Here is a 288,358-nt window from a genome sequence, read left to right as displayed (position 1 = left end):
CGCATCTATCGACGTCCTTTCTTCTCGCCTCGGGATCGACCAGCCGGGCAAGATGAAGCGTTCACTTTACTCCAAAGTGATGCTGAGCATGAAGAGTTTCTACGCTTAAAGCACATGTTTGCTCACCAGTTCCACTTTCAAGTCTCTCCCACCTATCTTCACACTCTGAGGAGTCTCTTTCACAACGTTTCCTGTCATGGCTACTCTTTGCCCGGGTCTTGCAAACCCTAGTAAGTACATCAGTTTTATTTCTACAGGACTCTACAAGGGTGATCGACAATGTCAGATCAAATTCTTCTACAATCTCCTTCATCAACTCCAAGCGTCACTTAACGATCATCTCTGACACGACTACTCCCGGTCAGTGTAGATCTCACCCAGCACAAAACCGTCGCCGAATCTGTAATGATCTCCAGAGTTTGAAGATTTCACTTGAGAGTCAGATTTAATCCCTTAAGGAAGGAAAAGTACCAGCATTTACAAGACTTAAAACAGACATTAGAAAAGGATTACCACTCCTTTAACGATAACCTTCCGCATCATTAAAATCATTAAAATTCATCTAAATAGACTGCCTCGACATACACATACATTGTTGTGTTTTATTTTGTAAATGTAAAATTCCTATCTCCCAAATTTTCCGCTAGGTTGTTCATAAAACTGTTCGCAGAAAAGTATCTATCTTTTGTAAAATGCGTATCTCCATTCTCAGTTTTTACGTAAACTTCCTAACTCCGATTTGAAATAGAAAGCCTTAACTTACAAAAGTTTAATGATTGAAAATAAATTTCCAAATATATTATATGTTCGAAACATAAATAAAAAGAATAAGCCGTCTTTCATTTTTTTTCACTACGAGGTTTTTTGTGCCTCCTGTAAAATTTTACATTTGGGAGTTACGCATTCTACGAATTAATGCGACGATATGAAAGCAAGATTTATCTCGAAGTAAATGCAATCTAGATGGTGTCTTGGATATATATATATATATTCTATTTTTATTTTAATGTGCTAATATTGTCTTCAATAATCAGAGATGTGCAAAATGGGTACCCAAAACCATTTGAAATGCAAAATGGAAATGGGTCAAAAAATTTCCATTTGAAAATGCAAAATAATGTTTAGAAAAGCATTTCAAATGCAAAATGCGAAATACCTATTTTCAAAATGCATTGAAAATGCAAAATGGTTTCTCAGGTCAAACAATCAAAATAATTATAGAATTTTTAAACAACTTTGTCATTTAATAATGGACATCAATGTAGAACAAACATATTACATGATGGTAAATCCAAAAACACCACGACTACGGATTATGAAACCACAAAACATTTGCGCGGGACTAATGTTGCCAACATAAAAACATAGAAACTGCTATCTAACATTTAATATTACAGCGTCATGGCCCCATGTCCAGTATTTGAATCAGTATTTTTTGTAATGGTATCACTCAATTGCCAGGGCTCCTACCAGGGAGCAACTTGACAAATGTAAATTATCTCTCATAGCGAGGTTGAGGACCGACTGATATTTGGGGCTTATGAAAAAAAGATGAGTGGAGATAGTAGGAAGAATGTTGCAAAAAAGCATTTAAAATGGAAAATGCATTGAGAAAAGCATTTAAAATGCAAAATGGTTTTTAGAAAAGCATTTAAAATGCAAAATGGAAAATACCCATTTTGCATTTTGCATTTCCATTTGAAATGGATTTATTTCAAATAAAGCACATCTCTGTCAATAATTAAATATTACAATTTGAGGTTTTACTACGGAGGAAAGAAGACCGGCATCGGTTTTACTCAAAGTTATTCCAAACATAAATATATTATTTTTTTGTTAACCAATATGGTTTATCATGATTAATTACTTTTGGATATCAACTTATACATTATAATGCAGAGCCCTTATAAATGAGGGGGGAGGTGGGGAATTTAGTTCCTAGAAATTCAAAGTGTGGGGTGTCAATTTATAAGTTTTTTAGCATACGGAATCGAAGAAAACCAAAATCAAGTCGATAAAACAAACTATTGAAGAGAGAAATACTTTTAAGCTAAAAATTACAAAAATAATAGTAATTCCACTTTATGAAATGCTTGGAGTAAGTATATAAGACCGGCTCAAGTATTGGGGATCCATAAAGCCTGAGTAAATCTGGCTTCCAAGTAACTGGGAGTCTTGTATAGGGATAGCAGATACAAACTGACCTAAAGCTGGGAGCCACCTCTGGGCTGGAGCCCTACAATACTTGATAAACATACTTGATTCTGAGCAAAGGAGGGCGGTCCATCTGATTGACAATCCATTTTTTATAAAAAAATATATATTAAAGAAATAAAGTAATTACATATAAATCGTATTTACATTTAGAGAGATTTGAATAATACTCTTCCATAGAAGCGTTAGCTTGTATTTGGAAGAGGAGTGCACAGTACATTATTTTGTAGTTATTTATAAGTAATTAATAATATGATAGGTATTACGTGTTGTAGTAAGTACATTACAGTGAGAAAGTAAAAAAATAGTAACATTATATGTTTGGTAGATGTGATATAAGTGTAAGTAGTCAAAGTAGATAAGTAATATACTTTATACGGAAAATAGGTGATATGTGTTATTTTTAAGAGTTAATTCATGTGGAAAGAGTTTTTTTTTGTTGTTAAGTTTGTTTTTTAAATATTTTTTCACAGTGTTCAACGTTTGGATTTTGTCATTAATACGTATAGTTTCTTCCAGAAAGCTCTTCCTTGGTAAGTATAATAATTTTGGACATGGGAAAAATATATATTTTAAGTCTAGTTCGATTTTCAGTTAAAAATTGGTACTTGTCTTTTTCTTTTATGAATTGAATGTACAGATCTTTAAGTGAAGGTACATGAAATTCTTCGAATAAGCGCCTTGTTGGGTAATCGCTGGGTTTATTTTATTGATTTTAATTATTATTCTCTTTACGATTCCTATTGGGAGAAGGTTGGTTTTATATGCGGAACCCCAACTAATGATTTATTTATTTATTAAACGCCATAAAAGGCTTTTACAATAATGTGATACATGAGATTATAAGTACACAGTGGTACATAGGCGAATATTAGTATTACATTTAAGAACACAACAATATGTATACAAAACGACATTAAATGTGATACAGCTGAAATTTTCTTAAGGCATAGAATGCTACAATAATAGAAAACACTTCATTTAAACAGGATAAAATATACAAAAAAGGTGACTTGCCAACATTGGAGGGGACCCACCCTTTCCCGACGGCTGTGTGAGGAAACTGATTGTTTAACCTCCTTAGCCGCACACGTCAGGACTCTAATTTTTTTTTGTAAAAAGAAGCTCATTTATTTTAAAACGATTCTAGACCCTCCAATGTCCCTGCATGCATGATTGTTAGTACGAAATAATGTATGCATACTTACATTAATAGTAACACAAAATAAGAACACATATGAAATGTGTTCGCCTGGTGGTTTGGCATCTAAAATTAAATAATAAATAAGGAGCACAAATTTTATAAGTGGAAGTATGATTGAGACATAAAAATATACAAGCCGCGTATCGAGGGCAGTTTACCCCACTATCACGGGGCGGTCCCGGCAAGAATGAGCGTGGCAAGCGGCCTGGCCACAACGATCCCAAGCACCCGCGTCCCTTAGCCAGTTACCCTCGAAGAAATGTAAATGGGGGGAGGGGGGGGGGGAGATACTCCCAAAGACCCTAGGGAATGAAGTGAGCCTCAGGTCACCGGAGGCAGGACGGAAGGGGACCGGGCTCGCGCAAACATTCCCCAGGCCCGCTCATGATGCCGGGGGAGGCACCCGTGGTTCGTGGGACAGCCGCCCCGGATTGATGTCACCTTACTGGATGCAGGAACAGGGTCTATCCGCCCCCATGGTGGGGAAATGAACAATACAGTACGATAGAGTTCAGTTCGACAACCTATTCATAAACCAATTTGTTAGTAACAAATAAGGCAAATAACAAACGTAGAAAATAAGTTGTGATCAACAACAAATTGACCGTTCATAATAGAAAAAAAAGAAGCGAAAAAAAGATTAACATAGTATTAAAGAGCTAAAACACAAAAAGAAACAGTATTATAATTATCAACGCGTTCCTAATAAATAAGGCCCAAATTCAAAAGTAAAAGGAAGAATGTGCATAAAAAAAAACAGTGTAAAGAACTGGCAAAAACGGTGTAAAAAGCCAATATACACAATAAATGAATAAGAAATAATAAAACAAACAAATAAAATAATAAATGCATTGCGATCATGCCATAAGACAAAGAAAGTAAAACCAATGAGTATATAAAAATAAAAATAAAACACAAAGCAATCGCGCATAAACAATATTAAAGTTGGTATAGAGGAGTAACCGTGGAGTGACAGGAACAATACGCTTGGCACCTGAAACAAAGATGATTTTAATCTAAATCAGCAACTCTAAGCACAGGCCATCTCTCTACCCAGGACTTTACAAACTTTTTGAAGCATTCAAAATTCTCTCTGTTCAACACGAGATCGGCATTCCATGCCGGTCTTGTAATCCCTCTCAAGCCATCCAACATTTCCTCTCGGGCATCCTTCATCAACTCGCAGTGCCACAGAATGTGCTCGGCTGTCTGGTTAGTGTCACCACATGAACAGTTCGGATGAGGAGACAAGGCGAGACTATGTAGCCGCCCCCTGAGCTCCCCATGACCGGACACCAATTGCGTCATATAGTGATCCAGTTTTATGTGCGCCCCTTCCATTCTGTTTTTAACTGAAGGGAAGAAAGAGAAAGTCAATCTACCCTTCGTCGACCTATCCCATCGCTCTTGCCATACACTCAGCGTTCTATCTCGCATGGCTTTCAATAAGCCAGGAAGGGACACCGCTCCACCGGGTGTCAGTTCGACTCCCAGGTGGACAGTGGCCTTACCTCTTTTCAATGCCTTTTTTGTCAAAACTTCCCTAATTTCCAAGTCAATCGGCAGTGTACCAGCCAGAACCGGTAATGCATCATTAGCCACAGTCCTATATGCGCGCGAAAGAGCCAACAGGGGAGTCCGTTGGCCCCGCTTGAGGGCCAAGTGGATCAATGCATTATCCAGCCGGTGCTCCCACACAGAAGCGGCATACGAGACATGCGTCACGTAAACACCCCTATATATGAGGCGAAGTGCCGGAGTCCGCAATCCCCACTCAGCCGTTGAGAGCCTTCTCAATTTCAAGAATAGGGCCTGGGCCCTGCTAGAAACGCTCTTGACGTGCGCTAGGAACGAAGAAGATCTATCTAAAGTGACGCCTAAATACCTGGTGCTTTCAACGAAACGAATAGTGGAGCCTCCCATTCTGATGGTAGGGTTTCTGGCACGACTGAGCATACCCTTCATCAAGAGTCCCACGGTCTTATGGGGAGCGAAGTTCAGCCTGTTTCTCTTACCCCATTCAAGAATTTCACGCAGACCCTCTTCTGCTTTACTCTCCACTTCCTTTCTGCTGTCCCCTGAGACCAAAAGAAACTTATCATCTGCGTAGTCGACCGATATGCATCCTTCAGGCAAGGGTAACCTAGAGGAGTCGTCAAAAAGGATGTTCCACAGGTCAGGCCCGAGGACTGACCCTTGTGGACAGCCCATGTTAACGTCACGTATGATGAAAAAATCACCATACATCAAACCTTTCTGTTACGTAAATAATCACTAATAATATTGAACAGTAAATGCGGGCAATTACGACTTTTCAACTTAGTTAAAATCATCGGCCACCACGCATGATCGAAGGCACCCGAGATGTCCAAAAATATTCCAATTACATACTTCTTGGTACAAACCCTCACCCATTTAAGCGCATACTTAATGGCGTGCTCAGTGGACTTACCGGGGACGAACCCAAATTGGCGGTCGCAGGGTGGAGACAGGGTGAGACGGAGCCTATGTTTGATGATTTTTTCCAGTATTTTACCTAAGATTGGAAGTAAAGTGATGGGTCTGTAGGCTCCGATATCTGTTCTCGGCTTGTTGTTCCCCTTTGGTATAATCCGGAGCACGCCTTTCTTCCATTCTGTAGGGAATACTCCTCTACGCAAGCACGTTTCCAACACTTGATAAAGCTCCTCTTTAGCGTGGATCCAAACATTCTTCGCTATTATGCCGTTCAATCTGTCAAATCCCGGTGCCTTCTTCGGACCCAAACCCTTAATTATGATTTCAACCTCTGCTCGACTTAATGGTGGTACGCCGTCCCCCTGGGCGAGGTCTCTAGGTGGAAGCCGTGACAGGTTTCTTACCTGTTGATGGTGAACACTTTCCCCATTAACTGAGTCTAGAGGAACTAACTTGCCCAGAAGTGTCTCAAGAGTGGAGACTATGTCAACACTCTCTGCGTTCCCTTCGCTATTACCGAGCACAACGCTCGATAAGTATCGTTCTGATCCTTTTCCCGAGTTTTCAAGAGCGCTGTGGATTTCCCACGGGTTGGCGTTACCCACTTCATCTACCCAACCATGCCATGCAGCTCGTTTTGCTGAGAGGACGGCCGAACGATAGGCGCCACGGGAAGCCCTAAAACGGGCCTGACTTGCCAACAGATATAATCTAGCAAAATATTATAATAGCGCAAATAGTAGTAAGTTTATTGTTACAATCAAATTTATCTCCACTTGGCCACTATGGGCGGCAAAGTAGCTTCAACAATTCAGGGCTGTCAGAGACTTTTTTTTTTTTCCATTATTTCTGGCTTTCACCCTTCAAGGGTGTTCTTGGCCATCATTTAAAATTATTGAGAAAGGTGTATTGAAAGTTGAATTTAAATATTAATTTTATTTAAATAGGCAAATTTCAAAATTATAATGAAAATTGGAGTCGAGTTCAGACTTAAAAGAGATGAAATGTTGAATGGAGGGGAGGCAATTTTAGTTAAGGCTTGATAGAAGAGAGGATATTTGTTTAGAGAGGGACAACCAAAAAATATGTGATCTAAAGTTCCCACTTCTAGACCACAGAATGTACAATCTGGGGAGTCAAGGACGTGAATTTTAAAAAGATGGGAAGGAACGGAACAATGACCGATCCTCATTCGAATGAGTGAAGAAATTTCTTTTTTGGAAAAATGAGGGAATTGCTGAAACCACGGTTTTGATGGAATAGTCCTTTGTATTGAGGCATAGCAGGCTCCCTTGGATTGACTAGCAATGTGCCAATACTCTGACCAAACATTGCGGGATCTTTCTTTGATGATGGAAAAAATGTCAGATAAGGGAATGTGGTTTACGAGGGTAACAACAGGGTTGGACGCTCCTTGTTTTGCCAAGGCATCCGCAATATCATTACCCATGATACCAACATGTCCAGGAATCCAAATCAGAGTTACAGATTTACCAGAGCTTTGAATGGATGCTATCATCTCTCGAATAAGGCATACAAAATGATCATCAGGATGAAGAAGAGGACTGGATTTAAGTTTTTGGAGGGAACTGAGAGAGTCAGAGAGAACGAGGGAATGTTCAAAATTATTTTTGATTATATATTTGAGAGATTCTATTATTGCAATGCACTCAGCTGAAAATATTGAAAATTGATTTGAAATTGAATGAAATATTCTATCATTAGAATTATTGTGGTAAACGTTAATACCTATACCACAGTTAGGAGAGTCGGGAGATTTGGATCCATCAGTAAATAAAAGAGAAAAGTTGGGCCATTTAGATAAAATAATGTCATTGAACATATTATTGACAGTTCGGGCCGGGAGATTGGAATGACTTTTAAAGATTCCGATCCCTTCTAATATTGTTGGGGATAGGGTGACGTGACTATATTTTAGTTTGTATAAGGGAAGTAGATCATTTTGGATGATGTGGAGCTCTGAGAGAGACTTAAAATTTTTACAGATGTCAGGAATAGGTTTAGTTGAAGCTCTGATTGTAGATGAATGGTTTGAGTCAATGAACAACGAGACGCTGGGGATAACCTGATGACATTTAGAATTTAAACATTTAAGAACAAATTTGTCAGCAAATAGTTGACGCCTTAAATAAAGAGGAGGATCAGAACATTCTACTTGAAGGGAATTGATGGGTGACGATTGCATCGCTCCAGTTATTATTCGCAAAGATTTAGATTGAATTTTGTCTAATTTATTAAGTACATTTTTTGAGGCGGTACTAAAAAGTGGGCAGGCATAGTCGAGATGGCTTCGAATAAGTGCATTGTAAAGCAACTTAATGCAAGTAGGGTGAGCTCCCCACCAAACGCCAGATAATGATCTGATGATATTTAAATTTTTTTCGCATTTAGTAACTAAATTATTAATATGGGAAGACCATTTAAGTTTCCTATCAAATGTTACTCCCAAAAATTTTACTTCAGAAGCGTTGGAGATTGGAGAATTTTTAAATAAAATTTGAACGGGGGGGTTTTTATGGCGGTTTGAGAAGGTGACACACTGAGTCTTTTGGATTGAAAGTTCAAGACCATGTAACGTGAGCCATGTGCAAAGGGCATTCATGGCTTCGTTAAGATATTTGACGGCGAGAGGGATGATTTTGGATGATAAGAAGAAAGCTATGTCATCTGCGAACTCGATAATTTTTATTTGTGGGGGAATAGTGACATGCATATCATATGTGTATATATTATACAGTAAGGGGGACAATACATCGCCTTGTGGTAAACCCTTCCAAATAGACCTACTTTGAGGAGAAATATCTGGAAGTTCAATGAAAATTTTTCTATCTAGAAATAGATTAATAATTGATTGGACAAACATGGGGGGAAGGCCAAGGCCTAGAAGTTTTTTTTTCAGGATTGGGATGGAAACATTGTCAAAGGCGCCTTCTATATCTATAAAGACGGCAAGACAAACTTCCTGTTTAGAAATTGATAAATTAATATCAGTGCTGATGATGGCAAGGTTATCCTGAGTGGATTTTTTTTTCCTAAATCCAAATTGAGATGGAGAGAGAAGCTGTTTACTCTCGACAAAAAATTCTAATCGGTTTTTAATTAATTTTTCATAAAGTTTACTGAGGGTGGATGAAAGAGCGATTGGCCTGTAGTTGGATCCAAAATTTGGAGATTTGTTTGTTTTTAAAATAGGGATGATTATTTGAGAACTCCAGTCATCAGGCATTATACCAGTCTGGAAGATTTTATTTAAGATGCTTAAGAAGTGGTTTAGAACATTATCATTACTATTTTTGATTATGCTGTAAGGTATACCATCTCTGCCTGGAGATGAGTCCATGACTGTTGATAAACAATTTTTTAGCTCAATTAAGGTGAATGGAGAGTCTAGCCAATGATTAGACATGGGAGTATTATAGATGGGCGTTATTTCATCTAAGTTAGGAACAGAAGGGGGGGCAATTTTGTCCAAGAATTCATCTATCCATTTAGAATGGGACGCTCGAGGAGATGGTGAACTGAAGGAGGATCGAAATCTTCGGATCATAGACCAAACTTCCGAAATTGGAGTGTTTGGAGATACTGAACTGCAAAAGTTGTACCACCCGGATCTTTTTTTTGACCTCAATACCCTTTTGGCATTGGATTCAGCGTTTTTGTATATAAGATAGTTCTCCATAGTCATATTGTAACGATAGGAAAGAGATTTAGCTTTCCGAATTCTTACTACTTTGGAACATTCCTCATCCCACCAGGGAGTTGGAGGGAGTTTTTTGAGAGATTTAGTTTTAGGGGGAGGATTTGATTTATTTATTGCAGTTATGAGCATTGATTTGAAGTTATTATAATCATCTTTGACGGAAAATATATCGGTGGCGGGTGAATTTAGTAGGAACTTGTCCATATGAGAGTTAAATTCATCCCATTTGGTGTGTTTCGTTTTAATCTTTGTCGAAATATGAGACTTGTCCGATTGGAAAGAAGTTTGATAAGTAATGATGATCGGGAAATGATCACTGGAGCAAGGGTCGGGGGACACCACCCACGAGGAGAGAGAAGCCAGACTAGTAGAACATATCGAGAGATCCACTGCACTGGGGTTTGTGCTGGGGCGTGAGATCCTAGTAGGAGATCCGTCATTCAAAAGGAAAAGGTTGGATTGATCTAGGAAATCCATCACACTTCGACCATCTCGGTCGGAGAAAGCAGAACCCCAGACGGGGGAATGGGCATTAAAATCGCCTAATATAAAGAAAGGAGGGCTTAGTTGACTTACAATTTGCAACCAAGTTTGTTTATTGAAGTGGGCTGTTGGGGGAAGATAGACTGAAATAAAGGATGTGTCCTTTATTTTAGCTGCAACCATTTGGAAGTCAGCATTGGGGGGTTTGATATTATTTATTGGGGAAAATGATATGGATTTTTTAATAAAAAGGGCAGCACCGCCGCCCGAACCTTCCGGGCGATCGTCGCGGAGACAGGAATACCCTCCCACATTAAAGTGGGTGGATGGAGTAAACCAAGTCTCCGAGATAGCAGCCAAAGAAATAAAGTTGGAATTTAATAGGTTAAGGAGATCAGATTTGTTAGAAATAGCACTTCGGCTATTCCACTGAAGTATTCTGACATCCTGAAGAGCCATTTTGAATAAATGATTTTAATGTGGAAATAATAGTAGCAGCGTTGGACGGTAGATTAGTTTGAGAAGAAATAAGGTCAATTAGAAGCATAATAAGAGTTTGGATAAATGAAGAATTGTCTTGGGAGAGTTTTTCAGAAAGTTTAAGAGAGTTCATTGAGGACGGATTATAATTATTTGCACACCCATTTGTGGCATTTGAAAGAGGTGAACCATTGGGATTTAAGAGCAGTGAGTTGTGTTGTTGCTGATCGTATCCAGGAGCCGGTTTAGAGATAGCGTTTTTGTATGTGAATTTAGTTGAACGAGAAGAAGTTGTTGTAGTGGAGGGAAGAGAGTTGGATGAGGAGTTGCTGGATAAAGCCTCAGCAAATGATTTTTTGACAGGCGGGAATAATTTAGAAGCCTGCAGAAAAGACAAGTTCTGAGAGGCCATTGAAATTTTAATATTTTTTTGGCGAGATTGTTCTGGGCAAGATGTGTTGATAGCTGTATGTGAGCCTGAGCAGTTAAAACATTTAGGTGAGGAGGAAGAAGGACATTGGTCAGCTGCGTGGTTTTCTCCACATTTAAAACATCTGGGTTGAGATCTGCATGCAGCTTTGGTATGACCAAAACGGCAGCAATTGAAACATTGAGTGGTGGGATATGTATACATTTCAACTGGTAATGAGTTGAAGAATAAATATATATGGGAGGGAAGAGATTGACCTTCAAAGGTGATAACAACAGATTGGGAGGGCTTCCAGGTAATTATACCCTCAGAGGAGTCCTTGTAATTTAGCCTCCTGGCTTTTATGGGATTGCCAATATGTTGGGGGGTTGAAAGTGAAGACAGAATTTCTTGGATGGACAGATCGGTCGAGATACCTCTGACCAGGCCCATGCGAGTGACATTGAAAGTAGGGATATATGCCTTGAACTTTGAATTAGATGAAATGAAGATATTTTTGATGAAACTGTTGGCAGCTGGCCCTGAGAGGAATTCGACGGAGATTCGGAAGCGACCCTCGGCTTTTACACCTCCAGGTTTGATTGAAAGATTCTTGCTATTTGATAGGAATTTGCCAAATTCAAGAGGGTGGATGGTTTTTCCTTGCTCAGTTTTTTGGGCGTATGCTATGAATGGGCCACGGGAATGAGGAGAATAAAAGTTTGTTGGAGGAAGTTGAGAAAGTGCTGGTGGGGACAGTGAAGTCGAAGGCGAGTCAAGTTTTATTGGGGAAGAAGGAGTAAATTTCCTTTTTTTGGTAGAAGTCAAGATGACAGAATCACTGTCAGAAATTTCTACATTTTCCCCGTCTGGGGGGTCTGGAGAGGGATCTGGGGGCTTTGTAGGGGCTCCAGGGGGGAAATCTTCCTCCATTATTCACAACAGTAAACAACTACAATAATAGTATGAAAAATGACAGAAGTAAAAAAGTTTATAAATATCTGGAAATCAGCAGCGAAAAGTGACTCCTGGAAGATCAGGAGGGAGAAGAAACCTCAAGGCACAACACACTACACTTTTTTTTTGCCAGAAAACAAAAAAGAATGGTAAAAAATTAATTTTAGATAGAGCAAAACAAAACAACTGATGACAGCCAAATGTTATTGTTGCAATCCTGTCAGAGACTTGACAATTAAAAATAATATTTTTCATTAAAATAATACATCCGTTAGCCAACACTATAAGACATCTGAAGCAAGCAGTTTATATAGATGCTATACATTTACATTTCACATATATGTATATATGTGGAATGTATATGTATAAGAATACCATACATATGTTACACATGTCAGTATGATGCAGTACAAACAGACATTTAAAATTTCACAAACATATCAGTTACATTCACAACCAAGTATTTTTGCCTTCATATAATTGGGGCCTATTCAAGACCCGCATTAACAAAACAGCCCCTACCTTAACCCACCTTGGAACGCTGCCCAGCCGGGTAGCGACAAAGCTCCCCTGCCTTTACGCTGTACAGAAAGTCTCCATCAAAGTCAAGTAGAATAGAAGTTCTGTACCATTGTTCTAACCAGGCAACATTCATTAGGGAGTCTCCGGATTCAAATTAATGATGCGAACTTATGATGACCAACAGATAAACAAAAATGTTCTGTACTCACATTTATTCATTGTTATTGGCAGTTAAATAAAAAATTCCTACCATGCATCTGATTTATACAATGCGATTGATAATTATTGTGATTGATAATGTTTATACAATATGTTTTCATGTACCTTGATTATATTTTTCTTGATTATGTATATTATATTATATGTACCTTGATCATGTAAATTAATACACAGCACAGTAACAGCGATCAAATGAAGAAACCCACCTAATATTTTTCTTATATTGTAACTATAAATTGAATTAATCCAATATGTTATCATGTACCCTGATACAGTGTTCCTTAATTGCATATTATTACATGTACCTTGATAAAATTTATTAGGTGTTTTCATAAAAAAAACTAATATTCGGGTGTACAAATATGTATGAAAAAGTTTTTATTTTGATTACTTTGATAAATATATAATATATATGTATATAGACTATATTACTAGCGTAACTATTAATTTAAAGTATGGAAATATAATTCATAACAGCAGCGTGTACAAATGTTAACTAAACCAGGCAATTTGGCTGTCCTAAAACGGGAAAATTTCCTAGTTGGACAGCCAAAGCTTCCTTAATATGTGTGTAATTATTTGTATCTAATAAATAAATAAAAAAAAATAAAAATAAATTGAATTGTAAATAATTGGAGTTATATCCAATTTTTTGTGAATGTACCAATTATTATGTTAATTGGGCTATTTTTGGGACAATATTTACTATTTTTGGATAATTTTTGGTACACTTACCTACCTTTGCTTTTCTTTCACTAAACTTGGGTTTGTTGGAAGAAATTGCCTCGGAGTCACTTCCATAATTCGAGCGTGTACCTAGTTTGATGGTCGTTAGATCTGATGAAATATGTACCGTACCTACTAGAATAAAAAGATTATGAATAAAGAAAAAAAAATCATCAAATTTTTAGTGAAAAAAATCTAGGCATATCGTAGCAATCAGCCGCTAATAAGCTGAATATTATAATAAATATGGTTGGGAAAAGCCTTCAGATTCTGCGGCTCATCTAACGGTCAGCATTTCAGCAAATGCTGCTAGCCCCCCCTGGGCCCCCTTGCAGTTACGTCTTTACCGTATGGGCATGCGGGCCCCGAGAATTAATGCCCATAGACAGGGCCGCCGAGAGGAGAAAGGCCGCAAAGAAAAAAAAGAAGTGCATAAGAAATGCAACTTGGCCAACTCCTCCTAACGAAGGAGGTAGCGCAACACGGCACAATGCCCCTAAAAATAAATCATTATAATACTTTTGGCCTTGAAAATCTCAAATTATACCCCTACTTCTTTTGATTTAAAAACATCTGTTGTGTTCAAAGGTTTTGTTAGGTATTTTGTCGAAAATAAAGTTTTGTACGAAAAAGGCAACGCATGATGATTCTTAAATGAGTTTTATAAATTAAAATCCAATTCAGCAATTCATTTCTTGAACATCATTCAACACCAATTGAAAGCATGACAAGAGGTATGACCTTGCTAAATGCCCTACCAGCGGATATAGATGCGTTTAATATCACTATACCATGTTTAAAAAAAAATATGTACATGACCGGTCAGTGGTTGAGTGGGCATAGCGCTTGGGTCTCACCCGAGCGTCGCGTGTTCGATTCCTCGGCTGGCTAAGTCCTCCATCATAAACACAAGCAACATTTTCGGCTTTCTGTGGTGGTAGTAGGAGATTTTCAAATATTGTTGGGTTATTCGTAACCCGGGAATGTTTGTCTTTCTTTTAAAAAAAAAAAGAAAGTCGTTTTCTCAGGATCTACTGCGCCGAATGCATACGTGCAAAAAAATTATATTATGGTATGATGTTAAATCAAAGGTTCCCAAAGTGGTCTATATGGACCCCCAGGGGTCGATATCGGCTTGCTGGGGGTCTATGTCAGCGAGAATAAAACTTGGGGGTCCACGAGATTCAAATGGGGGTACATACGAGCGGACCCCCATTTACCTCAAGTCAACATTTAGTAGTTCCGTAAATGACACAATAAACCTAACACAAATATAATAGACTGAGAAATTACTTATTTGATATTTGTATTTTTATATTTCGTAAAGTTGTTAATTGAGGTATATAAACAGAGTCTACGTTCCTTTTCTCGTCAGAATTAATATATTCAAGCAAAACGTTGCACATTGGAAGCCACGAATTTCTCTAGTTCCCCAACTTGTTTTTGAAAAACGTCCAGGGTAATAATGACGTTCAACATTTAAATGCACTTCACACAGACTTCAAAACTAAGTTTGAGGACATTTTGACTAAATGACTGGAAATGAAATGTTAAAGAATCGGATATCAAGTGACAAGAAGAACTGACCGGAATAAGCACCGACAAAGAACTTAAGGCGACACAATACCCTGATAACGGGGATTTGCCCCGACGCTCACATTTTAATTATTTCTGATGAGCTTATTACTAAAATCTTAAATGTTTCTAGAGGGATTCGAAGGGATGCAAGTTATTTATATTTAAGATTAATAAAAACAGGACCTTACAATTAAATATATTATGTAAAACGATAAGTACATTTTATTAAATGTAAAATGTTGTAAGATAAGCGGCAAGTACCAGATTTTATTTTTCTAGACGATGAATTAGTAACTTCCCGACGACTCCCTCACAAAAGATTAGAGATTTTATTAATGTATTCATAAGAATTAATTAAAATAAAAACACTCGCGAAAATCCAATTTCTGGCCAGATACACGAAAAACGACCGCCAGTACTTCAAAACTCTCTATTGTGCGTAGTATATTTGTGTGCGGGTTGACAAGGAGTTACTACGTATTGATTCAGACGCCGCGAAAGTTCCGGCCTGTAAGGTTGTGTGTCACCCGGCCCGTCGCTCCGGTAATTTCTTTTACGTATTTTTTTATTTAATCAAACGATTACTTTGAAATCTATTAGTGAAATTTTCTGTTTTTTATAATTTAACTTCTTTCTCAAGTGAGTAAAGGTTTTTTATATAAATAATAAATATAAATATAAATAATAACCAATACAAAAGAATACATTGTTAAATGCGTAAATGTGTAGGCACTTGAGAAAAAAGATGACACTAAAGTATTGTCGTTATGTTATTATGTATCATTTCTAGCCCAAGTAGACTTTTTTACTATTAATCTTTTTTTTCACGCGACGCGGCTGTCTGTCCGGTTGTCACAACCAGCGGCACAGAATGTTATAGAGTGCCCCTTCACTAGAATCGTTTTCCTAGTTTTATTTATTTACGCCCTACTGGGCTTTTACATTAATTTCTAATTATACAGTCATGTTAGTTGTAACAATGGAATATCTAATAAATTATGGTAAAATAAAAGGAGTTTTTTTTACTAAGGAGTGGTATTCTCTTATATTTCAATAAAGTGTTTGTGAAGAGTTCGTTTCATTACTAATACTCCAGGGCAATTACCGATCGCGATCGTAATTATTCCGGTAGTCCCAATTTTTTTATATGTTTTATAAACTGGTCCCCTGATGTAAAATCTGAGTTTCCGACCTTGGCACACCTGTGCTCGCGCCGCCATTTTGAAAAAAACCGGCCGAAATCGCTCCAAAATCTAGTTTTTCCAAAATATCTCATTCCCAATGCAAATTTCGGCTAAATTAGCTAAACAATTAAAGTAGAACATAAAATTACTTACTACTTTTGTGTAAACAATTTTCTTCAATCTCTAATAGGTACCGAGGTAGAAAGTCGTAAAGGTGCGTATATTTTTGAAAAAAACAAGTTTTTTGCGCGACTAGCTTTTGTTTTTTGTAAATATCTCGTTTCCAGTACAATTTTGTGAAAAAATTATTGATACTAATTTTGTAGAAAATAAAATTTCATAAAATAAATAGGTATTTAATTTATGTGTTTTAACTCTAATATGTATCCAAGCTCTTATCCACAAAAACCAGTTAAATTACCCAACAACAAATTTTTGAAATTCGAAAGTTTTTTTTCCATAAAACAAAAACTCTACATCGAAAGTTTTTCTCCATACAGACAATTAGACATATGTCACCTATAAAGTACCTAAAGTCATTCGAATATTAAAAAGAGTCATTAATCTTTTAAGTTTAGATTGTTAGATCATTTGTTGTAGATAGAATTGTGCAATTATCTCCCCAAGTTACTGCACTTACTTACGTTGAAATGATTTTCAAATTTAAGGTAAAATTGAACCAATTTATAATAAATCTCTTGGCTAATATATACTTACGTTTCAGTTAAATATGGGAAAACAGAAGACAAAAGGAGTTTTATCCCGAACAAAATTACGGCACCAAGGAAAATGTTTAACGGAATGGAGAAGGTACTACTTAAATACACACATAAAAATAGATCTTTGGGATTCGTTTTTTACAGAACATAATTGTACAATGTCAGCTTAAATAATTTTATATATGTTGATATATACATATATACGCAGTCGATAAACTTCTGAGCATATTGAATTTGGAATATAAGAAGTAAATTAATTTTGATTTCCGGTGACATATTTTTATTTTTACCGAAATGCATTTTTTACACCAAATAAGCTCAGGAATTGTTGGTGAAAGTTTGTCGGGCATGTCTTAATACATCTCTAAATAATTAGGGAATAGAGACAGTATAAATAATTAACAATATTTCTCATTTTAGGAAAAATTCCGCAAGACTTCATCCAGATAATATTGCAAATAATAAAGAAAATACGAGTATTGTGTTAAACACTATACCGACACTCAACATGGTAATTTTTTCACAATTTCTGTAAATATAAAGTAAATAATATTAATTTTATATGATTAAATAAGCGCTCTAAAAAAATTAACAAAAACTGACATTATTTTTCAGCACGGACCAGAGATGAATGAACCTGAAAAGTTTTCACTATTTGCTGGCTCTAGTTCTTATGACACTAACGTGCATGCCGTTTCCAGCCCCTTATAGCTAGGTCTGACGCAGGCATGACGATTGTTGTCAACTGATATGTTCTCACAACAATAATTGTTGAAGAAAAATAAAATTAAGGAATGAAATTTAAAACACTTTACCTCTGTTTCAATTTTTGGCCTGGTTTTGGTGGATTAGAGCTTGGATACGTATTAGAATTAAAACACATAAATTATATACCTATTTATTTTTATGAAATTTTTTTTCTACAAAATTAGTATCAATAATTTTTACACAAAATTGTACTGGAAACGAGATATTTACAAAAAATCAAAGCTAGTCGCGCAAAAAACTTGTTTTTTTCAAAAATATACGCACCTTTACGACTTTCTACCTCGGTACCTATTAGAGATTGAAGAAAATTGTTTTCACAAAAGTTGTAGGTAATTTTATGTTTTACTTTAATTATCTAGCTAATTTAGCCAAAATTTGCATTGAGAATGAGATATTTTGGAAAAACTAGATTTTGGCGCGATTACAGCCGGTTTTTTTTTAAATGGTGGCGCGAGCACAGGTGCGCCATGGTCGGAAATTCAGATTATACATCATGGGATCAGTTTATAAAACATATAAAAAAATTGGGACTACCGGAATAATTACGATCGCAACCCCCTTTTTGGCGCTATGTGTACTGGTCTATAATACGGAATCCCCAAATATATCGACAACATTCTCACATTTATAACCCAGATAACATGTAGGTACGTTTATCATCAACAAATCAATACAAAAACCGACCAATATCATATAACAACAAAGGCAAAGGCATATGGCAACAAAGAAAAAAAGAACAGGTATCCGCTAGTAAGCAGGGTGAAAAAAATCAAAGGCAGAATAAAGAACACAGAAAAAATGTGCAATTAATGCTTGCTTCTAGACTCAGCAATATACCACCTCTATCTATATTACAGCAGGTAATTTATACACTTGTATATACCCGTCTATACGTACTTATACGCTCGTGTGTATAATTCCAAAATTTGATTGAAAAGTGAATTAACATAATGTTTCTAATATTGTTTTTATTTAATCACGAAAATACTTAATATATCAATAATCCGATGCCGAAAGGACCGATTTCACCGGAGAAAAATTCTGAGCAAGTAATAACTGATTTAAACATATAATTTTATTATGAACGTATTGAAATCGTAAAAAATTTTCAAATACATATTTCCCATACATATTGTTTTCAATTATATATCCGTAATAGAAATTTTAAACCGTTAAATATTTATGTTATAAACAGAAAGCCTACCTCAAACATTAACGAATTCTTAATGTATCATGAATCTATTTTAAATAACTGTACAGATGATACCCTTATCTTTGGTGATTTCAACATTGACATTCTTCAAAAAAATAATACATCTCTTAAATACATCAACACGCTAGACTCATACAACTGTTTCATATGTAACACATCCTATCCTACACGAGTAACAGATACCTCTACTTCTCTAATAGACCATAATATCATCTCAAACAGACAAAATATTTCCTCAACTACTGCAAATATAGATGCCTACCTAAGTGATCATAACATTTTGATATTAGATTACCAAAACAGCTTAAAACATCACACTAATAATAGAATACATTCTTTTTCAAACAACACCAAAACCGATAAAAACATGTTAAAAACATATGTAGAATCCCACAACTTTCCACACGAAACCACCAGTAATGCCAATGAAATCTATAATAATTTTAATGAATACATCAAAACAGCAATAAAATCATCCCAACATAAATCTGAGTTACGCATAGGAGACCAACGGAGGGGTAATACTCCATGGTTTGATGCAAAATTAAATGCACTTATCAAACAGCGCAACAATGCGTTTAAAATCTGGAAAAAAAATCAGCAAAGTGATATATTCACAGCACTGAGAAATAAAACAAGAAATCAAGTTACCAACTATATAAGATATGCTAAAACCAAATACTACACGACTATATTTAAAGAAAACCTGCGTAATCCGCGACAGACATGGAAAATAATAAATGCAATTCTAACAAATAGCTCGACACCCCAGAAAGATGAAATTGAATGTCTTCTCATTAAGAATGAAGAAATAACATGCCCAACACAGATAGCTTCAACTTTTAACAACTTCTTTATATCAGTTGGGGAAAACTTAGCAGCTACAATTGCATCATATCCAGATGATTCTATCACTATAAACACGGATCAAAAAGCAATCCAGTCCTTATACATGGCCAAAACAAATAAAACAGAAGTTCTCAGTATCATCTCTCAACTAAAGTCTAATGCATCTCCAAGTTTAGATGGAATTACACCAGTGTACCTGAACTTTTGCAAAGATATATTAGCTGACCACCTTGTTTTTCTTATTAATCAATCCCTGAATAGTGGAATCTTCCCAGATCAACTAAAGATAGCAAAAATAATTCCGATTTACAAAGATGATTGCAAAAAAATCCTTCTAATTACCGTCCTATATCCATCCTCTTTGTCGTCTCTAAAGTTTTTGAAAAGGTTATTAAGCTTAGGCTCACTAAATATCTCCTATCAAACAATTTACTCGCATCCCAACAGTATGGATTCAGAAACCAATCTAACACAAAATGTGCTGCCTTCGATTTTGTATACGCCCTCCAAAAGCATATAGACCAGGGTAAGCATGCTGCAGGCTTATTTATAGATTTAAAAAAGGCTTTCGATACGGTTGACCATGGGATACTACTAAAGAAGCTAGAACACCTAGGCATAGTAGGCACTCTCCTGAAGTTACTGTGTAGCTACCTCTCTAACCGACACTGTCAGACCTTTGTTGGAAAGGGGACAAGCAGCATGGGAACGATAAAATGTGGCGTGCCTCAGGGCTCCGTACTTGGACCATTACTATTTTTAATATATATAAATGATATTGCTAAATGGGGACTTAAGGGTACAATACAACTCTATGCAGATGATACAGTGATTCTTTATCACAATAATGATTTAAACGAACTTGAAAAGGAAATGGAAAGTGATGTAGCTTGCCTGGCAAACTGGCTGCGATTAAACAAACTTAGCCTAAACATAAAAAAAACACATTACATACTGTTTGCAAATAAAAAAATGTATGTCTTAATATAAGTCTTGATAATAACCGCCTTGAAAGGGCTGATGTTACAAAATATCTTGGCCTTTTCATTGATTCACAACTCACATGGAATCACCAATTTAAACATGTTCTATCCAAAATTACTCATATAACTGGTGTTTTATATAGACTTCGCGGGTTACTTCCTCCCTCTCTATTAAAATCGATTTACCATGCTATGATTCACTCACATCTAATATATCTCGCCGGAATCTGGGGATTTGCTACAAAAAAAATGATTTCAGAAGTCCAAGTCGTCCAAAATAGAGCCCTGCGAAATATTTTCAATTTACCTTGGGACACACATGTCAAAGACATCTACAGAAACACCCAAATACTTCATTTTAATACCATTCCCACTTTTGAAATAACGAAAACTATATTAAAAGTAATTCAACACTCGGCACATTCCAACAAATTCAACAAATTTGTGTAATTCAACACTACACTCTATTACAATTACGACGTACACCGACACAACACAAGAAATCACAACAAACTACATATACCAAAAATCAAATCAACAAAATATGGACTAAGATCCCTGGAATACATAGCTCACACAAAATATAATCAACTACCCAACGAGATCAAATGTGCAAGTCAATGTAAAAAGACCCAAACTAACATGCTCAAACTTCATCTTATTAATGACTATCTGAAATAATAATGTTGTGTATGTCCCATCATATGTCCATTTAATACATACAGCTATATGTTTCATGTAATGCGTATCATTCCCGCAATGAGTTTATTAACTCCTGGGAGTACAATGCTTTATATAATATACTATATTCTGTATTGTATACTTTTAATAAAAAAAAAAATAAAAAAAAATTGACGTAAATAAAGTAAAAGTTTTGTTTACACAGGAAGAGAAGAAACCCGTTATTCTGGAAGGAAGGAGAATAGAAGACATATTTTTCTTTAACTGTATTAAATAGAATTTCGCAGCACGACTCTTTTTATGATTGTAATTATCTAACTTAGAGATAGTTGAGCGTATACTTCGAGATGACAAGTTCTGGGAAGAAAAAATGCTTATTAAATTAACTAATTTTTAAATGGATTGCATTCTTGTCGAGCTTATCGATCCTGGAGTCACAAGGTCTATGAATGTTCGTGATCCTCCACATATTTTAGATATTGTATGTAAAGAACGTCAATTTGGAAATCGTCGTTTAGATTTCGACGAAATGCTATTTATTGAATAATTATTTTCGTTTTTTATATAAAATTATTTTTACTATTTCTAACTTATATTATAATAAATGATGGCCTTTATACAAAAAAAGTTGCATCTTATGCTTTTTACATTACATAATTATTTGTTTTATGTAACTTTTTGTAAACGATAATAATAAATATTGAAAATGACTGATATTTTATTTATCTTGTCAATATATTCAGATATAATTATGATCAGATATTATGAAAATGATTCGTGATTGAATACCGTATTGCTTTGACATCTGTCAATGAAGAACACGTCGGTTACGAGTCATAAGTTACTGCCTACCGTCTAGCAGTATGGTTACAGAAATCTGATAAGAATCATAAAATCATGAGCTCCTTCTGCAATAGGTAACGTTTCTATCGAAATTTGCCTAAAACATGCACATTCAACTTAATATTACTATTCACATAGTTTGAAAGACGCCCATTATTAAGCATTTCATGTTCAAACCTTACTCATGGGTACCATCTAGTGGATTTCATCGCTGCTCTGACTTCGAACTGTTCGTGGTGTCGGGTGTTCCCCATTGCAACGTACTTCATTTCTCTGCACCCCGAAATATTATAATATTTAATTCGAGCGGAGCGCGTGTGAAACTAATTTGCTTCGCCCACTTAAATCGCGTTCACGCCCATAACTGATATTTTTTTAGGATCTTATTTCGTCTTAAGGAGCAGTTCTGTATGGCCAGCTACAGAAAGAAATTCCCGTTTCTTATCCTGCTTCATTTTCATTTGGTGTAATACCTCACAAGGGCACCCCTGTCTGCACAGTGTAAACATAGAGGAACTATACCGCCACCCGGTTGTTGGACAGGCAAGGGAAGGAATCTTCTTACGAAAAATAGAAATGATTATCACATGGGATGTTAATAGTTTTTGGAAAATTCAATATTCGGCAGACAGGGGGGGGGGGTCTACGGAAAAAAATATATTTGGCAAGTGGTCTACGGGGCAAAAAAGTTTGGGAACCTCTGTGTTAAATAAATGACAAAATCTGCATAAAGTAGCAATTGTGGAAAAATCATCATTCTTGGGCATAAATGCATGTAAGGCTTGGGTTAGAACTTTGAAAGCTGTCATTTTAGAATCTACTTCGCTTCGATCAAAAGTTGAATCATTTAGCATTCGTTGAAATGTTAGTTGGTTTCTGATTTTCATAATAGTAGACTATAAAAGTAAATAGGTATGTTGTTGTGAACTTTTTCGGTCTTTTTGGAGATTATACCCAACCCAATAGATAGGTATAACTTTTTTTCTTACATCGCCTCGCCGGAGTTGTATCTGAGAAAATATAATTCAGTTGATAAAACATCGATAATACGCATCACGTCCCTGCATATAAAACAATAATTAGTACAATGTGCGATCAATTGTGTTAAAAAAAGTCTTGGTCGGATTGATGGTACAGGGTTTATAAGGCTTAGGGTATCTTGTTGGTCTTGAAACAAAGTTTCGGAAGCTTTGAGGTGTTGAGCCGTGATGCGCTGGTTATCTTGTTGATCTTGAAACAAAGTTTCGGAAGCTTTGAGGTGTTGAGCCGTGATGCGCTGGGTATCTTGTTCGTCTTGAAACCAAGTTACGGAAGCTTTGAGGTGTTGAGCCGTGATGCGCTGGGTATCTTGTTCGTCTTGAAGCAAAGTTGCGGAAGCTTTGAGGTGTTGAGCCGTGATGCGCTGGGTATCTTGTTGGTCTTGAAACAAAGTTTCGGAAGCTTTGAGGTGTTGAGCCGTGATGCGCTGGGTATCTTGTTCGTCTTGAAACCACGTTACGGAAGCTTTGAGGTGTTGAGCCGTGATGCGCTGAGTATCTTGTTCGTCTTGAAGCAAAGTTGCGGAAGCTTTGAGGTGTTGAGCCGTGATGCGCTGGGTATCTTGTTGGTCTTGAAACAAAGTTTCGGAAGCTTTGAGGTGTTGAGCCGTGATGCGCTGGGTATCTTGTTGGTCTTGAAACAAAGTTTCGGAAGCTTTGAGGTGTTGAGCCGTGATGCGCTGGGTATCTTGTTCGTCTTGAAACAAAGTTTCGGAAGCTTTGAGGTGTTGAGCCGTGATGCGCTGGGTATCTTGTTCGTCTTGAAGCAAAGTTACGGAAGCTTTGAGGTGTTGAGCCGTGATGAGCTGGGTATCTTGTTTGTCTTGAAACCAAGTAAGGGAAGCTTTGAGGTATTGAGCCGTGATGCGCTGGGTATCTTGTTCGTCTTGAAGCAAAGTTACGGAAGCTTTGAGGTGTTGAGCCGTGATGCGCTGGGTATCTTGTTCGTCTTGAAACCAAGTTACGGAAGCTTTGAGGTGTTGAGCCGTGATGCGCTGGGTATCTTGTTTGTCTTGAAACCAAGTTACGGAAGCTTTGAGGTGTTGAGCCGTGATGCGCTGGGTATCTTGTTTGTCTTGAAACCAAGTTACGGAAGCTTTGAGGTGTTGAGCCGTGATGCGCTGGGTATCTTGTTCGTCTTGAAGCAAAGTTTCGAAAGCTTTGAGGTGTTGAGCCGTGATGCGCTGGGTATCTTGTTGGTCTTGAAACAAAGTTTCGGAAGCTTTGAGGTGTTGAGCCGTGACGCGCTGGGTATCTTGTTGGTCTTGAAGCAAAGTTACGGAAGCTTTGAGGTGTTGAGCCGTGATGAGCTGGGTATCTTGTTCGTCTTGAAACCAAGTTACGGAAGCTTTGAGGTGTTGAGCCGTGATGCGCTGGGTATCTTGTTGGTCTTGAAACAAAGTTTTGGAAGCTTTAAGGTGTTGAGCCGTGATGCGCTGGGTATCTTGTTGGTCTTGAAACAAAGTTTCGGAAGCTTTGAGGTGTTGAGCCGTGATGCGCTGGGTATCTTGTTCGTCTTGAAACAAAGTTTCGGAAGCTTTAAGGTGTTGAGCCGTGATGCGCTGGGTATCTTGTTCGTCTTGATACAAAGTTACGGAAGCTTTGAGGTGTTGAGCCGTGATGCGCTGGGTATCTTGTTCGTCTTGAAGCAAAGTTGCGGAAGCTTTGAGGTGTTGAGCCGCGATGAGCTGGGTATTTTGTTCGTCTTGAAGCAAAGTTACGGAAGCTTTGAGGTGTTGAGCCGTGATGCGCTGGGTATCTTGTTCGTCTTGAAACAAAGTTTCGAAAGCTTTGAGGTGTTGAGCCGTGATGCGCTGGGTATCTTGTTGGTCTTGAAACAAAGTTTCGGAAGCTTTGGGGTGATGAGCCGTGATGCGCTGGGTATCTTGTTGGTCTTGAAACAAAGTTTCGGAAGCTTTGAGGTGTTGAGCCGTGATGCGCTGGGTATCTTGTTCGTCTTGAAACAAAGTTTCGGAAGCTTTGAGGTGTTGAGCCGTGATGCGCTGGGTATCTTGTTCGTCTTGAAACAAAGTTTCGAAAGCTTTGAGGTGTTGAGCCGTGATGCGCTGGGTATCTTGTTCGTCTTGAAGCAAAGTTACGGAAGCTTTGAGGTGTTGAGCCGCGATGAGCTGGGTATTTTGTTCGTCTTGAAGCAAAGTTACGGAAGCTTTGAGGTGTTGAGCCGTGATGCGCTGGGTATCTTGTTGGTCTTGAAGCAAAGTTACGGAAGCTTTGAGGTGTTGAGCCGTGATGAGCTGGGTATCTTGTTCGTCTTGAAACCAAGTTACGGAAGCTTTGAGGTGTGGAGCCGTGATGCGCTGGGTATCTTGTTGGTCTTGAAACAAAGTTTCGGAAGCTTTGAGGTGTTGAGCCGTGATGCGCTGGGTATCTTGTTCGTCTTGAAGCAAAGTTACGGAAGCTTTGAGGTGTTGAGCCGTGATGAGCTGGGTATCTTGTTCGTCTTGAAACCAAGTTACGGAAGCTTTGAGGTGTTGAGCCGTGATGCGCTGGGTATCTTGTTCATCTTGAAACAAAGTTTCGAAAGCTTTGAGGTGTTGAGCCGTGATGCGCTGGGTATCTTGTTCGTCTTGAAGCAAAGTTACGGAAGCTTTGAGGTGTTGAGCCGTGATGAGCTGGGTATCTTGTTCGTCTTGAAACCAAGTTACGGAAGCTTTGAGGTGTTGAGCCGTGATGCGCTGGGTATCTTGTTCATCTTGAAACAAAGTTTCGAAAGCTTTGAGGTGTTGAGCCGTGATGCGCTAGGTATCTTGTTCGTCTTGAAGCAAAGTTACGGAAGCTTTGAGGTGTTGAGCCGTGATGCGATGGTTATCTTGTTCTTGTACAAAATATTCTCGATCTAACGAAATTTTATGCACTGATATTCGTTGACCTCTCTTGCCTACAATACATGAAAATCACATTTTGCATTAATATTCGTCGACCTCCTCGTAGCTGCAGGTACGAATAAAATATACTGCAGTGTACGAATATTATATTTTGCAATGATATTCGTTGACCTCCTCGTACAATACACGAACATCACATTTTGCATTTATATTCGTTGAACTCCTCGTACCTAAAATACACGAATATCACATAAAGCATTGATATTCATTGACCTCAACGTAGGTAAGTACACGAATATCACATTTTTGATGTTGCATATGAATTGACACCGGGAAACCCCGCCAAATCAAATCCCATGGGAATCGAAAGCTCATTTTGTGAGAATGATGCTACACATATTATGACCTCCGACGTTTTTTCGTTGAAGTATCTTTCGTTTTCCGTTTTGAGTCAACAATGAAGTGAATCAACGGAAGGATTTTTACTCCGCTATATAAGTTATGGTAAGAATAACTTATTCAGTCAATATAAAACGAGATGCAAATATTCTCTTCAGAAAACTTGTTTAGCAAATGTATCGGCTCAAAGCAGCCTTATACGGCCTTAACCCAACCGGAAACTGCTCTAAATATGTGGCCAGGTAAGAAGCGCCCACGCGCCCCCGCCCTCGGACCAACCAACTCGCTCCAGCCAGCCTCCGGTCTCCGGCACCAGCACTCACCAACACTGCAACACTCGCAGTCTCAAGTCACCTCTACAGTCTACAGTGTACAGTCTGTCGCCTCGTGCGTTCCTAACACAATTGAACAGTAGTCAAGTTAACCGTGCCATTGCTTCAGATTTACCTGTCTAATTGGCGGCGAGTACAATGGAGGAGAGGCGCCGCGTGCAGCGCACATTGCATCGAGTAGAATCTCTCTCAAGCGCTCGCGGATAATCCCGTCTACTTTGCCTTCCACTCGCGGAGAAAGTTCCTCCGTTAGGAGAGTCGCGCCGGCATTCTTACTGCGTGCGAGTACTCAGCCTGTACATGTAGCGAATGCCAGAACACTATCACAAGGTGTAAGGCGAATCGATCGGACGCGATAACTCTACGCCGCTAATCTAAGAATATTAACTTCGGTGTGTTTGTTTAATGCAGTTTAGAGTATCGATTGCAAAATTGGAATTCCACAAATGCAGTGAATTACGACGGTCACTATGGTTTGTCAACAAGTTGTAGATCTGATATCGGCGTTAAAACGCACGGGATATCGGATCGGATCCGGCGTCCTCGTCATTCAATACCTCTGGAAGTTGGAGGTAATATAAATTTCATGTGAACTATTGGATATGATACAGTTCCAAGTGTCAGATTGCAAATTTATCTGAGTAAAACCGAACGAAATCGGGTAATTGGTGTTAGTTGTTGTCCGGTGTTCTCGCTCTCTGTGTCAGTTTCTGTATTTCTATTCAATTACCTACCCATTGTGTAAAAGCGCAGTTATACCGGCATAGTTTATTGGCAGCCAGTCAAGCCTTTGCATTAGGTGATATTTCCGTGCTATAGAATTCTTTGCAGTCTACATAGTTAGTGTTCGCAGTTCATCAAGATTAAGCACTATCATACGAAAAGTCATCAGAGTACAATGCGGAAGAGAATGCTAGACACTCCGAAAGTTAACCCGAAGCCTTGGGGGCGAGGGAAGCCCCGGATAGGCCAGGAGACCCTGAGGAGTTTCTCCGCCCCTCACGCCGTGCAGAGCAGCCCTGCTCCGGCCAGGGCGCGTACTCCAGCCAGGAGTCTGTCAGCCACGGAGCAGCCGGTCTACCGGCACGAGCCAGAAGCTAGACAACTCGAAGATAAATACGACTTCGCTTACTGCGATGTCACTTCTCCCAGCGAGGAAGAATCCGAGAAGGAAGACAATAAGATGTATGAAGAAGGTAGTGAGATATTAGAGCCAGGCTCGGTGTCAGTTGGCCCCCCCAGGAGGGTGGTGGCGGCCCTGTTGCCGGGCAGTGGTCTGCAGAGGGCGCAGCTCCGTCCCGCCGTGAAGAGTTTCAACACGCGTGTGCGGGATCTGGCCTCCGTGCTGCCAGCCCCGCGCCAGTACGTGCCCCGGGGTGCTACGCCCTGCCCTGTCCCCGCCGTGGGGCACTCCGCCCGGCCCAGGGCGCCCACCTCGAGCTGGATGGATGATGACTTTAAAAGTAAATATTATAAGATTATCATTATTCATTTAAATTAAAACCAATAAAGAAAGTCCCTGTAAGAAATAGCACTGATGAAATCTTCAACTATCTTAACATCACGACAAATAAAAAACTCTATTCTAAAACAATACTTCTTTACATCAAATACAAAACAAAAGAAATAACAACTAACACTTATTTTGAATATTTAAGCTTTGAACCACATTAAAAGAATACTACGTAATGAGAAGGTTTGAAATTAAATTGAAAAGCTCTCAGAAATCAGAACCCGGAATTAGGTACCTACGTATTTCAATACATACAAATAATGTGATACTTTGATAAGCAAAACTATTGAAAATGATTTCTAGTTAATAGTTAGGCAATGCCTTATTCATACTGTAGTAAAAAACTCCAGACGTGTATTGTGGTCAAAAAGCGACGCGTAGAAATGGCATCTTCGGAAAATGTGTTCATCGCATTCATTACAAATTACCGTCTACAAAACCAAAATGTTTATGTAACCACAGACGTTAGGACTAACTAACTAACTAACCATCACGCCGTTTCCCCGCAGGGGTAGACAGAGAGGACGGACCACCAAACAACTCGGTCTTGGCACACACTTCTTGCCTCATTCACATTCATACATCGTCTCATACATTCTCTTCTATTATTCGACTCTTGACATGGCCCGACTCCAGTATCTGATTCACTTGATCGTGCCATGTCTTCCTCGGGCGTCCCCGACTTCTGCTACTATTCGCATTTGCATCATATATCCTCCTTACACTCCTATAGACGTTAGGAAATGCCCAGATATTGGGTAAGTACGGATTTGGTAAACCAGTTTTTAAAAAATCTTAAAATTCGTGCATTCAGAGACATTTTTAATGAAAGGCTTAAATTTATTATATATACTTATTCCCGGGTTACGAATAACCTGACAATATTCGAAAATCTCCTACTACCACCACAGAAAGCGGAAAATATTTCTTTTGTCGTGATGGAGTACTTTAACTCACTACGCCTGGGTGGGGGACCCAGACGCGATGCCAACTCAGCCACTGACCGGTCACTAATTATATTTTAAAAGGTATTCTGCCAAGTTTCCAAGATTTCGATAGCGACGTGTTTAGCTGGACCTACGAGTATTTCCCAGTCAACCGACATTTTCTATACTTGCGGTGAGTTACTTTAAACATTTGATCTGGAAAGTGGAGATGAACCTTAAAAGGAGCTATGATTATTTATTCCGTGCTAGTAAACCAGCTAACTTATACTTGAGTGCTACGTTATTTCTCTTATACATCGAGACCATCGAGAACATGCAGACGGTAATATCGGAAAACCACATTTTATTAATTTGTCCTTATTTGCCTAGCGGGATTTTTTCTATTAAGGTTAAACGCTACGTTCGTTATAATCTACGTGTTTATAGTTGGCGTAAATTTTAATATTTTATTAAAATACGCTTTTTTGCAAGTTATGCTTTGTAGTGTTAGGACGATTTTTTTGTTTGTTTGCGGCGTACATACGCAATATGAATAAATGTGTGTCCGTATAAAGACTCAATTCTTTCAAGAGAGGCATACAAATACAACATTGGATTAAATCACCGATATAATATTGTATTTGTATGCCTTTCTTGAAGGAATTGATTTTTTATACGGAAAAAAACTATTTATTCAAATTCGTATTGCCTATGTACAGTCGCAAAAAAAATCGTATTTATATTGTAAAGCGTACGTAACGTATGTTATGATCTATACGCTCGAACACGTGTTCATAAAAATTCTAATATTTTCGCATTTCATCAAAGTATATTATCAGGATAAACGTAGGTGTTCATTCCTAATAAATCTAAACACGTGTTCAAGTTTATTAGGAATGTAGTAAGAGTTTAATAGGAAACGGCCTGCAATCCCGCTTTTACCGGATTTAAAATATCAGCAATACTAATTTTATCCATTTGCGTAAGTACGGGTGCAAACAAATAATTTGTCTCAATATTTTATAACATAACTTGCGAAAGCGTTTTTTCAAAAACAATTAAATTAACGCCATCTATGAACGCTAACTACCTAAAACATTTTTAATTACAAAGGTAAATAAAACAAAATCCACTCTCCTGAGATATCCATAGGTAATTGAATAGTATCCCGTTAAAGTTCAATTGATTGATATAAAATATATATTTTATACTCAACTTCCGTACTTTTCATTGAAATGAATTGGTAAATATTATTCTTCCTTCATGTTCTCGTAGGAATCAGAGTAGTAATATCTTATTTACTCACTATATGATGCTCTTATTTTCTTCAATAATCTTTTTATTTTGGCTAACTTTTATTATATTCACTTGTATTTACAGAATTTACATTAACTACAAATGCTCGAGCTCTGTCAAAATAATGTTTTTGTATTTCTCAAAAACCTTTACTACTATTTTATTTACATATTTTATTCGCACATTTTTAATCATACTTTTGCATTTTTCACATGTTACTAAATTTAATTATTGTCCTTTATCACACCTAACAATTACAATCAGAAGCATTATACACTATAGTATGCACTTTACAGTTAAAATATATTTTAAGTGGGAATACTATGTATCAACATTATCATTCATGTTATATAATGTTCTCTCATTATCTCATAATAATGCACTCTCTCTATTCCCTCTCTCTGTGCTTCAATCAAACTCATATGTACGTATCACAAGCAGCGAGAGTCTTTGTAAGATTATGTTCCCAACAAATCTATGTAAATCTGGAAAAAATCTTAATTTACATAAATATGTCCTAGTATTGGTTCTTCTTTGCATTTTTCGCATGTTATGGTATTTAATTATTGTTTTTTGGCATTTTTTTTCGCATCAACTCCTCTACAGAATCAGCACATACTTTGCATTTGGCCATTTTATTGATTTTATTGTTTTCATATTTTTTGTATTTGCAGCCTTCATGACAGATATCTACATAATCATCAACTGCTTAGATTGCTCTATACGAAACATACCAACACCATCATCTTTTATAACATCTTTTACATCTAATATAATTAGTGGATTCAACTTTCATCTCGAAGTAAAATACGCATCATACTCGAATAATCAGAACTCACATTCTACTATACAATATATTAATAAAACACCGATTAACAACACAGTAATTTACACTTTCGTTTTTAACTTTTTGTTTGCAGACTTTTCGCAAAAGAACTACGGGTTCACCACCACACATCATAGTAAATTTAATCATAATTATGTTTCAGTTACCTTCGGATAATTACAATGATTCTGTAATTAGCATTAATATGAATATAATTCGAGATCTGGAGAATTTAAACAACTATAACTGGGACTCATATAGTCTAAAAATCATACACCAGAATATTAGAAGCATATCAAATCTAGATGACTTTACAATTTTTCTTGATCAATTTAATTCATCTTTCGATGTTATAATATTAACCGAATGCTGGTTAAATAAATACTACACCGTAAAATCAATCCACAATTACTCTGAATATCACACCACAACCAACCTCAACAAATCCAGTGGAATTGTTATCTACATCAAGGACGGAATTAAAGCTCATGTAGAGGAAATTACTTTAGCACAATCAAACTGTATGAAAATAGTATTGAATAATAACATATGCATATTTGCCATTTACAGATCTCCTTCCTTCATCAATATTGACCCCTTCCTTTCTTCATTGCAAGAAATTTTAAACAATGCGAAAAAATTTGAACAGCAAATTATAATGGGAGATTTAAACATTAACACTATCCCTGACTACCACCGTCAATCAATCGATTATCTATGTCTACTCGCGGAAAATGGTTTCACACAGACTATTAACAGCTTTACTCGTGAACAGGGCTCGAGTAAATCCTGTCTTGATCACATCAATGTAAAAAATATTAACTTTATTGACACTTTTGTTATACACTCAACTATTTCAGACCACTATACAACATCTCTTTGTCTTAAAAACAAGCCTCCCACTTCTTCGAAAATTAAATACGTTGCTAAAACTAATTTCAACAAGTTAATTGAGGACTTGAGCGCAGAAAACTGGCTAAATGTTCTAGATAAATCAGATACTGACTTAGCAATGAAAGAATTTATTATCAAACTACACGAGTATATATCAAAACACACAAGTAATATAACCGTATCTAATAAACAAATTAAATTCACACCATGGATCACCCCGGGGCTAGTTAAATCGATTCACAGAAGAAATCATCTTCATGAAAAGGCAAAAATATATCCTGAGAATTTGGTATTACAATGTTATTATAAAAAATATAGGAATTTGTGTAAGAAATTAATTACATCGGCGAAAGAAAATTATTATAAAAAACTCATTTACGAAAACAACTGCAATCCAAAACGTTTTTGGGATACCTTTCGCAACATAACCAAATCCAAAATCAATAAATCTTCTGAAATAAAATCGCTATACATTAACACATCAAACTCTGAAGTCCCCAAAGATATGGCAAACTTTGCAAATAGTTACTTTTCATCTGTGGGTGACACACTTGCGAAAAAAATTCTCGATAAGTGTAAGAAATCAGAAACCGCTCTCGCCAATTTAACTATCCCTAGGATCGGTCACAAAATAGACTCAATCACAACTTCAACTTACGAAGTCATGAAGATAATTGACGACCTTAAATCATCAAAAGCATGTGGTCCCGATAAGATTTCATCAAATCTTCTAAAAATCATTAAAGTATACATAGCCATACCGATTGCGTTCATTGCGAATCTAAGCTTTAATTCAGGGAAATTCCCTAACCATTTAAAACAGTCAATCGTCATTTTACTGCATAAAAGTGGGGACAAATCACTGATACATAATTACCGGCCTGTTTCCTTGCTCAACTCTGTCTCTAAAATTATGGAGAAAATTGTAAAGAACCGTCTCATCCTTTATCTCGAAAATAACAACATCCTTTCTAGTAGACAATTCGGCTTTCGCAAAGGTTTAAGCACTGAAAACGCCATCGCTAATTTGACAAAAATCATCTCTAACAATCTAGATAAAGGTAGTAAATGCATTGCACTTTTTTTAGATCTAGCTAAAGCGTTCGACACTATCTCGCACAAAATTCTGCTGAATAAACTACAGCGAATTGGGATACAGGGTCAAATTTTCAAGTGGTTTGTTAGTTACCTAGAAAACAGGAGCCAAAGAGTGGATATTAACGGTACTCTAAGTGATCCAGCCAATATTAAATATGGCGTACCGCAAGGAAGTACACTAGGTCCCATATTGTTTAATGTTTATATAAATGACTTATGTAATACTTCATTTTCAGACCACATTATTACATTTGCTGACGATACAGTACTTTTATTCGAAGGCAAAACCTGGAATGAGTCTTGCATTAAAGCTGAATTTGGCATAAACAAAGTTAAACAGTGGCTAGATAGTAATCTCCTCACTCTAAACTCGGATAAAACGAAATTCATCTGCTTCAGTTCAACTCAAGCGGGTCAACCACAAGAAATTATTAACATTAGAATACACCATTGTTACGACACTATTACATGTAAATGCAATACCTTAGAATGTGTGGACAATATAAGATACCTAGGAATTATCATTGATAAATTTCTGAGATGGGACAAACACATAGCCTTTACTTCCACAAAGGTCAGGAAACTTACACATCTGTTTATAGCAATAAGAAATATTCTATGTCTAAATGATTTGAAACGTATTTACTTTGCAATGTGCAATTCCATACTAGACTATGCTTCCTTAGGTTGGGGAGGTTGTGCCAAAACCATACTCGATCCCTTAGCTAAATCCCAGAAATATCTTATAAGAGTCATACTGAAAAAACCTTTCAGGTACCCCAGCGATTCATTGTTCGCAGAGTTTCGTGTTCTTGATGTAAGACAATTATACATGAGGAAAATCATTTTACATACTCAAAAACAGAGGCACTACTTAGCTTCCGTAAACCACTGTCATAATACAAGACATGCAAAAAAAAACCCAACAGTTCCGCCCACCACTTCCTCATCTTTAGCACAGAGACAATTCTCATACTTAGGCCCTAAACTGCTCAATCTCATACCTGATGCATGGAAGGCAAAGAGTACTAATATTCTGCGTATGCAGGTAAACAATTGGCTTCTGGTCTTGGGGAGAGTTGAATGCGAGAATATGCTAAAAAACAGTAATTAAATTGTAAATTTTGTTTTTCTTTACATTCTTCTTTACATTTTAACTTATATTGGTATTATATTAGCATTACAGGAACTGTATTTTTACATAAAGAAAGTTCGAAAATTGTTCAATTCTTCGTGATATTTTTCCTTAAAGGAAAAGTTCCTTCTTTACTTTCATTTTTTATTTTTTGTTATTTTTCATTTCCTTGTTTTATATATTAATATTTCTTTAGTTTAATATATCAGCTAAACAATAGTAAAAAAAAAAAAATGAATATACATTTGTATTACCTTACCAACAGAATTTCTTCAATTCAGTTTCATTTTCAAATTCATTTTCTTGTTTTTATCTATTAATTCAGCTTATGTTATGTTAATTCAGTTATTATGTCAGCTAAATAATAGTAAAATATGTCGTGATATAACTGGAAGTATTCTAGAATATGAATATACATATGTATATTTTTTTTTAACAACAGAATAGTCAACACTATAATGTACCATATATTACATGTAAAAACTTTATCATACTGGAATGTCCTAAAACGGGCAATCGCCTAGTTGGACATTTTAAGTTCATTAATTGTATTATGTAATATTTACAAACAAACAATAAATAAATAAAAAGAATTTGAATATTGAAAAAAAAAACAAAGTCAAAATCGTAATAACACTAACATCTTGCAAAACTAGGTCAAAGCAAAACACATCAGGTGGTGTATTCGATTTATTTAACACAGCACCCCAAAACATGAAAATTTCAATAACATTCACACGATACATATTATTACTTTCTTTACTGTTATTTTATTTGTTATGTTTAACTAAATTCAATTCTTTAATTTTTCATCAATAATTTCTATTGGATATCCAAATGAAATAAAGTAAAAATTAATCTCAAAACTCTAACGCAAATTTAATGAAACTGAAATTATGCAAAATGTTTTCTTCAGCAAGACCTAATTACAAAATAATGTTAGCTGCATTATTTTGTAAGTATTAGAGCTAAATAAATAAACATGCATAAACTGTGAATTACGTCATGATTATTCCTTTATTATTTTATTTTGACTAAGTTATTTTATTACTTTTGTTTCGGAGAATTTGAACAATCGTTCAAATTTCAATGTTAATTTTCAAGTTCTCTGAAAGTTCTTTTCAAGTTCTGTTATTATTTCAGTCCTGTCAAGTTATAATGATATATTATCAGAAATTGAATAGGACATTCACAGAACTCGCAAATTACGTTGAAATTTGATGAATTGGTCAAATTCTATAAAACAACCCGTCCCAAAAATGGGTTGTTTCACGGAATTTGAACAATTCATTAAATTTAAAAGTTGATTTGCAAGTTCTATGAAGGTTTTATTCAAGTTATTGTTATATCATTATTGGCCAGTTGCTTCATAAAACTGAAATCAATAATATGAAATAATGCTATTACGAACATGAATAAAATTGTTGGTACCATACAAACTAAGGACGGGTTGTTTCAGATAATCTGAACAATTCATAAAATTTTAAAGTTGATTTCCAAGTTCTGTGAAAGTACTATTGAAGTTCTGTTATTATATCGACATGGGCCAGTTGCTTCACAGAACTGAAAATTAACTGTGAAATTTGATGAATTGTTCAAATTTTCTGAAACAACCCGTCCTAAAGCGCACTTGGTGTGAACTATCAAAAAATTGAGCCGAGTAATTTCACGCATTAATTATTATTATTAAGGCGACACAACACGTCGTGTAACATTTGAAATCGGACCACTAACAACAATATTTTTTTTTATGCAGACGGCGATAAGGCTTAAATTCCCACTCAACACCTGCCGCCCGTTGTGATTTATGCAAGAAAATTCATTGCCGAAAAGGGTTTTTTTTTTGCGAAGTTCAAGGAACAAATTCACCAACTTGATTTGCCATAATATACAATAAAACCATAACCTAAAAGGGGTTCATAGTTATGTAGGAGATTTTGAACTTAAAAGCAGTTTTTTAGGTGTGATACTTTATTTTTTCGGAGCTTTTAAAAAGACTAATAAAAAATAGTCCATTATTTCAAAACCCAAGATTTTTTCTAAGCACAGTATTTAATCAAAACATCTAAAATATTTTTAAGCGATCAAATTTTAAAACCAAAAACACATTATTTTGCATTACTTCGTGGTGCTTCGCCTTAAATTATAACATTGAGGACGGGTTGTTTCAGAAAATTTGAACAATTCTTTAAATTTCAAAGTTAATTTTCAAGTTCTGTGAAAGAATTAATCAAGTTCTGTTATTATTTCAGTTCTATCAAGCAACTAGCCTATAATGATATATTAACAGAACTTGAATAGGACTTTCACAGAACCCGAAAATGAACGTTGAAATTTGATGAATCGTTCAAATTCTGTGAAATAACCCGTCCTAAAACTACAAAAGACTTGTGTCTACAGTAGCTTAAGTTAGTAGGGAATATCTTTTTTTTCTATATATATATTCTTAAAAATGTTCTATAATAATAAATAATAAATGGCGTAAGCGACAATTTAGTCAAAACTGAGTTAAATATACAGTTTTGTCCAGAAACAAAATTCTAATCAAAACTGTATTATTAACTGATTTTTGCTAACATGTCGCTTAGGCCCTTTTGCCTTTCCGGCGTCGATATAGCATTATGGTTTGTTACTGTCATGGAGTGATCATTATTCTTCTCGATCTCGAAGTTAATATTTCCGCCTGTATGCCACGACACTAAGTACTGAGTCACTCACAGATGAGTATTTTATCGATGAGCATCCTATGAAACGCCGAAGATAATCGACATAACCTATATCGGATGACTCTGTGGGTGGTGATGGTAAAACACTAGATCTACACGTTTCTAATTTACATACATGGAGTACTGCAGTAAAGTGTATGGAGTATGATGAATTACTTTGTATATCATTCCACACAGTACGTAGTACTTACTGGTGCCTACAGCATGGGTGTCCAACATTTCGACTTTTTAGGGCCACATTGATTGATTGTAATGTAATAACATTACATAATAAAAATTAATACAGTAAATTGAACATTAAGGGTGTACGTAACGTACTTTACAATCTACGCGTGCGTAGATGGCGTTAATTTGATTATTTTAAGAAAAACACTTTTTGCAATGTTTTAAAATATTAAAACGAATTATTTGTTGCTCCCGTATACACAATATAAATAAATAGTTTTGTCCCTATAAAAATACACTTCTTTCAAGAAAGGCATACTAATACAATATTGGATTGAATCACTGATACAACCCATACTTGAAACCCCCTTTGATAAGATCGGTGATGATTTAATCCTTTTTTAAATGTTTATTGTTATCAAGTTTTATTTGTAGAAATCGATTATAATTTTTTTTTAAATTTCGTGATTTTTTAGTGTAATAACTTATTGAGTAAAACCTCAAATTGTAATATTTAATCACATTTTTCGTTTCAGAATTCTTAATATTATCTTATTATTTAATTTATAATAAAAACACAGATTATTTAAAAAGAAGTTTTGCTGTTGAACATTTTGCAATGCTTGGGGAAGCTTAATGCTAAATCACTATTTTGATTAATCTTTATAACGAATTGGTGTAAATTATGAATACCAAAAAATATGCATTAGATAAATTGAAAGTTTTCCTATCGTTTCGCTTGAGTAGAATACAAATAAAAAAAATAAATTACTCAATAAAACATATTAATCTAAACTACAATTTTTTTATCAATAGAAATGTATGAACGTGTAAAGGAAAATAACTTTAAAAATACAGTATTATAGCTAAGATTATCTATGACAGTTTCACTTGATTACATTTTTTGCTTTCTTATAAAATTATTTACAAAATAAATAAAAACCAGTTTTGTGCTTGAAGTCGAACGTTTCTAGACTCCGTTTGTCAAGCGATTTTAATGCCTATTACCCACAATATAAGATATACCAAGAATATACACATTTTTGGCTTGTAGCTTTATACTTATGCGTAATTACGTAGTTTCGCCTTCCGAAGGTATCAACAAACTTTGGTGAGGCCACTTTCATACAATCTATTTATTTTCAGTTCCAACGAGGCGTACCAGGCACACTACACTATTTCGTATTGAAGCCAACAATACCAATGCAGCAAACAATTCAGTTATTACTCGCGCAATCACAACATACACCCATTACGAAAAATTACTACATTTAGACATCTTTCGTGATTCCTTTCTAACATACAAAACTAACTTATTAAATTTCTTAGCATGACATATTTCAAAAATATTTTCACATCATTTTTCAAAACTCCTATTTATTAACAGTCAATTACAATTCGCGAGCTTATTATAATTCTTGTTTTCAATTCATTTATTATTTATTATTTTTATTATTATCCACACACTTCCTTCCTTTTATAACAATCTCAGGCGAAATTACGTAATGATATTTTATGGACATACGTAATAGGTACTACAACTATGTAATAACTAAAAATATCTAATTGTACTGTGTATGTCTTAACAAATAAATAAATAAATAAAATTTCACTTCTATGTATTTATCTATAATCAAAATCAAAATGCTTTTGATTTTATTACCAATGCTTTTACTGATTTCCCAGTTTTTATTTTTTTTCCACATTTTCCCTTTTATTGTGAGAAATTATTGATGTGATTAACCCCAGTGAGTCATCCAAATGATAAATTCGGACCTCCTCACTTTAACAACCTTTAGTCAAAATTTAAACAATTCGTTAGATTTACTGCGGTAAATTTAAACGGTAATAATAACACGGTAACGTCAATAATTTTCGATTCGATCCTTTGAATCTTATGAAATTTACCGCATCGATTATGATTTGCATGACGTTATCCATTTTAAAAGCTATCACGGATACGATGTATGGATCTGATGTATAGTGCATATATACACCAGATCCAGAAAACTGTTAAAGAAAATATCCTTATTAATGTCGATTTTACTACGCCAAGCAAATCAGTAGATTTAAGTTGTCTTTCAACGACACCATATTAATTATTCAGTGACATTATATTCAATATAAAAATTCGTAAAAATACTTTGTGCTAGCAAAACTCGAAAAGTGGGCAACCGATATCGATGAAACTTTCAAAGTTTGTTGTTATTAGTGCCAGGAGTGTTTAAAGAGTGGTTTGAATGGTATAAGAAGTCGGGGACGCCCGAAGAATACTTAACGCAATATCTTTGTACCTGATTGAGGTACGGAGTCAAATTAAAGTAGATGTAATGTAGTTTTATAACAGTAACATTGTGGTATACAGTAGTAAGCGGTGGAATAAGTCGGAGTTGCCTGAGAAAGATATTAGCAATAGCGAAGCATAACTGTGTCCACTGGTCTCTTATAAAAATGGCAAATTGAGCGTTATCTATAGCATCGGTACTTGGGTACTTTCATGTACTTCTGATAATACAAACTGACTTAGAGAAACCATTTGGCCACACTACTTGATGTTTTGGACCGCGCGTTGAACACGCCTGACCTACAAACTACGAAGTCTTGAGCAATCCTCCCACGTCGGTTAAACTGCTTAGGTCAACATAACCTTGATTACAAATAATGATAGATAACTCATTTTATAATGGCCCGCTTAGAAATATGAAGAGAGTAGAATGCTTTATAGACATAAAGCTCTGACACAAAAAACGTGTTGCAATTTTCCCTTTTCCTAAAAAGTCACCAAATAAAATCTTCATAATATATACACATTATTACATATTCAAACGATTCGTTATTGATTTTTTGCTCATCTGTTGTTATCTAAGCAGAAAAGCATTCAATTCAAATCAGTTTGATTTCTATTCGATTTCATGATCGGTCCTAGTTTAGATTTTACTAAGCGGGGATTCTGATGATATGGTTCTTCTAGCACCGTCACTTAGCGCACTAATGAAACTACTCTAAATATGTGAAGATTTTGCAAAAAATCATAACCTTGTATATAATACATCCAAGTCGATAGTTATGGTTTTCAAATGCGAAAACGAAGACATGCTAACACCTTCAGTATGTCTAGATGGAAGGAGATGTTAGTCGTAGCGTCAAATACCTGGGACATATTATCACAGACGACCTGAAAGACATTGAGGATATGGAAAGGCAAAGAAGAGCGATATCCGTTAGAGCAGGTATGCTGTCAAGGCGTTTTCACTTTTGCAGTACAAACGTGAAAAATATACTTTTCAACGCATTTTGCACTTCGCTGTACACGTCAGAACTGTGGGTGAATTTCACTGCATCCCAATGGCATAAACTAAAAGTCGCTTACAATAATGCTTATCGTCAACTATTCCGCCTACCGAGATACTGCAGCGCCACGGAAATGTTCCTGGAGGGACGAGTACACTCTTTCAGAGCGCTTCTCCGCCATCACATGGGAAGCTTATGGAGCAGACTACGCCAATCAAGTAACAAATTCATCACTGCCATGGTTGCCTGGATGGAGTCCCCTCTGGAGACGGGAGATGTGCAAATATCCTCCATAAACGGCTGCTCACACTCATTTTTGTGTTTATATTTTATGTTTTTTCTATATATTATTATTGTTCTAACTCTAATTATGTATATTATTTCAAATATGGAATGTTTTGCATTGTACTACCCCTGCATACATTCTGGAATAAATTCTTTTTTTATGCTTCCGATTTTGTTGTCCGGGTTAAATCTTCCCCATAGGAAAAACTAAACCCTTCCACTCACTTTTCCACAAATGATCAGATAGTCAATCAACACTATGCAAGTGCATTATATAAGTAAAATAAATACAAAACAATACAAGAACAACAACACGTCAACTCACCAGAGATCAAATGGGAAAAAAATTCACCGACTCCAGATATTTTCATATCAGAGGGTTCGGCTCGGTAGAACTTCTAACAGGGCCTATAAATCCTACTGATCGCTCAACATAAATATTTAAAAAATCTTTCTTTATCCTACATGTATTCAAAATGATCGACTTTTGCATCTTTATTTATAAATTTTTTGATAGATCTAATACGCCTAAATTTTTAATGAGAGAGCTAGGTATAATGACAGTAGCCGAAATAACGAATGGTAATATTTTTATAGTCTGAGAATGCCAAATAATTTTTATTTCGTTTCGTAAATCTAAATTATTATTATTTTATATGATGAATGTATTTTGTTGGAATAATTCTTAAATTGGCTGTGTGATTTTATAACGCAGTGAAATATTCACACGTACTTCACTTAACTGAGAAAATTAAGTGGCTGATTCTATAAAACAGCTGGCTAGCGCCTAGCCTTGTTTAAAAAGATACCCATGCGATTATCTCTATAGTTTGTAACTAAACCATTAATTTTTAAAACTATTAAACATTATAATCGCTTGAGGTAGCAACAGTGTTAAATGGCACCTCCTAGTCGTGATGGCCTGGAAGACATCTAAATGTTCTAGTTTTTTCAAGAATATATATTTACTAAACCAACCTCGTAAGTAGGTACCTAATACTTAAGGACATACATTTAAAAATTAACAACCCTATATTTTATACGGTAGCCGAACAACTCAAGACAGTGAAAAATAAACAAACTTTAAAAAGTGATGTGAAGTCATGGAAAGTTATGACAAAAACTAGCTTAAACAGGTTACGTTAGGTTTTTTCGCCAGTTGAGTTGCCATGAAACAAATTTACGCAAATCGCGTATTTCTAGATTTAAAAAAAATTGGGAATATATTTTTACAACCGAAAATGACGAGTCTATATTAGAATTTATTGACTGAATTTTTCCTATATTTTAGTATTTTAAAATTAAAATAGTTACTCCTACATAGGTACTGTAAAGTTGAATTGTGTCCTTTGTGACAATGACCCTAAACTATTAATTAAGGCGATGCACTACATCGTGTAAAATTTTAAATTGAGCCGCTATCAATAACAACCCTTACGTAGAAGGCGATAAGGTTTAAATTCCCGCTTAACACCACCCGCCTGTTTTGATTTATGCATGAAAAAAACATGGCCAAAAAGTGCCTTTTATTTTATTTTGTGGATGTTCAGGCATAAATATTAAAAAAAAATTTCGATAATTTTATAAATAACTTAATTTTCCACATTATATAATAAAATAAAAACTGAAAATGGGTTCGTAAGTAGGAGATTTTGAACTTTAAAGCAGTTTTCATAGGCCTTATACATTATTTTTTCTGGGCTTATAAAAAGACTTATCTAAAAAATACTCGATTATTTTAAAGGCCAAGATTAATTCTACTCGCAGTATTTAATTAAAGCATCTGAAACATTTCTAGGCGACCAAATTTTCAAACCAAAACACATGATTTTGCATTACTACGTATGGCATCGCCTTAACATCATACGTTTGGATTTTTCTGTAGGAACAAGTCTATAGGTATTAATGTTAGGTTCTCTGCGTGAGATTTCGTGTCAGCAATATTTGGACAAATTTTGGTGTTACCGCAATTTTAACATTAAACATACCCGCTAAGTTTGAACCGCGAAAACGGTGCTGAAATGTCAAATTTTAAACAAAGACATTTTTATTTGATTTATTTACATTTTCTACGCCAAGTTTGTCGTTCTATCCAAAAGCCGGAGCTTAGCCGAAATAATTATTACTAGCGAAAACTTTAATGAATTCCGTGCTAATATTTAAACTAAGCCCAGTACCTACATTATTGGCATTACGTTCAGTAATTTTGTTCCTATATTACTTATACCAGTTTAAAGCCGTTATAAATCATAAGATTTTATTAATATAATTTTGAAAATGGCAATTAAAATAATATTCTGTTTAAAACAGTTCTTGTGATACAAAGATAAATAATATGTGCTTAGGAAGTTAAACACACGGAGAAAACTTACTAATTTATATTGATAATTTATGAATATCATCAAATTATTCGTAATCCAGTTAAAAACGGGATTACAGGCCTTTAACGAATGAATTGATAGGTTTCCTAATAAACTTTCAGTAAAAACACGAATGTGTTATCGCGATGTCGGAACACGTGTTCATAAAAAATCGAATATTTTCGCATTTCGTCATTGTATATTAACAGGATAAATGCAGGTATATGAACACTTGTTCCAATATATTATGAATGTAGTAAACTTTGGCTTGCTATCTCTTTTTTAACCGGAATTTAATAAATCAGCAATACTCATTTTTATCCATTGAAAAATAAGGCAAAATGTTTCCTATGTTAATGTTGGCTATAGTTAGTTTTATTTAGCAAATTTTAACCGGCTCTCGACTAGCAAACCGAAGGTTGCGGGTTCAAAACAACACATTGTGGTTCACAATTTATTCACTTAAAATAAGATATAATATACTTGCGGAATGTTCCACAGTGGAAGAAACCCTCAGTATCACCCTGGTACATATACAGGTATAAATATTCCCCTATCTTCCTCTACCCCAACTCTTTCACCTTACCAATACCTTCAGCATCACAAAATACCCCATTTGGCCATGCCATAGTCTCACTGGCTTCAGATGGTTGGGAGCAGTTGGCGCTCTTGTGCAGTATTTTGGGCTTCGCTAATGAAGGTTTTATGGCCCCAAAAATATCAACGTATTTAAAAATACAGTTCCCTCGTTCGTTAGTTCCTCTGGACCGCTTGCAAAAATAACGTTGTAAAGCATCATCAGTTTTCAAATTTAAATACAAAAAACATTATACAAAACAGGGGTTTGTTGGGGAAAAACAATAGTTTAAAATGCGTGCACGCATGTTAGTGTAAAAACAGATAGGCACCTATTTTCATTTATCCATGCAAAATTTATTCAATTCTCACGACATCAATCAAACTGACTGGAGCATTTACATTTTGCATTTCGTGTTTGTGCGCTCATTTTCCCTTTCAAGATGGCAGACTTTTTAATGGTTCAGTTTAAAAAAAATCAGAAATCAAAGTGTTTATTTGGACCTAGTACCTACCTGAAGAAAGTTTGAAAAAAGAATTATAATCGATAGTGATTTCTTTGGACAAATTGTAAAATTCTTAATTTGAAATTTAAAAAAAAAATGCTGCGTCTATATTGTTTCTAATTAATTAGGTAGGTTTTTAAGTACCTACTTTTGAATCTTATGATTTAAGATGAAATTAAGTTTATTATGGAACGTCGAAAGCATGAACTGTTTATTTTGGGATTTGGAAAGCATAAAATGTTAATTTGGCATGTGGAAAGCATATTGAAAGAAGAGTAAATGCAGGTAACTCCATTAATGGAGGACTGAACGCAGTTGGCGCTAACAAAAAAATGTCCAAAGAAGCGAAGTTAGCAGTCCACAATGGAGTGCTGGTGCCTACCCTGATGTATGGAAGTGAGGCATGGAACTGGCAAAGAAAGGATGAAAGTAGATTGAATGCTGTTGAAATGAGATCTCTGAGGCGTATGTGTGATAAAACCATGTATGATCGTGTGAGGAATGTGGAGATCCGCAAAGAGTGCAAGGCTGATGTAAGCGTAATGAGTAAGATCAAGAAAGGGACGCTTAGATGGTTTGGGCGTGTAGAGCGAATGAGCGAAGAAAGGAGTCTAAGGAGAATATACGATGCAAATGTGAATGGTAGGAGAAGTCGGGGACGCCCGAGGAAGACATGGCATGACCAAGTGAATCAGATACTTGAGTCGGGCCATGTCAAGAGTCAGAACAATAGAAGAGTATGTATGAGAGGATGTATGAATGTGAATGAGGCAAGGAATGTGTGCCAAGACCGAGTTGTTTGGCGGTCCGTCCTCTCTGCCTACCCCTGCGAGTAAACGGCGTGATGGTTAGTTAGTTAGGAAAGCATAAAATGTTTATTTTGACATCTGGAATACATAAAATGTTAATTTTGGCACGTGGAAAGCAAAAAATGATAATTTAGCATGTGGAAAGCATAAAATGCTTATTTAGGCATCCGGAATACATAAAATGTTAATTTTGGCACGAGGAAAGCAAAAAATGATAATTTGGCACGTGGAAAGCATAAAATGTTTATTTTGACATGTGGAAAGCATAACATGTTTATTTTGACACGTGGAAAGAATAAAATGTTTATTTTGGCATGTGGAGAGCGTAAAATATTTATTTTGGCATGTGGAGAGCATACAATATTTATTTTGACATGTGAAAAGCATAAACCTTATCTGTGCATAAAAGAACGTGCACAAATATGTCCAAGGAAATTGTATCGTTTATTACCAGTAAAGTATACAAGTACGTTAGAACAAAGAATAAATATAATTAAAAAGAACAAACATTAAAAAATATATATTTAGTTTATGTATCTAAGAAGATTGACATCACATTTCAACGTATTGTATAAATAATCATTTGTAATTGTAGAGTTGAATTCTAAGGAACAAATCTGTGCTTTTTTATATTAATCAATAATTATTAGGTCGTGGGAAAGCAACGCCTACCCAAAATATAACCCGAATTTGATTACGAAATGTCTAAATATTATAGTAAAATAAAAGATTACTCAGCAAATATGACCCAAGCGTGTGGAAGCGACTGTTGGCCTTAGACACAGGTGGAAAACGTAACTAAAATTTCACCACTAAACGTTGCAATTTTGTTGTTTGTGCAAAATAATGCTTTAAATGGGACGACAAAATGATATATTATTATTCTACGATCGGTCGCGCCGCGGATTTAAATTATTATTGGTTAAAATACAATTAATTGAATCCATTCGACAAGTATTTGGCGATGGGTTTAGGGAAAAGGGAAAAAGTTATGATGTTGATTAAAAAAATGAAGTTGTCGCGCAATTGCTTTTGTTTTTGTATGTTTTCCCATCACTGTCGGCCTAGAGATGATTACATGGATGAAGTGCTAATCGTTAGGAATGAAGTGTTCTATCAAAGTTCTAATTGTGTGTTTGATATTATGTTGCAACCAAGTAAGTAATTGTGTTAAATTTCATTGAAATCGGATCATTCACAAAAGTCCTATTTACTTTTTAAATTTTTTATTTATTCAAAACCTGCTAAACTACTCATATAGTTGTCAGCAGGTACAATACTTTTTGTAATTACGTGGTTCAATAGTGGAGTTCGTATTCGTGGAGTCAATAAATATATCAATAGTACTGCCAAACTTGTTGCCCAGATCATGTATCCTATTGGTTAGTGACTATGTCTGATAGTTGGTTGTGTATGTATTGCAGAAGAATGTTACATTTTGTCTTGTGTTCCTGGTCGGCACATGGAATTTAATAGTGGCAACGATGGCAGAACTGTCAATTAGGTTGTTAATGACACAAATGCAATAGATTCATCACACTGACACAATTGGAATTTTTGAAATTTGAATTTTAAAACTTACGTACCTAAGAAATTTGTGCTGAACTTTTTCGATATTGTTAGAATATAAAAGTTTCCTAAATAAATAAATATTTTGTAGTTACTCACTTCATATAAATTTCTAGTATTATATTACATTTAAAAAATATGTAAAAGCGGGAAACTTTGTAGTATAACTTATTGTAATGAACATGTATATCTAAAGTATGAAAGAGACATTCATGTATGAATAATTATGCCGATCGTATAAAAGAGTGTGTTTGCTTGGTATCTCGCATTTTTACCATTTACTTTCATTATAATTAGTAACTTGTATTACATTGCTACAATAAACAGTACAAATATTATATTACCGACACACTAATCATTATATGCTGCCCATCATTAATAATTTACTTGAACATTCAGTAATAATCTAAAAGAATAAATTACCACACTTAAAGCTTAGGTTTTCGAGTTAATGGAGTCCAAAGTTTGAATTTTTGGGTTAACCGAATTAAATCGGTCGCTGAAGGGTTAATATAAACCGTTTATTTTACAATAACCCGGTTCTAAAAGTTTTAAAATTGCCGAAAAAAGGGAAAAATATGAAAATGTTCAGATCAATAATTATTTTTTTTAATTCTCTATGTCAGTGTTTTTCAATCTTTTTGAATATGCGACCCCTTTACGGGTTGAAAAATTCTGGCGACCCCATTTGGCCATAGATACAGACAAAAAGTTAATTATTTTATCTATTTTGGTACCTATATTCATTATTACGGCATACACTCCGCAAGGAGGCCGCGAGAGCTTTGAAATTAAGTACGAGGTAAGTTGGTAAAGCTTTGTGCGACTTTGACTTGGATGCCTCAAAGTGTTGACGTGTTTTGGATGAAAACAAAAGAAGAGTATCCGAAGCTGGCGAGGAAAGCTCTAAAATTATTAGTCCCATTTGCCACAATTATGTGAACTCCATTTTCTTTAATGGTGGACATTAAAACTAAAAAGAGAAACAGACTTAACTCAGAAAATGATTTGATTTTTAACATATTGAAATGAAATACGATTTGAAAAATAAACAAAACTCATCCTTATGACTGAAATAGTGTTTTTATTGTATTTAAAACCTCGCCTTTTTCCTTTTGCCGGCGACCCCCCGAAGAAGGCTTCGCGACCCCCCTAGGGTCGCGACCCACAGATTGAAAAACACTGCTCTATGTGATGCAGATGCGCCAATTTGCCACTTGTGTTACAAGTTTATGGAGACCGTGTATATTTAGTAATATGCTTATATGCGTAACATTATATCTAATTATAATTAACTTTATTGATCCAAAATATCCAAAATAAATATTTTGATGTAAGTGTTAGATAGAACGAATAAAATTGACATTTTGCACAAAAAAGATTTACAATAATATTTTTATTTGCAGATGGGATTATTAACGAAGATTCTCCCGATCTGGCTGACATGGATGAAGTGGGATCGCATCTTCAGCGCGAAGAAGAAAATCTCAAACTGGACCATATGGATAATATGGAACGGATGGAGCAATTTATGGATGACTCCATGAACGCTACCAGAAACATGGAGAAAACAAAGATTGGTGATAAATTTGATCCCATGAAGATAGAGGAACATCTCAAGAGTTTGAAGATGGGAGAGCAGATGAATAAGCTGAAAATTGGTAACAGGTTGAAGAACATGAACATGGAGAAGCAGCTGAAGCTGGTTTTGGGAGCAGGCAGGAATATGGCTCCAGGAGCGGGGATGCTGGCTGTGGAGGAGGACTATGATGATGAGGTAAGCGATTTTTTTCAAATTTAGTTGACACGTAAAACAAAACATAAGCAGCGGTGATTGGTACGAACGGACCCCTCCTAAAAATCGAATTTTGTTTCTCATGCAATTTTATCTACAAATATCTTTAATTTGAAATATGATCTTGTGCAATTCCTATTATATGGTTCACGCACCATATTATATACTTACTTGAGGCCATTGCCGGCAATTGGAGCAGTCCGCTCCGAGCGCTAATTGCCGAGGCGCAAATAATACCTAACAGTCCTAACACATCGCCCTTGAGATTATTTTTCATGAAAACGGCGCTAAACAAAAATTCCAATTAATCCAAGTATTATTGATTACAGTGATAGATAATCACTGTAATCAATAATACCTAGGCGTCTATTAGTTTTGACAAGAGGTGCCATAATTTCACATGCTCCAGGGGCGGCCCTGCTTGAGGCAACAAATAGATTTAGCCTGGAAAACAGCAATTTTTTTTAAAATTTTTTAAATTTATTATTTTAATATAGATCATATTGGTTACATTAATACATACATATTTTGCAAAATATAATATTTAATATAATTAAGTTTTAATATAATTCATAACTCTATTGATGGTTCATTTCTCTTGGAATACTATGTCTTATACGTGCCTGAAAAGTTCAGCCGTAGTTGTCTCTATGACTTATTAAAGATACCACACGGCAGAACAGATATTCTAGCATAACATAAGCATGACACGAGGAATTTTGCTGTTGACTAAGATTTCTGAAACAGTGGATGTATTTAATGCCTCTTTTAATAATAGCGTTAATACTTTTTTGAATAATTATCTTTCCAAAATAATTACGTTTTCTTTAAGGAATTGAAAAATAAATTAGAGCGAGGAGACACTGTTTCGACGGTTGTCCAAATTAAACTGGCGATGGAGAGGGTTTTTATACACAATTATACCAATAACAACTTACCTTGTCCGATTATATTCGTTTTTACGTGAAATTGTGGGGAAATATTTGATAAAAAAATTAGCCTGAAATTAACGTCATATATTATATATGGCGTTAAAATTATTGGGTCATTCCAGACATACCTCCGGAGACGATGTTTCAAAGGTATTGAGGTTGTCTCCTATAGCGTCATTTATAATGTTTCAAAATGGTTAGAGTATGCTGAGGACATAGTTTTTAAATTTTAGATAAATACCCAATAGTACCGAAGATGTGAACCGTCAAATTGTTGATATTTTGCGGCCGGTTGAAAAGCTCATGACATCACGGTACATGTAGTAGTAGTAGTAATAATATGAATAATAAAATAATTGACTTGAAATTATGGGTGAAATTAGATATCAAAATATTAGAAACGTTTGATTTATCTACTTTCTGGAACATGTACTTTCTGGAATACATGTACCTTCAGAAATATATGTACTTTCTGAAATATATGTACTTTCTGGATTATGTACATTCTGGAATATGAGCTTTATCAAATAAATGTACCTTCAGAAATATGTGTACTTTCTGGAATATATGTACATTCTGGAATATGAGCTTTATCAAATAAATGTACCTTCAGAAATATGTGTACTTTCTGGAATATATGTACTTTCTGGAATATATGTACTTTCTGGATTATGTAGATTCTGGAATACGTACTTTCTGGAATACGTACTTTCAGAAATATGTACTTTCTGGGATATATAAATTCTGGAATATGTACTTTCTAGAATATAAACTTTCTGGAAAATATGAACTTAATGGAATATATGTATTTTCTTGAGTATATAGATTCTGGAATATATACTCTCTGGATTGTGAAGATTCAGGAATATGTAGATTCTGGAATAAATACTTTTTATTTATTTTACTTTCTGGATTATCTAGATTCTGGAATATTTACTTTTAGAAATATGTGCTTTCTGGAATACGTACCTTGCGGAATGTGTACTTCCTGGTATATGGAATTTCTAAAATACATACTATCTGGAATATGTAGATTCTGGAAAATATACTTTCTGGAATATGTTATTTTTGGATTATGTAGATTCTGGAATATGTGCTATTTGGAATACATGTTCTTTCTGAAACATATGTACATACATTCTGGAATATGTAGATTCTGGAGTATGTAAGGCCAAATGATCCGCAGTATTAGTTAGATAGAAAAATGAAAGGATATTGTTATTAGCCCTAGCTAGTTAGAGGATTACGAAAGAATCCATAAAATAAAATAAATAAAAAAAAACCTGATGCGGCTTGAACCAAACCGAACTGTCTTGTGATTAAATTCAAATTAATGTTAAATGGTTAAATACAAATTATTGATGGTTAAATACAAAATTAATGTAAAATGGTTAAACACAATGGGTTGGTTGAATTTAATTTCTATAGTATTTAAAAAAAAATATTTTTATGGTTTGCTTAATATCAAAATTACTGACTAAGTTAGTGCGGAAGTTCGAAACATCGTTATTTGTTTGCACGAACGTAAATCACTAGCATAATATTATGTTAATCACTTTAGTACACTTTTCTTTTTATGTCCCTGATAATTTCATCAGAGCTAGACAGCACAGATTATTTATTTTTCCAAGGGGCAGGACCAACCTACCAATGATCATGCCTTTGGGGAGAATAACTACTTTGTTAAATCACATTTCTTCTGTGATTGACATTTTCAATTTGAACCAAAGAGAATTTAAGACGGCAATAAGCATACTATTTAACAAATCTGGTTAATCAGATAGTATTGATGTACTTACCCATGCAAATAAATGTATGTACTTACTTATTATTTATTATAAACTGTAATTTATAAACTGTTATTTGTGAAATGTAAATGGATTATACTGTTTTTCACAATAAATCAATAAAATAAATAAATAAATTTGTATGCAGGTTTCCATGGAAAATAGAGATAATGGTGTAAGTTATTTATTAAGGCGAAGCTTAATGCCAAATCACTATTTTGATTAATCTCTATAACGAATTGGTGTACATTAAGGATACCAAAAAATATGCTAAAGATAAATTGAAGGTTTTCCTATCGTTTCGCTTGAATAGAATACAAATAAAAAAAAAACAAATTACTCAATAAAATATATAAATGTAAACTTCTAAAAACAATATTTTTTCAATAGTATGAACGCGTAAAGAAAACAACTTTTAAAAAATACAGTATTATAGCTAAGATTATCTGTGACAGTTTCACTTGATTGAATTTTTTGCTTTCTTATAAATTTATTTACAAAATAAATACAAACCAGTTTTGTGCTTGAAATCGAACGTTTCTAGACTCCGTTTGTCAAGCGATTTTAATGCCTATTACCTACAATATATGGTATACCAAGAATATACACATTTTTGGCTTGTAGTTTCCTCTTAACTGTGGAGAGAACCGAGAACTCATATTTGCCGTTTAACCTTCTCTCAAGAGATAAATTTATTGTTAATCTCCAGATGACTGACGATTTTTCGGTTGTCAAAATGTTAGTCACGTCAGTATACAAACAGGTTTGTACGACAATATTTTCTCTGCCACGCCTTTGAATTTTAGTGACCTGATCGGATGTAATTTATTCATTAAAAAAAATTCACTCTACGCTATAACAACTCACGTGCAACCTTATGTCGGATTTTGTAAGCACGCAGCGGACGCTTTCACCAAATCAAATTAGCAGCACTGAGGTAAAATTTGAAGAAATCAACGTTGCTGAGCGTAAATTTTGCTTAGCGGTATCTATCTATCTGCAATCAAGAATTGAACTGTCAAAAGGAGTACATATAGAATTTAGTTAGTACACAGCCGACAATATACTCCTGTTTACATGGAGAAAAATGAGTATTTCTAATTTATTCAAAATCTCTTCAAATAATTGGTAATCCGGATAAAAACGGGATTGCACGCCGTCTCCTGAGTATAAGTAAATTCCTAATATATCGAAACCCGTGTTCATACACCTGCATTTTTCTTATGAACACCGTGATAATTCGTATTTTATTAAAAGTTTAATAGGAAACCTACCAATTAATTCGTTACGGGCCTGAAACCTCGTTTGAAGAGATTCTTAATAAACTAGCAATATTCAATATTAGTCATTATTGTCAGGGGGAAGAATTGACGCAGGCTTACACGGTGTTCGTAAACTCGTCGTACAAGCTGGAACCTGGAAACGACTCGTTTTTGTGTAAGACAGGTCGCGCGTGTTTATTTATTTTTCCTCCTTCATATAATCCGGAACTCTTCAAGACCGGGATGAATAAACCCTTCCTACAGCCCCTACCTACATCCCCCTCACAAAGCTGCCCAACCGGATGGCGACATAGCTCCCCTGTACAGACAGGGGCGCTCTTGTGAGGTGTCACAAAAATGCTTGTTTTTCCAAGAATTGATTTATTTATTTATTTCACGCCTATTAAGGCTTTTACATACATATATAAAAAATATTTACGAAATTATACATGAAATAGTGCAGGAAACGACTATTTAAAACAATTGCAGAAAAATAAATATAAAGTCAAAATATCACTGAACTTGATCTACACAGCATGTAGGCACAAAACATAAAAAATCCAAAATATTTTTTTCTGTTTCAGTTCACAAAATTATTATGTGTTAGTCAAATGAAATTAAATACCTTTATTAAAATATTCCACTACTTGATGAAAAAAACTTCAATAGGGTATGCTTATATATTGAAATTGATGTACTAAATATATCAACAACATCGTAGTATTTGTTTCCTAGCTGTTGAATCCGTCGCATAGGAGTGTGATATTGGGACGTTGATATAGAATTGCTACAATAATATGGTAGGTACTGTCTTGTAACCGACCTGCTTGGAGTATGAAAAGAGATTACATATAATAAATCAGGGATATCAAACATTGAATTAATAATTTTATACAAACAGGTTAAATCGGAAATAATTCTGCGATCAGATAATTTTATTAAATTTAATGAACAAAGTACGTAATCCTAATTTAGGTTTTCTCTAGGAATGCCCATTTTAAAATTTACATATCTTAAAAATTTATTTTGGATTCTTTCAATCGCATGTGAATGAACATCATACTTTGGGGACCAAACCGTGGAATTTTATTCTACATGACTCCTTACTAGTTACATATATAATGTTTTTACAGTATTTACATTATTGAAATCACTAGATACCCTTAAAATAAATCCCAACATTTTCAAAGCTTTATTGGTTATTATTTCAATATGCTTGATAAAGTTAAGTTTCGTGTCAAACCAAATGCCTAAGTCATTAATTTCCGAGACAGATACTAACGACATATTGTTAATGGAATAATAAAAAAATATTGGATTCTTTATTCGATGAAACCTCATAATTTGGCATTTGCTTATGTTAAGTTGCAAGCGGTTATCACGACACCATATAATTAATCTTGACCAGAGATGTGCTTTATTTCAAATAAATCCATTTCAAATGGAAATGCAAAATGCAAAATGGGTATTTTCCATTTTGCATTTTAAATACTTTTCTAAAAACCATTTTGCATTTTGCATTTTAAATACTTTTCTCAATGCATTTTCCATTTTAAATGCTTTTTTGCAACATTTTTCCTGCTATCTCCACTCATTTTTTTTCATAAGCCCCAAATATCAGTCGGTCCTCAACCTCGCTATGAGAGATAATTTACATTTGTCACGTTGCTCTCTGGTAGGAGCCCTGGCAATTGAGAGAAACCATTACAAAAAATACTGTTTCAAATACTGAACATGAGGCCATGACGCTGTAATATTAAATGTTGGATAGGACTTACTAGCATATTTAAAACATCGTCGTAGAAGTTTCTGGAAACCCTTACCCAAAACATGGAGTCATACCATAGAAGTCGCTGAATAACTTATCCAAAACCTAGTCCCCCTCAGCACAGGATCTCCTAGTGAGGAGGACTATGAATATAATCAACATATATTTTTTATATATATATATTCTTATAAAAATGAAAAAAAAAATGTATAATATAGCTACTAAATAAAAAAAATAAATAAAAAAAGTTTCTATGTTTTTACGTTGGCAACATTAGTCCCGCGCAAATTTTTTGTGGTTTCATAATCTGTAGTCGTGGTGTTTTTGGATTTACCATCATGTAATATGTTTGTTATACATTGATGTCCATTATTAAATGACAAAAGTGTTTAAAAATTGAAATTTTAAAAATTATTGATCTAGGCATTATGTTCGACAGCAAACTCACCTTTGTATGTCATATTAATAATATTATCAACAAGGCCCTAAAGACTCTTGGCTTTGTTTTGAGAGCTGCAAAAGATTTCAATAATTTAGGAACATTTATTATGTTATATAAAACCCTTGTCAGATGCCAACTTGAGTATAACTCTACGTTATGGTCTCCATTTTTTAATATTCATTCAGATAACATTGAAAAGATTCAACGGAAGTTTCTAAGGTTTATAAATTATAAATTGCATATTCCTTTACAAAACATAAATTACAATTACCTCTTGGATAAAATGTCTCTATTGAAACTTTCAAAAAGAAGAATAAGCACAGATTTAATACTGTTACAAAGAATACTACATTTTAAAATTGACTGTCCCGAATTACTTCAATGTTTCAATATCCATGTTCCCAAAAAATCATGCCGACATTTCTTACCTTTTTACCTTAATAACACCAGGACACTAGCTTACCAAAATTCTCCGATTCCAAGACTTCACAATCTCGGAAACAAATATTCTGATCTGGGTGATATATTTCATTTGAAAACTAATCAGTATAAATGTTGTATATTCTATCACTTTTATTCTTCTAGACACAAATAGACCTATGTACCCATATAACTTCTCCGCTTCTACTATTTTGTTTTGTTGAACCTTTTAAATTCAATTATATGCGTGAGGATTCATTTTTGCCATAATGTTTTATTCTACTTTATTGTATTAATTTTTAAGTATTTACTCTTATACAAAATGCTTGTATTTTTTTAAAGAAAAGCCCACTAGGGCGTGTGGTAAATAAATAAATAATTATTTTAATTGTTTGACCTGAGAAACCATTTTGCATTTTGAAAATAGGTATTTTGCATTTTGCATTTGAAATGCTTTTCTAAAAACCATTTTGCATTTTGCATTTTCAAATGGAAAATTTTTGACCCATTTCCATTTTGCATTTCAAATGGTTTTGGGTACCCATTTTGCACATCTCTGATCTTGACAAGTTATTTGATAATATTTGGCAATCGTTAATTGTTCACAGGTCAAAATTCCTGGATTTGATTAATTGTGACGTTGACGGACACCACTGTTTCTTACGTCAGATTGATAATCTAATGAAATAGTCGATTTGATATGAAATGAAGTCATCAATTCATTTAGCTTGTTGATTCTGTTGATTTATACATGATCCCTGGGCGATGGCTATCTTTGTCTTCGTTGATGTATTATGCAGTAGCGACAGTAGTGAATCATGTTATTTAATAAAGATGATAAGCCACTTGAATGTGTGAAAGTAGGTACAAATGTAAATTAAAGGATGTCAGTCTGATAAAATTACCACCCGGGCAATAAAAAACAAAAAATAATTATTTAAAAAATTTAAATAGTGCGGACGGACGCAGAACGGAGTGTTAGCAGAAAATGTGAAACGCAAGTGGATAAAAAAGGTTGTCGGGTATGCCCCAGGAACATCAGCCCAAATTAAATTAATCAAATGCTTATGTCAAATACAAGAGTCGGAAAAACGGAAGGGATCGCATTCGAGGATTAGCACATAAAAATCTCCTTATTTTCTTTTATATTGTAAACATTCTATAGTTCATGCTTGATATATTCTTTTGATGCACTTTATATACTCGTATATAAAGTGCATATAACCACCACAAAACGGGCATGTGCCTAGCTTGGTGGTCAAAAAAAGCACTGAATAAAGAAAATTAAAAAAAAAGGTGTATATAAAAATGTAATTATAATTTATAAATAGACTGGCTAAATACGCAGAGTTTTTAGAAATCAGATGTAGATAGAAATTTTTCTCTTATTTTGAACGTCAGAGCGCAAAATTTCATTAATATCGAGATAAACTATATATAAACAACTTACCTAACCTGGTATAAAAGGCAAAATATAAATATTATTGCGAAATAAATAGATAAGATTTATAAAACCATTCTAAAATTACTGTGCAGTTCTAAAGAGCAAAATTCGTAGATTTAATCTGGAGAGATTTATGCCTCGGTTAATTATCACTCATAGAAAAATATTTAAATCACCGACTTTTCACTTTCACCGCAGGCGCCGCGACGCAGTTTATAAATACCTCCGCAAACAGTCAGCATTTCTAAGAAGTTCACAAAAAATTACATATATTATTTTTAATTCGGTATTGTCAAATTGGAAGGATTCCAACATAGCTTATAGGTCAAAGACTCTCGAAGATCGCGCGAGAAATTATATGGCTCGTAGAGCAGAAGCTGTCAGCTATTTAACTCGACACCATTATCTGAAGAATCGTCTTAATTAGTACTGCAACAAGTCCAAATTTCACGAATATTCAATCAATATTCGCACGGTTTCGAAAATTGGGTAAAAAACATTGGTAAGGACAAACTCATTTGGTGATTTCAAGAATTTTCATTATCGCGTATGCTCGTAATTATGGAAGCAATACTGTAATTGCTGTAATGCCATATGTAATTATTTTTAAAAATTCTTGCTAATTAATTATTTTGGGATTTGTAGATTTCCTTCCCTACCAATGTGTGAGTGGCCTTACTGTTAACTGACAAAACCGAGGTACTTATGACGTCACGCGTACCTCGACAAATTTCGATCATTTTGCAGGACATTGAAAAATCAAAACTTTCTTATTATTTTTTAATTTGAAAACGACGTTTATAAAAAAAATACTTGCATTTAAGTCAGAAGTTGAAGTTATTTTTTTTCGAAAGTTGATTGGAGTTCATTATTATGAAAATCCTGCAGATTTTATAACTTACTGTTACGATGCATCGTAATCGTTGCATCACCAGTCGTAATGAAAATAATTTGCCTTGGCCTTCAAAATAGAATTTTATTACTGCCGTTAAATTTATCGTCTGGTTTATTTCATTGTTTTTTTTTAATCCGAACTGAAATGTCTGAGATGTCTCAATAAACAGTTCAATGAAAACGTTATACAGAAAAAGAATGAGGCGTTGCGACGTGTAATTTGATACTTTAAGAAATAAGGTATTAGGGACCCCGTGCACTTGGCAGCCTGGCTGCGGCAGCCGAAATATTGAGCAGTCAGTTTTAACAGCCAGTCGACGGCCAGTAGAGACTAGTGGTCATACTAGCTCGTCTTGATACTTGGAACAAATAGTACAAGTGAGAATAAATACTTATTCCAATTACCTGTTCCCTAGTATTTTGCTCTCGTACCTACTTACCAGTAATGCTATACTAAAAAATTGTATTTCCCCAAATTTCCCTGGATTTCCGAATGGATCTGTGTGGGGTATTGCTCACTCAGTACTGGATTCCCCACAATATTTTTTCGAATCGTTGGGAGGGGAGTTTCTAAAGAGTTGTACTTAGTATTTGTTCATCTTTGACATATTTGTTCTAGTATATACGCTTCACTTCTAGTAGAGACCCTTCCGTCAAGCCATATGGAAGTGGAAGATATTATAATTCAATACTATTATGCGTGGAAGATATTATAATTCAATTTATACTCATGTGTTCAATTTAGTTGTAGGTATACATTTATTATATTGTTATTATTGCTATTGTGTAGTGCTTTTATTGATTGCTGCTGTGTTGAAATTTTACAATAAATTATGTTTTGAATTTTAGCTGGTTATTAGTATATCAGTTAACTTTAAATTTTTGAAATTATTAGTTATTAGTATATCAGTTAAATTAAAAATTTTATTTACTTGTGTTCTTACATCTTCTATTATTTTTTTATTTATTATTAACAATATTGTATTCTTTGTAAATCTCTCAGGCCACGGGTACAGAACCCTTAGTATTTTTTTAAAATATTTTTTATTATTATTATAATTTTAAGTGAAAATCTGTTATTGGATTTTATCTTTAGTATTAAGTTTATTCTTATATATGTAAATAATCTGTTGATTTTCCCAAATAAATAAAATAAAATAAAAATAAATACCTTTCGTCTCGTAAGAAACGCAAAACAAAGAGAAGATATTGGATTCATACTCTTCTTCTGGAACGACACTCCAAAGGCTTATTTAATAATATAACTTTACAAGAATGTCAGTGGAATCGTTTGATGACCTCTTGAAAATTATAAGAAATTCAATAATTAACGGTACTTATACTTGTGTGCCAGCTTGTGTAATTCCAGAAGAAAAAATGATAATTACTTTGAGGTGAGTATATAAATCAAAATTACTGTGTATATTTTTAATAAAATTTTAGAATAACAAAATTTCATCTAGTTTCGAAACTCAAAATACGTCTGGCTGCTACGTCAAGTGTGCGGAGACTTAAGGCAGCTACATAATTTAGCCTTGTCCCGTGGCAATGGCAATAATGTTAGCCGCAGTCAGGAATTCTTGGCCGCCTAGTGCGCGGGCTCCAGTGAGCTATCATATGTTGGGTTGGCTGCCGCAGCCAGGTTTTAGTCAGGCCCTTGGGCTGGTAACGCACTAGGCAGCCAAGAATGGAGGAGTCAATGCTTGTAACCGGTGTAACAGCCAATACACATTAGCTAGTCATATTCGCAGCTTGCGAAATTGCCGTGTGTATAGACTGGCTCCCATTGGTTTGGCTGCCTAGTGCCTTAGCTTGAACACATTTTCATACAAACTTAAAAATCGCGTTGGCTGTCCAGTCTGGTTTGCCTAGTGCGTTCCTAGACTTAGATGTGGAACAAAACTGATTGAAATTTACTAAGAAATAGATACCTTATCAGAATTCATTACACCATTTAAAAAAATTCCGGTGTGTGCATATTTTTGAGTTTTCCTAGAATATTATAGCTATTGATGATTCAACGAACCCAATCAATCGCCATTAGTTTGCTGGTATTGGGCATCGAAAAATAGGTCCGGATTGCCTCATAAAGCCTCAACGACGTGATAAACTATTACCAAATATGAGCACTTTTTGCCGAGCAACGCAACTACTCGTACATACATAATATTAACCAGTAACGGCACTATTCTAGCACTTAAATATTACATAGACAATGGCCGTATTCTTCGAACATGATTTCATCACATGACACGACAACTTTGTGTTTTGAATGAGTGCCTACTTTGATAATTAATAATCCAATCAGGGAAAAGGTTTACACCCAGTGGCGTAGCGACGAACTATCAGACCCACTGACACGTTTCTAAAATAAATACATAATTAAAATAGACGCTAAATCAAATGACGGAAAGGGGCAAAGACGTTCCAGTGAGACACGGAACAAGCGATCCAATGTATAATGCTATTTTTGAAAAAATCACCGCTTTATAAAATGCTGCAACTTAAAACAAACAAATGAAACAATCAACGATTAAATAATAAGTAACCGTGTCAACCACAGATACTAATGAGCAGGGCCGGCCCTGGCGCTAGTGAAAACCTCAAGGGACCTGTGTTAGGTGTTATGTATTATCAGCGCCTTGGTTCCTTAGCGCCTTAACACGTTTTTAATTTATACTATTTTCATATAATGTGAATTTGTACCCTCGGAGCTACTGTAAGTAGCTTGTCAGCAGTTAAAATAATTTATTGAAAACCATGTACACAATGAATTAGACACAAGTTGTGTATCGATTCCAGATTATAACGATATATTATATTTGAAAGTAGAGGATAAGAACCTTCATCTGAAATTTTGGATACCTTCAATAATATTAAAAAAAAACTTAGCCCATTTAAATCCCCTCCAACATTACTGTCAATGCACTCCAACGCTGGGGTCCATATGTGGATTCTTAGGCTGTCCAGGCACTCCAACGTTAGGATCCATATGCGGATTCTTAGGCTGCCAAGGCACTACAACGTTAGGATCCATATGCGGATTCTTAGGCTGCCCAGGCAATCCAACGTTAGGATCCATATGCGGATACTTAGGTTGCCCAGGCACTCCAACGTTGGGCGCCACATTTTTTTCAATTCAATTCATTTTAAAAACATTACAAAATTGTTAATTTTAATGTGTTTTTAAAATACATTTGGTAATAAGAATTCTTAAATTAATATAAACAGAGTGTATATGAAATATACCAGTAATAATAGAGCTTGCCTTTTAAAGGAAGCTTCATTGATGCTAATTGCTGGGATTCTTAGGCCGACCAGTCACTATAACGTTAGGGTACCTAAGCAACTTCTTAGGCTGCCCAGGCACTTCAACGTTAGGGTCCCTGGGTGGCCTCTTAGGCCGACCAGGCACAAAACATTAGCGTCGGGCCCTTTGTGGATTCTTAGGCTGCCCAGGCCGTCGTTACGCCACTGCTTACAATATATACATAATAACGAAAACTAAATACCTTACCAACTACTTAAGATTAACCTTTTAGATTTATTAGGGAAGAAAAAATAAAAGCAGGTACATTAAATATATCATAAACTGAAAACACAAAGAACTACAAGGTAAACTTACATGTTGTTATTTTAGTATTTATAACTGTCGTAAGGAATGTTGTTGAATTTTTAAACTTACGCAATACTATGAAAATATTATTATGGTCGTGAATAAATTAGTATTTACGTGATAACAAAACAATATTAGTCATGATAATAAATTAATTCATTTGGCCTCACCCGCCGTCATTTTTTACGGTAGTTGATTGCCTCCATTATATCCCCATATACCCATTTGTCTATGCTCAATGGCTATGTGTATTGTCTATGCGCTGTGCGTCCCATGTGATCCTAGGCGTAAAATAGTCCTCCATTAATGTTAAAAATGTCTCTATGTTGATTTCCCCAGTTACGTAACCGGCGAGTCTAGTGTGGATTGTGCGATTCGCGGCTGGTTTATCAATCGGAGTTTTGAAATAATATTTTTTTTCATGTTATGAATTTAAGAAGTGTCAAAAAACGCTTCGCTAAATATTTTCCGGATCGAGCTTCTATTTTTGTAAAATAATCTTTATATTAATTAACGCAAGGCTTCGTTATAAGAGTTCAAATACGAGAAGAAGATTACTTAAGATGGTTCGAAATGGAGATGTGAAGATACGAATGAAAGAGGGAGCGCGCTAATACTAAATAAAAAATTATAATTAATAGGTATAAGTGACTGTTGTGATTTTTTATAATAATTCACTATTTAAAATAGAGCAAACATCTCTTGATATCTGAGTTAAGTAGCGTTTAAAGAAACGCGGTCAATTTTTCACACCTATAGAATATTAAATAACAGAATCGTGTGTGTTTTATAATTTTCGTTGCATACTTTGTAATTTTTTCTACCCAGGGAATTTCATATAATTACATTTTTACTTTGGCATCTGAATGGAATTTATCTTCAAAAAGAGAATCTATTTTTTAAGAGCTTAAGAAGTGTGTTGGAATATGTTGGTGGATATTTGAAATACGTCATCGCATTGATTCATTCTTAACCAAATTATACAATTTTAGAGTAAATTAGGAAGATGTGAGAAATCAAAATAGATAATATTTGAAAAAACATAAGCTGTATCATAATTCAAATAAAGCAATATGTTTTTTATTGGTATTTTTTTAATCAAATATTTCATCACGTTGTGGGTTGTGGGTACACACCCATATTTTTAATTTAGTAAAATAATTCTTATTTTCTGTCACCATTTTTAACCAATTGTTGTAATTTAGATAGTTATCGTATGATTATTGATAATCGTAATCGTTAAGGAAAAAAAGTATTACAAGTCGACATAAATAATGCTTTATCCCTGTAGCATATTAAGATGGTCAGATTATTTAAGGTTTGCAATAAAATCCAAATAAATTAATTATTTCTGAATGGATCCGAAAACTAAAAACTGTTATTGAAAGATTGTAAAAACGCATTCATAATTTATTATTAGAATATTTATATATAATTCAAAAATATAACAGTTAGCCTTACGTTTTTTCTAACAAAAATTACTGATAACGGAAAAAACAAAAACACATACATTTTATTAGACAAATGTATTATTTGTGATGTACTGTTAAATGTACGATAAATGTACTGTTCCCAAAAGCGAACAAATTAGAATGATGGGTTAAATATCGTGTTTTGCAGTTATAATAGTGAAACAATAGTATAATAGTGAAACAATAGTATAATAGTTAAACAAGAGTATAATAGTGAAACAATAATATAATAGTGAAACAATAGTACAATAGTGAAACAATAGTATAATAGGGAAACAAGAGTATAATAGTGAAACAATAGTATAATAGTGAAAAATAGTGAATAACATAATATTAGGCCAGTTTTATCAGTTAGAAATTAATAATTTCTTATATGCAATATATAAAAGTAATAACGATTTCTTATACTTGACGCAGGTTTTTAATACAGCTTATCTAAATACATTATTATTAGTACGGTTTACTGTAACGACTAACCCGATAAGTATTAGAACTAACTCCCGATAACAGACCGTTTATCAAGTCAATGCGTCGGGTTGAGATTAGTTTTCTTATAAACATGTTGCCATAATTTATCGAGAACTTATTGAGATTGATAAAATGGCGTTACTAAAAGTATTTTAGTGTGATTTATTTTTATCTGCCTAACTTAATCCATTGGCTAATGATGGCCTGTTTATGTGTCTTCATTAATTCCTTTATAATAATATAAATTCAATACATAAAAAATACAATATATGAAGAAACCAATACACTGATTACGAAATCTGATTACACTAGGACTTCAATATCCTTTCTCCTGTGTCAAGTCTTTTCGTCGAAATACAAAAATGCTACGCGTTTTTTAAAATTTTAGAATATAGAGTGAATAATATTTTAAAAAAAACTTATAGTATATCAATCAAAAATGTGTTGAGCTATTTAACGAGTTCAAGCTAGCTAAATCGTAGACAGAGAGCATGTGACGTCATACATCTCAATGAAGACCGATTACAGTACAAGCAATGACGTACGAGGGATTTAGAAGTGTGACGTGATAAAGACAGTGCCATCAAGCAACGATAGTATACAAATGATTTCGATTGTTATTGAAACTCGTTATTTTACCGCAAGCATAGGAATTAAACAGAGTGATTAGACTATTTCAAACAATAATGTTTACTTTGAGACTTCATAATTTTGAGGTTGTGCGCCTAGGCCTGTACTCTTGCCTCACTCTGTTCTGATTTAAATCTTAGGCTATCAAATGAATTGATTGTGACATTCCTTTCACACCCCTTTCCTCATTCTTTTTTGGTCCATCGGTTCATCGTCCAAATCGGTTCCACGACAAGACAAAACAGAACCTTGAAAAGTGGTGAAACAACGGATCTAACCGAACCTATTATTTTATGCTCTGATTTTTCGACGGGGCTATTCGAGAACAACTTGAAGCTGTTCTCTTCCCCTGTGGTCAGGGGGAAATAAGTATGAAAATGACATATCCCATTCCTTGTCTCATCAAATACCCAAATAAATCATAAGACTTTATAACTGCATTAAAAAAAACACAAATAAAATTATAATATTTCATTATGCACCACTTTGCATACAAATCACTCAAAAAATTGTCACACAAGATGGTTGCCAGGCGATTTCCCTTCACCCTAGATTTGGCTTCAACACTATTCATACAAAATCGCATTAATGCTCTGTCCAGGGCTTTTTAGGTCCCTGTTTTTTTATCACTGTTTGGCTTAATTCGTTTACCATTCAAATCAACGTTTTAAAAATTCTGGGTAAAAATTTTTTGTTTTATTTTGGAAATCATTCTTTCTCAGATCACAATATGAAATCTATTTTTTTTGTCTTGTTTTTATAATATTCAATACCTATTGAAAATCCAACCTTACGTTTTATTTGTATGACGCACGCTAGGGACATCTCTGTGACTTTGGTACAGCGTGCAACAGATGAACATCGTAAACAACAAATTTCATATTTTTACTGCAAATAATTTAATCATCATATCTTTTGATACTGCAATTTCAACTATTTCATTTGAAAACATTTCCTAAAGTTTTTTTATTACTTAAGGTGCCATTTTTACATAACAATATTCATTTAGTTTTTAATATTTGTTGTGTTTTTAATTAACGTGAATAGTATAATATGTTTGCGAATAAATATATTCAAAACAAATCGGTATAAAACGAGCAGTATTTCTAATACGCATTCATCGATAGGTTTAAGTCAATAAACATAATAAAAACACACGTTCATATGACTTAATCATTAAAATAAGTAATCTTCATGTAGCACGGGTATGTTTATTGTATGTATGGGATATCATCGCATTGCAAAATGAACAAGTCTCCAGTGAAAATAGAAAAGTAATAAAATGATAGATACGTACGTATCTACATTATATGATACCAGAAAATAAGAACTTCTAAAGTTATCAAATGCCAGTACATCTCTAATATTATTATTGTGTGTTATATAGGTACTTAATGGCTGTAAGCTGTAAGAAGATTATTCTTATCTTGGGTGAAAGGAATTTTAATTATCTACAATATACAAATAACTAATACGCTTTTTAACGTACATTTTTTAAATAATGTAATACCTCGAAAGCGGAAGATAGATCGTCTCAGTAAGATAGAGAAAAATCACCAATTGATTAGAGAAAAATTTGCTTGAAATGGCTTTAGCTTTGTTTAGTTACTGATCTGATTAGTAAAATATTTTATTTGATAAAATTAAAACATATTTTTAGGGTTGCGCTATGCTCTTCTATGATAATATGTAATAATAATAAGATTTTTGTTTGTTTGAGAACGTAATATACCCGACCCTGTCATATGTGTAAAATAATTCACAAGATGTGCAACAGATTACAAATGTGAACACTTATTAATAAATATAAAAGATAATGTGTACCTTCAATGATAATAAAATAGTAGGTTCATATTAAAATTGATTAAAAAATGTTACATTGGAATCGCGCAAAAAGTAAAATAAAATAATTCCACTTAAAAAGCAATGAGTAAAAAAACTTGTTTTTAAAAGTGGAACGCACATAAAGCATAGTTTGCATTCGAGTAAAGTTTCGTGCCCCCGCCCCTGTGGCGGAGCCGGGCACCGAGCGTGGCGCGTGCGCGATGACGTCACGCACGGCGGCCGCGAGCAGAAGGCGCGCACCGCTCCGTGCCCAGACCGCCCAGTCCTCCGCGCGATCTCCGCCAATCCCACGCGCGCCTCTCGAGCCGGGCCCGCGCGCCGGACACGAACGAACCCGAACACACACGAACCCGCACGAACGCGATAAGGGCGCGAAAAGGTTTGAAGTTAACCCTTACAACTGTCAACAAGTTTACGCGCCAAACAAATCCAAGTTCTCAACTATTTATTCAGCTGTGATAAAAATTTTCTTTAAAAGTTTAAAAATCGAATCATAACATTAATTTAAGTACTTACCTAGTGTCGAGTGCTCCAACATAGATGTTACTTTGTTTTCGACGAGTTTTGAATAATTCCTAGTGAAATGAATTATTATTGGTGTTTCAAATTAAAGTGCACGTCATAAATTAATGCATAGTGTGAAGTTTGTCTGTTTTTTAGCAGTTGTACCCAAAGAAAATTAGGCTGTTTCAGTGTACTTAGCAGAGAAGAGTCGGTACGTCGTCTTTTCGCTAGCGAGTCGTGATGTTTCAGTTTAGAGTAGGTACTGTTTGAATTTTTTTAAACTCTCTTTATGGCTGATGAACATTTTAAAATTTCGCGGTAAAAGAATAAACTAGTATTCTAATATTTGTGGAGTGCAATTATTGAGCAGCTTAGTTATATATATTGAACAGTGTTCTGTGAAATAAATAAATAAGCATTTTATTTGCAGTGCGTATGTGTGTAGAAGGTTAGAGTGAATCGTTGCAGGGAGGTGGTTATAAAAATAAGTATTTTAAATGATAAATGAGTAGGCACTCGTGGTTAGCACAAGTTAAAATACATTTATGAAAATCTGTTAAAACAGCTGAAAACAACATCTTACGTAAAACCCTTTGAAAATGGAGGAAAGCATAAAAAACACATACATATTTATATGGTGCACACAATATTCGACAATACTCGTAAATAAAAAAGAAAATCAATTAAATTAGCACGTAAAACAAATTTTATTAATTTTTTTACGTAATAATACAGGCAGTCCCGTGAAAAATCACGGGATATTATTATTATAAGATTTGTGATTCACATTGAAAATAATTAAATAATGAAAAAAAATGTAGGTAGCTACTTTATCGCTTTTCTGAATTCTTCCTACAATCATTTCCATATTTGAAAATGATACTCAAATTCAAAGCAAACCCATGTTGTAGATAGAGTTCATTGAACCGTAGTTACATACAGAATAACAACCGAAATCAGTATTTTTTATTTATAATAGTCCACGATAGTAATATAATTTGTTGTGACAGCACTTTCGGCAACGATAGATTTTTATCGTTTATATTATGCTGTGTTTCAGTCTGTCTGTGCAGATAGAGAAACAATAGCGCATTTGGCTTTTACGTCCAACAGATGGCGCTTTTTAAAAAAACATGTTTCCTGTCACAGGTGAAATCTGTATAAAATATGTGTATAAAAACATACGCGTATTCGAATGCAACTTTGTGGCAAATTTTCAAAACAATTGGTGTAGAACTTTCGGAGATTTAAGTTTATGAACAAACGAATATTTATATTATTATTTATATCGCAGATTATTTATTTACGCTTTCTTCATTTTATATAATAATGCTCTACATAAGACGAATTTGTTATCTATAGTTTTTTAATTCAGTAAGTTTATGATTTAAAAAATTACAGCTGTGTTCTATTACAAATTTACTGTTATTGTACCTACCTAAATTTACTGTTATTCTGCTTACCTTACTTTTGAAATTTTGCATATTTTTTTTGCTCTAAGGTAGATACTTAATTAACATTCACAACTTTACCTGCCACGATTATAAATAATATCGTATTTTATGGAGGCTTATTGGTGGGATATTCTTAATCTAGTAGAATCATTTAAACTTTAAATCTATTATAATTATTATTATTTAGGATTCACCTAGTAAATAAATGGTTTTTTCAAATATTTTATGAAATAGAGTTTTTAGTATGTATCATTTAGTAACTTTGTTTCTACCATTTTATTTTCGTTCTAAAGCCTACAAGTTTCTTTCTGAGAAGTTTTACAACTCCTCTTATCTTGTGTTTATGTTTGCAGCTCTTTATTTGGGCTCGTTCTGAACTCAATAGTCAATTTCATATAAAAAGTCTGTGTAAGTAGTTGAATGACATTTGACCTGTGTACAAAATGCGACATCGCGTAGAATTTTTAGTCGCGTATTATTTTTATTAATATTTTCATAGAAATAAATACCAAAACAAAATAGTAAATTTACGATTCTCACGCTCGTCACAATGTTTTGACACGTGGACAAAACGGCGTAGTGACAATGACCGTCGTTACCTCGTCAGCTAATTTTACCGATCACGATCATCAGAAAATTAAAAATATCATTAGTTGATTTCATGGCGTCATCAGAGGTCAATGTAGATTTCAAATATATTTTGTAGATTCAATGCCTTCACGTCTATACAATTTATTCAGGCTAAACACTGAAGCGAAGTTAACAGTCCACAATTGAATCCTGATCCAAATCCTGATATATGGCAGTGAGAATACTGATTGTTGTAGAAGTGAGATCCCTGAGACTTAAGTGTGGTAAATATTGAGGTGATATGATGTAAGCTTGATAAGTAACAATGAGACTGAGAGTTTGGGCACGTAGAGCGAATTAACGAAGAAAGGAGTAAGAAGAATATGAATATGATATGTGGATGGTAGACGTCAAAAGTCAGGATAACAGAATGGTATGTATGAGACGATGTATGAATGTGAATGAAGCAAGGAGTGTGTTCCAGACTCAGTTGTTTGGCGGTCCGTTCTCTCTGCCTACCCTTGCGGATAGTTGGTTAGTTAGCTAGCTTAGTTTTTTTAAATGTGGTTTAGAGGTTGATATAAATATTTCAAGGATAAATTAAATTAAACCAACCATTCGGCTTAATGGTTAGTTAGTTGTTTCCTTGTATATTTTATGAAATATTAAAAATGAGTGAAACGGTATATATATTTAAAGCGTTACAACTGTTGATTTGCATTTGTGTCGAATGCAATGCAAACTCAATAATTATTGTGAACAGTTTTCAAATGTTTTTGCTTGGCTAAAAGGTTGTTGAAAAAGCCTAGTAAAATTGAAAAAAAAACAATGGGTCCGTTGACTGTTCGCCAGGAGAGTAAAATAAACACTAAAGATAAGACAAATTATGGAAACATGTTTTGAGAAAATTAAAATCGAGATAAGAATTGTCCTTCAGCGGTGCCGACGCGACGAGCACTATGCAAATCGGGATTATTGCACATTGTGATGACATTTCATTTTAAAATGCATACAAATCAAACCATTTCATTTTACTTAATGGCGAGTCGAGATTGTGAAAACGCACGGCGTTCATGTGTCGATGCTATTTTGAGATAAACAGAAAAAGTAAATCATTGACTCGATGCCGAAACATAAACTTTATTAACCTGACATTTACGAGCCACAGATGAAAGGAAAGTAATTGATGTAAATGAGAACTAGTGGAAAGGATGAAAAAAATAAACATTCTGTAGAAATTATAAAGGTGTTAGAAATAACTTAAAACAATAAAACTAATCATAAACATTGGAAATGAAAATATTTTAGAAATAAGTGTAAACAGATTTGTTATAAATAGACCGGAATAGACACTCAAATTAAGAGACTCGCCCTAACATGAAGTCTGGGTATCATGTTGAGCTGCAGGCAAATCATGTGACTATATTTTTGTCACCAGGAGGTTTCCAGAATACTTTGAATAAACTAGAAATCAGTCTTACATTGATCGCGAAGAGCGCGTTTTGCAATAATAAGACCCTGCGCAGAAAAGTAAAGATCGCTCAAGTAAGGCAAAGTTTTGTAGCGCGGTAGATTGTTTATCTGAATGTTTGTTTTTAAACGAACCGCCTGGCGTAGAAGCGCTATAAATGAGTGAGTTGGGTAATTTATAACACATTTGTAAAAAGTGTATAACTAAATAGTGTAACAAAATATATAATTTCGGAAACAAACCCGAAATTTTGATTACCCTTTACTTTATTATTGATTACTTTTGATTGATTTTTAAGATTTGTTGTTAAGTTTTTTACGCAGCCAGTTATTGTAAAAAATAGTAGTAATTCGTAGGCAGATTTTATTATCGAGGACTGAATAGTAATATTACAATGCGGGTTGCCTGTATACTGTCAGATTAATTTACTGACAAAATACAGAAAGGGAGACGGTCACGCCCCCTCCCGCGCTCCGTACACTTGGTTTGTTGCTCTTTCCCATTTGAATGTCTATGACTGGGATGGATAAAATGAGACCCCAAAATTTTGTTTTCCATTTAAAGCAGGTACTAAATAACCTATTTTAACGAAGTTAATTCAGTTTAAATGGAGCTCTACATTATAAACACAACACTAATTCAAATGGGGCTTTACAAAATAAATTATATTATGTTGGAGTTCTGTAAAAGAAACACAATTTTTTTTAAAAAAACAAGGTAAATTATAAGCACTCTTCTCTGAGCGTATGTATGTTCCTTTGTGTGCCAGTTCAGTAGTTTTTCTAGTTGTAGTTTGTAAAATGATGAACTCCATTAAGCGCAATGTGACGGTACAGTGACACTGTTCCGCGTGACTGCCCAGGAATTAGACTAGTCCAAAAATCCGGCACAATGGGCGCGTGATTAGCTCAGATTTGTCTTGTTCAGCGCCTCTGCTCTGCTCTGCGTCTGTTAGTTCTCTACCTCTGGCTAGTATAGTCTAGTCTCTAGTTCTGTCAGATCCCCGTCTGGCCCCCCGGTCTTACCCAGGTCTGGACCGGGAGTTAGTATAGTTGAGACTTGGGCCATTTACCTCTCTCAATCTGCTTAGGCAAAATTCCTGTAGGTATTCCGCTTTCTTCTACACGGAGAAAAATTAGTATATCTGATTTTTTGAAATCCTATTGAAAGGGTGATTGGAATCCATCAAAATGTTCGTTAGTTCAAAATCTTAAATCTTTTAAAGCGCCATCTGTTTGACGTAAAAGCAACACTCGCTGTTTTTTTTCTATCTGCACAGAGATACTTAGCTACAGCAACGCGTGGCAGGATATAGCTAGTTTCCAAATAAAATATTAATCTTTTCAGAATATATCGGAACACGTGTTCATGCTGGTGTCCTTTTTCTAATGAACACAAAGACGAAATGTTACAATATTAAAATTTTTTACGAAGACGAGTTCCGACATCCTAATAACATATTCGTGTTTTACCGACAGTATTTTTAGAAAACCTGTCAAATCATGCGTTGAAGGCCTACAGACCCGTTTTTAACAGGAATGCAAATTTTATATCAGTAATCGTTCTCCGTGTAAATACGCCCAAACTTAAACATTTCGTTTCAAATTAATTTGTACAAGAAACGATCATCTACGTCGGGTAAATAGGTTATTAGGTTCTTAGATAGGGTTATTCAATAATTTAGATTGAATCGTAACCTTTCGACAAACATCACATTATACAAACAAGATCAAAAATGGCGTAAAAACACGGGAGATTTTGAACGTTGATAAAAAAATGGAACTTTGATGCATATTTTACCATATCCCTGCCGTAAATAGTTTTTTCTTGATGTAATTAAGTTGAAAAGAAGTGTTATTAAAATAATTTTGGCGAATTAAGAAATGGGCGTACGGAAATTTTATTTTGTTTTTAATCTGTGATTTCCCCCGCCGTTTCTCATTAGCTTTATTGTGTTTGGTTTGTTATTATTTTTTCTTTACCAACAAACCACATAAAATGCACAAAAAATACTTGCTAAAGTATAATTGCACAATTAGCTAGCTGTAGACACAAATCCTTATTAATGTCACCTTGATTCGACCACAAGATTCAATAAAATAACTGAGTATAAAAAGTGGTTTACACTTCTTTAAACTAAAGTTAATTATAATTTTAATTGTATAAACATATTTAAATAATTATAAAAGGTCATCATCATTCACAAAAGCAGCTTTCAGAATTTATTTATTGCCGATAGAAGAGCCGAAATTCACTGGTCAGTGTTTTAAAACTAAGTCCATAAACAGTTAGTTGCAGTTGCAGCGGCTTAAGATATCTTGGTCTATATTGGATCGATTGGAGATAGCAGAAATCAACCCTTAAGCTGTTGCGCGCCAAGAGGAGGAAAGCGCGAAGGGCGGAAAGGGAGATGGGGAATCAGTGGTGTAGCGGCCGACCGCCCAAGGGCGCACAAGCTTCGCGCAAGGAAGACCCCTACACCCCTGGCAGCCAAGAAACACCTCTCAACAATAATAAAGAAGAATCGCACCCCTTTAAAGAAGTAAACCACGAATTAGAAGCAATCAACGAATCTTCGGAATCAAAAATTGATGAAGACTCAAAAGATATATCAAACAATAATCTGAATAAATCCGCGAAGAACCCTGAAGAAACAGGTACAAGGGATGAAGTAGACACAATAAAAACATCCCCGATCGGTATAAGTAAAGAAACTTCATTCAAAGTAGAAAGGAACACATCAACTGAAGACTTTCCACGGGTGGTGACTGTTGTGAAGTCCATCCTCGACGAGCCGAAACATATAGCAGAAGAGCAAGGGCGTGGGAGGTCAAAGAATGATGCAACAACACCTATCCTTGGCTACGGAATACCTGCTAATGGAAGGCCCTTACGTCATCTGATGACCAACCAGTACAAGTACTCCAAGGTATGATTTTATAATAATATCTTATTGACTTTTACTCTGTGTTAATGCAATTATTAGTTAAGACGTGTATGCGAGCCATTAACAGCTAGGCAGACGAGTGTGGTGTTACGGTGTTGTGCTTATATAGGCCAGTGCAATTAGCGATTCGCGATCGAAGTAATTCCGGTAGTCCCAATTTTTTTATATGTTATATAAACTGATCTCCTGATGTAAAATCTGAGTTTCCGACCTTGGCGCACCTGTGCTCGCGCCGCCATTTTGAAAAAACTGGCCGAAATCGGGCCAAAATCTAGTTTTTCCCAAATATCTCATTTCCAATGCAAATTTTGGGTAAAATATATTAAGAAGTATAATAGAACATAAAATAACCTACAACTTTTGTAAAAGCAAAATTTCTTCTATCTCTAATAGGTACCGAGGTAGAAAGTCGTAAAGGTGCGTATATTTTTGAAAAAACATGTTTTTTGCGCGACTAGGTTTGGTTTTTTATAAATACCTCGTTTCCAGTACAATTTTGTGAAAAATTTATTGATAATAATTTTGTAGAAAATAAAATTTCGTTAAAGAAATAGGTATATAATTTATATTTTTTATCTCTATTACGTATCCAAACTCTAATCCACCAAAACCAGGCTAAAAATTGAAACAGAGGTTAGGTGTTTTAAACTTGGCATTCCTTGATTTTATTTTTCTTTAACAATTATTGTTCTAAGAACATATACGTTAACAACAATCGTCATGCCTGTGTCAGACCTAGCAATAAATATAGTAGATAGACTATTTCAGCATATCGGTCGCTATACATTCCCAATGGGAAGACCACTAAAGTTGGCCAAGCCACTAAATTTGTAGTCGCAGCTTGGTCTGACATGCCTATCAACGTAATCACAACATACATTTAAGATTATTAATAGAATTAAGATGATAGGGTACATAAAAAAGATAAAAAATTGGTATTTTCGTAAAATTAACATTTATTGACATTCTTTTCTTTATTAGTTAAGTTGTAAGCATAACAAAAAATAAAATTAATGGTAGATCACTTCAGACAGAAGTACGAGCCCTTGACTACAGTTTCTTACTTCTGGCCCTGAATAGCTTCTTCATCTGTCTCATCACCCAAATTTGTGGCGACTGGGTCATCATATTCATCGTCATCGTCATCAACAAAGGCTTGTACAGCATTCTCGCAGGAGTTGCCATTGCAATGAATGCAGAGTAGGGAACATTTCAAACCCGACTTTCTGCAGGTGCACTTTCCAGCGCAACCTTTTTTGCACTGACATGATATGAAGTTCAGCAAGGCCTGAGGTGCAGCTTCCTTCAACATTGTTACTGGAGTAAGTAACCCAACAGCATCCTTTTTCCACCCTCATGCAGTCGGATCTTTATCGTGACCAAGTCTGCACTTGCAAGTATGTTCTTGAAGCGTCTTGCTGGATTGTATCTTTGGTGGGTGGTAGCCTGGATAAATTGAATTTGTTCTTATTTACTCCTTTGACAAATATGATGTACCTTAAATTTTCCAAATTTGATTTCTCGTTGCCGCCATACAAAAGTGCAAATAGTTGTTCGGCGGCCAAAGTGATTGTTTCTGTCTTTGCTTTTGGGTCTTGAAATACACGAATAAGTTCATTCACTGAGTGGTTCTTGAGAAGAATATTACAAAATTTGTGTTTGCCTTGACCGAACGGAGCTCCAGTTGTATCGCAACCTTATGGCATGAAGGAATAAAATGTTTTCAACTATTTCAATGTGTTTAAAACATTTGTTCGAGTACAACGCGTTAGGTGATTTACCTTTTCCAAATTTTTGGTAATATACGTTGGGAGGTGAGAGAGCTGTGAGGAGTACCAGCAGATCAATATCCTGACCAACGATTATGACTACATCATGTTGAGATGACAATGAATTTGCTGTGTTCACTATGAGAACGTCAGCATCCTCTTCAGCTTGTACTGTCGTTATGTGGGATCGTGCAAATGAGGTTCTGAGTAGGGAAATAAAACGAGACTTGTTCTTCTCATTTCCCAGAAACTTTTCCTGTGGCACTTGTGGGTGCATGCTTTCAAAAAACAAAACTTCAGCAGAAGTTGTAACTCTGGCACGCCGTGCTCTTTCCACCCCTTTAGTACTTTTCTTTTCCATAGAATCTGGGTATCCATCGAATACCACTACTGCATTGGAACCATAATGATTTTGTACATACCTGACATATTGCTGGAAAATTACTGAAAAAGGTTGAGCACGACCCCATACCACTTTGTGCAGTAAATATCCTCCATCAATTACGTGTATTTTACTGCTTCCCAGTTCTGTATTATTTGGTAGAGGGTTGAATGATGAATAAAAAATAGACTTCGTTCCTTTGCGCATGCCTTCCTCTGAGAAAAGAGACAATGGTACAGGAGAGAGTTCATATTGAATAGCATTAATGGATCTATTGCCATAGTCACACCCCGATTTTTGACACTGCTGGTCACCGCCGCAAGAGAAACTATCGCATCATTACGTTTTAAGTGTAGGTTTCCAAATTTCTGGTTGATAACTTTAGACATAGCTAATTTCCCCATCTTTTTAGCCACGTGACAAGTGACTTTGCGATCCCCGATTGTGCCACTGCTAATAGACATAATCACGTTTGTTTTAGGAAATGGTTCATGGCAAGCAAACCAATCAATGAGAGTTTGAACGTCCCTCTTAATTCTTGTAGGCCTCATCTCTACATGTTGCTCTGACGTTTCTGATTCAATCCCACAGAATGACTCGATACCCTCACAAATGTTATGCAGATAAACGAATCCAGCAGTCCAACGAAGGATGGAACTGTCTGTGAAGGGAACCGGAAGGGAGGAGTAGAAGGGGGGGGGGGGGGGGAGGGAGTAGCCCCTCCCATACCGAAGTGCCCTCTAGTAAATTTATAGATGTATGTATTTAAAAATGCAAATAAAAATCTAATAACGTGATAATAAACCGTGATAGATTTTCTGTACGTACCTACCTAAATTTGTTTATTCTTTATATCGGTAAAAAAAACTATTTTAACATAAAAATTGCACAGCTTTTTTTGAAATTTTATGTTCTACAAAATTGGTATCAATAAAATTTTCATGAAATTCCACTGGAAACGAGGTATTTATAAAAAACCAAACCTAGTCGCGCAAAAAACTTGTTTTTTTCAAAAATATACGCACCTTTACGACTTTCTACCTCGGTAACTATTAGAGATAGAAGAAATTTGCTTTTACAAAAGTTGTAGGTTATTTTATGTTCTATTATACTTGTTAAGATATTTTAGCCGAAATTTGCATCGGAAATGAGATATTTGGGAAAAACTAGATTTTGGCCCGATTTCGGCCAGTTTTTTCAAAATGGCGGCGCGAGCACAGGTGCGCCAAGGTCGGAAACTCAGATTTTACATCAGGAAATCAGTTTATATAACATATAAAAAAATTGGGACTACCGGAATTACTTCGATCGCGACCCCCTTTTTGGCGCTAATTGCACTGGCCTAATACAGCTTTATACGAGTATAAACTACATAAATCTAAAAATGTTTTTAGCTACCCCAAATCAAATAACAAAAATTTATAATGTAAATGATGATAATGAGGATAGCGAAATATGATTGAATTATCAGTTCTGTGAACAGCAGAAATGCATGTTTCTAATTTTCTCTAAATTAATAAGTCAAAATCAAAATTTCCTCTGTTATCATAAGATTTGTAAGTAGATTATAAAATATCTACATATTTTAAGTGATGCATTATACAATTTGTCCAAAGAAACATCACTATCTCAACGTCAATTATTTTTTCAAACTTTTTTCAGGCAGAAAATGCAAATTTAAGAAAATTTACAACTGTGAAAAACGTAATCTTTTCTAACTCATTGTTGTCCTTAAAAAGGTACGCTGTCCTTGTTCTACTCCCTCATTGATCTCTTCGGCGCCGGCGCGTACTCAGTAAACACGGTGACATTTGTCAGAAAAGAAAGGGTCGCTTCTACGACTCGTTCGTGAACTGCTCGGCTGTGGAACGATTTGGCGGCCTCTGAGTTTCCTCCCTCTTACCACATGGGTCTCTTCAAGACCCGTATTCACTCATTCCTCTCATAAAAAATACCCTCCACACAGCATCACCAGATATGACATAGGCCCTGAGGGAAAAATATTTTCTTCGGGGCCTCCTGTGTAAGGAAAAAAATAATTACAACGGCCACCACCCTGAAAAAAACTAAGTCAAAATGGTAATAATATAATAGTTATAAATTAAATTGGTGGTGAAATTGTAATTACGAATATGTTAAAAGAGGTTTCTACACTTTAAATTCATCAATGCATTGCAGAAATCATATTCTTATAGTTGTTGTGCAATAAATATCTAAACATATCCACAAATTGGCTATAAATTTTTCCACGCATCAATAATCTTGAAATGGCATTGGCAGAGTGCATTCGATGCTTACTTTTAGAAACACACATTGAAAAAAAATCACGATATCTTGTATAGCGCAATGGGACTGGTGAAAATGTTGGAATAATTTATTAACTAACAATTATTATCCAAAATTCTGCAGAAGCAACAACAATGTTGGTAAACGCACATACGAGTAACTTAGTATGAATCATTAAAGTTTTTAGTAACAAGGAATCTTTATGAATTACCAATGTATTTATATTTTGCATACCCATGAAAAATCACGAGATATTATAATTGTAGGATTTGTGAAGCTGACATTTTTTACATTAACCCTACACAAAAGGCCCTAAAGAAAATAATTCCCCACAGGAACTATGTCATCTTTGGGAATGCTGGATGTAGGGTCTTTTTAAGGAAAGGAAGTTCAGGGAAGGAAAAAGGTATAAGGGGTGGGTAGGCATCTAGGAATCAGTGTGTCCAGGCGCAAGACGATGGGTCGAGAGAGCAGTTGGAGAGGTCAAAGGGTCTATCCGAAGCGAAACACTTGGGGTGACCTAAGGCTGAGGTGTTGGTTATATCGCTTCCCAAATTGTAAAAATAATTTTTTTCTTCAGGACCATTCCCTTTCAAAAGAAGAAATCATTGACCAATCGAATGTCGTAAACTAAAAAAATACAAACAATATATATATAATCAATATAACATCAAAATACCAAACTAATTCAAAACAATTATATCAATTTAGGAATGCAATATTTCAACAACCTTCCGAATGAAATAAAGAAATCAACAAACTGAAGTTATACTTGTCAGGAATAATTAACTTAATAATTGCTTGTTTTTCCCTTTCTTTATATTTATTTTCAGTCTATATTCATCTCTACTTTATTTAGATGTTTCTAATTACTCTCTTAATTGCTCAATATTTAATATGTAACAGAATCAAATGTATGTACACCTACACATATAATGATCTAGAAGTTTCAATTGTTCCTATTATATATACTTACATATATATACTCACCTATTGAATAATATTATTCTATTTTACTTATAATTAGTGTAACTCGCTCACCAAGCACAAGAACCAGTTTCATCTTTGGTGAGATTGCGATTATAAATATATTTTGTACCGATATATAATTTATAGTGACCAGATAGATCATCAAAATGATAATTCATCACATCTTTAAAAAGTTATATAAAGTCATGGAAAGTGATGAAACAAAAACTTTATTAACTGGGTTAAGTAGGTTAGGTTGGGTTAGGTTTATTTTTTTTTTGTTTTCATTGTTTCTAATGACTTTATATCACTTTTTAAAGGTGTGTTGAATTGTCACTGTGTTGAGTTATCATGGAACCGTAATTTATAATAACACCACTGTACCCATTTATATAATTTCTCTTGATCTAGTTAGAAGTTATCGTCTCATTCATACAGCGTCTAGCGAATTCTTCTCCTATGAAAAGTTTTTATTTTATCACCTACGTTACGAGGGATTCACTTCACGATTGTTTTTTTAAGGTAGTCAATTTGTGTCTGAAATGGGATTGATCGAAAACCATAATTATCAATTTAGAGGCGGGAATAGGTACCTGCCATAGGTTGCTCCAAGTGGAGCCTCTGAATCAACAAAAATCATATGAACATTAATAGCGTCTTCATTTTGCGACAGTTCACCGCGATGTTATATTGAATAACATATAATTAATTATAAGTATTCCGTCTGGCTCATGCTAGATAAAAATTGAAATTTAAACGATAAAATTATTTTTTATCTAATTTTACACATGACCCGACATAAAAAGATAGGTGGGTTATGTTTTAAAATTTTGTAATATTAGCAATCCTATTTGTGTACCTACAATTTTTGTAAATATGATGCTAGGAAATAACTTTAAATTGTCGTTAAAAATACATTGAAATAGGGTTTACAATATGAACGATAATATTGTTATTTACGTTATTTATGATGTAAATGAGGTTAAGAAAAAAGTTTCTTAATTGTGGGGTAAACAATCAAAATGCACAATAGATCAACGTTTGCACACTCGTTTAACGTTAATTGGGACTCTTGTGAATACCGCACAAGAGTCCCAACTGCTCCCAACCTTATGGAGCCAGTTAGACTATGGCATCCTCAATTGGGGTATGTTGTGAGGCTGAAGGTAGCGGGGAGGGGAAAGAGACGGAGAAGATAAAGATGGGGGAGTACGTGGCTATTCAGATATGGTCACCAAACACGGCTAAAGCCATTTAAGCAACGTTTCAATTCTGAATAGTGGTCTTGCACCAGGGCGATACTGAGAATATCTTCCACTGTGGAATGTACCGCAAATGTGCTATATATTTGTTTAATTAATAAGTTGTGAAATAACACAAATTAATTTAATCAAATTTACTTGTGCACGCCGGGATTTGAACCCTTCGGATCGCTTGTCGAGAGCCTTACCTCGTTGTGTCTGTCCTGCGTTTTTCTGGGTTAATGAACTCTAATACTCAAATTTGCTTTGAATTTAAATTTCTGATTTAAATTTAAACTGTTTTTTTTAAGAATTCATGCAAGCGATAAAATACCTACGTGAAACAAAATATTTTTAACAGAAAATTATTTTAATTGCCATTTTAAAAATTGGAACTGATTTGTGGAGAATTCAGACTAATTCATGATTTTTCACGGAAATATGATTTCATCAAAAATACTAATTAAGGTTGTACAACTCTCGTTCAATGAACTCAAATTGGAATGAGAATTACGCGGGACAGATATGTCAGCAAGACAAATTATGTTACCATTTTCCCTACACGAGTGGGAAAAGCCTTCGCATTCCGAATTTCTATTAATTTATAACATATTTCTCTTTAAAACTTTATGTTATTTATAATATATTTCTCTTTAACACTCTAAGTTAATTAGAACATATTTCTCTTTAACGCTTTATGTTATGTATAACATATTTCTCTTTAACACTTTATGTTATTTATAATATACTTCTCTTCTAAGTTAATAAGAACATATTTTTATTTAACACTTTATGTCATTTTCTTATTTTAAAATATATGTTATTTTCGAAAATAAAATTTATACATTTGTAAAGCCGAAACGGTTATTATATGAAATTCCCTCAATGGAAAATTGCAAAGTAAGCTTCGAAAATTATTATAAACGTGTTAAATATGTTATGGGCATGAAAAAATTCACAGTGTATCTTTAATTGCAACGTAAGAATTTTTCGAGAGATTTTTGCTCTATTTCAAACGAGTCACGTTTTATTGAATATTTTCACAATTATCGCTTAATTATTATCGTTTTTTTAATATTAGCGCGCTCCCTCTATCATTCGTATTTACTTATCTCCCTTCTAACCATCTTTGAAGGCTTACTACGGGGCCTTAATCCACCTATTTAAAGCTGATGATTATTTGTTGCGGGATTACATTGAAACATAATGATTACTATATCATTTTAATGTCCCACCAGGTTCCCACGTTTCTGTGTCCATTTCATCATTCAGTGTTATGGTGAAACCGGTTGGCTCGCAAATCAATAAGTGGAACAAAGTTGTAAAGTTTTTATTCACAACATTAATTGCGAACTTTTACTAGCTATAACGCGATAAGACATCCTACCTCGCACCGAGGTTTTTCTTCAATTTTTTTGATAATCTACACGAAGGTATCGAGGTGCAGAATCGGCAAAATTTTATCACTAAGCGCATATTCTTATCGCAAATATATTTACAAGTGCATTACACAACACATACGAGAAAAAATATTAAAAGTCATATGTATAAAACCTCCGAGGCAACTCTTTAAAGTTATTTAAAGTTCAGCAGTCAACAACCTCTTATTATTTTAAATTATTGTTCTGTGTCTTTAAATTGTTGTTCTGTGTCTTTGAACAATGCCAGCTGCCTTTGCATTCAAATACTTGAATTATTTGTTTTTATGAACTCGTACGAAGTGTGAAAGTGTAACTGTGATTATTTTGAAAATGTGTTGTGATTTACAACGAATATACTAGACACAAATCTTTTGGTTACGGAAGACGGGTTTTTATTAAATTATTATAGAACTTTTATTTAATTATTTCGGAATGTATACAATGCTTCTGTTTAAAGCACAGAAAAGGAGTGTGTATGTTTGGTACATCACTAGGTAGTGCGGTGATGAGGTATTCATGAAAACAAATTTAGAAACATCGGTTTTCAGTAATACATCGTTGCTAAATATATATTTTAATAAAATTTATAAAAAATACAGTAATTATATGATAAATAATAATAATATTAGTGTGATTTATAGCGCCGTTTATGTACAAAATAACACAACATTGAATACAGTAATTATGTCAGTTTGATGAATCAATTGCATATAATAACACTGTCTGATAGGAGAATTATGACAGATCTGGTTGTGTTGCACGGAGTCATTAACAACTTAATTGACTTTCCTGCCATCGTTGCCACTATTAAATTTCATGTGCCGACTAGGAACACAAGACAAAATGTAACATTCTTCTTCAATACAAAAACATCAAACTATCAGCACACTCACTTACCAATATATTTATTGACTCCATTTATAGAATTAAGCGTAATCTATACCAGCACTTTGTTGAATCCTACAAAGTATAGTAGCTTTGGTAATGTAGTTTTAGTGATTTGTTTTATATGTAGTATTGTTCTAGTTTCTATATTATTTTATGTTACTGTTACATATTTTACTAATATTATTTAAAATTCAATTTATCAGTTAACTGTTATTTCATGATTGAATTTTTTTTTATAATTTTCGATATCTCACTAGGTCAGCGGTCGGGAAACCGCAACCGGGGTAAATTACCCCAAATGGGGTAATTTTTTTTTTGGGGTAATAAGGAAATTTTTCTAGTTTGCTATTTTGGAAGACTGTGAATATATTACTTTTAATGACATCAAGGATACAGTTATAAAACATGTTACCAAACTCAGAGAGCGGTATCTGACTACTTTCCAGATCTTGATATAAATACTTTCAATTGGGTTGTAGATCCTTTTAAATGTGAAATTGCTAACATACCAGAAGAACCTCCGGGTTTGGCAGAAATAATACTTGAACTTTGATCTAATACTGAAGCACGTATTCAATTTGAGAGCAAAGCCAATCTGTCGTCTTTTTGAATGTCAAAAGCTACACAGGCTTTCAAAATTGCACATGAGGAGGCGGTAAAAAAGTTGCTGCCATTTGCAACAACCTATCTTTGTGAACAAGGCTTTTCCACTCTGATGAACATAAAAATGAAGAACAGAAATCGATTAAACGCCGAAGACTGTATTCAAATTGCTCTTACATCAGAAAGTCCCAATTTTGAAGTAATTGTATCAAACATGAAGCAACATCATTTCTCCAAAAACTGAAAGGGAAATCTGAAAATATCATTTTTTGTTTGATTCAATTTGAAAATTTTATTTTTTTGTTTGTCTATTACATACTTACTATTTTCATGTAACTTTTTTATTTTATTTTCCGTGTAAATTAATTCAATAAATAATGTTTACTTAAATATACATTGATTGTCTTCTTTTCAAAATGGGGGGAAGGGGTAATATCGACTTACGAAAAAATATTTTGGGGTAATGGTTAAAAAAGTTCCCCGACCGCTGCATTAGGTATATTATATTCTTAAAATCCATGTGAAATCCGGGTGGGTGTAAAACCAAATAAAATTAAATAACTCTTTCTAGTAATGATTAGAAAAAAACACAGCTTTAAAAAAAAACCTATGTGAGACCGCACAAAAGTCCCAACTGCTCCCACCGTCTAGAGTCAGTGAAGCTATGGCATCCCCAATTGGGTATGTTGTGAGGCTGAAGGTAGTGGGGAGGGGAAGGATACATGGAAGAGGAAGGTGGGGAAGCACCTGGCTATTCAGTTCTGATCATCAAACACGGCCAACGCCATTTCAAGCAAAGTTTCAATTATGAAAGGTGATCTTACAGAGATTTCCTAGAGTATTTTCCAATCTGGAAAATGCCGCAAGTATACCATATACTATTTTTAATTTATAAATTGTGAAATAACACAAATTCATCAAATAAAACTTACTTGCGCACGCTGGGATTTGAACCCACGATAGTGTATAGTTGGTCTAGTGTATTTCCTCTGCAAATGAGTATTTGAGTACCTACTTTCCATCGGCTTGGAGGTTAATTGAAATTAATTTTTACCACCGTAATAATTTATTATGAGCTCATCGTCGAGTCTTTACCTTCATTCAAATATATCTATTATTTTGCAGCTTGTAGCAGCTATTACTCGATAATTTTTAATGTTTTAATAATGGGACTTTCAATTAGGTACTAGATTGTACATGTACCATTTCACGAGCGAAAATTAAATTTTGCTATAGTTCTAATTACAGACTAACAGTCCTACTATAAACGCGGTGCAAATTTTATTCATGTAAAAACCTTACTCATAAACTAAAATTGACTAAACTGACATTCAACAACCATATAAAGTTGTACATACTGTTTATATAGCCGAAGAAGGTAGTTTATTTGTTGAATAAACTTTATTTAACATTTCTTCTTTTTGAATATACCGTGAAAACAAATACCATTTTAGAAATAAGATAAAAATACGTTCTAGATATTTGTTTTGAAATATACATAAAATTGTGCAACTTGGAATATTTTAAGCATAAAAAAATGCATGTATTTTTAATCGAAAGATTTAACAGAATCCAAAACTTATTCCTTCTAGTTAGAGAATCTGTAATAAAACTATCACTTCGCTTTTTATATCGTTTATACAATAAACAAATACTAAATCTACTTAGAATTTTCCAGAGAATAACCAAAAAAATGGCATTAGGAAACTTTAATGAATGCATTTACCTACACAGACATAAGGCTTTTTTTTTAAAAAACATCACTTTCATACAACAGTCAATTAAAAAATAGCTTGTCAGAAATTACCTCGCTTTTTTAAGACGGGAGTCTCATTCGTCAGTCTGCCAAAGTGCGATGTTGCTAAGTTCTTTCGCTGCGTAGTTAACGATAATTTTTATTAGTAAAAATTCAAAACTGAGGTTGTACAGTATTTATTCAATGTGTAACTAAAACACCGTTTAACGGTTGGGAAGTGTTTTTTATACGTAAGGTACCTATAAACTCTGAAGGTTATAGCAATTCGTAGTGTTTTGAATAAGAAAAGATCGAGGTTTTAAAAGATCGTAACTATTATTTTTTGGTAAACTAATGTTTAAGACAAGATTTTTTATGCATAGCACAAAGGGTAACAATTAGTAAGAGTTACTTAGAAAAGATCGTGTTTATTTATCACAAGGAATATTAGGAGTGGGGAAAAGGAGTTCTGGTGGTTTCTGGAAGGTTCCGTGGGCACTATTAATAGTTCATAGAGGTACATCTAATTAGCACCGTTGGTTCCATAACGCGAACTGTTTTGAAATCACCACACGACACCATAATGATTTAACTTGGGGATGATAATTTACACTCTTTACAGACTACGAGATTAATTTTTACGATGAGCGAAATAATATGCAACTTTCAACGACGAAGAATATTCGAACATAAATCGAAATAGCACTTGGTCTTTTTTCATTTTTTTTCTTCTAAGACAAGACTTAAAGGAAAGGAATGGGCAACTTGGGTAGGAACAGGAATGTGGAATAATTATAAAACTTAAATATTGAAGACAATATTAGTGATTTCTAAACGAAAATCTGAAACAGAAAAATCAGAAAAGGAAACGGTCACATCTGGGACAAGGGTCCTGGGTTCGAGTCCCAGATGTGACCGTTTCCTTTTCTGATTTTTCTGTTTCAGATTTTCGTTTAGAAATCACTAATATTGTCTTCAATATTTAAATATTACAATTTGAGGTTTTACTCAATACAGTTATTCCGAAAAATAAATTATAAAACTGTTTAAATATTAAACACGGAGCACGAAAAGTGTATATATGAACAATTATTGCTACCCTCCTACGCATTATTAGTATTACAATTGGATACTCATTGTTTTCTACGTTTGACTTATTATGTATGACGATTATACAATGTATACTGCATTCCCGCATTCATTTCAGTTTAAAAATAATGACTTTAAATCATTATGTTGGTTGCCTTTTTATTTCCATCTAAATTTATTATGTAATAACGATAAAACAAAAGTAAGTCCTCTGTCTTTTCTTGTACCTTGAAACACCAACCTTGAAATTACGTTCTGGAAAATTGCGAAAAACGGAAGAAATCACGCACGGCAGAATAAACGGAAAACTATCTACGCATACAAAGTAAATAATAATTGCATTGTTTAAGCAAAAGCACGAGCTAACAATTGAACTGTTTATGATGCAAGTGTTCATAATCACACAGTATAACATATAATATAATTAAACATAGGTAGGTTTTAGATTAACTGACCCGGGTCTTGATTAACAACAAAATAATATGCATTATTGTCTGCCTTATACAAAACAAGTTATTAGTCATAACTGTTATGAGTAAGAGCGATTAAATTAATAAATATATGTACCTACCAAACTAACTAACTAACTAACCATCAGGCCGTTTCTCTGCAGGGGAGGCAAAGAGGTGGGACCGCCAAACTACTCGGTCTTGGCACACACTCCTTGTCTCTTTCATATTCGTGCATCGTCTCATAAATACTCTTCTGTTATTCCGACTCTTGAGATGGCCTAACTCTAGTATCTGGTTCACTTGATCGTGACATGTCCTTCTCGGGTGTCCCCGGCTTCAATTACCATCCGAATTTGCGTCATATATTCTCCTTACACAAAGCGTCTCTTTCTTAATCTTACTCATTACGCTTGTGTCAGCCTCGCATTCTTTGGGTATCTCCACATTTCTCACACGATCATACATTGTTCTACCACACATTTGCCTCAGGGATCTCATTTATACACCATTCAGTCTACTAAGATTAACTTCCTCTGCCAGTTCTATGCATCGCTGCCATACATCATGTTAGGTACCATCACTCCATTGTGGACTGCTAGCTTCGCTCCTTTGGACATTTTTTGGTTAGCGCCAACTGCGTTCAATCCTCCATTAATGGAGTTACCTGCATTTACCCTTCTTTAAATATCTGTCAGTCTTCCAATTTCTCGTAAACATACTTCCTAAATACACAAACTCATCACAAACCTGCTCCAAGTATTCCTTATTCACAACTATATTGCACACTGTTTTTTGTACTCTCTCTTTCAAACACCATTACTTTAGACTTACTTACATTCATCATTTGTATGCAAAATCATTAACTCATTCTTCATATATGATTTAAGATTTTCACGGCCAAAAGTATTTTTGTTATTTGTTTTTGGGGTATTATGCCGTGTTGCGCTAACTCCTTCTTTAGCCAACGCAATGCTGTCCGAAACGTTGGCTAAAGAAGGAGTTAGCGCAACACGGCATAATACCCCAAAAACAAATAACAAAAATCATTCTTCATACTTCGTTCATCCTAGACACGAGAGACTGTAGATTTTTCATACTATTAGCAATCAGCACCGCATCATCAGCATACAACAGGCAACAGGAGTTATCTGTATTTATCCTTCATTAAATATCTTTACCAGCCTTCCCATATCTCGGAAACATATTTCCCAAATACACAAACTCATCCACCTGTTCCGAGTATTCCTCATTCACAACTATATTTGCACACTGTTTTCGTACTCTCTCTTTTAAACACCGTGACTTTAGACTTATTTACATTCTTCATGATTTTAATTGGCTTATATGCCACGCTTACTGGTAATTATTTAATTTACCCAAAAATTATCTCTGGTTGATTAGGACAGCGGGATGAATATTTTAATCATAAGCCAAACTGACACCAACTATAATTATGAAGATCAATGAAAATTTGGATTTTTATTCAGATTATATTAATTTGCGTAGGTTTTTTGTTGGTTTGTTTGTAACCGCAAACGGGGAGCTTGCCACTCATACCATTGTTTGGGACATTCTTTTTGCTTATTCCTTAATTCGTCGGTTTTCGTTGAATTTAAGAACCTATCCCGCTAATCTTTGCAAAAAAGGTTTGCACAGAAACTCGTAAATCTTGGCGGGTCGCGGCGCGAATGGACTTGAGAATTTCAAGGGCACGAGTTCGAGAGGATCTTTTGTTTATTTTTTTATTACTGAATCTTATTTATAAATAAAATACAAATACCACGCCATTGAAACTGAAAGAACGGTTTTAAAATTTTTGAGACTTTTTTCTTAATATTTTGATAATTTGGTTTTTAGATAAGTATTTCTTCTCTGGTTCTTTGTTCGCCTTCGGACTTGCCGATCAAACGGCGTGTTTGTTGTACACTGTACACTCAGCACTCACGTCAAATATAATCTTCCCCTCGGCAAGAATTAATATATCAACTGTCAGGTTCGTCTCTCAGGAGAGATATTTCTGAACGTTGGTGATCTTTTGCCTCGTGTAAACAGTTTCGCGGCAGTGGCGGTGCACGGACACTTTATAACTTTGCGGTCTGCCAAAAAAAAGGATTTCACAGTTTGGCACAGTTTTTACGGTGGTGTCAAAGAAGATAACAATATAGTTTAATTGAAATATTGCTTTGAGAAGAAGTAGGGTTCAATGATTCTATTTACCCACGGGCAACTAAATTAAAATTTCCATTTAAACATTCGTAAGGGTAAGTTTCCATAGTAGCATAGTGGCACATGTCTTGGATTTTCTTTAAAGTTTGTTTCTGGCTTTTACTCTTCAAGGGTGTTCTATGTCATCATTTCAAATTATGCAGAGAGGACAATAGAATTAATTTATTAATTTTGATTGGCAAATTACAAAATTATATCGAAGAATGGAGTCGAATTCACGCTTAGAAGAGATGAGATTTTGAATGGATGGGAGTAAATTTTAGATAAGGCTTGAAAGAAGGCACAATGTTTGTTTAGAGAGGGACAACTTCTAGACCAAAGAATGTACAATCTGAGGTTTGGAGCACGACAATTTTAAAAAGGTGAGAATGAATGGAACAATGTCAAATCCTCATTTGAATAAGTGATGAAATTTCTTTTTTTGGAGAAAGGAGGGAATTGTTGAAACCACGGTTTAGATGGGATAGTCCAAGGTTTTAAAAATTCAGATTTTTTTTATTTTCAAGATCTCTGGCTGGACTGCAATAGAAATTGTTGAAAAAAACACGAAACACACGGATTTGTTTGGTGAATTTTTCTCGTAATGATTAAATATTCCTAAGATTCTCCCTGATGATAATGGACCGAAAATGTCGGTTAAAGAAGAACGATATGATGTTATTAACGTTATGTTCTAAATTTCGTTAAAATTATTTTATTTAGAACACCTTTACCCCACCACACATTGCTGTTGCTCAGTCTGCCTGGGCAGATAGAGACACAATCGCGCGTGTTGCTTTTAAGTTAAAAAGATGGCGCTGTTTTTTGACACATAATATAGGTATACTAGTGGATATTGCTAATGTCTTTATCATCATTTAAACATGTCTAAACACTCCTGGCACTAATAACAACAAAAAATCGCATGCGTTCGTTTATAGAATACATCTAACTGTAATAACTTCTAATGCGTTGCATCCATTGATGTATCTATACTAGTCAATTGTTTCATCACAACATTTTACCATATTGGCGTTGTTGTGATCTTCTTATAAGATATCTAGAATTATGATATCTATATATTTATTTATTTATTGCATCTCACTATACATAACACTTTTCTTTAAAATAAAAATCAACCTCACTAGGACTAAGCCTGTATCGAGGTTAAATATCATATATCTATGTATATATCATAATTCTAGATATCTTACAAGAAGATCACAATATTTATATGTATATAGATATCATAATTCTCGATTTTTTATATGTACCTAATTGTATTATGTTTATGTAATTTGTTTAGGTAATGTATTTGTTTGTGTAACGATCATTGACAGATTTTCATCTTAGGTAACTTACATGATTGTTTGTTTCATTACTACGCATTGTACTGGAATGAGTTGCGAAGTCGAATTAAACTCCATATAATGTAGTTTTTAACAGTAAACAAATGATATGCACCCTGCTAACAATTAAGGTCTATGATAAAAAAATTTCATGATAAAAGAAGTCATGAATCAATTAATTATTTGTGGTAAAAATGAGGCGTACCTACGTGAATTTTAACAGAAGTCAAAGACACCCGAAGAAGACATGGCACGATCAAGTGGAACAAATACCTTTTCAATTCTTAACAATAATATTATTTCCACAATCAAATTATCTACTCGTACACTCAGTTTTAAGGTACATTACAATTCACTGCCTCAAAAATTAATTTTTTTAAGATACTGTGTGTGTGTGTGAACCACGGAGCTATAAGGGTGCGTATATACAGGACAAAATTTCCGCGAGCCGAGCCACAAATTGCGGGAAAGGCATAAAGCAACCGCAAGCGGCGTGTCGAGCCCTCGCTTAATTCGCGGCTCAGCTCGCTGAAATTTTGTCCTGTTTATACGTGGCATTAGGTGTGAACCAACACACTGAGAATGTGGATTCTGTCGCGTATGGTAGGTAAACTACATGAAAATAGAATGCTGTATTGTTCGGCGAATCAACACATCCGTGTAATAATTATACAATATGTTTGTAATACTCGTATAACGTGTGATATGGATTCATATTACACGTTAAATGTTCTTCTGGAAGTACGGGAGCTCGAATGATATTTGCATATTATCGTGACAAGTTCCTAATAATAGACATTACATGACTTAGTAGCCGCCGTGAAATTCACCGTTGCAAGCCGTGTTTACTTTAATCGCCTGTCTGGTTGCGTTGTTTGATTCGGCAGTAATAACTCTCCTAGAATGAATTCACGTATTGAAAAATCTTAAATATAACATCACACAAACAACTTTCTTGCCACATTTTAATTGTAAATCGGTTCGCATTTGTATGATTCTACTTTCCATGTCGTTCTTTGTTAACCTCTAGAGCAATTTTGGGAGATATTTCTCCCAGTCTGACACGAACAAATCATGTTTTCTCATTTTGTATTATGGTGAGATATATGATTAAAACAGTATGAGAAAGAGAGAACACCACGCTTTGTATTTTCATTTAAAAGTTTACCATATACGCTCCCGACAATTTTGAAATAATTCTATGAAACGACGTTTAGTATTTGTAAAATATTTATCAAAGGTTGCAAAGTTTTAAATAAATATTTTTATTTTGAACAAAGCGAAATGTTAAATAATATTTTGTTTTGTTTCGTGTAAAGCGGTAATTAAAGTTTACACGATAAAAACCATCGATAAGTGACATAAAATTTATCTATATTTGCGTTCAGAATTGTGTCAATACTTTTAATTGCATACGAGGGGTACCCAAAAGAAACCGAACTGATGGTGTCTTAGATTTTGTAGTACCGGGTTCTGCTGGTAGAACCATGTATAGCGATGATTAGTGATGGTTGTTTTGTGTGTTCGTCGTTTTTGCGATGGCTGATTTTCGTGAATAGCGCGCGGCCGTGAAGTTTTAAAACTGGCACAGAAACTCTTGAAATGTTAAAACGTCCTACAAGGATGAAGCTACGAGGAAAACTCAAATATGAGAATCACAAATGTTTGTGGTTCTCAAATGAACAAACTTTGAAATGGTGACTTCTCTCCCATCGAAAAAACAAATCAGCATTTTCTTAATCTTACTTGACAGGTTCTTATCCATAGCGCCATGATTGGTCACCTGTAGGGAATGCAATCCCGCAAGAAAATGTCAATCCAGGTATTTGCGGGACTGAACAATCTTAGTCCCTCTGGATCCAGGTATTTGCGGGATCCAGCAGAGTGGACTTAGATATCTAATCAATAGTATAATAAAGACCTGATACCTCGATCTACCAACCTTGTTTTTAGACTTTAAAATTTATACCTATAATAAAACAAGTTCTTTGGGACATTTTAAATGATTTATTAATAGGTATACCTTTATTTAGACAAAGGTAAAGTTTAAATCATAAATTGGCAAAGAATAAGATAAGACATAAATTTACATAACATACCCGCCTCGGAACAGACTTTTTCTAGTGAGGTGGGTAAAAGAAATCTATGTACACAAATGGAAATAAAATAAACGCCCGGATTACCGGCACTGAAACTGAAACTGAACTGAAACTTAAATTTAAATAATAACGTTCACACGATAAACAATATTCTTGTACAATGAGCATCATAAGTTTAATTAAACATTATTTTGGAAATAGCTTCGTAAAAAAGTTAAAGTATTAATTCTGTCATCTGATAAACGGCTTCTGATATTGGACACAATGTAGCCAGCGGCTGAAAAGCTCGTTCAGCTTCCACGCTGGTTGGCACAATAGTCGCATTGTAAGTGAATTGAAGGTAATTCTCTGTAATCCCGCCAGTCCAGCGGGATCCCGCAAAATTTTCGATCGAGATTAGTCCCGCTAAATGTCTGCGGGATCTCGGTATTTCGGGATCCCGGTATACCGGGATTGCATTCCCTAGTCACCTGTGATGACCTTGGATAAAAATTTTTAGTAATTAACTCTGTTCACGAAAAACAGCCATCTCAGAAACGACGAGCACACAAAACAACAGTTATCAAATAATTCACATCAGCCGAAAGGACGACTTCTTAGTGCAGTGCTTGGCACTCTGACAACTGAAAGGCAGCTATACAAGGTTCTACCAGCAGAACCTAATACTACAAAAACTCAGTCCCGAGAAAAACTAGTTCGATTTCTTTTCAGTACTCCCTAGTATGTAAATTTATAACAAATCAGAAACAGTATTTTATTTTGAAGTACATAAAAAACAGCGAATTTATCTGTTTTTAAATATTTCTACAGTTCGCTTACGAGAAATACGTTGCAAAATAGTCTCTAGGAGTTTTGATCCATCAATCATGATTGTTTATGAATATGTTTAAGTATCTAACATTAATTTATGAATAAATTGATTTAACTGTTGCATTGTGCAGTCGTAATTCAATGAGCATTTACGGCTTGGAGTTCATGTAAGATTTATTATAATAATCCATAGAATTATGAATGCGAGAGCTCCATTCACCACGTAAATGGAAATGGTCCATATTTTTTTTTACTAAAACGGGGAATAGAGGAAATTAATGTAATTTATCACCTACGATTTATGGATTATGTACTCATTTTTATTTCATTTTATATTCAATTCAGTTATAATTTTTTTTATTAACATTACAAAATTGTTCATTTTAAGACGTTTTTAAAAAAATGGCATTATAATAAAGAATAATATAGATATAATTATTTGCGGTGTCTTGAAATCAGTAGTTAAAGCGGGAATCATAAGTATTGTTGATTCATTAAAAACAGGATTGCAGGCCGTTTCCTGTTAAACTTTTAGTACATTCCTAATATATCGGAACATGTGTTCACATTTGAAACCTGCATTTGCTCTTATAATATATAATGACGAAATGCGAAAACGTAATGATTTTTATGAACACGTGTTCTGATATCGCAATAATACATTTCTTTTTTACTAAAATTTTAACAGAAAACCTATCAATTCATTTGTTAAGGGCCTGCAGTCCCGTTTTTAACCGGGCTGCGAATAATTTGAAGAATTTTTCTCCGTGTACATAACGTAGAGAACACAAAAACTTTTTTCAATCTGAAATTTTACATTATTTTTTATTTTGTTTATTTTTTAAATTTTTTCGGCAGTAAAGGGGTTTAAAAAATATTTGGAACCGGGTTTACGCTTTGACGCATTTAAGAGCACCCCCTAGAGACCGATTTTTTCTTCGCAATCGATTTACTCGAAAGCAAAAGCTCAAATAAAAAAGTTTTATTTCAAAATTGACTCTAAATGCAATGTAGATAAATGCAATCTCTCGCAATTCCCTGCTACTACTCATGATAACGTCAAAGTGCTATATATTAACCTACCAAATGTATAGTGTCAGTGGGAGCCTAAAACCTCAATGTATAGTGTCAGTGGGAGCCTAACACCTCAATGGACAATGTCAGTGGGAGCCTAACACCTCAATGGACAATTTCAGTGGGAGCCTAACACTTCAATGGACAATATCAGTGGGAGCCTAACACCTCAATGGAAAATGTCAGTAGGAGCCTAACACCTCAATGGATAATGTCAGTGGGAGCCTAACACTTCAATGGACAATATAAGTGGGAGCCTAACACCTCAATGGAAAATATCAGAGGGAGCCTAACACCTCAATCGACAATGTCAGTGGGAGCCTAACACCTCAATGGACAATGTTAGAGGGAGCCTAACACCTCAATGAACAATGTCAGTGGGAGCCTAACACCTCAATGAACAATGTCAGAGGGAGGCTAACACCTCAATGGACAATGTCAGTGGGAGCCTAACAACTCAATGGACAATGTCAGTGGGAGCCTAACACCTCAATGGAAAATGTCAGTAGGAGCGTAACACCTCAATGGACAATGTCAGTGGGAGCCTAACACTTCAATGGACAATATAAGTGGGAGCCTAACACCTCAATGGAAAATATCAGAGGGAGCCTAACACCTCAATCGACAATGTCAGTGGGAGCCTAACACCTCAATGGACAATGTTAGAGGGAGCCTAACACCTCAATGAACAATGTCAGTGGGAGCCTAACACCTCAATGAACAATGTCAGAGGGAGGCTAACACCTCAATGGACAATGTCAGTGGGAGCCTAACAACTCAATCGACAATGTCAGTGGGAGCCTAACACCTCAATGGACAATGTTAGAGGGAGCCTAACACCTCAATGAACAATGTCAGTGGGAGCCTAACACCTCAATGAACAATGTCAGAGGGAGGCTAACACCTCAATGGACAATGTCAGTGGGAGCCTAACAACTCAATGGACAATGTCAGTGGGAGCCTAACACCTCAATGGAAAATGTCAGTAGGAGCGTAACACCTCAATGGACAATGTCAGTGGGAGCCTAACACTTCAATGGACAGTATCAGTGGGAGCCTAACACCTCAATGGACAATTTCAGTGGGAGCCTAACACTTCAATGAACAATATCAGTGGGAGCCTAACACCTCAATGGAAAATATCATAGGGAGCCTAACACCTCAATCGACAATGTCAGTGGGAGCCTAACACCTAAATGGACAATGTCAGAGAGAGCCTAACACCTCAATGGATAATGTCAGTGGGAGCCTAACACCTCAATAAACAATGACAGTAAGAGCCTAACGCCTCATTTAGTTTCGGGCGGGTTGTTTCGGAGAATTTGAATAATTATACAAATTTTAAAGTTCTGTTAAAGATTTTTTCAAGTTTTTTTATTTCAGTTTTATCAAGCAACTAGCCAATAATGATGTAATAACAGAATTGAACTTTCACAGGACCCAAAAATTAACGTTGAAATTTTATGAATTATTCAAATTTCAATGTTGATTTCCAAGTTCTTTGTTCTTTTCAAATTCGATTATTATTTCAGTTTTGTGAAACAACTGGCCAATAATGACATAACTTGAATAAAACGTACACAGAACTTGAAAATCAAGATTGAAATTTGATAAATTGTTCAAATTCTATGAAACAACCCGTACTTATATAGACTATATTCTATGCTTCTCTAAACATCCAGATAACCTAAAACATATAAACGATATGTAATTGTGTTAGTTTTAAGTCTCCAACTTTCAGTCAAAATTATGACTGTAAAAACAGTTGTAAATATGTATGTCATTTTAAGTCCCTAGTTTTAAGCCGGTTATAAGTCTTAGTTGTAAGTCACCACCCATAAATCTTAGATTTGAGTCACTAGTTATAATTAGAAATCTTGGTTGAAAGCCGATTAAATTAATAAAAAATACCCGTGTGTACTGTCCGTACGAAAATATACGTACTTCCCGTACCTATATTTTCTCTGTCTGCCACCCCTGCATTAATATTTTTTAGGGATCATTTAAATCAGTCATTCCCAAAGTGGTCTATATCGACCCCCAGGGGTCGATTTCAACCTGCAGGGGGCCATATAAATCAAACAAAAATTGGGGGTGTATGATATGTAAATGGGGGCCACTAGAGTGGATCCCATTTAGGCCAACTTTTTGGGAATGTTACTTTTTATGGTTTCCTCAAATATTCTAGTGAAAATCTCGAAACTTTCCGACTGTCCGGAGAAAATACTGGAGGGAATTAATTATTTCGAAAATCCCATAGATTTTAAAATATTCTGTGAGGAATCGGTGAATTCGAAAATAATGTGGGGAATCTAGTACCGAGTAATCGAGAATACCTCTTACATATAAACCAATTCTGAAATCAAGGAAAATTTCTGTTTGAAAAATCAATATTAGGAAAGTCTACCCAAAACAGAAAAAAATCGGAACGTGGTCTACGGGACAAAAAAGCTCTCTGATTTAAATGGTTAGCATAATATTGAGGTTTTGGTCAGCCGCTTGTGGTCAGCAAGTAGAACAATATAGATCAGCAAATAATGTCAACCCCCAACCTAACCTAACCTAACTTCACTTAACCATGTATTGATCCTTATATTTTTTCATCACCGACAAATAGATAATATGATGTTAAAATAATTTAATAGAAGTTTTACTTTCCAACCCAATATTTAAATGTCCAAACAATTAATTATTTCTCTTATTTTTTCACATATTTTCTGCCAGAATTCGTTAGTATAATGTTTTTCATTATTTGAACCGAGTGTCACAAGTGTCAGCCTTCAAATAATATCTCATGTCGTGAAATAACTTTGACACAAGTCACAGCCAGCTTTTGATTTAAGTTGACTGAACCAAAGCTCGAAGCTCCTGTCTCTTGCAACCGTTCAGCGTGGGGACGGGACGCATCTGTTTCTTTCATTAATCACAGTTGAAGCTGTTATTATGGAAGCTGATTGGATGCTAAAAACAACACGAGATAACTCGCCACCAAATTACTCAAATCATTAAAATCACTCTTCCTTTTTAATTATTATCAATCTGATTGTATAATAAATTACGAAGGTGAGAGTACCTAGTACCTAGCGGTTCAATGAACTAATCGTTTAATTATTGAAGACAGTAATAGCGTCTCTCAAAATTAAAAAAAATAATCTAGGAAATGAACCCAGGACACCAGTTTTGCCCCGGGCTTTGGCATCGACAGATTATATGTTAAAGAATGTTAGAATTAATAGTAAAGTTTATTTATATCTTACGAGAAACTGTAACGATTTTAGGCTTCCTAAAACAAATTTATCAGGAACATAAAATCAAAATTTATTATAAAGGTTTTAAAATGTTCAATGAACTCCCGGTAATTGTTAAGGAAGCTAAAAGTAGTCCTAGAAAAGAATATATTTAGATATAAGATGTAAAATTTTACAACTAAATAAAACATACTTAAAAAACATCTCCTTCGGCCATAGTTAACTGTATCATACTTACGATGGACAACTACAAATACTATCTTATTATTATCTAACGCATATTTGTATTGGGTGCAATCTTATTTAAGGCGATGCCATACGTAGTAATACAAAATCATGTGTTTTTGGTATGAAAATTTGGTCGCCAAGAAATGTTTCAGATGCTTTAATTAAATACTGCGAGTAGAATACATCTTGGCCTTCAAAATAATCGAGTATTTTTTAGATAAGTCTTTTTATAAGCCCAGAAAAAATAATGTATAAGGCCTATGAAAACTGCTTTATCTCCTACTTACGAACCCATTTTCGGTTGTGATTTTATTGTATAATGGGGCAAATTAAGTTATTTATAAAATGATCGAAAAAAAATTAAATATTTATGCCTGAACATCCACAAAGTAAAATAAAAGGCACTTTTTCATGCATAAATCAAAACAGGCGGATGGTGTTAAGCGGGAATTTAAACCTTATCGCCATTTACGTAAGGGTTGTTATTGATAGCGGCTCAATTTAAAATATTACACGACGTAGTGCATCGCCTTAATGTGAAATTACACAAGAGTCCCAGTATACAACTGCTCCCATCCGTTTGGAGCAAGTGCGACTATGGCACTTGCTAACTTCTACAACCTCCTGTAATCGAGTGTTGCATTCACATGCTATCAATATCGATGACCAATGATGTATTCATTAGCCGCTAGATTCAGTGTGAATAATTCATAAAATGCCATCTTGCCAAGAGATATGGCTCACTTAAAAAAACCGGGCCAAGCACTCTTTCTAACAACCGCAAAATCCAGTTTTCGGATGAATCATGTTTTTGGCTTATTAAAATGCGCAGTGGCTCTAGTCACTCTGTTCAGTACATGGATGATAATTCACGTTTTTTGAGTATGGAGCTTATCTTTTGTATGGATCGTCGGGAGCCGTGACTTGGTTAGCGATGGCCATATTCCTCGCGGAGGTGTGTCGACCTGCTGCTTTTCTTTGAACAAACGAGGGATCTATGACCTCTGAATCTCAGAATTTTCTATATGAATCACTTAGACACATCGCATCCTATATTCTAAATTCACTAACGGTTTATTTAGATTTTACTTACATAACATCACATATTTAATGTTTACAATTTGGTAGAAGAAACAGATAAAAGTTTTGTTTTATTCGTGAAACATGAAAACACATTGCGGTATTACAATAAAAATCATGTAAACAAATAATCATTATTCACGATAATACTTTTGGCAGTGAAAAATATTCAAACAATCGTTGGTTTTACTTCCATTAATTCTAGAAAAAAATGGAAAGTTTGAAGTGTGGAAATCTGTAGGTATGTAGAAAATGTCCAGTCTTCAATCAACTCATGTTTGAAACATGGAAGGAATTGGACCTCCAATGCAGTGACATATGTTGATTGAACATTTTTGTACGGAATAAAGTAAAATTAGCTATTCCACAGAACTTACCGTGCAAGAGTTCCAAAACCTCCCAACCGCCTGGAGCCAGTGAGATTTTGGCATCCCCAAATGGGGTATGTTGTGAGGCTGAAGGTAGTGGAGAGGGAATGGAGATGGGAAAGATAAGGGTGGTTAAGTACCTGGCTTTTCAGATCTGGTCATCAAACAAGGCTAAAGCTATTTCAAGCAAAGTTTCAATTCGGAATGGTGGTCTTACACCAGGGCCAGAGACTATCTTCCACCCTGGAACGTGCCGCAAATAAACTATAAATGTGAAATAACACAAATCAATCTAATAAAATTTATTTACGCAGGTAGTGTTTTGAACTCGCGACCTACGGCTTGTTAGTAAAAAGCCTTACCTCTCGACCACGGAGCCCGTCAGATTTTATTATAAATGTCCCATTATAGAAAGAAGAATGTTGCTTTATCAAAAAACTATAATATCATCCCGTAGGTCGATATCTGACTGAATAATGAATTTATTTGTTTATTGATTATCAATGTCCTGATGTCTTTTAACGTGATTTGTACATTTTTCATGATTTATTGCATGATATAGAAAGCAAAAAAATGTTTTGAAGGTTAGATAACAAAACAAATTAACATAATACAAGTGTATATAATATATAAGAAAGGGGAGAGAGGAAAATAAATAAATCAGAAACCATTTATAGGGTTTTCCAATAAGAGTTGTTATTGTGCTATCGAGAGATGATTAATGATTTTTTATGGCCGGAATTGGATGGTATTGATCTGGACAACGTTACTTTCATCAAGACGGCGCTACGTGCCAAACAAGCAACGAAACTATTGATCTTTTACGGGAAAAGTTTCCGGACAGTATTATCTCTCGAAAAGGTGATCACAATTGGCCACCGTGATCTTGTGATTTAACACCTTGCGACTTCTTCCTTGGCCACGTGAAAGAGAAGATCTACGCCAACAGCCCAGCGTCGATTCAAGACCTCAAAGATGGAATTCGTCAGGCTATCGAGGACATAAGGCAGCCACTTTGCGATTTGGTTATGGAAAATTTCATGAAAAGGATATGGTCCTGTAGGCGTGGTCGTGGTGGTCATTTGACTGATGTTATTTTTTTAATATTAACGGCATACCTTCCTCTTTATAATGAAATAAACATTCAATCATTTATATTAAAAAATGGAATTTTTCTTTGAATATCAAAATAACACCTCTTATTGGAAAACTTTATAATTTAGATTCAGAGTACATAATATAGGTACAAGTGCATAACAAATTACATGATTTAGAAAAATAAAAACAAAGGAACAAGTTTTAAATTGTATATAAATAGAAAGAAGTTAAAAACTAAATACAATAGCTCATATACGATGCTTCTTTTTTTTATGCTTCCGATTTTTTTGTCCGGGTTAAATTTTCCCCATAGGAAAAACTAAACCCTTCCACACACTTTTCCACAAATGATCATCTAGTCAATCAACACTATGTAAGTGCATTATATAAGCAAAATAAATACAAAACAATACAAGAACAACACGTCAACTCACCAGAGATCAAATGGGAAAATAATTCACCGACTCCAGATATTTTCATATCAGAGGGTTCGGCTCGGTAGAACTTCTAACAGGGCCTATAAATCCTACTGATCCCTCAACATAAATATTTAAAAAATCTTTCGTTATCCTAAATGTATTCGAAATGACCGACTTTTGCATCTTTATATATAATTTTTTTGATAGATCTAATACGCCTAAATTTTTTTATAATATTATTATTCAACGTAAAAATATCACTTAAGTATCTTTTAAATACGGGTACAGTTACGTTAATATTCTTAACATACATACCTACGCGTTTGGCAGATGTAAAATATAATAGATCCATATTATTTGTTGCCCATTATTACATATTTCATTGTAAATCTAAGATACTAAAACCTCAACCGCAGTTATTTAGCGGTGCGGATGATACCTATTGATGGTAGGTACTAGGTACATGCACCACAGACTGAGATATTGATACCTATTGATGGTAGGTACTAGGTACATGCACCACAGACTGAGATATTGATACCTATTGATGGTAGGTACTAGGTACATGCACCACAGACTGAGATATTGATACCTATTGATGGTAGGTACTAGGTACATGCACCACAGACTGAGATATTGATACCTATTGATGGTAGGTACTAGGTACATGCACCACAGACTGAGATATTTTAAAACATCGACTGGTGGCGCATGATCAATCTGGAACATTATTTTGAGCAAGGCCGATTCTAAGTTAGTTGACTTCCCCCAATGTCGTGTATCAGACTGCAGACGTCCATTAATGATATATTTTATTCCTTGAAAAGTGAAGAATTTCAATAAGCACATACGTTTCGTACTCCTGTTAAAAAATAAATTAAAAAATCTCGGATAACTGTTAATACAATTTAATAATTTTTTTAAATGTGTTGGGTAAGGGTATGAATTACTGAAATAATAATTAATTAAAAAGAGAAAAATTTATCCGCAATTTTTGGGCAGAGTGTTGGCACATTGCTAGTCAATCCAAGGGAGCCTGCTGTGCGTCAATACAAAGGACTATCCCATCAAAACCATGGATTCAACAATTTACCTATTTTTTTTTACACAGCAAAACTTGTTTAAAAATAAACTGTTTTATAAACCCAATAACAATATTATTGAATACATAAAAAATAAAATGGAGTTCTACAAATTAAACTTAATTACAATAAATAATTTTCCCATTATTACAAAAATAAATTTCCTCATTTATTCGAAAGGGAATCAGACACTGTTCCGTTCCTTTTCACCTATATAAAACTCACGTGCTTGACTCCCCAGATTTTACATTCTGTGGTCTAGAAGTGGGAACTTTAGATCACATATTTTTGATTATCTCTTCTTCTATCAAGCCTTATCTAAAATTGCCTCCATTCAACATCTCATCTCTTCTAAGTCTGAACTCGACTCTAATCTTCCTTATTTTGTTATTTGGCCCGTAAACAAAATTAATATTTAAGTTCACCTTCCATTTCTCCATAATTTGAAATGATTGCCTAGACACCCTTGAAGAAAAAACATTTGAAAAAAAAACACTAACTTCTAATAAAGTATCCTCTTATAAAATGCGCAACATTTAATTTTACGTATTTGGTTCAAGATAGTTCAAGCCTATCTATCTAATTTGTCATTGTGAGAATGTACTTGTATTGACATGGTTGAACCCAGAACATCCATTTAATTCACTGTGATATTGTACTTGTATTGGCAGGTTTAAACCCAGGATATTCATTTAATTCATTATGATATTGTACTTGTATTGGCAGAGTTGAACCCAGATCATCCATTTAATTCATTGTGATATTGTACTTATATTGGCAGGGTTGAACCCAGAACTTCAATTTAATTAGTTGTGGTATTGTACTTGTATTGGCAGTGTTGAACCCAGAACATCTATTTAATTCAAATATTGTTGCCCAGTATTAAATTCTCAATTTAATCTCACTAGGACGATGTATTGTGAATGATTCTTGAAACAAATAAAGCCTTCTTCATAACAAAACACTGCGTCTTTTATATAGACTAAAAGCTTCTATAATCAGGAACGAGTACGTAGTGCTCTTTTATGCTCTCAAAATCTCTCTGATTCTCGAAATCTCACGGTTCCACGTTGGCATCCACCTTGGAGGGAGACTCTGTAAATTACCGACATCTATCGGATAACTCTATAACCTCCGTGATCTATCTACGCTAGCGCCATCTATGCGTCGTAGCTTGAACTACGACACATAGATGGCGACATAGATTAATTATCTGAATTAGTCCATACAAACTCCAAGAGCTAATAATAATAACCAAATAAAATATTATTTGCCTGCAGCGGATATAGAACGAGCGACTTTTGCGTCCAAAATCAATGAGCTTATCGGTCTGTCGCGAAGGTCGATAATATAATTATTTGATCGCGTCTATTGTTTTACGTTCGTTTTACTCAGATGAGCGATGAAATTTCCTTTCATCTTGAAAACTGATAATCACACCATTAGCATATTATGTGTTGGTTTTGCGTCGTAACAAGTCACATGACACAGCAAATATTATTAGAAACAAGCACAGGTCAATTATTCAAGTACATTGACGTATTCCACCATTCTTGATTATTTACTTTGCGGCCAGCGAGAATAATTCAAGTAGCTCCTCTGCAGAAACCCACTCAGAGGAGGATAAATCAAAATCTTTGTGTAAAGTATTAGTGCTACTTCTTTGAACTGTCGTACGATGTCTAAATATGTATTCAATTCGTAGAAGTTTTATTAATGCATGTTAAACAAATTTACAATTTTGATTTAATTTTCATATAAGAAATTAGAAATAAAAACAACTTCGTTTGATGTTTAACACGTAGAAAAATGAGCATTGCTAATTTATTAAGAATCTCTTTAAACTGTTGGTAATCCGGTAAGTTTTTAGATTCTCACGGCCAAAAGCATTTTTGTTGTTTGTTTTTGGGGTGTTATGCCGTGTTGCGCTAACTCCTTCTTTAGCCAAAAGAAGGAGTTAGCGCAACACGGCATAACACCCCAAAAACAAACAACAAAAATGTTGGTAATCCGGTTAAAACGGGATTGCAGGTCTTAACGAATGAATTAACAGGATTCCTGATAAACTTTTAGCAAATGCGCAATATATTATCGCGATGTCAAGACACGTGAAAATCTGAATGCTTTAGCATTTCGTCATTATATATTATCAAGGCAAATGCAAGTTTACTTGCCTTGATGATATATCATGACGAAATGCGAATAAAATAGGATTTTCATGATTACGTGTTCCGACATCGTGATAGTATATTCGTAATTTACCAAGTTTATCGGGAAATCTTTTAATTCATTCATTAAGACCTGCTGTCTCGTTTTTAACCGGAATAATGATAATTTGAAAAGATTCTTAATAAATTAGCAATACTTATCTTTCTTCGTGTATTCGCAAAAGCTTTTTTTTCCTATTTTCAGTTCTTACAAATATATGTGGCCTCTTTCATGATAAAATCTTTACTTTTTACCCCCCACGATAACACTGAAGCTCTACTTGCCGCCTGTGGTGTGTATTACTTCGTGTGAACGCAATAATTGCCATATATGTTGTCGATTTCTGCACTTGTAAAATTATTTAGAACAAATTGTTCTTGGGTCGAAGCGCATTAACTCAAAACCTCCTAGATCACAAGGCCAGGACACTCATTCAAAGCAGCCTCCTAACATGTATGGGATTCTACAATCAATTTCGTTTTAATTTTTTTTTCAATTTATTCTTATTTGACCCTGTACAAATCGCAAGTGCGCCCTACTGTCGAATTTGGCAGCCATCTCTGGTGCGGAGCCCCTAAATACCTGAAAAAAACCCTTGACTCTGTGCAGAAATGGGCGGTCCGTTTGATAGATTCCGCAATCTTAACAAACGGACTGCAAGTTTTAGAGCACAGGCGTCAGGTAGGTATGCTGTCCTTGTTCTATCGGTATTACAATGGAAGATGCTCTGAGGAACTAGCGTCAATGATCCCTTCGGCACCGGTGCGTAGTCGGGATACACGCCAAACGTGCGCCCGTACACGGTTGACATTTGTCACATGAGAACGGGTCGCTTCTACGATTCGTTCTTAAGTTCAACAGCTCGGCTATGGAACGAACTGCCGGCCTCTGTGTTTCCTCCCTCCTACAAAATGGGACTCTTCAAGACCCATGTTCACTCCTTCCTCTCCACAAAAAGACCCTCCACACAGCATCCCCAAAGATGACAAAGGCCCTGAGGGAAATTATTTTCTTCAGGGCCTCCTGTGTGGAGTTAATATAAAAAAAAATTTCAAAACATCTTAAAATGTTTTAGTTTATTTAAAAAAAATACATTTTCGAAGGTTCCCATACAAGTTAGGAGGCTGAAATGATTCAGTGTCCCGGCCTTGTGATGTAGGAGGTTTTGATTAACTACGGGGGCAAAATTATATGTGATTACGTAGATATATGATGATAAAACTAATTACGTTTTATCTCCCCGATAACTTTACTAGCGCTAAAAGCTTAGCTGAGCGTAAAACCAAATATTTACATATATTTCTTAAATTACAACCCATCTGCCTGTATAATCAACAAATTCGTCGTGATCTGTCCCCTGTCCACAATAACATAATTCGTAAAGGACGGAACACATTAGGATGATTTTATTGCTTTAGATGTAACAGACATGACGTGCCGCGTTGCTTCCGATTTGCAGATGATGGTGTCGCCGCTCTGTTATTTGTTTATTTAAATTATCACTTGCCCAAAATGTCTTCCTCATTAGCGACAGGAAGGACATTCTAGCGCCCATTTGACGTGGTGTTTGAACAATATCATTATTATTATTGTATATATTATATTATTGATAAGGAGACGGTCTGCGTAGCTCATATAAGCACTCGAGCCATAATATGCCAACTGTACTAACTCACGTTGTGTCAGGGTGTTTGTAAGAAAATAGCTTTTTATCGTCGGTCAGTTTATTTATCTTACATAGGGTTTACAGCTTAGGGTAAAAAACAATGATCACTTAAAGATCTCAAATATCTTTTTTTTTTTTTTTTTTTTTTTTTTTTTTTTTTTTTTTTTTTTTTTTTTTTTTTATAAATTTAATTTAGATTAAATTTGATAATATTATTATTAAGTTCTGCAAGTGTTTTAGTTTTTTATTATTGTGACAGCTGTTTCGGCTTACAAGGCCATTTTCAAACTGTGGTTAGTCCACATTGAGACGACGTTTTTATACTATTTCAAATGTAAATTTTGAAGGTGCATACATTGATTTATTACTGGTTACACCGATGACATGATCTATTGTTGGTTAAACCAATCTATGTTTTCCCCTCAGTAAATGGTAATGGGTTCTTAATTATTTACTAATGACTTTATTGCTATGAATTATTTGGGTGCATTATACTGCTTGGGTTTTGTGAAAATACTAAGAAGTGGTGAGTAAATTATTTTCCGTACTTTATTAATTAGTGTTAAATTTGGGTCATTCGTTCGTTTATTGATTTCTAATTGTTCAAGTAAATTTAATCTAATGCCCTTTTTTTCTATATGCAATGGTTTAGGACCCTTGTTGTTAAGTGGGGTATGATTATTCACCAAGAGATGTTCTGCGAATTTTGAGGATGTGTTTTTATTATTATAACATCGTGTTTTTATTATTATAACATCTTATTATAACATCGTACAATCGGCGTGGTCACATTTTAATTCATATATGCCACTGTTATTGAGTATAGGGATTTTACTTTTAGAGTTTTTAAGGCTTGTTCCTAAATTATTGTTTGTTCGAAAAGCTATATTTAAACCACATTTTTTAATTTCTTTTGCAATTTTTTCAGATATTGGGCCGAGGAATTCGAGACATGCAAATTTTTCTATATTTTTGTTATTTACCGGATATATTAAATTGATTTTATTTTTATATTTCTTATTTTTTATTATTTTTTCAATGTTATTTGCCTCATAGCCGTTATTAATCGCGATCGTTTTTATCGTTTCCTTTTCTTTTACATAAGCTTTATTGTCTAAGGGAATGTTAATGAGTCTATGTACCATTGAATGGTACGCTGATAATTTATGAGACCAAGGATGATTTGAATTTGAATTTATTGTTGTATCTGTAAAAGTTGGTTTTCTAAATATTTCAAAGGTATGTTTATTATTACTTTTACCAATTGTCAGATCTAAAAAGTTTATTTTACCTTCAATCTCATGTTCAACTGTGAAGCAGATTTTATTATTAACGGTGTTGGCCCAATTAGTAAAGATATCTAACTGTCGGTTGGTACGATTCCAACATATAAGGATGTCGTCTACGTATCGGACATAATATACTATATGTTTAGCTAAGGGAGATTTAAGAATTATATTTTCAATATAATCCATAAATATCTCCGCTAGAAGTGGACTTAATGGTGACCCCATGGGGAGACCATCATGTTGTTGGTAATATATATCATTGAAAAGGAAATAATTTGTATCTACGCAGATTTTTATGAGCTGGAATAACTCTTTTCTTATTACCGGATTGATGTTGCATTTTTCCAAGATATTTTCAATTATTATTAGGCATTCTTTAATGGGGATGTTGGTAAATAGGGATTTTACGTCTAGAGAAATGAATTTACAGTTATGCGGGAGATTAAAATTTTTTATTTTATTAACTTTATTTATTTATTAAATTTATAAGAAATATTAAAAAATAAGAAATATAAAAATAAAATCAATTTAATATATCCGGTAAATAACAAAAATATAGAAAAATTTGCATGTCTCGAATTCCTCGGCCCAATATCTGAAAAAATTGCAAAAGAAATTAAAAAATGTGGTTTAAATATAGCTTTTCGAACAAACAATAATTTAGGAACAAGCCTTAAAAACTCTAAAAGTAAAATCCCTATACTCAATAACAGTGGCATATATGAATTAAAATGTGACCACGCCGATTGTAACGCCACTTACATCGGACAAACGGGGAGGGCATTCTCAACTAGATTCCAAGAACATATACGATGTTATAATAATAAAAACACATCCTCAAAATTCGCAGAACATCTCTTGGTGAATAATCATACCCCACTTAACAACAAGGGTCCTAAACCATTGCATATAGAAAAAAAGGGCATTAGATTAAATTTACTTGAACAATTAGAAATCAATAAACGAACGAATGACCCAAATTTAACACTAATTAATAAAGTACGGAAAATAATTTACTCACCACTTCTTAGTATTTTCACAAAACCCAAGCAGTATAATGCACCCAAATAATTCATAGCAATAAAGTCATTAGTAAATAATTAAGAACCCATTACCATTTACTGAGGGGAAAACATAGATTGGTTTAACCAACAATAGATCATGTCATCGGTGTAACCAGTAATAAATCAATGTATGCACCTTCAAAATTTACATTTGAAATAGTATAAAAACGTCGTCTCAATGTGGACTAACCACAGTTTGAAAATGGCCTTGTAAGCCGAAACAGCTGTCACAATAATAAAAAACTAAAACACTTGCAGAACTTAATAATAATATTATCAAATTTAATCTAAATTAAATTTATAAAAAAAATTAAATGGAGTTCTACGAATTAAACACAAAAACAATAAATAAAAAAAAAATAAAAAAAAATATCTCAAATATCACTTAAGCACAGCGTAATAGCCACAACAGAGGACCCGGGGGTCTCTTAGTTGGGTGGAGATTCTCGCGACAAGTAATGTCCCCGAGGGAGCTGTTACTTGAATTCCCAAGGAGGACCCGGAGGGTTCTCTCGACTTGGTACTGGGGAGTGTTTAACTTCACCCAACAAGTAATGTCCCCGAGGGAGCTGTTACTTGAATTCCCAAGGAGGACCCGGAGGGTTCTCTCGACTTGGTACTGGGGAGTGTTTTAACTGGGCAATGACCACTAGGATTCTGTTGCTTAGTTAACCAGGAGACTGGATACTAGTGGTGAGTCCAAAAACGACAAACACGTTTGCACAACATGTTTGGAGTTAAAAAATGCCCAAACTGTTATTTATAATTCGCACAAACAGTTTGTCCGTTTTGTCGACTCTTCTAACTTATATCAAGAAAGCACGAGTATGAATGAAAAAGAACTATTCCAAACGAATAACATTATCTTACTCTCTCGCACTAACCTCGTAATAATATGTAGGAGTGAGATAGGTCTGTTGCAGGCGAAAAACAGTACCTGTTATTCCGGGAAAAAACACTATCTTAACGTTTCACACTTAAGGCCAATTACGGGTAAAGAGCGAGAAGGCAATCCATAACAGGTAATGGCTGTTTTCTGTAAGGCACCCTGTTTAGCTGTTTTTTCCGGGAAAAAACACTATCTTAACGTCTCACACTTAAGGCCCATTACGGGTAAAGAGCGAGAAGGCAATCCTTAACAGGTAAGGGCTGTTTTCTGTAAGGCACCCTGTTTAGCTGTTTTTTCCAGGAAAAAACACTATCTTAACGTTTCACACTTAACACCCATTACGGGCAAAAAGTGAGAAGGCAATCCTGTTATTTTTAAAACGGGCTGAAATTGAAATCACATAAATAAGGGGCTGTTTTCCATTCAGTTGTTTATTATTACAAAACGAGAACGAGAGTAACGAGAAAAACGAACAGACCTCACCAAACGGCTCGTATACTGATAGTGTAAAGTTGTTTATTTTCTGAACCACGAATTCTTGGTTTTGTGAATATAACTTAATTTTAATGATACCTAGCTATATCGCCCCTATAGATAGCAGGGTTTTATTACTTTTATTGTTATGGACTGTAACTTACGGTTACGCTACTAACCCATTACTAATTCATACAAATTACCTCAAAAACGGCTCGTTTTTTTTCAACAGTTTGGGCAAACAGTTGACGTTTTACAAATAACAGTTCGTTTTCGTTTTTTAAAAAGAACAAAAACGCCCACCACTACTGGATACACTGCCGTCAAAATGAGCTGCACGGCGTTATATACCCTTTGACCGGTCAGTACCGGCCGCTGACGGAGGGGTGGGGGTAGCTCGGCCAATGGGGTGTCTTCCTGTACGGGGAATGGGCTGCGATTGGCCGAGCGAGACGGCGCTATGCGTGTGAGGGAGAAAGTATTCGGATTCGTGCGTCGGTCGAAATGCCGCGCGCCACAACGTTTATTTCATTCCCTTGACTAACTCCTGTGTTTACGTTTTTCTATTGATTAACTCCTGTGTTTATCTTATTCCCTTGATTAACTCCATGTTTACCTTTTGTCGTGTGTTTACCTTATTCCCTTGATTAACTCCAATATTTATTTTATTTCCTGTGTCTATTTCATTAGCTTGATTAACTCCTGTGTTTACCCCTTTCCCTTGATTAATTCCTGTGTTCACCTTTTTCCCTTGATTAACTCTTGTGTTTATCTTATTCCCGTGATTAAATCTCATGTTTACCTTATTCCCTTGATTTTTTTTTATTTTTAAAAAGAAAGACAAACATTCCCGGGTTACGAATAACCTGACAATATTTGAAAATCTCCTACTACCACCACAGTAAGCTGAAAATGTTGCTTGTGTTGTGATGGAGAACTTAGCCAGCCGAGGAATTGAACACACTACGCCCGAGTGGGACCCAAGCGCGATGTCAACTCGGCCACCGACCGGTCAATTATTAACTCCTGTGTTTATCTTATTACCTTGATTAACTCTCATGTTTACCATATTATGTCCTGTGTTTACCTTATTCCCTTGATTAACTCCAATATTTATCTTATTTCCTGTGTCTATCTTATTCCGTTGATTAACTTCCATATTTACCCTATTCCCTTGATCAAACCATTTAAAAAATATATTTTTTATTAGTTTCTATGGCAAAGTTATATAACTATAAAGCATAATATAAGTTTAGTATCCATTAAAAGTTTTCACAGTACTCCCCCAGTCCTTCCAAGGCGGCCTATAGTTTTTGTTTAGTTTCTAGTTGTCTTTCCATCGTCCTCATAATATTTGCAGGTTGATTATCATTTAAAACCCAACCTCTTTAGTAAAGTTTACCACGATTAATTCACACAATTAATTTTATCATTCGTATTAATATAGGAATACATGTCGATCGATATCCACCTGCGTCGATCTTAATAATATGTAGCGTCAAGAAGAATCCAGATTAACTCAATAATAATAAGCAGCTCGATCTACTAAGTACGTACTTGCGAGTTACTACGGACAATTAAATTGTAAACAAAGCAACCTACCTGCTTCAAGTATCTACTTGCCTACTGGCGACAATACGATCGAAAGTCGGTCTGGCACATTATGATAACTCGCCAGAAGGTTCGAGCCTATTGCCTATGCAGAATTGCCGCGCTGCCGAAAGTTCGCGAAAGACCGGGAAGGGAGTGTTGTAGCTTCTCTGACCACCATGACCACTACGAGGACACGCAGCATCCTCACTGATCTACGCAGCTCCCGCTCAACCGCCTACAAGGTCCACCGCGCCTTCGGCCTTCCCGTCAGCACTGGAGTACTGATTCCCAAGATCGCCACTGCCTGACAGTCATCGAGTCCCGGTCACCAGCGCCCGGCGTCGACTCACTGACCCGCGCTTGACCAGCCATCACAGCCAGCAACCGGAGAATACAACATCAGTCCTACATCAACTCACATCACGGCAAACAGACTTATTAAACACTGTGACCTTCACGACACGCCTTTTATTTCGTGCCTCTCTCCTGATCCCCAAAAATATATCAAGACGAAATGAAAAAAATGTTAGGACTTGTATGAACACGTGTTTGGATATCGTGACAAAACATTGGTATTTTACTTAAAGTTTGTTAGGATACCTAACAATTCATTGGTTTATGGCATACAATCCCGTTTTTAACAGGAATACGAATAATCTGAGGAGATTTTTAATAAATTAGTAATTAATTTTCTCCGTGTACGGCCCTTTTATTCGTGTATTGATTATCGATAAGTAGATGATGGTGTGTATAGCTCCCATTAGCACTAACAATACCTTATCTCATATGCTTCTCCTTATTCCTTTGACATATCCCAGTCCCTTTAACAAAGTTGACCGAGGCTGTCATTGTGAATCCGGATATGTCTCATAACGTGTCCTAGATTTCTGAACCTTCTTCCCATCGATACGAGAGTCTCTTCATCCTCTTCCCATTTCCTACAGCTATTAACGTTTTCCACTCCCAATGGATGGAAACTTTAGCCTTAGCGTCACAATCACCACGGAATGTTCAAGATACCACACGGCAGAACATATGCTCTAACACAACATAGCAAGACAAGAGGAATGGTGCTATTGAATGAAATTTACAAATCAGTACATATATTTTATTCCTGATGTCTTTATTTCAATGTCAACCTTACGTCAAAGTGATTAGAATATAGTAAACTTAAAAACCACTAAAAGTTGAAATTACCTACTAAATATTATAGCCCACATTGTATTATTTGCATCACATATTTTAAAAATAAATTTTCGACAAACAACAAATAAAATCCATATTTTACTGCGCATGTGTGCGTCAGCGAAGTTAATTAACGATTAAAACCTCGTGGTTATAAATAATATTGAAGCATATTATTTAAATCAAATTTACACATGAGAAAAATAGACAAGTAAAAAGTGAAAATACTTTGTAGAAAAAAAACTTATATATTCATATATATCAATAAAAGCTTATTCTGAATATATAGTTTTATTACATATTATTATACGTAGAATTTATATACCATCATTTAAATACAAATAAAACACGCCGCTTGGTTGGTACGACTGCATCTGTGTTGATTCTGTCACGTTCTGACATCATAACCAATATACGTGAATATTATATCTATGTTCTACAAGGTCCATAGTCACACCACTTTTTTCGTAGTAATACAGGTTTTTAAACATCAGTAAATTGTTTATAAGGTGTGGTCATGGACGTATTTTTGCACTTTGGTACAATACAATAACATTAGTGACGAGATGCTAACAATTACGTAGTGTTCATCGCCGTCGTGTAATATTTTAAATTGAGCCGCTATCAATAACAACCCTTACGCAGATGACGATACGCTTTAAATTCCCACTTAACACCATTCACCTGTTTTGATTTATGCAAGAAAAAAAACATGGCCAAAAAGTGCCTTTTATTTTATTTTGAGGATGTTCAGGCATAAATATTTAATTTTTTTACGATCATTTTATAAATAACTTAATTTGACACATTATACAGTAAAATTATAACCGAAAATAGGTTCGTAAGTAGGAGATTTTGAACTTAAAAGCAGTTTTCATAGGCCTTATGGGACTGGGACACGGTCAAGCGGCTTGATCGCAAGCACGTAGTTTTTTTGTCTATTGTTGTCTATTGTTGTCTATTATTGTCTATGCTTAGCGGCTTGACAGCCCGCATCAAGCCTCTCCGTCAAGCATGGCCACGCGTTCCTGTGATTTCGTGGTGGTCTATGTATATGTACTTCTATGCCTTCCTGTCATTTCGTGACTCGCGGCAAAATGGAATCTGTCAAAGACAAAGCGTTCTTGGCTCTTACGTTAGCTTTATGTTTGAATAAAATTATAAAAAGAAACGAATTTGGTGTCAAGAATGGTACAAGTTAAGGTACCGCTTTACCCATGAGCATTTGCAAAGTGTATTACAGGCTACAGCTATTTTTTGTATGAATATCTTGTGCGGTATTCATACAAAAAATATGTTTTCTCCATTGAAAATTCAGAAAATTATTTATTCTACAGTTTGATTATTAATGACCTTGAAAACCGCTGTCATAATTATTAAAAAATACTAAAATACTTCCAGAATTTTTAAATTAGATGGATTTCTACAAATTGAACACAAAAACAATAACTAAGTACCTATTTTATAACAATTTTATTCAATTTATATCATTGTTTATGATACGTGATATTTATTTGTCTATTGTCGTTTGTCTATTCCCACAAAAATATAAATTCGCATCAAGCCCCGCCGCAAGCACGTAGAATTGCGCAATGCTTGCAAGCCAGCTTCGGTACACGGTCAAAATGCTTGACACAAAGTGCCATAGACAATAAACTACGTGCTTGCGATCAAGCCGCTTGACCGTGTCCCAGTCCCATAATACATTATTTTTTCTGGGTTTATAAAAAGACTTATCTAAAAAATATTCGATTATTTTAAAGGCCAAGATGTATTCTACTCGCAGTATTTAATTAAAGCATCTGAAAAATTTCTAGGCGACCAAATTTTCAAACCAAAAACACATGATTTTGCATTACTACGTATGGCATCGCCTTAAGTGTTAAACTTTCAGAACAAAAAAGGTTTTTTGAGACTTGTGACTGGTGACGTCACACGTCACGTCCATAGATTTATGGACGTCAAATCAAATTAAAAAATACTGGTACTTAAATAAGAGGGTCATTATCAATAAAAAAAGGTAAATAAAGAAGGGGCTGGAGTTCACTATTACGTATTTAATATTTGCCAAGCCCGCACTGTTTATACGAAAATAGTCAGTATTTACTTTCAGATATGATCGTGGGTCAAGGGCCGTTCAAACCCACCTTGCGCAGTAGTAATGTCATCTCAAATATCTGTTTATCTCCGCGGTGATTTATGCCAAGGTGTTGCACAAACTGGCTGATAAACATCAATCTGGGAGTGATTCTGACACACACATAAATCACGAATTAAATCCCTGCATTCAAGTGATGAGCCGCATTCTTGAAGTACCTCATTGTACCTGCAAGGTTTTTCTGCGGCCCTCTGATCATAATGGCTACCCGTCTGAACTTTAATTCAAATTATATTTTGATAGGAAATTAAACAAATTTGTAAATTATGTAAATAACAGCATGTTAAAGTATGTAGTTGATACTATTCAAGGATGGTTTTATTCACACAATTTGAAAGATTCATCAAAGCCAATTTTCAAGTTTTGTGAAAGTTCTGTTATTATTTAAGATATGTGAAACAACTTTCCAATAATGATATGATAAGAACTTTCACAGAACATGAAAATTAACTTCGATATTTGATGAATTGTTCAAATTTTCACCTAACATAATAGTTATGACTTATGACATGACCAATCAATGCTCGTGAAGTATCTGATTTTTTAAACATTAACTCCACACTGTAGGCCTGAGGAAAATGATTTCCCTTAGTGCCTAAGTCATCTATGGATATGCTGTATGGTGGGTCTTTTTAAGGAGAGGAAGAAGTGAACACGGGTCTTGAAGAGACCCATAGAAGTAGTAGAGTCGTAGAAGCGACCCGTTCTCATGTGACAAACTACTAATTGACTACTTCGAACAACCCAATATCAACATTCAGCACCATTTTTTTCCTTTTTTTCGGCATCTTATACTAATATATAAATCTTATAAAATCCAAATGTTATGTAGATTCATAAGTTTTCCGCTTATACTACGAGTTTTTGGACACCGCGTATATGAACATCTCTAACTTAATTTTTGATGAAACCTTTTGCATAGTCTGTTGGCTTTTTAGGTACTCATTGCAGCGGTTTGGAAATTTGTATAGTAAAGAGAGAATTCAGAAAAACCAATCCATAAAATTGTCAGCAAAATAATACATATGACTGGTAGAGGAACGGACTTCATATATATGACAAGATCAAGTTTAAAGAAGTAAAAGAGAAGTAAATATAATACTAGAGTCTAATAATTTTTTTGACTTTAACCATACTATTATTGGTCATCCGGTTAAAAATGGGATTGCAGACCGTTTCCTGTTAAACTTTTAGTAAATGACTAACATATCAGAATACTAATGTAGATACTATACAATATTGACTATATGCTACAATATTAGGATATTTATGAACACGTGTTCCGACATCTTTATTAGAAAACCTATCAATTTATGAGTTAAGAGCCTGCAATCCCGTTTTTAATCGGATTACAAATAATCTGTAGAGATTCTTAATTAATTAGCAATATCCAATTTTAATAATTTTTTTCCCGGCAAAATTACCTAAAAGATTCTATTTACCAAAAATGTTCGCGCGTCTCTACTAAAATTGTCTGCGTAGAATAAAAATAATTTTGACATGTTATTAAGATAAACTCAATGACCCAACATGACCCAATTTTGTCGTCCTTCGTGGTCGAGGGGTAAGGTTCTCGACTAGCAAGCTATAGATCGCGGGTTCAAATCCCGACATGTGTAAGTAAAATTTATTTGATAAAGTTCTGTTATTTCACAAATTACTCATTTAAAATAATATTTAGTATATTTGCGGCACGTTCCAGAGTGGAAGATACTATCAGTATCGCCCTGGTGTAAGAGCACCATTCAGAATTGAAACATGGCTTGAAATGGCTTTGGCCGTATTTGTTAACCAGATCTGAATAGCCAGGTACTTCCTCACCTTCCTCTCCCCACTGCCTCAAAACATACCCCAATTGGGGATGCCATAGTCTCACTCCCTCCAAACGGTTGGGAGCAGTTGGTACTCTTACGTGGTTTCATATTTAATTTCGTTTTTTGGAATCAATAATAAATTACACCACTTTTGTTTGAAGACAAATTATTTGCAGGAATGTATCTACTTAATTGCTTAAAGCTCTAGTTTCGCACAAATATGTAGCCATAAATATATAAAACATAAATTACTCAATCATTCCATCACTGTCGCGGTCGTTACGCGATATATATCTCATAATGACGGCGGGATAAGTGAAAAATAATGATGCTAAAGTGAGTGGCGCGCGCCGGTCACCGCGGGTCACTGGAACTGGGAACTGGGAACTGTCACTGAAAGCGTCGCTTCGTGATCAATCTTGTAATTATTGCAAAGACGATCCACATCCACAAGCCTACGCTTTCCTTTGCCAATTGGGATATCCAAAGTACATAATAATGTCCCCGTCTGTTGATATCGATCACAAAGTCCTGGCAATGCTTTAATTTAAAATATAATCCTCCTCATCGAATCCGCAGTGTCATTAAAATCCAAAAGGCCATAAAGTAAATTATTCTGAAAGTTCCTTCAAATTTCGAAATCTTCGACAATCTTAACATCATGTCAATTAAAGAACCCTATTCTAAAACAATACTCATTTACATTCAGAAATACAAAACACAAGAAATAACAAAACACGTATATTTGAAACACTAGATCTCACGGTCAAAAACATATCCAATAAGCCATTACAAATACAATATTTGGATAAAAAAGCTTCCTATACTATGATACTAAACTCTACAAAAAATCCCACTCTCTTTCAAAACTCACAACAATATCGTAACATTTCAAATAAAAACATGTATACGAAACAGATCAGAAATAGAAAATATACTGACACCAAATCCAGACTGAAACCAAAGTCAGAAAAAAACACTACTCGTAATTACTTCTTTTTTATCGACACTAGTAAATTTCAATAATATTTAAATGAAATCTTCAGCACGGGAGATCCCAGTGAGGATATCATTATCTCTCTTTGTTACAAAAAAGGAAGGTTATAAAAAACAATTCCATCTGAAGGCCTCTGTGTACGGAAACCCAAAACATGTTTGTTCTTTGGTTATATGTTTAACCTATTTTCTCTATTTGCAGAGTATATTAGAATGTTCTGAAATTAGGTCTCTACTCCACTGAAAATATGCATCAGCAATATTAGTCAATCTGCTAACTGATGAAAGCAATAAAACTATCAACGACCCTGACGAGAAAACGTGAAAGCTTTTTCCGCAAGGAAAGGCGAACCCTCCGCCTGATTACATGCAATATGCACTACACCCGAGTACTGCCGTGCGCTATTCAAATGACCTAATATTCCTGGCGTTTACCTGAAAGGAGGAAAAATAATAGAATTTTAATAAAACACACTATTCCGCGAAAAAAAATTTGACGTAATAATTTTATTTATCTTTGTTTGACTTAATTTCATCAGAGAAAATTCAGGTTTTTTACCTTTAATGCAAACTTTAAAAACCTTTATTGATTTCTACCTTTCTAGCGATCGGTTGTATATAAATACAATTACCATAATGATCAATACAACTCCTCAAAATATTAATAAGGAAACTTGTGAGCTGCTTACTGCGGTTTAAAGCCAATAAATTCACCCAGGTTTAATCGTTTATCCCATGATTTTAGGTTCTACAAATTTTGACATATTATGACAAGCGATCGCTCAAAACGTTTTTGCAAACTTCACATAGCATGTCAAAAATTACTAGAGTGGTTTTCGAGTTTTGAAGCAGCAACAGCCAGCAGATTTAAAAAAAAAAATTAAAATCAAATTTAATAATATAATGATTAAGTTCTGCAAGTATTTTTTGGTTTTTGTTATTGTTCAGCTGTTTCGGCTTTCAAGGCCATTTTCAAACTGTGGTTTTACCACGTTTAGACAACTTATTTATGTGATTCTATTTTACCCCCTCCCAAATTAACATTATTTATTACCGATTAAACCGATTTACTAATAAAATAATTGCGACAATAGATTTCAAATATTGATATATATTCTGATATTGAGATAGATTTCATATTCTGTGGGGGTATTTTAAATTCTGTTTTCCCCACATTAATGTTATCTTAATGGTTTAATAATGATAGGGCTGCTATTAATTTATTTAAATGTGTTATATTGTTTAGGTTTTGTGAACATACTTAGAAGCGGGGAATAAATAACTTTCCTTACTTTATTAATTAATGTAATATTAGGGTCATTGGTTATTTTATTGATTTCTAATTGTTCAAGTAAATAATCTATCTCAACAATAACAAAAAAATACTCACAGAACGTAATAATTATATTATTATATTTGATTTTAATTAAATTTAACAAAATTAAATGTAGTTCTACGAATTAAAGACAAAAACAATAAAAAAGCCAACAGATTAATAATTAGTAATAATAATAGCATAGCATTTATATTGCTCACTTTTCTGTCATTTCACTTCAAGTGCGCAAGTATTCCCCAAAAAGCGATTTTTATAATTAATTTTCGTTGTTATTTTAAATGGAAGCGTTTGAAATAATGATCGGCCATTCTTTAAATCTTTATCACCCTCTGCTTGAAGTGGATGAAGTCTTCCCCAAGCTGTTTCTACGCGGTTGAGTTCTTTGCTAACCATTTTAATCTGATTCACTGAATGCTCTGAATTCAATGTTTCCACCTACCTTTAATAATTATGTCGACGATGTAGCTGGTTTTAGTATGGCGCCACTGTAATAAAAGTTTAGTCCATCGGTTCTGCGATCCGGTTGCCATTTGCCTCCAGTCCTCTCTGTCCCGCTCCAATCTTGTCCTATCCACCTATTCCTCGGTCTGGGTTTCTTCCGTCATCTGCAGCACCTATTTGGTCATAAATTTGGAGCTCGACATTAACTCGGAGCGTTAACATAAGTTAGTCAACATAAGAGTACCAACTCGACAAACTAGACTTAGGGGCATTTTCAATGTCACCGTTCGCAAATAAATTATGCAACAAACTCGTCAATTCCTCGCCTACATATTTAAGCCATCGAATTTGCAAATCACGTCGTATATAATATAGTAACATAACTAATTCACGGTTTAAAACAAACCTTACTATTTTTTAAGTCAAAATATTTAGATTATTTCTTAAATCTAATTGTTAAACATTGTAATCTAAATAAGTACGGTATGCAAACGTTGTTTATTACTAACCCTTGTATAAAAAAATGTAATCATTTCGCGTACCGAATGTAAAAGCCCCATGGGTGTATAAAATAGTAAATATGTAATAATTTTTTGACTAAATCTTCAATAATTGTTAATCGTTTCTGATTATTGATTCATATACATGGTGTCCGGGGATCAAGTGCACTAACTTCGGGAGGTGATTCTACGTGATGGCTTAAGTAAAAAAATCTTTTTTAGAAATTCTAGTGATTATTTTCCCATACAGAAATATTTTCCATAGAAGAATATTAATTTTCCCATACAAAAAATTCAACTTTTTAACCTAATAAGTATCTTAAAACTTTGGAATTTCGATACATTTTCCGTATTTCATTTTTATTATATTACCAATTTACATTATATTATAATCTAATACTTACTACACCAGTTAAGATGTGTGCTACAATTTTGTTGTGAATGTTTTTTTATGAATGTTTTGCTTGCAATATTCTACCAATTTCATGTCTCTCTGTGTCCCAGATCCATTGTTTATGAATGTTTTGCTTGCAATATTCTATCAATTTCATGTCTCTCTACGTCCCAGATCCATTGTTTATGAATGTTTTGCTTGCAATATTCTATCAATTTCATGTCTCTCTATGTCCCAGATCCATTGTTTATGAATGTTTTGCTTGCAATATTCTATCAATTTCATGTCTCTCTATGTCCCAGATCCATTGTTTATGAATGTTTTGCTTGCAATATTCTATCAATTTCATGTCTCTCTGTGTCCCAGATCCATTGTTTTGCATGAAAATATTTATATTTTCACCCCTTCTACGTAAAATACCGTATCTTCAAAATCCCGATTGTTGAGGAGAACAGTTTAAATTTAATAAATATTTTATTGTAAATTGATATTGTGTCAATAATCCTAATGGTTTTTGTGATGATGCACATACGACTTTGAACGTAGGACAATAGATTATTACAAATATAGTATTTATCAAATACGACAACTTACTCTGGGGTTTTGTAGGTTTTTTGTAGGAGAGTGGTAATCTGTTGTAAAGATGTATGTCGTAGTAAACGAAATTTCTCTGTGCAAATGTTGTATTCGTTTTTGCTTTTTCGATGTTCCTTTGATTGAAGGATCTAGAGATTTTGTTAGTTATTTTGGTTAGTTAAGGTTCATGTTTTCGATCCATAAAAGATAGGTAGGTTAAAGAAACAATGACGACCACTTTACAATTGTTTTGCGAGGCCTAATAATTACCAGTAACTTAAATAAGATTATTTTTATTCGATCCTTGACATTAATAATAATCACACCTTATAAAAATACACAATATGACACCGCCTTACTTTCATTAAACATAACAACCCGGCATTTTATTACGATGAAATAATAAAAACCAGTAGCTACTCAATAGCCAGTCAACATATTTTTTACACAGACAGCCATTAAAGTTGTAATTATATTTAATTAAGCTAGTAGCGCTTCTTTATACGCCTACAGAGCCATACGATTGGCGGTGAATCAAAAATATGTTTAATGTTCTCCTGTGCGGGACACCCACAGACCCACGGCACTGGGAGTAAAAACCAACGTCTCTTATGACTTATGACCATTTTAACAATTGCTTGTTACTTATTGGTCTCGTTTGAATGTCAACAGAATTGTCGTAAAAATTAAAGGTTATTTTTTGCAATTAAACTTAATAATTCACCTGTAGTGGTTACCCAATTAAATTTAATTTTCTGACAAATACGGTAGAGACTAGGGAGACGAATGCTAAATACACTTTTCAGTTTTTGAATAAATATTGATTTCTTTCCATCAATTTCAAGTTTAGGTGGGTACCAATAACTTATCCTTAGTAATATTTGACAGTGCCTTCAGAAGGCGAAACATCTATCTAAGGCGAAATGCATAGTAATGATAATTACACAGCGGAAATTGTTTATAAATAAACTGTTTAAAATTATTATTTTTATTTATCTTTGTCTTTCTATGAACTTTCTTACACCTAAAATATAATTATAAAAAAATAGCAAATAAAAATTTACAACACAATACAGTACAATACACGTACATACAAAAATGCATAAGTAATACCTGGGCAAAATATAAATGGGGCCCTACTCAGATAAATTTAAATAAGATAATGATTGATCTTTTAAATTAAATACCTACGTAGTTATTTAAGTTTTATATAGATTTAGGTACGTAGATATTTCACTTTGTGAAAAAATATCATTTTCTAGTACACATGTTAGATACACTAGTACACAATATAAATAAATTTCTGATTTAGCTATTTCTAGTTTATTATTACCTACATGGTACATAGAGAATAGAATAATTAAAAAACCGTTTGGAATTGATATTACTCATTGTGAAAGCGCTCCTCAATTTTAAGGTTACATAATATTTACACAAAAAAAATTATCAGCTCTTTGTCAAAGAATGATAAATAATTAATAGTATTTCGTCGCCAGTTAGTCAAGTTCCGAAATGTATATTTTAACTCCTCAGGCTAATTTGTTCGAGTTTGGAAACAAACAGCTGTTACCCGTAGAGTCAAATTTGTTCGCTGTTCGGAACAACTCATATGGAATTATAGAAATCGCTTCGTCTCCTTTACCGCCATATGAACTAAACGGCGTTAGAAAGAGAAAACACTAAGCAATATATTTAAATATAGAAGTTAATACGTTTGTATATTAAAATATGTATTTTTTATCAGTAATTTTACTTAAGTGTTTGGACGAAAAAAGTAAGATGAGCCATTTTAAAAACTTGTTTGATTTGAATGTTTTTATTGCTTAATAAATTATGTATTTATTTTTAACAATAAAAATTGTAAGCGCATTTCATCACCTTTCAAAAACAGTTTTTAGTTTTCGGATAAGTTCAGAAATAATCCATTTATTTGTATTTTATTGAGAAGCGGAAAAACCTACAATTCTCCGACTTTCTGACAGCCTCTTTAAGAAATATAACGGCCTGTAAGGTTAAGGACGGTTGTTTCAAAGAATTTGAACCATTCATCAAATTTCAAAGTTCTATTCAAGTTCTCTTATTATTTTACTATTGCCGAATTGCATAGCACTGAAATAAAAACAGGACTTGAGGAGAAGTTTCACAAAACTTGAAAATTAGAAATGAAATTTGATGAATTGTTCAAATTAAAGAAAAGAAAATTTGAACAATTAATCAAATTAAGAAGTTTATTTTCAAGTTCTGTGAAGCTTCTATTCAAGTTCTGTGAAGCTTCTATTCAAGTTTTGTTATTATATCATTATTGGCCAGTTGTTTCACAGAACTGAAATAATAACAAAACTTAAATAGAACCTTCACAGAACTTGAAAATCAACTTTGATGAATTGTTCAAATTTTGTGAAACAACTCATCATAAGAGTTTCCTTGACAATGGTATTTTGAAAAATCTTCTTCACTTTTTAACGAAGAAATTCCACCAATCTTTTGTCGTTATTGCGCAATAAAGATAAAACCATTAAACGATAATTTCCATAATAATTTTTTACGACTTCTTTAAATGGAATGGCTCCTATCTGCTGTAAACTCATGCGACACGGTGAATAATGCATCAGTATTACACATCATCTCACCAGGAATATGTTTTTTTGTTCTTTTAGTTGGTTTGACGTAATTTCACGTTCGTGGGAGTACAATTCCTAAACGGGCCACTGACCAAAATGTAATTCATTTTGGTGTATTCATCCGACTTCAATTTGCAAAAAACTAATCAATTGATGGCATTGGTGTGACAAACCACAATATTTATATTGTTTCTTTGTGATGACTCAAAATAATAAGTTTCGTATAAGCTTGCAGAACGTCATTCATTATAAATTTATTTTGTATATATTTATAATTCTTAAAATTTAAAAAATACTGCTATAGCAACATTTATTATGTGTGACAAATAGATTTATTCTAAAGCGTTCAAAACTTACACATGTTGTTAGTATTTTTTTTTATAATTTTGAAACAGTTAAATCATGGTGGAATTCTAATTTAAAATGTCTTTTTTTATTAAAAACCTTTGCATGTTTTTGCAGTTGTTTAAATAAACATTACGTCATTTGTAAATGCATCAACGATACTCCAAGCTACCAAGCATATTGAATATATGTTTCTTATCGCATGCGAAATGGTGAAAAATATTAAAGATAATTCTCAATTTTATTGATAGTCCGTATCTATTACAATATATTAATTTCAGAAGTCCGTTCCGACACATTTCCGAGACTTAGGATCACAAGGGTCTAACTACAAAAACTGGTGTTTTCAGTTAGGTTTGGTTTCGGTAATACCATAATCGCATTAATTAGTAATACGGATTCTCGTACAAACAGCCGTTTAAAAAATACACTTGGGCATATCAGTTGGGCTTACAGATGGGCAAATGAGCATTCCTATCTTTATTTGCGTTTATGTTTATAACTATGTTTTTATAGATATGCCCCTGTGATCCTAAACCCTTGATTTTATATTCATAAGAGTAATACTAAATATCTTATAAATGTATTTATGAAAAGAAGTTATAGTACGATTAGTAGATTATGTACAGACTTCGATTGGTTCAACACGAAACTTACTAAATTCATTACATTCTTTAAAAAATAACATTCGCTCGAATATGTCAGAAACCTTTTTTATTTTATCGATATTCTTTTTCCTCGTATTTTCTTTTTTTTCCTGTTCTGCTTTCAGTTTGAATAATAGAACAACAGCATAATTGAATAACATCAGCTTGATTAGAATAATCACTTTCTCTAATTTTTACTATTGATATTAAAATGTAAACCTATAAAACATTTCAAAAACCTTTGTACCTTTGAATAGTTGTACTTTATCTCCTTATCAGAACTGCTTAATTTATATTATATTGTCGTATGGTTTTCTTTTATAATTTGATTTCAACGATACAAAAATTCTATGCAAAATACGAATGTATAAAGACGGTTTATAACGCAAATATATAAAATTAAAATAAGTGCGGTCTCTGTGTAGTTTCAGTAGGTACGCATTGACAAAAAGATACCTAATGATTGTATTCATTTTTTACTTGTGAAGTGCATAAAAGCGTTACTTCGCGGCGCCACTCCGTTAAGCTCCGCTTCCCTACGTCTGAAGTCTGCGGTCTGTGGCGTGTGACGTGTGGTCTGCAAACTATGGCCCGTGGCGTGTTGTCTGTTCTGTTGAGTGCGGATTGCGTCCTGTTGTCACGTGGCGTCGAGACGCTTACTTAACGGCGGCGTCGCGCCAGTTTACTTTATTGTTTGTTTGAAGCTCTTCCGTTTGTTTGGCTTTAATTAGTTATCCCGCAAAGTCCTTAATGCTTCTGCATTTACAACTATAAACTATGAATGACATTAATGAATTTGTAACAATCTAGAAATTCATGAATGTGCTAAATCTACCCACTGCTGTTTTATTGTCAATTGACACCATTAAAAAAATGCAGTGCTAGCCGCGAGTTAGCGGCATAGCTTGTACATATTAAGCATTAACTATTTTATGGTAAGTAGAAAAATATATACTATATTGTAGATACACCTGAAAAAATGATTTTTTAAAACAGTTAAATTATAGTAAAATAGCTCAGCTTTACAGAGTTTTTGATGCATCAGATAAACAGATTTCTGTTTTTTGTATTTATGACACCTCACAAGAAAATATGTCGCCACCGGTTGGGCAGCGTTGTTAGAGGGGTAAGGTAGGGGCTGAAGAAGTGGATTTTTTAATGTTATGGGAAATTGACAAAGAACTACACAGATCGACTAAATTTATTTTTTCTCGCATGCAACATTCATTTCCTGGCAACATCGCTTTACATGTCACAACGGACTCAAATCACTTGCCCGCACAGAAACTCGATTCATTCTAGCTGAGCGATTCATTAGGTTGACATGGTGTTACTAGTTCTCGATTCCTCATAAAAATCCTTCTGAATAACTCCTGTGTCGAACATTTGTAATCGCGTAATAAACTCAAACGTTTCCAAATAGTTGTTTCTTTTCTCCTTACCTCCGACCAAGAATTTAGTGGCGATGCATTGATAAGTGACATCACTCCCACTACAATGTGTTTATTGAAGATGTCCGGATAATATGAAGGAAGAAAAACAGATGCCGGCAGATAGCTCCTTTATATACGAGCCGTCTTATGCTAAAACGAGTCGAAGAAACAGCCCGTTCTCTTGAAGCCAACATTAACTGTGAACGTTTGTCTCGCTCGTGTACGTCGAGTTTCACGCACGTGCACCTGTGCACTGGGGATCAATGCTGCTAGCTCCTTAGATCACACTCCATTAAAATACCCGTAAAACAGACTCAGTATTCCCACATTGCGTCTGGGCATCGGAGATGGCAGTCGGTCTGTTAACAATGGATTGACACGATTGACAGACCGCTTTCCTTTGCACACAGAATTAAGTAGGCGTGTCAAGTATTGTGGGGCTCCAGCCCAGATGTGGCGCCCGATTCCTATTAAACTTAAATATTAATAATTTATTATATTATTAAAAACCTTCCAGAATTTGACAATGGATTCAAATAAGGATTGTACCTAATGAAAAATTTTTACAAATAAATTAAATGTCATAATTGCGTAAAACTTCGGCACATTCATCGATGTGTTATATGGAAAGGAAAATTTACAATTTACCAATGCACTAATTTGTATGCGCCCAAGAAAAACAAACTTAACCCAAACCTCAATTGAGGTGACGATGTGTCGTTAATCTGAAAAGAACGAATAAATAGCTCGTCAGTCTGAAGCAATACCCGTTCAAACCACAGCGCCGGGTCTGCGTTTATTTACGGGCTTTTTTAAAGAGCTTTATTTATGGCCCAATGAGTGATTCATTGTCCAAATGTAAATTGGGCGCGTCTTGTGGTTATTTTTCCATGTGACATTGTCGCAGTTGGTGATAATGTCTTGGTACTTAGTGAAATACAAAGAATCTGAACTTTTGCCCTCTCGTAAAAATTTTGTATGTGGAAGTACTTATGTATTCTGTACCACTGGATATTTTTGACCTTTAATTGCATTTTATGAAAATATTTTAATTGATGAGTTGTTTGCAACAATGCTGTTTTAGCTCCCATCGCCTTTTTGGTATCTCCAATACTTTCTTGCATATAGAAACAATACTATTATTGAATATTGATAATTTATTAAGGATCTCTCGAAATTATTCACAATCCGGGAAAAAAGGTTTGCAGGCCCTTAGCGAATGAATTAATAGGTTACCTAATAAATTTTTAGTAAAATACGAATGTATTAACACAATGTCGGAACGCGGGTTCAAACAATTCCTAATATTTCCACATTTTTTCATTCTATATTGTCAAGACAAATGCAGGTGTATGAACACGTATTCTTATATGCATATTTTTTTCAAAAGAAAGATAAACATTCCCGGATTACGAATAAGCTGACAATATTTGAAAATCTCCCACTATTGTTGTGATGGAGGACTTAGTCAGCCGAGGAATTGAACACACTACGCCTGAATGGGACCCAAACGCAATGTCAACCCAGCCACCGACCGGTCGTATATGTTAGGAATTAACTTAAAGCGTATCAAGAAACAGTCTGCAATCCCATTTTAACCAGATTCCCAATAATTTAAAGAGATTTTTAATAAATCAGCAATACTCATTTGTATCCGTGTGCTGTGTAAATATTACTTCTGTAGATTTTACACACATGGAGAGCTATACGAAAAAGTAAGAACACTAGTTAAAAGTCACTTGCGAATTTCAAAAAATTTTTAACGCGTTTTGCTCAAAACTACAATTTTCATCGTAAGTTGTTATTGCATGCAACTCCCCATTATTATTGTAAGACCAGCAAAATGCAAATAAAATTAATTGAAATGAGTTTTTTCACGTACAATTTAAATATTATGTAAATTCGCACTAAATTCCAGAATGGAAGATTCTCTTGAAAAAGCTTTGTTCAGTAACCTCTTCAATGTGCCGTAATTTCATTCACAAAGAACATTAATAAATTCTCAAACACATATCACATTAACAATATCCCTTTACCAAACACAACTTCAATGAAAGACTTAGGCGTGACATTTGACTCGTCACTTAGCTTCAATAAACATGTGGATACAATTTCAAAAAGTGCATCAAAAGTATTAGGATTAACGCTAAGAATCACAAATTGTTTTAAAAGTACAGAATCAACTTTAACATTATATAAATCGATTGTCCGAAGTATTCACGAATACGCATCAACAATTTGGTCTCCCAATTATGAGATTCATAATTATAGGGTTGAATCCATACAAAGGAAACTAACCCGTGTAATTGCTTATCGTGAAGGTTTATCTGGTCAATTTGGAACATATAATGAGCGAATTTTGCACTATAAACTACACTCACTGACGGTCAGACGTAAACTTTCTGACGTACTGCTTCTACACAAAATTATACATGCATCAGTTGATACCCCAAACATTTTATCCCAAATTAACATCATTATACCATCAAGAAAAACTACAAGGAGGATGAAAGACATTTTCTATATTAAAGCCTACCACTCAAATACAGGATATTTCTCCCCTGTACCGCGAAAATTATGAAATTATAACAAGGCTCTAATAATGAAATAGACATTTTTAATGACCAACTTAAAACTTAATAAAAAACGTATTACCTTTAATCATATTAAGCTGATATTGTGATGAAGCCATTTATTTAAGGAGAAGCAAAATTGTATCTACCTAATCAGTGTCTCACCAGTACAGGTGTGACAATAACAAATCGTTTATGAACATATTTGTATTTACCTTTTACCCATTCTTATTTGTCATTTCCTTCTTTCTACATATTTAGCTTATTCATTTTGTTACTATTATGTATTTAAACATCCATCTATGTAAAGTTTTGGGCACCATGCCTGTTTTATGTACTTAAATAAAAAAAAATCTGTTCATTCATTCGTTAAAGGCCTGCAATCCCATTATTACCAATAATTTGAAGAGATTTTTCATATGTTAGCAATATTCACTTTTCTTCATGTGCGCGTGAATAGTAGATTTTATTATTATTAAGTATCTATGTGATGTCATTTAAAAAAATGGTCTTCGCTGAAACCGTTGCCCGATGCAACCCTATAATTACAACTGTAATTCGTTACCTCATTTAAGAATAGTATTTTTTTCATTGCTTTCATCAGGCGATTTAAAAAATCAAATCGATATCTAATTCAAATTACCAAGTATTACTTTAGATATGTATTACTACCTTAGCGAGCTTGCCTATAATCAAATAATGGTTTTCTCCTTCTACTATAATCACTACAATTACGGACTATAGTTGTTTATGATTTATGCCAGTAAAACCGCAATAAAGATGTATCTCAGAGAACTACCTCGCAAGATCAACAATTTTAAAGATGCAAGTATAATCCATTATCCATTATCCACTCGCCATAAAGCCAGTTAATAATTAGTGTTATTTAGGCATATAAAGAGCCATGGCCACCCGTCACCGGTCCACAGCCCACACTGCTTTTATGGAACAAGTTACAAGATGGATGATTTACTAATATCTTTTGTAAGTTCTTTCGCAACATCCCGTTTAAACCAACAAAAATACCAAAGATTATGCCGGATGGACCAAATTGATTTCGCCATTAACGTTCTAGAAGAAACTGTGCTTTGAACGGATATAGATATTAACAGCCAATAGTTATGTTAATATTTGTTAGGTTGGTTGATTTTTGAGAAGTCGATACGTGTTATGCTTCCTCTTTCTGGTATAAGGAGATGACGATAACAATGACGGAGCTGGTATACATTGAGGAATAAAAAATCTATATGAATTAATCTCCACCAACATTATGACATACTTGGGGTTTAATTTGCAATTTGAGAGGCAAGAATGGGTACCGCCGCACCGGGAACCATTTATCTGATAACCAAAACCCCTCTGCATGACCTTTGCACTAGATAACCTCAAGAAGTTCGCAAAGTTTGATGACTTAGCAGGGGTGCCTGGGTTCATGGGGTGTGGTTTGTCTAGGTTTTGGCGGCGGATTCATCTGTCCGCGAGATGCGTGGCAGGCCTGATCAAGAGAGACTGGTTGAGGGAAGCCTTTTGATCTCTCCAGCCGGACTCTCTCGACCCATATCCTTGTACCGCAGATGGAGGGATGGATTCATACGTTCGTCACTTCTGGATAAAATGACCCCCAGATCCTACCCATCGTTTCGGCCTTTTTTATTTCTCAGAACTTATTCTCCTTCCTTTCCTTAAAAATACCCTCCACACAGCACCTTCAAAAATGACGTAGGCCCTGGTGAAAACTAATTTTAAAAGACAATTGATGAACTTATATTTAAAAAAAAAATTCATTATGTTTACCCGCTAGTTCACAATTTTAATTATAACACTAAAGCACATATATAACGAGAAGCCATAATATAGAAAATAGATACAGAAGAATAATATAATCAATTGATATTATGTGCCTACGAGTATTTCCAAGTAAATTGTGATAACAATGTGTGACCAAGCTTTTCATTAGATATTATTATTGAATATGATCAAGTTGTTTATTTGCAAAAGCTCAAAGTACATATTGTTAATAAATTACGATTTAGCCTATGTATATTTGCACCCGAAAGCAAAAAAACACACATGAAGTATGTAAGTTAAGTACTAGACTTTGGCAATATTTTAACTATTCTTTCAAGATCTATCCGCTGTAAAATTGCTGAGGATGTGTCTAAAATTAAGACACAGTATAAATATTACTTGACAGCGCAAGTGTGGATTTGGAAAAATATTAAAAATTGCAAAGTTAAGTTTGTCAAATAGCTTTTTAAAATTGTTTTTGTGTGAATACCGCACAAGAGTTCCAACTGCTCCCAACCGTCTAAAGCCAGTGCACGGAAAAAAATTATTTCTATTTTACTAAGAATTCTCTTAAAATTATTGATAATTCTTGTAAAAAGCTGGATTGCAGGCCATACGAATGAATTAACATGAACAAACTTTAGGACGCGAATTTTCAGAATTTCCTGATAAGCTTTTAGTAAATTACGCACGAAGAAAAAAAAAATCCTGTTAAAGAGTGATAGTATAACAATTTCCAGATAAAATATTAGTAATTCTGAATATATCCAGAACACGTGTCCTCTTCCTAATAAATATGATATTGAATGCGACGAAATGCAATGGTCCGATGCTCTGTAGGGAACCGGCTTGCACAACGCTTGTGTAAACTGTGCACCCTACATCTTATCTTCGTTTGTTTGAAAGCAATATGAAGCAAGACATATCATTATATCAATGTAAATTATTTGTATGAACTCGTGTTCCGCCGTCCTCATTCAAATCATTCGCTTTTGACTGATAGTCAAAAGAAAATGTACTGAATCATCGTGTAAATTTTTATTGAATAAATTTTTTATTTTTAATTCATTCATTAAAGGCCTGCAGTCCCATTTTTAGCAGGAAAATGAATAATTTCAAGTTGATAAGGCAAATTGATTCCCAACTGCTCCTAACCGTCTGGAGCAAGTGAGACTATGATAATGTATCATGACGATACAAAGAAAAATACATTATAAGAAATATTTAGATTTTCTCGAACAGAAGTTTCAGCATCATGATAATACGAGTATATCCGCACGGGCAAAACTTACTGATATGAAATACTGACAATTTATTTAAAATCTGATCAAATATTTACTTAGGACGGGTTGTTTCGGAGAATTTGAACAATTCATCAAATTTCAACGTTCATTTTCAAGTTCTGTGAAAGATTTTTTCAAGTTCTATTTTTATTTCAGTTTTGTCAAGCAACTAGCCTACAATGATATAATAACGGAACTTGAATAGGACTTTCACAGAACCCGAAAATGAACGTTGAAATTTGATGAATTGTTCAAATTTTCCGAAACAACCCGTCCTTAGAAATACTCGTAGGCACGTAATATTAATTTAAATGTTATTCTTCTGTATCTATTTTCTATTTTATGGCTTCTTGTTCTATGTGTGCTTTAGTGTTATAATTAAAATTGCGAACTTGACCTGCTGACAAACTGCTTTGGCAGTGTAGCGGGAAAACGTAATGAAGAATATTTAAAAATATATATAAGTTCATCAATTGTCTTTTAAAATTAGTTTTCACCGGGGCTTACGTCATTTTTGGGGGAGCTGTGTGGAGGGTTTTTTTTGAAAAGGAAGGAGAATAAGTTTTGAGAAGTAAAAAGGCAGAAAGGATGTGTAGGAATCTGGGGAGGTCAGTGTATCCAGAAGAAACGAACGTACGAATCCATCCCTCAATCTGCGGTACAAGGAAATGTGTTGAGAGAGTCCGGCTGGAGAGGTCAAAAGGCCTCCCTCAACCAGTCTCTCTTGATCAGGCCTACCACGCATCTCGCGGACAGGTGAATCCGCCGCCAAGCAAACCACACCCCATGAACCCTGGCACCCCTGCTAAGTCACCAAACGTAGCGAACCACTTGGGGTAATAAATGGTCCCTGGCGCGGCGGTACCCATTCCCGCATCACAAATTGCAAACTAAAATCTAAAGTATGACAATGTTGGTGGACATTAATGCATAAATAAGTTTTTTATTCCTCAATGTATACCAGCTCTGTCACTGTTGGGGTGTTGTGCCTTATACTCCTTGTACCAGAAAGAGGAAACATAACACGTATCAACATCCCAAAAATCAACCAACTTAATAAATATCAACACAACTATTAGCTGTTAAAATTTTTTTAAATATCAGTTTAGAATATAATATTAAAATAATATTTTTTTAAATAAGGAAATTAATCCAATAAATAAATAAAATAAATCATTTAAAATTTACATGCGCTCGTCGGGATTTGAACCCGGTATCTCCGGATTGCTTGTCGAGAGCCTTACCACTCGACCACGGAGGCCGTCTAAAATGAACGTACCTACTTGATGTTGATTCAGAAAAAGGGAGCGTTCCTACCTACTAATTCCAGAACCTTGAATATTTTTTTAATTCTAAATTTAAAACTTCTTTTGCAGAACATGTTATTGTTTATGGTAAATATGCCAACACATAATTTGCATAAATTAGGTACTTACTTACTCGTGAAAAAAATATTGTTGTTAGTGAAGTCATCATTTACCTATCATTCTATACGATCCCAATAAGGTCAAATGCAATAAATATAATATATTTTTGTTAATTTCAGTTCTTAGGTATTACCTAAGATTACTTGAACATATTAACAGGCTGATGGTATTTAAGAAGGTGTACGGCATAGCAGTACAATTTAAGTATTAAATAAAAATATTGATAATTTAACGGATTATGTTGCCAAAAGATAAAAATTTTTAGATAAGTCTTTTTATAAGCCCAGAAAAAATAATGTATAAGGCCTATGAAAACTGCTTTAAAGTTCAAAATCTCCTACTTACGAACCTATTTTCGGTTATGATTTTATTGTATAATGTGGCAAATTAAGTTATTTATAAAATGATCGGAAAAAAATTAAATTTTTTTGCCCGAACATCCACAAAATAAAATAAAAGGAACTTTTTGGCTATGTTTTTTTCTTGCATAAATCAAAACAGGCGGGTGGTGTTAAGCGGGAATTTAAACCTTATCGCTATCTAAGTAAGGGGTGTTATTGATAGCGGCTCGATTTAAAATACTACACGACGTAGTGCATCGCCTTAAGGGATGTACTTGTCTTACCATTGATTCCTGACATTATTAAAAGTAAAAAATCAAATGAAATTATGGTATCCGGTGACATTTAATGTTTTTATACTTAAAACATAAAAAATATCAAAAAAGTCATCAGATTACAATAGTTAATTTTTTTGTAAATCCGAATAATGTCAGTTCTAGAATAAATTTAGAAGTAAGTCAAGTGCTTCCCTTGAAATAATAAATTTCCATTTGAATGCGAAAAATAAACTCAAAGAAAATTAGGATAATAATTAATCGCTGTAAATTTTAACAAATTGATAGTGATGAAAACACCAAAGTAATGTTGCCATGTGGAAACTAAAGTATTCTTGATTGATGAAGTATATTTCAAGTGTTAAATAATATTGCCTTCAAAAATGACAGCCATGAAATTTATTGTTATAATACGCCGGATGAATAAGCAAATCTTTTGACAGCTGTCAGCTAGGATGTAGTAGGTTCTGCCCACGTGCCTGTGATTGGTCGGACAAGTAATGATACCTCACCTACTCGTCTGCACGGACTTATTGTTATGAATTACTAGGTTCGGCAGACGGTGACTGGCGCGAATCAAATTTGAGACCCCCTTCTAAAAACCAGTTAACGCCTAGGTAGGTGATCATTGTAATCAATCATAATCGGATGATTTGTATTTTCGCGATGTGTTAGGACTGTTAGGTTTTAGGTATTGTCAGCGCTTTGGCAATTCCGAGCTAACCGCTCCAATTGCGCCCGCATAGCGCTGGCCCTGGGTGGTACAATAATGTTATAATATTATAATCTCCCTCCAAGTATGTTCTTTAATGAAAATCATGCTACCAACGGTCTCGACATTGCTAACCTTTTCGCTGAACACTTCTCCTCCGTCTATTCTGATACCTCGTGCACTATCCCTCCACCCAACTATACTAATACTATTGATTTAAATAATTGCCAAATCACACTCATAGATGTCTTTAACTCCTTAAAAAATCTCCCTAGCAAAACAAGCACTGGTCCTGATGATATTCCAGAAATATTACTGAAGGAATGTAAATTTACTATATCTATTTTTGTTATTTGTTTTTGGGGTGTTATGCCGTGTTGCGCTAACTCCTTCTTTAGCCAACTTTTCGGACAGCATTGCAGTGTCCATCATCAGGGCAGATGTTTTGGTACAATACACATCTGCCCTGATGATGGACACTGCAATGCTGTCCGAAACGTTGGCTAAAGAAGGAGTTAGCGCAACACGGCATAACACCCCAAAAACAAATAACAAAAATACTTTTGGCCGTGAAAATCTTAAATTACTATATCTAAGCCAATTTGTTTGTTATATAACTTGTCAATATCATCTGCCACTTTTCCGGACTCCTGGAAAGTTTCTTATATCAGACCTATTTTCAAATCAGGCAATAAGTCGAACGTAGAAAACTATAGACCCATATCGATATTATCCCATATTCCTAAAATATTTGAGTCAATAATCACGAAGAAAATCACACCTATCTTTAAAAATGTACTGATCGAGGAACAGCATGGATTTAGATCTGCTAAATCTACTACTACTAACTTACTATCCTTTACCAATTCCATCGTCAATGGCCTAGAAGATAACTCACAAATAGATGTTCTATATACCGACTTCTCTAAAGCTTTCGACAAAGTAAACCACTCAATCCTTATGGCCAAACTATATGCTATCGGTATTAGAAACCCCTTGCTATCATTCTTTAATTCTTATTTAAGCAATAGAAAACAAAAAGTTAAATTAAACAACTTTGTGTCTACTATTATTGAAGTAACGTCCGGCGTACCTCAAGGAGCACATCTAGCACCGCTTCTTTTTAACTTGTTTATAAACGAAATTATTATTATTTTTCTCATACACGTTTTTGGCTTTTTGCGGACGACAATAAGATTCTAAAGATAATAAAAAATCACGATGACTGTCTTCTTTTCCAATCGAATATCGACTATTTCAATGATTGGTGTAAAATTAATTGTTTGAAACTAAATGTCGATAAATGCAAAATTATGTCCTTCTATAGATCAAAAAAACCGATTGTCTTCGAATACAAACTTAATAATATTTGCTTAGCAACTGTTACATCTATTAAAGACCTTGGTGTCTCTCTTGATAGCAAGCTTTCTTTTCGGGATCACATAACTGCAATCGTTAATAAATCCCTCAAACTACTTGGTTTCATAACTAGAATCACTTCGGACTTCAAAAACGTAAATACCCTTAGAACTCTTTACTGCTCCTTGGTTCGACCCCATCTTGAATATGCTTGTGTTATTTGGTCTCCTTTTTATGCTGTCCACATTCGACGCATTTAATCTGTTCAACATCGGTTCTTAAGAGGGATTGCTAGGATGCTAGGTTTAGAAAAAGGCAAATACTCATATCATGAAATTGAATTAACTCTAAACCTCTCTCCTTTGGAAGTCCGTCGGGAAAAAAATGACCTCATTTGCTTCTTCAAAATTATAAATGGTATTATTGATTCACCTACTCTGCTGCAACTCAATCCCTTTAATATCCCTTCGCAAAGACTCAGAAATAATGAACTGCTCTTCCTCAACCATCATTCGACAAATTATGGATATTATTCACCATTGTCCAGAAAGTGTAGACTGGTCAACTCAAGTCAAAACTTTAACTTTTTTGGGATAAGTCTGAATGATTTTTGCCAGTCGCTAAACAAGTGACGGAATATTATAAATGTCCCGTGGTCCTGACCCACAGCGTATTCTTGACTTGATTCGACTTACCACTTTATTTTCTTTTATTATATCTACCATATGTCTTTGCTTTCATGTACCTTTGTCTACTCCTGTATTTTTCATTTTACTTTATTCGTGTTATTATTTTGTAATTTGGACGATCTCCGTTAATAAATAAATAAATAAATAATGCAAAGGAATGTAATATTTTATGGCTACCATGTTCCGTACCAATAAAACATACTATTTCCAGTACCCCGCTTCGCAAGTGTCACTACAGCTTGCGTTGAATTATTTTCATCTGCCAGCGGATATTTATTTTGAAATAGCTGAAGTAAGAGTTTTTAAGATGTAGACATTGGTCGTCCTCTTATTTTTAATGACAAGTGTGCAAAATTTCATCAGTCACGGAATAAAACTGATTTGAACAAAAAAAGCAAGGCCGCCCAGTCGCCCATCTGCCCGCCACAGACACTCCCCCAACCGTCTGGAACCAGTGAGACTATGGCATACCGAATTGGGATATGTTGTGAGACTGAAGGCAGCGGGAGGGGAAAGGAGATGGGCAGGAAGAAGGTGAGGTTGTACCGGGTTATCTGGTCACGCCATTTATAAGCTATTTCAAACAACGTTTCAAGTCTGAATGATGGTCTTACACCAGGGCGATACTGAGAGTATCGTTCACTCTGGAACACCAAGTCACAACTATACAATATTTAAAGAAAAATAAAACTCTTTTTGTTTTTGCTTAATTTTATTCGTCATTTAAGTGCGAAATATCAATATGTAAACAGACACGCAATCTTTGAGAAAATGTGCAGACTTTGGAACATTTGGAAAAACATAGCCAAAACATAGTCATTCTATTTATTATGGTTTTCCGTTTTGCCAAAAGGCAACGTAAACCAGTAATCTATGGGAGCGGAAGTTTATTCGGGGTTCAGTAAACATGATTAAGTGCATGACAAATAATAAACGTTTATAATATCAGTATACTGGTAAGTGTTTGACGTCAATGAATAATCAGATTACGCGCTTTATAAAAAGATCATCACACACCTAGATATATATACGATTTCATTCATTTGATAATTAGGACGATACTTCTAAGTCTAATGGAAGCTTGCAAAAGTAAAACAAATATATGGGCAGTGGCGTGCACAGAATTTTTAATAAGGGTAGGAAAAATTAGGAAAGACAGGTTTTTAGTTTCGCTAAGAATAACTAAGTTCTAGGTGTTCGCTAAGAATGGATTTAGCCTATGTTAATTTTTTTTTTTACATTAGCTCCACACAGGAAGCCCTGAGTAAAATAACTTTTCTCAGCGCCTGTCATCTTTGGATATGCTGTGTGGATGTTTTTTTTAAGGAAGTAATGAACAAGATATAGGGGTTGGGTAGGAATCTGGGGTTAATTGTGTCCAGGAGTGACGGACTTTTGGATTCATCTCTTCCACTGCGGTGTAAGGCGATGGGTCGAGAGAGTCCTGATGGAGAGGTAAAAGAGCTCTCCGTCAACCAGTCTCTCCAAATTCAGCCCGTCACGCAGTAGGTGGGTAGACGATTTCGCTGCCAAGACATAGACAAGCCTCACCCCATGAACAAGGGCGCCCCTGCTAAGTCACCAAACGTAGCTAACCACACGGGGCAGAGGTGTTGGTTATCTAATGAATGGTTCCCGGGGCGACAGTACCCATAACCGCCTCCCAGTTGATTGTGATTACTTCATCAATGTCAAAACATGTCCGAAACGTTGGCTAAAGAAGGAGGTAGCGCAACACGGCATAATACCCTGAAAATAAATCACTATAATTCATCTAGTTGTTTCGGAGGTACACATAGTGCTTTGGTCCTGATGATGGTAAGGAGGTACCAAAACCGGTAGACAATAAAATAAATCAATAAAGTGTTAACTTAAAACCAAGTATTATCGTTTATTTATTTAATTTTAAATCTTTAACAATTTTATAAAATAAAAAGAAATTCACACAATTGATATCATTTGTAGGAATACCAATTTTGGAATTAATAGAGCAAGAAAAAAATATTTTGAATTGTTCGATTTGTAAGCGATGATAGTTAAAATTCAGGAAACCATGCATGCATTATATTCTATGCCTTCTATCAGGGAGGTGTTTAATATTTTTATGGTTTTTAGGTTACAGTTAAAATCAAAATATTCCAACGAATATTGGTGGGAAACGTTTTAAAAATGAAATAATGTTATAATAATTAAAATAAAATAACTTTAAATACCACTTTATTGTATATATTTTATTGGGTAGTTGAGCACTTGAGATGCTTAAACAACATAGGTTTTTCGGAATTTGCAACACATTTAATAGATAAAGATCACTCATTTGATAAGCCTTCAGGTGTAGAAGTATTACATAGAAACGGGATAGGTCTACGCCTCAACAATTTAGAAGCACTCGAGATAAAAAAATCCCTTAAAGTCAATAAAATCAATTTACTAAATAAACAATTAGATTTAACAAACAGCCCCATTTTAAATATATTTCCATTTCCTGCACCTATGTTTACCCCCTCTCTCCTACCTAAGTCTTCCACCCCCACCAAAGTTGATGTTCTCTCTCCCTGTTCCAGCTTAACTATAAGTACCCATACACCTCTGTAATTAATTTAATATGTTTTTATTAACCCTGATGAAGGTTCGGGCTGAACTGAAACCGGTTGGTTATAAATATATACAATAAAGTGGTATTTAAACAAAGTTATTTTATTGTAATTATTATAATTATGTATACCCACAAAGTGTTTGCTACAAGTGAAAAATGAAATAATGTTTATAATTTTCGACCTATTTTGGAAAACTCTTGCATCATCACGACCAAAAATAACTAGTGAATAATTGGTAACTTTTTCAAGTTCAATCTGATAAAATACTACACTGCTGCCTTATGCGAAATAATATCACGGTTTATTGATGAGTTTAGAATAAGTAAACACAGTTAACATAGCATTTATTTAGTACGATTTGTAATGAAACTGCAATGCTATGGTATCTGTCTGAGAGTACCATTACTGAAGACTGGAGACTGTAGCTGAACTATTGACCCGTTATATGTGGCGCCAGCAATGGACTGCTGTGGTGTTGGGTATTGCCCGGTACTTTACTGGGTACAGTGGGTAGGCACTGGCCGTGGGCGGAAGTATCATTGGGTCTATGAAAAGATGCAGAATGATAGAGGATAAAGTTGGCATATTATTGCTTCAAGCGCAGGTATTTTAATGTACCTTTATTTTTAGACCGCATTTACCATACTATTCATTAAGTAAGGCTACCGTACGTGCTACTTCCTATGAATACCTTTAAACAAGGTAATACAGGGTTTTCCAATAAGAGGTGTTATTTTGATATTAAATCGTAAAAGATCAATGGTTTCATTGCTTGTGTTGCACGTAGCGCCGTCTTGTTGAAAATAAACGTTGTCCTGATCAATACCATTCAATTCCGGTCATAAAAAATCATTAATCATCTCTCGATAGCGCAATTCATTCACCGTAACTGTTGCTCCAGCCTCATTTTCGAAAAAGTAAGGTCCAATGACTCCGCCAGACCATAAACCACACCAAAAAGTCATACGTTGAGGATAGAGAGGCTTTTCAACAATAATTATTGGGTTTTCTGAGCCCCAGATGCGACAATTTTGCTTGTCGACGAAGCCACCGAGGTGGAAATGGGCCTCATCACTCAACATGATTTGCATTTGATTCACTCAAGTGAATTTTAATAATTTCAATGCGTTGTTGAAGCGTGTATCGTTCCATTTTTATTAATGACGTAGTTTCTACTTGTCAAATGTCAAAAAATGACAGCTTCAAAAGTAACATCTACCAAAATAGCAGGCTATTCAAAATAACACCTCTTATTGGTATAATCAGCATAAATATGTTTTCCTAATATTATCTACCTAGCCGTTCACATTCAGTTTAAAAAAATACTTTAATGAAATTGAAAACCATCTAATATAAATTAGGAGATAGGAACTGCAATCTACAATCACGTTTTTATAAAAAATTCTCATTAAATGTTTTATAATTTATTGAATAGTTTAGCTTTAACTGAAGCCATGGCTTTCAATAATGAAGTAACATTTAAGAATAATTAAATAATAATATTATTAATAATTATAATTTTTTATCTGTAAATTTTAAAACGAGAAAATTACAATTATTATTTACGAAATGTGATTTTTAATTCAGCTAGTAAGAAGATATAATTGCGGCAAGTTCCAGAAGGGAAGATACTCTCAGTATTGCCCTGGTGTAAGACTACCATTCTGTATTGAAATGGCTTTTGCCGTGTTTGGTTTTGGATTTCTGAATAGCCAGCTACTTTCCTACCTTCCTTTTACCCATCTCCTTCCCTTCCCCATTACATTAAGCCTCACAACATACTCCAAATGGGGACGCGGTGGTCTCACTGACTCCAGCGGTTTCACATTAAAAAAAAAGTTATGACTTCAATAATAATATTTCAGATTAATTAAATAACTATAAAAAAGATATTGACAATATTATTAATTATCATTTTTTTCTGTAAATTTTTATGAAAACGAGAAAATTACTAGTTTTGTATATAAAATACATTTTTTACGTAAATACATCTGTCCAATTTTTCAGATTTAAATATTATATTTAGTTGCTTGGGGAAGAATTTTTATACACCTTATAAAATAATTTTTAGATTTTATTTTACAATTTTACTATCTTTAATTTAAAAGTATTTTCGTGAACTTTAAGAAGTCTCAACAAAAACGAAAGCTTTTAATACAATAAAATGAATTTAATAATGTTGCGATAAAAGCACAATCCCTTATTCATACGCACTCATACCAAAATGATATATTCGATAACCTTTTAACTTTAAGTAATATGAAGATAGTATAAAGATTGAAAACGCATCTTGATGGTTTATGATATGATAATGAATATAGCATTATTGAATCATTTGTCAATTCGCTCTAATGGATTTGGAAAATAAAATCTTTTACGCATCAACAGCTGGTCTCAAACTCGCGCGTTTGATTGAAGTGTTGTTGCAACCATTCCGTTAACTTATATGTATCACGTTATCAAACTAAAAAAACCCAATAAAAAAGTCACAATAGTTGTTGCGATAAAAACGTAATTGACAATCTTCCGAGCTCTGGTACTAAGCGTTTAAAATGAAGATGTAGATTAGTGAAGATAGTTTAAAGGAGATATACATGTTTTTTATTTGAAACCGCACAATTATTCGAACGTATTTGAGTCCCAATTGCATCCAACCATTTGGAGCCAGTGAGACTATGGCATCCCCAATTCGGGTATGTTGTGAGGTTAAAGTTAGTGGGAAGCGGGGGAAGGAGATTGGGGAAAGGTTGGTGGGGATTCTATTCAGATCGGTCACTAAGCATGGTCAAAGCTATTTCAAGAAACGTCAAAAAATCAGTCATTTTAAATACATGTAGGATAATGAAAGATTTTTTAAATATTTATGCTGAGGGATCAGTAGGATTTGTATGCCCTGTTAGGAGTTCTACCGAGCCGAACCCTCTGATATGAAAATATCTGGAGTCGGTGAATTATTTTCCCATTTGATCTCTGGTGAGTTGACGTGTTGTTCTTGTTTTGTTTTGTATTTATTTTGCTTATATAATGCACTTGCATAATGTTGGTTGACTAGATGATCATTTGTGGAAAAGTGTGTGGAAGGGTTTAGTTTTTCCTAAGGTGAAGATTTAACCCGGACATAAAAGCGGAAAATTTAAATTATCTTTATTTAGATTTATGTTAATCTTAGTATTATCATTTGATTATTATTTTTTTGTATTTAGTTATGCCATTTTATCCGTGTATTATGTTACACTTACATACATATACTGTCAATTTACTATGTAAAAGCCCGATAGGGCGTTAATGAATAATAAATAAATAAATAAATGAGAAATTTGTGAAATAACAAAAAATAATCAAAAAAAATCTTTCTTAATAAAAATTATTCATGAAATTTAATTTTCAAGTTCTGTGAACGGTCTATTCAAGTTCTGTTATGATTTTAGGTATGTGAAACATCTTGCCAATGGTGACATAATAAAAATAACTTGAATAAAACCTTTGCGGAAAATTTATGATTTTTTTAAATACTGTGAAACAACCCGTCCTTAAAAGGAAGCTACAAGCTAAAAATGTGTATATTCTTAGTATACCTTATATCGTAGGTAATAGGCATTAAAATCGTTTGAGAAAATGGAGTCTAGAAACGTTAGATTTCAAGCACAAAACTGGTTTTTATTTGTTTTGTAAATAATTTTATAAGAAAACAAAAAAGTTAATCAAGTGAAACTGTCACAGATAATCTTACCTATAATACTGTATTTTTTTAAAAGTTGTTTCCTTTATGCGTTCATACATTTCTTTTGAAAAAAAATTTTTTAGTAGTTTACATTAATATAAACTATTAAAACAGAATTTTTTATTTGTATTCTACTCAAGCGAAACGATAGGAAAACCTTCAATTTATCTAAAAAATATTTTTTGGTATTCATAATGTACACCAATTCGTTATAAAGATTAATCAAAATAGTGATTTGGCATTAAGATTCTGTATTCCCAAAATATATGTTTTGCATGTACGTAGTGAATTCATTTTAGTTTCAAAAATATGCTTCGTATGGTTTTCCGCAAGAGGGTCGGAAAATTAAACGGTCTATCTTGGACACAGGACAAAGACAAGTTTACTCCTTGGCGCCTCTTTTCTGAACTAAATTTGTTCGAGACCTCGCCTAAGACACTTTACCTTTCCACCACACGATAAGATGAGGATACATTTAATATATAATATGTTTTCTTATCTATCCCTCACTCAAAATAAATAACAATATATAATCACTGTTTGCAAATCGCAGCAGAATAATGCTGGGGTGTCTGATAAATTATAGTCATTTTGTTATTCGAATTTGTTTCTCAGCAGGATGTAGCAATTTCATATCTCGTCTCTGTATTCAATGGAAACATTACCCCACACATCTCCTGTCCGACAACCAGTTCCGGATATTTAGTACGTGTTACAGAATCAAAATGGCGGCATATTGTGTTCCGTATAGATACTATAATTTATTTACGCCGACTAAGAATCGTTTATTTTTGATCGGGTTCCCATCGTTGTTGGGATGAAAAAATATAGTATTATCTCCGGGAGGTTTATTAAATCTTTTGAAATAGGTAAGTACATTAGTTTTATTGCTACACGGGGAAAACTTTTGATTTGAAATATTGAAATTTTTTTCAAAATCTCTTCGAATTATTCGTAATCCGGTCAAAAATGGGCCTGCAGGCCCCTACAGAATGAATTGATAGGTATCCTGACAAACTTTTAGTAACAAGGAATGTTTGGTCACGATATCAGAACACGTGTTCATAAAATCATTATTAATTCGAATTTCATTCGAATTATCAGGAAGAATATAATAGGGATATATTAGGAATGTACTAAAAGTTTATCAGGAAACGGCCTGCATTCCCGTTTTTAATTAGTTTTGAATAAAACAGCAATGCTAATTTTTCTCAGTGTATTACTACTTACGTCCAATTGTTAACACTTGGAAGCGAATTATTTTCATAAGAATTTCCATGTTATACAGAATCGGCTCCATCTTCCAATATTATGGTTATTTCCAAGTTTTACAGAATTGGCTACATCTCCCAATATTATAGTTATTTCTATGTTTCACACAATTGGCTCCATCTTCCAATATTATGGTTATTTCCAAAATTTACAGAATTGGCTACATCTCCCAAAATTATAGTTATTTCCATGTTTCACACAATTGGCTCCAACCTCCAATATTATGGTTATTTCCAAGTTTTACAGAATTGGCTACATCTCCCAATATTATGGCTATTTAATATAATATGGAGTATACCTCTATTAATACCACAACGTTAGAAGGCAAGTTATTGCAAACAAACCTGAACATTTATTATGGACTTATTTGATAATACTAAAACGCAGCAAACCAAAGCATTAAAAGATATTCTCACACTTATGCAATAATTTGCTTGTTGTACTAAACAACTTAATGTAATTTACTATTTTAAATGCACATAATTATTTCACACGTAGTGCATTGTTGAGTACACTAACGTAGAACATAGGATTACAGTATCCTAAATTCATAAGCCTGAAGTCGAGAATCATAAGCAGCCATAAGCTTGTCTTTTTTGCAAACTTATTCATAAATCATAATCATAACGACAGCAGGACAGTCATCCAGGAAGAATGGTATAAACAGACGGCAGTAAATAAATAGTTAAACATTTAGACGGGGAACATTTCCCTCCCACGCACAGTCAGTACTTCGGCATTATGTGTTCTAAGATGGATTCCTGCTTGTGGCTTTATGACATGCAAGAAGTACAATATTTATATAAATATGAAATTAATGTTTTTTGTTTGTCCCCTATAGACTCAAAACCACAGGAAATTTGTTCTTATTAGTGTCATAAGTGTTTAGAGAGGTTTGAATGGTAGAATAAGTCGTGGACGCCCGAGGAAGACTTAAAACAATATCTCTGCACTGGAATGAGTCAAATAAAAGTTCCTTGATCGTAGTTTTTTTAAAGTTACAATGTGGTATACATTAGTGGATGGTGGAAGTCGGGGACGCCCGAGGAAGACACGATACAATTAAGGGAAACAAAAATTAATATTTCTTTAGAATAATATTATTTCCACCTTAAAAATAGATCCAGTTTTCAGGTACACTAGAATTCACAGCTTCAAATATAGTATAGTATAGTCCAAACCGTTCATAACCCCGAGCAATGCCGGGTATATGTCAGCTAGTTTATTATAATAATGCCTATGAATTGACATAAAGAAACCCAGTCATCCTGCGAGTCCCACTCGCGATGATTCTAATCCTAATTATAATTGGCCACCTGCCGATTCAGTGTTCTATGTTACTTGTCGGTTTTCTGTTTTACTGGTGGTCTGTTATTGCTGACTGGTCCTGCCTTGCAGATTTAGACTTGACAGACAGGTATTCAAATAAATGCGTCTTCTGTAACAACTCGTAGGCTAAGCTCGCTAATTCTGCGCAACAATGCGCGTGTCTTTACCTATGTCCTACCTATGCATTACCTTAATAACATATTTTAATCATGCATCTCTAACAGAAACAATATTCACATTGTAATTTCCCTGTGATAAAACAACTGTAAACAATAAACATTGGTGCTAAAACAAATTTCTGCCTTTTATCAAATGTAAAAATTATTGAAATTACCTTTGTCTTATATTTAAAAAAACAAGTCCACAACAATAAATCATTAAGGCGATGCACTACGTCGTGTAATATTTTAAAATGAGCCGCTATCAATAACAACCCTTACGTAGATGGCGATAAAGTTTAAACTCCCACTTAACACCATCCGCCTGTTTTGATTTATGCAAGAAAAAAACATTGCCAAAAAGTGCCTTTTATTTTATTTTGTGGATGTTCAGGCATAAATATTTATTTTTTTGCGATCATTTTATAAATAACTTAATTTGACACATTATACAATACAATTATAACCGAAAATAGGTTCGTAAGTAGGAGATTTTGAACTTTAAAGCAGTTTTCATAGGCCCTATACATTATTTTTTTCTGGGCTTATAAAAAGAGTTATCTAAAAAAATACTCGATTATTTCAAAGGCTAAGATATATTTTACTCACAGTATTTAATTAAAGCATCTGAAACATTTCTAGGCGACCAAATTTTCAAACCAAAAACACATGATTTTGCATTACTACGTATGGCATCGCCTTAAGCGCAAACATACACGAGAAATCGAAGAATATTCGTAGCCGTCTATGCTTTTAAAGTTTCTCTCCTACCAAGAAAGGACTCATCCAAGATTTTTTTCTTAGAATCGCGCAGCTTATTCTGGGAAGAGATGCGTCAAGATTCATCGATTGCAGCTTATTGCCTTTCTGTTGGCAATATACGCAGAAAAGTGGCATAACTGAATAATTACAATTGAAATACATACGCTTGTAGCCTTATTTAAATAGAACACGATACTTCTAGAGACATGTATTGACAACGAAGAGGCAATTTACATAGTTAATAAATATGTAAATGATGATGACTAAGAACATAACAAGAGAAATCATTGTACATTTTGTTAGTATGATTTCCACGATTGTGCGTTTTGCGGTCCCAGTTTGGTTGCCTGATTTCTATAAAATAACTTAACACGACCACCCAGGATAAGGAAATTATCTAACTTAATTGAATACATTAACCTCTCAGATCTCTATTTCCGATTTTTAATAAAATCCAAATAATTGGAATATTTCTGAACGTATCCGAAAACTAAAAACTGTTTTTTAAGGTGATGAAAGTTTTCAAATTTTAGTATTAGAAATAATGTATATAATTTTTGAAATATTCATATTTTGAATGCAAACAGAAAAAGTTTTAATAATGGCTTATCTTACGTTTTGTTTAACCAATGATGACAAAATAAAAGAATAACATGCTCTAATTTTATAAGATAGTTGTATTATAAACGTTACCGTAACCTCAATTTATTAGCCAGTTGTATTATAAACGTTACCGTAACCTCACTTTATTAGCCAGTTGTATTATGAACGTTACCGTAACCTCACTTTATTAGCCATTTGTATTATAAACGTTACCGTAACCTCACTTTATTAGCCAGTTGTATTATAAACGTTACCGTAACCTCACTTTATTAGCCAGTTGTATTATAAACGTTACCGTAAACTCACTTTATTAGCCAGTTGTATTATAAACGTTACCGTAACCTCAATTTATTAGCCAGTTGTATTATAAACGTTACCGTAAACTCACTTTATTAGCCAGTTGTATTATAAACGTTACCGGACCTCACTTTATTAGCCAGTTGTATTATAAAAGTTACCGTCACCTCACTTTATTAGCCATTTGTATTATAAACGTTACCGTAACCTCACTTTACTAGCCAGTAAAGTTGTATTATAAACGTTACCGTAACCTCACTTTATTAGCCAGTTGTATTATAAACGTTACCGTAACCTCACTTTATTAGCCAGTTGTATTATAAACGTTACCGTAACCTCACTTTATAGCCAGTTGTATTATAAAAGTTACCGTCACCTCACTTTATTAGCCAGTTGTATTATAAAAGTTACCGTCACCTCACTTTATTAGACAGTTGTATAATAAACGTTACCGTCACCCCACTTTTTTATCGTTTCATATAAAAATAATTCAATTTCGATCGAAAACTTTGGTTTCATAAAGGTGCACATCTAATTATTCTGTGGTTAACTTCTAGATTTCAATATAAAGCGTGGTGTTTTCTCTTTCTAACACCGTTTAGTTCACACGACAGCAACGGAGACACAACGATTTCTTTGAGACCATAAGAGCGAACAAAATAGCCCGAGGGTTTAAAGACAGTAAAGAGAGTTATTATATGAAAACATGACTCAAAGCTAAAATATTTTTGAACCATGAATCAAGAACATTATGCAGTTAAAGTGCATTCTTTGAATTGTCGAAACGGATTGGTTCAACAGGAGCAGAGATGATGAGTGGGAACTCTCCATCGCGTTTCCTGCGGGCACATCTCTCGTCGAAGTATTCCTATTGAATCATGATTCGGAATCCGTTAACATACCTCACAATACGTGGCTAACGAGAGACGAGAGGGTACCTGTTTCTCCCTTGAGAGACAGGTGACTCACCTGCCCGCGAGAGGAGAGATCTCCCTTCCTGCTGGCTGCTGTCTGGTCCGGGTACTGGGGAGATGTCATCTCTGATTATCTGATGAGTCACGAGGGATCGGCTCAGACATTCCCCACATACGATACGTGAGAGTAGTATTTAAGTCCGCTGTAGACAGTTATAATTGAACGATTCACGACTGTGTCGGATGCTATCGAAATCTTAAACGGGTTGCGGTTTTTGAGATTTAAGCGGATGAATCAATTGACTCATCGGTGACCGACTTATTTGAATGGTCGATTTTTAAAACTTTTTGTTGTTTGTGAATTCAGAACTGTATAGTGGGATTTCCGAGTACGTTTCCTGCTTGGCTTTCTTAATTGGCACTCCTTCTAAATCCTAATACCTAATTAACACAGTTACAGTTGCATTTTCACTTAATTAATGCATCAGGATTATTGTATTATATAAATGATTTTATTTGAAAAAAATATGTGAAACGCACAAGAGAACTGCTCCCAACCGCTTGGAGCCAGTGAGACTATATCATCCCTAATTAGGGTATGATGTGAGGCTGACGTTAGTGGGAAGGGGATGGAGGAGAGAAAGGTGGGGAAGTACCTGGCTATTCAGATCTGGTCACCAAACACGACAAAAGCCATTTAAAGCAAAGTGTTGATACTGAGAGTTTATTCTACTCTGTACGTGCCACAAATGTACAATGTATTATTTGAAATTAGTAATACGTACAGTAACACAAATTAAATAAATATAATTTACTTGTGTACGTCGATATTTGAACCCGCGACCTCCAGCTTGCTAATCGAGAGCCTTACCCCTCGACCACGGAGACCGTAGTGTAAACAAGGAAGTGATATAATAAAACACTGATTGATTGTACAAAAATAATTAACTGTATGATCTAAACGCTGATCAATTAATTGACAATTGTTTTGTTCTAGGTAAGACACGATTTCACGATATGAGAGGCAGACAATATCGTAACAGAGATGCAGAACTTATGAAGACTAATAAAGGTAAGTAAGTAGCCTTGTAAAAAGTATCGAACTATCGATTTACGTTGTTGCTCCATGAGGTCTAGTATAGACAATCTAAAGCCCTATATAAATACGATATTCACGAAATCCATCATCTATGATCAGATAGCGATATTTGCGAGCACAGTCAAAATATGATTCCGTCAGTCGTAGACAAAAGCCGCAATTTTTAGTGCGGCTTCCAAGGTGTTGAATAAGCTACAAATATTCACAACTTTTTTTTAATAATGTCGTTCGTTATGTAAAATAACTGGCTTATCAATGAATGGGGTGAACTAACTAAGCTCTTAGAACTGAAAAAAATCGTATGCACGATCTCTTTACTAATTCATCTAAGACGCAATGAATTGATTCCGTTCCATCATCAAGAAACAAAAGTTTTTAGTTATGACGAATGACCTTATGAAATAATCAACTCTCTTTTTAGTATCTAAAAGGACATGCGGACTTCCAATGTATATTACAGTTTATATTTCAATTCGACATTGTCAATTTATCAGTATTTTCAACTTTTACATAGCCGTCTGACGTTTGGGAATGTCAATACTGATGCGCCAGTGTTGTCAGCGTATGTCAATTTGCATTAGCAATATCGGTCTGGGTATCAATAGTGCGACCGTGCTCGGAAAATTGGTATAAAATCATCGGTAGTTACGCCTATCGATCCGGTATTTTAAACTTAATCGATTTCACTGCTAGACCCCCATTTACATATATATAGTCTATTCAGAAAAATATTTGTTAAGTTACACATAAATGCAACAATATTGCAAGTGAAATAAATTGTAATGCTTGTTCTCTCTCTCTGGTTTCAATCCTGGGATTGGCTTGCAGCAATTTCATCTAATCTCCTCTTCCATTCTTCCCTGTCTTGTGCGGCTCTTTTGACTTGTGCATATGATGAGCAGCGCACGTCCACCAGCAGGTCCTCCAGGTACTCTCGGCGTGGGCGTCCCCTAGAGTTGGTCCCCTCGGTCATACCCTCCATTATGACATGCAAGAGGCCTTCTTGTCGTATAACATGGCCGATCCATCTTGCACGCCTTTCGGACAAGGTCCTGAGCAGGTGCCTTCCTCCTTCGATTCTTTGGAGATGCTTGTTACAGGTTTATAATATATGAATCGAATACTAACTTACATATGTATTAAATTATGAGTTAGTCATTGATTAATGTTTTCAATTAATTATTTAATAAATCGATTATTATTAGTATTTTCGCGATAGTATAATTCCATATAGGGTAATTGATTGTATTGCGGGGAACCGCAACACATGTTTGTTAATTCTTAGGCTAATGACTGCGTATTACATGACATCAATAGCAGTCAAATGAATCAGTTACACCGTCGCAAAAACTACTTATTTTTATACAAGGTTATTATAGGGGGGATGTATCGATCGGGCTCAGAAAAACACAAGTGTCTTTGCGATGGTAATTTTATTTACACATCTAAACGGTACACATATAATGTACTTATGATAGGGAGTGTCTTTTATCACTGAATTTAGTCTATTGGAATTTGCTTTTACACACGGCACTGTACACTCCGCGGTGATCTACTTCTGAAAAGGGAGATCGCGGACCTGAGGGGAACTTCCACGGTCGGACAGTCCGTGGTAGTTTTGGCAGCCAACTGCTGGTAACAGCTGGAGTCTGCAGCTCCTGGAGAACTTGACTTTGACTTTGATAGAATGGTAAATAGAGTAATTAGCTTGGTTTTCTTCATAATGATGGAAAATGATTTTAGAGAGTAATTATTTATTTAATTATTTGTAGTCGTTAGTTTTGCGGGAGATGGCTGCAATATAGTTTAAATTCTTCCCGAGGATTTGTTTGGGCTTTTTATGTTTTGTTCGGACACTTCACACGTCATACCGGGCGAGTTTATTTATATTATTATTCTTATGGTTGGGAATGCCGGCGTAAAAACGCTCAGTTTGTTTATTGAAGAATTCTTCCAGAATGGGAATGCCAGAGTCTTTGTGTATTTGGAATATCCTCATCCAACGGGGAGCGCCTAGGGCTAATCTGATCGCTTTGTTTCGGAAGATTTGAAGCTTTTTCATATGTGAGGGAGCAACGTTTCCTCATATGGGTGCTGCGTAAGAGAACATGGGTCTGATGATGGCTTGACTTTTTCTCCAAAAGTCAGCCTTTTTGATGGAGCTCGAACGTGACCGCGTGTCTATCGTACTCGTAGCGTTCCAACCAATCCGTTCCGGCGCTGCGCCTGAGGTTTAGCTGGCGTGTTTTCCAATGGCGAGGTTTCGGTTCATTATCATCTCGTATCAGTTAAGTCTAATACGTATTTTATAATTCCTGTAAAATGTGAGTAAACAATGATAAAATACTACATTAGCGATGAGTGTTTCGATGACATTTACAATCTAAGACAATGTTCGCAATTACGTAAATAAACACGTTTTTCGTCAAAGCCACACCGGAAACCGCACGCTTAGACAAACAGGAAGGAAATTATTACACGCTAAATATTGAAGTCTCATTTGCGGCATGCACCGGAAACCGGTTTGTAATTAAGCAATTATTAAATAATGCGCGGAATCCCGACTGGAAGAGTGAATGACATCCTCGCACCGCAATGTCTGACCAGCGCAATGGCTATGGGGCTCGATTCTCCTATCCAGGCCGCTGTCGAAAGTAATACTTTTAATTTTAAACTTTAATATTTTCGAGTCTCGTCAAAGGTACATACTCGTACTTAGATGCCAAACGTCAAAAGTCATTCTACTGGAAGAACGAGTGAGTCGAACCGACTTGTCTTCGACGTCTGTCAATATCTAGTCTATTGCATTCTAACCTAAGATCGTTTCCCGCGTAGTAGGACAAGCATAGTATATTGTTACAAAATGTTAAGGTTTCACATAATTGGTGATTTACCGGCAATGTTATGCAATACATAATGTAGAGTAATCTGAAGAAGCTGCTTTTAGACCAACAAGAACGTTCCGTCAGAGGCTCGATTCTTTCGCTAATTTGATTGACGAAGACTTTCAGGATTTTAGGCTTGATAAAGTACGTCAGCTGGTAGTCATTGTGTTTCCGTTAATAACACCCACGAGATGTCGAAACTAAGATGAGTAGGAAAATGATGCGATAAAATTTTGTTTATTATATTGGACTAGACAATATTCACAGGGCTGCCTATATAATCATCTCTTCAACCTTCGACATTCAAGAATACGTGTATTTGAAACATTATATAAAGTTCGTTTAGAAGACGACTAATTTTTCGTTCGTAGATGGCGCATAACGAATAACCCTTGATCGCTATCGGAGAATCGAGCTCCTGTTAAATAAAGCTTTGTAGCACTTGATCAGTCAGCATTCCTAGAAATATTGACGCCAGTTTTCAGAGAACACTCTTTTATCCTCTACGTATGTTTTATGAGTCCAGACCTCTTTACTGTAGTTTGTAGTACTACGTGCGGTGATGTAATTTACTCACTGAATCGGCGGATGAATCAGTGTGTGATGCGAATAGCGGGATATGATGAGGGTTGTTTAGATGGATAATTCATGAGTAAGATTGCATTACACATACTGCTAATACCGAATATGTGGCGAGGGGAAGCGTCGCTAAACCACTTGCTATTCAAAGTGTGCAAGTATGGATAATCGGGAAGTTCAGTACGATCTAGTTATAAATGCAAGATTAACGTCACCACAAGGAAATCCCAGGGTACGTAACAGAATCAATTGCGAAATCAATTTCTTTATCCTGAATCAGGACTACCTGTCATTGAATGTGGAATTTTTGTTGTTGAAATGCTCTACGAAGGTCGTTCAGATAAGTTAAAAACGTTAATAACGTTATCTGACAGGATAATTCTGTCGAACCTGGTTGTATTACACAGAGTCATTATTATACAGAGCCCTGCCATCTTCGTCACTATCAAATTCAATTTACCCACTAGAAACACAAGACAAAATATTACATTCTTCTGCAATACAAACACAACCAACTATCAGACACTCTCACTAATCAATAGGATGTATGATCTGGGCAACAAATTCAAGGGTATTATTGATATATTTCCTGACACTATTTATATTTTATGTTTCATGTTATATTAATATTCTTTCATATTTAGTTTATCAGTTTAAGGTTATCTCATGCTTTCAAAATTTTGTTTATACTCACTAGGTATATTCTGTTCATTAAATTCATGTAATGTAGAGCGAATGAATGCAGGACATGTAGAGCGAATGAGCGAAGAAAGGAGTGTAAGGAAAATATATAATGCGAGTGCGAATGGTAGCAGAAGTCGGGGATGTCCGAGGAAGACATAGCACCATCAAGAGAATCAGATATTGAGTGAATGTGACGATGTATGCATGTGAATGAGGCAAGAAGTGTATGTGTATAACGAAACAGATTAATTACTTTGGAATGAAGTTACAATGTTTATGTAACCTTTGAGTCATGACAACGTATCAATATGGGCTTACCCCCAGTAACTAAGAAAATGGTAAATAACCACCAGTTATTATAATAATGGGGATTCAGGAAACTTTATATTTTAACTTGTCATTAATTTAAAACAGTCTCACAAAAAAATAGGAAATTTTTAAATATATCAAAACCACTTCAAAAGTGCCGTAGTTCAGTTATATACAATATTTAATAACATAAATAACCTGATTACAAAAGAAGGGATCATAAAGACTGAGGGGGTCCGGTCTATCACTGAGTTGACATCGCGTTTGGGTCTCACCCAGGCTCGGTGTGTTCAATTCCTCGGCTGGCTAAGTCCTCCATTACAACATCCAAATATTATTATTACTATTCTCAATTTATATAAACTCAATTTATTTCGCAACAAGATTTCTCAACATCCTCCCCACAGATCTGAAACAAATAGAAAAGTTTAACGAGTATAAATCAACATACAAAAAAACTGACTGAAAGAAGTCAACGAAAAAAATCTAAAAATCACTAAAACTGACATAAAAGAAAAATAAAATAAAAATTACAGACTCCCTAGTGAGAAGGACTAAGAAAAAAACACTCTCAGCATACTTTAATTCATAATTATATTTTGTTTACACAACACTGTAATTTTTATTACTTATTAAATTAATTAAGCTATCCACCCACGAGACTAAAAGTACCTACCGTCATACCATAAGATGTATAATGCTAGTAAATGAAAAGTTACTAATTATTCTTACCGTATTCAATTGCCTCATACAATCATACATCAAACGATGAAATATTATTATTTTTAATTTTTTTATTGATAAATGTTTAAAGACAAGGTTTTTATGGATAGCACAAAGGACAACAAATTATCATAAGTAATAATTATTTGCCTGAAACAGCCTCACAAATTGAAAAATTTTCATAGCAGCTGACCGGCAGCCAGAATGCTGCGGGTTCAATTCCGGTAGGCGGAACTTTTTTTTAAAGATTTTCAATTTGTATGGGTGTTTCAGGCTAATAATATTATTTATATGTATATTTAGAGGGACGAGAGTATATTTAGAAATTTCCAAATTACTAGTATGAAAAGGGATGAGGTTTATAAGTATTTAGGATACCCACAATCAAATAGATTAGACCATAGTAGTATTAAAAATGATATTAGGATTAAATTTCAAACTAGGATAAGGAAAATTTTAAAATGCAATCTATCTGCTAAAAATTTAGTAAAAGCAATAAATACTTGGGCAATACCTCTATTAACGTACTCATTTGGCATAATTAAATGGTCTAATACAGATTTAGATAACTTAGAAAGATTAATTAGAACTACGCTAACAAAGTTTAATTGCCATCATCCAAATTCAGCTATAGAACGAGTTAATTTACCTAGAAATTTAGGAGGTAGAGGTATAGTCAAAATAACTTCTTTGAAACATAATCAGGTAGAAATGCTAAGAACTTTTTTCCATAGGAAAGCTCATAGCTCAGAAATGCACAAAATAATTTGCAAGGCAGATAGAAATATTACACCTTTAAATTTATACGATGAGAATGCCAACATTTTTATAAATCCCAACCAGGAATTATTAGATTCCTGGTCAAATAAAATTTTACACGCAAAACACTTCAATTATCTCAACCAAACGTATGTTGACAAAATTAAGTCAAACAAATGGTTGAGTATTGGAGAGTTGAGCGCAGAAATAGAAGGATTTATGCTTGCAATTCAGGATAGAGTCATTAATACTAAAAATTATAGAAAGCATATAATCAAAGATACAAATCAAATTGATGATTTGTGTAGAAAATGTTTGGCTTTTCCGGAAACTATAGAACATATTATATCGGGATGTTCTATATTAGCACCGTCCGAGTATACATTTAGGCACAATCAAGTTTTAAAAATAATTCACCAAAATTTGGTAATTAAACATAACTTGATTGACTGCCGTAATGTAGTACCATATTATGAATACGAACCAAATTCATTTTTAGAAAACGAATTTTATAAAATATATTATGATAAAACTATACTAACAGACCGAGCGATTAGTCATAATAGACCCGATATAGTTTTACATGACAAAATTAAAAAAATAACTTATATCATTGATGTTGCTATTCCAAATTCCTGTAATATTCAAAAATCTGTTAGTGAAAAAATAAGAAAATACACAGATTTAGGAAATGAAATAAAAAGAATTTGGCATTCTCAGACTATAAAAATATTACCATTCGTTATTTCGGCTACTGGCATTATACCTAGCTCTCTAATTAAAAATTTAGGCGTATTAGATCTATCAAAAAATTTATATATAAAGATGCAAAAGTCGGTCATTTTGAATACATGTAGGATAACAAAAGATTTTTTAAATATTTATGTTGAGGGATCAGTAGGATTTATAGGCCCTGTTAGAAGTTCTACCGAGCCGAACCCTCTGATATGAAAATATCTGGAGACGGTGAATTTTTTTTCCCATTTGATATCTGGTGATTTGACGTGTTGTTGTTCTTGTATTGTTTTGTATTTATTTTACTTATATAATGCACTTACATAGTGTTGATTGACTAGCTGATCATTTGTGGAAAAGTGAGTGGAAGGGTTAAGTTTTTCCTTTGGGGAAGACTTAACCCGGACAACTAAATCGGAAGTTTAAAAAAAAAAAAAATTTAATAAAATAACATATTTTTTTACATATATTTGCTTGGATCAGAAGGTGTTGTTAGTTGATACCTACACGATTTGACTAAAACATCTCATTTCCGTTCACAGACTATTTATCAATAGTATTGTGTTTGTTGTGAGATTTCGTTGAAATGATAACTTCAGAAGCTGCGTGTGATAAAGGTTCGAAGAATCGTTTGTGTTTTGTCAAAATTATAACAGATGTTCTGAAAACACAAACAATCAACAATGATTGTTGTGGATGTTTATTAACTTACTAAAAATATACTATATCCCATACCTACTAACGTATTTTAAGGGGGAATTTAGGGGGACAATTTTATCTCCAATTGGGGTATATTTTGAGGCTGAAGGTAGTGGAGAGGGGAAGGATATGGGGAAGAGGAAGGTGGAAAGGTACCTGGATATCCAGATCTGGTCACTCAACACGGTCAAAGCCATTTTAAGCAACGTTTCAATTCTGAACAATTCTGAAAAGTGATATATGATATATAAAGTGGAAGATATATACGATATATCTTCCACTTTATTAGCTATATATCGGATAAGTTAGCCAAGTTTTGTACCTATTGCGAGTACTTATTTGTTTTTATTTTTTATTTTTATTATCCTACGGATAAGCTATTAAGTAGATGGTAAAATACCCCATAAATGCGATTAACACAATTATACAGGATTTTCCAATAAGAGGTGTTATTTTGATATTCAATCGTAAAAAATCAATGGTTCCGTTGCTTGTGTGGCACGTAGCGCCGTTTTGTTGAAAGCAAACGTTGTCCAAATCAATACCATTCAATTTCGGCCATAAAAAATCATTAATCTTCTCTCGATAGCGCAATCCATTTACCGTAACTGTTGCTCCAGCTTCATTTTCGAAAAAGTAAGGTCCAATGACTCCGCCGGACCATAAACCGCACCAAATAGTCACACGTTGAGGAAAGAGAGGGTTTTCAACAATAATTCTTGGGTTTTCCGAGCCCCAGATGCGACAATTTTGCTTGTTGACGAAGCCACCGAGGTGAAAATGGACCTCATCACTCAAGATGATTTGCATTTGATTCACTCAAGAGAATTTTAATTATTTGAATGCGTTGTTGAAGCGTGTATCGTTCCATTTTTATAAATGGCGTAGTTTTTACTTGTCAAATATTAAAAAATGACAGCTTTAAAAGTAACATCTACCGAAATAGCGGGCTATTCAAAATAACACCTCTTATTGGAAAACCCTGTATAAACAAGAGCCTACCACCAAGAGAATCGGAATAATCAAGTCACTAGGTACTTTTTGTAATTTTTCTAAATCATCAAAAATACTGAATTTGGTTGTGCGTGTGTCCTGCGTAACTCTGGAACTCAGAGTTGCTTTGAATTTAAGTGTCATTTTCAAATTTGAAACGATTGTGTGAAGAATTCAAAAAGCGATAAAGTACCTACCTATATATTATAGTACAACAGAAAAATAATTTGTAATTTCAAAATTGGAACACATTGTCAAGAATAAGACTCTATATTTACTTAGTAATAAGAATAATTTGATAACTTTCATAGCGCCTTTTTTGTGAAAAATTACCTCAGGGGCGCTGTACAATTTATTATGAATTCCTCTATCTAATTTTATCATTTACAAACAGATTCACAAAAACACTTATTTTATTTACGTGTTTTTATATATGTAGTGATGATAGTGGTGACGGGATAAATCATCAAAATGATAATTCATCACATCTTTAAAAAGTTACAAAAAGTCATGGAAAGTGATGAAACAAAAACTTTATTAGCTGGGTTAAGTAGGTTAGGTTAGGCTAGGTTAAAAAAAAAATTATCGTTTTTAATGACTTTATATCACTTTTTAAAGGTGTGTTGAATAGTCACTGTGTTGAGTTAGCATGGAACCGATGATAGGATAACCAAATGCCCCATAAAACTATTTTGTTGGCTAGAAATTTTCAGATGACAAAAAGAGTGATTCATTAAGCAAGTTCAAAGTCATTACACTTAGCTGGTCAGTTATTATAATAATTGTTAATCATACCTAATATAATACCATAACTGATTCGGTAGTCTTCAACACCTATAACTCGATATTATTTTACTCGGGTAACATAAGTATGTTGTTATCAAAATACTGGATGTGCTTAAGCAAATAATTAGCTTGCGTCAAACTATAATATTCAATAAACTGTTATCAAATAATAAATAATGCCCTATCTTCGTTTTGTGTACGTTTCACGGTACCGCCTACACGAGCTATCACACACACCGCCAAGATAACACGTAATTCGAAGTCTAAATGTTTCCACAGGTAATTCCCCACAAAACACAATGAGTAATTGATACGATCCGATTCAAAATATAAAGCATTCCATCTCACCTGAGATGAGATTGTTTTTAAGGTAACTTAATTTGTTTTTAAATATTAGAATAACTTTTCTTTTAACTTTTAGAAGGTTATACCCATCAATTTTATGTATCGTTGAAGAAGATAATACTAATAAATATAAACAAAACATGAAATAGAACAAGACACAGAAAAATTAAAAGGTAACGGTCGCAGCTGGGAAAAGAACCAAGGATCTCTGTTTTACCGGGATATGCATAATAATTTAGTGGTACGGCAATCATAAAGTGAAATTTGTTTAACAATTATATAAAACCCGTGCAGAAGGATCATTCTAAACACATTCATTATTATTATTGAGGTATGTTATTATAGCCTTCTTGTTTGAATGATTTAATTTTTTAAAATTGGAACCACTATTCAGAATTAAAACGTTGCTTGAAATGGCTCTAGCTGTCTTTGGTGGGCAGATCTGAATAGCCAGGTACTCCCCCACCTTTCTCTCACTCATCTCCTTCCCCTCCCCACTACCTTCAGCCTTACAACATACCCCAAATGGGGATGCCATAGTCTCACTGGCTCCAAACGGTTGGGAGCCTTTGGGAATGTTGTGCGGTATTTACATAAAAAAGCTAATTCTTTAATAACTTTGAATTTTATACCTATCAATGTAATACATCATTGAAGAAGAAGATATTGCTTATAAATATAAACGAAACATGAAACAGGATACAAAAATAAAAAGGTAACGATCTCAATTGTGCATAGGGCTGCCACCTCTCCGGGTTTTACCCGGAGTCTACGAGTTTGCATGGTGCATGTCCGGGCTACGGGTTTAACATCAATATCTCCGGGTCAGACCGGGCGGTGGTTACGAATCGACAGACGACCATCACGGCGCGGAGCGCGTAACTGTCTGACTGAGTGAATGCATGATGAATTTTACGGTGCCAAAATAATGAGAAACATAAAGTTTTTGAGGCCTTCTGATCAGGATCAATTAAAAAAGAAGCCAATAAAGTTTACAGGAAAACTCTTGAATAAGGAATATTATGATTTTGAGGATCCTGTATTCAAAATCTTTTCCAAATTCGATCTAACAAGTGCAGTAAGTTACGAAAATACTGTGGAAGCTGTCGAATCACTTGGTTGCACAATGCTTTTGTTGAACGCGTCTTTTCTTGGGAAATTTGTGGACTGACGAGCGAAACTGCTTTTCAGTGGACATGGTGCAAGGTCATTTACATATATTTAAAAAAAACATTACCAATGGTAATTTACCATGACATTTTCCCTTAATTAAATAATTCATTCTAAAAAAGTTTTATTTTAATAAAAAAACTATATTTTTAAAATCTCCCGGTCTACTGTTTTTGAAAGGTGGCAGCCCTAATTGTGCATTGAAACAAGGATCTATGTTTTTTAGGGACAACGCTTCTAACCTCTCGACCATTGGAACATGATTATTTTATGTCATTTTTATACTATCCTCAACTAACATATTTTTGGCTGCCATTTTTTAAATGATTAGAAACTTCTAAAGAATTTGTTTGTTACCTAAATAGTGTCGTGGATAAAGATGTCAGATTTTTATAGTGATATATTTTGGGGTACAATGTCTTATTGGGCTACCTTCTTATTTAGTCAACGTTTCGGACAGCATTACAGTGTTTATCTTCAGGGCAGATGTGTGATGATATGACACTGACGTGAGATGATGGATACTGTAATGCTGTCGGAAACGTTGGCTAAAGAAGGAGGTAGCGCAACACGACAAAAAATAATCGCTATAATACTTTAGACCAGGGCTTCCCTAACTGTGAGTCGCGACGCCCCGGGGCGCCGCGGGATCATTCCAGGGGCGTCGTGAGGCAATCTTTATAGCATCTTCCACACGCACACTTCGGAGCGACTGTCGAGTCGACCTGACCATCAACACTTTCGACAGCAGAAGAAGAACAGTTAATAGAATTGTCCTGTGACTCCAGCCTTAAGCTGCAATATAATAAGGATAAGCTACTTGAATTTTGGAGCTCAGTTTATCAAGAATATCGTTCCATCAGCACTGCAGCGTTAAGGATTTTATTATTGCGACATCATACTTGTGTGAGACAGGTTTCTCTGCAGTTGCAGTAATTAAGAATAAGTACAGATCAAAAATAAATTTAGAGCCAGAGACGAGAGTGGCGATTTCGAAACTTCAACCTCGTTTTGAGAAACTATGCTCAGAAAAGCAAGCACATCCTTCTCTTTAATACCAAAGAAAAAAAATGCTTTTTTATCTTTTTTGTTTGCTTCCATTTTTGTTTTTATGTTGTGTTCTTTATTTTCTAATAAAAAATACTATTTGGAGTTTTTCTGACAAATTGTTATTAGGTAACGTACCCATAGGGGGGCTTAGATTTTAAGTCACCGGGGGGGGGGCGTCGCAAAAATATGGCAACTTCCCAAGGGCGTCACAGTTGAAAAAAGTTTGGGAAGCCCTGCTTTAGACCGTAAAAATCTAAAATCATATCAAATCAGATATTTATTTATATGGGACACCGATAAAATAACATTTCTAATATGACTTATTAAAATTGCATAAAATAATTAGGTTCCAATAGCCGAGAGGTTAGAGGCGTTGTATTTGTAAAACAGAGATACTAGGTTCGATTCCCAGTTGAGATAAAGGTAACGTTATATTTTTCTGTGTCTTATTCTGTTTGATATTTCATTTGACTTTATCAGTATTATCTTCTTCTTCAATAATTAAAAGTATTTATCTTCAAATGTAATGCATTGAGTGGGTACTTATCTAAAAATTCTTGTGAATGAGAACGTACCTGGCATAACCATGTAAAATGGATTACGAATGCCATAATATTAATGGGTGCAGGTATGTCTACTCAATAACTGATGAAGCCACAATCACTTGTTATCTTTGTTATTCTATTACGACTAGCTTATGTTGAGTTTATTAAAACCAGTCTATCAATTGAATAGCTTTCTTTTTTCCTTGAAATGATATAGGAAGGGAAATTAGAAGGATATACCTACCTAGTTATTTTTTTTTTTTTCAAAACACAGCTAAAACCCTTTTAATTAAAATTTTATTTAGTTTACGCGGTTTTTTTTACATTAGCTACACACAGAAGGCCCTGACGAAAGTAATTTCCCTCAGGGTCTATGGTATGTTTGTGGATGTTAGGCGGAGGGTTTTTTTAGGAAATGAAAGATAGGAAGTTAAAAGGTAAAAGGTACAAGGTGTGTGGGCATGAATCTGGGGGCCTAGCCTGCTGTGCAGTTGGTGAGACCTGGACAATCTTCACCCCGTGAATCCAAGCACCCAGGAACCCCTGCTAAGTCACCTACAGTAACGAACCACTTGGCGTGACCCATGGCAAAGGTGTTGGTTTTCCAATAAATGGTTCTAATAATTTAGGTATTATAGGTTTTATAGGTATTATAGGTTTTAATAATTAGGTACTTATGTTGAAAATATAAAATTTCATCAAGAATTATTAAAATTCTGTGTGGGAAAAGAGGATGTGGTGGTTTTTTTAATAGAATACCATAGCCAAAATTTTAAAAATTATGAATTTTTGATCATATGTTGTGAAAACGGAATCATTGCGATTATCCCTAGATAGGAGACAAATGACTGTTTGTAAAGTCTTACACTGATCCAAGTATTCTGCTACATGGCCTTTAATAGATCGTTTCAACTTGCTGTCAGATTTAGATATGTTTGAACTGAAGATAAACGTACACGGAGAATAATGAGTATTGGTAATTTATTAAGAATCTATTCAAATTTTTTATTGCACGGAGAAAAATGAGTACGGTGTGAGTATATACTATATTTTTATGACATTTAAGTACACTTTACACTACATCTAAAATTTATTCTTTATAGCATTTAGACATAACCCACGACAAGCTGTAAGGCTTTTAGCTTCCTTAATATCCGCCAGTAGTTCGTTGAATATATTCAATCCTTTAAAACAGAGATTATTTTGGGTTCCCGACAAATTTGTTTTCGAAAGTCTAAAATCTCCTCAGCTTTTCGTGGGGTAGCCATGAATTTCGAAATTGAAATTTACATTTTTAAACATGTGTTTCGGGAGTATCTTAATTTTGAACTTAAATATACATATTAAGGTTTTTTAAATTATACGCTGTCTCATACTCAACATACCTAGTTTTTTCTGCATAATAATTATCTTAGAATACCTACTACAATTCAATACCTACTACTCGCATGCAGTGGCGGCCAGCTAATATGTGCTCCCGAGCGCCGAACAACCAACAAGATTTCCGACATGGCTAATCACAATACGAAACTCGGTTCGGTTATAATATCTCATTCAAAAGGTACCTACTTATTAGGCGCGCTTAACTTGCAGACCGACTTTGACTTGTGCCTATGTTCGTAGCAGTTCGTTTTCGATTGCGATCCAAAATTTAACTGCTTTGTAGCATATTCTGTGGAACAGTCGAAAGCGTGGGTCCATACCATTACATACTATTCTTTGCAAATAATACCATATCAAGAACGGCGTTCGGAGTTTTACCACCACATCAGAAGGAACGGTTTATTCAGTAGAAAGTTAAACTAAAACGCGTATGTTTGATATTATTGTCGATATCGTTGTTTCAATTTACCATCTGCTATTTTTCAGCGAATGTTACGCTTCTTCGATACAAGCATACAGGATAAAACTTGTCATTAAGAGATGAGTGATGGTCAGATTACTTATTATCAGTTTAGTCAGTACTCGCCGTTGCCGGGTACGGGCATTGTCTGTTGAATTTAAAACTTTTCTTACTCTGCGAAAGTTTTGAAGTTTAATTGCAGGTTATATCGATCTTGTATATCAATTATTAATAAGGCATATCAACTGTAGGTTATACTAATTTATGATTACTTTTGTGTTTGTTCAAAGTATAAATTAAGAATGAGTTTGAATGTGGAATACATTAAGAACAATAGGTCGAGTTTTGAAAACAAAGTGATAATAAAAAATGCCGTTCCACCTAAAACCTGAACTGATAATAAAACAAGAGTAAAAATCTGGATCGAAGAAGTTTACCCGATTATTTAACAAAACATTGTATAACAAAGCTTGGTAGCTCTGTGCATGTGATCAATTCAATAGTTTATTTTGTTTTCCGTGTTTAATTTACGATGTTGATTCAGTTTGGACAATCAGCGGTGCTACTGATGTAACTCACCTTTCTGAAAAAATCAAAAAACATAATTCTTGTCATTTACATGTACAAAAAGTTTTGGGCTTAAAGGTTTTAGGAAGAGTTGACATCAGAATGCAATTGGATTCAGGCTACCGTGCCTAAGTTAAACACCATAATGAGCTATTTAATAAAAATCGATACAGGTCAAATTTCCCAGAAAATGATTTAAATGTGACGCTTAAAACGTATGACTTCCTAAATAAAGATCAGTAAAAGGTAAACTCTGTGCAATTTACGCCCGCGACGATTTTTCAAAAGCTAACGGCGCTTTATCAATTTTACAACTTTTTATAGTATCTACTTGTTTATTAGAAGACTTTCCCGAGACTGTGAAATTACTAAAACTTTTGTGCACCATTCATGACCTTTGGAATGACCTCAGTTGAAAGCTAAAGATGTTTCTCAACGTTAAAAAGAATAAAATCTTTTTTAAACACGTTGAGCCAGGACAGACTGAACGCACTATCAGTGTTAAGCATTGATAGAGGTCTTCGCTAAACAAAAGGAGCAGAGAATAGAACTTCTTTATAAATAGGTATCTACCTTTATTTAATTTATTTTATGACTTAATGTTGTAATCCGGTGAACCCCCACATATTTTGACCACCGGCCGCCACTGCTCGCATGCTTCTATTTTGAATTTCTTTATCTGTGTTTGATTGCACGAGAAAAGGACACTAGAGCAGTAATTGAAATGAGATTCTACTATACTATTATATTAGTCCACTCAGAATATATCAGAACACGTGTTCTTGATAAATATAATGACGAAATGCGAAAATATTAGTTTTTTGTGAATACTTGTTCAGACATCCTCATAACACATTCGCGTTGTATTGATAGTTTGTTAGGACATCTTTCAATTCTTTCGGTGAGGGCTGGCAGTCTCGTTTTTAACAGGAATACGAATAATTTGACCAGATTTTTAATAAATTAGCAGTATTCGCCTTTCTCTTCTGTGGTCCGGTTAAAAAACGTGATTTTAGGCCTTTAACGAATGAATAATATAATTCCTGATAAACTTTTAGTACATTCTAATATTTGAACACGTGTTCCGACATCGTGATAATAAGAAAACCTGGGAATTCAATCGTTAAGGGCCTGCAATCCCATTTTTAACCGGATTACCATAAATTTGAAAAAATTCCCAAAAATTTTGCAATACTCATTTTTCTCGTAGTAAGTACAATCATTCGGCAATATTTGTCGTAGAGATGCACACAGCTTAGTAACTAAGATAGTAACTAGGATAAACTTATAACTGTTATACAGGTAAAGAGAGACCGAATAAAACATTGTTTACTGTAGTCAACTTTTCAGCATCCAAATTACGTTATTAAAAATATGGTTTCCAATGAAGGTAAAAAGGTAAAAAAAAAGTTTTACATACATTGTTTAAACTAGTGCGAACGTTATTTATTGAGTTGTCAATTATGGAAACAACATACTACTTTCTTAAATGAACATGTTTAATAAAGAAAAACAAATGATAGGATGTACCTGTATTAAATGGTCACTAAACAGTAAAATATTGGTAGGTGAGATACATTTTTGCAGGGCTGCACCAAGCCTAATAGCGCCTCGATATAAGTATTCCGGGGAGCGGTAGACCCCCACGCCCCCACAATATATTGAAAATCTAAATATAAAATAAAGAACTATGTAATACAAATTGTAAGACATTACAATGGAAAAAATAAAAACGTAAACAAATTGACATTGCGTATTAATTAGTTATCAGATCTCGCCCGTCGTAGCAATTCAAACACAAAAACCAAAAATTGTAAAAAACGCCAAAAAATTATACCATAGCAAAAATAGAATATTTTCAGTTGATCCCTTGGTCGGAATAATGTTGCAACCAACAAAACTATCAATGTTGGGTTATTGATGGAATAATGTCAGGCATTATGCATCTTTTTCCGTGGCAGCATTTTAAATATGTTGGTCTGCGGATGAATGTTGTACATGTTGTCTGCCAAAGTCACGGAGCGTGTTTAAATTCATGGAAATAAATCATTTTTTAAACTGATCAAAGCCAAGAAGCTGACGAATGTAGGAAAGTAGTATTTGTCCAGAAATATTATTAAGACTGATTTTTACCTGTCGAGACAGTTTTGTGGAATAATGTTGTGATCTCATGACAATATATTGTACGTAAATCGTTATTCATATTGTTATTTTCTGCTTTGTTCAAATACCACAATGACATGGGTGAATTTATGTTAGATATACCTCAATGACATGAGTGAATTTATGTTATATGGGTAAACCTCAATGACATGGGTGAATTTATCTTAGATGGGTATACCTCAATGACATGGGGAATTTATGTTAGATGGGTACATCTCAATGACATTAGTGAATTTATGTTAGATAGGTGTACCTCATTGACATGAGTGAATTTATGTTAGATGGGTATACCTCAATGAAAGGAGTGAATTTATGTTAGATGGGTAAACCTCAATGAAATGGGTGAATTTATGTTAGAAGGGTGTATCTCAATGCCATGGGAGAATTTATGTTAGATGACTTGTATATTTATTGTATTTTAAATATAAAATGTAACGAAACATAACTGGCGTTTTCCTTTACGGAAGGCACAGCCCTGCGTAGTTGAATAGGCAAGTTTCCTCTTTGGGAATAGTCCATTGACTACTTACAATTGCAATGAATTGCTCCTTTAACTGGAAATCTGTTTCGGCCGTGCGCCGCGCCGCTTATCTCATGGTCAAATTGCAACTGACTGCAGTTGCTCGTGCAACATCCCGGTGCATACACTTTACACTTTATGATCATAAAATAATGAACAAATCACACTTAAGGCGATGCCATACGTAGTAATGCAAAATCATGTGTTTTTGGTTTGAAAATTTGGTCGCAAATTCCCAGATGCTTTAATTAAATACTGCGAGTAGAATACATCTTGGCCTTTGAAATAATCGAGTATTTTTTAGACAAGTCTTTTTATAAGCCCAGAAAAAAATAATGTACAAGGCCTATGAAAACTGCTTTAAAGTTCAAAATCTCCTACTTACGAACCCATTTTCGGCTATTATTTTATTGTATAATGTGGCAAATTAAGTTATTTATAAAATGATCGAAAAAAGTGGGTGTGTCAAGCCTACGCAAGACAGAAGTGAAACTTCTAGTATTCCTCTCTCTCTATTTTCATTTCATCATCTCTATTTTCTCTCTTAGGTTAGTTTGAAAATTAGAGGTTAAATAATTCAACGACGAAGCATGGATTTGCTTTTTCTAATATTTTCTTATAGATGAATGACGTTCGATTAATGTATAGTTCCAAAAATTTTCAATTTATTCACAAGTATACAATATTACATAAATAACAATATTACAATTAAAAATTACAAAGAAATTACAATGACAATGATGTGTTCATCACCTCTATCTCGTCACTACTCATTTTTAACACTGAAATTCTGTACCAAACCGTATGAACCACAATCAATTACGTATTTCACTCGTATTACACTCACGACGCAGTATACTAACCAAGCAGCTGATGCTTGGCGTGGCGCAGTTCGCTGGTGTCTGAGAGAGAGGAAAGAAGAGAAGAGAGAGAACGTTCGTGAGCGGCTCCCCCACCTCAACAAGCGCATATGGTGAGAGAGGGACAGTGAACGGTGAGCGGTGGTGGGGGTACCCGCATTTTCGTGTCGATCCTGACTCGGTTTTACTCCGTCCCCGAAAATCCATTACGCGCCTAAAGAAGTTTCACTTCAAAAAATTAAATATTTATGCCTGAACATCCACAAAGTAAAATAAAAGGCACTTTTTGGCAATGTTTTTTTCTTGCATAAATCAAAACAGGCGGATGGTGTTAAGCGAGAATTTAAACCTTGTCGCCATCTACGTAAGTGTTATTATTGTTAGCGGCTCAATTTAAAATATTACACGACGTAGTGCATCGCCTTAACTATACATTTCTCTACCGAGATTCTTGCTTTTATCAATGACAGTGAATGCAATATTTGAAAAATCTATTTTTTTTTACTCTAATACATTCATGTTAAAATATCTTTTAATACTAAAAAAGAGAATAATACATTTTTTTGGTTTGACTCAGGACTTGATTTTAATATTATGACTGTGAATAATCAATACAATGTAGGCAGTATTTGCATCAATGCATCCCAGTAGGCGGTCCACTTACCCTTGAAACATTCAAGAAGTTAATTTTTATGGTTTAGGTTAATCATTATAATGCCTGCTCACTGACATTGAAACTTCTATCAAGTGCTGTAAGATGTTGCATTTTCAAACGTGAAACTAATAATAATTACCATAAAGATTAAATTAACTTGTAAAAAGTCGTTTTTCGAAGTGACGTGTCTCCGCGGGGGTTGGCAGAGAAAATTAATAGTCACACTATGTCAGGCTTGGAAAAATAGCCTTGGTTTCTTCCACATTACAAATAAATTATTTTATGATTATTTATACTAAATGTGGATTCCCACAATTAGACGCATTGCTGCTGAGGCATTCATACGAATTATACAAGATCAAATAGGATCTTCAGGTCGTGAGAAACTATTTAAATTACTTCATAAATCACAATGTCCCATTCTTTATTATTCATCTACAGGATTTTCCAATAAGAGGTGTTATTTTGATATTCAATCGTAAAAGATCAATGGTTTCGTTGCTTGTGTGGCACGTAGCACCGTCTTGTTGAAAGTAAACGTTGTCCAGATCAACAACATCCAATTCCGGCCATAAAAAATCATTAATCATCTCTCGATAGCGATGCATTCACCGAAACCGCTGCTACAGCCTCATTTTCGAAAAAGTAAGGTCCAATGACTCCGCCGGACCATAAACCGCACCAAACAGTCACACGCTGAAGATAAAGAGGCTTTTAAATAATAATTCTTGGGTTTTCCGAGCCCCAGATGCGACAATTTTGCTTGTTGACGAAGCCAACGAGGTGGAAATGGGCCTCATCACTCAAGATGATTTGAATTTGATTCACTCAAGTGAATTTTAATAATTTCAATGCGTTGTTGAAGCGTGTATCGTTCCATTTTTATTAATGGCGTAGTTTCTACTTGTCAAATGTCAAAAATGACAGCTTCAAAAGTAACATCTACCGAAATAGCGGGCTATTCAAAATAACACCTCTTATTGCAAAACCTTGTATAACACATCTGAATTGATTTTGTATTTTAATAAACGCTTTACCGAGCTCTTTGTTGACTCGCGATCGCGATAAGATTATGTGAACACTAAATATTTCAGGCAAACTGATGTGTGTCATTGTTTTGCGATAAGACTTACTTAATATCATCCGCGCAATATTAACTGGTACACTAATCTTCATACACCGGCTGCATTTACCATTGAAGTATTTTACGACCGAGTACACCCACATTATTTCTGCATTCTTATAAAGTGACAATTTGTTCTGCGCGCATACCTATTACCTATTGTAACGTCTCACGAATTCAGTGTTTCAGGAAGCTACCAACCAATAAATTTATATGATATTATTCACTGTGGCATTCTTATGGATTAATGATTGGGCGTGATAAAATAAAAATATATCCATTGTCAGCTTTGCGAGTTTCAGTGAATGCCATTTGACTTGGTGTGTCAATTTGATTTAAAATAACGTAAATTGGTGAAAAAATAATACTATTTTATTTTAATTTGTCGAGATACATTTTTTTGAACATGAGAGCGTTCGTGCGTTTGTTTGACGATGTTGAAAACCATTTTTGAAACGCAAATTATTTTTTTTTACATTATCTCCAGACTAATGTAAAAACAAAATTCCTTCAGGGCCTGAAATGTAATCTTTCGGGAGTTCAGAAAAAAACGTTGCTTGAGATGGTTTTGGCCGTATTTGGTGACCAGATCTGAATAGTCAGGTACTTCCTCATCATCATCTTCCTTATCTCCTTCGTCTCCCACTACCTGCAGCCTCACAACGTGCCCCAACTAGAGAAGCCATAGTCTTACTGTCTCCTGATGGTTGGGAGTAGTTGGGACTCTTGTGCAATATTCACCGTATAAACTGGAGTGGGAGGGATGGATTCATACGTCCGTCACTCCTGAACACACTAATTCCTAGATTCCTACACATCCTTCATACCTTTTCCTTCCCAAAACCTCCTGTCCTTACTTGCCTTAAAAAGACCCTCCACACAGCATATCCAAAGATGACATGGGCCCTGAGGGAAATTGTTTTCCCCGGGCCTCCTATGTGCGGTTAGTGTAAAAAAATTCTGAAGATGGTTATAATAGGCTAGAACCAGTAACGGTCAAAAATAAAATAAGTGGAATTTTTTAAAATTATTTCGATACATCATTATTATAATGGAATTCTAACACGAATAATTGTCAGTATTGAAAATAAATATATTAGTTTTATTGATAAGTATGCCTTTACCGTAGGAAATGCATTTCACCAAATAAAAAAAGAGAGTTTGTAAAGCTATGAACACAATATTTATGATTATTGACAATATATGCATTCATTGAAGTCCCTCTTTTGTAGTTTTGTTCAAAGCACAATATCATTATACCGGTTTTAATAATACAGCCTCTGATCAACAGGAAATTACCTAATATAGAAACATGTTAAAATTATTGTAGATTTTCTAAGAAATGTTTACGTATCTCGTTAAATCCAGTTCATAAGCCAGACTGTGTGGGATCAATTATTAAATAAGTTTATTCTATTTTATCTGTGATTTATTAGAAATGATTATCAATCGTGATTTGTTATGTGGAAATGCGACAATAATCATTAACTTCTTTGTGTAACAAAATATTTTGATCCGCTAATATTTGTCTTAATATACGGAGGAAAATGGCTACTGTTAAATTATTACGAATATCTTGAAATTATTGGTAATTTGAAAATATTCATTAATTGTATTATTCAGGTGGGAATCGAACCAAATAGTGAATGTTCCAGTTAAGTCAATTTCTCAAATTCAGGAGGGAATCGAACCAATTATTCAAGGTTCAGTTAATTCGATTTCTCAAATTCAGGTGGGAATCGAACCAATTACTCAAAGTTCCAGATAATTCAATTTCTCAAATTCAGGTGGGAATTAAAACAATTACTCAAAGTTCCAGTTAATTCAATTTCTCAATTCAGGTGGGAATCGAACCAATTACTCAAAGTTCCAGTAAATTCAATTTCTCAAATTCAAGTGGGAATCGAACCAATTACTCAAAGTTCCAGTTAAGTCAATTTCACCTGATATATTTAAGATCATTAAGGAGGATACAAGGCATCTTCTTTCGTAGCTTTAAAAAATATTATTATAATATAGCACAAGATAGTTATTATTCACTTTTAAACTATTTTCACCATTTGTCATTTCCTCTTGACGAATCTGCATAATAGGAAAACGCGTGGAAATTGGAAATTCCGTTATATGATTCAAACTGCAACGAACTTATTTACACAGCTTTGCCTTCATTGATGGATGGTTTTCCACCTTTGCGGGAAATGGAGAAATGACACGAAACAAAAGAATTCAATTGTTTTTTCCTTTCCTTGAAAAATCATTAATTTGTTACCTGAGCGAGGCGAATTTTATGACTGTGAGTGATGAGTGTTTCAGTCAAAGCATTAGGTAATTTTTTTCTATTACTAATGGCATTCGGAAGATTGCAATAATATAATGTTATGACTTCGTGGATTCGACACGAATGGTCACTCGTAAGTTACCGTTTATGGATATTATATTTTTGTAATTAGAACAGAAGGATCTAATGGAATTTGGGTCAATTGAAATAGTAATTCCATTTTTGTGATCGTTTTTCTAATTATTTTAGTTTCTTGAGACTTCAGAAGGAAAAACCGGTTTATCATTTTAATGAATTGATTAAATTGAAGGTTTTTTCTGAAAATTTATTTTATTTCTAGAAATCAACAGTTGCTTTTATTCAACCGTCAATCCTGTGTAATCTTTTTATCAGTAAAGTTATTTTAAATATTTTGTGACTGTTGTTTTTCATGGGTTACAAACGCTGGGGAATGATGGACCGCATTTTAGGAATCAGGTTATAGTTTTTATAAACTTTACAATGTTTATCTATACTTATAAAGCGCAATTTCGAAAGATTTGAGATGCATCTAGTTAGCTTTGTAATTGAAACTTTTAATGCTAAAAATATATCTTTGATGGGCGGACATAACAGTATAACTGCATTTTTGACCATTTAACGATTTATATGAGAAAATGTGTCTTGTGTATGCCGGTATCAATGGTATTAACAGTATAGTTACACCAGTACTCAAAACATATGTTAAATGGTCAAAAATGCAGTTATACTGTTATGTCCGCCCATCAAAGATATCATATAAAAAATGTTATAATCCGTGGTCGAAGGGTAAGTAATTGTTATTTCACAATTTACTCATACTTAATTACGTACTCTCTCATTATTGACCTGATGTAAGACCACCATTCAGAATTGAAATGGTTTTGGCCTTGTTTGGAGACCAGAACTGAATAGCCAGGTCTTTCCCATCTTCCTCTTCCCTATCTCTTTCCCCACCCCACTACATTCAACAAAAGTTGGGACTCTTGTGCGGTTTCACATTTAAAAAGGGCACATACACCACATAATGGTTTCTCCAGGATGCGGCCATCTTCAGACTGGTATATTGTAAACTGTTACTTATGCACGTAACGTAACATAAATGGGAACCCCAAAAAGAAAAACCCGAAATTATCAGACAAGTAGGAACATGTTGAAAACTTATTTAACCACACTATTACGTCGGAATTCCGCCATGATTTAACGTTTTCAGAACTAAAAATAATAAACATTATCACTTGTACACAAGATTGTGTGTAAACAAGCTTTATATTTACAGTCCAAGCGATAACCGTAACATGTCCATCCAATACGCAATCTACACCAAATAACTACTGGGCATAAATATCACATAAGACTGGTCATTGATCAAGTCATTCAAAATGTTAGCTACCATAAATGAACACTGACTAAGAGTGAATAACTTTCTAATAATATTTGTGGATATCCCCTTTACTGTTATAAAGCACTGTGTGCCTATTTTATTAGCGAATATAAAATTTAAAAAAGAAGTCGGGGAGGCCCAGGAAGTAACTGTATGATCAAGTGAGTCACATAGTTGAGTCGGATCATGTAAAGATTTGAAATCTCCAACAGAAAATACATGTTAAATGATTTATGAATTTGAATGAAGCAAGAAGCGCCAGGACACATTACAAAGATTAATATATGAATACTTTAGTACTTTTAGCCTTAACATCATCAGGTCTATAATGTAACTAAAAAAACTTATGAATAACTCATAAGTTTTCATCACGCCGTTTCTCTCCAGGGGTAGGCAGAGAGGACGGTCCGCCAAACACTCCTTGCCTCATTCACATTCATACTTGGCCCAACTCAAGTATCAGATTTACTTGATCGTGCCATGTCTTCCTTGGGCGTCCCCGACTTCTGCTACCATTCTCATTTGCATCATATATTCTCTTTACAATCCTTTTTTCGTTCATTCGCTCTACATGCCCAAATCATCTTAGCGTCCCATTCTTAATCTTACTCATTACGCTTACATCAGCGGTGAATTATTTGCGGATATCAACATTCCTCACACGAGCACACATAGTTTTACCATACATACGCCTCAGGGATCTCATTTCAACAGCATTCAGACTACTTTCATCCTTCCTTTGCCAGTTCCATGCCTCACTGTCATTCATCAGGGTGACACCAGCTCTTCACTGTGGACTGCTAGCGTCGATTTATTGGACAGTTTTTTGCTGTCGCCAACCGCGTACAGTCTTCCATTAATGGAGTTACCAGCATTTACTCTTCTTTCAATATCTCTAACAGCCTTCCCATTCGGGAACCGCCTACCAGGGAACTATTAATTGGATTACCAACATTTCTGCCATAGTTCACCCCAAGTGGTTGGCCTGGGTTCATCGGGTGAGGTGTTTTCAGGATGCGCTTGCCCAGCAGATGCGTGGCTTGATCGGGAGAGGCTCGTTTGGGGAGACCCTTTGACCTCTGCATCTTGTCTCTCGACCCATCACCTCGCACTCAGCGGGTGGGATATATTCACTCCTTGACATACTGATCCCTAGATTCCTACCAACCCCTCATACCTATTACCTGCCCAGAACTATATATATATCTACCTGCTCCAAGTATTAATCAGTCTCCACTATATTGCACATTGTTTTCGAACTCTCTTATTATGATATTGCTTAAATCGTTGATTCCAACAGAACCTTTTTCAGACATTATTTTCCTGATGCACGTTTTTGTGCAATTTGTCATTGCTACATTCAGGAACATGTAGTCGTGTGCACCATTCTCTTCTGACATTTTTATTGTTTCTCATTTCATGTTAAGGCGATGCACTACGTCGTGTAATATTTTAAATTGAGCTGCTATCAATAACAACCCTTACGTAGATGGCGATAAGGTTTAAATTCCTGCTTAACACCATCCGCCTGTTTTGATTTATGCAAGAAAAAAACATGGCCAAAAAGTGCCTTTTATTTTATTATGTGGATGTTCAGGTATAAAATTTTTAATTTTTTTCGATCATTTTATAAATAATTTAATTTTCCACATTATACAATAAAATCATAACCGAAAATGGCTTCGTAAGTAGGAGATTTTGAACTTTAAAGCAGTTTTCATAGGCCTTTACATTATTTTTTTCTGGGCTTATATAAAAACTTATCTAAAAAATACTCGATTATTTCAAAGGCCAACATGTATTTTACTCGCAGTATTTAATGAAAGCATCTGAAACATTTCTAGGCGAACAAATTTTCAAACCAAAAACACATGATTTTGCATTACTACGTATGGCATCGCCTTGTTTTGTTATTATTGGATAATAACTGCCTGCAATTTATGTTTTTACTCCACAACACAGGTGAACTTCTATCGTGCAGGTTATTACACAGACTGTAAATAAACGATAGGTATGTTTAGATCAATAATAAAAAAGAAGTTAAAATCTTATTAAATTAAATTAAAAAAGACAGAGTGGTGCGGCAATTTATCTTCTATATCAACCTTACACTGTCAGAACATATTTATATGTTAATCATATTAGTTACAACTGCATGATACATGTATCTCTTGCATGCCTGCTTATTGTATGCTTGTTTGGAAAATTATTTTTTGTATTATTTATTCAGACTTTTCAGGCTTTTACATGTATGTATACATTGTTACAGGTAAGTTGTTCAGGTGTACAATAATAAGTGTACAGTACATGACATAATAAACTGAGTATGCACAATATAAGGGTGCGTATAAACTGGACAACATTTCCACGAGCCTAGCAACAAATTACGGGAAAGAAACAACGCAAGGAAGTGAAGGAGATATGGAATATTAAGAGGAATGTTGGCAACTCACAAAATATGGTCTTAGCCATTTCAAACAACGTTATAAATCTGAATGATTGTATTTCACCAGGACTATACTGAGGGTATCTGTCACATATATCATTTGATGGACTTCGTGGTAGATAAGGATAAGGCTCTCAACTAGCAATCCAGAGGTCGCGGTTTAAAATCTCTAAGCAAGTGAACTTTGTTTGATTGATTTGTGTTATTTCACAATTTATGCAATCAAGTTCCAGAGCTGAAGATACTCTCATTATCGCCCTGGTGTAAGATCACCATTCCGAAATGAAACTTTTCTTAAAATGGCTTTAGGTGTGTTTGGTGACCAGATATGAATAGCCAGGTACTTCCCAACCTTCCTCTCACTCATCTCCTTCCCTTCTCACAACCTGCGGCATCACAAGATAACATATTGGAGATGCAATAGTATCACTAGCTACAGACGGATGGGAGCAGTTGGGACTCTTGTTCCGTAGTCTAATTCTATTCTAAATATATTTTACGTATATTAAATTATTGTTGTTTCTGAATCACATTCAGCACTTTACATGAATATTCAATCATTTCAAATAATGCAAATGTTCGACCTTACCTTCTGATGGCTAATGTCCTGAACAACGAACACCCCGAAGCGTTTAAATAACATCATCACATTAAAACACAACAAGTAGACATTATTAAATAACACGCTTCTCCAACAATTTGTACGCGGAAATAAGAGCCATGATTAGCTACAATCATATTTTAAGTATTGTTGTCTTCATTTTACGGACAAGTAATGTAAGTGCATAGAGCGAAGGACACTTTTTAAAAATCGTTTTCACAAATTGAGGTGAGACGGAGGTTACAGGAAAATGAAAAGAACAAATTGAACGGACTATAATCTTAACTTGAAACAAAGGGAATCCTCGAAATGTGTTTATTCAGTCCTTATATTTGAATAAATTATAATATATTCGTGAATGACTAATAAAAGGGTTTAAGGCGAAGCTTAATGCTAAATCACTATTTTCGATTAATCTTCATAACGAATTGGTTTACGTTGTGAAGACCAAAATATATGCTTTAGATAAATTGAAGGTTTTCCTATCGTTTCACTTGATTAGAAGACAAATAAATATTTGAATTACTCAATAAAAAAATATAAATGTTAACTACTAAAAAAAATTTCAATAGAAATGTATAAACGTATAAAAGAAACAAATTTAAAAAATAAAATATTACAGTGAAGATTATCTGTGACATTTTCCCTTGGTTGACTTTTTTGTTTTCTTATAAAATTCAAAAACTCCTTCCCCTCCCCATTACCTTTAGCCCCACAACATACCCCAATTGGGGATGCCGTACTCTCACTGGCTGACTCTCCGGACGGTTGGGAGCAGTTGGGACTTTTTTTGGTTTCCCATTAAAAAAATTTACAAAAAAATCTATGGCTGAGCACTGGCGTCATGAACTGGCCTATTTTACTGCATGGAATTTATAGGTTAAGGTATCATTCAACGTAATTTTAATCCCAAGCTATGGAGCTTTAAAATAGATCTTTAAATGTAAAATGACACCATTAATTATATAATTTTTAATAAATTGTTTGATAAGAAAAATGAATATTGAAACTAGAGCGAAACTAAGTATTAACTATCAGTATAAATTGAAGATGTTACATCAATAGTGGTGCAACGTAAGTGGCTTGCGTCGACTTCTCGGAAGCTTTCCTAATGCTCCGTCGCGGCGCTTTTCGTTAAATTTAGTTGACATCATTCCGGAACCAAACGGTTTACGCGGGAAAGTTGTTCTCCTCGCCAGAATGTGGCGGGAAAACATCAAAGTTCATTGACGTACAATTTCGCTCTCTTTTTTAAATCTATGAAGATAGATAATGTATTCTGACCGTGATCAAAACACAAAGAAACACTTATACGGGTTATAACAGTCCTTTGCCCAATTTTATTTACAAAATCCAAGGAATTAATTGCTTCAGAGACTTTCATTGTATCGTTTATTTTTACTAACATTGTTATCCCCAACCGTCAATATTTTCAAGAAAAGTAAAGCAACAATTGTTACAAATATCTCAAGAATATATTTCTCTCAAAATTTAGGCAAAAAAAAAATCTAATAAATTTAATATTATAAGAATAAACTAAAGATAATTCTTTAATTAAGCACAAATAAGTTTGTTTTAAATCTTTTTATTTAATTAGAGCATTTAACTGCAATATTCAAAAGTCGTGATTTCAATGTGTGATACGTGAAAGCATAATGCTTTAATAATTTCAATAATTAATTGTTCTCCGTTTTATCTAGATAAACACTACCTTAGTTCTGTTCCAGAGTTAAGCAGTTTTCAGAAAATATAGACTCATCGTTCTTATCAGGTGTAAAATAATTCGGCAGTGTTTTTGGAAAATCGAGGCGGATGTAATCTACTAATAATATTATTTCATTATTAGCAGATTACATCAGCCTTGATTTTCCGGTGAAATTGTATAACTTATAATTTATAATTAATTAACAATAATTCACAAAACCTACCTAATAAACTATATCACACATTTTTTTTACCATAGTTCAATACTGCTTAGTAAAAAAAATATTACAATTTTAATTATTAAGTTATTGTCAATTTTTAAAATTATCTTTGGAAATTTTTACTACACGAAGATTTTCTTTGTCGTAATGTTGATTACCATTGTAGAGGAAATGCCATGATTATGACGGCGTATATACATTTTATGCATGAATAGACCGTTATTCCTCTTCCCACCTCTTACTACATTAAAGATTATCTGGACTCTACATAATATGTTTGTGAAAACCACAATTTAAAAAAAAAACATTGTCAAATCCCATATAAACTTACACGTGAACTTGTCATTTGTTTAAGTGAATAAGATCCATTCATTGCGGTTAAAATTTGATATGAAAATTAAACCTAACCTCACATAACTAACCCAACAAATCTGAATAATAATTTTATTAATTAAAAGATATAGCGTATATCTAGTATCCATAAAAGCTATTTTATTTATTTATGTTTTAAATCATTAAATATAATTCATGACTTTAGAAGCAACTTTGGCACTTATTTCTGAGTTATTGGTAATTATTATAAATAATAATTTTGCCCCAACTACTGTATAAATATGATTAAATATAAAATAAAAATGATAAATTATTTTGATGGGCTTACATTTAAATTATTATAAATGACGGATTTACATTGGCACACACATATGTCAAATAAAATATGTATAAATAAAAATTTCCACCAAAAAACTATTCTTACTTTATGCTCAATTTTCGTATTTATTTTTTTTTACGTATATATTTATTTTAAAAAAATCAATAAGTATCCCATATAAATAATAATAATAATAATATCCTCACTGGGATCTCCCGTGCTGAGGATTTCATTTACATATTATGTATAATTTAATTATAAGAAAATTAATATTACATCAAAGTTACAAAAAAATTTAATTATGAACAAATATCATAAAAATAAAAATAAAAGTTGGATATGTTTATCCTAGACACTATCTAGGTTACAAGCCAATTTGTGATAATTTAATAACGTAGCTGCCAAAAATATGGGAAAAAATAGTTGCAAGATAATATTGATTCTGAATTTGAAATATGAGATCGGCAAATACGATGTTTAATATATAGGTCCCAATTGTCGAGTGATTAAGACGCCTGTCCGGTAAAACAAGATATCCTGGGTTCGATTCAGTTGTGATCGTTATCTTTTTTTCTGTGTCTTGTTCTGTTTCACGTGTCGTTTAGATTTATTAGGGTTTGTTTGGGTATTTTGACCTCAAATCCAAATAAAAATTTTGTTTGAAAAAGGCCGCGCAGTCGTCAGACAAACCTGGCCGAAACCAAATCACATTTTATGACGATGTAATATGACGTGTATTCCTCGTCAAACTTCTCGTATGACCTAAGATTTATGACATTCTTCCTGTCTCTTGATTTTATTACAATTAACTAAAACTTTTCTGAACATTTTGTAATCATTTCCGAATGACAAGCCTTTTCCGTGTATTTGAACTGTGTTTCCTAAGAATGTATGTGCAAGTTTGAAGAGGATTATGTGTGATGGATGTGGAATGCAAGTTCTGTGTTAGACCTACTGCCGCGGCGTAGCTAGTTTTATTAATAGAAGGAATGTTTGAAATCCCCACATTCTTGAAAATAGGAATGAAGAAAATAAAATATATTATTGTGTTGCAGAATTATGTCACACAAAACAAACAAAATAAAATTCTTGCTAACAATCGCGCCATGCAGGCAGATTGGAATGCCAAACAAATCTATCTTAGCATGCACTCCTTGCTTCATTTACATTAATACACACTCTTCTGTTATACTGACTCTTGACATGACCCTACTTAATGGCCTATTTAACCCTATTTCACTTAGGTACAATATATCTCTGACCATCTACTTGAACGTCAACGTCATAATATACCTGCTTATATACTGTCTATTCAATTTACACGTTCAAACCATCGAAGATTCCCTTTCTTTCGGCCGTTGTTCCCAACTTTTCGAAGGATCAATCTCAGACTCCGATCAGCCAAGTGATTTGTTCAATAACATTCGATTCGCCTGTTTCCAAACAACTTTACCATTGATTATCCTAAGTGGCCCCGCCCACTTTCATAGACAATAAAATGACATCAAAGTAAAAACTTTCAATGTTAAATTAATATTGACGAATTAATTATTGTGTTTATTATTAATGCATTTAATTTTTTTTACATAAACCGATATTTTATATATTTTTTACGTGGCGTATGTAATAGGTTAAAAATAAAGTATGTGCTTGACTTTAATGCCATCGTGTCTTGGCGTCGCGAATATTTTTCACTCTGTCGAAACTTTTCATAAGTAGTCATTTACTGAGGCAGGCTTAATCCAGTAGTTTACCTTCCTTAAATTGGTAGATCGCTCAGTAGTCAGTCTTGCTCACTATATCGGCTGTGCAATATTTTAAGGTCTCCTCAATCGCATTATTTTTAATTTTAACATATTCGACTTATTTTAACTTGATCGTTTGGCATTACGCCTATCTGTAAATTTGTTTGTACTTCCCGTTTCCGTTTCAAGACGGTGGCCGTTTTAATGGTTCAAGAAAGATTCTTTTAAAATACACCTATTTTAATTTTGATTTTGTTTTCGTCAGTGAATGAACGCAAATCTTGAAAGTCGAAACTTCGCAAAATCCCATAGAGCTGAAACTCAACAAATAGACTCGTTGTCGATGACAATGCATTCTATCCATTTTTGGCGACAGTCACGCATACACACGCGGATATATACGTATTTCTCTGAAATTGAATTACATTACAGCAGTTAATATATTAAATAAATGTCAGCCCTACTCAATCAAGATTTGGCTCGGTTGTTAGCGCGGCTAACTCCAGTCCTTGGGGAGGAAGGTTCAATCCTCAGGCAAACCAAACAATATAAATAAGCATATAGTTTTAAATAATCTGGTAATATAAATAGATGTATTGTAGTAACAAAACATTTTTTACGGGGTGTTTTTATTCATTAGCACATTTTTTACGCAAAGTTTGTTATTCCATCCGAAAGCCGTGTTTTTAAAAATTATTATTAACATTTTTTAAATATATTTTATTTATTTTCTATTATAAAGCATTCATATTACGAGAGTTTAAAAAATAACACAAACACGAAAAAAAAAAAACGAAAGTTTATTAAATATTGTTAATCACTATTTCAGCCAGAATAATAATAAACAATACAATGGTACTTTTGTAAGGCTTTTACGATATCGGAGGTCCGCTCATCTAGGTATAAAAACGTTGTTCATAGGAACATTACATCATCTTTTATGTTTCATCCAACTGCCCTGAGAGTCTGATCCTCTTTGCAAAGCTCTTAGAGTATTCTACACCTCGGATTTTGATGCATTTGACCTAAAGCTCTGCATAATGTTGATAGGACTAGAAGTATTAATTTATTAGTTTTGCTCAAACATAAACTGCATAGTCTTGATACCTGATACTAATGAGTGTTGTTCGGTAGACATGTTCAGGTTCAGGTAGAACACGGCTTCAAAATTAAAGTAATTATATTTTAATGAGGGGGTATTTGACCATCCTCTTCATAGCTTATCCATTGGACCAACCATATCCATTTTGACGGCCTTCGTCGTCAAGAGATAAAGCTAATACCGGCGTGCGCAAGTAAATTTTATTTGATTAATTTGTGTTATTTCACAATGTATTAATTCAAAATAATATTTACTATAATTGTGGCACGTTACACGTTGACACGTTCCAGAGTGCAATATACTCTTATCACCCCGTTATCACCCCGGTGTAAGACCATCATCCAGAATTGAAACTTTGTTTGAAATGGTTTTAGCCGTGTTTGGTGACCAGATCTGAATAGTCAGGTACTCCCCACCTTCCTCCTCCTCATCTCCTTCCCCTCCCTGCAACCTTCAACCTCACAACATCCCCAATTGAGGATGCCACAGTCTTACTGGCTCCAGATGGTTGGGAGCAGTTGGGACTCTTGTGCTGTATTCACATAAAAATATGAATAAGATTGATAACGTACATTACGATTTATTTATTTATAAAGTCCGAGTTTATGAAGAGTGATTTTTTAAAATAACACAAATTAATCATATATGTATATCAGATAAGATTATTATTGCTAGTATTTTTTAATGTGAAACCACAAGAGTCCCAACTGCTCCCAACCGCCTGGAGCCAGTGAGATTTTGGCATACCCAATTGGGGTATTTTGTGAGGCTGAAGGTAATGAGGAAGGAGATGAGGATAATACAGGACTATTCAGATCTGGTCAACAAACACGGCAAAAGCCATTTCAAGCAACTTTTCAATTACGAATGGTACTCTTACAACAGGGCGATACTCACAGTTTCTTCCTCTCTAAAACGTGCCGCAAAATATACTATTTACCTTATTTTAAATTAGTAATTTGCGAAATTTATTTTATTTATTATTTATATTTATTCATTTATTTAACGCCCAGAGGGCTTTTACATGTAGGTGGTACAATTTTAATGACAGTTTTGAAACATAAGAAAGAAATAATAAAAATAAAATTACATTAAGAAATAATATATGCAAGAAACAAAATTAAAAATAACAAAAACATAAATTTAAAAAATACAGCAATTTTACTGTTTTACAAAAATATAACTTCCATTTAGGAATAGTGTTGAAATAAGTCTTTTACGTAATCCACAAAATTCGCAAAGTTAATATTAAATACATATCGACATCACCTAAGTATTGGTTTCCCATAGTGTGAAACCGTTGTATTGGGGAGTTAAATAACAAATTAATGAAATAAAATTTACTGGCACACGCCGGGATTTGAACCCGCGATCTCCGGCTTGTTAAAATTTCCCATCGACCGCGGAGGCCGTCAAATTATTGGTTTATTTTTATTAAGGCGATGCACTACGTCGTGTAGTATTTTAAATTGAGCCGCCATCGATAACAACCCTTACGTAGATGGCGATAAGGTTTAAATTCCCGCTTAACACCATACGCCTGTTTTGATTTATGCAAGAAGAAAACATGGCCAAAAGTGCCTTTTATTTTATTTTGTGGATGTTCAGGCATAAATATTTAAATTTTTTCCGATCATTTTATAAATAACTTAATTTTCCACATTATGCAATAAAATTATAACGGAAAATGGGTTCTTAAGTAGGAGATTTTGAACTTTAAAGCAGTTTCATAGGCCTTACACATTATTTTTTTCTGGGCTTATAAAAAGACTTATCTTAAAAATACACGATTATTTCAAAGGCCAAGATGTATTCTACTCGCAGTATTTAATTGAAGCATCTGAAACATTTCTAGACGACTAAATTTTCAAACCAAAAATACATGATTTTGCATTACTACGTATGGCATCGCCTTAATACACGTTATCCTACGGAAAAGTTATCAAGAGGTTGATAAAATATCTCCCGTGTTATTGAAATAAATGTTAATATTTCGTTTTACGTTTATAACTTTACTTATTTTTTTGCTAATAAAAGTTCACTTTTTGGACCGCTTATTATACTCTCTTTCTACTTCTTATTTTTATTTCATAATTACTTTGTAAATAAATACGTAAATGAATAATTTAATTCAACTTTCATATTTATTTGTAAGACTTCGTTATACTCCGTTTATCATAATGAATGTAACCTTTTACTTTTTAAGAACAATTCGCTTTAATCCATATATTTTCCACCAGCTGCAAGTACTTTTGTGAACTGAAGAGGAAAAGGTTGTTTTCTTCATGCGCCCAAGTGGGCGGAACCACCTCCCGCGCGGCGAGGTGGGGGGAGGGGGGAGGCACCTGCCGCCCAAGTTATAAGCCTCCCCCCTCGCGTCGCGCTCAGTCAGCACAGTGACGCCGCCGCAGTAAGACCTGTCCGCAGTTCCGCGCAGCAACCGTAACTCTCTAAAAACTTCGACTTGGAAAAAAATTCTCATGATTTCTACCGGCGCTCTGTTTTTGTCAGCAGCGAGCTTTTTGATTCAAACGATAATTTTCCCGACGGGCATAGTGTAATAAGATTAACTGTTATCAAGTTTGCCGCGAGTGACGTGGCTGTGTTTTGTTTTATAGTTGTAGAGTGGTGTTTAGGCAGAAACGCGGCGAGTGTGTAGCAAGTTTCAGTGACGTATTGAGTTCAGTTGAGTGTGGAGACGAAAGGGTAGTTTCAGCAGAGGGATGGTTGTAAGCAAACACATCAGTATGGAGTCCGCGCCACTTCCCCCCGGCAGGCACAGACTCTACTTCCCAAAGAAGGTAAACAAACCGGATACTTACATACCTGTAGTTTCTTCAACGTTTTCCTCATTTCTTTATCACTGGTACCTACTGGCAAGTTGCAGTAGTTGCATACCATTCACTAATAACATTTTATTTTCTGTAGCGTTTAATAAAGAATTATTGTTGAAAATAAAACGATAATAATACTAACAATCTAAGCGAAACATGAAACAGAACAAGATAAACTTTTTAATTAATTAAATTGATAAATAGCACAAAATCCTACTTTGTACATTAAATATTTCGGTTGAAATCAAGTATTATTTTTTAAAAGAACCTTTACACGTAGCGGAATTTGACAAGTTTACCATAAAAAGACAACGGTCTCAACTAGGAATAGAACTAATTAATTATTTTATTTGTTTCAATTTAGCTAAAATTTTATTATGTATCGCGGATGTATTATTTATGTTCAATAATAACAATAAGTTGGGTGGCATAGAATCTTATCATTTCTTCTTAGAGGAAAAATTATTGATAATTTTATTATCTAATACCCACAATACAATCTTAGCTGATAAACATAGGTATTTATTGAATATTGTTATATTTTATCTTAAATACGTTTGCATAATTTATGTTTTATCTTATCACTTTTTTTCTCAAAACTGCAAATCAATAACAAATTCCTGTAAATCATTAATCATTGATTTAATTCCAGTAAAGGTTAATTGTATCGAATTTTTAAGCTATTACACTTGACATAAAATTATGTGTGTATTTAATTTTCAATACGTTTTTATATGATATTCTAATTATATGAAAAATAATTATCATCTTTCCAATATTCGGAATTTCAAACATGATTATAGTACATATATTATTTATATTTTTTGCACAGATATTCTTTTCCGACAAATCATCAACGAGAGACTGTCGAATATTTCCAATCTCAAGTTTGATCAGAAATAGTAAACCCGTCGTACAGTAGGTTGCAAGCGTAATTTTAGTTTTCTTAGCATTTTAAAAGAGTGTACCTGCAGTCAGTACCATTCTCAGTTACCCACTCAACCCTTGACCCGTTATGGACCATAAAAATACCTAAACGTATTCAGCCTTCGATGGTCAGGTAATAAACTCTCACTCAAGGCGCCCGAGGTCTCACTATGTAGCGACTTATCCATAATCCCAAACAAATTCCAACTCCAAGAACAATGCAAGGCAGAACTCATCGAGACCGTAGAATGCTATTTGGGTATTGCTATTTCAGATCTGAGAACGGAACCAAACGTAAGAATGTCAACATTCAAAGAAATAATATAACCCACTGGACCATTGCGATCCCTTTCGAAATATTTTGAGAAAGGTTTTGAAATAATTTTAACGATTATAATAAACAGTGAAAAGGTACATTTGAAGTTAAAGACCCAATAACATTGTTGGCGCCGTAAAACCACAGGCAAATTATCAGCTATGCAGAAGAAGCCTTTTAAAAAAACAGACAACTGATTTAAAATATAAAAATTTCATCGCAAAATCTTTGGTACTTTTACTGAATTCTTCTCAAAATTTATAAACGATTTGTTTCAATGATATCTAATATTAAATAGGAAATCTTATTCTTGTTGCGACCCATGCCTATAATACGCGTCGCTGAGTCTATAATATTGTCCATTGATCTACGTCATTTGGGTTATTCAACTTTGTATATTTTAGCCATCTAAATTACTATGTTGTTGATAATTTCGTGGGTCTTATTTTTTTTATTAAAACAGAACTTCTTTGTTGTTGTTGGAGATTGTATCTACTCGCATAGCGGGCTAATTGTAGAGAATAGCAAATAACAGTGAATGAAATCAAACAGAAACTGTCCAATTATTATTATTAGTATAAACACACCGCGCTATTTTTCACCGCACCTGTCGTACTTTGTCAAACATTTGTGATATATGGCAAATGACGACCATCACGCTCGCTGACACTATACCAACAATATTATGTTCAAGGATACGTCTCGATATTCAAGAACTCATTTAATGATTCGAATCTCCATAATTCAAAACTTTAATTTTACACATTCCCCATAAATCATCTGGAGATGGTAAAAGCGCATTTCTGAGATCTCTGCCGTTCAGAAGCTGAAAGGGTGTTACTTCTAAGATTTAGTACCAATATAAAAAGCATGTGAATAAATTAATTTTCTTTATATTTCTCGAGACACGTTTGAAAGTTTTGACAAATTCTGTTAAATTTCTAAGATTTCTCTGGTCCCGGACAAATTGTAATAAGAATTGTAAAATATTGTACCAAAATAAAAAACTCTAATTTCACCATAAAAATTCGGCTTAGAAATTATTTTGTTCTCTTTCATTAAAATATTGCTAATAATATAACAATATTTATAAACATGCAATAGCTCATCAACCGTTTGGCGTTGACTCATACATTTCCAGGTAACAAATTCAAGCCTCCACAGTGACAATGAAATAAACCTGTTGAATAATACATATCGTCGTTTCTCCGTAGATTACAAAAAAATACTAACACCAATTGTAGATTATGGAAGTTTTTTTCTTTTGGACGATGAGAAAGCCGAAAATAGACGCAATCAATTAAAATTAGGCTAGAAATGTTTATTGACATAAGACAATGAAAATTGTGAACTAAATATATTTTTTAGTGTTGATAGAAGCAGTATAAATTTAAAATATTATATCATGTGCCTTGGTCCAGTACAGGTTCATGGGCATATCCAAGTCGCAAGCAATGTAGTGTATTTTATGAAAATTAAGAATTCTTAATTTGTTGATACAATTTTTTGTTCTCGGAATCGAAAATCATTATTTATTCACGTAACTCGAGTGTTTGCTCAGAAATAGTTAAGTGCTTCTTTATGAAAATAAGGAACGAACCACAAAATAGGTTTGCAATAAAAACTCCCCGACCCACGTACAATGTTTCATAGGCAGGTATCTTCTGTTGATCTTCCGATCACTGATTTAAAGATTGGACTTGCTTGGTGATTTTTTAATGTGATGTGATGTGTAATGTAATGTTCTCCACAGAGGCTGAGTCTCTATGCTAATGAGGAACTCTTCTCGAGGCGTGGGTGACATTTTGGCAGTTGCTTTATGAATACCACTCTTCATATTGTCAATTTGAAGCCATTGTCGTCTCTAAATGGCCTCCGAAGCCGATGAGTTCTTGTTTGTTTTATTTTTAAGCAGTAACCAGTAATAGGGATAGCGAATCTATGTACACACTTAAATAATATGTAGTAATTTTCGATTTCACAAAGAAATACTGGGTGGAAAATCTTCGTTTATTTCTGAAGCAGAAAAACCTTTGTCGTCAATTTATTGTTAACAGCAATATCCCCAATATCAACATGAGTTACGGAACTTAAGTTTACATAGTTTATAAAATACCCAAAAAATTTTTTTTTAAGAAATACATCCTTTCATAAAAGAAATGTAATTTCGATGTTTGGTTCCTATAAACGATATTCTTTAGTAAATCATATATTTAGTAATTTTCCAATTGAGCACGTAATCATCAAAGCGAAGGTAAACCTAATTACTATCATAACCTGTTTTTGAGTTGCACCTAAGCGAGTACTAGTTGTTATTTTCAGAGCCAGGTTAAGTACAACACCTAGTTTTTCTGGCGCCAGGGTTCCCGTTGCGAAATGCGCCCCCGTAATAAACGACAATTATTTTCTGAACACTTATGGACGGGTAAAATTACCGTACATATTTTGTCTGGTGTTTATGCAGGATACAGGTAAACATGACGTTGTTGCGAACCTCCATGGAAAGACAAAAACATCTTTAAAAATGTGGCGTAGAGGTGATGAGGTTTTTAAGAAAATAGAAACTTTAAAACATCCTTTTTACAATTGACCGCCTCCGTGGTCGAGGGATAAGAATCTCGACTAGGAAGCTGGAGGTCGCGGGTTTATTTATTTGATTAATCTGTGTTACTTCACAATTTACGCCTTTAAAATAAAATATCAGTATATTTGCGAAACGTTCCAGAGTGGAAGATGCTTTCAGTTTCACTTTGGTTAAGACCACCATTCAGAATTGAAATGTAGCTTGAAATGGCTTTGCCCGTGTTTGGTGACCAGATCTGAATAGCCAGGTACTTCCCACCTTCATCCTCTTCATCTCCTTCCCCTCCGTACTACCTTCAGCCTCACAATACACTGGCTTCAGATGGTTGGGAGCAGTTAGCAAAAAAAATCTCACATCAACCAAATCGATGCCTATACCCGATGATCTTATAAAAGAATTTTTATCAGTAAAATACGTGCAAATCATACAAAAGAGAGTGCGATGCAATATATTAGTTGTGGTTCTCTGCTTTGCGAATAACTGTATTTGCTTTGTACACACGATTTCAATACCAGAATAAAAAAAATAAAATTATACGTTTACTAAAAATAATATAGGTATACATTATACCTAAATTATATGTAATTAAAATAGCATAATAATAACATTTGGCGCGTCAAGCCACATGAATCACTCTACTTTCACAACACAACTGTTGCTCTTCCGGTTTGCAACTTATTTAGCCATTTGCTTTCCAAATTGTTAATACTATTTGATTTAATTTTACTAAATTATTATAATGATATTACATTGTATACATTCACATTCAAATTTATTTACACAGACAAATTACAATAAACACATTGTTGGTTTGACGTAGGCATGTAGATGATTATTATATTTATATTAGCTCCCATGATATTTCATTACAGCGTAAATAAAAACGTAATAAACCATAATGTCGAGGGTAAATACAGAATTCTCCGTAAGGTACTAATTTACCAGTACATTGTGCAATTGATAGGGAACTTGGCCTTCTAATATATGGGTTTTTTATGATTACTACCATTGATTAAGATCGTATCGATTCGCACTTCAATTTATTTAATAATATAAAAATGGTGACTTATACGGTGGAAGCGCAGGATGGCTTTATACAAGGTTTTCCAATAAGAGGTGTTATTTTGATATTCAATCGTAAAAGATCAATGGTTTCGTTGCTTGTGTGGCATGTAGCGCCGTCTTGTTGAAAGTAAACGTTGTCCAGATCAATACCATCCAATTCCGGCCATAAAAAATCATTAATCATCTCTCGATAGCGCAATCCATTCACCATAACTGTTGCTCCAGCCTCATTTTCGAAAAAGTAAGGTGTAATGACTCCGCCGGATCACAAACCGCACCAAACAGTCATAAGTTGAGGATAGAGAGGCTTTTCAATAATAACTCTAGGGTTTTCCGAGCCCCAGATGCGACGATTTTGCTTGTTGACGAAGCCACCGAGGTGGAAATGGGCCTCATCACTCAAGATGATTTGCATTTGATTTACTCAAGTGAATTTTAATAATTTCAATGCGTTGTTGAAGCGTGTATCGTTCCATTTTTATCAATGACGTAGTTTCTACTTGTCAAATGTCAAAAAACGTAACATCTACCGAAATAACGGTCTATTCAAAATAACACCTCTTATTGGAAAACCCTGTACGTAACTGTTAAACAGGTATTTAATAAATAATCTCTGATGCTAACGTTGTAACCGTAAACAATTATATAATTTATAGTCAACCTTCAGGAACTTCAAGATGGACTGCTCTTTAGAGCTGTGCTATTAAATATTAATTTTGTATAAATTGTCGAGTTAATTAATTTTGTATAAGTTAACAAAACAATAACTTAGTAAAAACCACTTTCATATTTTACACTTCATGCCGACCGGGTTTCGCTACAACCGGCGCATCTTCAGGGTAGTACAATACAATACTAAAATTTTTGTTGTTTGTTTTTGGGGTGTTATGCCGTGTTGCGCTAACTCCTTCTTTAGCCGACGTTTCGGACAGCGTTGCAGTGTCCATCATCAGGGCAGATCCGGTAGATCCGAAGATGTGGACACATCTTCGGATCTACCGGATCTGCCCTGATGATGGACACTGCAACGCTGTCCGAAACGTCGGCTAAAGAAGGAGTTAGCGCAACACGGCATAACACCCCAAAAACAAACAACAAAAATGCTTTTGGCCGTGAGAATCTAAAAACTTACAATACTAAAATTACTAAAATCGGCAAGTAACGTGTGTTAAAATTATATTTAGCTTTCATAAAGGGTTGCAAAAGACTGGACTGAGCTTCAGTGGAGGAGGAAGTAGGAGTAGGTGTAAAATTGATAAGAGAGTGCTCTTTGTCAATAGGGAACAACCTAAGTATCGAAATTTTATTTGGGTTGATTTGGTTGTTGATGACTTTGCTATTAATGTTTTTCGTTTACGTAACTTTAGTGGCTTCAAGTTATCCAGTCTGATCATTATTCCGTTTTTACGTAGTCAACTTACCCCTGTATTTTTATTAAATATCTGGTCTGTTCCAATGGGATGGTTGGCCATTATTATTTAGACATCTATTGGTACGTATACATTTGCGAACCGAGCCACGAATTACGGGAAAGGAACGAAGCAACTGTAAGCGGCGATCCGCGCTTGTTGTTCCTTTCAGTTCGGCAGTTCGGCTCGCGTATGTATACGTGGCATTAGGTGCTCTTTGACAGGGATATTAATATTATGCGACGTTTTGCCTGTATAAAACACGAGAAAATCACTACATCAGATTGAGAAAATACGTTAGTGGACTATTGTGCTGTGGCCTGAAAGATTTCTATTGCACTTCCCGATTCTTTTACCTTTCGTATTGGTTTTTCCAGTCACACATTTTTCTTCAATATTAAAATTCATATTCAGGCTGGACAACATCATTGACACCTTACACTATAGGCATACATAAGTTAGGTTTAGTTAAACCTCTCTCAAACATTCTTCATTGTGGCTCAAGTGTTCAATCATCAATTTCTTTTTCATTGTATGTCGAAAATGCTTAGTTTAATTTGCCCATTTTTTATATTTTAACAATGTCATTTTATTTCCTCAAGTCCTCTTTACCTTAGTTGCTCAGTCGATTTAGGATTTTTGATGTAGTACCTATCTGTTGTATCTACGGGGGTTTCCACAAACTCTCTTAGTAAATAAAACTCCGGCTTAAACAATACACTTTTATATTTGGAATAATATAGACCCCGACTTTGAAACTCCCGCCTAATTTCTTATCCCTTTGGTCTCTACAATACTCGACAGCTAACGTCATCTATGGGTAAACTGATAAAGTAATCTAGCGCCACTATGGATGAACTCATATTTGTTTATTCATTCATTTTTGGGAAATCGACAGTTTACATTTAATCTTTTAATCTTTTAATTTAACATTTAAACTGAGACAGCATAATATGGAATAAGTTAATTAAATTTTTGAGAAAGGAATATGATTTAAAATATTATACAAAATAAAAGATAATATGAAACGAACTATTTACAAAACTATACATTTATAGCCATGGAGAGAGGTTGTAGATATAAATCAAATCATAATAGAGATATAAACAATAAAGACATAAACATCATTCACAAACCATCAGAGAAATATTCTTTTATGGACCTCTTGTATTTGGTAAGTTCGCAAATGAAAATATCAACCTTGGATAATACGCTATTGTAATTATTGCATAGTCTGTTCAGGCAAGAATTCTGCTTAGAGTTTGTTTTGCTTTAATATCAATATCATTGCGTCTACTCAGAGTTCAAACGTTGGATAAAAGCAGAGATTTTCCTTAATTAAAATTGTATGTTTAAATCTTATTTATATTATTCTAACACTCCGTGTACTTTTACAATATTTAACAAGTAATACCTACTTGTCGGCTTTACCCACCTGTTGATATACCCAATATGTAATTACGAGTCGTTGACATCCAGCCAATATCATTAGCGCGTTCCAAGGACTGCCAGTACCGAGTATTGTGGCTGTTCCGCATATCGCTTCCACCCACCGCGGATTACCGTATGAACTGAACCTTGGAGGTAACTCCGGTAGACCTGACAGGTATCAGGTATTAACAGGTATTCTACTCTCAAGGTTTCCCATCTCTTTGTTTAAAGTTTAGAACATCCAACCGAGCGCTTCGGGCTGTGTGTTTCTTTGTCAAAACTTACTACCTGATGCATCTGATTATTTTTATACTCTGCAGATTATATAACAGTAATTAAGCTGCATCAAATTGCTTACATCTTCATTGATCAAATCGTTTCCTTTCATCTTGTGAATCTAAGACGAAACACGTTAAAAATTAGCGTAAAAACATCGAAAAAACACATTACTAAACTTTGGCCGAAATATTTAAATATTTCTTTGTATTCTGTCGAACGTACTTTACACTCTTTTTTAATGAGAAACCGTACACGTCTGGAGACAGTGAGACTATGGCATCTCCAATTGGGGTATGTTGTGAGGCTGAAGGTAGTGGGGACGGGTAGGAGATGGGGGGAGGAAGGTGGGTAAGTAACTGGCTATTCAGATCTAGTCACTAAAGCCATTTCAAGCAACGTTTCAATTCTGAATGGTGGTCTTACACCAGGGCGATACTGAGAGTATCTTCCACTCTGGAAAGTGTCGAAAATTACTAATATGTTATTTTAAATGAGTAAATTGTGAAGTAACACAGATTAATCAAATAAAAATTACTTTCGAGCGCGGAGATTTGAACCAGCGACCTCCGGCATGCTAGTCGAGAGCCTTAATGCTCGACCACGGAAACCGTGAGTTCGACATAATTTCGCCTTAAACTTTAATAAAGACGTATAAACAAAGACCTACTAGTAGTTCTGTGCGAAGTAAAAGTTGATATCCAACACGGCTACCATCTTGGCAGGAATGACCGGTCGCGGATCATATAAACAAATTACTATTATTAAAAAGCGCTAGAATTAAAACAGGAATTTCCTACGCTCAGGCAATTAAAATAAACATTGTTATTATAATAATATTTAGATGATTTTTTTCGTGGGTGCTTTAGAAAAGCAAATAATTGTGATAGCTAGATGACGAACAAGAATAAAAATATTATCAGTAAATGAATTATGTATTTAAATATTATCTGTAGTTGTTACGGACTGTCATTGTCAAATCTCGCCAATATTACACTTTGAAGTATAAAAAAACTAAAACTGTAAAAAAAACTTAACCCACTCTTCGACAACCGTAATTAAAGAATCAAACGATGAATTAATTCCGTAACCTAGTTCATTGAATTTCATTGCTTATGTCGTTATTTTTACTGAGCTTTTTATCAATCATTGTTTGCTGGAAGAAGTGTAGGTCTGATAAGTAGATTGTCACAACACAGGCGACGCCGACGCCGGCCGGTCCGGAGATCTGACGGCGAGCTAGAGACGGTTTAGACTAGGTTGAGGTATCTGGGTTAACTGTCAGAATGCAATCATAATAAAGAAAAGTGACCGCACACCAACTATCGGACAATCTGCCGACAACAGATTCCGCTTGAACCCTTCATGTTAGACGGCTACCCCACGCCACTAGATCTAAATGACTGATGATTGCTTCAATTGGTTTAGCAGACTATTGGACTCGATGCATTACAAGCAAGTAGCGTAGTGTCGGTTCGTGATTAGATTACGACTTATTAATGGGTTATTGTCCCACTTCTGAAAGATATTACATGCTTTTAATCGTGACTGATTCAATTTTATGTTGCTAAGAAAATATGGTTTTAATTAACTGTTTAGAAACACGCATGGTTAATTTTAATTGAAAGTGTCTGTGGAATCATTCTGATATTTTAAGAATAACTTCCCTTTAATTCGCATCACCTTTGCATAGATCGGGCAATTCGTGTTTTTGAAAACTCGAATTTTGTTTTCGTTTTCAGTTTTATTGAGATTTGCTGATAAAATTCTATACCTACTGTCGTCCTGTTGGCTAATAATATATATTACACATTCCCAAGTCACATAATCTAGGATATTTCTGTATCTATTAAAATTGTATTGACCTGAAGAGAAGGAATGCTAATCGTAACTAAATATTTTGACCTTGCCTACCTTCCTTTTGTTTTATTCACACTCATAATCACAAAGCAAATGAATATGTCTACACTAACACATACGAGTATCATATTCGTCCTTACGAGTATAATAAAATATCATTATTAAGGATCCCCACACGTTGATAAAGTTGTGCGCAAATCGTGGTTTATCTGAGGGAAATGTTAAGGATAAGCGATAAAGGCGAGATTGATTCACCTCGTTACATTATTGACAGGACAAAGCCACGAAGCTTTTATCCTCCCGTATACAAACAGCCTGATTACTGCGTCACGCCTCGAGTGCCGGAAAATCAATCAACCGATATCAAAAGAGAACAAACACCTTTATTTTTTGGCATATTGTTCCTGTTTTTTTTTAGGAAATCTGATACGCGAAAACACGCTACAATATACCTGGGAACTCGTATTAATTACGGTCAGTCTGTATTGATCCTATCGCAGTAATAGTGTTTTTATGACACCCAAAATGACAGGAAAATATTCCCGTATAACCACTCCAAACACCACGCATTTTACTAGCATATATTTGTTAAAGATTTGAACGTTTTGCTTACACAAAATACTTCACCGTAACCAGTAACGAAATCTACTTAAATAAATGATCAATTTAATCGCGAGGCAGGTCAACACCATACATAAACCATTTACGATTAGAGAGGTATTTTTTCGCACCCGGTTAAAACTCAAAGTGATAAAAAATGCAGCAAATTTACAAATCATACACCAAAAAAAAAGATTTTCTTCGAACTCGAGGCGTTTTTTTTTTCAAATTTCAAATATAGTTAATTCAGTAATGATTGATATTTAAAATGTTTATCCGCCTTTGAAGTTCAGCGCTATAAACAATAAGCAGTGAGCTCTCATTTTACCTGACTTCACCTTGAAGTACGTTCATTCTCTCTAAACTCTCGATTCACAAGGAAGTAATTCTGTAAATCTTCAGACATTTAGCAGTGGAATTATTGTCCGTGGGAAGGTTGCATTTTGGATTATACGAAGGCTCTAATATCCGCTTAATTTTACGACTGCGATAAATTATTCTAAATTCACGTTTGCAACGTTGGCGTCCAGACTGGAGTAAAAATATATTTATTTGTTACGCTATTTACGATCGCTATAATAAAATTTACTGTTCGTAACGATTTTGTTATCATTTTAGTCTTTTAATTTTACGTCTTACTTTGTCTTGAACATGAAACCTTTTCATCCAGATAACCCAGGTCATTTTTTTCATCACTTCCTTTAAACAAACAAACTTGTGTTTAAACAGATGAAATTTTGTAAACAATATTTTCTTTGAAGACTTTATTTAACCTTGGGTAGAGACTAGGGCTTTATGAATTTTCCACAAACATCTAAGGTATTCAAATATAAACGAAACAGACGCGACAGTCGTTAATTTTTTGTAATAAAATGCTTATTATATTTTATAACAGTCTGTCACAGCTCTATCATTAAAGAGGAGGTTCAGAGGTCTCGATGTTACCAAAGACCTCCCGCGAAGAACTACAAAAGGCTGCAAAATAACAGGTCTCTTATGAATAGACGCTGAAGACCATAGTCATAAATCATCTGATTTTCTTAATAAATTTTCAAAATCAAAGTAATAATTAAACATGTTATTCGTGTGGTAAAAAATAATAAACACAACGATCATAAAAAGTGTTAGCGCCAAGTGAAACTGTTTTGTGTTATGATTTTGAAGTTGCCAACCTTGGTTCTTATTCTGATTGCCTCCCTTCACTCTTCCTTACCTTATTTCCCTTAAATATACCCAATAACCCATTCCTTTAGTAATATAGCGTGAAATCCTTATTAAAAAGCGTGGTGTAAATATTACGCGGCTCGTAATATCAGAACAGTGCAAACTTTACTTATTACCGCGGCATTTGTATGGCTAATGCGGTCTTAAACCAGACTCAAGGCTGGCTTTACTACACGAACGTTGAACGTCGTTGAATATTTTCATTTTAAATATAATTTCAAATAATCCCTCCCATCCCAAAGTGGATAAATGTTTCTTCCTGTGCTTTTGGATGTAGGATGTAGGATGTAGGCATTCCTTAATGGGATACTCAATTTATGGCAATAACACGTTACAAAGGAAGCTGCTTTTTTTATTACACACAACTTGATATTTTATGACCCTTTTCGCGCCTCCACCAATTTACTGATGAAAAATTCCAGTTGTTACCTTTAACATTCTAATATATATTGTACACTGCATAGGTTTATGCACGGAGAAAAAAGAGTATTGTGAATCTCTTCAAATTATTGCTAATCCGGTTAAAAACGGGATTGCATGCCGTTTCCTGATAAAAATTTAGTAAATTCCTAACACATACGGATACGTGTAGATGCACAATATATAATTTTATTCATTTTCGGGAAATCGACAGTTTGCATTTAATCAGTTTGTACATAAGTATTATATAGTAAAATAAAACCAATTATGGATTTCCTCCTTGTAACTTTAACTGAATAAGTTATTTAAAAAATGACGAAATGCGAAAATTCTAGGTTTTTCATGAACACATGGTCCGAGATCGTGTATATTCGTCATTTACTAAAATTTTATCAGGAAAACTATTAATTCATTCATTAAGGCCTGTTATTCCGTTTTTAAGAGAATTATGAATAATTTGAAGAGATTCTTAAAAAATGAGCAATACTCACTTTTCTCCGTGTGTACAGAAATGTAATCTGTTGTGCGTTGAACCAAAAACTTAAAAATTCAAAACCCAACGACTTGTATTCGAAGAAGTACCATTTTTTTCGTCTGTCTAAAACTTAAGGATAAAGATCTTTAGGAAATAAAGTGACAAGACATTATTTACTTCTCTTTGCCATTTCTCCGCGGCGATATTCATTGCATTCTGTTTATTTGTGCGCGGTTTTTTTTACGTCTGCGCTGATGCGAACACTATATCTTTCTTTTTTTAATTCCGTTTATTTGACTTCCGGCTAGCGAGCTTGCGCGGCCGGTGATTGGCTAACTCACATGTAATTGGTAGCACGCTGTATAAATAAAGAGGAGCTTTATGGTTTAACTGAGACTACACTCTTCACTGTAATAATACGCCGAGCCCTCAGTTTCCTCATCAAATCATAATAGCGTAGGGCGCAGGGCTGTTGAGGGACAAATAAAGTATAAATTAGAATGTTAGTAATACTTTTGATGGATTCCACCTTTTCCACATATTTTATCTACATTTTAGTACACAAAAGACTGTATTCAATAAATTTCAATTCCAGTCTATTACAAATAACTCGCGTTAGACTCAGTGAAGATATACAGGTATTCCCTTTACAGAACGTCGACATATAATATGTATATACACACGAGTTTTGCTTAGTGTGAACCTTAGAGTTGATAGACTCAGTAAACAAAAGAAATTTGTGAAATGCACCTCTGACTAGCTCACAATGAATCTACTCAACTCATGTCTACATTAATCTTACTTGCAACGTAAAAGTAGTGCTCAACACGCTATATTATGTCTAGACATCAAAGCAGAACGAAAGTGAATGCTAGAAATCGTACGTCTTATTGTTAATGCATTCTTTCTTCATGTGTTATTTTGAATCCGTTATTTCGCAGAAAACACTCTTTTAACAATAATTGTGTTGTAAGTTTTATAAATTGATTATTTAAGACAGACAATACAAGTTCCAGATTGTTGCATATCATGGACAATCTCTGTTACTAGAGCGTTTTAAACTTTATATTTTTATAATTGTTGGGTGGTTTTTACGAATGCTTTTCTTCTGTCATATACACCCCTGGTTCGGCTCCTTCTTTACCCCGGCCTGAAGGAAGTGACTGAGACATGTGTCTGAAACAAAGAGTGCTGCTAAAATTACACTGCCACCGCCAGCAGTTCTGTCATTGCTCCCAGCGATAGTCGCGTGACCGTATGTTGTATTCCTCCCTCAAAACGTGGCCATTTTAGCAGCCAGACGATATGTCGTGGTTTTCCTGTAGACATTGATTTTTACTTTCTCCAAAAGAACTACTGCAAACCCTGGAGTGGACGTATACAGTCTAGAGTCTAGAAGTCTAGACTGAACTCATTCATATACAATAGCTCCGCAGGTAGGTAGATACTAAGTATTTCATGTACGAGTATGTAATTACTCATGCAACAGCCAAAATAACCTCGCTTTTGGGAATATTATCCCTCCCTTTTTACATTTCTAGTTGTAGATTTGCATATTTATGAGCCATCATCGATCATGTTACACATATAGCTTTACATTGCGTAGGTTAAATAATGTACAATTATTCAAATCGCCTCGGACGTGAATAAAAGTGTACGTGGAATTTAATTTGATATTGAGTAAGATGTGATAAATAATCTATATGATTTCTACTCTCACACATACCAATGCGTTTATATTTCAATCTACGTTGAATAGTTATTTCGAAATCATTTACCTTTAGCAAGGTAAAATCCTTTGTTAGAATCAAAAATATTACATACCAAAAGAGACTAGAGTACTTGTATTGCTGAAATTGTATTTTTTTCACGTTGTTTTAGTGGTTGAGGTTCCAAAGAGAAAATACTTCATTGAATCTAAAACATTACGTGTCTGTGCCGCGCGCTGAGCACAAAACAAGGATGTCGGAAACGTGCGAACAGAAACTTGGCGTCTGTTACATTATTTCTTCGGAAAAGTGCTCGTCAGAAGAAAAACCATGTCCAAGTAGATCCTCTTAGAGAATACGTTTCTGTCCTTGAAGGTGCAGATTCCTCTTGACCCTAATACGACCGCAGAGGCCCTTTGCGTCTCCATTAGCATTCCGCTAGATTGTGGCCGCGATTCAAATCGGCGGTAAAATTTATTGTCATTTTCTCGGAATAGTCGCGTTAATCAGGAATTCAAAATGCGCCGTATTGTACAATAGGATCGTGACCGGGTGAATACAAGAACCAACCGTAAACCGATAAGGGACAACACCTAATTTGTCACATTTTACGACACTATAAATATTTGCGCCGTCTTGTAGGGTTTGAAACTACTATGTAGTTTTATTGCTGTGGTTAATTTCTGCGTATGAAAAAATAAACTAATTGATATATTACTGTCGTGGATTTTAACTTCCTTAAATGTTCTGTTCAAGTTTTTCTCAGCTTATGGCGATTTTATGGTATTAAATGGACAATCCCGTCTTGGAAAAAACATTTTAATGCTCTTTTAGGAAGTAATGTATTGTTCTAGTTGGTAGGAATCATGATGATTATTATCCTATTAAAATCAACAATGTCCGCCACCAACTTCTGCATTCTTCATATCTCTTCTACTCGTGTTGGGTAGAGCCGTTTCGCTTGACCCTAATGACGATTTAACATTCAGGAGACGATGCTTTATGTAAACAGTCGTGATTAATGATCTATTGTTGGATAATGCTGTATACATATTATAACACCTATCAGGGGTGAGCTCATGTGGCTAAAGCATCTAATCACATCCTCTTGACAACTATTGGAGTAAAAATTCTTAAATATTAAACTTTTGCTTCATATATTGAACATTCCATAAGGGTGCATCATATTTGATTTTTAGTGAATTTGATGTTTTCAAAATACGCTTTCTACAAGGATCTGTTTTAGGCCCTACCATAAATTCTTAAATCCAAAGATTATACAGATTTACATTCTAATTTAGTGTTAGTAGAATGTCATTAAATATTGGCACGTTTTTTTTTAATATACTGAAAAGGGAATGGTTTAATTTGGATGACTTGACTACATTATAACATCGCATATTGCAAACGAATCAGCCTCTCAAGTTGGCTGTCGCAACCCTAAATGCCAATCGCGAGTACATATTCCTACGACTCTAGGTAAGTGCACCTAATCTTCGAGAGTCAAATCATCAAAAGCACCGCCGTATAAAGATATCCCAAGTACATTAATATTGCCGGTATTATACAAAATGTGTCAATAGCATAATTGGTTTGAATTAATATTTACTAAGTCAATTAACTCTTTTAGTGTCAGACAATGTTTTCGTTTTTCGTAGATCTTTTGAATTGGGTTTTTATCAGCGGATCTTATTGAATTTGCTGTCCTTAATGCAGTTTTCCCCCGTGTCATTAATTGTAATCATAGGTACTTCATTATTGCCTAACTCTTAGATTTACTTAATTAATCACGTGCTAACATTTTTTATGTTTTTTGTTAGACTGTTTAATGTCACCTTGGCATCATCAGCAAAATCAGATAACTTTTTTATGTTTTCAGTTCTGAGAAAAAGCTTTGTTCAACAAAGATTTATAATTGAGTTCAACGGTTGCAATTAATACATTATATTTAACCTTTCACCGCTCTCTCTTTCATATTCATTATAATTAATAATATATAACATTTCTAGTATTGGGAGTGATCTTGTACCACTGGCTCCGGATAGTCGGGGCTGTTGTGTAGCCACCACATTAAATAATTAATTTACATCATAAGTCGAATTGAAAGCATTGTGTGCGTGTCACGGTGCATATCTCATTGACGCCCGACGGCATAATGAAATATGCAATAGTCTAGAGTTAATTGAAAAAAAATTGTGTTCGTGGAACTTGACCACTATTATGCAATTTGACCTAATTATTATAAATTGCACTTTAACTCTGTGCATAAAAGCACCGCATCTTCAATCAACTCTGTTGCGATTCTGCGAAATCATCATGCAGAAATAATTAACAACACTTGTTGTGGTAATTGATATTCGGTAATAATATTCCAATTAGGCCTAGTGATTATACCGTACTCCAACTGACTCAAATATACTAGTATATATAAAACAGGCAAACTCGCGAAAGATTTGTGGGAAAATTTAAAAAAAACACACACACAGAGGAGAGTGAAAAGGCGAAAGTTTACAAGAAAATATCTCAGGAACTGAATAAAATTAATTTGAAGCGTCAGATTTGAAGGCATTCTTGGTGTTTTGGAATGTACGGAGTGTTAGTAAACAAGGTTTGAAGTTTAGACGATTCAAGCGCCTGGCCACTGCTGCAACGCTGTCAGGGTGAAGGAACTCTTGGTCCTTTGTCTTCCATGTATGGAAAAGGTTCTCAGGGCTACCATACGTATTTCAATAATTTAGATTTTTTCAGACGGCCGAACAACGCTTTTAAATCATTATATGCCTTAAAAGTTGTAGAAATAAATAAAATAAAATTTAAAAACGTGCAAAATAATTGAATTTGTGAAGATTTTCATCGCACAATGAACACGAACACAATGCAAGTCCTTACAATACAAACATAAAACCTCTAAAAACAATTGTTTGAAAAATTACTAACATGCCTTTAAATGAAACATTGTTTAATACGTTTGTGCAGTTGGGTATCCTTGTGATTATTCACTTAAACGCGATATAGCAATATTCCAACAGGAATTAAATCAAGAGCGTTTATTTAAAACTCATAAATCAACATTATTTCTAGAAACTAACATAATTTCTCCTATAGTAGGTAATAATATGTTTGTTTTTTGATTTAACATGTTTTTGGCTAGCCTGTAGGCGAAAAAAGTAAAGCGTTCATAGAAAACTAATTGCTCTAAATAACAATGGACCAATCTGTCAAAACATAATATTATTCTTGTTAGTGGTTACTATAGATTTGTAGACCGCCCACTAAATAAACCTTTTCAATAGTTTAGCACTGACCTGTTTTAAGCCGGCACGTTCAAACAGCGGTGGATCATTTGATTAACTCCGATAATAATTTACAGCCATGAAGGGGGTCGTAACTCTGAAGTGATGTGACTTTAGTGCAGAATACATGAGAATTGCGCATATTTAAATTATTAAAGTACCTGGCACGCGGCCATATTGTGCAGTTCACATCACAGAGACACCGGCGATGCCTAACAACCAAAACGATCCGACGGCGTAACAGAATGAAGATGGCAAAATAAACACCGCGTTAAAATTAATGCAACATCGTAAAACTCTGGGGAAGCCGAGAAAAGGACGAATTAGATGGTTGGTCGGAGTTGATTCTTCATAAATAAACACAATATCCAAGTAGTATATTTTGGCTTAAGAAAATAAGTTCTTGGAAGCGTTCTGCTCATTTTCAAAGTATCTACATTTCTTCACCCTGCTTTGATAGGTGCGAATGCGTTCACATGAGTGGGGTGAAGCTATATTTTAAGATTATTTAGTATTTATTGCATCATATTTTTTGTACAATTTTCCTAAATAACACAATTTAAATATTTGGTAGGAAAGTTTATTTTTTTGGAAATTCGGTGTTTTGATAAGAAGGGGTTCCTCAAGGATCAGTCTTTGACCCAGTACAATTTCTTGAATTACTCTGAATTTTATGTTTACAAAAATAATATTTCATAAAGTAGAATAGAAATAGTAGATAGTAAAAGCTGTTATAGAAATTCGTAATACATTATTAAAATAAATTATCTGAATAACCTCTTTCCGGATCAGACTGCTTGACGCTCCACGCATGAAACTGGTTCACTATAAAAGAGACACTGGTGTCCAATAGATCATCGAGCGCCAAATTAACTATTTCTCTAGAAGTGTATTGAGAGATAGTTTGAGAGTTTGCAACACAACTCCAACGGTCATTAACTCTCAGCTGTGATTGACCTCGATACATGTCACGTCTGGACAGGGCCGCACACAGACCGAAGCCAAATAAGACGCTTTGTCCGGTGAAAGACAAAACATACATTATACTACCTCCTTACTTGTAAACAAAATGTTAGACGGGTAATACACCTAACTGAATAAATTATAAGCGTGTGCTATCAAATCTTATTGAGTGGACAATAGGCAGGCATCTTTGATAATAGCAATTATCAATGACAATTGCTATTTATTTTTATTGATCAAATCTAAGTTCGTCAATCGTCATCTAAATTTTTTCGTTTTTTTCTGTTTCAGTTTATTAAATTTCCCAGGAATTGAATTTTAAACATAGTCACTCTTTAAACATACTACCATGTATTCCGTAGTCAACAATAATTACTTAACTGCTTTTCTTCTCGCGAATTTTTCGTCTTATCGATGTTTCCATTTCAATAAAAAATATCGATTTAAATCTACATTATACTCCCATACGGGTTTTTATAAACATGCGATATACACAATAATTCAGTGGAACAGTCATGAATTAAAATTTTCTATTTAATTTATGCAGAACCCATGCAGAAGAGTTACTTTTGTTATCTAAACATTATGAAAGAATATTAGTGTGAAGTGCAAGTTTACACATTTCTCCGGTTATTCCAGCACACAAATTAGTGTCGCTATATTATGCATTTTACAGCGACAAGAGTAAACACATACGCGGAAAACACACACTTCTAAATCGGTATTATAATACCTAACTGAACGACTTTTGGACGGACAGGTTTGGACTAGCAAACATTGCTCATAAAATTATATACCCGAAACGTATTAGTCGAAAAATTGTCTTGAAGAAGTGGTGGAGGCGTTGAGGTTCATTGGATATTCATACAGGACCACTCTTGCGACATTTCAAATAATTTGAGTCACTTAATCGGATCAGATACAAAGACTTCTTGCTTCCTTTGTTACATTAACTTGCTTACCAGTCCAATTGGAACAGTTTTCTACTTAATTCGCACATCATATTTTCTTTTTTGTTCAAGAGAGAAAAAAAAGCGAGAGCTCTTTCTGAAAAGTTATTTTAAAATTGTATGTATAAACACTTACATATGTGATAACCTCATATATATCTCAGATATTATATTCATATTTTTAATTTTCTCTTCTTTATAAGTACATTATTTTCGTAACTAACTGTTACATTTTCTTTTGTTCAAAAGAGCAAAAAAATTTCTGAAGTTTCTGAAAATTTTCTAAATTTATTTAAAAACATTTTTTCCTTTGTCTCACCTTTTTTAACACGAGCATTTGCCAAAAAAGGTGTAATCACTACCATCATTATATGAAATAAGCAACAAAAAAAAACTTTGTGTATTTTATATGTCATCTATATCCTTAAGATTAATAAATAAAAATTTAAATATAAAAACCTATATTTTTAACCCCTTTGCAAATTTTATGGGTTAGCTAAGTCTAAAACGAAGCTGTTGTAATTTCCACTTGCCAACAAAAACGCTACACGTTTTTTCACAATAATTGCAATAATTTTGTATTTTCAGCTTTCCACGTCAAAAAATAATAATTAATTGCAATGGTTTCTCAACAAATCATTCATAAATACTTAAATGTATTTGTCATTTTTAATCAAATTATACATTGAATTGAATTGAACCAGAAAAATAATATTCTTGACAATCGACAATATTTTGAATTAACAGTGTCAATATGTGGATAATCGATTGAATACGGCTTTTTCAAATATTTTGTGTTCATCTCCCGATGATTCATCTTGTTGTTCTCTCTACGATCCACCATTTATAAAAAGTCATTCAACATTCCGATTGTTATTATTAGATGAGTTGTTTTACCAAAACCAGTTGTGCACATATTTATTAGTTGAGTCTTTAATTGCATTATAATGTTGGTCCCACTATAATACAAGCCATGCTATCGTGACGTCCGTTTCACTAGAAATATTGCACAAGGAATAAAAAATATCCATTAATTATAAAATATCTTTGCATACACCTACGTGTTAATGTGTTTAATCTTGCTATAGGAGGTACGATTAGAGACGGTGTAAAAAGTGTGTAAAATTGTACTAATATTTGGCCGAAATAATGTAAAAAATAATAAAATTGATGATGGACACTGCAATGCTGTCCGAAACGTTGGCTAAAGAAGGAGTTAGCGCAACACGGCATAACACCCCAAAAACAAATAACAAAAATACTTTTGGCCGTGAAAATCTTAAATCATATTTGACGAACCTCTATGGGGAGGAAGTTTACACACTGGTACGACGATTGGAGAATCTGAGAAAGAGAAGGAACCATTTATTGGGCAGCCTTGCTTTTCTCAAGAGGTGTAAAGAAGAATCGATTGTACCAGTACACATCCAAATAAAAAGACACATCACATCCCGGAAAGCAGATAGAGTATTCCAAAGAGCGGAGGCTGCACTATTAAGGGAGAGGATCCACAATGTGCGAGGCGAGAAGCTCACATTTTAACACAACCTCAAATAACAAATCTGCCCTGATGATGGACACTGCAATGCTGTCCGAAACGTTGGCTAAAGAAGGAGTTAGCGCAACACGGCATAACACCCCAAAAACAAATAACAAAAATACTTTCGGCCGTGAAAATCTTAAATCATATTAAATGAAGGAGTTATCATTTTTTTAAGAAAAAATTGTATGGCACTGACGTTAAAAATGTGGTTATATCTGGAATCATAAGGTTGGCCATTATATCCTTACACACAGATATACTTCTATTTATTTTTTTGACATATTGTGGCGCAACGATTTTTTTTTTAAATATTCAAATTTGAAAAAAACACTTTTTAATGTTGATGATTCATTTTAATGCTTAAATGCTTTACATATGAGTAGACTTGCAGAGTAAATAAAATATTGTGAACTAGACAAAGCATACTCATATGAAAAGCATTTAAGCATCAAAATGAATCATCAACATACGTTACGTTTGGTGACTTAGCAGGGATGCCCGGGTTCATGAGGTGAGGTTTGTCTAGGTCTTGACGGTGGATGCGTTTGTCCACCTATTGCGGGCCGAATCGAAAGAGACTGGTTGAGGGAGGCTTTTCGACCTCTCCAGCCGGACTCTCTCGACCCATCGCTTTTTCATACCTACCCCTCATGCATTTTTTCTTCTCAGAACTTCCACCCCTTCCTTTCCTTATTAAGACCCTCCACACAGCATCTCCAAAGATGATGTAAGCCGTGAGGAATTTTTTTACCCCAGGTCCCTCAGGTTGTAAAAGAATAGTAGGCTTGAGAAGCAGCAAACCCACCCCTACGGATATTTAGAGCATTTAAGGTTCATTTAATCTAATTTTCTCACCAAATAGTTTAAAAATACCCTCAAATGACGTTAATAAATGTCACGGAGTTTGAATAATTTTGTCGTCATCACTCAGTTGTCATAATTTATATAGATTTAAAGAGCATAAATCATTTATCTATGATGGCTCTCCCCTCCACGTTAGACATTTTTTAATTACCAATACCGTATTCAATTACAACTACAAATCAAAGCATGATTCTTCCTTGGATAACAATGACAGAACATGACATGTTCATTAAGGAAATAACATTACTCGAAATTGTAATTAGAAACAAAAACGTATTACTTCTCGTTTCCTGGGATTCAGGGTCGGCCGGGGGCTGTTTTGTCCATTAATCAGACGAGTTCACTCTAATAATAATTTGGCCTTTCCAAATATTATTTATTTACGTATTTTTGTAAATGTAATATCATGGAAACAACTTGAATGTGTATAATTATAAATTTAACGCGTTCGTCCGAGATTTTCTCCTTTTGCCTAGTGAGCCATCTAAATATCACGATTTGTGCCAACATAGAAACAAATTACGAAACGTTAGTAGTATTTTAGTGATAATAAAAGAAAAAGCAAATTTCTTATGTATTTAAAACAGATTTTTTTACACTTAGCAGGATATACACTGAACTATGATCTGCTGGGTCCTGAAATTGGCACAGCTTATTCTTTCTAGAATTTGTAGGTAAGGATGGATAAAAACACACCAGCGTGCGACAGAAATAGGTAACAGCGGAGTTCTCAATTACAGAACCATCCCACAATTTCTTTCTACTTGCTTAAAATAGTGCTTTGTTTACAAAGATCATTTGAAATTACATAAGAACTGAATGAACTGTTACAACCACACATACCAACAGTTAACTAATCTTGAACGTAGGTTTTACAGCCATTGTTTTTGTCACGATTGCTTATCGCTTGAGTTCTGAGGCACGAGTCCCTTTTCTTCCAACCAAATACCTCATTCTACTTTCCGGTTTCACTTCTTCCAGCCCATAAATTCTTGCCGAGCTTGCGGAAGAACCACTTATATTTATTATACTTCTTCCTTTATATCCATTGTTCCAGAATTCCTTCCCAAAATTCTGAATATATCGTACGCACGAGTTACAAAATAACACATAATAGGATCGTAAAAATTCCAACAAGTTGATAAAATCACAAGAAAGAAAAATCTCCATCGAGCTACGCTATCTGGTAGCCAGGCGCCAACATTATATTGTATAATTGCGATTGTATCACAAAATTTCTAACACTGATAACAGCAAATTTTAAAGTTAATTATGGTAATTATTCGGGATTATGAATATGATTCTGAAATATCAATACAAATTGAAAATATCTCCCGAGTAAAAATGACTAATTATTGGTTATAATAATTTGTTATCCTTTGTGCTATACATAAAACCCCGTCTTATAAACACTAGTTATCATTCAAAGTCAAAATATTTCATCAAAAAATGTAGATATAATATGTCTCGACGCCATCTAGTGGGAAATTTAGCACTAACAAAGCCCTTCCTACAAAAATAAAGTTGGTTGTTTACAGGTGAAAAAATATAATAAGCAGTAATTGTTGATTTAAGTACTAGTACACATTGAATTATTTGGCGTGTTGGAAATAAGCCGATGTGTATAATAATCAATTATTTTAATCCAAGTCTGGTACGGATGAGAACAATGATTGGTCTCCTACGTTACTCCTGTGTCAACCTAAACTGTTCTAACCTAACCTGGTTCCATCACTAATTTCCGTTTTTACCTGTCAATGAAATATAACAGACAAATTTAATGTAATTTGTCTGTTATATCCAACTGTCTCGAGTCGATAACACTTTTCTGAAGTTCTGACAACTGTGTCACATCACAGTTGCTTGTAAAACACGTTACGGCCAAGTCATCAATGGTATCAGCAAATCAATCACAGAAAAAATATCGTTTAAATTTAATAAATTTGACCCAAAAAAACGTGCAGACAAAAAGCTCCACACGAGTTTTAAATATTGCGCAACAGTGTGTCAGACAGAATTATTGTTCTCGGAGAATAAATCGGTAACGTCAGCCGCCCACGCCCGGCGCTAATCACCGATAACCGCCTATCGGCGTCCGATACTGCCGATATTGGCGACTGCGGACTGGACCGGTATTATGTCATCGGCTGTGACGTGGACGCCAGACATCTCGCCAGATGGGGTTAAATTGTACAGCCCGGATGTTTCGGGCAGGGGCGGTTTCCAATGTTCAAGGACGACAAATTTGAAAGCCCCATAGAAAAAAAATAATGTTAACATATATCTTATTGGTGAGCTTTCTGGCATCCAGGTTTAGACGTAGACCTTCTTTGGCTGTGAGAACTGTGGCTGACAATGTTATTGGCCGATGATATTGGAACTACCCACTCCTGCCACTACCCTTACATATTACTTGTGTCACCTTTAATAATCCTTCGTCCCATTTGAGTCAAATTTGAAGGTTCTGGGAGAATATGGATCTAGGTGGGATGCATATTTCTATTGGGTTAGTCGAGGGCACCCACCACTTTCCCGAACCGTTTTAAAGACCAGACTCGACTTTTGTTTTTAAAACGGAGCTACACGGAACAACACATATTTATACATACCAAACCTGCTCGTGGTGGTACTTATCGGGGGCAAATGGATCTTGCAATTTCCCAAACCTCTTCTTAAATTTTGGAGTGTCAGTTGTCAGTCAAAGTCAACTTTGCCCCAAAAAAATCCCAAGAGGGTTATCACTGTTTCATTTTACGTCAAATTCACCAAACCTTCTTGTACTAATATTCGTCGTTTCACCTTATATATGTCGTTAACCGGTTCAAACACACTTCCCATATCTTACGACGATTTTAGATAACTTATCTTATTTTTATTATTGAAATTTGTGGGTAAAACAATTGTCTTTTGTCTTTTATACCAATTGTTGACACTTAATAAGAATGCTGGTGGGCCCTAATAATATCTCATTATTCATGTTTTATCGGTTCCGAGTAATCTTTAATCATTTATTGAAACAATTTTTTTTAATAAGTAAAAATAGAAACGTGTTACAAATTTACGCATTAATCTATCATAGCGGTTTTAGTATTGAGTAATACAGAAGTCTAACCGATAGCCGAATGACGAAATGACGATATTATGTCGCAGAGCACAATACAATCGCAATGTTCTTGAACCTGTCTATGTAAATGAGTGAATTATATTAAATGATGATAACACATCTTACATCACCAGCACATGTAAACCAGTGATGCATCATCTTGTTTTTCTTCAAACTGTTTGACAATTTCCACGAACACCAATCAGCTTCACCGCGTCACACTTATTTTATGAATGAGCCGCTCCGACACACTGCCTTTACAACCTCAGTGTTTTAATTCATTGAATTGCACTAGTATTGCGAATGAGTCATACCAACTATTAAAATGTATCATAGTTATGAATTAAAAGTTCCATCATTCTTACAGTGTAAGAAGGTACAGTGCGAACTCATTATTCTTTTAAATTTGCTTTGTAAATGAGCTTAGTGTACCTAATCATAACTTGGTTTGTCTAGAGATTAATTGATAACAAGAGTCAGACTTTTTTAGAACAATATAATCTTATCACACCTTTTTAAATATTTCTTTTCCTAGCGACAAAATATAAGTCCTTTGGGTGTAGAGCGTGATAAGTGATAAGCCTACTGTTTAAAACCCACACGCTTTATGTACAAGTAGAGGCCACACCACTACACCGTTGAAGAAATCTCCATTCATGATAGTTCTGATTACCTGTGGAACAATCCTCGTGGTTCGGTGTTTGTTTTGTTGAGTTGTTCGGTGAATCACTTCACCTCTGGGCTCGGATCTCGGGGCTGAGTCACACGTCTTATCGCTCACGTAACGCGGTCCGGGTTCAGCGAGTGCCAGTGGCCGTTGTTCAATGTTCGTGGCTTCTTCATACATCACGAGTGAGTCATCGTCACCCGTCACACGTCACACTGGTAGCATGGCAGCTACAGCTACAAGGCTCGAGGCTCTCTGGCAACTAGCGACTCTGCATACTAATCTGTCGCTCCTGAAGCTCGTTACGCGGGTTAGACCTCCTGACAGGATGTGCAGACGGAGCTCATATACCCAGCTGTTCCGAGCAATTGTATAACTCGAGCTGTGCAAACTAAATTGGTCCATATTGGCGCTATTTGGAATTCCCGGATAAATCTGAATCACAGATACCTTTCAGCGCTTACAAGGAGGTTATCGCATACTGATAGCCTTCTCAAAGACGTCAGAACCAGGGTTTGGTTCATCATTTGCATATTCGCTTATCTACATTTTATCTTGTCAAATATTACACATAATTCTTAATTAACATCATTTACTTACCCTCTAAGAACTATAAAATAATATTAAATCAAATTAATGTTAACACACCTCAATGCTAGTAACCGCATAACTTACACACATAACTTACTGATAACACGATGATGTAAATATTATTATGAATCTATTTCAGTTCCACGCAGATAAAATTCTTAAAATAATCCAGAATCCTATTTTTAATATTTGCGTACTCCAACAGCTTCCTGCTTCCAGTGTATCATTAGTCACTAGTTACTACCGGCCACAACTTGTCACACTTCAGTGAGGGGATTCCGTGAACTAAAAACCGCACATCACGTTATGGTCATTTACTCATTTGCTTCAATTGTTTCAAAATAAGTATTGCGTAGAGTCTAAAAGGTCGCAGTAAAAACAGATATCATTTAGACTTAGACCATTTGCTGTAATAATAGTTCTCCTTTCTGAGAAAACTTGATTATTATTATCATGCATATATCTGAACTCTGAACACCTTTTTAAGGAAGATGAAGAGATGCCGTTTATTCCAGCTATTTCAGCAAAACCTGTATCGACAGGAACATAAAACGATCGTTGTATTGGAAAAGGCCATATATGGAAAATTGATTCGAATGTTAGCTGAGACTCAACACGTCCTGAACAGTTAAAGAGGTACTTAAAGATAAAATAATACTTAATTGAGATTAAAACGTGCTAAATTTGTTTTCATAAATGTAGCAGACTAACAATTTACCTGGAAAACGGCGAATAACTCTTGCCTACATTATGAAGCCTTCTAAATAATAATGCAAAATTCAACATAGCAGTAAGATTATTAGCAGGTATGGTATATCTACCTGCCAATATATATTTTTTGTAGGATTGTAATCGTCACCCATACCCTCACATTGAGGATTTTTAATGTCTTCTACATGTTTCTCTACCGACCATAACCAGTTTGGATCCAAGTTACTCCATACAACTTTTCTCGTAAGGTGTTAAAGATATCGGAGGGAGAGCCTGTTGAAATATTACCTATTGAGGGTTTAAAAGTAAAACTGGTTTAAAGTAAAAGCACGGTCTGCAAAATAAAATTCAATTTGAAGAAAGACAATCATTACCGCAAATGGTTCCTGGTACTAAAACGGAGGATAGAGTCATTAATTAATAAAGATAGGTGCCATTTAAGGAAAAGGAAACACTCTCTAAACCACAAACTGTTTCTGGTGGCGGTTAGTAATCTGGTATCTTAATAGCCACGTGAGCTGGCCAGTGGTGTGTGGCTTGTCGCTGATGATGCTCGAGGGAACCGGTTCCACGAACCGGAATCCCGGTACTTGGAACTGCTATCACAAGAGCCGTGACTCAGCGCGCTGGGAGGCCTAGGAGTAGGAGATGACGGGGATGGGGGCTACTCTACCAGGCGCATTATTATTATTTCTCTTCGCCTTGACGGTTTGTTCAGATTAAAAGCGTGTTTTTTCCGAGTTGACATGTTTTGACATATCGTGCGAGTTTTTTTATCTTAATAAAACAAAACATTTATTGTTTTTAAGCAAACACAGTATCTGAAAAGGTACATTTCATTAAAAGATCTTTCAAAGGTAGGTATCAAATTAATAAAATATTTAGCGTGAATTGATTATTAAAACAAATATTGGGGTCAGTAAATTCAGTACCTCCGCAAAAGCCCAAGCACATTGATCCCGAATGTTACAGACTCCAAAGCTTTTCAACCAGCTCGCCCATAAATCAAAGAATGCATAGCACACGTGCGCCCGCGGTAGAACAACTTTACAGAAAAGTTTAGTCGGAAACCCGTCTGTCACGCTGAAAACATGTCAGAGGATAGAGGTCTCTCTCACTCCTCCGACGCGCATGCGCTCTGTACACTGAGTAGTATTACGAGACCTCCTCTTCATGTCCCTCTTTGCCTCTCTCTATCACTCTCACACAATCAAGCACAGTATCAATTGTGCCGCTGGGGGCAATGGTGGTGCCTGTATTACAGCGCCCCGCGTTTGTCGGAAACTTTTGTCGTGTTTAAATGTCATCTCCGTTGAAGTTACCGCTTCTCCTTCCGCGGAGCTGTCTGAGAGATACCGTGCCTGATATATAAACTAGCCCGCGGCGGCAGTGAGATGAATAGCTCCTGTGAACTCGGCTCGACTTCTACCACTGAAAGTACCGGAGTAAACATTCGCGATGTTACTTGAAGCATGGCCGACTGTTAGCTCTAAATTAAAACTCGTCGCTTAACATAAACATTGTTCAGTTTGAAAGTGAATCAATTCGGTAGCCTATTTAATTCAGCTTCAGTTCAAAGCACGCCTTTCCGAGTGCTGTGCAAATTGTAAATGTCGTTCATTGTGTCGGTACTGAGGTTGGGCGACTGGTTGGCTTGTACCTGAGCGTTGGCGGTTCATTCTATATTAGCATTACATTCGTCTGTGTAGACCGCATTCTTATTCGAACTCCGATCGAGAGAGTGCATCGCGGAGTACAGTAAGTGATAGTGAGGAACCCTTGCCTTGCTTGCCTCGCTTGTTCCTGTTGCCTGTGGCTTATCGCTCTCACGCCTGAGTGAAGTGTCTAGTGTTTGTCGCCCTTCTGGCGTGGTGTAACTCCTAATCCTGTTATCTGTGATCCTGGCAGTAAATGCCGTCCACTTGGCTTCTGATCAAGTCTCCAGAGCCGTGCGTGCAATGAATACCATGCAATCATATTAAGTGCTGTCAGACCTTTCGGCCACACAGAGAAACAGATCCGGATGGTTTGTATTTATACTTGTCTATTTTCATCTGAACTAACAAACCGACGAGTGAACCTTGAATTCCATTTCTCATTGCAACACCAGTGAAACCGTGTTTTTTTAATACCGTAACGACTTAAAGACAGCTGATCACGATTTACAATCTCCGGTTGATTTTGCGGAAATACCTGGCGAATTGTTCATTAATTTCCTCGTTCACCTTCTATCAACTTATATCTAATTATATATTTTCAAGTACCTAATTAATAATATTACTAAACAAAGTTTTAAATCGTTTCTCTTTGTTGGTATTTCTTCGAAACTTGCTGTCTTATTCGTGTTAATTTGAAGTATTTTTTAGGAAGCTCTCGCAGCGAACAGTTCATTGCCGAATGACTTGATATTAGCCCGTCAGTGGAGCGTGCAGCTAATTAGCCGTTCGCGCTTATTTTTCTTTTGGCGGTTTCGAAGGAGATAAAGTTGCTGATGTGGATTTATCGGCTCCCAGAGATCACTTGTGGGGTTCAGAGTCAGAGGCCAGCACTGGTGCACCAATGCTATGTTCCACTATCCTTCGCTATTAATACATAAACTAGTGGAGAAATTACTGTGGTTCATTATTTTATTTTGTTTGGTTTTACGCCCAGCTGGGCTTTTCGTGGATTATAATAACAGAATATACCTAGTGAGCTGTTGAAAATAATGCACAAAGCATGAAATAATAACGTTAAACTGATAAATACTAAAACTGTGTACATTACCAACGCTACTATAGTTTGTAGGATTCAACAAAGTGCTGGTATAGATTACGCCTAATTCTATAAATGGTGTCAGTAAATATATCAATAGTACCCCCAAACTTGCCGCCCAGATCATGTATCCTATTGGTTAGTGAGTGTGTCTGATAGTTGGTTGTGTATGTATTGCAGAAGAATGTTACATTTTGTCTTGTGTTCCTATTCAGCACATGGAATTTAATAATGGCAACGATGGCAGGATTGTCAATAAGGATGTTAATGACTTAGATGCAATAGATTCATCAAACTGACATAATTAATGAATTCAATTGGAATTTTGAGCATAAAATTTACGCACCTAAAAAAATTGACGTACCAACCAATAGTTGGTGAGTGTGTCTAAATTTTGGTTGTGTATGTATTGAAGAAGGATGTTACATTTTGTCTTGTGTTCCTGGTCGGTACATGGAATTTAATAGTGACGACGATGGATTATACTTCTCAATGAGTGCCGGGTATTTGTCGGCAATGTTCCTAAGACACTATTGGTTTGTTTTTAAGTTAGTATGAAGGTTGCAAGATTTGTCTACATTATGGTGCTGAATCACCAAACATAATCTCTGTTGTTAGTATTAGCGTAGTCAGCAAAGTAGATTACAAATCTTAAACTGAAGGTGTTTTAAGCACAATTTGAATCAACACAAGAATATAGCAAATTAAAAAAATAACGTGTTCCAAAGATTGACAAGAGAAAATGTTGAATTTTTTTATTCGTTACATCCAGCTTAGTTTTTAACCTACTCGAGATAAGAAGTTAATCTGTGGATTTGGAGATAATAACATAACAAATCAATTATTATAGTTGATCGTCGTACATTCTGAGAGAATTTTTGTCTGCAGATATTATTTGTGCCGTGATGTTCACTATAATGTTTGAAAATGGGTTTTCAACTGTCAGAAAGATTGATACATTATAAGATATTTTTTAATCAAAAGACGGAATATCAAACAAGCTAATTTGTGTGTAAGGCCGTGTCACCTGTTGTGTTCATGTTATCGCGTCTTCACTCACAATAATGAAGGCAATTTACAGTCTGGCAACTTCCGAAAATATATTTTAAATAATCATTAAGATTGTAAGAGAGATATTTACGATAGTTTCTTATTGAGTATCTGTCAATTCGATTGGAGAATAGCGTAAACAGCCGAAAAAAGTCGGAATTCACAGGAAAAAAAATACACAAAAAAAATCATAATATGCTGTTATTAGAAGAATCGCAAGTGTGGGGTAACTTGGTTACCCCTCATGGTTAAGGGACAGTTAATATTCCCGTTTTGCGTCATTAAACTTATTTCCTTTAATTTTTTATGTAAAACCGCACAAGAGTCCCAACTGCTCTCAACCGTTAGGAGCCTGTGAGACTATGGCATCCCTAATTGGAATGAACATAGTGGGGAGGTGAAGGAGATGGGGAATTGATAGGCGGGGAAGTGCCTGGCTGTTCATAGCTGGTCACCAAACACGGCTAAAGCTATTTCAAGCAACGTTTTACTTCTGAATGTAGGTCTTACGTCAGAGCGATTCTGTGAGTATTTTCCACGTACATTTACCATATATTATTTTAAATGAATAAGTTGTGAAATAACACAAATGAAACAAACAAAAATAACTTACACACGTTGGGATTTGATCCCGCGACTTCCTGATTGCTAGTCGAGAGCCTTACCTTTCTACCATGGAGGCCTAAATATTGGGGTAACTAAAACTGAACTAGTTGGTCTCCGCATTCCTCTGTAATAACCCGTCAAGCAAGCGTTTGCTTCGCGTGCATAACTCGAAAGTCTCATCTCCACGGTTATTTTTCTACTGGATGGGTTTTAAATAAGTATTTTAATGGTTGCCATAAATTACAATCATTAAGACACTTCCATTGGTTTACGTAATATATTATCTGAAACTGTCGATAACAACTATCAACCGTCGACATTTACTCATTGCAATGCAACAGTTAGCATACATGCATCTTTAATACTTGATGAATATTCAATAGGTAGTGGGGTCGATTAATATTCATAATTGCGTTAAATCTCCTTTGCTTTGATGTTCCCGGTGCGAATTCTAAAAGCAAAATGGATATGCACATTGTTTAGCGTTTTACATGGCACAACTTAGTATTTAAACTCACAGTCACGAACCAAAGATAAACGTCACAAGATTATTAAAATAATTATTTTATAAAGACATCCTTTTCAAATTATTGCAACCAATCATGGTAGAGGTTTTTTCCAACATGTTGTTACGACTACGAATGTAGGAAAATGAGTGTGGAAAATTTTGAAAGTTTTAAATGAATTTCCTTCAAGTCACGAAGGATTAAAGTAAGTGTGGAAGATACTCTCTGGTGTAAGACAACTATTCAGAATTGTTGAACGTTGCTTGAAATGTCTTTGGCAATGTTTGATGATCAAATTTTAATAGCCAGTTACTACCCCACCTTTCTCTTCCTCATCTTTTTCGCCTCCCCACTAGCTTCAGCCTCATAACATACCCTAATTGGGGATGCCACAGTCTCAATAACGGCTGGGAGCAGTTGGGACTCTTGTGCAGTTTCACATAAAAAATAAAGGAAATAAGTTAAGTGGAATGGTGCTAAATGGGAATATTAACCGTCCCTTAACCATTAGGGGTAACTAAGTTACCCCACTCTTGCAATTCTTCTAATAACAGCATATTATAATTTTTTGTACTTTGTTGTGAAACAATATCACTATTTTGTAACCAAAACCTATCTAAACTCTACTTCCTTCTTCCTTGTCTGTTTCTCTTTCATCGGTCATAATTACTTTATTATGTGACTAGTTGCTACATATATTCAAACCAATTAGAATATAAAGATACTAAATCATAACGAATATGTACCACATTAATATGATGTTTAATTTTTTTCAAATTTGAAAAAAGCTTATTATACATAACATACATAATTAAATTAATTGATATTGCATGGGTTAACTCAGTGACCCCATACGGGAACCCATCTTTTGTTTTCTGCGGTTTTGGCTTGCTGAAGGTTAAGTTAGTTCCTTGAACAGTTTATTTTGCAACATTGGTTTCGGAAACTCCGGCGAGTGTTACGTGAGAATTGATACCTAGCTGAGAAATGGACACAATCCGAGCCAACGCGGATGTTGCAGGTAAATCATCTCAACTCGGTTCGATCTCACCTGGAGGGGGTGTGACGTTACATGGACCTTCGCTGCTCCTCCATTCATCGCAATGTAAATGCGATTACTTTTATACCTACTGTTTTTTACCTGGGCAGCCATGGGAGTTTTTGGAATAAGTACTTAATGAATTATTCTTCAGTGTAAATATACGTATACAGTTTGTTTGCAATCTTTAATCATTTAAATAAATACTGAGTTAGCGGGCAATTTTATGACGTACGTAGGAGGGCAGTTAGATATTTTGCTCAGGACTCAGAGGTTACGGGTTCAAAACCCAGAGAATTGTAAATTAGAAGCCTACATGAAAAATTATTTTTAAATCGTTTTTATTACTGCATAATTTCAGATTTTTAAAACAATTTTTAATGTAAATATAGCATATTACTAGGCTTTGTTCCAGAAGACGAAATAATATCTGCATCATCCTGGAAAATACTACCTTCAGTATTTTAACGTCATTAGAAATGGTCTCAGCTAGGTAAGTAACTAGATAACAACATTTCTACTATATTTTTCATCTCATTTCCCTTTTTCATTATATGTATATTGAGGCCACAGACTATTTGGCTCTGACCAATGTAGTATCTCTAAAACTATAAAATAAAGTCGCTATCCGCGTCTGTCTGTTTGTGCGCTTAGTTCTTCTAAACTGTGCAACGTAGTTTGATAAGGTTTTTCCCATCATTTAGAGATTTTTTTCCGGAAGGTTTACATAAATAATACGTGCATATTATATGTATAGAAAGTAGAGAAAATTCGATGTTTTATAATAAAGTCGAAAAATTATATTTTCTGGCACTACATGGCTAACGCTGTCTAAACCTGATGAAATACATCAAAATAATGTAGTACGGAATTGTATATCTTAAAAAGGCCTACAGACAAATCCTGGATGGTATATGTCTATCTCCTAAGGATAACCCCCAGTAACGCCGGGAAAACGTCAGCTAATTTAAAATGAATTAAAACTCTTAATTTCAGAATAGCGACATCAATAAATTTTATTACAAATCTGATAATGACTTTATTTTTATATTCGGATTAGCGCGCACGTTCTGTCAACAAAAATGGCCTTGTTCATAAAGTGAGGCAATTTCTCACGCAGCAACGCGATGCCGTAACTTTAGTCCAATACAAGTTCAATGGAGTATTTATCTTCCATACTGATTTACCTTTTATCGCACGATGGCGTGAGTGTTTAGGAATGTTGAATAAAATTATAAAAAACTCGAACCATGCGTTACAAACCAAAGAAACCAAGTGATTTCGATTTTGATACACGATGCATAGCATCGGATTATTCCGGATCGACTATTAAAATTTTTCATAACAAATAAAGTTTCCGTAATGTTTTGTATATTATGAGGTTTATTTGCTCAGAAAACACTTGGCCTTTAAAAAAACTTTTATATTAATTTACACGTGCTATTTATTTATTTCACGCCTATCAAGGCTTTTACATACATATATATAAAAAAATATTTACGAAATTATACACGAAAATAGTGCAGGAAACGACTATTTAAAACAATTGCAAAAAAATAAAGTCAAAATATCACTGAACTTAATCTACACAGTATGTAGGCACAAAACATAAATAATCCAAAATATTTTTTTCTGTTTCAGTTGACAAGATTATTATGTGCTAGTCAAATTAAATACCTTTATTAAAATATTCCACTACTTGATGAAAAAAACTTCAATAGGGTATGTTTATATATTGAAATTGATGTACTAAATATATCAACAACATTGTAGTATTTGTTTCCTAGCTGTTGAATCTGTCGCAAAGGAGTGTGATATTGGGACGTTGATATAGAATTGCTACAATGCTATCCTTGGGGATGCTGTGAAATATGTGGAGATTTTAAGGATTGGAAATAGTTCAGAATACAAATCGAAAGATCATTTCAGAACAAATCGCAAAAATAAACCATTTTCACTTCCACGAAGAAAAATAAGTGTTGCGAATCTCTTCAAATTATTGATAATCCGGTTAAAAATAGGATTGAAACTTTTAGTAATTTTCTAGTATATCGGAACACGTATTCATGCATCTGCATTTGCTTTGATAATATATAATGACGAATTGCGAAAATATTAGGATTTTCATGAACACGTGTTCTGACATCGTGATCAAAACTGTTAATTCGTTTGTTAAGGCAATGCACTACATCGTGTAATATTTTAAATTGAGCCGCTATCAATAACAACCCTTACGTAGATGGCGATAAGGCTTAAATTCCCGCTTAACACCATCCGCCTGTTTTGATTTATGCAAGGAAAAAACATGGCCAAAAAGTGCCTTTTATTTTATTTTGTGGATGTTCAGCCATCAATGTTAAATATTTTTTCGATCATTTTATAAATAACTTAATTTTCCACATTATACAATAAAATCATAACCGAAAATGGGTTCGTAAGAAGGAGATTTTGAACTTTAAAGCAGTTTTCATAGGCCTTATACATTATTTTTTTCTGGGCTTATAAAAAGACTTATCTAAAAAATACTCGATTATTTCAAAGGCCAAGATGTATTATACTCTCGCAGTATTTAATTAAAGCTTTTGAAACATTTCTAGGCGACCAAATTTCCAAACCAAAAACACATGATTTTGCATTACTACGTATGGCATCGCCTTAACGAATAATTTGAAGAGATTTTTAATAAATTAGTTTCTTAATAATTATAATTAGCAATACTCACTTTTCTCATTGCCTTGAGCTTTACTATCAACGACTCTTATTTGGAATTCTTCTATTTAACCACCGGTAAAACATACACAACATTTACACGTAACAGCTGTCTTCTAAACATGATTAATTAATTAAAATTACAAAATGGATTAAAGAACAAAAAAGAAAATATTACCAAAATGTCATAGCATAAAATAAAAATAAAACCTACACGTAACACACAAAACCAATATAAACACACATCACTCACAAACACACAAGATTATATATTAAATGTATTATTTTATCTTATATTGTAGATTGTATTTAGATTATATTTTCATATTATAAAATGAAGGCCTCAGCACGGGCAAGCCACCCAGTGAGGCCAACATTACAGGAAAACTTTGAAAGGTAAAAAAATATTGTACCAAATAAAAAAAAATAATAAAAAAAACATGAATTATTCAATCAGATTGCCCGAATGGCTTATTGGTGTGTGCAAAAACGTGAATAGTTTATTTTAATACTATAACTAATGTTCAAAGAAGTCATAACAATTATCTTGACAAGCGTTCTAGAAGCGTTCTACGCTGTATTACACCAACACAAAACTAGTTAGTCGAGTAATTAGTTAATAGTTATTATTGTCTGAAATATCATTCGTCATACAATTTCATTTAAAGAACTGTCGTCACAGAACAACTAAGCGCAGAGCGATGAAGTGACGTCACACGTCATCATAGTGGTGAAAAATGATCATGATTATCATTATGATCACCGATCATCGCCGCAAGGTGTCACGGGGTCAGCCGATGTCATCAATAACAAAGACGCGATGAAGCCCCCCGACTGTTTTATCGTGTACCAGCTGACGCGTACCCGGCGTCGCTTATGAATGGTTTGGTTAAAGTTTTGACCGAACATAAGTATTTGTATTTGTTCACTTGATCGTGTCATGCTTTCCTCGGGCGTCCCCGACTTCTTCTAACATTCAAAATCATCTCTAAACAATCCTGGCACTAATAAGAATCAACCTTGAAACTTTCAGCGATATCGGTCCATTAGTTTTGGAGTCTAGTGGGCACAAACACAGAATCATTAATTTATATATATAAAAGTGAATGTTTATATACAGGGTGTATCGGCAAGTACCCGACAAACTTTAACCAGCTATTCCTCAGCACATTTGGAGTAAAAAATGTTATGGGCGCTTTGCTGTCCGGTAACATTTTTTTTTCCATTAAAAACAAAAAATAAATAAAAAATCCACACTCCGTCACTGTCATTTGCATTGTATCTCGTGTTCAGCAGCTGTTATTAGCAAGTGTGTCAAAAAGTGTCCTCGCTCTTTCGTACACACTAAATAATAATAGTTAAAAATGAGACGAATGGTGCCGTGCCATTTCGTTGTGATTGTAAAAGCGCGCCAACGTAGGTACGTACGTACATTATTCAACGAAACTCGAACAAAATATTGCCAGATGGGTTTTCAAACTTTGACAAAGGCTAAAACATTGGTGACATGTGGTGAAAATATGAATAATATTTTTTTTATTAAAAAAAATGTTACCGGACAGCAAAGTGCCCATAACATTTTTTACTCCAAATGTGCTAAGGAATAGCTGGTTAAAGTTTGTCGGGTACGTGCCGATACACCCTGTACAGATAGATTGTGTCATATTCAAGATTTATTTCACGGATTTAATTGAATTAACGAAGTGTCAATCGCTTTGACATAGTACATATAAAAAAAATCATTAATTTTTCTATTCAATTGTATGTACCTAGTATGGACAGAGTAGATTTTTATTGTATCTCGTACCCGTCATAATTCACCACTTCAATATACCATAGATAGATGATGATGTTGTTAAATTATTTTATATCTGCCAGTACCTACACCATAGGATGTTTCATGTTGTGACAATGCAACATAAATATGACTAGTAGAGAAGCGTCAATAGTGAATAATTAGTGTTGCAGATAAATATGATTAACACTTTTTGGATCCATCAAAACATTAGCTTAACCCGTTGTCCCACGGGTCGGTAAGCAAACGACATAAATCAAATGCTGTAAGACCCTGCGCAGAAAAGTTCCACACTGAACCGAACACTTACTATGGCGAACTTAATTTTCTGCGCAGGGTCTTGTAGAATTCGGTTATTTAAAAAATAAATCAAGCCGCACAAGAGTACCAACTGCTTCCAACCGCCGGTGAGCTTACGGCATATTGTGAGGCTAAAGGTAATGGGGAGGGAAAGGAGATGGGAAAGAGGAAGGTGGTGAAGTTACTTGGCTATTCAGATCTGGTCACCAAACACGGCCAAAGCCATTTCAAACGACGTTTCAATTACACCAGGGCGATGCTGAGAGTATATCTCACTCTGGAACGTGCCGAAAATATACTATATATTATTTCAAATGAGTAAATTGAGAATTAACACAAATTAATCAAATGAAATTTACTTACGTACGCCGGGATTTGAACACGCGACCACCAGCTTGCTAGTCGAGAGCCCCTTACCCCTCAACCACGGAGGCCGTCAAATTTGCTTTCCGACCCGTGGAACGACGGGCTTAGCTAATTATTACATTAAGGCGATGCACTACGTAGTAATGCAAAATCATGTGTTTTTGGTTTGAAAATTTGGTCGTTTAGAAATGTTTCAGATGCTTTAATTAAATACTGCGAGTAAAATACATTTTGGCCTTTGAAATAATCGAGTATTTTTTAGATAAGTCTTTTTATAAGCCCAGAAAAAAATAATGTATAAGGCCTATGAAAACTTCTTTAAAGTTGAAAATCTCCTACTTACGAACCCATTTTCGGTTATGGTTTTATTGTATAATGTGGAAAATTAAGTTATTTATAAAATGACCGAAAAAAATTTAAATATTTGTGCCTGAACATCCACAAAATAAAATAAAAGGCACTTTTTGACCATGTTTTTTTCTTGCATAAATCAAGACAGGTGGATGGTGTTAAGCGGGAATTTAAGCCTTATCTCCATCTACGTAAGGTGTGTTATTGATAGCGGCTCGATTTAAAATATAACACGACGTTGTGCATCGCCTTTAATTGAACTAGCGAGTAGTCGGTAGATAGATATTATAAAAAATATATGTAAATAATGATTCCGATAATAAAATCAACTCGCAACGCATCCGATACATAAATTTAATAATATTCTTTGTACAGCCGCTGTAATACTCAATACACAATATCTTCCAGTACACATATACTTCGAACGAAACATTATCATATCAACACGCATACATACCTAATCATTACAAGTTCAATTATATGTTTATGTTCGTGGAAACAACAGTTTGTTTCATACTTTCTTGGTTATTAACATAATAACACACACATATGAAGCAATAAATAAGTAGATCTTTGAAGAAGAATATAATACCAATCTAAACGAAACAGAATAAGACAAAGAAAAATAAAAAAGATAACGGTCTCAATTCGGAATAGAACCCAGAATATCTATCTTACCGGTACATCGTCTATAATCACTCCACCATTGGGATTTAATTATTTTACGTAATGTTTGTCGATCTCATATTTCAAATTTCGAATTAACAATATTATCTTGCAACTAATTCTGAATTTGAAATATGACACATAATAATTAGGTCCCAATTGGTCGAGTGGTTAAATCAGAGATCCTGGGATCTATTCACAGTTGAGACCTTTATATTTTTTTAATTTTTCTGTGTCTTGTTCTGTTTCATCTTTAGTTTAGATTTATTAGTATTATCTTTGTTGATAGGTATAACATTTAAAAGTTACTGAAGAATAAGTTTTAAAATAGTTAAGAAATACTAATACAAATACATATTAATTTTATTTAGTAGATGTACTCGTTGTTACATGAAGGCTATAAAAACATACTTTATTAATAATAATAATTATTATTATTTTTAGCATGATCCTTCTGAATGGGTTCTATATAATTTTAATAGCAAATTGTACTTTATAATTACTATTTTTTTTCCTTAAATTATTATGTATATTATACGTCTAAAAGAGGCCTACATGGGTGTACACTATAATTAAATAAATATATGCCATTCTGATTCCACACCAGTGGCGGCTCGTGACTTTTGGGTGTACTAAAGTGCTAATATAAAAAAATGGCATTTCTGATGTTGTTATAGCTGAAAATGATATTTTTTTTTTTTTTTAGAAAATCGATTCTTGCATGAAGATTTTCAGGAAATTCCAGTATAACCGTGCGCCGCACGGAATTCCTGAAAATCTTCATACAAAAAATCAATTTTTCGAAAAAAAAAATCGTTTTCAGCTACAACAACATCAATTAAGCAATTTTTTATAATATTATCACTCTAGTAACCCAAAAGTCACGCGCCGCCACTGTTCCACACATAGCGTTACAATCTTTGTTTCTTAACTTAATAACCTTATTTCATCTAGAAGAAGCTAATGTGGTGGAAAAGTAGCAACTGTGTCGACTTCCACTAGCGGACTAGTCAACAGCCAGTATCCACTATCTCCGATAGGTTAGCAGACCAAACAGGTAGCCACTGTGTTCACTTCCACTAGCGGACTAGTCAACAGCCAGTATCCACTATCTCCGATAGGTTAGCAGACCAAACAGGTAGCCACTGCGTTCACTTCCACTAGCGGACTAGTCAACAGCCAGTAGCCACTATCTCCGATAGGTTAGCAGACCAAACAGGTAGCCACTGCGTTCACTTCCACTAGCGGACTAGTCAACAGCCAGTAGCCACTATCTCCGATAGGTTAGCAGACCAAACAGGTAGCCACAGTGTCCACTTCCACCAGCGGACTAGTCAACAGCCAGTAGCCACTATCTCCCACAGGTTAGCGACCCAAAAGGGTTTAAGATCGCGCCCTTTTCCGGTGGAAGGTGACAACTATATTTATTTATAAAATATATTATTATGTGTCTACTGATTCGCCGTATTTAGGAGTTTAAAGACATGTCTCTGATAATGTAATATTAAATGTGTCATCGAATCTGCTATCTTACATAGCGCAGTAGCGTTATTTATTTTGAGTTCTACGTACGTAGATGCATCGTTTGAAGTGTTAGATTATCAGTTAGGAACGTCATATTTATTATGATACGAAGTGTCTCTATGTTTAAAGTCCACAGTGTATGAGTTTCTGGTGAAAATATCTCCAAATTATTATTTCTTTATTTATGTTCAATTGCGGTTCAACAAATATTGTAGTAACGGATACGAAAATAAAATATTTTTAGAACGTAAATAATTAAAGATTTGTAAAATATTGTACAAAATAAAGTATTTTTAACAAACCTATATTGAAATGTTCTGTATTTATTTAATTTTGATGTATAATGATTGTGACAGTGTTAATCACTTGTTTCTCATTCTCAGATAGTTAATAAACAACTATGTACAAGTAGGCATGTGTATATGTGTGTATGTATGTATGCATACATATATATATGTGTACGTATGTATGTATACATATATATTTGTATATATTTGTATATCTTTGTATGAATATGTATGCATCTATAAATATGAATAAGTGTGTGTGTGGATGTATGCGTGTACACGCGTATTTACGCGCTCATACATGCATGTACACTTACACAACCAGAAAAGAGAGTTGTGTATTTGATCTTTTCCTGCATAATAGCATGTCTTAGACTTCTAAATTTTTTATTTTTTTGTTTTTCTTTTATTTTTATTTCTTCTTTATTCTTTTTATTTTCCTTTTTTTTTGTCTTCTGCTTTCTACTTTAACATTTTTATATTTTCTATTTCCATTATAATTCATTCTAATATAATCTTTCATACTTTAAACATGTATAAATATTTAATTCATATGTTAACACTAGACCTCACATACTAACTATATACCATTGGTCGCCACGAGACAGGCAGTCGCCTAGTGTGGTGATTTAATGTATCACATGTAAGAAAATGTATTATTGTATTATCATGTATTCTATAAATAAATAAATTAATTAATTGTTAACCTGAAAACGTTTGAGAACAAAAACTACCGATAAAAGTACTTATGTAATCGTGTAGTTGCTTTTGCGTAAAGATTTATATTGCAGAAATCTACCAATGAAATTTCTGCTTCCAGAATCGTCGGAAAGACGTTGCGTTAAATTAAATAACAGCAGGACTAACCATAAATTATTTACTGTTCTGTAATCCAGCTCCGAGCACTGATCACAGCTGTAAGCAGACAGAACCCGATGTGTCAATGTTTACGTTCGGGTAACTACAGCGCCGTGACGCGTCGTGTGACGGGCGCCGGGCGCCGGGCAGCGTCGGTCGCTCCATGACGTCTCGCACTTCCGTTTTCAGACAGGCTGATTCCAAACACAATATACACTACACATTCACACCGACACGCGGACAACAGTCTGTATTGTTACTCGTTACGTATTGTAGACAGACAACACCTACTGATGGATGATGATTGTTCCAGCCAGTGGAATCTCTTCGCACGCTAAGTCATACATTATATCGGCATGACAATGACAAATTGATCCCTGCACGCTCGCTATAATGCACGTCCTTGACCTTTGAAAATGAACTCCTGCTGTGTTTTGTTCTTGGTCCATTATTAATGTTGACTGCAGACACCGCACCGTGGAGATGGTTGATACAAATTAACACGAATCGTGCAAAAAATTTACATATTTTTCCGCGAAATATAAAAATACATTTTTTAAACAACATTACTCTCCGTAGGCAGATAGCACTATAAAAGCTTCTTGAGTCATTTTATAATCCTACATTTTTATTACTGACTGTTATGATTACCTTGATCATTCCATGTCTCCCAGGGACATTCTCAACTTCTTATTAGATCCACTTGCGTGTCACATATTATTATCCTGACTGTTTGTTTGACGGCAACCCGATCGTTTATTTTATTGAAAAAAGTTTTTTGACAATGTTGGTAGGTAAGTTACCCGTCTCACTAGACAACGTCTGTTCGGAGACGGGTAATAAATAAATAATATAGAAGAGATAACCTGATTTAAAGGAGAAATGTTACATAGAATTTATACAGAACAAATTTGATATAATGTAGTGATCAAAAGAATATAATATGTCTCATTTGAGGGTAGTTAATTAATACATAATAAAACCCATAAAAACGTATAATAATAAGATCAAGCATGAAAGTACAAAAGAATCAGAAGTATACAGGGTGTATCGGCACGTACCCGACAAACTTTAACCAGCTATTCCTTAGCACATTTGGAGTAAAACAAACTATGGGCACTTTGCTGTCCGGTAACATTTTTTTTCAATTAAAAACAAAAAATTATAAAATTCCACACTACGTCACTGTCATTGGATTTGTTTCTCGTGTTCAACAGATGTTATTAGCAAGTGTGTCAAAAAGCGTCTTCGCTCTTTCATACACACTAAATAATAATAGTTAAAAATGAGACGAATGGTGCCATGCCATTTCGTTGTGATTGTAAAAGCGCGCCAATGTAGGCACGTACGTATATTATTCAACGAAACTCGAATAAAATATTGCCAGAGGGGTTTTCAAACTGTGACAAAGGATAAAACAGTGGTGACATGTGGTGAAAATATGAATAGTAAATTTTTTATTAAAAAAAAATGTTACCGGACAGCAAAGTGCCCATAACATTTTTTACTCCAAATGTGCTAAGGAATAGCTGGTTAAAGTTTGTCGGGTACGTGCCGATAAACCCTGTATAGGAGATATCTCCTTTGAGGATGTTTGAATAATTTATCATATACATCTGCATTCAGGTTTCCAATATTCACTATTTACATTAGACATAAAACTATCCGTGACTTATCAGTCATTGCTAAAATACCTGCTGCAGGAAAAGCAGATACTACTGAAACCAAATCCGTACGTGCCTGAAATGAAGTAGGCGGCATTAGCCAACTGGGTAGGGCGGGCGATCCCATGTCACAGTTCCGGGAAATCCCGCCTACATTCATTTCGCCGACTATTATCAACATATCATCTGATTATCTATTTGAATAATGCGCATCTTAACACCTGAGAAATAGCAAGTAACCTGTGAGTTTGTGTTTGTCTAACTTTTCAAATTCTTAGAATAATGTTATAACGAGGCTTTACATTTTTGTTTATTAGGGCATCTGTTAATTGGAATGGACTAATCTCACTGTGTCTTAAACTTTTAATTAATGAAATCCAGGAAATTTAAGCAATTTTAAAGATACGTTCTCGGAATAGCCGTGTAATTCTTTATTGGATGTTTCGGTTTATCAAAGTTAGAACCAGAACGTTCATGATAAGGAATACGATAAGAAGTTGTATAGGAGTGGTGCTTGAGGCTTATATATGACATTCAATGAATTTCACTTCACAGTCAAGGTTCATTTAAGGCGTTTTAAAGTAATAATTAAGTTAGTGAGATACAACAATTTCCTGTCATCTAAATAATAGCACTGTCTGTTTTAATGAAAATGTCAATTTCGTTTATTGTATACTATTGAACGTTCAAGTGTAGTTTTTAAAAGAACCAATTGTAAACCTATATAAATCAACATGACATAAATAGACCAAACTAGTGCAAATCCCTAATCTTATCTAAATAAAGTATTTTTTATTTATCAGTGTTTCTTGGGACAGCTGTAAAGCAGTTATTGTGCGGTCAATCAAAATTTAGGATAATCGTTGAAAATCTTTGATTAGGATCACCCAAATTAAAAATAGTGACAGAAAAAGGTAAGTTTCCTTTTAAAAATATCATTGCTAACGTCAATTATTTATGTTACATAAATCAGTAAAAATCCTACTACCGTTTTTTATATTTAATTTTTATTAATTCATTTCTATTCTGTAACATACAGTTTACATAATAAGTAGTATAAGTTATACAAGGATGTTAATAATCAATATCTGTATGGGCTAGTAGAAGTGTTGTGAACACCGCACTAGGAGAACCTGTCCTGAGTTGTTCTCATGTTAATAATCAGTATCTAATAATAATAATAATAATAATTGGATAATTTGTAGAGCGCCGTTTTTGTGAAAAATCACCTCAAGGGCGCTGTACAATTTATTTCCTAGGATCTACATTTGTTATTTAGAAAAGATACCAAAACATACTTACCTGGCAAGTCACTTCCGACAAACACACTTATATCAAAAAGTTTATGCTTATAAAAGATAAAACTGCACGCAGAGGACACTATATCAAAAAACACTGGTCATCGCATGACCTTAAGTCTGCTATAGTTTTTATTTTAATTTAACTGTATTTTAACTGTCTTAAAAAGCCTACAAATTGTTAGTTGTTATCATTTTTATTTATTTATTTTTAATTATTATTTTATTTTATTTTTAGTATTTTTTACATTTTGTTAATTTAAATTGCCGTCGACTGTGAAAGTGGAGGTTTCTGAAATTGTTATTTGTTTAATTTGTTAAATCTGTATGGGTTAGTAGAAGTGTTGTGAACACCGCACTAGGAGAACCTGTCCTGAGTTGTTCTCATGTTAATAATCAGTATTTGTATGGGTTAGTAGAAATGTTCTGAACACCTCACTACGAGAACTTGTACTGAGGTGTTTGCATGTTTTATTATTCCGTCATAAGTAAAAAACATAGCATATTCCTTGAGGGGAATACTGTGGTTCCATCTATGACATGTAAGGTTAGTCGTCAAATAGTAGTCGTTGTTCTCGCTAGAGCCTTATTTTCCATTGATAGGATGCATATTTTAGCAAAACGAATGCAATGAAACAAGTAGTATTATAAAAGGAAGATTTTTCATTTTGCATATTTGTTATTTTTGTAAGCTAAGTAGGAATCTCAATTGAGAGCCTAATATTTAGGCCACCAATCCACAGATACCAACATTACATAAACATATTACTTAGACTTACAATGAAACTAAGTGATGGTAAACATAATAGCCTAGTCTCCTAGTAATTGGCTTGTCCCATGCCGACATAGAGCGTGCCTAGCGACTAGCGACTAGCGACCACTGTCCAGAAGATAATAGAGGCACAGAGCGCCAGACGACCATCAGCGAACGCGTGTCGTGGAATAATTGATTTGCAGATAACTCGTGACAGTCAACTACACAACACTAGGTACTGTGATAGTACCACCACCGCTCTGTACTTGATTCCTACTGACGCCGGTTCACTATCAATCATGCTACGAAAATGGCAAAGGTACAAGTGCCTTTTTGTTCTGGCACGATTTGTACAGGTTTCTAGTACATTATGTCGCCAATTCAACTAAATAATTTATTTTTTTAATATCTAACAACAACGAATGTATCTACTGCTCTGGATAAACGTGACCACATAATTTTATGCGACGATTTTAGATATTATAATACGAGCCACCAGTAGGTGGCTCGTATAAAAAAAAATTTCATTCCATGTTACTATATTATAAGCAATAATTTCATATGGATAGCACAATTCAACGCCGATAATTAATCACGTCTCTGGAAGAGAAGACTTGAAACAATGCCTATATTTAAATTATACATCTTATCGTTTCTTTGTCTAAACACTGAACTTAAGTGAATGATAATGAAAAACACACATTTATCACACAAATGTATTATCAACATAATTGCCACCTTACTTTTTTTCATTTCATATCAATAATAATTAATGAAAAGTTCACCTTTGGTTTCATAGAGGTGTTAATTTTAATTCTTCTGTGTTCGACTTCTGGATTTGAATATAAAGCGTGGTATTTTCTCTTTCTAACACCGTATGACCACATTTCTAACCATGACAGTAAGGGAGAAACAACGATTTCTATGAGACAATATGAACTGTTCCCAAAGGTTGATAGGTTTCCTAATAAACTTTTAGTAAAATACGAATGTATTATCAGCATGACGGAACACGTGTTCATAAAAATTATCAAGGCTAATGCAGGTGCATAAATAGGAATTTAGTAAATGTTTATCAGAAAATGATTAAAGACGGATTGCCAATAATTTGAATAGATTTTTTATTATTATTTTTTTTTTTGGTAAACTAATGTTTAAGACAAGATTTTTATATGCATAGCACAAAGGGTAACAATTATTTTACAAGCAATAATTATTAGCCTGGAACACTCATCCACATTGAAAAATCTATTGATAAAATAATTTTTCTCGGTGTATATGTAATTGATTCTGTCTTTTCGTATTTGAGTTACCACACCAATGGTGGTTGGTGATCTCAAGGTCTCCCAGGCTCCCCAGGTGTGGTGTGTTGTATGTTCCTCCCCACACCTTCTGAATACTAATGTGACTACTAATGTTGCCCACAGGTGGCGGAGTTCCCCCCGGACACGGTGGTGGGGGCGCGCGGGGAGATGGCCGCGCTCATGGAGAACATGAAGTCGGGCCTGACCTCCTCACGGCAGGCCCAGCTCAGCCAGCAGCTGGCCAGCAGTCAGACGCAGGTCACCAGTACCACCACGCAGGTAAACCAACCTAACCTAACCGAACCAACCTAACCCTACAAACCTCAACTCAACCTAACCCAACCCAGCTAAGCCATGCGATTATTTTAAACCCCTAGGGGGCTTTTACACAGCATAACTTTTTTTTAAATTCAATAAAAAAAATTGTAAACATACATTTGATAAATTACAATGACAATAATAGTAAAACAGAAAATATAAATACGTGGCATAAAAATATATAATCTACCAACAGCCACCAAATCAAAGTTATTTAAAAATGTATAAAATTGTTGTTAACAAAAATGATGAACCGTGCGTTTAGACGAAGGAAAATACTATACCTAACTAGCCGAAGTCCCGGCTTTATCCGGGCTTTACGCAAAGTTTTTAGAAATCAGGTGTACACAGTAATGTTCCTCTTATTTTAAACATCAAGCATGCAAACATCAAGCAAACAAACATGTTTAAGGAGTTAAATATCGTGTCATTTAAACAAATTATTTACTTTAATACCATATGTTTAATCTACAAGATAATCAATGGCCATACGTCTAGTGAATTCCTAAGAAAAATTGATAAACTACAGAACAAACACACACATGAGACGAGGAAAAGAAATGAATTGAGACTCCCCTTCAGGAAAAAAACGCAGAGTCAAAAGTCATTGATGTACAGAGCGTTGAAGATATTTGGAGAGCTACCAGAAGAAATAAAATCAGAAGAAAACATAAAAACATTTAAAATTAAATTACGAAAATATGTGATTGATTCATTTTAAATGTGTTATATAATTATATGTATATGTATATAAGGATTGTATTATGACATAGATAACTATGTACCTGCTTAAAATACCGCAATAAGCAACAATAAACAATCAATCGTGCAAAATTTCATCAAGAAATATCAAAATTCTGCTTAAAGCGGTGGGAAAAGGGTTTTTTTGTAAATCTCATGTAAATAGTGACCTTCTTCTTGTTTTGAAGGTCATGTTAGTAAAACTTGTTCAAACCCGGAATAAAATTGTAGATTTGTATAGAGAATTTGTAGCCAGAAATTTAAAAATTATTAGATTATTGACTACATATTTTATTTATTAGCTTTATTTTTAAAAGTAACCGACAAATAAAAGTCAGTGGTGCCCATATTTCAAACACAATAAATCCATTTACGCTTCGAAATATAATCTGTTCTTCTGTTGTAAAAACTTTATATGGTTGCTTAGACTTGTGCTTGTAGCCACAAACATATAATTCCGTCGAAGCGTTTGGCAATATTTGACCAAATTCTTCCTTTCACCTATCGGCTCCTATATTAGGCAATTTTCATAGCACCAATTATAGTTTCATTTTGAATGCGTGGAAATAACCGAGTTAATGGAAGTAGTAGACGGCCACCGTGGTAGAAGGGTAAGGCTCTCGACTAGTAAGCTGGTGGTCGCGGGTTCAAATCCAGGCGTCCGCCAGTAAGTTTTATTTGATTAATTTGCGTGATTTCACAATCAACTCATTTAAAATAATATAATAAATGTGACCAGATCTGAATCGCCAGGTAATTCTTTACCTTCCTCTCTCATCTCCTTCCCCTCCCAACTACCTTCAGCCTCACAACATAGCCCAATTGGGGATGATTTAGTTTCACTGGCTCCAGACGGTTATGAGCAGTTGGGACTCTTGTACGGTTTCAAATTAAAAATAAAATAATAAGAATTAACGTGCATTGGTTTGAGTGCATCTAAGTGAACCAAAGCCTGAACCATCGACTTAAGTTTCTTCTATGTAGGTTGATTTCAGATTTTACAAAACATGACAGACAAATTATAATTATTATTACGTAGATTACTCTAAGGTCAGCGCGTCTCGTATTCTTCGCAAAAGTGCAATTTAATTGATCTTGGTGAACCTTTAATATACGGTGCAACTCAATTATTACTGAAACATTGTTTGGCTCATATATTCCCGACTCCGATCGGCTGCGAAGGCGAAGAAAATTAACTACATGGAAAATACCTGTACTTACATAAACAACGTTAAAAATGTTAGATCTTTGGAAATACACAAAGAAACCACTCATTATTTTAAAACATCCAACGTAATAAACAGCGGCGGTGGTTATCATACAAATTGAAAAACTGAAAGCGCTTTATTTTGCGTATTATCGCTTTAATAAATTGTAAATTAATTTCAGGGCGGTGTAGTGCAATTTCAACACGGAAATTTTTAAACTTTAATCCAAAATTTTCGATTTATAATAGATATATACATGTATTAAATGCATTTTATAATGTAATCCGAATTTCACATAAGAATTTAAAAGTGCCACTACGAAGAAATGTTGATGGCTTATAAATATTTTAGATGCTAATTAAATACTGCGAGTAGAACGATCTGGGAGGTTTTGATAGAACACATCTTAGAATTTGAAATAATAAAGAATTTTTTGTAAGCCTCAAAAAACAAATCAGGCCTATAAACTGCTAAAGTTAAATATTTCCTATTTACGAATCTTTTTCCGGTTAAAGTTTTTTGTATAATACGGAAAATTAAGTTCTTTAGGAAATTATCGTAAAACATTTACATATCTGTGCCTAAACTTCCCGAAATAAAATAAACACACGCTTTTTGGCGACCTTTTTTTCTTGCATAAATCAAAACCGGCGACTGGTGTTGGCGGGAATTTGAACCATATAGCCATCTACATAAGAAGTGTTATTGTTAGAGGCCCGATTCCAAATGTAACACGACGTTACATAGTTGCCATCCATTTTTAAAGTTGCTTACCAAGCTCTGAAACACAACGACCGCCGCTGTTAATTCATTATTCGTTGTTAGTTGTTAGCATACACAAATAAATGCATTGATTTAATAGTTTTGTTTGCTCTTATTTACGAGAGGGATACCTATTTATTTCTTTCCAAATAGCTCGTGTCAGTCTTTATCGCATCCATTATCACTAAAGCAGTTTAAAAATAAATGCCTATTTTAAACGTAATGTTGGCCCTTCGCCATGTCTTGCTCCCGTAATTGTTGGCTGCAGAACAACAACTGTCGCTCCTACCTTTGCTACAGTTTTCCTCTGACCCAGGTACAAACACTATATTATTTCTAAATTCCTCTGATTTGTCTGAACACTGAATTAATCTTGCAACTAGCACACTATTGGCCATTGGTCAAGGTGTTAAGTGTGTTGACCCGTACATTATTTGTGTAGCAATATTTGTTTAATTACCTATTAATTTGTAGTTCATATCGCGCAACACAATACATACGAATATTTATTTTTAATCAAATTTTGTTGTTGTTTAATATTTTTATCGTTGTGTCAATGTCATTATTTTTACTCGTTACTTCGTAAATCTGCTAAAGCATTCATTAGGAAATATATCGTTGTTTATTTTCATGTTGATAAAAATCATTTTAAAACTTACAATCAGAGTCTCTCAATGTTTTATACAAGTCGAAACCTGAAGAGCTAGTATTTATATAAATCGTTGTTGTATTTTATGAATAATTAAAATAACGTAATGTTCTCTAGATGTTATTATATAGTACCGAAAAAATCAGCTGTACACTGCTCCCATCTAGCGACGAACCAGTGAACTTGTGTAAAAGGTAGGGATTCTCTTTGACTGCCAAATCTATTTATCATCTCGGGAGAATTCCCGTGTGTTCGCGGCGTAATTCAAATGTCTGATGTCTAATGTAGTCGATTCAAGCGTTTCTTTCTCTACTAAGTGTTATTATTTAAAAGATAATGGCTTTGTGCTTAAAAATTGGTTTTGTTTTAAAGCTAAACTGTGATTATCTCATATGCATATTGTACATAATACATGACAGAACAGGTGAAGGTCGGCCAATAATTATTAATGTATTTAAAACAACAATTACACCACACGGAAAACGTTTAATTGTTTTTGTTTCAAATTCAGTGTTATTGCTGGTTGGAAAAAATGCCACCTACCATAGAGGTCCGCCTTTATTCTGAATGAAATTAAATGCGTGGGTACTGAAGTGTTAACAAATACGTTTAAACAATGTTCAATATTTCGTACCAAATTTAATAACAATAATATTTTTTCCTTTGGTAAGAAGTATCCAATAAATATTATGCTATCGAGGTTTATCATTTTCTTGTTATATCTTCTAATCAAACACAAATAGTTAAGAAATAGATTCTAGGTAAAATATGACGGGCTTCATGGTTGAGTAATTTGCTTCATTAATTTTAACTTGAGTAATTTGTATTATTTCACAGTTTATTCATTCAAAATAGTATAGTGTATTTGCGTTACATTGCATAGGGAGGTATATATGAAGATACTTTCAGTAGCACCCTGGTGGAAGACTAACATTCATGGTAATCGCTACTTGAAATGGCTTTATCCGTGTTTGATGACAAGATCTGAATAGCCAGATACTTCCCCACCTTTCTCTTCCCCTCTCCATTCCATTCAGCCTCATAAAATACCCCAATTGGAGATGCCATAATCTCACTGGCTCCAGAAGTTTGGGAGTAGTTGGTACTCCTGTGCGGTACTAATATAAAATTAAATACATCAAATATATGTTAAATTTACGTTTTACGATTTCATTAAGTCACTTCAAAATCCTGGAATCGGTTATATTTGAATCATGTTATCTGGTAAATGCTGACGCTAAAAGTGTAAGCGCCTATTTCCTAATAGATTTCTCGGAAAAGTTTTTCATAAGCCAAATTTTCATTTCTGATAACCAAAACGATGGCTTTTAGGAAGAAAAATTAAAGAAATTAGTCGGAAGCATTCATTTGGCAAAGCTCTTTACAGAGATTAAGAAGTAAAACCCAAAGATTCTCAAAAGTTTACCACAAGAAATTGAAACTATAATTAATTTAGTCTAATAATGTATCTTAAACTTTTTACTTGTTTGTATCATGAATCTAAGACTTTTTGCTTGATCATATCATGTATCTAAGACTTTTTGCTTGTTCGAATCGTGTATCTAAGACTTTTTTTCTTGTTCGTATCATGTATCTAAGAGTTTTTACTTATTCGTATCATGTATCTAATACTTTTAATCATTGAAAAAACTCGAAGAGCCTCAAGCTTTCTTTCAGCTGAAAATTTTACAATATAATTTATTCTGAAGGGATGTCGTTACTGAAACTGGAAGAAACACCTCAGAATATTTATTATCTGAAAACTAAAATAGATTCAGGCACTTCAATAGACATTATTTGAAATTGATAGAATTTGAGAGCACTTCCATAGACATAATTTAAAATTGTATATTATTATTAAGTATATTTTTTCAATTCTAAGGCTCTATTCTTGGACATTATCGAAACCGTGTTCAGGCTTTGACTTGACACTATCTTGTACAATACCCCACAACTAGATCACGATAGCCGTGAAAATCTCAAATAATTTCTGACATTATCTTCTTCATGTATACTTTTTGTCATTGATATTCATGCGCTTATGATGTCCTTTCGCAATAATCTCTGTTTTTTTCCAATCGCTTGACATAATGTCAACGTCAAATAATAAATAACATACGAGAAAAATCGTAAATATAAATATAAAACATTTATTGAGTAAAATTAAGTCAATTTAACAATCAGGGAATACCACTACTAAATTCAGATTAACGTGACACAGCGTGCGGAGAGGTCAGCCATGACTCGCCTATCCGACGTGAGTTGTGTCTAAGGACAAAGACGGACTACCGTGTATTTATTTGGGTACAAGCCTTCTGACTCAGTTCCCAAGGGAAAATCCCGTGAATTATACCAAAATACGCCACGTGTAACCGTCCCCAACCATGTCTAGACGGAGCTTAAAAAAACTTTTAAGACGCATGCATCAAAAAGCTTTAATAACCATTTGACTCAAGAAAGACAATCACTAGATCATCGGCACCTTTTTTTACGAATCACGTTGAATTTTCATAAGACATACTATCTACATACGTCAAAAAAGTCGACAAAGAACACGTTTAAAAAAGTTTTATCTACTGTTTGAATTAGAAAACCCAATGACTAAGATGCTTCGCACTTATTTTTCGATTCGTTTTAAATGTTGATATTACTATGTGAATTTTCGCAGGGTTCGGGAAATCGCGTGGGTCGTAATAGTGAATGTTTACGGAAAATTAAATATAATTTAACATGAAAATGGTGGTTCAGTGAATGACTTGGATTGATATTTTCATAAGTGACGTATTGTCTCGCTTGAATCACGTTGATAAAATAAAATGTTATTATTTTGCATTGTCTTAAATTCATATTTGTTGCAAAATTAATATAAGTGTTTAAACTCAATGAAACTACTTGAAAGAGAATAAATAATATTGTAGTAAATAAAGTATATTCACCGCAGAATTCGTTTAGAATCATAATATTGGGAATTTGATGAATATGTTAATTAAAATAGCTACATAGGGGAATAATAATTTCCCTCAGAGCCTATGTCATCTTTGGGGATGCTGTGTGGAAGGTTTTTTAAGGAAATGAAGGAGAGGAAAATCTGGGAAGGAAAAGGGTATGAGAGGTTGGTAGGAATCTTAGGGTTAGTGTGTAGTTAGTTATGTTAAATTCATCCCTCCCAATGTGGTGCAAGGCGATGGTTTGAAATGGCGCTGGAGGGGTAAAAATATTTCTCTTAACCAGTCACGCCAAATACGGCCCGCCACGCAGTAGCTGGGCAGACGCACCCAGATCTAAACAATTCTTACCCCGTGAACCCGGGCACCCCTGCTAAGTCACCAAATATAGTATATAATCACTTGGTGATCTATGTCAGAGGTTTTGTTTATCCAATGAATGGTTCCCGGGGTGGTGGTACCAAATCCTTTTCTTGGATATATATTTTTTATTTTTTATTTAGTACTTAAATATACTCAATACACGTTCTGAGCAATGCTTTTGGTTACTGCATTGATTAATAAATATTAATTATCTGAAAAATATCGTACAAGCCTGAAATTGTGGTGACAATTAAATAAAATTATTGTCGCTGAAGGAAATAATGCAAGTGTCTTGGATTCCGCTAAATTCTTCAGACTTCCACAAATAAAATAAATTATTTTCTTTTTAAACTTAAATTTCCCTTGCAACGCCGGTTATAACAGTCAGAACTTACGTAAGATCGTTCTTGTAGAACACTCGGATGTTGTCATAGTTAAAAATAAACACTTTAATCTCGGAAGTTATCACACCGGCTCCTACTGGTACATAATATATTACAGATTCTACTCATTGACAAATACAATCTAATTTCTCTCCTGTTACGAGAATCATACCTACTCCTATATTACTCGGCGTTCGACGAATCACGATTTTTCCTCTTACGCGAGGGATTTGGCGCCAACCTCAACTAAGCCTGGTTGAGCTTGGAGAAAAGCGACGGCTAGTTGAATCAGCATCGAGACGTCACTCGTACGGCGTCTCGACGCTGGAATCATACTCATAGATAACGCAGGGAGCGTCAACCAATGAATATTTGATTAATTTCAACAATTTGTTTAAAATTATTTATCAAGGTTTTAGTTTATAAAATTTGTAATTTAATTGACTCATATAAAACAGATTTTTATTGATTATTAGTTTTAAAATGTTTGTTTATTAGTAAGTTAGTTGTAAAATAATTTTTTTTCTTGTGTATGTATTTCGTATTTCTATTGTATAAAACAAAACATTTTTTTATTGGTAATTTTTTTGATACGTACAGGTAGGTTACATATATAAAAATACAAAACATATGACAGTAACAAAAAAATCCCATAAAGACGAAGCCTGTGCGTGGACATTATAAGTTATGTAATCAAAACAGTGGTGGTTACATTATCTATAACTTAAATGAAAAAAGAAATATGAATAAAGGAAAAAATATAAATATTTGTAGTACATATAGTTTGATTAATATGATTTTGCTGGAGTTTTTGCGTATTTAATAGAAAACAGTTTAAAAGAAGTTAACCTTTTTTTAAATGTGGATGATAATGGCATATTTTAGGTATCATATTCGTATTTAAATAACAATTAAAACTATGTATATATATATTATATTTATATTTTACACATAACATTGAATCACTGAAGTAAGAATCGTGGCTCCCTTATCAGGCACAAGAGCTCCTCTTTTCTGATAAGGCATACATGACCAACTATGTACCTAAATATGATATATTGCAAAATATGTATGTATAAATGTAACTATGATCTATATTAAAATAATAAAAAATAAATAAAATAAAATAAAATAAATGTATTATTAAATTAATATAAAATACAAGGACCAATTAATATTTTACTTTGATTTCAAAACAATAGATAAAACTTTATTAATAAACTCGTTATTATTATTATTATCATTTATTCGACAATTTGTATAGCACCGCTTTTGTGAGATATCACCTCAGGGGCGCTTAAAATGTATTTCGTTTTTAAACTCCAGTGTAAAAACATTATTTTTAAAAACATGTGTCGTAATATTTATATGTATAAAATACATGAATTAATTAATATTATTTCATATATTGCAATCCATAAAGATAATCATCTTTTAGAAAATTTGTTTATTTTCATTCCAACTTTTATGCTCTACGTGTACTTTTTAGTATATACAATCAATTCATTTTCCCGGTATCTTAATGTTCCCGGAATACTTCTAATGTTCTCTCTACTAATACTGGGTGGTGTGTGTACCCCTGCTTCCCACGCCTAATGAGTGTTGTTCTGTTTATAGATGGTGTCGAACTCGACGTGCAGTAGTTCTTCCAGCAGCAGCCGTCAGTCCGCCTCAGCCAGGCTTCACCATCTCACGTCGGCGGAGATGGCCAAGTCCGATCTCTCGGAGCTCAAGAACTCCATCACAGAGATGAAAAATCTCTCTAACTTCTCGGTAGCGCAAAGGTGATCATTTTATTCCAATTACGAGTGTAAAAGCAAGTGAATACAAACTTTAAAAGTTGTTCTACAGTGTGAGATCTACGAAGTTGCGAAGCTTTTCTATCAGTGAAAGCTCTTAAAGGCTGTTTATTTAACGCGTAAATTCGCATCTTTGCCATTTGATTTCACGCGGTTATTTTCGTGAATCTACTTAGCAGGCTTATGAACTTAATTTACTGCAGACCTGCGTCTCTAATTTATGTTATACATTTATTTGAATAATTGTGTATATATTCTAAAATAAATTCGAGTATAATTTATATATTTTACGAGTGTTAAAACACGCAAAAGCTCCAGAAGTAAAACAAAACCGCGCCGGAAATAAGGAAAAGTAGATTTTGAAGAACGGTCGGTAGATATATTTTGTGCCTTCCAAAAATCTTCAAACATGGCGACTATGATAGAAATCCTCGAAATGTATGTTATATTTATTTTTGTAGAGCATGAAAATATCATTTAACCAATTTTGAAAAATATTTCCGCAAAACATTGTGGATTCCTTTACTAATGAGAGGGACACCTCACCTTTGCAATTAGCTAACACAGATGATTTAATGTTTTTTGTGTGACAAAATCTCGACCTGAAATATCCAAATAACATTTCTTCAATTTTTACTCAAGAGATCCTCCGATCATTTCGTACGATCCAAATATAATTTTATTTATATCGATTGCTTGTCCAAACATTCTAACGAATTTATAACTTTGCAAAAAAGCTTTTCAAGGATCCATTTATCAAGTGGAAACTTCGAAAGACTGGACAGAAAGGTCTTTCACCTTTTTACTATGCTAGTTAACATTATTTTGACTTTTAAAATCCTTTACCATTTAAGTCTTGACATTTATTTACTGACGATGATAACAAATATTTATTTAGTTTTGCAAATGCTTTCTAAACATAATTTATAGATTTTGTTTTGTGTTGTGTGTGATTAGTTATTGCGATGTTCAACTAATTAAATCCACTGGATGACTTGTTCTAAGGTCACAAACTTGCATATTATATATATATACCTTTGACACTTTACTCTGAAATCAATTAGCACCCTTCAAGGTGCGAGTAACTTACTAAGAGTAATTCAACCAGTATAGAAACCACCTTGGTGTAGTGCAAGAAACTAATCGTTTATTTAAAAAATATATATTAGGAATTAATCCATATTTATTTCATCTACAAAAAGTGCTCTTAGGAAAATATAAAATACTATTTATAGATTTGTGATTCAGAATCAGAATCGAAGTTTTTTATTTTAATTTGACTTTAATAAGATCTGCAAAATACAGAATTATTGAAGTGACAGAGTTTGTGAAATTCCATTTAACTTTATATTTATTTGATGGCGAATGCTTCCCAGAAAAGCTCGTTTGTCTACAAACAGTGCCAAAAGAAGGTGACATAACTGCCCAAATGACAACTCACTAATGGTTGTGAAAACCATAATTGTCATAAAAGCTCACAATCTCAATATTAAACGAAATGTCAAAAATCCAAGATCTTGTTAAAAGTTACAAACGACGTCTATAAATTACTAAATTACGATGTTCATCGAAAAATCTTTGACGATTTGAATAAAAATATTTGACTTGCAGATTTATTTTCTTCGATTATCATATCGCCGTTACGGCGGTGTCATATTTTATGAATACATTCGGTTGGTCGAGGTTGTTAGATTTACATTGTATTGTATGGCTACTTTATTTATCAGTTGTTGCGAGCGACTCGAGACGGCAATACGCCAATCGCGCGAGCTGATGTTGCTAATAATCCGGTGCGTTCTCGCGAATAAAAATCGCCGCGACTAAGAAACGGTCAGTGATTTCAAGGTTTCCAGTTTTCCATTAATTTAAGACAGTGAAATTCCACCGAAGGTCAGGATTTCTTGCCAAACTTCTGTTTATCACGCTTGACAGTTTTTAGAAGTTTTGGAATATAATATGTTTCTAGTGATATTTGCAAGCTGTAAATGTAAATGATGTAATATGTAATATGATGTAAAAAATAATACAAGTCACGTGAATGATTTCATGATAGTTACCACAAGCACGATTATTTAATTGCGCATTGTATTTCGATTTGTAAAAACATTGAACAAGTACGTAAGTCCTTCTGTTTTTTTTCGATGTTAGCGTAAGATTTCAACGTCCGTGAAATGTGATGTGTTTGCCTCGTATTCGGCAAATGGTGAACCGAGATAAGCACTTTTAAGGCGAAGCACTGAGAAATAATGCAATGATGCTTTAATTAAAATACAGCGATAGAACACATCTTGGAATTCAATTAAATACTGCGATAGAACACATCTTGGCCATTAATTAAACACTACGATAGAACACATCCTGGCCTTTAATTAAACACTGCGATAGAACACATCTTGGCATTTAATTAAATACTGCGATAGAACACATCTTGGATTTAATTAAATAATGCGATGGAAAACATCTTAGCCTTTAATTAAACACTGCGATAGAACACATATTGGCATTTAATTAAATACTGCGATAGAACACATCTTGGAATTTAATTAAATACTGCGATAGAACACATATTGGCATTTAATTAAATACTGCGATAGAACACATCTTGGAATTTAATTAAATACTGCGATAGAACACATCTTGGAATTTAATTAAATACTGTGATAGAACACATCTTGGCCTTGAAATATCTTTTTACAAGCCAGAAAAAAAGTATCAAGTCTTAAAAAAATCCTACTTAAGAACCCCTTTTCGGTTATTGTTTTATTGTATTGTGTAACAAATTAAGTATTTGGGAAAATAAGTTAAAAAATTAAGATTTTCGCGCCAAAACTTCGCTAAATAAAACAAAACTGTCTTTTAGGCCATTTTTTTGCATAAATCAAAAACGCGGCTGGTGTTAAGCGAGAATTTAAACCTTATCGCCATATACATAAGGAGTGTTATTGTTAACGCCGATTCCAAATGTGACACGACGTGGTGCATCTTGAAGACAATGTGGAGGTGGTGTACGCAATGATGATGGAAATTTGTGTTTGTAACAAACCTTTATGTTTGTACATATCTAATGGTGTGTTTCGTTCCCAGACTGCGGAACTCCATGGAGAACCTGGTGGACGCCGCAGACCCCGACGGGGAGATGTCAGAGCCCCTGGTGACCTTCCCGGACCCCGACACGCCCCCCGTGCCCGTCGTGCCGCCCCCTAACTCGGGGCTCATCTCCAGCGACATGCCTGGCCTAAACAGTACAAGTGAGTTCAATCACTAACCACTTACCACTATCACTTACCACTTATCACATTCCACTTACCGCTTACAGTCGGTGGTATCTCTAGTTCATATCGTTAGTTCCTCTTTTTGCAGTCCTCAAGCTTTCTCAGTATGCACTGTCAACACTCGCTGTGTGCCGTCGTGTTATTTTGGGGTTAAAAGTTTCTGCAGGTATCCTAAACATGCAATCCGGTTAGTTAGATACTTTCGATACTATAGTTTTGTTAACTACATTTTTTCTGTAAACTGTAAACTTGATAATGCAGTAATAATCAAAAATGAAAAGTTTTCCGACCCTGCCATCCTGGCATACATAAATAAATACATTTGCTTTCCGTTTCCATGTTTTAGAATCTAATTTACATTCTCAAAATACCTTTTCCGACGTAGCTGGAAAATATTAATGTTCGATATTTTTTTAGATTTTTAAAATACGAATAACTTGTGCAAGAATTTTGTTGCTCTTGTTGAAGGCCGTTTTATTTCTATAATAGTACCTACATATAAATAGTGAGCTTTGTTCTTGGCGACGCACTACGTAGTAATGCAAAATCACGTGTTTTTGGTTTGAAAATTTGGTCGCCTAGAAATGTTTCAGATGCTTTAATTAAATACTGCGAGTAGAATACATCCTGACCTTTGAAATAATCGAATATTTTTTAGATAAGTATTTTTATAAGCCCAGAAAAAAATAATGTATAAGGCCTCTGAAAACTGTTTAAAGTTAAAAATTTCCTACTTACGAACCCATTTTCGGTTATGGTTTTATTGTATAATCTGGCAAATTAAGTTATTTATAAAATGATCGAAAAACATTTTAATATTTGTGCCTGAACATCCACAAAATAAAGTAAAAGGCACTTTTTTTTCTCTTGCATAAATCGAAAAAGGTGGATTGTGTTAAGCGGGAATTCAAGCCTTATCGCCATCTACGTAAGGTGTGTTATTGATAGCGGCTCGAATCAAAATATTACACGACGTAGTGCATCGCCTTAAGGATAGCGTATGAGGTAATTACCATTAATCTGTATTTATATTGTTTGAAAACCTCACAACCTGTACCTTTGTCATTAATACATTTAACGAATTATCTTTACGACCGTGTCACTGTAATCGTAAAACGCCAAACGAAGGGAGAACATGCATTCAGAAATAAGTATCTATTTCTAAATCATATCCCGTTTATATAATCTCGACAATCATTATTCCAACAACTACTTGTAATATGTAATGTGTCCAATGAATGCAAATGCGAACATTTAGGCGAGATGCAAATTTTCTCGTCGAAAGAATAACACAAAAGACAGTTTCAAAATATTACATAACCACCCTTTTCTCTTTGTTTGAGGAGAATAGATCCTGGGAAACCATGACCTAATTTCCAAGGGACATTTACAAACTGCGTCGTAAAAACAACCCCTTATTTTTACGTTGTATACCTAAGCCAATACCGTAAGGCTGGTATACTGACTGTAAGAAGAACACAAAGAAACTACTTGCTCGATGCCTAAAGCCAATATGATAAATTTAACCTCCTTGCTTTTAGCAACCTCTTAAATATTTTATGTTACAGAATTATTTTATTTAAGCCTGAAGTTCATGATTAATTATTACAAGTGTCTGATAATCAGATAAATCAACATTGAAACTCAACGATACTTCAGAATATAATTTTAATTCAATGTCATCTGAAAAAAAGCAATTTCTGGTTTGTTTTTATGAACATCAGAAATAATAATGACGAAATTAGCTTTAGGTAATAATTTTTATCGTTTATTTTGATCCCGGTAAGTTATTTGAACTCATTGTAGGCAATATTATTCTTTACAGATTTTACCGCAAATACTTTGTGGTTAGTGTTAGAGAAATACATGTTTGTTATTCGAGTGATATAATATTGGTCTCGTCTTGATTGTAAATCCTTTGTTGTTAGAGTGCGTAGATTGCTGAATAATATACGGAATGGATAACCTATTACTAGAAACTAGGAAGCAATTTCCGATGTGATTAATTAAGTCTATTTAAACTTAAATGAAATGGTAATATACGTAATACTATGACCGATCTATGAGATAAGTTGACACAGTGCGACAAGTATTTATTAGGTATTAGTCGATATTTCTGCCAAATTCATGCATGTAATGCGATGCAGTAATTTTAGTGGGAGGGACATGTTACTTATGACGTTTCCTGATCATTTTTCACAAGGAGTCTGTCTGTAAATTAAATCTGGACCGATCAGAAACTATGCTAATTGATGTAAGCGCACGGCAGAGCTCAACTAACAGAATTTGCGTCATTGATCCCTTGTTCTTGAGTTCAATGATTTGCCGGCTTCTGTGTTTCCCCACTCTTATAACATGGTTCTATTCTAAAGGAAATTATTTTAAAAAGGCAAATCACCTTTTCTTCCTTTTCAATCGGTGGTTGGCTACCATCGGGGCACTCTTCACCCTACAGACAGCAAACTAATCATTATAATATAGATACATATATAACTATTACTATCGTTATTAACTTTCGGATAAATATGAAAATTTTGGCAGTTCAACGAGTTTCAATAACTTTATTTTACGTTAATTTTATTTCGTAAAATCTTCAAAACCCCCAAAGAATTCTAGATGTTGATGGAAATTCCCGAATGTACATTTCGTGGGCGTGGTGCAAATTCCTGAAACGTTGCTGTCTTCTTAATAATGACCATTTAATTTCATCTCTCTTGGAAGCTTATGACAGCATTTCGGGCTGATGACAAAAATGATGCTATATTAATCCTTATGACAATATCTACGGTTCAGTACTGCGGGGCTAGCAAAAATTTCTGGAAAGGTGTTTTCAGATTTTTCTTGATGATTCTTGAAGCTGTTGTTTCTATGGCGATTATGCCTTTATTAATAAAATAATAATTTGTTTATTTTCGTATCGTTACAAGTTTGTTATTTTGCAGGCTCTCTCGACACAATGAAATTCCAGCAAAAGCACGTGACTTCCGCATCTTCCAAGACAAAGGTGGTTCGGGAAAACTTCAGCGCAGAGAGGGCGGGCAGTGAGACGCGCCAGGGGGAGGTTTTCCAGGGAAAGGGTCAGCGCTCGCACCGCATCGCGAGGGAGGAGATGAACGCCTCGCACACGGCAGCCTTCAAACAGGTAAGAACACATTTTATGGAGGTGCCCTTAATTTGCTTGGCACCTTTAAAGACTACTTGATTAAAAAATCTATAAAATTAAAAAACACTGTTTTTAGGGTTTTTCTTCGCAAACAGCTTCGTTATGTTGTCACGCAATAAAACATAAGCTACAAAATATTCCGTGAAAACGTTAAAAAATTTACACAAATCAATACTTTACAATCGTGATTTTCCAACAAAGAGAATTTTCCCTAAAAGTTTCAAACTATTATCAATAGATGTCTCTATAACACGTTTATAGAAAAATTTGACAATTCTTCCCTTGTCAACTTTAGTCTTGTTAAATACTTATGTTATATTTAATCCCACTAAATAAATATATCTATATTGAATAACTATACCTTGTGGTAATTTTAACACTGGCTAGCTCATTAGCGTAATACAATTTTTAATTATGTGGCTAGCTTTTGTTTTATATTAGCGCGACCTGAACCCGACTGCACCTATTTCGGATCATACGTGTTTTAGACAAAAGGGGTTAGGCTTGGTCACCTGTCCTAATTTATTATAATTTACGACAATTTCTGCGAATTTTATCCAAATATTACAAAAACATAACATTCACATTATCACGTTAAACATTTCAGACGAAAATATTCTTTACAATATACATTTTAGAAACGAACATTTTTCACAAAAAAAAACAAATCGAAAAACGTAATTTTTATTATTTAATATACCTATGTATCTTTTTTCAATGACATATAAATATAATACATAGTTCACAGTGATAAAATAAACTCTTGATAGCCTTTCCTCACAATAATTACAGGAAAATTAAAAGAAAAAACAAAAATTTTATCGATAACATAAAAATAATATTTTTTGAAATAATAACAATAATGCACTGAGAAAAATGAGCATTGCTAATTTATACGTAATCCGGTTAAAAACAGGATTGCAGGCCCTTAACGAATGAATTGATAAAATACTTTAGTAACTTATTTTCACGATGTCGGAACACGTGTTTATAAAAATTAAATATTTTAGCATTTCGTCATTATGTATTATCAAGACAAATGCAGGTGCATGAACACGTGTTCTGATGTATTAGGTATTTACTAAAAGCTCAGGAAACCGCCTACAATCCCGTTGCTAACCGGATTACGAATAATTTGAAGAGATTTTTAATAAATCGGCAATACTGAATTTTTGCGTGTGGACCCTGATAGTAATTTTATTCATAAATATGTACAGTAAAATATTCGTAATTTTAACTAATTTCCTCCCGATAGGTAAAACAACTTATTGACAGTATTTTAGGTTATAATATTTAGGGTGGAAAATCGCGTTAATTCAATTATTCACTTATTCCATTCCAACTTAGCTAAGCGTGCAGAATATCTTATCATTTGTGCGTGTCACCAACTAATGAATCCGGTACAGTCCTTGTCCAGTTTAAATAATTTGTATGATTATTCGCTGGACGATGTTTATGTGCTTAACATACAAAAGGTGTTATTACAAACATGCTACAATAGGGTGGAATCCTATTATCAAATACACATTTCACACATTATTTAACTGCTAATTGAAATTATTTTACACGTAGATATGAATAATCTGCTGGTTAATTTAGTATTACTCATATTACTTATTAAGGTTCAAATTGTGAAATTGGCCATAGGTATTAAGGGTCATACTTTGATGTTTCAGATAAAAATGTAACATTTGAAATTAATTCGTCTTTCGAAGAAGTCTTACGAAAAGAAGAGCATTAGAACAAAACTGCGTTTGCTTAAAAATAATGTATTAAATAATTAAGGTTTACTTCCGAAAAAGAAAGCGTTAGACCAGCGCCATCTTTATTAATACAAGCCCCGCTGTAAAAATTGTACTGACAGTTAAAGATAACTGTTTTCGGACTTCTTATACTGGGTTTAGTACTAACATCTGCTAAACCCAATGCAAGAAATCTGAATACAGATATTTTTAACTGTCAGTGCAGTTTCTACAATAAAGATGGCAATGGTTAGACATAAAGTTAGTTTACGTTTGCTGTAATAATTTCATTACTATAGTATTCCTGGATCAAACAAAGACTCAGTTAAAACGTATTTTAAAATCAATGTTTTTACAAAAACAATAATAAATTCGTTAACGCATCCATTGCCTCGAATTTCCACCGCAAAATAGACTCTGCGACTTAAATTAAATGGAAAAATGGAAGTACAGACATGTCCGCCTGATATATTTTCATTTTGCAACTGCGTAGCTAACAGGTTTTTCTTGTTCAGCGCAATTTCTGGGCAATAAATCTATGAAGACGGGTGGAAACGAGGTGCCTACTCTTCAGTCTGGAAATAAGGCGCCAAGAGTCTTGTACTCACCCCTCCACCCTATTCAACTTATTTCGCCACCGCAATTTGAAAAATTCATCGACCCCATCAGTTGAAAACATAATATTAGTAATAATAGTTTCTACTACGTCAGTAGCAGAAATGCTGACCATTGAGATTATAATATTAGTATAAATGGTATTATTCGTGATTATGAATGTGTATGAAAGAAGTGTGTATGTATCTAATAAATCAGACAACACGTACAGTGTACAGTTATATACTTTGTCGTAGCTACATACTGCAAACTCTTTTGTTGACTTTAACTCGTTGAATGAATTGCACGCAATAAATGTCTTATTTGATCAGGTCTTCCGACATAGCACGACATACATGCCGATTCTTCAAAATATTTATTTATTACGCAAACTGTTGATATTACACTCAGAGTCTTAAATTTTTATCTTGTTTCCGGCAAGAACTCAAACACTCATTAAATAAATATTTAAAAAAAAATCGTTTTATAAAATACCACCTAATATTTTATAATATGAACAACGGATTAAACACCCTCGTCACTAGTAAATCCCCCGCCCCTTTAGCTTACCACCCCCTCCTGTATTCAGTTCTGTTGTGTAGAAGCTCTCAGTCGCGTCACAGCCGCGCAGTGGTGAAGTAGTGCAGCCCATGCCAAGGAAAAGATCTTTATGGAAGGTATAATAAGGCTTAGTATTGATCGGCACCTTTCTGTCTGGGGTGTGTGATGGCCTTCCGGGTGTTGGCGACCGGCTCCCGAATACTGAGGACTCCGCTGATGATGTACAGGAGCCCAAGGAACTGTTCCATCCCCGCGAAGGGCTCTCAAAGGGTTTGCTTCTCAGATATCGAAGGCTCGCTTTTTGGCTCAGCACTATATAAAATTGTATATCTAGCACCGCTTGCTTTGGATTCATTGTTTACCACTCCGTCGTCAAGCACAAAAATTGTATATATTTGCTGTGAGATTAAAATAATATCGTACATTTTAGATGTAAGTTTTTACTCGTATTTTTAAATTGTACGTACGATAACGTTTTAATTTTAATACTTTATCGGCGTTTCATTAATATCCTAGTTGGTTCAAAACACGGTTTTAAAGCACAAGGTAGATCCTTACGTGGTGTTTTGACAGATATTTTTAAATATAAAGCATACATTTTATTTGACGAACCTTATGAAGTCTTACGAAAATTTATATTTAAAACGTGTTTGAGTGCCAAATGACGTGTTCTCCCACGTGCGTTGTGACTTTTGTAAATTAAATCTTTATCAACTTTTGTTTATAAAAATAACAACATTATTTGAACAAAGAAATGCTCGCTTTCATGTGTATTTTTTATCGTGGCTTTGTTTTTATAAAACAGAATCTCTCCGTCGTTTTATAGCTTGTTACATTTTATTAGCCTCAGATTTCCAAGAATAGGTTGCGTGCTGGGAAAATAAAATCGATTTAATAGCAATTTTCCAGGTGTTTTTAACACCAATAATCTATTCGGTAAGAAATTCGTTTCTTTGAAGTGGTATGATAATACGGTTAATAACATTTTCATATTTTTCTTGAAGAAAGACAAACATTCCTGGGTTACGAATAACCTGACAGTGGTGCTTGTATCGTGATGCAAGCCGGGGAATTTGAACACGCGGCGGTCTTTGTTCAAACTATGTTATCTATTTTTGTACCTCCAGAAGAGGGTGGATTTTTACCGCCAAATTTAAGACTCAGTCACTAAATTCACAACACATCTATAAAAAATCATTTCTTTTATTGTTCTTGGTCAAAAATATCCATGGATAGTTATCATGGTTTGTTTTAATGTGAATATCAATATTGGGGGTATATATGCCAAGTTAATAACAGGAACATATTTAAATGACTTCTTTGATCTTCTTACTAAACACAACTAGTGCCCTTTTAAGCAGCCATGATGGTCTCCACCAGAATTAGAAATACTGAATGTTTTAAATACATTTATTTGAATTTCACTTTTGTTTTCGTTGATGAATGAAAGCAACCGCCGATCGAGCTGAAACTCGGCAGATTGACTCGTTGTCGATGACAATACATTCTATCAATGTTGGTGGCAATCACGTACGGCACACGCGCAATTATCTGAAATCGGATGTATTACAGCATTTAATGTACGAATTTGCATTTGGCGAGGTTGGTAGAGGTGTCGACCCATTTCCTGGGTAGGAAAGGTCAATCCTTGGTCAGATTTTTTTAAGTTTTAAAAGACATTTTTAAATCGATGTATTATAGTAAAAAAATGTTTTTTTTATTCATTTAAGTGGAAAATTTTTACAAATTTAATACATTTCAAAAATATGTAACTCAGTGATTGTATTGAAAAATATCGATCTCAGTATCAATCGTATGTAAATAGTTCCCATTGTCATATGATAGAAATATTAATATATTAGGTAAATCACCGTAAAACATCCTTTAGGTCTTATAAAAATAAACTCACGTAAGAAACAAGTTGATCTTCGAAGTACAATTTTCTTATTTCTATTTGCATCTTTCTGAAAATAATCTTTGACGTAACGAGAGCAAGAAAAGTGTATTTTGATTTCACTGCCACGCGTGACTCATTAGTGTTTCTTAAAGCGAAGTTCGGACTGAAATAACAATCCTAAATATTGGTGTCATAAGCCACGGAAATGTGTGTCTTGTGCTTGTTGCAATAGAGACTTGTCTCCTGAAATACTTTTAATGGCATCACCTGCCGTGTTATTATGAAATTTATAGTTTTGGCTACGGTTCATATGCGTACCACCAACATCGAAATTCCTCTAATAATGTGAAACAAATTTTAAAAATTGAAATATTAATTTTAGCTTTTACTTTCTTCACTTGAGAATCTTAGACATTTATGAATCTTACAAGATTAGGATTCATACGCAATTAGGAATCTCACAAAATTTTGCAATCTTGTACATTAGGAATCTCATACAATTATGAATCTTATACAATCCCTCCAAACATCTTCCCCAAAGATGTCATAGACCCTGAGGGAAATTATTTTCGTCATGGCCTCCTGAGACCTATGTGGAGTTAATGTAAAAAAAGGACCCTTTTCTTTGAAAAAGAAAAAAAATAAACGGAACAATGAGAAAACTTACACACTTAGGAATTTTACTCAATGAGGAATCTTACTTAATTATGAATCTTACATAGTGAAACTTTCACATGGAATTTGCACAACCAGAAATATCATACAATTAGGAATCTTACACAATTAGTAATCTTACACAATTAGTAATCTTAAACAATGAGAAATCTTACACAATGCGGAATCTTACACACTCAGAAATTTTACATAGTTAGGAATCTTACACAATAAAAATTTCTCAATTCACGTGCACTTAGAGATCTTAGAATTATAATCTTAAGAAAATAAATTGATGTACAAAACGGAAAAATATATTTATTGTATCATCGTTGTTGTGTAATTAATGAGTTAATTTTAATAAACAATATACCAGAGCATAATAATACTTCGGTTCTCCTGTTGTTGATGAAAGTTATATTTATTATTGTATCCACTTTAAAATACAAATTGCGCGGGTGTGAGTTCTACGCCGATTTGTTGATGAATTTTGCCCTTTATAGTTACGTAATAATATTAACTTAAATTGTTATTTGGCCATTTAAAAAAATCAATAAGTAAATTAGAAAAATTATTTGATCGAAATCTTACAGACCCTTACTTACATAGGTATAGAACATAAGAAAAATCTCAAATATATTGGCCACATGGGGAAATCTATTGACAATTGTCATTATAAGTGCTTATTTCAATTTGAATAAATCAAGTCAAATAAGTTTATGCGATGGCGTATTATTAACACTGTGCGTGTAAACATTGTCTACATTCCTGCCGAAAATAAAATGAAAATGTCGACCGAACTTTTTTTAATAAATAAGTAGGTGGGATTCTTAATTCAGACACGGATCGTGACGTTTTCACAAGATGGCAAAACTACGTCACGCCTCATTATTTTCTTACATCATTGAATATTTTAATTAGGGAATCGTTTTGTTCGGACAATTATTTCACATGAAACAAAGAAAGCATTCTTCTATTTTAATTATATATGATCGTTGTAACCCAGGTGAAGCCGGGGAGGTACAAGTAATTAAATTTTAATTTTACAACTTCATGGATAGCTGGTTTTTTAATAATAAATAGATTTTCCACTGGAATTCAGTTGTCAAGGAAGAGACTTATTGGAACGGAAATGTCCGATTTATTTTGAAAAGCATCAACTTTTCCAAAGGAAATGGCGCTTTTTCGCGCTTCCCGCGCTAATGACGCCGCAGCGCGCTGATTGGTCGCCCCCTCCTCCACCCGCGACCACAGAGCGATGTCCGAAGATCGAAATAAACTCTATCGTGTTCTTCACATCAATGTTTCTGCTTTCGAAGAAGAGTTCCGCGCGCACTCCGACTCGGGTCGGTCACTTTTCCATAGATAAACGGCGCGTTCCATCTCAAATTCTTTGAAAATCGAATTTATGTTATAATATTACCCCTATCGACTTCACTGACGGGTCAGTTCTATGTGCTACATTTGAAAAATGTGGAGTTAAAAGTGTTTTTACAGTGATGGGGTTTTTTGAGGATAAAATCAAAACGAAAATCACTTTCTTACAGAAATTCAATAGACACGAACCAGTGGTAAAATTAATTTAATGAGATTGAATAGTGACATTTGGATTGCAAAATATTAATTGCACGAAAGAGTAGGTAATCCACCTAAAAAGCTTCACTTCACAAGTGCAGAATAAAGGATACGAATGGTTGAGGACGTTTGTTATTTGAAACCTGATCATTATCAGTCACCAACCACGGACGTTGAAATGTCGGCTCCGTGGCCGGTGAGGAGGGGGGTGCTCCGCCCCCCTAGTCTACTATTCATGACCCCCCCGCAAGAGTCCCAGGAGCCTATCATAGACACCCCTGGCCCCCTGGTGGACACCCCCGGCACTGCCAGCACCCACACTCCCGGTACCCCTGGCTCCGTCATGAGTCCGCGCGTTAGGATTACAGAGGTCCCTGTGACTCCAACTCCGACACCTAGATCCTATATGTCAGAAAACATCTTTAGTCCGAGAGTCATTGAGACCCCAACTCCAACCCCAAGATCAAATATTGTGTCTGAGGGTATATTTAGCCCGCGGGTCCCTGAGACGCCGAGGTCTCAAAAGTCCGAGGGTTACTTTAACCCGAGAGTGCCCGGCAACCCCACCCCACCACAGACGTCCGATGACATCTTCAGTCCCAGGATCCCAGTGGTGACCAGCCCCCGGGCGCAGATGTGCGAGGCTATGTTCAGTCCGAGGATCCGATGTGTTCCAGTCTTGAGAATGGATTCTGATAGGAACGAAGATGGCTTCCAAGTGAGTTATCATCGGGATAAAAAAATGCTTTGAAATATATATATAGTTTACAAGAACTAGCATGTTTACAGCGCGTTGTTTTAATCTGAGAATACACTTTAAAAAATAGTTTTTAACGATCAGTTTCCTGTTTTTAAACAATCCTTCCCCCGAACGTACACTGGGGGTGAAATTTTTCTAAATTAGAATAGAAATTATTTTGCTATCATTATCATTAATTTATTTGAAAACACTGATTGGATAGGAACCTAAGCATTTATATCTTATAAATTATTAACAAAGCAAGTTTATTAGATATATTCTGAAAATAGCATCTCCAGTCTTACATTTATTTTCATTTCCTATTGACCTCGAATATATCACTTTTCAGCAACCTCAACGCTCAAATCGCAATTGTAAATAAAAATTTAATCCTTGTTTTTTCCCAATTCCAACACGTGCCATACATTAGAAATGTAAATATCCTGACAATAATTACATTAGACACAAATGTATGCCAAATCAAATGGCTTACGAAATTATTTTCTACCGGGTCACTCCATTTTTGACCCTAAGAGGTCAGTTTTGGCCCGATCCATGGTGTTGTAATTCATTGATTTTCCCCATGGAATCTTCCTGCCTTGAACGGACGGGCTCAAAAGCTTGCAACAAACAACACCTTTCTTTGGGAAGACGAAAGGAGCCACGTGACCTTGTATGCCGATTTATTTCTGGCGCCAATTGCGTCAGAGATTTACGCGCTCGCATAAAATATAAATACAAACATACCAACTCGAATAATTATTTGATTTAAATGTCTGTAAATAAATATATTTCTATGTAGTAATGAGAACATATTGGTCCCGTTTCGTTGTTCTGCCTAGATGTCGCAACTCACCTAATTTAGAATGTTGATTTAATTAAAGTAAGAACAAAAGTGATTTGTAAGAATTGCTGATCACAACACAAATGCATTTGCCAGGAAACATAACAATATTATTGATTATTGTAAAGGTATGAATGTTATTTATTTATCTCCCTAATGTTTTCGTAATCGAGTTATGAAATAGTAAGAGGGAAAATTCAGTTTGACGGCGTCTGATATTAGTGACGGCATCGAGCGTCGTGACGCCCGCTGACGTAGGCAGGTACCTATATCGAATATGGTTCAATGACTTGCACCAAAACCACATACGAATAGGAGTAACACGAATAATTAAAATATCATCTGTCTGCACAATATGGATACCTTAACACAAAGTCACAAAAACATGTAACCTTTTTCTGTTAGTGAGATATTCTCATAAACATAAGAAACGTAGTTTCTTTGGAGAATCTTGATTTTATAATAGAAAAATGACTTAAAAAAGGAATTTAATTTTTCATGAATATCAACGTATTTTAAAAAATTGAATACCAACATCAATCGAGGCTTTCTGTGGCCGGGTATATTGATATTCGGTTCCACGTATAATAAAACCAATAAAAATACAACTAACATGAAAACAAAAACAACAATATAATAAACACAAGCTTTTGTCTTACGAAAATTTATCTTTCTAAAATATTTTTTTATATAATTATGATAAACTTAATACAAGAAACTGAACGAATGAGGAACACTGAAAATTATTCACGTTATTGAGGTAGTCGGAAATGCGTTATCATTCTGTTCGTAATATTAAAACAAATAACCTTAAAAACTTTTCCTAAATATTGCGTAACGTCCTCAATACCTGTATTATGTACTCTTTATCACTCAGGAGAAATAAGAAAAGATTAATTTCCCCTCCCGCCACTGGGGGAATGGGTGAGTCACGCGATGTTCAGATTTTCTTCCGTGAAGCGAATTATTTCAATTCACTTACATTCATTTCATTTTCCCGATGATTCTAGTATGAGAATAAGCACGAAGGATTTCCCTCTAACCGAACTGGCGGACTCCCAAACATTCAAGTACCGGGTGTACCAATATTAACTGAGATATCTGATTGAATTTTTCTAATAAGCAACTCATATTAAATTGAAATATTTACTTTAATTTTCTCTTGTTTCCGATTTGAAAATAAAAAACATGCATCCGAAAAATATCTCAGATTTGGAAATGCTATTTCATAAATTGAAAATACAACTTTTTTATTTACATTGGTAGGTAGGTACCTATAACCGTTCTGAACCTACCTAGCACAAAATTTGAGGCGGTTAGCGTAGAAGTGGCGTAACCCATACAAATGTCTAAATGAATGGTTTAAATTATATGGTTAATCAAAGAGAAGCAGTTATATAAATAAATAAATGATTTCATTGCGAATTCACATCCACATATTAAATTCGTTTATCTCAGCTCGACGTTTTTGTAGGTTACACCATTTTTCCACTGCCTCATTTATAATTAGTACCGGATTATTATATGCCTCTGTCTACGGAACTTCGAACCTGTGTCAAAAAGTCGCACATGATTAACTTTTATGCAATCGTATTTTTTTACGGCCCACCCGGCAAAATAACAGCCGGCAGTCTTACTTTAATGTCAACAGTGTTCTATTAAAATCTCCCGTCAGCCACTCGCCTCATCTCAGATGTGTGAGGCTGCTCACAGCTTCAGTCGAGCTGGAGCTTTAGCATCGAAAGCAGTTCAAGCCGGCAGTCAGATTTAAGCCAGTCGAAGCTGCAGCTCATTTCAAGCTGTAGCTTGAATACCCAATACTTCACTAAACTCCAAACTATGTCGTACAAGAGGAAAGTGCACCCGGATCTAAAACTACGTTGTGACATCATGCCGGTAATAATCCCAATCTAGTGCAAGTTTTCAGAACGTAAAACGAATATCGTGACTGTGTGTGCGTGCCTTTAGTGACGACTCAACAAAATAGGTTCAGTGATGATTTTGAGACAATATTTCAAAAACATATTTCACTAGGTTGGGCTTAATTACTGAGAAAAGTGTTCATAATTTCCTAATTAAATTCCCAATGGAAAATTTAGAATTTTAGTTTTCGGCGCGGCGTTTCCAAGATCTACAATATTTATTATTTACATTGACGAAATATTAATCAAACTTTATTCAATAACCATAATAATAATATACAAAAAGGAATTAAAGGTCAGTAGGTACACATACAACATCAAAATTACTGTCTAGACTGTAATGGATGACAGTTTCCATGCAATCCTCTATACTATCTGTTTTCTAATGTTCCCAAACAGTCACTAGATGTATTGTAACATGGCTACAACTGATACTGCCTACACAACGCGCTTTTGACGCTATGGTTACGCAATCCTCGTACATATATGATTTGTGAACCTGGATACTTTTTTAATGTTACACTTGACTAATCATTGAGAAATTTGGTTCCCAGGAACAGAGGACGCTGAAGGCGGGCGAGGTGAGCCAGCAGGAGGTGAAGATGCAGACAGACTCGTACAGCAGCGAGCAGAAGGCGGCCAGTGCCAGTGTGGCACAGCAGCAGCAAGCACGCCAGACCGTCACCAGCAGCGGCATGTTTAGCCAGGAGAAACACACGGCCCAGTCAAACATGACCATCACCTCCAAGAACATGAGCACCAAGTCCAGCATGATTTCCTCTGCATCCCAGGTAAACATACATCACATCTCCCTTATCTACTCTCTCTTCAAATAGTCGTTACGGCTACAAGACAACTTATTATCTTATCTGCTTTGAATTTGACTAAAGTGTTCAAACAACACTTGTATAAATAACAATCTTTACTACTCTTCCAACATGAATGGTATTAATGGTAATATTTTTATTATTTGCAGCAGTTGAGTCAGCTGATGAACGGATCCATCAAGGCCAGTGAAGAGGACTTATCCAATATGACTTTTGATGACCTCGACAGCTTATGCGCTCAGTCCACTCCCAAGGATGTGGAGATAGCTATTGCTAAATATTCTTCACGGCTGGACGCTTTCGTTAAAGTACTGAAACGCGGTGACATATCAGTAAAGAAAGTTTCTGCAGACCTTAACAAAATTAATGAAATCATCAGACGCGCCTGGGCAGTGCCTACCTACGGACACGAACTGGGATGCTCCCTTTGCAACACATTGAGGAATAGCGGTGGAATAGATTTACTTATGACAAACTGCATCACTAAAAATGGAGAGTTGCAATTCTCTTCGGCCCAACTTCTCGAACAATGCCTCACAACTGAAAATAGAGCCCACGTTGTCGACAATGGCCTGGAGAAGGTTGTAAATGTGGCTTGTGTTTGTACCAAAAACAATTCAGTAGACCATTCCAGAGTAGGAACTGGTATTTTGGAGCACCTGTTCAAACACAGTGAAGGAACTTGCAGCGATGTCATTAAACTGGGGGGTTTGGACGCAGTACTGTTTGAATGTAGGAAAAACGACGTAGAAACATTGCGGCACTGTGCCAGAGCTCTCGCCAACTTATCTCTTTACGGAGGTGCGGAGAACCAAGAAGCTATGATCAAAAGGAAAGTGCCCATGTGGCTGTTCCCATTAGCGTTCCACAATGATGATAACATCAAGTACTATGCCTGCTTAGCGATCGCTGTTCTAGTAGCCAACACCGAAATAGAAGCTGCGGTGCTAAAATCTGGAACATTAGATTTAGTAGAACCCTTTGTCTTATCACACAATCCCTTTGAATTTGCAAGATCCAATCTAGCTCACGCTCACGGTCAAAGTAAAAACTGGCTGCAAAGATTGGTGCCCGTGTTAAGTTCAAAACGAGAGGAGGCCCGAAATCTGGCTGCCTTCCACTTTTGTATGGAAGCCGGTATCAAGAAACAACAGGGAAACACAGAAATATTCAGAGAAATTGGGGCTATCGAACCCCTGAAGCAGGTAGCTAGCTGTCCCAACGCCGTCGCCTCCAAGTATGCCGCCCAAGCTCTTCGCCTCATAGGTGAAGAGATCCCTCACAAGCTGTCCCAGCAAGTCCCTCTGTGGTCTTCAGAAGACGTCAGGGAATGGGTGAAACAGATCGGCTTCAGCGAATGCGCAAACAACTTTGTGGAGAGCAGAGTGGACGGAGATCTCTTACTGCAGCTAACAGAAGACAACTTGAAAGAAGATATTGGTTTAACAAATGGCATCAAGAGACGAAGATTCACAAGAGAGCTCCAAAACCTTAAGAAAATGGCAGATTATAGTTCAAGAGATGCGGGCAACTTAAACACATTCCTACAGTTCATCGGTCCGGAGTACAGCATATACACATATTCCATGCTCAATGCTGGAGTTGACAAAGAATGCATCAGGGAACTTAGCGACGAACAGCTGGAGACAGAGTGCTGCATCACCAACAGCATTCACAGGCTCAGAATACTCAATTCTATCAGAGCAAGTGAAAGCACCCTATCCAGCATGAGTGAGGAGAGCCTAGACAAGTCCCTGGACGTGTTTGTCAGCTACCGCCGCTCCAATGGCTCGCAGCTCGCCAGTTTACTGAAGGTCCATCTCCAGCTGAGAGGATTCTCCGTGTTCATCGACGTGGAACGACTAGAAGCCGGAAAGTTCGACAACAACCTGCTACAGAGCATCCGACAAGCCAAGCACTTCCTGCTTGTGCTGACTCCAAAAGCTTTAGATCGGTGTACCAATGATGGAGAATGCAAGGATTGGGTGCACAGAGTAAGTTTTTTATACTTAGACATGTACAAACTAATAATATTGTTATTTGAAATGACAAAGAATATAACATAATTAATTGTGCTGAAATTTTAGATTTTTGATGTGACTAATGTTTTTCACTTGTCTTCTCAGGAAATTGTGGCAGCTTTACAATCACAATGCAACATAATTCCCATCATCGACAACTTCCAATGGCCCGAACCCGAGGAACTGCCGGAGGACATGAGGCAGGTGTGCCACTTCAACGGAGTGCGCTGGATTCACGACTACCAGGACGCCTGCGTGGATAAATTAGAAAGGTTATTAAATTGGCGCAAATGTTAAATCAAATATGATGAGTAGTTGTTTCTTGTAATAATTGCTGAAACAAAGTGTAATTTCCACAATCTATGCCTAAGAGTGCGGCGTTTAGATAAATAATTACCAGATATTTATTCAAAGTAAAATAGTGTCGCTGTTCTATGATTCTGCCTTTTTTATTTTGACGTCACGGATTGTCGCTTTTAACAAAGCAATATTATTAAAATAATAACAGTGCATGTGTCTGCGTCTCGTCGGATTTACGCATAATTCCAGTATGTGGTTTGTTCGGAGTGAGTGTGTGGCGTTTGTGGTGTGTGCATAGTAAAGTTTGTCTTGCCTGTGTAGATACGTAGCATGACTGCGCACGATACTGTTACATGTTGTGGGGGAGGGGGCAAGGTCACCTTCCGGATCGTTCCTCCCCTCTTGAGGCTCCCTGGTCCGTCTTCTACCTCTACACTTCTACACCGCGCCAACCTTTAGTGGAAACTCTAGAGTTGTGTGCACTTCCCCCCTTCCAACTCCCCACACTTTCCAATAAACCGAACCCGATGTAATCGAGAAGACACCTAATTTCTAATAAAGTCCCTTGGAAAAAATAAATTGATAAATGTGTATGCCCCCTGCGGCCTGCACGTGGATGAATCTTAACAACTTGGCAAAATAATAAATTTATATATTTTTATTCTATTCTTTTTCTATATGGTCTACAAAAGTTTTGTTACAAGTTCTGTACAAGTTCTCCTAGTACTATAAATAATAAAAGAAATTTAAAAAAATACTTGCTGACCTCAAATTTTCATTGGCAAAATACATTCCTCCTGAAAAAAGGCAACGTCTACTTGAACAAAACATTATTTTAAACTCATTTGGTTTGTTTTTTTTTTTCATTTTTTACTACTAATAATTATTTAGTGTTCCCAGAAGAAATGTCAGAATATTTTTGGAAAACTGTCTATTTTTGCATTTCGGTTATGATTCATTTTGATTTAGCCACAGACATAGGAATTAATAGACGAGAAGATAATGGCGAGGGGTAAAATCAACTGTTGGAGAACGAAGGGGGTTAAGCTGACTGTGATTCGTCAATAAATCAATCTGACAGTAAATAGGCATCTCGCATTATAATATCACCATTTAGTTCTTAAAAGTAAAATCTGCATTTAAATGAATAGACATTTTTACATGGGAGCGCAAATTACTCGCCACGTTATGAACTAATTTGCGAAGTCCAAATTCGTCAAAGTAAATTTCTTCTGTTTGCAGAGTCGTAGTTAGTTTCAGAGTATTTAGTTAAGACACTTTTATAAATGTTCATAATTTACTTCCCAGCAACCAATCAGCTTTGTGTTTCGCGTCCAGACGTTTCTCGATGTGATAGTAACAACTGATTCATATTATACGATGTGAATATGCTTAAAATAAAGTAAAATAATGCTTATATATGGAATGTAATACGACAATTGGGTTTATTCTCTTTTTCACATCTATTTTTACAAGTTTTCATAGTACAAGTCAACATTTTGCCGTGTTATTTCGTAAAATGAACCGATGATGCCTCGACCATAGTTCGCACAAGAATGATGACGTCACGTTTTCAAATTTCATTTGAGGCCATACGCGAGCCCAGCCGGCTCAATGGAACCGGTATGGGGAGTGGGGATAATACGCTTTTAATCACTTAGGGCAGGTCTACTAATATTCATATGTCTATGGATTTAGCTGATTTGGCATAAATCATTTATGTGTTATGCGGTTGCAATAAGAGAGGATTGAGTGAAGTGTCAATGCCCTTACAATTATTTGACATGTCATTGTAACCCTTCAGATTCATTGAAATTATATTTTTTCCCACATAATTTACCTTTCAAAAATACTAATTTCGTTTGCGGTCTGTCAATGGACTCTAGAAGTCAGATTTGCTTAATATTCAATTGGATTTTTCAAAATCGTAACTGTTTGTTTAAAGAATTCAGATAAGCGATAAAGTACCTACCCATAATATAATATTTTAACACAATTTTAATTGTCAAAATTAGAACTGATTTGTCACGAAATCAGAGTATCGCTTGATTTTTCACGGGTCTACACTAGTTAATTAAAATGCAATATATACAGCGCCCTTGAGGTGATTTTTCACAAAAACGGTGCTATATGAATTAGCCAAATATTATTAATTATAGCAAAAAAATAGTTATTTATAAAAATAAACAAAATGAGGTTGTAGATAAACAGTTAATAAAGTACCTACCTCCTATGAGAAGTCAAAGTTCATGAGTTTTAAGTAACGCAGGGCTAAATACATTTTCACGTCAATGATTAAACTATAATAAATAATGTATTAACACAAAAAATTTATTAAATTTTTTAAAAACGTTAAGTACAGCCAATTTGGTTCTAATTGTCATGATTAACAATTCCTTTTTTTTCATCTTCAGATTCATGCGAGGAGAGTTGAAGGAGGGTATGATGAGTCGAGGCCCCCTGGGCCCCAAGGAGACAGGCAGTGGAGCCCCACCCACGCCCGCCCCGCTGACCCGAGCGCCCCCGTCCTACCAGCGCATGCACAGCTCAGACAGCGGCAAGGGTAGCGACAAGGACACTGCCACCGGGCCGCGAGATTGACTAGATGGCCCTCAGGCTCAGGCGGCCATATTGCCAAGGTATGTACAGTACATAGAGCTGCTTAATTAATATAGAGACAGGATGGGTGTGACATCAATCAAAGCTTGATGATAACATGCATTCATCACTCTAGAAGCACACCACTCAAATGATTTGTAGCATATTATGTCAAGTTTGCAAAAACACCTAAATACACCACAAATTTATATAACCTAAAAATATGGGAAATCTAGTTGGATTCATTGGATTTAAACCGCAGTAAACAGTGTTCATATGTTTCCACATTAATGTTTCGAAGAATGATATTAATTAAATTAAATGGCCAAATCAAAAACCGAGCACCCATTGGTCAAGTGGTTATACAGTAAAAGTAAAAACAAACGGACGGGAAAGAAAAATTGTGAGCAAAATTTGCTAAGTAAAGAGTTCAAATTCAAATGGATTACATTTAAAACCTTTTGATAATAAATAAAAAAAAGTAACAATTAACTATATGTTTTCAGTTGATTTTCTCTAATATTGTGGCTAACAGAAATAATTATTTGTTGTAGGTTGCGAAAGTCATCAAGTCCATCTAAGTGGTGGGCTCGGACGGGGGGCACCCCCCCCTCCCTGCCTCGTGCGCCGCGGCCCGCTCCTCGCGCACGCTCACTGGACCGCTCGCACCCCTCCTCACCCCCCTCACCACCCCAGCCGCCCTGCCTGGCCTCGGAAACACTCGCATCACACCCCCACGCCACCACGCACTCTCCCAACCCCAAGTCACGAAGTTACGATAACATTCTTGACTCAGACGAGAAATCAATCGGCGATACTATCACCAATGAGAACAGTCCCGAAAGAGACATTGGAAGTGAACACCCATTGGAGTTGACACGCAGCTGTGAAGATGAACTGGATCGTCTGGATGAAGACTCTTCGGAGCAGTCGGAGCCGCCCCGGCGCGCCCAGAGCTGCGAAGGCCTGCTCCAGGCCGCTCCTCGACAGTCCTCCATGCTCTCTCTGCAGCCGGATTCTCCGGGAGGAACCAAGAGGAAGAAGAACTTCATGGACCGCTGCGTTCACAAAGTCCGATCGCTCGTCTTGAGAAAATAATGTTATTCCTGTAACCGATTGCTATTCGTTTTAGTATGGTAGTTGGTCGATGAATTGTTGATATTTATTTGTCTTTGATTTTGTATACAAATTCCCGAAACGCTAGTACGAGGATAGTTACGGAAACAGTTGTTGAAATTTGTGGGTGAAGGTATTTTATAAATACAGTCTCCATGTTGTTTTGTTCAAAAGTAAAGAAGGAAAAAGTAATTTTATACTTTTGTGTGTTTTAAACAAAAGTGTTTGAATGGACTTGGATCCACAGCGCGTTACCATTTATAGTCTATTTTAGTTTATTATTGGATTTTGTGTAAATGATGAATGTTGTGTTGGGATGAATTTAAATGAGATTTGAAAGGAGACAATCGTGATGCAGGACAGTACAATATGGATGCAGGACAGTACAATATGAATATATATTCCCTCCATTCCAAATACGAGACGTTTGTTACGAAACCCGCACTATCTGCTGCTACCATTACGTTACATTATATTACGCTGGGCCGGCCCAATGACATATTGTATTTTATATGGTTAGACTTGTGATCTGTTAATTTATGACATCATTCTGAGAGAACATGACAACTTGACAAAAGCTAATGGCAGCTCCCTGCAGCTATTTTATTTATTATAAATACATTTGCCTTACTGATTTAATCAGCAGCATTATATTTATGAATATTTTTTAGAAACATTTTGAATATTATTTTATCTGTAGACTCTAGAATAGTATTATTTAAAAATATTTTATTAGTAAATTATGATATATTCTTACACACATTACAATATACAATTAATTTCATATTTAATTATGAAATGGAAAATAAAAAGAAACTTAAAAGTATGTATACTGTTTTTAATTCCTTCCCTTAAAATGACTTTTTTCCTACTATGTACAAATGAAGAACATCTAAAATTATTGTATGCGCACTTCAAAATTAATTTACATATAAATCACATTTACATTTAAATCAGCCCTGCGTAAATAATAATGAAGGCAAATTATACAGAAAATAGGGACACGCTTAATACGCACATTTTATTATCAGTTTAGATAATAATGAGAAGTTAGTATTTCAAAAATGGAAAATAATGCATTTTTCTAGCTATTTCGTTTCTTCATGCCATAATTTTGACATTATAATATTAAAATAGTTTTTTTTAGCCAAATTTTTTATTTATATCTTAATTAAACCTCAAACTAAGAACCTGATTTTAGGATCAAAATTTCATATTTTGACTTAAATGGGAGGATAAAAAAAATACCTTAAAACTTTAGCATCAATAACAATGGCCGCTAAGTGAACAAATGATATTAATTTTAACGAAATAACTATTAAAATGCATTATTTTCCATATCCGGAAATTGAAATACTTACTTTTGATAAATTTGTGTTACTCATTTAAAATTATATATAGTATATTTGCGGCATGTTCCAGAGTGTACTATATAGTGCAGGGGTCACCAAATGGCAGACCGCGGTCCGGATCCGGACCGCCGACCTATTTTGTGCGGACCTTGTGTTAACAATACAAAATACTTTGTATTATGTAACTTTGAGCAATGAAGCTGCAAATATTTTCGGGAGTAATAAAACTGCTCTCCAGATAGAAATGATAAATTTTCAAGAAAATGCATTTATTAAACTCCAAAAACAGGAAGTTTCTTCTCAAGACTTTTGGATAAAATTTGTTTGTGGTAATAAATACCCAGAATTAAAAGAAATAGCCTTGAAACTTCTCACTTTGTTTGGGTCAACGTATGTTTGTCAAATTTGGAAAATTCCAAGATAGACTTCATTAATAATAAATTCTGGAGCAGACTTACCGATGAACATCTCCAAGGTTTAATGACAATAGCCTGCACAAACTTTAGTCCAAACTTCAGATGGATAGTCCAAAGGAAAAAAAATCACATTTCTCATTAAACTTCTTTTTATTCATAAAATTTGTTTATTATTTAATAAAATAATAATCCGAAACCCATTTGTTTTATTCGTTCATTGATATTGTATCTACGGACCGCGACGGTCACGTATTTAAAAAAAACAGACCCCTAATGAAAGTAATTGGTGACCCCTGATATGGTGCATACTCTCAGTATCACCCTGGTGCAAGACCACCATTGTGACCAGATCTGAATAGCCAGGTATTTCCCACCTTCCTCTTCCCCTCCCCGCTACATTCAGCCTCACAACATACCTCAATTGGGGATGCTATAGTCTCACTGGCTACAGACGGTTGGGAGCAGTTGAGTGCGTATAAAGTGTGTCCCTATTTTCTGTATACTTACCATAGTTAGAGAGTATCATAAAACGGTTATCAATATATAAAAAGAGCATTCATCGCAGCCGACTAGACACTCTGGAGGTAATAGATCACTTTTAGATATTGTATAAACACCACCACATCGACATGGATAGGAATACTCCTCAGAATCCTTTTCTAGAGTTAGTTCTTCAACAGAAAGGTAAGCAAAAATCGGTGGCTGCTCCGATAACCTCAAACGTTTCTGTTCCAAGTCATATTTCTGTCTAGATTCTGGTTCTTTTAGAATAATCCAAGCTTGATTTATTGAGTGGAAAGTACTTCTGTCTACTTGGTCATTTATCATCGCTTTGTCAGGATGATATTTCAGAGCCAATTCTTGATATTTCCTCTTGATCTCCTCGAAAGTACTGTTTTCGTCACACTCCAATGTTGAATAGTAATCCATTGTTACCGATATCTACAATAAGTTAAAATACCACCATTAGCAATTATTATGTATAATATATGATAAAAGCATAATAATGAAATAATGAAAGCAAAAATAAGAACTCCGTAACCTTGAATAATTGATGTTCGATTAAGTAAAAACATCCATCAAAATAAACAATTTATATAAACTAACACTCGAAACAGTAAAACCAAACAGATTTGTCAAACCAGATTATTCATTATTTTTATTTAGACATTCTCATAAATAAACCACTCACGCCATGCTTTTCTGACATATACATTTGGTGTGGCCAGGTCCATAAATACCATTGCCATAAATAAACCATTCTCGGCCAGGCCAGCTACGGTGTTGCAAAAATAAAAACTCCTTATTGACCCGTTCACACAGAGCGATTTTAGTTGAACGACTTTCATTGAACGACAAAAATTGAACAAGATAGACGTTTCAATTCAACTCGAACCGATATTGTTAATCAAAATGGCGTCAAGTGAAGTTATCACTGCATGCGTCCCTATGATTTCGGACATTTTACGGAACGAACTTTAAAATATGAAATAGCGCAAAAAACTTCGTATGTGGGCCAGAAAATGGATTATAAGGAGAAACGAATTGGGTGCTTCTAACACTATATTGAGAGATGGCGTTAGAAGATACCGAAGGTTATCGCAATCGTTTGCGAATTTTGGAAGAACAATTTGATGTGCTGTTTTCTAAAATTCAAGAAAAAATCCAAAAACAGGACACAGTTATGCGCGCGGCTGTCCCAGAAAAAATAAGTTACAAATTACGCTAATATACCTGGCACCAGGGGATTCTTTTTCAACTCTAGCTCATACAAAGTTCCAAAAATAGGATATAATTGCTTATAAAAGAAGTGTTCGTTGCAATAGTTGATACCATAAAATTTGTTATGAAGATAAAAAATAATTATGTGACTTGAAACGTATGTTCACACGGTTCGATTCAGTAAGAAAATCGAACGATGACTCATACTTCAACAACAAAAGTAGATGTGCTTTCAACTTTCGTCGCTCAACTAAAAAATTGATCAACTCCGTTGAAAGGCTGTTCACACCTGTCGACTAGCTTTCAAGTGTCATTCAAAACAAACTTGATCAACTAAAATCGCCCTTTGTAAAGGGGTACAACATTAAGGTAGCATAATATTTTTACATCCAGTAAGCAAAACAAAGAATTTATAAGGATCGATCATAAGCAAATATGAAATTACACTCACTACAATCTATTATTTTGAGTTCAGGACACAGGAATATTATTTGTAAAAGTCTCTACTCACAATTTCCTTGGCAAAGCAATAAAATAGTTTTTTCCTACATGGCAGTTTTGACTTCGGTTTTTGTATCTGTCGACTGGCAACACTCTCTGGAAATGTGACACAATTTGACACCTTGACAGTTCGCATGTTATGTTACGATCTCTATTACAAATCGGGTTGAAACATTAATTAGAAATGTCGTGGACCGTGTCAAATAATTACCTCAAATTAGGAAGACTATTGTTAACAACAGGATCTAAATTTACCAATTCATCTTCGTGAGTATTTATGTATTTAATTCAATATTTGTATAGGACCGTGAAATGTTTCAAGGTTCAAAGTTTATAAAAATAGATGTTTCAGAAAAACTCCCTTGACATGCTCGTGTTCAGTCAACCAAAACGTTAATAATGCGCAAAAGAGAACAATTTTCAACTTGGCTAGAAACACCAGTAGAAAGAAGGAACATAATGGCAGAAAATTGGTTGGGTGAGTAATTTACATATTTATTTTAAGTAACATAAACAGTCATAATATTAATTTAATATACAAAGGAGGATGGAAAAGAAACAGTCCAATTATAAATATTCACAGATGGTTGAATTGGTAATATACAACTAAGTATTTAGTGAATGTAGACTAAAATATGAAAAGCAGAACTTAGTAACAAATTTAAAAGTCGAACTAAGTAACAAGTATAAAAAATATATAAAAATGGATGTAGAACCAATGTAATATACCTATATAATGCTTTATACAAGAATATATGTGTGTATAAATATACAGGACGGATAGAGTGGAAAACAGGTTTTGGCGTTGTAGCGGGATGGGGGAGGAAACGGAAGAGGGAATGTCACCGCGCAAATGAAATTAAAAAAAATAATAAATTAGCAATTTAAAGATAAAGTAAGGTACAATGAATTTAATCATCATGATTTTCTGCTATTCATACCGAAAATGTGATACAATGAAATTCTGTAACGATGGTAACTAGCAGTGAATATGTCAGCATGTATGTCTATAAGTTTTTTTGTACCAATTGCAGGTTCTGTTAATAAATTCGTTTTGATTGGAGTTGGTATTGCATTTCTCAATATAGAAAAGGGTTTTCTGTCTGCTGTATCAAAGCGGTGCGTGGACATTTATTTTGTTTACCAACTCCAGGCAATCAACTTTTGAGTTAGGAGCATCTAAGCGGGTTTTAACCACCCCATCAGTTGTGCCTCCCCCTAAGTGGGTTTTACCATCCCTCGCCAGGCGTGCCTCCCCCTAAGCGGGTTTTAACCGCCCAATCAGGCGTGATCAGATTATTATATTTAAAACTACTAGTACTCGATAGGTAGAAGCTGATATCAGTGCATTATATATCATAGTCATCATAGGTACTATGTAAAACTTTATCGGACTGTCAAGCAGTGTCGCACATTATTATTATACACGCGATTCTCCCATTTATTACTTTTGTTTCCTTTTCATATTATAATAGTCTATATTTTATTCCTTTCATTTTCTAATAATATATACCCTTCTAATATCTTTTATTTTATTTTTACAAACTCTTAATGCCTTTTAGACATTTTATAAGCACTTCATTCTTCCTTATACTACTTTATTGTATATTATTACATATAATTTCTTACTTTGACTTATTACTATACTACAGATTGCTACTTATATTATATTTATATCTCTTTTTTTCATACTTTTAACCTTACTTACTATTTACTGATTATACCATTATACTTACATTTATATTGTTGCATTCCTTATGTTGCTGTACTATTCTCTGTAAATTAGTATGTGAATGGCACATGTTGTGCCGTATATGTGAAATAAATAAATAAATAATGAAAGACAGTTGATTTTTCGATGTCATATTCATGTGATATTAATTTAAGACTCATCATTATCAATCTTTATAATTTTGCATTGCCCTTTAAGCTTATCATTATAAATCCACTAGCGGTGTTTATTTATCTGTATTATTTACATTTTAATCAATTTAAAACATTGTAAAAACGATTAATAATACTGCCCATAATAATGTCCTTCCTTTAAACATTATCAAAGTAGACAATATTCTTAAACTGCTCTGACATTGAGTATCTCTGTTGTAACCTCTCTTCATATTAAGTAACGCATGCAACAGAAAGAAAGTTCACAATAGATCTACCAACATTTTACTCGTTTATATTTACTAACTAAATGTATAATTTTCAGATATTCCATGGAGCAAATGTTCAATGTGGTGTCAGATGTAGAAAATTACTGTAAATTCGTGCCGTGGTGCAAGAAATCACTAGTCGCATACAGAAAGCCGACCATGCTGAAGGCCGACCTTGTGATTGGTTTCCCCCCGATAAATGAACGGTACACATCCCACGTAACCCTTGTGAACCCACACTTGGTGAGAGCCGAGTGCACCGAGGGACGACTCTTCAACCACCTGCTGACAGTCTGGCGCTTCAGCCCGGGCCTACGGGCACATCCTACTTCATGCGTCATCGACTTCCATGTTGCCTTTGAATTCCGATCGTTGTTTCATTCCAACCTGGCAAACCTCTTCTTCGACCAGGTTTTGCTGCAAATGGAAGGAGCCTTCATCACTGAAGCTGCTCGAAGATTCGGCAAAGCCACCATACCAATGCAGATAATAGAAATAAGGAACCCCATCAAAAGTTGACAGTTGAATTTACTAGACCAAGCGAATTGTTAGATAAACTTTTTTATAATAATTATTATTTTTTATTCTAATTATTATTCGCCATGTAAATAAACCTCTTTAATATTACGATTTAGACAGTTTATGCGGCCATTAAATGGTTATAAATAATGTGTCAGTGTGATCTTTGTTAAATAATTGTATTCATGTAGCGCCCTTGAGGTGATTTTTCACAAAAACGGCACTATATAAATTAGCCAAATATGTGTAAATAATAATTTATCGCTTTTGGTGAATTTATTGTTCTATCTAACTATTCATAAACATAATTCACATTAATGCATTACTTAGGACGGGTTGTTTCGAAAAAATTGAACAATTCTTCAAATTTCAAAGTTAATTTTCAAGTTCTGTGAAAGATTTTTTCAAGTTCTGTTATTAAATCAGTTCTGTCAAACAACTAGCCTCTAATGATATAATAACAGAACTTGAATAGAACTTTCACAGAACCCGATAATGAATGTTGAAATTTGATGAATTGTTCCGAAACAACACGTCCTAACTAAGAACTTCCATAATAGTGATGAGGTGCACAATTCAGCTAGCTCTTTTTGACGGGCCGTATTTGTACGACTCCCGGTAAACCGTGCCACGGCTCAATTGGACGGTTACTCTTTTTATCAAGAGATATTTTAGAAAAATAGCGCCATTAAAATTATCTAAGTATTACTTTTTATTACATACTCGGAGGCAGTCCGACATCTGCACTTGGACATATGTACCTTCACGAATTTACTAGGTACTTACATCTTATTATCTCGTTGTACGAGGCGGCATACCTGTACCAAGAGTCATAATCATTCATACGCTTACGCTGGGAGCAGTATCGGGCGAGCACAGTATTGTCAGTGCTCATACTCTTGAGCTCACAGCTCCCGTTCAATAGAGTCGACTCTTTAGGCCGTATGAAAATATTGAACTGGTACCGCGGCTCTCGCTCTTAATAAAATGAGTCATCACCCATCGCTATTCCATTAGCAAAATGATATCATAATTAAGTTGTTTTGTTCTTGAAAATTTGTATAAAAACATATTTTTATCTATCCTTCTCAAAACAAATATTGAACCACCTTTTTTTGTAAAAATGTTGAAACTTTTACAAGAAATAAATTAAGGAAACATTTACAGAAACCATAATTAAGCATGTATGTGGTACTCGAAAATCCTTTTAAAAAAGGCCAATGTAATTTGTCATAATCAAAGTCACAAGTATAAATTATAACTCTTGATATTATATTTTGTATAGTATATTAAAACAGAGCATATTTAATGAAGATACCTGAAACCGCCATTATGTTTTTAAAATATAAACTAAAATTCTCGCAAAGGTATCTTTCCAAGATTTATTACGATGGGTCAATTTGTGGTGATTTAACTGATTATGTTTATAATTTAATAAAATAATTATTACAAAAAAAATTAATCTTTAATTTATTTTTTCTTAAAATATCAATATTATTCTCAAAAAGTATTATAACTATACAAGTGAATGTCTTTAAAAATAAATAAATCTTAACTAGAAAAGATCACATTTGACCGCACTGTGATATTGTAACTGGTATTTTTGGTTTGTTGTTTGGTCCTGTTGGAACATTCTCTATTTTCCTCATGACCAAGAGTCCGTCAATAACCCTCCCAAACACGACGTGCTTGTTGTCGAGGAAGTTGCACTTGGCGCAGGTGATGAAGAACTGGCAGCCGTTGGTGTCCTTGCCGCTGTTGGCCATGGATAGGAGTCCGGGGGAATCGTGCTTCAGAGTGAAGTTCTCATCGGCAAATGTGCTGCCGCCATAGATGCTCATTACTCCGGTACCGTCTCCCTGGAAATGCAAAAAAACTACTTTAAAATCCGATTGTTTTTATTGACATTCAGAGGTAAAAAATTGAATTGTGGGTTAACTAAGCACCACTTTTTGTGAAAAAATTAAGTTTCTTCATGGATTCATCGGTTATAGATTTTATTTATGATTAAGCACACTAAAGTTTACATATAAATGTATTAAAGCTCGACCACAAGCAAAAAAAGGTGCGCAGACGCACATCTCTTGCAGTGCGCAGAAAAGGCATGATGTATTGGGGATTTTGCTAGCTTTCAATAGTGGCTGGCCACACCGCACTGCCTCGCACTTCATTTCAGATGATGCTCGGGATTGGTATTTTGTTTTAGGTCAAACTATATAAACAGATAAAACACATTCTTTTATGCAAATGTAATTAATTTTGTAAAAGTTTGCAAATGTAGTGGCCTAATATATCTACCATTATGGTAAATTTTGGATAGGGCCTGACACGCTTATTACGAATAATTTTTAGAAAAAAACTTTATATTCGCCTTAATTACTATAAAAGAAAACTTTTTGCATTTCGGGCGGCGGAAAATTATGCATTTTGATTTTCAATTGCATAAAACCAAAATTCACTTCGCGAATCGATGTGGCGACAACGCGACGCCATTAGGAACGCACTGTTATGTTGGTATCACTGATGCATTAACAAGAGCTAAATACGACCGTTGCTATCTTCGTGGGATGCCGAGGTTTGTGTAATATGGTTTGTGATACAAAGGAAAGTGCCCCTTAATAACGCCTGCTCGCGTCAAGGCAAGAAAAACATCCCAGTTTTCAACTAGTTTACCGGCTACGCTAGGTTTGTGTAACATGGTTTGTGATACAAATCAATGTATCAGGGATACCAACATAACAGTGACGTACCTAATGGCAGCTGATTGCCGCCGCATCGATTCGCGAAGTGAATTTTGGTTAACGCAATTGAAAATTTAAATTCATAATTTTCCGCCGCCCGAAATGCAAAAAGTTTTCTTTTATAGTAATTAAGGCGAATATAAAGTTTTTTTCTAAAAAATATTCGTAATAAGCGTGTCAGGCCCTATCCAAAAATTACCAAATATTACCAACGAAATAAGTTTTCAATAGCGTAACGTTAATGAATCTGTTCATGTTCAAGTGCAAATTTTTTTTTAGTTGGTGGGTTTTAGGTTAGTAGTATTAATATAAGAAATACGAACATTGACGAAATCGCCTCCTTGAATCATGAAGTCCTTTATTACTCTGTGGAATATTGCTCCCTTGAAACCGAGCGGCACTCCATCTCTTCTATATTCTCCTGTGCAAAATTCCCGAAAGTTTTCACTGGTCTTTGGAATAACATCGGCAAATAGCTCAAATATCATCCTACCTATCTCCTGTAAAAACAGTAAATAACATTTAAGGTTAAAAAGAGAGTATAAAATATAACAAATTCCAAACATATAAAATAAATCTGGTGAATTGTAATGCAATATTATGAATCAAACTCACCGTTGTACCAACGGTTATATCGAAGAACACAACTGGATTATTTGGATTTCGCAATTGCGATTGTATTTGATTCCAGGTTGGCATTTTGTGTACTTATTTTTTCCCGAATATGATTTATATTGTAACTTTGACGTTTCAACTACGAACTATTTAAGGTTATGTTATTTTGTTGTGCCGCAAAATTATTTTGGTCTCTCTGGTTGGCGCCCTGACTTCAGTTCACGGGTGTTGGTACAGCTGGAATTTATTTTAAAATATGTATTTGTCTATGATTTCAATATAAAAATACACACACACACACGGTTATTTTAGTACACTATTATCAGTAAAGTTTTGGTTCGAATTAGCCAGCCGTCCCACTGGCTCGATAACAGTACGAAATCTAAAAAAACCCAACACCATGCGCAGAAAAGTAAAGTTCACTACTTTTTTTCGTAGGGTCTCCAGTTTTTGACGATTTCGTACCGCTACCGAGCTAGTGGGACCACGGGCTTAGAAATAATCATTTTTTTTATAACATACCAAAAACGTAAATATACAGAAAATAGGTATACCTATATGTATATCATATGTGATACTCACTGTTTTAAGCTCACAAAATATTTCCAAGTCATTATTTCCAATGGAGATCCAAAGTATCTGATTATGAAGATTCCTACCTTACCGGCTAGGAGCATTTGGACTGATTTGAAGTTAGTTTGAGTGAACTATTGTCTTTGAAACATCGTGATTTGTAGCTGTCAAAATGTCTCGGAGAGAAAATGCAGGTAAGGTGTTATTTTATTATTTTAATCATCCAATTGTTATTAAAATTAATGTTTGTTCAATTCACTATCGTTTAATAAAAAAATATATAGCTATCGGCGTTTTTGTTAGATTTAGGGACATTTTAAACTGAAGTATCATAGGTGATACCGCGGGCCTCTATGACATCTTTTATTTTCATTTTAAGGTTGGTTGAGGATGAAATCGAAGCGGAGTTGCTACTTCCTATGGATCCAAATGATTCCGATTTGGAATTTGATTATGGTTGGCTGGGTGATGAGGATAGTGAGGAGCAATTCGAAATTCGGAGACCTCTTAGCCCTTTACAAGTAGAAGATGAAGAAGATTGGAGCGACGCTGATGATGTGCCACTAGTAGATCTCCAAAATGTGAATCGGCATGATCCAGTTAATAAGTGGAAACATAAACCTAATTTTGTCGCTACAAATTTACATTTCATAAATGGATGGCACCCAATAGATTGGATAAGTTGAAATACAAAGCTGTGAAACGAGAGAACCCATTGAATACTTTTCTAAGTACATTGATAACAATTTTTTTGATGAAATTTCATTAAACACTAATAGGAAATTTGTAAGGAGCACAGGCAAGACTTTGTATATGACAGGTACTGAAATAAAAGGCTTTATTGGAATCAGTATGATTATCAGCCTTTTGGGTCTTCCTCACATCCACCAGAATTGGGCACAAAAAACTAGAATCCCTATAGTTGCTGACAACATTTCACGCAAAAGATTTTTTAATATACGCTCAAACTTAAAACGTGTCGATGATAATTGTGTGTCAGAATCAGAAAAACAACTTGACAGCTTTTGGAAGGTCAGACCAATTGTACTACGGGTTCAAAAAGGTTGCCTACAAAATGATAGAACAGAAAATATTTCTATTGATGAACAAATGATACCCTTTCAAGGTAAATGCAAGAACAGGCAAGTCATTCGCGGTAAACCTAATCCAGTAGGAATCAAAAATTTTGTTATGACTACTTTGCAGGGTATACCTTTGGATTTTTACTTGTACGAAGGTAAAGGAACATCGGTGGAGTCCGCTTTATTCCCAATGCCTGAAAAAATTCATGTTGGAGCCCGATTTGTATTAAAGTTGGCACATACACTTCCTACTGGCTGCACTGTGTATACTGATAGGTATTTCACATCTATTCCACTACTAGGAAATTTGCACAGCAGAGGCATTCTTGGAAGTGGTACGTTAATGCTGAACCGGATACCAAAAGGAATATCCATTAAATCAGACTCTCAAATGAAACGAGCTGGTCGAGGTTCCCATGAATGTGTGGTAAGAGGAAACAATAAGATATGTATTGTCAAATGGCTAGATAGTCGATCAATACACTTTTCTTCCACATCATCGTCAGTTGAACCTCTCAATCAATGTCGACAATGGTCCAAGCAAGAAAACAGGTACATCAGAGTATCTCAACCTGCCGTGGTCTAATCCTATAACAAATATATGGGAGGAGTAGACTTGTTGGACAGAGTCATTTCAAAGTATTCCATGCGAAACCGAACCAATAAGTGGACTGTGCGAATAATTTACCATTTTTTTGACTTTGCTGTAGCAGCATCTTGGCTAAAATACAGATTAGAAGCCCAAAAACATCTTCCCAAGAACAAGATATTGGACTACTATGACTTTAAATGGGATATAGCAAATGTTTTACTAGCCGGATTAGAATCGACAGATTTGGTAGATGATGAAAATGGTGATAGTATTGGGATTTGTGAGAGACCTCGAAAACGCCGATCTGTGCAGCCTTTACCACACAAAGAATTGAGGACAAAAAAGGCTTTACATTTGCCAGTTATGATGAATGATCAGCAGAAGAATCGTTCCAAATGTCGTTTGCATGGGTGTACACAATTAACTTTTGTAATTTGTGAAAACTGTCAGGTTTATTTGTGTTTTTCAATGGATCGCAACTGTTTCAAAACTTTTCATTCAACCAGCTGAACTGATATATTATTTTTTATTCAAAATTATTATTATTTTTTCTTTCAATTACACTTTATGTTTTAGGTGGTAGGTTACAGTACCTGAAACCACAATTTTTGTAAAAAAAAAAAATCATAAAAACAAACATAAACATTACTATTTTATTTCTATTACACTTGATTAACTCCTTGAGGTACGAACTTTTTTTTCTTATTTTTTACCTTTTTTTTTTAATCAATTGATGTAACTTATAATAACGAGGAAAAAATATTTAAAAAAACATTGGACTGAAGGCTTTTCAGGAATGAGGTGGTCAAAATTTTATACCACAGTACACATGGGAAAAAAATATTAGGTTCAAATCAAAAGTTTATTAGAAATAAAAAAAGGCCATTTTATATGACTAATTGTGGAAATTTTCAAAACAGTTTTTATCTTTTTTTACACAAAGGGGTACTTTGCAAACACAACATATCCAGTTGGAACGTATGGGCCTGTCTTTTGTACTACAATTCGCACAACGACGTGAAGTAGTATGTTCTGGCCGGTGGGCGCTATTTTTCAGACGTATTTCAGGGTCCACGTAAGGCTTATGTCTCTTAATTTCCACCACCTCCGATGTGGACCCACGCTTTTTGGTGCATTTCAGCTCCTCTTCAGCCAAAAGTCCTCTGTAAACTTGCCTCCTGAAATCTTTCAGCCTCAATGGATTGTCTTTGTCAGCCTTACCCAACTTGCAGAGCTCTGTGTAAACAATGTAAGAATTTACAATTGTTGCATCTAAAAAGTGGAAAAATAAACGATGCCACCATTTTTTAGACTTTCTGTTTATCGAGTAAACCGCCTTCTTTTGATCAAACTTGTCCACATAATTCATGCAGTTGTTATAATTATTTAGAGCCAACGGACATGGCACCCTTGTGATCTCACCAGTTTTCTCTTTACGGTTGACATGCATGGCATCCTTTGGGTTGTGAAAGTTTGAAAGGAGGTGTACAGCTCTTCTATCTCTCCATTTTATCATGGAAATTCCTGTATCACTCACGTACCAGTCATATTCACCTCTTTTTAGGTTTTTATCATCCTTCATCTTAGGCAAATATTTTCTGGTTGATTGGACAGTTCCACATGAGCGAATATTCATATCTTTCAGCTGTTTTTGTAGGGGGCAGCAATTAAAATAATTATCAAAGTAAACTGTGTAGTTACGACCTTGAATAGATTGACAAAAATTTAAGACAACTCTTGTGGCCCTAAGTTAGACTCAGCGTAGTCACCAATTTTTCCTGTGTATATTTCAAATTTTAAGTTGTATCCATTTTCTGCACACATCATCCAGATCTTATAGCCTCTTTTAATGGGTTTTTTGGGCATGTATTGCTTCAATGTGCTGCGGCCTTTGGATTTGACCATGCTCTCGTCAATTGCCAAAGTAGGTGATGGCTTGTAATTTCGATCAAAGGTGTCTGACAAGCAGTTCAACAAAGGCCTTATTTTATATAATTTATCGAAATTAAGTTGACCTCTAGCAGGCATCAATGAATTGTCGTTGAGATGAAGGTTTGACAACAGCCAGCCAAACCTATGGACTGTCATAAATCTTGAAATATAGGGGTCGTGTAAATCAGGGGACGATGACCAATAGTCTCTATAACTGGGGGATTTTTTAATTCCCATTACTAAATTTAGTGCAATGAATTTTTTAATTTCCTGAACGGTTGTGGGTTAGTGATTTTTCCCGACTTGTTGTGCGTATAGATTGGTCTGGAAGCAGATATTTTCAATCAAACTAGGAGTCCAAAATTTCAGAAAAATTTCCAAAGGTGTGAGATTTTCCATTGTAAGAAAGTCATTATGTAGTCCTGTTTCTTCACGGAATTCACCAGGGAGGGCGGTATTGAACGTACGGCTCCATTTAGGCACGACTATAATCGCAGGTATGACAGGTGTAGATGCAGTTGTGCCTGGAACAGCAGCGGTGGATGACAAAACGGACATTGAGATATTAGGACTATACTGGGCAGATGGAGAAGACGATACTGGTCGGTTACGCGTACGCGAAAGATGAACATCAAAAGTAGATGGTGATTGTGAACCAGAAGAGCTGGATGTGCCTGCTATAGGGTGATCGAGTGTGGTAGATGAAGAAGACGCCGGGATTTGATTCCTCACACAAGATAGAGGCAGTTCATCATCATCATCGTCCGAAGAGGCGCTAACTGTGACATTTGCTAGATGCTCCTCCTGTAGATCCTCTTCCTCATTGTCTGAGCACCCATAACAACTGTCATCATCAGAAGGTATCTCTTCTAAAAGTATTCCTGCGATTTCTTCTTGGCGAAGACCTTTCTTCGGCATGGTGTATCTGTAAAATTATAAAATCAGAATAACCATGTTGTAAGACTAAAAAAATTACCTCAAGTACGGTGGTCGAAAAGCAAAACCACCAAAAAATTTCGATTTTACAAAAAAATACTATATTTATAGACATTTCTTATTGATAATTCAACAAATGAAATACAAGGGCACTAGAATTCATAAGAAATGGACAAAAATTCGAAATACATACCGTTATATTTCACTTTAAAGTCGGAGATCACAAAAAACCACAAATCGGTGGCAATTGTCAAACACATAACCAAACCGTGCAAAGCCACCTATTATCGCTATTGGAAACTAAATAGTAGAGAATCTATGTCTCACATGGCATTTAAAAAACTTGTCAATAGATGGCCGTTTTAGCATAATTATTTATTTTCAAGGTGGCCGAATTTTGAAACCACAGTACTTCAAAGAGTATCTGCTTTTCGAATTATTAGCATAAAAAAGCAAAATTGAAAAAAAACACAATATTTGTTGAGCTAGAGTCCCCAAGTATCATATATGATACCATCCCTTACTCCCAAACCGGCCATAAAAAAAAAAAATGTGGTCCAAATATGATGGTAGAGAATACGAAAATAGTAGAAAAAAGTTTAAAAGTCTAAAAAAATGGTCTTGGGCCCGAAGAGGCTAAGGTTGATACTAATTTTTAATGAAAAAACCACTTTTCATCATTATTTAATTACTACAAAGTATTGTTTAAATAAAATGTGTATATTAAGCGTGTCCTTATTTTATGTATTTTTACAAAACAATAATAAGAATATGCGTTAAAAAATACACCAAACAGAAAAAACAAGTATTGTGTGGAAAGGATAATATTTGAAATGCTGAATTATTTAATCTTGTACATAAGAATTTTTATTTTATTAAATCATTTTTGTTTGTCTCAAAAACCCTCACATTTATAAATATGTTTTTACGTGTGGGATCGTCATCGAAATATTTTGAAAATAAAATTTATCTTCTATTTCCTCAATTTTATCCACGGACCCAAAAAAGCTCCGGACAAAACATTAGTGCGATTTTGTGTGAATGGCATTGAAGCCAAATCTAGGGTGAGGGGAAATTGCCTGGCAGCCATCTTGAATGACTAACTTTTGAATTGATTTTTATTCAAAGTGGTCCATAATGAAATATCATTATTTAAATTTTGTGACGTTAACGGCTAATTTAATTAATAATAAAAAACAATTACGGCTTACAATTTTTTTGAGATATTTTATAAGATAAGGTATGGGATAGGTCCTTAAAAAAATGTCAGCAGGTTTTGGCACTTTCCATACATCTCCCCCCTCACCCCGCGGCTTCAAATTGCTCTCGAATTGCTCCGTGCAGGGCTTTTTAGGTCCATGATTTTAATTCTGTGCAAGTGATTTTTTTTACTAACTATGCATGGGCCCTTTTATATAAATAAATATTGTCAAACTATGCATATTTTTTTTTTACAGCCTAAAAGTTTTAAATAAAAAAAATGATTCCATCGCGTTTGAAGTTTGTCTATGTTAACAACGTGGGGAAAGTTTGACATTCCCACGTGCAATTGAGTTTTAAAATATAGTTTATAAAAATGGGCCGGAAAGCGAAATTTGACGATGAAGGAAAAGTAAAGAAAGGACCTGGAAGGAAAACTAAGAAGCAGCAGGCTCCACAATTCGATAAAAGTCTACAAGGTATCTATTATATTGTCAATCCCAGTAACTATATATATTTATGTTTTATAACATGTTTGTCTGACAGAATTATATTTTGTCGTCTACAGATGAAGTAGAAAAGAACTTAAGTCATAGGCAAAAGCAGAGAGCAGCCAAAAGGATACAGAAGAAAGATGATAAAGTGGAGAAGAGCAAAGAGGCAAAAAAACAGAAGTCCGAAAAGCCTTTAATTCCAGCTAAAGTTAACGGTGTCGCAAAAGTCAACGGTGTTGGTCCCCCCAAAGTTATTAAAGGTACAAAACATTCACATTATTATTTTTAGATTATTCGTGATTTAAGGAGTAGCTAGTAGCTGCCTCTTTTGCATCATTTGCAACTACCACAATCGATATTTCTATCAATATTATCAACATTGTTTGAGGTTAAAAAACCATGCTTAAGTTATAAAAGATTAAGTAACTAATGTATATATTTCAGGTTACTCTGACGATAACAAGTCATGGTTGACTCCCAAACAAAAGGAAACCAAACCTCCGAAAAAGGCACCAAAGAAAGCTAGCACATCTGATGAAGAAGATTCTGAAGATGTTTACAATAGCGATGATGATATGTCAGAAGAGGAAACAACGGTTGGTGGAGCTTCGATCGATGAAGATTCGGACGATGAAGACATGACTGATGATGAAGGAGACAGCGATGAAGAAGCTGGTTCTGATGAAGGGGAAGAAGATTCCGATGAAAAAGATGAATACACGGTAATTATTTCAATGTTATGTCTAATGATTCTAGAAATACCTTTATAAAATTAAATTTTTCAATTTTAATGAATGTTTCAAATCCTTAATTAGAAAAGGAAATTGAATAATAGTTTTATTTCACTTTTCTTTTGTTGAAATTTTTGATGACTCCTTTATTGATTCATTTTTTAATTAATTGTATACATTTGATGTTATTTTCTTTAAATTTTATCATTAACCCTTACCACTCATTTGTCGAGTGCCAGCCGACATCACTATTTGTACGCTACAGCACAGTTGTCAGCCGACGAAATAAGACGTGCACGCGTGGTGTATTTTCGTGCGCAAAACTTGACATGTTACGTTGTATCTTGTGATTATTCGATAAAAAATACTGTTTTCCGTTTTTATTTTACTATAAAATAACCTTTGCAAATTCACATAACCTAAAATGGCACGAACTTGGTGTGATATGGCATCTGAATACCAAGTGTTTTCGGAAGGTAAATCTTATAAAAGTGACAGTGAGTACGAGCCTGTTGCTTGTGATTTTGAAGATCATGATAGTGTTAACAGCACAGAAAATAACAATGATAATGATGACAGTACAACAAATATCGAATATCATAGTGAGCCAAATAATTGGAATGAAATGACCGAAACTTTCGTGATTCCCGAGTTTGCATATTCTCCTACGACTTCCGGAATTAGAATTCCGGACAATCTTAGACCAAACACTGCTTTAGGATTATCTTCGAATGATGGATCTTCGAATTATTTTTTACAGAAGATTTGATGTCTCAAATTGTGTCGAAAGGAGCTTATTACTCAATTAGTAGGAGTTAAAAGGGTTGGTCGGGAATCCAGAAAAAGGGGACGCCCAAGTGCGCTAGATGTAGAGGAGCGATTAGAAAACAAGCACCACTTCATTGCCAAACTGGACAAAGGTTCTAAAGACTGTACTGTGTGCAGTAACAGAAAGATTCCAGGGGAAGACGCAAAACAGTGTGGTTTTGTGAGACGTGTTCCTGAAAACCTGTTTTCCATCCTGGAGAATGTTTTAAAAAGTTCCATACTATGCAAAAATATAAGTAGTCCATAAAGTTTTCTGTTAACTGTTTTTTATTTGAAGAATAAATCATAACAAATGAATTTTTAACAATTTTTTTTGTAACTGCATATCAATAAATTAATATTTTGCCATTATTTAAATTAGAGTTGGCTGGCAAAAAATATTAAAAAAATAATGGAGTGGTAAGGGCTAATAAAAGTTTGTTGGTAAGGGGAACGGGGCAAGTGTTTATTTATTACATTAATGTGCTTGTTTGATTTTCAGACTGGAACTTTGGACAATATCGCCGCAAGCTCTGACGGATCTGATTCGGCAATGGATGACGACTTTGGATCTGATTCGGACGAAAAAGAAGATGAAGACGGAGATAGTGATGACGAAGACCTTTTGCCTATTGAGAAGGCCACCAAGAAATTGAAGAAAAAGCAGAAGAAAGACTTGAAGTTGGCTGAGGAAGAACTGGAATTGAATATTGCCAGCCATGATATATTCGCTTTCCCCACTGAAGAGGAACAAGATCAACCCATAGGTCTGCAAGAAGTCCAACAGAGAATTAAAGACGTGACTGCTGTTTTAACAGATTTTGGCAAGTTCAAGGAACAAGGAAGAGGCCGTGCTGAATACTTGGAACTCCTTCAAAAAGATCTCTGCACCTACTACAGTTACAACGATTTCTTGATGGAACGTCTGGTGCAGTTATTCCCTCTAGCAGAATTAATGGAATTCTTGGAAGCCAGTGAAGTTCAGAGACCCTTGACCATCAGAACAAATAGCTTGAAGACCAGAAGAAGGGAACTCGCCCAAGCTCTCATCAACCGAGGAGTCAATTTGGATCCTGTTGGCAAATGGAGTAAGGTCGGTCTAGTGGTGTACAGCTCTACAGTACCCGTGGGAGCCACTCCTGAATACCTTGCCGGACATTACATAATCCAGGGTGCTTCTAGTTTCCTACCAGTCATGGCTTTGGCTCCTCAAGAAAATGAGAGGATATTAGATATGTGTTCTGCCCCCGGTGGAAAAGCTTCTCACATCGCAGCCATCATGAAAAATACCGGAGTACTGTTCGCCAATGATGTGAATAAAGACAGACTTAAAGCTGTTGTAGGAAATTTCCACAGATTGGGTGTTGTTAACTCCATTGTGGTTTCATATGATGGACGCAAATTCCCAACGGTTATCAAAGGATTCGACAGAGTACTGTTGGATGCTCCTTGTACCGGAACGGGGGTAGCTGCTAAGGACGCCAGTGTTAAAACCAACAAAGATGCGACTGACCTGCAGAGGTGTTACAATCTCCAGAGGCAGTTGATCCTAGCTGCCATAGACTGCGTCACAGCCAAATCTGCCACGGGAGGATATATTGTGTATTCAACGTGTTCAATATTACCTGAAGAAAATGAGTGGGTGGTAGATTATGCCCTGAAGAAGAGAAATGTTAAGTTAGTTCCAACAGGCTTAGATTTCGGAACAGAAGGATTCACCAAATTCAGAAATTTGAGATTCCACCCGTCAATGAATTTGACGAGGCGGTTTTACCCTCACACACACAATATGGATGGATTCTTTGTCGCTAAACTTAAGAAATTCTCCGATGCTATTGTAAGTACCTTTAAATTTTATCCTATTTCTGTATTCTTAGTTTTTTGCCAATCGTTTGCTGTATTTTATATAATCTTTTTTAAAATTTAATTTTATATGTAGTTTGGTTTGTTAAATAAGTTATTTTTTCTCCAGCCGGAAGATGTGCCATCCGAAAATGAAGCAGAACCTCAAGTGGAAGAAGAAACTGAAGAAGTGGAAAAGAGTGCAAAGGAAACAAAGAAATCCCGTAAGAGGCCGGCCAGTGACGATGTATCACCAAGCAAAAATAAGAAATCCAAGAAAGAATTTATAGGAAAGAAAGAACAAGGACAGAAAGAATTCAAAGGAAAGAAAGAACTCAAAGGACAGAAAGAATTCAAGGGAAAGAAAGAACTTAAAGGACAGAAAGAATTTAAGGGAAAAAAAGCCAATACCACAATCGAAGTGAGTTCTTACTTGATTTAGTTTATTTGATTTTCTTTATTCCCTTCTGCTTTTCAGTAAAGGAATATGTAATGTTGACAGTTATAAACTCTATATTTCTTGGAATTGGAGCATCTTCCTTGCCTCCTATCTTTGTTGTGATTTATTTAAATCGTTTAAATACAATCGAACTTGGTTATTTGGTTACTTGGTTAATGGCTATAATGAACAATTACCAAGTGATGTTTTTGTTCAGGCTCATCTTCATATAACGAGGATGGTTCATTGATATACCGTGAAAAAAATGTTCGAAAAAAAAAATATTTTTGGGAATTATTCTCGAAATAAGTAGATTAAAGGTGGCGGCATAGTGCAGTGGTTGGCTGCCTGGCGCGCGGCGGTTGGTGGAAATTTCCTATCCTTTTAGGATATCCGATTATCTATCGGGCACTAAGTAAAATTGTCATAAAATGTGCAAAAGTCATGTGAAATTTGCAAATTTGATCCCTTTTTACATCTTTTGTATTACAACTTTGTCAATTTTGTTCTAAAAAAACAATTAAAATGTTTATGAAAGTACCTAAATACGTGTACCTACATCCATACACGGGGTAAATATATGATATTGACGCACAACCTTTTTAGCAGAGGGGTTGCTATTTTGCCTATTTATAAAACAGCCCGCAGCCTACATGTGGATTCTTTTGTATGCGTTCAGGGGAATAGGGTCATACAGATTTCACATTACTAGGAATTTAAAAAAAAAAAATTTTCTATGAACCAGTTTTTCAAATTTACGTACATTTAGGACATCCCGTTTGAATTAACCAAAACTCTAAAAAAAAGATTCTTAGCCAGGGTTTTCAAATATTACTGCAAACATTTTGATTTTCTCTGTAGGCAAGTGGGCCATACGAAATTGACATGCGGGCCGGAATAATTTGGGCTGCGAGTGCATCACTAGTTTGTGACGAGCTAAATTTTACATTCGAAAACCAATAACAATCTCGCAAGCTAGTGATTTATGATAAGTCAGATCTTACAAACGATACAGTACGCACAAGCTAGTGATATGTAATAAGACAATTTAGTGATATTTTTTTTTGGAAGCCTCGAACTAGGTGATGATAGTCATAATGCTTCGACTGTTTTGAGCAGGAAATTGAGAATGAAATCTTTAAAACAATCTATATAAATAAAAATGTAAATGTTCGCTTGTTCATAATCTTAAATCTAAACGTTGCATTTGAATAAGCGTGTGTTATTATATTCCTATATTATATACATGTTACAGGCAAATTCATGCTTTTTTTGAAAAACAGCATAGTCTGTTGGAAAAACATGCTTTTTTAAAAAAAAACAGCGCCGTCTGTTGGATGTAAAAAAAACACGGGCTATTGTTTTTCTGTCTGCACAGACAGACTGACTCACAGCAACACGTGGCGAGGTACAGCTATTGATTGTAAATTTCATTCATAAAAGTGTATTTTTGTAATAACTATCACGGCGAGTTCACGGCTATAATGTCAATGAGCAATTACAAAATGATATTTTAGTTCAGGCTTATCTTTATATAATCGTTGACTGCTATTACAAGTTCGATTCACTGATATACCGAGCAAATAATTTGGTCAACACGATTTCTGAATACATGAATGGGTTGTTGGGTCTGAAAAAATAGTTGTAATAGGAATTATTCTTAAAGTAAGTAGTTACAAAGGGGCGGAAATTTCCTATGCCGTTAGGGAAGGATTCATATTGTTATGGCACTACCTGAGTAAGATTGTCATTAAATCTGCCAAAGTCGTGCGAAATTTGAGCTTCGCAAAGTTGTTTCATTTTTATTTCTTCTTTTGTATTACAACTCATCATCAATATTTTTTTACAAACCAATAAATATGTTTATGAAGGTACCTAGTTACGAGTACGTAGATCCCTGCACGGGGTAAATTTATGATAGTGATGCACAACTTTTTCAGCAGAGGGTCCAATTTGTCTATTTTATTACCTACTACTACTTGTGAAAAGTAAAATTTTTCAGCCGAAAACCGAAACAATCCCGCAAGGTAGTTGTTTATGACAAGTGCGATTTTACAAGCGGTAGGTGTAGGCACAAGGTAGTGAGTGAGTGATAATAAGATAGACAATTTAGTGATATTTTTCTTGTAAACCTTGAACAAGGTAATGATAATTATAATCAGTGGCGGCTCGTGACTTTTGGGTTACTAGAGTGCTAATATTACAAAAAATGGCTTAATTGATGTTGTTATAGCTGAAAACGATTTTTTATTTTTTTTTTCGAAAAATTGATTTTTTGTATGAAGATTTTCAGGAATTCCGTGCGGCGCACGGCTACACTGAAATTTCCTGAAAATCTTCATTCAAAAAATCGATTTTCGAAAAAAAATAAAAAATAGTTTTCAGCTATAACATCAGAAATGCCATTTTTTATAATATTAGCACTCTAGTACACCCAAAAGTCACGAGCCGCCACTGGTTATAATGCCTTGATTGATTTGAAGAGGAAATTGATGATAAATTTGAATAATAAAAGTTGATTTTTTAGTAATACCTACTCGTATTTTGAAAATGTACTTCTGCAAATGTATTGATAGTAGAGGCAGGTAGGTCGGTACATACGACTTTTCCCATGCTCGTTATAACCACGTTTGACTGTATATGTTTTAATAAGTAATACCTACTCGTATTTTAAATATATTCTATATGTATGTGAATAATTATAATTAATTAATAATAATAATAATAATTCTGACAGAAGAACCATTTCAGACCTAATTTTATTATACAGAGTCATGAACAACCTTATTGACAGCCCTGCCATCGTTGCTGCTATTAAACTCTATGTACCGACAAGAAATACTAGACAAAATACAACATTCTTTTGCGACACATATAAAACCAACTATCAGTCAAACTCACTTACCAATAGGATGCATGATTTGGGCAACAAGTTTGGTGGTATTATAGATATATTCCATGATTCCCTTTATAATCTTAAATTCAAATTAAACCAACACTTTGTGGAATCATACAAATTATTGTAATAGATTTAACGATTAGATATGTTATTGTAATGTTTTATATTATATTTTGTTCTTTGTTATTGTTAAATATTATGTTGTTTAAAATGTTTCTTTACGCCATATTCTTCAAAAACTACTTGTATATTTTTTTAAAATTCTTCACTTTTATAACTCTTAGTATAAATTCTAACTCGATAACTTATGTAAAACTTATTTATAATCTATGTAAAAGCCCCTATGGGCGTATAACAACAACAATAAACAATAAACAATAAACAATATATTGATAGTAGCGACAGTTAGGTAGGTACATATGACATAATTTTTTTTTTATATTGAGTAAAACGGAGCAAATTTAGTCGCTCCCCTTGTGCTCCTTATAACCAAGTTTGACTGTATATATATTTTTTGTCATACTAACTACGTGGCCGATTTCCTTACTCACCAGAATGTGCATTTGGTCAAAAAGATTAATATAAAATAGTTATGTAAATGTTTTTTTTAAGATATGATGGCTTCCTCTCTAAAACTTTTTATTGTCGGTGTCTATTTCATATTATATTAAATTGAATAATTTATTTTTTAGAGTGAAACATCTACGGTGGAAGCGCAAGGTCCAGTGCATCCAGACTTGCTGGTAGCTAAGCCCAAGAAGAATAAGGAAAAGAAGGAGAAGTACAAGATCTTAGAGGCCCAGAATCCAACTCCTAAAGTCCCCAAGTCCCCCGTCTCAGGCAAACCCGAAGGCTTCAAAAAGAAGAAGAACAGAAAGAACAAAAATAAAGGACAACAGACAAAAAGGAAACTAGCAAAGAAAAATAAAGCTGCATAAATTAGTTTAAATAATAAATATATTACAGTTGAATACTGTACACTGGAATCCTTTGCTAACTTCATTCTATTTTTACAACACAACTTGTTATTCGCTCATTTTACTCTCTACTCTTCTTAAATCTTCATCATCTGACAACAATACATTCCTGGAATCGGTGGAATGTTTGAGAGACTTGACGTCTATAACTGGGTATTACATCCCTGCCATCTATGTAACAAAATTATACTTTATTACAAGAGTATTCTTAAATTTTATTTTATTAATAAAATAATTCATGTAAAAATACTTTCTATGTCTTATTATTTATTAATTTTTAATGACCAAATGCATTTTAGAAAATAAATTATTGCTTCAGTTGCACATTAACACATTTCTGTCAGGTATTTTTTTGCGCTTGCGCTACGCTGTCTCCGGGTGAAAATAAAGGTCCTGCGTGAATTTCTTTAATTTGTTTTAAATCGCCTATATCTTCGAAAATAATTGAAATATTTTAATAAAGTGGTAACTCAGCATACCTAAGCTATAAAAGTACCAAACGAAAATCGAATATTATTTGAAATGCAACTAAATTAACCTTGTGATATGTCTCTTACGGTGCGCGCCTATCGGTATTTGCCCATACTTGCTTTCATTAAATACGCCTGACATCTCTCACTCGCTTGCACATAGGAATTGAGTGGGGCAGAACAGAGGTAGAGATTCAAATCGGGTTTCACGGTCATAAAAATCCTCATTCAAGGAATCAAATTATAACAATAACAAATTATAAACTACCCTTTTGTTAAAATACTGATAGAAACGAAAGGCACGAAGATAAATATAAAAAAAAAACTTCGATAATTATGTACATAAAGTTGGGACCTTTACAAAGAGATTGGTATATAATATTCATAAAAAAACATTGAATAATTCCATCTTTTCTGGCATTGAAATGAGGCCGGCACCAAACGTAGAACTACTATTCCCTCCGAAAACTACCTTTCCCGGCCGAAGTGTGAAGGAAAAATATTATGGCTTATACATATAGAGATCAACAAACAATGATTTTGAATATTAAACTATAAGTTTTATTATATATTATTACTAGAGACCGGATTATATGCAACAAAAATAGCCCAAAATATGCATGCAAATATGCAATAAAAATAGCTAAAATATGCACGAAAATCCATAAAAAGGGTCAAAATATGCAACATGAAATAATACAGGAAGTCGTATTTTTACATATTTTTTTTATTTTAGTAAGCTATTCTCAAGGATAACAATTATATTTTCGAAAATATCAATTATAAAATGTATTTAACAATAAAATTTAGAATTTACCTTTGGAAACGTATATGACTAAGTACTGTTCTAAATGTTCTGTAGACAAATTGTGTCTACGATCGCTTAATATATTTTTGTAAGCGGAAAAGAAACGTTCTATGTCTACTGATGTGGCTGGACAGAATTTATATTTGGGTGCGATTTTTGAACTTATTGTTCCGGGCAAAATTTCACCTGCCCCGTTGATGAAGTTATCAATTTGGCACAAAGGTTCAAACCCTGGGTTATTATTCAGTATGTTTAAATTTTTCTTTTAGTTTACTCGGGAATAGCTTTGGCAACGAGGAATTCATAAGGCGAATTTCCTTCATAACCTGAATAGATGCATTCAACGCCAATCCATGAGTTTCAAGCGTTTTTATACTTGCAGGTATGTAGGCGAAATGAGTGGTAATCATAGCTAGGTTTTTTAATACTGGCGTCGTCAAACGATTCTTTGCACTGGAAAACTGCCAAAGCCTCTGCACTATCGAAGTCATTGATAACACCCTTGATGGCTTCAAAATGTTCATGGTAAAA

The 288,358-nt window shown here is 34.6% G+C and overlaps 4 protein-coding genes across 8 annotated transcripts; 3 read left to right on the top strand and 1 right to left on the bottom strand.

Moving 5' to 3' along the window:
• The first annotated feature begins 65,849 nt into the window (after positions 1–65,849).
• Sarm (sterile alpha and armadillo motif) lies at positions 65,850–262,852 on the top strand. 5 transcript variants are annotated; one of them, XM_089634256.1, is made up of 11 exons: positions 65,850–66,289; positions 71,763–72,502; positions 229,157–229,312; positions 238,020–238,186; positions 241,286–241,449; positions 244,416–244,615; positions 255,719–255,955; positions 256,141–257,985; positions 258,118–258,284; positions 260,727–260,951; positions 261,465–262,852. In XM_089634256.1, the coding sequence occupies exons 2-10, from the start codon at positions 71,984–71,986 to the stop codon at positions 260,911–260,913; spliced, it is 3,642 nt and encodes a 1,213-aa protein (XP_089490382.1). In that variant the 5' UTR covers positions 65,850–66,289; positions 71,763–71,983; the 3' UTR covers positions 260,914–260,951; positions 261,465–262,852. The 5 variants fall into 5 exon arrangements, with proteins under 5 accessions (XP_089490382.1, XP_089490383.1, XP_089490381.1 ...); XM_089634257.1 differs by having other exon boundaries at positions 65,850–66,333; positions 71,786–72,502; XM_089634255.1 differs by having other exon boundaries at positions 65,850–66,333.
• A 3,279-nt stretch (positions 262,853–266,131) lies between these two features.
• Positions 266,132–269,952, top strand: LOC149422040 (coenzyme Q-binding protein COQ10 homolog B, mitochondrial). Its single transcript, XM_089634253.1, has 3 exons — positions 266,132–266,284; positions 266,370–266,495; positions 268,227–269,952. The coding sequence occupies exons 1-3, from the start codon at positions 266,202–266,204 to the stop codon at positions 268,687–268,689; spliced, it is 672 nt and encodes a 223-aa protein (XP_089490379.1). The 5' UTR covers positions 266,132–266,201; the 3' UTR covers positions 268,690–269,952.
• Positions 269,953–270,169: 217 nt separating this feature from the next.
• Positions 270,170–272,274, bottom strand: LOC149422039 (peptidyl-prolyl cis-trans isomerase H). The gene is made up of 3 exons (XM_089634254.1): positions 272,046–272,274; positions 271,754–271,930; positions 270,170–270,548 (listed from the first exon to the last, which is right to left on the bottom strand). Exons 1-3 carry the CDS (start codon positions 272,127–272,129, stop codon positions 270,255–270,257), a joined length of 555 nt encoding a protein of 184 aa, XP_089490380.1. The 5' UTR covers positions 272,130–272,274; the 3' UTR covers positions 270,170–270,254.
• Positions 272,275–278,678: 6,404 nt separating this feature from the next.
• On the top strand, positions 278,679–286,798 carry LOC149422038 (uncharacterized). Its single transcript, XM_089634252.1, has 6 exons — positions 278,679–278,839; positions 278,929–279,114; positions 279,299–279,576; positions 280,895–282,229; positions 282,365–282,655; positions 286,265–286,798. The coding sequence occupies exons 1-6, from the start codon at positions 278,737–278,739 to the stop codon at positions 286,508–286,510; spliced, it is 2,439 nt and encodes an 812-aa protein (XP_089490378.1). The 5' UTR covers positions 278,679–278,736; the 3' UTR covers positions 286,511–286,798.
• Positions 286,799–288,358: the final 1,560 nt, after the last annotated feature.

The sequence above is a fragment of the Hesperophylax consimilis genome, chromosome 8 (genome assembly GCF_061612785.1).
Source record: "Hesperophylax consimilis isolate HC1 chromosome 8, BYU_Hcon_1.0, whole genome shotgun sequence".
Taxonomy (NCBI): domain Eukaryota; kingdom Metazoa; phylum Arthropoda; class Insecta; order Trichoptera; family Limnephilidae; genus Hesperophylax; species Hesperophylax consimilis.
The sequence above is the reverse complement of the archived record's forward strand: the minus strand, read 5'-3'. Positions and strand labels throughout refer to the sequence as shown.

Excerpts from the sequence above, each read along its gene's own strand:
- Sarm (XM_089634256.1), top strand. The coding sequence starts at position 71,984 with ATGGGGAATCAGTGGTGTAGCGGCCGACCGCCCAAGGGCGCACAAGCT. Across the intron at positions 72,503-229,156 it reads ACCAGTACAAGTACTCCAAG|GTGGCGGAGTTCCCCCCGGA; the intron begins GTATGATTTTAT and ends TGTTGCCCACAG. Across the intron at positions 257,986-258,117 it reads GCAAGGATTGGGTGCACAGA|GAAATTGTGGCAGCTTTACA; the intron begins GTAAGTTTTTTA and ends TTGTCTTCTCAG.
- LOC149422040 (XM_089634253.1), top strand. The coding sequence starts at position 266,202 with ATGTCGTGGACCGTGTCAAATAATTACCTCAAATTAGGAAGACTATTG. Across the intron at positions 266,285-266,369 it reads AAATTTACCAATTCATCTTC|AAAAACTCCCTTGACATGCT; the intron begins GTGAGTATTTAT and ends TAGATGTTTCAG. Across the intron at positions 266,496-268,226 it reads AATGGCAGAAAATTGGTTGG|ATATTCCATGGAGCAAATGT; the intron begins GTGAGTAATTTA and ends TATAATTTTCAG.
- LOC149422039 (XM_089634254.1), bottom strand. The coding sequence starts at position 272,129 with ATGCCAACCTGGAATCAAATACAATCGCAATTGCGAAATCCAAATAAT. Across the intron at positions 271,931-272,045 it reads ATATAACCGTTGGTACAACG|GAGATAGGTAGGATGATATT; the intron begins GTGAGTTTGATT and ends CTGTTTTTACAG. Across the intron at positions 270,549-271,753 it reads AAGGAGGCGATTTCGTCAAT|GGAGACGGTACCGGAGTAAT; the intron begins GTTCGTATTTCT and ends TTGCATTTCCAG.
- LOC149422038 (XM_089634252.1), top strand. The coding sequence starts at position 278,737 with ATGGGCCGGAAAGCGAAATTTGACGATGAAGGAAAAGTAAAGAAAGGA. Across the intron at positions 279,577-280,894 it reads ATGAAAAAGATGAATACACG|ACTGGAACTTTGGACAATAT; the intron begins GTAATTATTTCA and ends TTTGATTTTCAG. Across the intron at positions 282,230-282,364 it reads AGAAATTCTCCGATGCTATT|CCGGAAGATGTGCCATCCGA; the intron begins GTAAGTACCTTT and ends TTTTTTCTCCAG.